The sequence below is a fragment of the Emydura macquarii genome, unplaced genomic scaffold, assembly GCF_026122565.2.
Source record: "Emydura macquarii macquarii isolate MOO-44397 ecotype Brisbane River unplaced genomic scaffold, CSIRO-AGI_Emac_v2 contig_1253, whole genome shotgun sequence".
Lineage (NCBI taxonomy): Eukaryota > Metazoa > Chordata > Testudines > Chelidae > Emydura > Emydura macquarii.
This window is the reverse complement of record NW_027131390.1, coordinates 12049647-12338004: the sequence shown is the minus strand read 5'-3', so window position 1 is coordinate 12338004 and position 288358 is coordinate 12049647. Positions and strand designations below refer to the sequence as shown.

At 42.1% G+C, this 288358-nt stretch overlaps 7 protein-coding genes and 4 long non-coding RNA genes across 18 annotated transcripts in view; 5 read left to right on the top strand and 6 right to left on the bottom strand.

Moving 5' to 3' along the window:
* The window catches only part of LOC137153906 (uncharacterized), a 14874-nt gene extending 6418 nt beyond the window's left edge, over positions 1 to 8456 (bottom strand). The window contains exons 1-2 of the long non-coding RNA XR_010919940.1: positions 8345 to 8456; positions 2934 to 3033 (exon numbers count right to left, since the gene is read on the bottom strand). This is a non-coding gene — a long non-coding RNA (uncharacterized lncRNA). The remainder of the gene's footprint in view (positions 1 to 2933; positions 3034 to 8344) is intronic.
* Positions 8457 to 18649: 10193 nt separating this feature from the next.
* Positions 18650 to 30695, bottom strand: LOC137153907 (uncharacterized). The gene is made up of 2 exons (XR_010919941.1): positions 30591 to 30695; positions 18650 to 19207 (listed from the first exon to the last, which is right to left on the bottom strand). It is a non-coding gene; the product is annotated as an uncharacterized lncRNA (long non-coding RNA).
* Positions 30696 to 122146: 91451 nt separating this feature from the next.
* Positions 122147 to 125994, top strand: C1GALT1C1 (C1GALT1 specific chaperone 1). Its single transcript, XM_067549709.1, has 2 exons — positions 122147 to 122284; positions 124190 to 125994. The coding sequence occupies exon 2, from the start codon at positions 124196 to 124198 to the stop codon at positions 125150 to 125152; it is 957 nt and encodes a 318-aa protein (XP_067405810.1). The 5' UTR covers positions 122147 to 122284; positions 124190 to 124195; the 3' UTR covers positions 125153 to 125994.
* Positions 125995 to 129762: 3768 nt separating this feature from the next.
* On the bottom strand, positions 129763 to 139509 carry MCTS1 (MCTS1 re-initiation and release factor). The gene is made up of 6 exons (XM_067548184.1): positions 139339 to 139509; positions 137435 to 137587; positions 136636 to 136733; positions 135591 to 135724; positions 133657 to 133724; positions 129763 to 129991 (listed from the first exon to the last, which is right to left on the bottom strand). The coding sequence occupies exons 1-6, from the start codon at positions 139347 to 139349 to the stop codon at positions 129910 to 129912; spliced, it is 546 nt and encodes a 181-aa protein (XP_067404285.1). The 5' UTR covers positions 139350 to 139509; the 3' UTR covers positions 129763 to 129909.
* A 5415-nt stretch (positions 139510 to 144924) lies between these two features.
* On the bottom strand, positions 144925 to 150336 carry LOC137153117 (uncharacterized). Of its 2 annotated transcripts, XR_010919700.1 has the most exons (4): positions 150113 to 150336; positions 147440 to 147631; positions 146331 to 146548; positions 144925 to 146229 (listed from the first exon to the last, which is right to left on the bottom strand). It is a non-coding gene; the product is annotated as an uncharacterized lncRNA (long non-coding RNA). The 2 variants fall into 2 exon arrangements; XR_010919699.1 differs by lacking the exon at positions 147440 to 147631.
* Positions 149794 to 182136, top strand: CUL4B (cullin 4B). 2 transcript variants are annotated; one of them, XM_067548183.1, is made up of 21 exons: positions 149794 to 149954; positions 151078 to 151593; positions 155130 to 155245; positions 160718 to 160821; positions 161955 to 162024; positions 162556 to 162629; positions 164758 to 164920; positions 165020 to 165109; positions 165434 to 165516; positions 166811 to 166878; positions 168096 to 168214; positions 169905 to 170097; positions 171361 to 171465; positions 171782 to 171892; positions 172630 to 172715; positions 174696 to 174803; positions 175132 to 175245; positions 175832 to 175937; positions 176011 to 176183; positions 176855 to 177007; positions 178408 to 182136. In XM_067548183.1, the coding sequence occupies exons 2-21, from the start codon at positions 151377 to 151379 to the stop codon at positions 178501 to 178503; spliced, it is 2349 nt and encodes a 782-aa protein (XP_067404284.1). In that variant the 5' UTR covers positions 149794 to 149954; positions 151078 to 151376; the 3' UTR covers positions 178504 to 182136. The 2 variants fall into 2 exon arrangements, with proteins under 2 accessions (XP_067404284.1, XP_067404283.1); XM_067548182.1 differs by lacking the exon at positions 149794 to 149954 and adding an exon at positions 150056 to 150189.
* A 7828-nt stretch (positions 182137 to 189964) lies between these two features.
* On the top strand, positions 189965 to 212242 carry LAMP2 (lysosomal associated membrane protein 2). Of its 3 annotated transcripts, none has more exons than XM_067548179.1 (9): positions 189965 to 190085; positions 194892 to 195010; positions 196843 to 197053; positions 197735 to 197896; positions 198651 to 198871; positions 199927 to 200046; positions 200484 to 200562; positions 201537 to 201704; positions 210435 to 212242. In XM_067548179.1, the coding sequence occupies exons 1-9, from the start codon at positions 190007 to 190009 to the stop codon at positions 210575 to 210577; spliced, it is 1302 nt and encodes a 433-aa protein (XP_067404280.1). In that variant the 5' UTR covers positions 189965 to 190006; the 3' UTR covers positions 210578 to 212242. The 3 variants fall into 3 exon arrangements, with proteins under 3 accessions (XP_067404280.1, XP_067404281.1, XP_067404282.1); XM_067548180.1 differs by lacking the exon at positions 210435 to 212242 and adding an exon at positions 207525 to 209701; XM_067548181.1 differs by lacking the exon at positions 210435 to 212242 and adding an exon at positions 203053 to 205387.
* Positions 212243 to 214742: 2500 nt separating this feature from the next.
* On the bottom strand, positions 214743 to 240277 carry ATP1B4 (ATPase Na+/K+ transporting family member beta 4). Of its 2 annotated transcripts, XM_067548178.1 has the most exons (9): positions 239996 to 240003; positions 239758 to 239822; positions 234037 to 234199; positions 227257 to 227385; positions 225714 to 225818; positions 224276 to 224472; positions 223178 to 223234; positions 222347 to 222442; positions 214743 to 217610 (listed from the first exon to the last, which is right to left on the bottom strand). In XM_067548178.1, exons 2-9 carry the CDS (start codon positions 239818 to 239820, stop codon positions 217449 to 217451), a joined length of 972 nt encoding a protein of 323 aa, XP_067404279.1. In that variant the 5' UTR covers positions 239821 to 239822; positions 239996 to 240003; the 3' UTR covers positions 214743 to 217448. The 2 variants fall into 2 exon arrangements, with proteins under 2 accessions (XP_067404279.1, XP_067404278.1); XM_067548177.1 differs by having other exon boundaries at positions 239758 to 240277.
* Positions 237555 to 239361, top strand: LOC137153113 (uncharacterized). Its single transcript, XR_010919698.1, has 2 exons — positions 237555 to 237766; positions 238591 to 239361. It is a non-coding gene; the product is annotated as an uncharacterized lncRNA (long non-coding RNA).
* An 8757-nt stretch (positions 240278 to 249034) lies between the features above and the next one.
* Positions 249035 to 279413, top strand: TMEM255A (transmembrane protein 255A). 3 transcript variants are annotated; one of them, XM_067548176.1, is made up of 9 exons: positions 249035 to 249422; positions 261232 to 261294; positions 261712 to 261767; positions 265152 to 265241; positions 268463 to 268525; positions 269979 to 270067; positions 272816 to 272978; positions 273978 to 274121; positions 278830 to 279413. In XM_067548176.1, the coding sequence occupies exons 1-9, from the start codon at positions 249119 to 249121 to the stop codon at positions 278986 to 278988; spliced, it is 1131 nt and encodes a 376-aa protein (XP_067404277.1). In that variant the 5' UTR covers positions 249035 to 249118; the 3' UTR covers positions 278989 to 279413. The 3 variants fall into 3 exon arrangements, with proteins under 3 accessions (XP_067404277.1, XP_067404275.1, XP_067404274.1); XM_067548174.1 differs by lacking the exon at positions 261712 to 261767 and adding an exon at positions 253997 to 254139 and having other exon boundaries at positions 272819 to 272978; XM_067548173.1 differs by lacking the exon at positions 261712 to 261767 and adding an exon at positions 253997 to 254139.
* A 3598-nt stretch (positions 279414 to 283011) lies between these two features.
* Positions 283012 to 288119, bottom strand: ZBTB33 (zinc finger and BTB domain containing 33). Its single transcript, XM_067548172.1, has one exon. It carries the CDS (start codon positions 288117 to 288119, stop codon positions 286071 to 286073), a length of 2049 nt encoding a protein of 682 aa, XP_067404273.1. The 3' UTR covers positions 283012 to 286070.
* Positions 288120 to 288358: the final 239 nt, after the last annotated feature.

Here is a 288358-nt window from a genome sequence, read left to right as displayed (position 1 = left end):
AGAGCCTGCAGATTATGCATCTCAATATGAGGGAGTCTTCTAGAGATCCAAGTATCACACTGTCTGGATGGCTCACAATTGTGAGTGCCAACCTCAGATCAGACTGTCAGAAAATAGAATGGACACTCTACCAGTACTACCCTGGAGCCTCGGACAGTCCCCTTAGGCTCTCCAGCCCATCTTGCCACCGAGACAAACTGGATTTTGTGATTAAAAGGTTATATAAGCCAAAAATCACAGTAGGTTACTCTCAATCCCAAAGAATCAGTCACTGATCCCTTTACAGTTCAGAGATACAGGATCATTCCTTGAAATCCATTTTATAGCTTCTCCAGAAAATAATCTGAACAGTGTCTTTGCCCATGTGGGTTTTGATAAGGAGGAAATGCAGACTGAGGCTACGTTTACACTGACGGCGGCAAAATCGCTGCCGCCAGATCGATCTTTCAGGATCAATTGAGTGGTCAGTGAGACCTGCTCAATCGATCAGGAAGTCGACTAAGTAAGTCCACCCCCTCAAGTAGTGTAGCGCTGAGTCCGGGAACGCTGTTCCCGTCGGCTCAGCAGTGTGAACAGCGTGCAGAAGGGAAGCTAAGCAGTCAACGTCAGTTACGCAAACTACTCTGCGTAGTTTGCATAACTCCCATTGACTGCCGCCAAATCACGCGGTCAGTGTGAACCGGCCCTAAGTCTGTGCTTTCCCACTGTTGAACCAAATGTCTCTTGCTTTGAAGTTAGTACTCTTCTTCATTTGCATTTCCCCAAGGCTTCATCTGCATTTAATGGGTTATTTAGTTACAAAGATAGATATATATATAAAATGTAAATGCCTGCCATCACACTGTAATAGAAATAGATAAATGAAAACAATACAAGTAACATTCCATTCGTTTTCAGGAACTTTTAACACTGGCTTACAATCTTACATTAACACATTTTGATCTAGGGTTATTTAATTACAGGATATAATAATGTAGAAGTAATGTAGTAGCACACTACAGAATATAGACAGACGAAAACAATATGATCAACATCTCCTTTGATCTCTATTAGCATATGAGTGAATTAGTTTGAACGCATACTAACATTTAACACTTCTTTGATATTCACATACAAGTGAATTGTCCTGAGAAGCTGCCATCTGGCCTGTCAGCATCACACTAGGGAAAAGGGGTCCTAAGGAATATTGATCTCCATAACTCATTTGGGGAATTTCTTGCCCAGTTAACCAAAGTATTTACCAAGACATGGAATTTTATCCCCTGTAGATGCAAAGGTTTAAGATGGGACAGATATCAATGAAAATAAATGGCTCCATTTGTATCCTAATGACAAAACTACCATGGGAAACTGAATGGCTTTGAAGATACTAATGGAGCCCTTTGCCTGTACAATAGGACCCAATTTTTCAGAAGTGGCTTATGATTTTGAGTGCCCAACTTGAGATACCAGGAAAATGACTGGTACAGCTTACTTCTGCCCAGTTACTGGGGCAACACAGCAATGCACTATAGTTGTCATTCATGCTGGATTGCAAGCTGCCAGTCCAGCCCAAGATGATTTAGTCTCACCATTAGGCCAAGTGTAGCAAGATACATGGTAGTATTTGTGCATTGTAGAAATAGCATGAATGTATTTTTCCTTAGTCAGTAAAAACCCTGGCCTTTCTTACTGTTCCTTAGGGAAAAGTCCTATGGGATTCAAAAAGAATAAAATGACTAGGGACCTAAAGAAATTATTCTGAAATCCTTTAGCCATCCATAGAATGTATCTGATAATTCTATCCCAGTTCTAGATTTCTATAGGTTGGTTTAATTATTTTTTTTAAATATGTAAAAATGCTATCAATCTCTAATAATTTCTATAAGGTTTTTCAACAAGGCATGTAACTGTTTGAGCTGATTAGCCTGAATTTAATTTTCATTATTTAGTCTGAGGCGAGGGGAGTAGAGAATTGATCTATCCATTATAAGGCTTGCAGTCATTATAATAATCATTACCAATTGTGCAGCAGTTTTATTTAACAATGTCCATCACAATTCCTTGTCATTTTTTACAGATACCATCTAAATGCAGATCTTAAACACGGAGAATAACTGATAGATCAGGCATCAAGAACGCCTCCAAGTAACTTTTGCCATGTAGCAATGAGGAGCTCTATGAAAGTCAACGTTTAAAATGAGCATTTGTTGTTTCACATCTTACTGAGCAATATTGCACTAATAGCTGTCCTATCTCTTATGAATGCTGAGAAGTAAGTCATATTGTCATAGCCCTGTAAGGCATACTTGACAATGATTTTATTTTTACAACATATACCTTCAGGCAGTCTCCTTGAACTGATCCAGGAGTGTATTTACATTGGTTAGAAAGCAGATGGATACTGCATTTTGATTGACTTTGTGTACTGTATATTTATATTTCCATGGAGTCGCAATTTGCCCTCAGCCAAATGGTTGAATGCCCACAAGACTTAACTACCAAATATAGACTGATCTAGATAAATGTTAGTGCTCTAATCATTTATATTTCTCCACGGCATCAGCCTAGCAGCAGTAGATTAGCAATTTCAAGGTATATAGAAAAAGAATGTTTTCATGTTTATCAATTTGCATATTTAAACAGTAATGTTCTTCCACACAGTTACAAATGAGATGCTCAATTTACCTCTGCTGTTTTTGGAAGTCAACATTTACGATTCACTGCATTCAAATAAAAATGTAAGGAATGGATTTACAGATTTTAACAGTGGCAGTTTTATAAGTGCTGAAGTGCAAAAGATTGCTCCTGGCAATGTAGGAGCAGGAGAACATCTTTCCACCCTAACCAATCCCCACCGCTTCCAACAATATGTTATATTCTATATGTGAGAATATATGTATGTAACTCCCATTATGCCTACTCCCCAGATGTCAGGAAGAGAATGTGTGTACCTTGCTATATCTTGATAATGGTAATTCTTGTACAGTAATTATCTTCTCACCTTCAGTTTCTTGGTCATTGAAGATTACTCTTTTCTCTCAGTTATGGGACCTATTACAACCAAGATGACAACATTCATTAAATGTTATGAGAAGATGCTAATCTCAAGGACAAAGGAAAGGAAAGGGGTTGATTTTTTTATCCTTTTCATTCAGAAAGTAAAAGAGCAATGATGTTTTATGCAATCCTGCCATGGTATAAGATCATATTGAAGTTTTAAATCCCATAATTCCCTAAAGTATTATATTTCTTAAAGACTTTTCAAACTTATCTTTCAATGCAGGCAATCTCTTCACTGAAAAAAAAAATGTATCTGCCTCACAGCAGAAGAAATGCTATCCCCTGCTATCCCTTGCAGATGTTTAACACACCTGAGGAGATGTTTCTTATTTCTTCGCTTCGGCATTTGCATTTAGAATACTTTGGTATTTCACTGGAGAGAAAATTTTATTTAAAAAAAAGTATTACTTGTATTAGTTATACTTTTGTGTACATAAAATTTGAGTTAGTAAAATAATTACACAGAAGCGCTTGTGAAGCCATGAGATAAAAATAACAAACCCCAAGTTGAGTGCTACAGCACTGAAGATCTGTAATTCTCTGTTTTCTGAGGTTTGCTAAATATTTTCTGAAACTTTGTAAGTGATGTTATTGCTATATGAGTCTGATAGCTGCGTTAAACTGATAACATGCATCTATATATCTTAGGGAAAAAGTAATAAATCCTGCTGTGAAACGCTATTTCCGTAGTCTCTTCTACGGAAGATAACTTTTTACACAAACTCATTTTTCATTTCCACAGCATTGTCTTCCCTTCTCCAAACAGGATATAAGATGATTTCACAGGCATCTTTAGAAATAGGCACCTACTTTAGCTCACCGTTTACACAAAGACAATCCACCTCCAGAGATGACTAAAAATAGAAAGGCATATTTCTCAAACACATGCACACACACACAATAAAGATGAGCACACAGCTAACCTTCAGGTCCTTTTAGAGCAGGGGTTCTCAAACTGGGGGGGCATGACTTCTCAGGGGGTCACAAGGTTATTATGGGGGAATGCGAGCTGTCAGCTTCCATGCATGTGGGTAAAGATGGCATGCCATGGGGGGGTCATCACAGCCTGAAATATTTCAAAGGGAGTCCCAGCAAAAAAAAAAAAGTTTGAGAACCCTGTTTTAGAGGCAGAGACATAACTAACTTCCATCAGATAACAGGGCAATTTAGTTGAGACATCGCAGTCCATACAATAAGATTTACTTTGTCACTTCTCCTAGGATTAAGTAGCCAATTAGAAAAACGCACTTTCTGCCATTTATTTAGCTGTAAATTTCAAAGGACTGAGTAATGGTATTTTACTATCTTATCCTAAAATATTTGTCTTGGGAATACATTTCTAATGTACTCACCAAGTCTCGATCTCCTTTTGTTTGTTTTTCCACCTAACTGGAATGACACAATTCTATCAACTTTCTTTGTGGCAGAGAAAATTGGGCTGAATGTTTAAAGTATTTACTTAGTTTCACAAATACCAGCATTAATTGTACTTCCATTGCTTCCTTCTAATTTACTTTCCCTTTAGTCTTGGGTTGTGGCTGCCCGCAGCACCCCCTGGTTGCCAAGCCTGGCACTGCAAGCACTCCCTTCCTCAGTTTCCCTCCACAAGTTGGATCATCTCACCTCTGTGCACACTGGTCTGTGCTGGACATATTGCTTAGCCCTCCACAGCCAAGAGATTTTAAAAACAGAAACAAACAACATATCCTCTTCCAGATTAGCAAAAGTCTAACTAAAGAATTCCAACAAACAAAAATATTCCTTTGTTCTTCAGGGCCTAATTTTAGCCCATCTTCTAGGTCCTCTGAAAGGCCTAGCGCCAAGGTCTGCAGGAGGCTGAGTATCCCAGGGGTACCCCCTTAATCCAGCCCCCTCAGCGTAGAAGCAGCTAATTAATTCTGTTGTGGCACAAGTGTGACTGGTGCCATCATCTCTTAAAGGGTGACACTTTTTAACATGTTTCTGAAAACTCAGAACTAGGGTTACAGTTCCTATAGCTAGGGGTTGTCGGGATAGTGCTAGGGTTCCTATGGGTAGGGGACTAGTGGCTAGGGTTAAGGTCCCTATGGGTAGGGGACTTGGAGCTAGGGTCAGGGTTCCCGCCCTAGGGCTAGGTTTTCTATAGGATGGTGTCTTGGGGTTAGCGTTCCTATGGGTAGGGGTCCCCGCCCTAGGACTAGAGTTCCTATGGGTAGGAGACTTGGGGTTAGGGTTCCTATGGGTAGGTGTCCCCACCCTAGGGTTCGGGGTTCTATGGGTAGGGAACTTGGGGCTGACTTTTGGTTTTGCCAGTGGGTGCCCCTGCCCGGCTTCTGCTGCGGCCTATGTTCAAGTCCAGCTCCCCGCCCACATGGCATCCCCACCAGGCTTTTCCTTCACCTGCCAGCTCCTGCCGGGGGCCAGGGCTTAGCTGCCTCCCTCCTGGCTTCTGCCAGTGCCAGGGGGTTGGGTCCAGCTCCCCGCAGCTTCCCCAGGGGTTGACTGATGGGGCTTCCCTCTCCACCCACCCACCCTCCCAGCTTCTGCTGGAGGGCCTCCGGAGGCGGGGCCTAGTTCCCGCCACCCATCTCTGGACACGTGCTGCTGGGCGTGCCAGTTCGTGCCCAGTTTTCCAGTGGCCTCACATTGTCCACAACTACGCATTCACCCTCCTAGCCATAGCCTTTTAGTCAGGTTCCCTGTGCCGGGACTTACCTGCTGCCTGGAGTCCAGCCTGGAGCCTGGGTGGGAGCCTGGGAGGGTGCTGGGAGGGGAGCTGCAGGCTGCAGCCACACACACTGTCTGCTCATGAGGCACACTGATGCAGGTATGAGGGGAGGCGGTTGGAGAGAGGCGTGGGGTGGCCCAGTGTGTGTCCCCAGGTGAGCAGCAGCAGGGGCTGGCTGGCTCTGTGTGCTGATGACCTAGGATGACCACACCGAACCCTGTCCCTGAGCCTTTTTTTTTTTTCTGTTACACAGTGCTGCGCGGGGAAGGGCAGGACTTGGGAGTTGGCCCCCTTCAGTGTCCCTGGCTGGAGCAGCAGCAGCCGCCCCAGGGGACTGTGCTGTGATTCAGCCCCTGCTGGAGTAGGGAGATGCTGGTAAAACACATTAAACCAACTAACAGCTAATGGGCGCAATCATCAGCTGATGGGCGGGCAGGCGGAGTGTGCCGAACAGCATCTGTAGATGCCTGTGTGAAAGAGCTGCTGGCTGCCTGCCAACAGCTATCAGCCCGGCCCGAGCAGATGGTCACCCGGCGGCTGCTGAGCACCCACTATTTTTCTCCCATGGGTGCCTGAGCCCCTCAGTTGGTGCCTATGATGGTAATCCACATGAAGTGTCATTATAATCCTATTGGATCAGACTAGCTCAGAATTTATAGCCATTAGCAGCATAACTGTAGCGTTACTGAGACCCAGATCCTCCAAGGCGTTTATGTGCCTAATTCCCAATGAAACCAATAGGAGTTAGACACCTGAACACCTCTGAGGATCTCACCACAGGTGGAAGGGGAAAGGAGCGGATCCTCCTCAGCCAGCGATCCATAGGAATGTCAGGTCTCAACCCTTCCAGTCCACAGAGCCCTTTGGGTACTGTGAGCTTGCTAGTATCCTCCCAGCTGTATGTCTGGGTCACGTGCCTTGTGCTCTCCAACCACAGCTTCTCCTCCTCCTCAATGCCACAGGGAGGTAGTTAATGCTGGCCACCAGCAGGTATTTTGCATGGCATTTTAGGACTCAATCCTGCAAGGTGCTCAGCACTTGGGCTCTGATCCAGCAGATCTCTTACACATGCGCTTAAATTTAAGCAGGCAAGCAGTATCACGGGAGAAGTCTATGGAACTGTCCACATTTCTGGCCAGGACACATTCCAGCTCACTGGCAGCCAGTCAGGAAATTGGGGAGGATGCAATTGGTAGTCTAGAAGTGACTGAGAGAAGAACCAACCTCCCACAGTGCCTCAGTCACACAAGGCTTATACAGAGGGGCTTGTATGGGCTCATACTTCTCACCCAGTCCCTTCCTACTGCAAGTTCCTCTCCTTTGTTCCCCTTGGCACGATGCAGCAGACGGGAGCACCTGTCCCTCGTTGGCTGGCTTCCAAGGTGCTGGAATGTGCCCTGGCCAAAATCAGCCATTTTTATCATTCTGAGTTTGGTTTTTAGAACAAAAAGAAGAACAGTGAAGCAACACTGGGCAGATGAATGGCCCATTTAGTTTGGCATCCCATTTCAAACAAATGCCAATGGTTCAGAGGAAAGTGTACAGCTGCCACCAGCCAGTTAATTATACAATGCTATGCCATAAGGAATTACTGATTGACCCCAGTTGGGGATCAGGGGTTGTCCTGAAACATGATTGAGGAATCGGGCATCCCTTGCCTCTATATTAACTAGTACTAATGTACCATACTATAATACTTTTTTTAGAACTTACCTTCCTGTAGCAGTGAGTTGAACAGTACATTGAGTTAAAAACCTAATTTGCCTTTATCTATTTTAATCTTTTTTAGCCTCTCAATTTTATATAGTGCTTCCTTGTTCTAGTGTTATGGGATAAGCTAATTTTCAAAAATTCACTGCTTCAGAGGGAGGTTTAGGAGGCCCAGAGATTGATTTCCAGCCTTCACAACAGTCAGAGACTATAAAGCTTGACAACTGTTCAACTTTGCACTTTTGCAGGAAAGCCCTCTATATATGGCACTTAATATTTCAAAATGGTGTCTTATTTACCAGTTAAAAGCTGTCAAGTAAAATTAAGCTGGTGTACAGAAACAAACCTGAATTCCAGGGTTCCAGCAGCAGAAAGCAAAGTATTTTTCCCTCCTCAAAAGGAAAGAAATCACCTTTTATCAACAAATCCATTAATTAATAGAAGGTTGAGTACCAGCAACTACTGATGGGGGACAAAGCCCTTACAGATCCCATTCTCATGTGGCAAAGTTGTCATCTCTTCATTTGAACATGGTCTTTTCACTCAGCATAGCAGAAGTGATGGCTTTGAGTTCATACTCATTTGCTTTCTACCAAAGATATAACAGCAATTGCAAGCTGAGCAAAATGACTAAGAGAGAAAATGCTCAGAGCCAAGTAAAGATCAGTAAAGCTCTTTCTACTCTGCATGAGAATGAAGAGACGCACAGACAGCACTAGATACCCCTTTTTTCTGCTACATAAGGCGATTCCTTCGCTTCTCACTTATATGAGATCTCTGAATCTCAAAGGTTGATCCACAGCCAGTCACGAAGTGGGTGACCTATGAGACATCTTACGTCTGTATCTGAGCCAGACATGACCAGTACAAAAAAAAGTTCTTTACCCGAAGATATGCCTTGAGCCTCACCATCTCCAAAATCAGCTGAAAGTCCCTCTCAGAGACAAGGTGCTCCACACGACTTAGCAGGTGAGAGAGACTCTCCTCTTTCCATTCTGAAAAAAAAAAACAAGAAAAAGAGAAGTATTTGCATACTGGGAGTGAAGAGTAATATCCAGTCATTCCAATGCCCAGCGAGGGGAGCCCAGTTTAGTGTTTCTCAAATTGTAGCTCTGAACACATCACTTAACTACTCTGTGCCTTATTTTATTGCTCTCTACTAAAGTACAATAATTAATAATTACCTACTACCTCTTGACGCTTACAGTGTCTGCAAGGCACTTTCAGATCTACAGATGGAAGGCGCTATTTAAGGCAAAGTATTACTGTTACCATTCCTCCACCTGAAGCAACTCTCCACCAAGTGGCATTTCTACAAACACCAAATTATATTTGAAAAAGCATTAGAGCAAGTGAGAATAAGAGAAGATGGTAGGAACGCAGAGAGAAACCAAAAATAATCCTCAAGTGTTTTCCAAAGAGCAACAAAAGCGTGAGAATAGCTTGGTGAGCACCTCTTTCTAAATTGCACACTGACATAGGTAAGGATCATTTTAGCCACATTTTAGTTGGGATTCTGATTTAGAGCAGGGTTGGATTACCATGACTACAGGCAACCAGAATTAGAGCTAAATAATTTCCACATCTTTTCCACTATTACCTCATTCAAGTTCATTTTTCTGTTAAAGCGTGGTGCATCCAGCTCTTGTACTGTGCCAGTGTAAGTGCGTTATCCTCTTCTCACCAACCCAACCCCCATTTAGTTTAAAACGTGCTCACCCAAAGGAATATAGGATTTACCATACCTAATCAGACTACCAGCTCCATCAAGTCCTGGCGTATTTTGCAACTGGCAATAGCCAGTAACTGAGGCTTCTGAGGCAAGTGAAAATCCCCACCAGACTCCTAGGCAATAGTGCAATGCTGTAGCTGGTAGTAAGGGGGGATTCCTTCCTGGTGCCTACAGAGCTCATTTTATAAATTAGTGGATGAGATCTAACTACTCTTATCTTAGATTGCATAACTGCTACAATTCCTGCTTGCTACTGCTCATTGTTTATGAAGTTATCCATCTCCTTTATTAAATCCAGTCACATTACTCCACTCCGTTTCTCCTTAAACGTCTCATCCAAGAAAGGGGCAGTGGAGATTGTTCTGCCATGTCACAGAGCTAAACTGTCATTTCTCCAGCCAAATGGGTTTCAAGCCAAATGGTTTTGTTCATCTGTTACACACCAATTCCACTGAGAACCAGCCTGACTGAGTGTATTTCCTCTTCTGAAAAGTATTGTACCAACCTCCCTAAAATATCTATTAAATCATCAGAGCTACGTAATTCTGATCTGCTGCATGTGGAAGCAAAACTATAAATAATCCAGCATGAGTGACTGTTTCAGATTTAAGGCTGGGAAAAAACGAATTACACGAGCAGCATTGTTCTGTTCAGTGGGCTGAGTCTGCTGCTGTTTCCCTTACTAAGCAAATCTAGCTCTCACCCAACTGCTCCATAAAAATGCAGCCTGGTAGTGCATGCTCCTTACCAACTCTATGACCTGGCATGAACCACAACTGGGGCTGCTGCCAGTTTGAGGACAGGTGGAAGCTTAGAAAATGCTTAGATATAAAGGAGATAGGCACCCAAGAAATGTGTCCTAGGTCTGCAGGTATAAGTAGGTATAAATGAGTAAGAATAAAAAGGGGACATTTTTATTGAATTTAAAACAAAACAACTTCTCAACTGTCAGACCTCTCAGACTGTGAAATAATCACTTTATGGAAATGGTGAAAATTCTGTTGATTGGGACTTCTAAAACTAGACAAAATCATGAGCTGGATTCTTCATCACTTGCACTCTTTAAAGTCAAGACAAGATGTCTTCAGCTCAAACTGAACTTATGGGTGTGATGCGGAGACTGGGTGAAGCTGTTCGGTCTGCCTAAATGCAGCTGGTCAGACTAAATGATCATAATGGTCCCTTCTGGCATGAACATCTATGGAAATAAACTTCAGCGAACAATTGCATATTGCCAGAGAGATGAATTAGATGCTCTAACAGGTCTTTACCCTCTTGAACGTCTAAGATAGCAATGTGGGCCAGACTAGACATTTTGAACAAATGATCTAAACCACTTTTTAAAAAGAAATCATTAAGATTGAGAAACTACAGTGACCCAAGACCAATGAAAGATTAAAATAAAACTTCTTTCATGGTACAGCAGTTTCCTTCAGAAATAGTAAGTTGTTCCAAATATATTAAAAATGATTTTCCCGGTGATGCTCACTAGTACAAAATTGTATTTACTCTGCACTTATTTTTCTATTACCAATATCATAAGAAGCAGGCTTCAAAACTGCTTCTCTGAATCACCGAATCCAATTTAGAGGAGAAAACCTCTGGTTCAGAATATGATGTTTTGGCACAAGCATGAGCCTTCAGCTGCAGCTAAAACATAATGGAAAGCCTATGATTGGCATTCTAATTGTTCCACAGTTGGCTTGATTGCTGGATGATTACGGTCCTAGGTAACATGCTATAAACAAATGGGATGAGAAAAGATCGGGACTTGTGGGAAGGGCAACAAAACAATGTGAATGTTGTCAAAGTCTACTGGTGTGCAGTTTGCTTGTGTGTCTAGAGCCTGACACCACCAAGTGTGATACCTAAATAAACCAAAAAAAGAAAGCTTAAAAGAAATGTGCACAAAGTTAAATCTCCATTGTTTTTTAAAATTACGCTCACACTAAGATCTAATTTCATGCTAACACATGTTCTAGTCAGTATCTCTTCAATACTAAAAGTGGCATTGGCAGCTGAGAAAATTGTCAGAGGTTGAATGGACCACAAAGACAGAAGTCCAGTATCAGCACTTAAAGATGATCTCTGCAAGGAAGGATTAAGATGAACTGACAGGGAAGACATGGGGGGTAAGGGGAAGCCTGTCCTTCCTTTCCTCATGCCACACCTGCTCGGAGGATAGCCCTGCAGTTTGAAATCCAGTTTATCAAACGGGCACTTTGCACAAGCTTCAATTCACTTAAAGATTCCTGCCATGAACCCCCACCACCCATTCTACCTGCCGCTCCAATATCTATTTGCCAGAACATACTGAACCCACCCACTGTCCCTGCAGAATCAAGGTTAGTCCTTTGTTTACATCAATTGCCATTTCCACCATTGCAAAGGAATGCAAGACAGGATCCCAGATTAGTAAAGACCCTTCCTGTATCTCCTCTGGAGTACTGAGACAGGTTTAAAAAGGCCACCATTTATATAAGGCAAGTTCTGATCAGCTGTTCCAACAGTAACTTTAGGAAGGGGTGCACTCCATACCCACTCCATCTGTTGAATTCTCACTATGGTGTCAGACATAAATCTGATTTCGGGTGTCATTAAAATATTTTTAATTTCACAAAATGTAATATGCTCCTTTACAAATTACCAGAGGGAAAGGAAACAAAGGGATGAAATAGAAGGACAGTTGCTGTTCCAGTATATTTTCCTTGGGAACACAAGGATTAGAGTAAACCATACAAAGAGAAATTTCTGATCAGGCTATATCTGGGCATGAAATAAAGAGAATCTCCTTGATTACACCGGATATGTGTAAGATTATCAAATCCCACTCACCATTCTCGGCACCTATATCTGATCCTAATAGAGAGGATAGCATTAAGTACCCACTTCTTGGGCAACAGAGAATCCATAAACCAAGCCATATTAGATTATGCATGCATATCAAAAAATTCAGAATAGGACTCTCAATATCAATTGCTATATTGTCATTAATGAGATAACATGCTGCACCTTAACAGCACAGAACACGTCACTAATACAGACAGCAATTTGTTTTTCCAAAGATAGCGAGCAGAAAGAAAAGAAGACCCCCCTGTAATCACAAAGAAGCTGAATAAACTACGGGAATATTATATCTGTGTCAGCACTGGTAACAAAAAATAATTTGCTGCTGAAATGTCATCAGCATTTTCCTCAAGTGTCATCACAAGATTATGCATTATTAACCCTGAAACAAAAAATAAAAATAAATCAATCAGAATTACACCAGTAGCTAGTATTACAACATATATCAACACCAGTCCTTCTCTCAACTGTGCAAATGCCAACACTAGGTGGAAATGGGGGCGTTGGTTAAATTAATACCTCCAGCTCTAATTTGTTTTCTTCTTGTCATTAAGGCTAAATTAATGTGTCTTTGATACATTCCCTAATAAATCAAAGCCTAAGGTGGAATCACTTTTCTGATAATAATTACAAGCTGAAAAATAAACTGGGAAGACAAAAATTCTGTTGTATTCACCTCATTGACACATGTAAATCAAATGAACAAAAAAGTTGAAAGCTCATACCATGATTTTACCTTTGTACCTGTAATAACACAGAGAGAACATCTATAGGCTAAAAATGCCTTTATTTGTGTAAGAGTGTTGATACTGAAACTGTGGTATCTCTTTGGCTGAGGCAAGTGAGCAGAAATGCAATATATACCAGCCAAGTACAATGACACAAGAGCAACACTTGAAGGTATAACAACAACTTAGTCAAATATCAACCATGTATCACAAAAAGATAAGAAATCCCATACAAAGTCTTGAAAAAGAAAAAAAGGTTAAGCACTCACATCTTTCACCCAACGCCTGGAGACAGCTAGTCTATAAAGGGACAAACCGAGCAGAAGAAAAATTCAAAGATCTTTCAAGTTTTATAGAAAGTCTGATATAGTGCATTGATTATAACTCTGAAATTATTGAAAAAGAAGAAAGTGAAGTGTTCTGTGAATTAATAGAAGTAACTAAGATATTGCTGAAATGTCAAATTCTTTTATACAAGAGATGATATATTGTGGAAATACACTCATATGCTGTGCTGTACTTAAAAACACAAACTATCAATCATACACATACTGTAGCTTCTCTTATTTTATATAAAATATTCCTGTTGGCATGACAACTTTTTTTCTTCTTCATTAACAAGCAATACTGGAACCATTGAAATGAGATTTGAATGCTGACAAAGAATATGTGTATGTATGATATTAAATTGTGAGCTTTTTCCAGATCCATTTATGTACAGCTTTGTCCACCTTCCATCACGCAGCCTGAGAAATCTCAGCTGTGTATTGTCTAACTAAATCATGGCTTTAGTTACTCTCAGTATATATTATAAACCATGACTGAAATTCTTGATTTGCCAGGGGACTGGTAATACCAAAATAACCCAAGCCATCGGACATTCCATCCATATATTAGCTGAAAAAGTCTGGGAAGGACTGTAACACATTTGACCAGGACAGTCATGTTTGGCTAGAACATTCTACATCCATCAATATCTTATCCTGGAGTGCAAAATGTCCTATCGGTCCATAGGAGGCTTGCTTTCTCTCTTAAGCTAGTAGCTGCATGGGTTTTTTGTTTTGTACTGTGGATTTCCACTGCCTGTTATGTATAAATTCCATAGGCACTCTGCGTGCAGAGAAACACAGGAATCACCATTATTGGGTGAAATTCTGTCTCCATTGAAGTCAGGATGACGGCAATTGGAACTTGGGAAACTACCCACTACTTTTTACTTCTCATGGAGTCACTACCCACATTATGTTAGGCCTGGTCTACAATAGCAAATTAGGTCAGCATAAGTATAGAGGGTGCGAAAAATTCGCTCAGGGGTGTGAAAACCCCCCAGCTCTGGATGGCATAGTTAAGCCAACCTAAGTCCCCATGCAGACAGCACTAGGTCGATGGAAGAATGCTTCAGTTGACCAAGCTACCGCCTTTCAGAGAGGCGAGTTACCTGCACCAATGGGACAAACCCTCCTCTGGGTGTAGGTATTGTCTACACTGAAGTGCTACATAACCTCACATTCTTCTTGCCACATATGTGCTACTGGCCATCAACCAGGGTTTCGGTCATACTAAGCAGCCATGGATCATTGCCAGACTGTAAACTGAACAGATTACATACAATAAGATTGCATGTTTACTTTTTAAAAAGGTGAAAGGGAGAAGCAGAAAAGGTAAATCCACTTCCTCCTTGAACATCATCTTGCTTAGGTTAACGTTTGTGCTTTAAGTCTATGGCTGGCAGGGAAATTGCAATCTCTGCTTCCAGAGCCTTTATTTTCCTGCACATAGCAAAAAGCAAAATTCAGTGTAGCACCAAGACAGGAAATGAGGTGTGCATGTGTGACCTGATGCAGATCAGCAACCAGGGAGTTTGGGTCTATTAATTCTTAGTTTCCCACCATGTTAAAATACTAATTCTGCTTTAAAATTGGTTACTTCTGCAATAGTAACACTAGCAGCAAACAGTTAAAAATGATGGCTTATCAGGTCTGGGTTGTTTGTTTTTTTTCCTCTGTCAGGTTATTTTTGCTTACAAGTATCACCCAAATGAAAACTACAGAATAAAGGAAAACCTGCTACATAGGCAAGAACTGGACACTACATTAAGATAACAACAAGCCATTTTATTTGTAAAAGTATACCCTCAACTCTGCCAAAGTGCTCAGGGCACTGTATACCTAGTAGTACAGTAATACACTTTTGAGGGGGGTATACAAACTCCACAATGGGCAACAAGGGGTTAAGGGATTATTTTGTGCCCAGCCAGCCCTGCACCACCACACCTGCAACAAATGCTCCACCTGGTGGAGCATTTAAAAGAGAGAGATGCAGCTCATTTAAGTTGCAGAGTTGGAAGAGAGCAGACTGCAACCCACAGCTGCCCAAAAGGGCCCTCCCCGAGGGAAGGGAGGACCCACCCCAGGGATAATCAGAGCAAGGGAAGTATCTCCTCCTCTATCCTGCCAGTGGACCCTAGACACTGATAATCCCCTCCCCACAACCCTCCTGCTGGTAAAAGATTGCAACTTTGACCACTAGGCCATGTTTCCCTACCAAATCCCAAGGGAAGACCATTACAATGCTCACAATCTAAAATGAATGCACAGCGAAGCTGAAAAGGAGAAGGATCTAACAAAGGGGAAAAGGGGAATTAAAGAGCAAGAAAGAAAGGAGAGAATAAAGTTGACCAAGGGCAGGAAAACTAACAAACCGCATTGGAAGAGGGAAGTTTTAAAGTGCCATTACAAAGTGATGAACTTGTGATATGGCTCAGTGATTCTTTTGTGGGATTTCAAGAATAAATCCCTGAGAATCCATCATTTCCAGGAAAACATGGTCCAGTGACAAAGATGATATCTACATGCATGTGGGACAGTAATTCACAAGGATTCCAACAGAAACACCAGCACCCACTTGCAAAATTCAGCGCAAAAACCCATCTACCAGTACAATAATAGGTAACCATTGCTCTTCTCACAGGAATACAGGTAACAGACTCCCCACAACTGGCTAAACTCATGCACTGCATGGAAGATGACTACATCACAGCTCCTTCGTTCAGCATGCAGATTTGCCAAATAACCAACCAAATCCAGAACTAGCTTGGACAAGACTGGGCTGGCAACATCATCCAATCACAACTCACAGTAATATATAAGATTAGTGCAACAATGCCACAACAAAATCCATAGTAGACACATTAAATAGCCTGATTACAGATACAGACCCTCAGCAAAGCCTCCAAGAACCCATTGTAATTACTGTCCACTTTGTATAGACTGGACTGGATTTACAAAGGGGAAAACAAAGTTCAACTACAGCTGAAGTGTCCCTGCAAAATACAAAGCACAATGCACATAGTAGTTTAAATTCAGCCCCATGTCCTTCATGCTGCCTGATGCAATGCCTTACACAAAGTGAGCATCACGATGCAATGAATGGCCCCCCAGGCAGAATCAGACAAGAGAGGGATAAAACACTGCTTCAAACAGACACACACACACACACCCGCCAGCTAAAGCTGCTGGGATTGCCAGGAATATAGCCTGCAATGACAAACTTGCTGCTCCCAATGTACTAACAAGGGTTAGGAGCTCAGCAGGAGATCTGTTGAAGATTTGAACAAGCGCCTCTCCCTCCAAGAGAACATAAACCAAAGCAATGCAGGACTGGAGAGAGAGAAAGTAATCCCCTGGGAAGAGCAAAGAGATGCTGCTGCCTGCTCTTTCAGAGAAAGGGACTTTTTCCCTCAGACTCAGCAATACAGACGTAGGAAGATACAAATTACATCTCTCCATGTCAGCAGGGCACCTTGTAGGCACTCTGGGGGAGTGGGCTGCAGCCCAGCAGAATTAAGGATGCATTTCCTTGTTGGGTGAAGGTGGCTCTAACCTTTGCAGAGTGCCTTCTGAACTCTGCTAACAGGAGCTGATGGGGGTAGGCTCTGAATCAGTGCACTCCACTGAATGCCTCCTTTCCAGCCAGTACTCCAATGCTAATGACAAGCTGTGCTAGCCCCTAAAGGCCCTGTAACAGACAGGGGTGCCATTTCAGATTTTGGTAGGGGTGGGCAACTTTTAACCATTATTCCAGGGGTTACTTAGGCAACTGAAAACTCTAGGGTTTTTTGCAAGTAATAAGTTAGAAATTTAGCTGATAGGAGCAGTGTACCTAATTCCTATATAAAGAAAAAATAAACACCAATTAAAGCCATATTTTAAATTTATTTGTAAATTTAGATCAAGAGATAATACAGCAAAATATTCCCAATCCCAAATCTGACTAGGCAGATAATAATGACAACACGGATTTAGGCCACTACAAATTAAAGAATATTAAAAATTTAATGCAGTTGGTAACTACTTATGTGCTTTACTTTCTACATTTCTCTAAGTGTAGACAATGAAAAAAATCAGTTCTACTACTTTTAATTCATTTAGCTTTCAGTGTCGTAGTAAGTGCTCCAGTGTTTGGATTGCAAGCACTGCACAGGAATCTTGGTCTAAGAACTATTTTCAGTCGATACGTAGCCTTTTTAAAAGATTTTTTAATCTTTTTTGTGGTCTATGGTTTTATAACTTTGTTTTTTTTTTTTTTAAAATAAGTCATAGGTGCTGGAACTAAGGGTGCTGGAGGTGCAGCACTCCCTGGCTTAAAGTGGTTTCTGTTATATACAGGGCCAACACAGTAGCTGCATGACCTCTAGATTATTCTTGGGTATGATATTTTGGAGAGCTTTCTAATCCATCATGAAAGAAATTTTCAGATTGTGTTGTAACTTGATTTTTCACCACTAACATAAATGAGCTGATGCTAAACTACAAGATTAAGATGAACATTTAAAAGTTTGTCAAGGGGGAAAGTAGTATTAGATAGAAAGTATGCACATTAATTAATACATGAAGGAGGAGAATAAATGAATGATGGCTCAAAAGTAGTTGAGATACCAAACTTTTAAAAAAAACTTTAAAAAAAATCACTCTCTAGTGTGTAATTAAGTGATGGATCTTAGCAGCATGGATCTATAATGAATAAATTTTGACAGCCAAATCTTGCAAACTGTTCAGACTGGCTTGGGTTTATGTGCACTGAAGGTTTTATACAAATAGTTATGATAAATAAAAAGGATTAAGTTGGAAGGAGGTTTCTAGTGTGTAGCTGCAAGGATTTGAGAGAGTAAACATCACTTCAATGAAGTTCACTGAGGTACTCAAGTTTATCAGACTCTGCACCCCTCAGAAATATTAAAGAGTAATTACAAAAGGAGCCAAGGTTCCTTACCAGTTGGAAAAGGACACGCAGCTACAAAATGGCTCCTTGAGGGCAGCAGTAGCTTGTATCTGCACACACAAAGGACCAGCAACTCCTCAGAAGGCATTCTGAGAAAAAGATCCTAGAAAAGTGCAACCCTGGGGAGATTTGGTAAGATGGAGGCATTCACAGCACGTGTGTGTAACAGCCTATGTGTACCTACCTGCTAACCTGACCCAACCAAAGCCCACTGTAGGCAAAGGAAAGATTCTCACAAGTGGGATTAAATGGCAGAATAAATGGCCACACTGGGGTACTGCTATTCACCAAGAAATTGAGCATTGGAAAAAATGGGAAAGTTTAAGTGTAATTTAAGCAATATTTGTGGTGTGACCACATTTACTTACTTCTTCACAGCCAGGAAAGATTCCAGGGGGTCATTGTTCAGTGCTGCTCTTGCGGCCCAAAACTTCTAAAGCTGGGCCCTCTATGAGGAGAATTATCCCCTGAATGTGCCTGGGGCTGCTGCTCAGGAGGGGAGGGGGCTGCTGCTATTGTGCTGTGCCTATTGGTGTCACAAGGAGCTTGCTCCTACCTTTTTAACATGTCACTGTGATGCTGGGGGCAGATCATGGTGAAACCTGCAACCTCTTCAGACTAAGCCCAGAGCCTGCTGAGACCTTGCCTTGCTTCCACCAGCTGATCCTGTTTGCTTTTTTCAAGACTGAAAAGTGCTGGGAGGCTCCCAGACTTGCTATTGGCTCTGCCACAGGCTGCACTCCTACTGGCTGAGCACAGAGGAGGCTTAGTGAGGGGAAGGGAGAAGAGGAAGGCACGAACAAAGTCATTGCATTGCTCTGAGTCCGGGCTGGTGAGGGGAGAGGAAGAGGAGTCAAGCGAGCTACATTGCTCCCAGCTGTTATGAAAACTCAGAATAGGGCAAATGCCATACCCAAATGACACCCCTGGTAACAGAGTGTATTCTCTGATTAAAGCCCAGGCTCTAGTTTCAGGGCCAAAGAAAGGAGTTCCATGAGCAGGGTGGGCCAGAACTCCCTTTTCCATTCACTAGCAAGGGACAAGGATGGCTCCTAGCTGTTTACAGATGGCCTCTCCCGGATGTCTTGGAGAGCTGTGTTGCTGGGATATGTAGTCCCTCCAGGCAGCTCTGCATATAGACCTGCGGTCAAGAAAGGCCTGCTGAGAAATAAGGGTAGGGGATATAAACAGAATCCTTGCACTACACCAGGGAGAGTCAGGGAAGGCAGTAGCTTATGCTACAGTAAACCTCTAATGTTTTTCTTTGATTGGTGTAATATTTTCTGTTACAAGTTTTAAGGCAGACACTGGGTGCTTGGTTAAGTGCTCAAAGTCAGGAAAGACAAAGTCTCCAATGACACACACAACTTTTAATTTGGCCCCCTTACAAGTCTAACTTCCAAGAAGCCTTTATAATGACTAACACGTTTTGGGTGTTATGTCATAGAAATCATCATTATTATGGTATATTTTTATAGAAAGGCTTTTTACAGGAGTTATTTCTAGTTAAGACTTTATATTTAATAATTCAGTCTGCAACCGTATACTACACTTGTTCTTTTCAACCAGCTGCAACACCTCTCTTAGATGTGTGGCAAGGTTCAAGGGCATTACCTGGCCCTCAGGAAAAAAGGGGTTCATCTGAGCTCAGTTTCCCTCCACCCTTGCTCAGGTACTCAAAAGGAGAACTATAAATTGGATGCTTATGGAGGCCAGGCCAGTCACCCAGGAATACAGGACTAGTTGAACTCCAAGCTGGGGAGATGTTTACTTCCTTTTCTGCATCTGCTAAACTTATTTTGTTATGAACATTATATCTTGAGGAAGAGACCTTTCTTTCTGCTGAGTCATGCAAGCAGTTTCGGGGCACAATACAGAAAATGAGGCAGCCAAACTCCAAAGCTAATTTAGCTGAGAACACAAGATATCTACTTTACTTGCATAGATGTCAACACATTTTTGCTAATAATCTTTGTTGTTTTATTTAATCTGTAGTATCTCATGCAAAGTGTTGATATAAATGACTTAGAGGGGCTCTGCTTGGCATATAGAGCAGATATAAGATACTGTAGAAAAGACAGTATTCTATTATTTGAAAAACAGTATTGGATCCTGTAATTAACATCTGTATCATTCTGCATATGCACCAATGGGCAGAGTTATAGTTGAATGGTTAACCTTAGCTCTGAGATTTCCCAACGGTGAGAGGTTTTGTTTTCTTCTATGCTTAACCATACAGCCTTCATGTTCTTTTAATGTAGGTCTTTGATAGAATTCTCATAGGGAGGGGGAATGTGGGGACAGGTTGTGAGGGGGTTAAGAAAATATTTTGAAATCATTTTCATACTGTACAATTATTTGGCTAGACATTCTATTCCATTCAGGTTTATGCTTCATGCCCTTCACTGTGGTATCTGACATCACCAGACTCTTGGATCTCATGGACTTTCACAAGTTCAGCAGGACTAAGCACCTCTCCTTCTAACATAGGAGCTGTACTGCTTTTACTTTTAAGATAGGTGGAGTTAAGCAGGAAAAACTTTACATGCTCTTTGCATGGCATTGTGTGTCCACCAGGCTCCCACCACTTCATCTGGAAAACGTTACGTGCTTAACAAACACTTTCACCTGCAGCTGGGCAACAGGACTGGAAATAAGGCAAGAGCTCATCTCTCAAACTTTCGAGAAAGGAATTCACACTTGGGCAGAGACCAACCCTAGAAAATTGTAGCCCAGTAGGTGGAAATTTCATAATGTTCTGACTGACTGAAAACAGGAAAATGGAAATGGAAACTAATATGCAACCTTAACCGTAGTTGTAGCCTCCGTGACCTCTGTGACAACATGCAACTCTGAAACCTTATCAACCATATGAAGAACTTCACTGCAGGAACAATAAGCCATATGTAATACATGCAGTACCATCAAATTAATAAAAAGGAAAAACAATGTTGAAAAATTACTCATAACCGAGAAATAATAGACGCTTCAGTGGAGAGAACGCAGGTTAAATAATGCAGGTTAAATAATGGGTGAAAAAATAACGTTATAAGAAATGTTGGGGAATAAGACACACTATTAAGAGAGTGTCATCATCAGTAAAGATGTTCAAGACTACACCAGTAAGGTTTGTTCTAGATGTTTGATGACAGCATTATGGTGGCATCATTAATGGGTCCTTTATTGTACTGCTTTGAGTGAATCTTACAAATGTCTCTTTTAAGGATTGGCTATATTCATCACACATATATCTGGTAAAATGTATATGAAGGCCTTCTCATGACTTCCAAGTGCTCAGGTTTCTAGCATGCTGTCATTCATCTCTTGCTATTCCAAATTTTCTTCTCCATTGCAGTTGATTGTCACCAGGCTTTTGCAATACTAGCCAGCTGCATGGCACATTCCTCTAGCTTCTTTTTTCTATATCCTTCCAGAATGAGCTATCTGGCTTATCGACAACCTTCCGTTATGATCAGTTTCATCAGTATTCTCTCAACCTTGCTGTTTAATGAGGTTTGACAAATTTCACACATCTTGCCGCACTTACAACTTAAACAGGCAATTTTTCCTTAGCCAAGGGAGGCAGGAAGTAGCAATTCCAGAGTTGGCTTTGAGATGCTCATATTGATGGGTAGCCTGTCAGGTTAAAAAAACTGCAGTTCAGGCTGAGCTGCAAGATGGGGGGGGAAGTTTTTGGGGTTTTTTTGCCTTCCATTTTTATTGTCCTCTTTGACATTTCCAAGTTCACCAGGCAATACAGAGACAAAAAGAATAATTCTTCTCCTCGCACACAGCTGAAAGCTGTGAAGAGACCAACAAATTGGCAGTAATGAACTGCAAGGAAGAAATGGGGCTTTGCTCATCTGCAGCCAAGCTCTGCCCCCGAGAGGCAACTTTTATAAAAACAATGCTATTGTTATCACTGTTCAAGCCATATTCTTAAATATCTAGGCTGCAGCATATTAATCTATTTATGAATGGTAAGTAGGAATCTCAAAAGAAATCTAAGCAAACCACCACAATAGTGAAGTGAAGAGCAAAATAAAAGGCTGAAGATTTTCTCAATATATTTGCATTTCTAAGACTGTTTCTGTCACCTGCCTATGCTGCAGCCCGAAAGCAGTAGCTAGAAAAGCAAGGGCCTTAAAAGGCCTTATGTAATCTATATGGTTCCTATTCATCTTCAGAAAATGCTAATTTTACACAGCAAAGAGTATAAAGTCAGTTAAACAAAACAGGAATTTTATAGAGTTCTGGAGAACTGATGTCATCTGGGAACAGTATACTCCATCTATGCATTATGTTTGAAAAAACACAGTCAGACACAAACTGCATTTCCTTGTGATTTATGTTTTATGAGTTCATAAATCTAGCATTGTGGATATGCTGGGATTGAAATCCGAATCTTTAAGCACCATAATTCATGGGCACAAAGGATTAATTTTAACCAGAAAATGTTTAGAATATCAGCATAACAATGAGCAGCACAGGCAAATATATGGCATACACAAAAGAGCACCAACTAAAATATTTTATTAGTGTTGCTCTATTGAACAAGTTCAAAGACATTTTTATAAACACAAAAACAGTGTGTATCAATGATATATATACATACAGTGAAGAGAGACATGCATTGTGTAACGTGCCCTCTAGTTTGATGGATCATTAAACAGATTTCATTTCTTTCAGTGCAGGTGGTTTGTTTTTTTAAAAAAAACACCTATAAAATGATTAATGAACAAGAATCAGGATCTTATTCCGACTCTTTTTTCACTGGTGAAATATTATTGGTGGATAGCATGTATGAACTTCCTGACTGGAAGGTTGTGCATATTGCCACTGATTTTATCAACACGGAAGATGTGCAAATGCATAACAGCAGAGGGTTAAATCAATGTTCATTTACTACCAGTATACAAGGGGCACATGGTAACAAGGCCCAACTTTCAGTTGATATGAAGAAGGTCCAAATGCAAATTGGGCATAGTTTAAAATGACCTTCTTCTAAACTGTATCCATAGTCTGCATCTGCATCTTTCTGTTCTAGCATGCAGCATTTCAGCAGGTCAGCACTTCCATAGCTCCTTCTTGGATCTCTAAACATTCTGAAAATGTCAGTGAATTAGGTCCCAATTCAGCAAGGTACTTAAGCAGATGCCTAACTGTAAACAGATGGAATGGCCTCACTGGAGTGAGCGAGATTATTCAAGTGCTTACAGTTAAACACATACTTAAGAGCCTTGCTGATCTGGGGCCTAAATCCGAACAGGGATTATTATCCCTATTTATTATTATTATGTTATTATTATTCCTATTTTACTGATGGGGAAATTGCCAAGGTACCATGGGATGTCTGTGGTAGAGCAAGGAAAAGATTCCAAGCCATCCACACTTGTGCCTTAACCACAAGCCCTTCCTTACTCTCCAAAACTGCAGCCACAGCACAGTGTTATTGCCTTATCATTTTACAATGGGGGAAGGGTGCCATACTATTTACAACACAGGTGCCAGAACCCTTCCGTTCGGCCATCTTTAGTCAACCGTCTCTCAAAGCACTTCACCATTTGTTGGCAGTAGAGCAATAGCCTGTATCATTGCATGTCTATAGGATGCTATGTACCAATAGTTTAATCTTTTGGGAGTCTGATCCAAAGCCTACTGAAATCAATGGACAGACTCTTGATTTGGATCAGGCCCTTCTTGCATTTTCCATTCAAGGATTTCAAAGAGCTTCACAAATATTTATTAAGCCACAGGACACCCTTGCAAACAGGTATTATACCCATTTTGTATATGAGTAAAGTGAGGCACAGAGATAACGTGACTTTCCCAAGGTCATAGGTCTCAATACAGTCCAGAGTAGAATTGAGGAGTCCTGACTCCCAGCCCCCTGCTCTAACTTCCATCACCACAACCATCAAAACTAAAAATCTGAGTCAGTTAAAATGCACCAGAATTGTTTCACTTTGCTGATTTTACAGGGGAGACAAAGGGGCCAGATCCTCAGCTGGTGGAACCTGGCATGGCTCCATTGATTCCACTGACCCTATGAACTTCAATATAGTTGCGCCAATTTACACCAGTTGAGGATCTGGACCTGTGAATAGAGAAAAATATATTTAAGAGGAGCCCTAGATATTTCCAACTCTGGTTTTTCCCCCCATTTTCTTGCCCAATTTTGAGGATATAAATCATATCTTCCTAGAGTAATTCACATCTTTTCCACAATTATCAAAATTTCTTGGACAATCATAAAATAAAATAATAATAATACCTAGCTGTTACACAGCCCTTTTTATCTGCAGATCTCAAAACACCTTTCAAATGAGGTCAGTATCAGCCCCATTCTACAGATGGGGAAATTGAGGCAGGGGGAGGTGAACTTCACTGAGGTGGGGATTTTAACCCACATTTCCTGAGTCCAACCCAGTGCCCTAGATCATGCTGTAGAACACCAGTTTGTGTTCAAGTTTCATAAATGACACGCACATCTGAGATATGGTAGAGTACTATAAAGATGTTACCCTGCAATTAATTGAAATGTGTTTCAGTAGCCACTATTGTGTGTTCCAGCCTGGCTTCCATTCATTTAAAACAAAACAAAAAATTACATACAAAGTTTAAGCTCTAGTTTGGGACTGAGAACTAAACAGATGATGTAAGCTATTGAGCAAATGATTAAATAAATCTTAAGACACTGCTGTACCGTTAATGAAAAAAAGCACAACATTCCGTCAGTGATTCAAGATGTAAGGAAAACTGTATCAACATGAAACTATGCCCCGATATGTGCATCTCAATGAAGTTAGAAATCAAATTTTTTTTTTTTTTGTGAAGACTCATACCCCATTTTAAGGTTAATCTAGTTTGCAGCAGCAATGTGTTACAGCAATTTGGTACAGTGGCATCAATACTACTCCTAGTTAAAATAGATTACATGCTGGGATTTAATTATCAAACCCTGATGAGCCATAGTGATATTTTAGCATTTATCTAAACAAAAAATCTAGGAAGCCTCTAGCTCCACAAAGAAAATTCAAAGGAAGAATGAATTCAAGCAGCGGGCTGGGGGGAGAAGAGAGAGAGGTGCATTAATCAGCAGATTCAACCTCCCAACGTCAGGAAAAAATTTATTACTCGTCTCAGGCATCCTTCAATCTGACTTGGAAAGCAAGCAAATTTAAAGTTGCATTCAGTTCCTTATTAAGGCTTGTTGGCTGGGGGCCAAAACTGTCTCCATTATTTGCATTTCCCACATACATATAGACAAATGTCTTAACCACATCAAGGTCATTCAATATCAAGGCCATTAAATTAAGTTTTCCCCTCTAAAATGAGGCCTCATTATCAAAACTAATTAAAGGATGACAAAACTGACTGAGCCGTTCCCTTCCTTTGCACAGGCTTTTTCATGACTAGGCCATTCCTTAGAAATGAAGTTGATTAAAATTATGAAAAGCTATTTTAATCCCTGTGGCTGTGTTAAAGGTCTCTTGACGATCAGCATTAGAATAGTATAAAATGGCAAAGACGCATGGTTTTTCTATTTGCACTTTAGCCACATGCTTCTCACTGATCCTCTGGATTTACCTAATTCCCTTATTTCATTGACTATCCACCACAGTTTGTGAATCACAGTATGTGGAATAAAGGCGGGATGCAAGGTTTTATTTCATCTAGTATTTCCATGTGAGCAGTTGGCACCGGAGGCACAATAGGCTTGATCCCCAGTTGGTAAACTGACCAACTTTCACTATAGCCAGTTTACACCATCTGAGGATCTTATTTCTGACATCCACATTTTCAGCATGAATTCCTGCCATCAAATGTGATGTCCTAAAACCTGTTGATCTGCACCCAACAGGTGCTTTCAGAAGGGGAATAAGCTCATTCTGTCATGCTGGTTAGATTGGGGGAGAGGAGGAGGGGGCATTTAACATCAATATGTCAAAATCATAATAATTCATGTGAGATATGCCATGTCCGGTACTGTTAGAAAGGTTATAATATGCTAAGTCAGATGATAATACTTATGTTCATGTGTAATATGTGAAATGGAAGTTATAGATATCTGTATTTCAAATTGTGCTACCTGGGCAACACCCCAGATAGGATGGTGGCAGGACAATAGCCTGCTTAATGGCCCATTAAGACACTCACGGATGCAAGGGACCCAGGAAGAAACTAAAGGCATACCTGAAGAGTTACCAGAATTGGCCCATGTGACTCTGGACTCCATTTTAGTTCTTGTAATATTCCACAAGACTGCATGGCCAGGGCCAGAGGGTATATAAGGCCAAGCCACAGAATCCATTTTGTCTTTGTTCCTGTTCAGCTACAGACACATACCTACCTCTGGGTCAATTCATTTGCAACTGAACTGAAGAACTAAGACCCATCCAGGTACTGGATGTATACCAGAGGAACTGTACAAGCCTGCAAACTCCTCAATTCTTCTAGAAACCTGATGTATATAGACTTTTAATCATTTGTATGTATCTGATTGCTCTAATCCTTTAACATTTCTCTTATGGTTTATTTCTTTCTTTTTACAATAAACCTTTAGTTTTAGTTACTAAAGGATTGTCTGGCAGCGTGGTATTTTAGGTAAGATCCAAACTTATATTGAACTGGTACTGTGGCTGACCCTTTGGGTCATAGGGAACCTTTTTAGTAAAGATCATAGAGTTTAAATAACTGGTCTCTTTACTGGACCCAGTACTGATTTGGGAGCCAGAAGCTGAAATGCAGGAAAGGGGGCTGTGTGTATTTGTATACTGGCTTCTGTGGGGATTCAGAAGCGCAGTTTGTGGCTGGTTGGAGAGCCTGACTTCAGTGTCACCCATCAGTGTTGGGAGAATCTGCTCTTTTTTTACAGCATGCCCTGACCTTGGCATTATCAGGTGGCTGCCCTGGGCATGGGACGGGTCACACATTTCTTCATACTTTATACAACTGTTAGTATCCATGCAGCAATGTACACACGCATAATGCTTTGCAAACACGCCTGAGGCCTGAAATTCCATTCCAGTCCTCCAATACACCAGCTTGTGCTAGCTGAGTTCAGTGAAGATACACTGGGTTTGCACCAATGTAATAGAGTGTAGAATCAGGCATGTAAGGTGCAGAGAACTTTGTGGGACTTGGGTTGGGGGAGGGAATTTATACCTCCAGTCTACAGGCAAGTATACAGCCCCTCTACAGACCATAGGGCACTGCCATTTTTGTCTCCCCATACTTTCATAAAGTTTAAGGCCAAAAGGACCATTAGACCATCTAATCTGACGTCCACTGTACCACAGGCCCTTAAATTTCACCCATTTACCCCTATATTGAGCCCAATGATTTGCATTTGATTAAAGTATAACTCGTGTTTGGCTCAAGTATATCTTCTGGAAAGGCATCCAGTCAAGAGATGGAGAATCCACCACTTCCACTGGTAATTTGTTCTAGTGGTTAATCACCCCTGCCGATAAAAATTTGTACCTTATTTCCAGAATGAATTTGCCAGGCTTCAGCTTCCAGCCATTGGTTATTGTTCTGCCTTTCCCCACTATAGTAAAGAGCCCTTTAGTATTTGGTATTTTGTCCCTGTGAAGGTACTTATACACCATAATCTTTCTCTATCTTTTTTTTTGATAAGCTAAATAGATCCAGCTCTGTCCTCTTGCTGTAAGGCATTTTCCCCATATGAATGGTTGTGACTATTTTCTGCACCCTCTCCAATTTTCAACATAATTTTTTAAAATGTGACCACCAGAACTGTACACAATATTCCAGAATCTGTCTCAATAATGCCATATGTAGAGGTAAGAGTTACCTCCTACTCTTACTCATTACTCCTGTTTATACATCCAAGGGTCGCATTAGCCACGGTATCAGTCTGGGAGCTCAGAGTTCAGTTGCTTTCCAAGATACAGTCCCTTGTTCTGTAGGTATGGCCTCCATTCCTTTTTCCTAGATCCGTAACTTTTGCAGATGGTTGCATTAAAAACACACTTTGTTTGAATGGGCCCACGTTACCAGGCAATGCAGCCAACACTATACAGCTTTCCTGCCCTCATCATTATTTACCACTCTGCCAATCTTTGGGTCATCTGCAAATTTAATCTGCAGTGGTTTTATAATTACTTTTAAATCACCAATGAAAATATTTAATAGCATTGGGCCTAGTGCTGACCCCTGTGGAACACCACCAAAAACTCATTCGACAAGGATTCCCCTTTGACAACTACTTTTTGAGATCTATCAATTAACCTGTCCTTAATCCATTTAATGTGTGCTTTATTGATATTGGATAGTGCACAATATCTGCAGTACTAAGACTTGGTCTGCACTGAAAAGTTATCTCAGCATAGCTACATCAGTCAAGGTTGTGAAGAAAACCACACCTCTGGCCGATGTAGCTATGCCAACTTAACCGCCAGTGTAGATGCAGTTATGTCAAATGGAAGAGGGCTTCCATCAACATGGCTAACCTCATTTGGGAAGGTACTGTTCCTACACCAACAGAAAAGCTCCTTCTGTCAGCATAGGCTGCGTCTACACTTGGGGGCTAAGCCAGCAGGGATATGGCAGCATCACTATGCTGGGACAGTGTCTCTAGCGTGGCTGTACCCTAATTCAAACACCTTACAAAAGCCATAACCACATTGGTCCGGGGTGTGGTTTTTTCACACCCCTCACCAACATAGCTATGAAAATATCACTTTCAAGCATAAACCAAGCCTAAGTATATTACAGTCTTGGAAGTTACCTTACAGAGAATTAAGTCACAGAGAGGCTAAGTGACACGCCCAAGGAAATGCAGAAAGTCTATGGCAGAGCAAAGACTTGAACCAGGGTCTCCCCAGTCCCAGGCTCGTGCCCTAACCATGGGAAAAACCAACTGAGAAGTGAAGCTAGCTGGGGTTAGGCACTTCAAGTCTGAGCCAGGAGGTGCCGGTAATATTGAAGAAGTAGCATGCTCAGACCCTTTGGAAGGAAGAATGCCTCACTCTGTAGCAGCCTCCTGTGGCCAATTCGGACACAGTCTGAAAAGTCTCTGAAGGGAGCTTCAACCTTTTCTCCTCATCTGCAAGGAGGTGAGGTCTTGAGAACAGAGAGGCTAAGGGCTTGTCTTCACAAACAATTGGACTGCAGCAATCCGGAGTGTGAATCTGCCCCACCCTAGTTTGCCACAGTCTAACTGTCCATGTGCACCCTGCTGATGTGCATTGTATACTCTAGAGTGCTGTAAATGCAAGTTACAGAGATGATCAAAAAGCACTAAAAGTACAACGCTTGTGCCTGTTCACACAGCACTCGTATCACCGAAGCACTGTTGGTGTTCTAGCATTGACAGTGAGAGTAGTGCACTGAGGGCAGCTATCACACTGTGCAGCTCGCCACCTTGTGCCGCTAGGACTTGTCTGAAGGCAGAGAGGATGGGTGTGGGCTCAACATCCTATGATGCAGTGATTTCTGTCCCATTCCATGGGCTTCCAAGTGCATTTCGCGGCATTTTTCAATAGCCCCCGTTTCCTGTTCAGCTGCCATCTCAATCTCAAGGAATGGATCTTAACTTTTAACAGATCTCCCCTCTCCTGCATCCTGCATGCCAGGACTGGGACCTCCTCATCCATGACTTCTTCATCAGGGTTGAATCCAGTGTCCGCTGTCTCCAGGCCTGCAGAGGGATCCACGGGTCTCTTGGCAGTGGAGGTAGGGTCACCGCCGAGGATGGCTTCCAGCTCCTTATAGAAACAGCAGGTCTTTGGCTCGACACCAGAGTGATGGTTTGACTCCCTAGCCTTGTGTTACCCCTGCCATAGCTCCTTGATTCTCTCTTGACACTGCAGCGTGTCCCATTCATGGCCCTTCTCCTTCATGCCACAAGAAATCTGTCTGTAGGTATCAAAGTTTCTTCAGCTAGAACAGAACTGGAACTGCACAGCCTCCTCTCCCCAAATGCTGCTCAGATACAGAAGGTCCGGTGTGCTCCAAGCTGGAAAGCGTTTGGTGTGTGGAGCTGCTATGGTCAGCTAGGAAGATGCAATGAGAGCTCTCCCCGCCGATCAACCAGGAAGTGGAATTTCAAAAATTCCTGGGACTTTAAGGGGGAGGAGCAGATGGCGGTGGGGCAGCAGAGTTCAAACTGATGGCCAAAGAGGTTAGGATGGGCATTGTGGGACACTTCCGGAGGCCATTTAATGAGGCATAACCAAGCACGGTGTCTACACTGATGCTTTGTCACTAAAAGTTTGGTGCAAAAAGCTCTGTGCTTCTCATCAAGGTAGTTATATTTTGTCGCAAAACCATGGCAATTGGGTCGGTGGGGAGGGGGATTGTAGTTTTTACACCACTGTTTTGGTGCAAAAAGCTGACTTTGTTTGACAGAAGTCTGTAGTGTAGACCAGCCCTAAGTGTTAGTCCTGTTTCAGAGAGGACTAGCTCAAGGCACTCCAACTCAAAGCACATTAATGAACTGTTAATGCACATCAGCAGGGACGAACACAGAGACTGTGGTATTTAGACCATGAGATAGAGTCATAACCCAGCTTACCTTCATCTAATTGTTTGTGTAGACAAGCCCTATGTGAGAAAAGTGATGGCAGGCTCCTTGAAGCTCTGAGTGTGGTGAGAAAACCTCTCCAGCCTCCAACGCACCTCACAAACCCAGGCCACTACAAAACAAAAATATTTGTAAAATTAGTCACCCACAGCAACTTAGACAGAAAATATGTCCCAGCATGGGCTCCTTTGACCGTGGCATACTATTATAATTTTCTTTCATAGATCTCTGTCTACCAACTTTGCATAGGCCTCTTTCTCTGCTTGCCTCTAGCATTTCTTCCCTTGATGGGCCAGTTTCTCTTTGCCTACATAGGCCTCACTCCCTCTCATTCTGATGAAATAGCCCATAGAATTTTCTTTTTCTTTATCTTTTTCACAATGTGTGTGTCAGCAAGCGTGTCAATGCATTTGCCAGTTCTACATGTTCTATATCAAAAGTCACTGCAAATCCATGTCATCAATCATTTCTCCATTATTGCAAAAACATTATAATCTGTTTGTGTGGTTCAGCAATTTCAAGATTTAGAAGGACACCGTCAAGACTTTTTTTTATGGCTTTTAATTTTATTTCAGTTTGTTTTATACTCATCATGTTTGAATACTCTCATGGTAGCTTGAAAAGCAAATGTCTTTCCCTATTGACTTTGTTCTTTCCCTTTGGCCAACATTGATTTTTCCCTGAGTTTTGAATGAATCTGAAATGAATGTGACTGCTCTGTTCAATGCCAACAATTTCTAGCTGTCTACGTTAGCCCTCTCCTTGTGCCAAACAATCTTGTCATTTGTGATTCAGCATCGTAAGCAATAACTTAGCACTCTTCATAGACCTACTAACTCTGAGTCAGCCTGGAAGCCAAAAAGAGCATGTTGATGAGGCCCACAAAAAAAGCTAGCTAGCGTTAGCTTTTGCTTTAAAAAATTGTTTTTTCAGCTATAAAGAAGAGGATTTTTTTTAAATAATGTTGATATTTGGAATCAAGAGGATTTGCTCTCATTAAACAATTAAAAATTAGAGTTCAAAGAAGCTGATGTTGTTTCTAAGGACTTGTCTACAAGGGACACTCAGAAAAGCTAAGGCAAATTAGCTAAAGGTGTGAAGTCAGTATTCACAAGTTAAAGCACATTAACCCTCTATGTGGGTGCTCTCGTTTAGGAGTAAAGTGGCCTTAGTTCACTGTAACAAGGAGTATTAGGGGCTAGTCTACACTACAAAGGCTTTCTTGATACAGCTGTAACCAATGTAACTATACCAGCAGAGTCCCCTGGTGTGGAGATGCAGCTTATATTAACCAAAGGAATTATTTTGCAGATATATTTATACCACCTCCCTGAATGCGGACAAAACTTTGTAGTGTACACCTGGCCTAAGTTAGGCCATGTCTAAACTACAGTGGCACAGCTACGATGCTGCAGCTGTGCCAGCGTTGCACCATAGTGCAGATGCTTCCTACGTCAATGGAAAAGGTTTTTCTGTTGATGTAGTTAATCCGCCTCTCAGGGGCAGTAGCTAGGCTGACTGAAGAATTCTTCCCTTGACCTAGCACGCCTACACCAAGGTTTAGGTGGGCCAAACTACAGCACTGATTACAGCACTTGGGCAATGTATGTAGGGAGATCTAATTTTTAAGTATAGACCACACCTTAGCTGTCTACAATGCAACGTAAACACAGGGTTAGTAGAACTCGAATGACCACGTTTAACTGGTTAACCAAGCTTTAACTGTATACACTCATGTGTAATTCCAGGTTAGGAATTGTTGAACCCTGGGTCTCGTTCCAGCATCTACAGTGCATTATGCCAGCCCAAGTCCAACCACCTACATCCCAGACTTCTTAAAGCCCTCCCAAAATGTGGCTGCTGTAGCCCTTTGATCATGGTACAGTGTGGGAAAATTTGACTGTCCAAAGGACAAACAAATAGTCAGCCCATGGGATTGTGGGATACTTTTGGCAGAGTCCCAGAGCAAGAGTCCAGTGGGGTTGCATCTACACTGCAAAGCAACAGAGCATAAATCCTGGGTCCTGGCTTGACTCAGGCTCGGACCCTCCATCCCCATGAGGTCCTGGAACCCTCAGTCTGAGCCTTAGGTTATCATGATTTGTGTGTACATAGAAGGGGGCTCAGGCTTGAGCCTGAGTACAAAACTTGGACTTACACTGCAGTGTAGACATACCCACAGGGAACTAAGGCCATTTTACTCCTGCGTGAGAGTATTAACACGGGGTTTAATAAGCTTTAACTTATGTGTGTGGACACTGCATCTTAAATGATTCACATTAACTTTCCCGAGTGTCCCCATGTAGCAATGCCCTAGGAAGTGTCTTCTGGCTGAACACAAAGGGCTCTTGTAATAGGATCTAGGGTTCTTCCTTTGGTCCTCCCTGCTCTGAGGTGCGCTAATTCATGCAGTCTCTTTGTGCCAAGTGCAGTTCCTTAACTTCACCCTGGATACGATAGAAAGGATCAAGGATAGAGAAGTCCTACAGGAGGAGCAGCCAATTCTGGGGAGAAGACTGGTCTGTCAAGAATCCACATTTGTTAGCTTCTTTGTTAAAAAGCTGAACCTCCAAAATGAGGAGAGTTTTACCTTCTCCAGCATGTGCAGACCATGGCACCAACCTTGCAATGAGCTCCATGCTGACAGACCCCGGCCTCCATCTGGAGCCCCTCTGATTGGGGCCTTTTTTTGGAGCAAGGGGTGAGAGCAGTTCATCTCCTGTGTAGTCATTTACATTTAACCTGATCTGGCAAGGTTCAAGAGATTGGAGACTCAGGCCAACAATATTTATTTGGTAATTTCAGGGGAGAAAATGCTTCTCCTGGTAGAAGCAAAATGTTTCTAGACTGTAAGTGTGTTCAGCAGACAGCTCAGAATCCTTTCAGGAGATATTAGACAGCGCACTCTGAGATGTTTATACAGCACTTAAGAAGTTTTGAGGAGGGAGATTCAGTCTAATGCTTTTTAGAAGACAAATAGAAAAAAGCTTACGGTTGCTGGAAGGAATAAAAATAGCGTCAGCATTGCTGGTCTCTAGGTTTTCAGCTGCTAACATTCCCTGCATACACTGCACTTTACATCTCACCAGGATTTTATAACTTCCCACCCCGTGACAGGTGGGACTTTGGATCTTTTTGACATTTGTATTTGTGATGGTTATTTTAGTGATGCTCAGCTCATCTTTCACCTACGCTGATGTAATTGTCACTGAACACATCAGCTAGGCTAATAAGCGCCTCATGTGAGCTGATACTGACCGCTGACTCACTGACGTTTATCTTTATAAAGCCATGGAAGACAGCAGAGGTGCTAGGAAAATGAGGAACACGACACAAATATATTACAGATCCTCAAACAAAAAAAAAGAAGGAAATTAAACCAATCCTTGATGCCATTCCCGCAAACACTCACATGTGTTTATTACTTTATGCATGCAAGTAGCTCCAGTGACTTCAGTTGGAGTAATGCAGCACCAGTCCTCCCCGCTAATCGTTCGCACACAGTTGTCTCTCTCTCTCTCTCTCTCTCTAAGGCTGTTGGTAAGAGGACATGTCCCCTCGGCATCACTCCAAACAAGTGCTGATTTTAGAACATACGGTCTACTAGTACTAGTGTGCTGTCTTCATTCTGCACCTTTCCTCCCAAACAGACCCCAAACACTTCTAAAATCTTGGAAGTTATAGATATCCAGGCAGCAGTGAACTCATCAATGAGAGGCAGCCACCTCCAGGGGAGAGAGTGACAGCTATCTAACAATGCACAGCAACACTACATAATAGGAAATGAAGAATGTTGTGGCAATGAGTACCAGTATGCTTGGATACAGGTCATACGATGGGGTGGTGGGAAGGTGAGGGGTAGAAGAGATTCCCGTAGGTTGACTCTTTTTTGTGCTCAATGACAGGAAGTAGGCAGAAATAGTGATTTCTTTTCATCTTTATCTTTTAGAGGCACTGAGGCTAATTAGCATTGTTTAGCATTGGTAAAATTTCCTGCATTAAAAATACATGTAGGAGAAAGGTTTATTCTTATTATAACTGAAAGCTACAAGTTAATAATCAATCTTCATTTAACAGAAGCTAATAGTGCCATGATACTTAATGTGAGCGTGTCTTTTCCCACATTGTTTTTTCTCTCTGAATAATGAACTATTTTTCTATGCCAAAATAACAAGACATTGGAGGAGGTCAGTAGACAGCATTGGGGAGTTATCATCATATTTAAAAGGTGACCCTCACATTTAAAAGCGGAAAAGTGACAATGAAGTTTAGGAAGTGCCTGGAAAGAAAATAAACCACACTAAGTACTTATACAAACTCCTTTACCGTGGTATCCGGGCACTGCACACCATTAATCCTCCCCTCCCCACAGTGAGATGAGAGAGTAGTATTACACCCCTTTTACAGATGAGAAGTGAAGCAGAGAGAGGGAAAGATTATGTAACTTGCTTCTACAGTGGCTGGACAGAGCTCACAGCTGAACTGTAATTTGATGGAGGGTGGCCTGGTAGGGCTCTGAAGAGTGGAGGAGAACAAAGACTCCATCACCACAAGATGCTGTAGGCCCAAAAACACCAGCCTGGGAGCCACTTCAGGAAGCCAGGGAGCAAATGGCAGGAGAGGAGATAAGGAGAAAGAACAGACAGCAGAAAAGGACTAGCAGAGGCAGTAGACGGAGGTTGTGAGCAGTTGGGAGTCTCTTCCAGGCCCAACTTTTGGGCACCTACACTTTGCATAAGGACCGTATTCGATTTGTATGTGGGCATGGCTATCCCCAGCAGCTACACGACTCAGGGATGCTCATTTCTTGGCTCATACACACAGTGCGTTAAATAGATTGGCCAGAAATTCTTACTATGGTGTGCCTTTTCCTGTGACTAGGCAGAACCCTGGCCTGACAACAGGCTTGGGCATGAGAAATTAAAACACTGAAGATCCTTGCTAGGCATTCAGCTCATCTTCAGACAAGGGGGGGAAAAAAGAAAAAGATTTCTGGACAGCAAAACAGGGTTTGCTTTTTCATACAAGTAAACCATTTAACCTGGAGTTTAGAATTGGGTAATAATAATCTTCTTCAGCAGCTTTTGTAGCCTGTGACGAGAGTTTATCCTTATTGAACTGAAAAGCAATCCTTTAGCTATAGCCACTCGAACAAAGTAACATTCTGATAAAAACAACAGATAACTCTATTTGCTGCAAGGATATTAGGCAGTGGGGTCAACAGTATTCCAAAGCAATTTCACAGAAGCTGAACAGTGAGGCGAGGGAAGGAAGTTATTTCCATCAGGAGTTGGAATAACTTCTTTCTGGAGTTGTAGATCTCTGGGCTGAGGTGATCTGATCTCCCGTCTCCTGGCACATTTTGAAAAGCCTGCCAACTCCTCCCATCTTGTATTTATCCTGAGACAACTCTGAAAACTGCCGATATCGATGCCTTGGAGATTCACTTGTTTCTGTTCAAGTGTTAGCTGGTGTCGCAAAGGTGACATTTGTTTCCATGAATGGGGCTGAATTTTGAACAGTCAAATTTGGCACTGGCTGGGATGAAGGAAGTGTTTTACTGAAATGGTGTAAACCCAGAAGAGACGGGTTTCTTCTGAAGCTTGGATCCAGTTCAAAAGCTCTGCCCAGCAATACTACCTCTCCAACTGCCAGAAAGCCCAATTTTCAGGCTCCTGCAGCCATGGGCAGTGCTAAAGCACGCAGTATATTAACATATATTTTAAAGTTAACATATTGCTTGTGAGAGGTTAATAACCAGTTCACACCTCCACCCCCACCAGGGTAAGTTAAAAACAGACTTCAAAACTGCCACCATCCAAGGGACCATTCCAGCAGTGTGGAACAGGCGGAGCACACCCACTAACTGTGGATTGTGAAGTTAGTGTGGCACTCTCTATGCCACCCAAAGATTCCCCTATGCAGGAAGAATTCCCAGCTCGCCAGATCCTCTGGGTTATGGAACTGTAAAAGGGCCATAAAGGAATACAGAAACTGGCTGAACAGGATTACATGTTGCTTTCAAACTATGACCTCTGATTTCCAGCGAGATATTTATATCAGGCTGTTCACCCCAGCATCTGATTTGTGTTATGCAGAACACTATTGAGTCTATAAGTCTGTTAATTACAAATCATAGATAAAAATAGTGCCAAAACCTTAGCTGCTATTTAATGTGAAGCTATTAACAGGACAAAAAAGATCCTGGCACAAAGGAGCATCATGAATAACCTATCATTATACACAGAGTAACAGAAAGGATACCCTCCTCCTCTGTGAATTTCAGCTGTTATATTACTTTTATCCCTACATATTTCTAAGACAGAAATTAAGATGCAATATATAGAGACATACACACATACCACTTAACTGATTCTCAAAATAGAGCAGAAGCTTTAAGAAACTCATGACCCCTTCTTATGAAATTGTATTCACAATTTAAAAATAAATATTTTTTACTGTCTGCCACAGGCATGGGCGCTGGGATCAGAATCACAAGAGAACGGGGCTTGTTGGAAAGTGCAGCACAGCATTATAGCTCCCAAACATTTTGATGGAAGTTTCATCCTTCACCTGAGAACTCCCAGGTAAGACACAGGACTGGTACTGCCAATTAGACAAAGTAAGTGGCAGCCAAGTGTGCTGACGTATGGAACATACAGAAAGAAACTCTCCAAGCCCTACATGCCCCAATCACCAAGAACACTTAAGTGTCTCTAACTTCTGTTTAGTTCTCCTAGAATTCTATTCGCAGGTCGTGTCTTCTCTCCCCATGCATACCCATAAAGACAGAAATGTGGGGAGAAAGGGGAGGAGGAATGTATCTGGAGTATGTAAGGTACTTACATAGCCCTCATTACCACATTATGTGAGGGCCTCATGATCTTTCATGCATTTGTCCTCACAACAGCCCCGTGAAGTGAGGACTATTATCCCCATTTTACAGATGGGGAACTGAGGCACCAAGAAACTAAATGACTTGCTCAAGGTCACACAGGAAATCTATGGTGGAGCAAAAACTTGAACTGAGGTGTCTCAGGTCCCAGATTAGTGCCCCAACCTCTAGACCATCCTTCTTCTTTCATGGATAGACGCCTCTTTCATGTTCACAGGCATTTAAATACATTAAATCAAAGGGAGGGAAGTGATGTTATAAAAGAAAACTAGCCTATCAAAATGTTTCTGCTGTCACTGCTTTGGCCCAGGATCTTTCTTCCCTTTCTGGCTTCAGGAAAGACCAAGGAGGTTGCAGTTACGTTGTATGCCTTTCAGACAAAGAGGAAGCCTAATTGCAGCCTTCAGGAGGCTGGATTTCTACTGAATGACATAATGAAGTATAACCTATAACAAGATAATTGCTAGACCTTTTGATTGTTGTTGTAGATCCTTAATTATGAAGAATAAAGCATCAAACCTCTTTAAAGTTAATGTACAACGGTAAATCAGTGATCCAGCCATATCAGAAGTCTCTCTCTATTGTTGGCAATGCCTGGGATTCAGCAAAACAAAATACTGCTCAGGACAAAAATATACAACTCTTAGCTTTGAATAAATGGATTCTTATAAAACTCTTACTACATCATTGCACAATAACCAGATCTATAGCACAGTAAACCTCATTCTCTTTTACTAGGAATCACTAGACAAATAGCTTTATTTTGCTATGTATTTTTGGAATCTGTTATGAGATGAAATTATGGTGCTTAGTCAAAGTTGCTTTGATATCCATATGCTCTGCCCATGGTCAGCTAAATGGAATATGAAAGACTAGAAAATAGAAATATGACCCTTCAGTTCTTTACTGAATTAGCTTCTTCCATATCTTGAAATATTTCCTCCTTCTGAAGCCACTTATATAACATATAATACCCCAAACTCTAAGCATCAAGCCTTAAATTACACACCTCACTGCTCTTTGCACACTACATTGCTACCCAAGCGTCTGACAGCTGATGGAGAACCAAACTAAATACTTCATACAGACACCTGACCTCCCACAGAACCAGTTGTTTTCTGATCACTGAAGGAAACTACAACCCCTTCCTCCCACATTGCACGCTCTGAGATGTCAGTATTCAGTGGCTGTGTCACTCAGGATCACATGCCCAGTCAAGTGCAGGACGAGGCAAATTCTGGGGAGCCAAAAGGAGAACAGTATCGCTGCCGCTATCAAATGTTTTTTCTTCCAGGAGCTTGTAATGAAGCAGTCCTCTTGCCATCCCACTGAGCCACTTGTAATTTCAGGAATGCTTTTACCCACAGCACTTGTGCGAACAGCCTGAGACCACCTGCCTTAGCAGAAGGCAGTTTTGATCCCAGTAAAGAAAGAATTCGTATGCTCCTGGACAGGGTGGAATGACTCATTGCTATGCAGCATCTTGTTCAATATCATGCAACTGCAGAGGTGCTGATGGTTCTTCCTCACTGTACATCAGCCTTCACTTTCAGTCCTACTCCTCTCTAATCTTTGCAGACACATGCCCATACAAAGGAGTACTTGATGGAGCATGACCTCAGCCAGAAGGCACTCACAGACTGGCATAGTCTGGAGCAGACTTGACTCAGAGAGGGAAAGGAAACAGGGAACTTTAGTCCCAGCTGTGAGTCAAACAGAATGGCCCTCACCATTACGGACAGACTTGTAAGATGAATCCCACTTAGAGAATGGCAGGAAGGAAATATTAACAGGTTCTCACTGCAAACCCCAAATTAGCTCCTTACTTGGACTTTGAGTGCCTGAGATACCAACTATAGGAATGTGTGTGACCACACATTTTGAAGCACAAAAGATATCTGCATCCATTTTCCCTAAACGAATGGTTCGAACTATGGAGGGGTCCCAAACCCAAAATCCCAAATCACGACAACCCTGGACTTTGGAGGGTGGTTCATAAATAAACCCACAGGCAGGCCCCCATTTCACAGCTGATCCCCAACTGTATAATGGCCTGAACTACACCTCCCAAACTAGAACCGCATCTCCAAACCCCTGACTCTGCAGAATTTCTGATATGGCTCCTTACCTTTAGAAGGTAAGGCCCATCTCTTGCTGTGATGTCGATGTCTGCAGATTCAAAAGGGGACTAAGACCACAGAGCACTTTATACTATCAACTCTCAAAGCTATTCAAGGTATGTCTACACTGCAGTCAGAGGTGTGACTGCAGCACATGTAGACATACCTGAGCTAGCTTTGATCTAGTGAGCTCAAACAAAAATAGAAGTGAAGCTGCAGCACCATGGGTGGCAGTTCAAGTACGTAGCCCGGGTCCCAACTGGGGATGTACAGCCCGTGCTGCTGCTCATGCTGCCCCAGCTTCCCTGCTATGCTTCTTGTACAGTGTCCTTTTCAAAAGAGAAGGAATGGCTTCTGAATAGACAGCCTCAGCTTACACTTCATGAAAATGAATTCTTTTAAATGCATCAGGAAGGAGCCAGATATTAAACACAGAACAAGCCACCACCAATACCTTACACACTTTGAGCTGTAACCACGCGTTACAATCTCTGCAATGTGTTAGGTGGATTCTGTAGCAAATGTGAGGAAAGGTGAGCTGCACAACACCGGTCTCATACGGTGAAAAAAGCAGTCACTGTCAACACGGCAGCCACAAGGGTTTAGGATTTGTTACCTTGCATTCATGCCCCACCCAAAAAATCCCAGCAGCCTTGGCAAAAACAAGAATCTAATCAGGTCATGTGCTGACCTGACACGAGGGATGACTGAGCTGGGACTTTGCAACATCATGGCTGAGGCTAAGAACATACCAGTGTGCTGCAAGTGTAAGTGCGCTAGGAGGGTGGGAATTTCAAATGTACATCAGTGCTGGCCTAACTCTTTTCCCAGTGGAGCCAATTGCAACTGAACACCTGCAGCTGGCCCATGTCAGGTGACTTGAGCTTACAGGGCTTGGGTTGTGGGGCTGTAAAAGTGCAGTGTAGACATTCAGGGGGGAGGGTCCCAGAGCCCAGGCTCCAGCCTGAGCATCTATACCACAATTTTACAGCCCTGCAGCCTGAGCCCCACAAGCCGAAGGCGGCTGACAGGCCAGCCACAGGTGTTTAACTGTAGTGCAGACATACCTTTCCAGCTTTGGAAAGTCTCACCTGTAATGTAGAATATTGGTTATGCTAATAAACTGTGTCTGAGGAGAATACGCCTAAAATCAGAGAGACATTCGTATAAAATACAAACGTGGGTTCACCACTCTCCTTTTCATAGCACTTGGTACGCAGCACCATTATTGGCGGTAAGACAGCCATCATACTCTCTTACTGCTAACCTTGCTGGATTTGAACTGGCAATTTAGAGACTAAAAGCTTTTAGCTGGTTACCAGCCCCCTGAGTCACCCAAGCCCCTGAAGCTTGCTTTTAAATCTTTGTTTCTTAGTTCCCATCATGTTTCTGAGTTACCCTTGACCTATTAGCCCACTTTCCAAAACAGTCATTTACTCCCCCAGCTTTTAAGATTATCCTCTAGATCCTAATGCTGATCCTCAGACACCAGCTTCCTAATTAAAGTGTGCCTGAACAGCCCATTTTCCCCACTGTAATAACACAGTGGTTAACCAAAGAGTAATTCAATATGTCAGGTTTCTCAAAATATCTGAGAGGATTTGATGCTGCCCAGGATGGGGATATTTGCTTTGCCAGTGAGTCAAAATTATGTAAAATGAAAGGAAACCCTCACCATGTTCAGATATTTTGTTAGTTTCCATTAAGATCCAGTGCACCCTGATTTATTTTACCTTTCAGAGCCTGTTATGAGTTCTATACTTTCAATGCTCCAGTCACAGTAATTAAAAAGGATCTGCCATGTGTGAGTATAATCCTAAATTAAACTAAGTCAACATAATTAGGCAAGTATCAGGAATGGCATTAAAGCTACAAATCTACCCAAACTGTTATTGTCTGCCCCCTCCCTTTCAATTAAATGAGTACTATAGTTCTTCTAGGCTGGGGGAGAGGGGGAAATTCCCTTCTCCATTCTCAAATTTCCATAGTCTGAACACACTGTGAAGAGCAAAGAAGTGCAGTGTCAAACCCACGCAGAGACCTCTAGGAAATCTCTTCTAAAGGAGACTCCACACAGTGCCTCCACACAGTCAAGTTGCACAGTTTCACAGCCCATAACCGCTTCCGCAAGAAATTCTCAATCGTACATCATCATCATCATCATTTCACCCTGGCTGAGCTCTCTCCTCATCCTTATCTGTGACTGCTGAACCAGCCTCACCTTTTCTGCATCTCTCGAGATCAGATGCAAGCCAGCAGGGACTGTCAGCTCCTACATCAAAGGGACACAACTCTCCAGAGACAGCAAAGAAGCGCTTTTAGTGATATAAACAAACTATTTTTCCACTGCAAACTATGTAGCACTACAAGGAAACCAACGCTAATGATTAACAAACGGAATCAGGAATAACTGTGCGCACAGAGGAACAAAACATCTACTAAGAGTTTTTGCTCCCACAATTCAGGACTGCAAAGCAATTTTCAGCTGCTGGCTGTGCTGTAGTGACACATATAGGGTAGGCCACAAACCTTCTGTTTTGACATATTTCTCCTTATTTTAAAAAAAAGCAAATGAAAGGGCAAATGAGGCAGGTTCCCTGGGGGCTCAAAAAATCAAGCACCAAATTTGCAGCCAAGAGAACCAGTTAATGGGCTTGTTTCCCCGCACATGGGCAAGGAGTAATTGTGTCAGCACTGGCACTCAGCCTGAGCCAAAGGGCTCTGCCAGGGAGCAACAGCTTTAAATTCCATCCAGGGTTCCTAGTAGCTGTAATCAGGCACTTAGCGGCCCTTCGTCTGTTTCTCTTCCCTTAGATGGGTTTAGCTCCTCGACTAAAGCACCGCTCCATACCTTCCAGGGTAATGAAGGTCCCAAATGAACAGAAGCCCCTAGTGGGCAATCCTCATCTCAGTCTCTCAGGCTGAGTCTATACTGACGGCGGCAAATTCGCCACCGCCAGATCGATCTTTCTGGATCAGTGTAGACCGGCTCAATCGATCCAGAAGTCGACGCTGGTAAACCATCCCCTCAAGTAGCGTAGCATCGATGGGAACAGCAGCGCAGTGTACACAGTGCACAGAAGGGAAGCAGAGCAGTTGACGTGAGTTACGCAAGCTACTCTGCGTAGTTTGCGTAACTCCTGTCGACTGCCGCCGAATCTCCAGGTAAGAGTAGACCAGCCCCTCTAGGCATTTCCTTCTCCTTTGAGGAGCAGTGCATCCTCAGCCAGTGTCACTCCCTGGGGTCACAAGCCATCCCTTGAGGACCTGTGAGTCTTCTCCCCTCTCCAGGAAATGGGAGCAACCCTGTCCAGTGGTTCCGCAGGGCCCAAGGGGACCTCCCACCTCCCTCTTTCTGACAGCTTCAGCCCTGGGGCCTTGCAAACTGAAGCTAGCAATCACTTAGTAGGACCCCAAACTACTCCCCCACCACCTCTTTTCCCCAGGACGCCTTCCTATGCTCTGCCCCTCATTGGAGTACTCTAGAAACCAGCCTCCGCACCCTCAGCCATCTGCCTGCATGCTCTGTACCCTGGGGTTCCTCAGCTCCCTCTTATGCCTCGTCTCAGCCTCTTTTTCCAGAGCTGGAGTCCAGCTTGCAGGCAGGCAGTGGAGGGGAACAAAGCGTAGGCTGGGCCGCCTGGAGAACATCACAGCAGACAGGAAGCCTGGCAGGTGACCCACTGAAGCAGACCAGCCACACCCACCTGTTCACCCCGACACTTGTAGGAAGAAGGAAGCTCTGTGCCAGGCCACCTGGACAACATCCCAGAAATCCAGCTATTTGGAGAGCACAGAGCCATAACTAGGCATTTTAGTGCTTGGGGCTAGCAAGCATATTTGCGCCCCCTAGTGGTGATGTGTGGGGGAGGAATTTCTGCCTTCCATTTAGCACAGAGTTTTTCAAACTGTGGGCCACTCAGATTCCTGGCTCTCCAGGCTGCGGGAGCCAGGGTGCTGGCTGGCTGCCCCACAGTCCTCCCTGCCCTGCTCGCCAAGCCGGGCTGCCTCTGCACAGCCATGTGCTCCCCAGACAGGGTGGGAGACACAGCTCCAAGCTGCACTCATTCTGTGCACCAGAGGCGATATATGGGGTGGTCATGTCCCCCCCAATCAAGAGTTATACATCACCCCACAGTTTGAAAACCTCCATGCTAAATGGAAGGCAGAAATCGGGGGGAGGGAGGGCAGGGCGCACATACCGCCTCCACGCCATCCCATTTTTCCATCCCCACGACTTTGACCCCTGGACGGCTTTCCCACTTACCCCGCCTGATTACAGCCCTGGGAGAGCACAGTCAAAAAGCCCATCTTCAAAAGTCATCACTGTTAAATATAATCATTGATGGATCTTACATCAATGGCTGTTTCCAACTATAAGCCATGGCTGCGGCTGGAAGACAGATGGGAATCAGAAGTGTTTCATGGCGATAGACTGAATTAACACTGCAACGGAGCTTAAGGGATGCTTCCTCTGGAATTTGGTCCAATTGTGCTGCAGAGATCGCAGGGTGAAAAGTAACTAGTGTCACAGCATTCTCACTGCAGACCAACCTGCTGCTAGTGAGCTTGTGCTGGCTGCAGGCCTCCAGTGGTCATAATCCAGGCACCAAATCTGCCCCCACAGTATCTTTTAAAGCAACCTTTCCCTCCTTTGTTGTTTGCACCTTGCTCCTGTAAAAATCCATGTCTCTAATAACTTTTCCCCCACCTGGACCCAGCTGCCATCATACTTGGATCTCGTACAAAAGTTCTTCTCTTTTACAAAGTAGCCCTGCCTTGTGAGTGTTGTCCAAATATATAAACCAAAGAAAGGCTTCCTGTTCGTGTTTATGCACTTCAGGTACTAATGGATGGGTAAGAGCATACTAGTGAATCAATGAAGTACAAAAAAATGTATCTTTGATCAACATGTCAGTATCAACGGTCAGAAAGCAATAGTGAAAATTAGCTTTGTAATCTAATGATCATGGCCTTATTACTCCTGCATGACCTAAATGCATTCTTCCACTTCCCCTGCTCTGTCCCCTGCATATAAAAAATAAAGTTTACTGAAGCCTATTATGCTGCAAAACTTTCCACAAGAACCATTATGAAAGCAACACTCTTTTTTTTTACCTGTGTTAATCTTTTACAAAGCTGTTATTTGATACAGAGGTCAGACAACAAGAAGGGTTTAATAAGACAATAGTGCACATTTGGGGCTATTGTGTGCAAGGATTGGAGATAGGATCACTTGTTATGCTTAATCACATCTATCATTTCTTACTTTTTTTATCCAGAACAACCCAAGTCAAGTGCACGAATATAAATAGTCAAGTCTAATTTTACTGTACAAACAGTTTCTACCCAATAAAACCAAATCTCATAATTTAGAAAGTGACACTTGAGCAATGGAGACTATGCGATTCTGTGGAGACTTTTATTATACAAGGAGTCTCCTTAAAGGATTCTACGCTTTTATGGTGCATGGATCCATAACTAGCTGTGAGGAGATGAAATTAAGAAAGGGAAAAATTAGGATGAATATCAGGAAACGTTTCTTCACAATGAGAAACATTAGACCCTGGAACAGCTTCTGGAGGGAAATAATGCAAGAACCTTCACTTGGGACTTTTAAAAATAGATAGGACCAAAAAAAAAATCCCTAGAAGGGTCAATAGAACAATTCTGCACTGGCAGGTGCATGTGCTGCATGATCCAGTAAGGCTGGATTCGCTAAGGCTGGATTCTCCAATCTGCTAAATTCACTTTGACACTCAAGTTATGCAAAGTCGATTTAAAGTGGCCAGAAATGGCCAGGGGAGCATTACCCTTGTGCAGGGCATCTTTCTGTTGACGACAAAGCTGTGTAAGGAACAAGCCAGCCCATGCCATGGCATTGGGGGGGCGGAAAGGAGAGGGCATGTCAAGGGCTTGCTAGGGAGGGCCATTTCAGAGCAGAGCTATGCTGTGCCCAATACAACACTAGTACACCCTCCAAGTGATTTTACATCAGTGTTGAAGTTAGAGTTGCTCTTGAATCTAGCCCTGAGATTCTACAATTCCACCAGTTTAGTTTTTAGAACTGTAATCTCTTAGCGAAAGTAAACTTAATTGGACATTGGGTCCAGCATGTGCCTGATTGGGTGACTTTTTAGGAGATGATATTTTGGAAATATAATGTCTGGGTGTATTTAGGAATTAGTGATTACTGATGTTTAAATTACAAATAAATGCAGCTTCATTTTGGTCTTACTACATAGGGAGCGTTAGTTCCTTAGAGTAGGGGAGAGAGAGATTTCTTTCTGAGGAAATCGCATGCAATTCCTTAAGGGGAAAGTTTAATGTTGTTAATATTTTTCCTTAGCTCTATTCTTTTTCCTCCCACAAGCCTTAAATTGTTTTGCTGGATATTTTTAGTTCACAATTTGCAGTTTGATTCATTGTTACATTAATTTTTCATTCCTTTGTGTGTTCATCTTCATCAGCTGCAGTGTTAATAACTGTACCAAAAAATAAGCAGATGCTCTGTATGGTACACCTGTGTCCAATTAAAATCTGTCAGAAGTTATGAATTTGCAAGTGGTAATAGGTTACAAAATATGGGGAGAAAACACAGTGGCATGCAATGTTAATTTTTCTTGTCCTGAAATACAGCATTGCACAAAAGCAAATAGTCCTAGGAAAAAATCTGTCATGTACATTGAAAGGAAAGATTTGCTATCACAAAGAACAATTCATGTTGAAGTACACATTTCTGCCAGGAATATTCAACCATTCTTTAGTAATTTTTTTAAAGTAATGCAGCTATTCCAGCTTTCATCCCTAATTATGAAAAATATGTTAGTCCTAATTTTGGATTGTAATAAAAGCACTGCCTGGGGCTGCTCAAATTTTTCTATTTCTTTGGAGGACGTGTCCTTGATCCAATTCAAGGCAGCCAATGCAACTGCTTGTGAAAATCTGCACAGGTAAATACCTAGAGAACATGCCTGCCAATGTCCTTGCTGTGTACTGCAAAGTGATATTCTAATGAGAAATCTATTTTTGCAACCTTCCATGGTCAAGTAGCATAATGCATTTTTATTGTCTATTCTGCCTTACACAATTTGCCATTAATATCTAAGGGAAGAGTTCAACAAATATGTAAGAATGGTTTTAGATATTCAAGTGTTTAATTATTTTATGCAGCTTATTACATGTTATTGGGACATTAGAAGTTCACTGCCAGCATTATTACAGCCCATTCGTAGGAAAGCTGTTTTAATATCTATTTGCACTAAAAATTATTTCTAAAGCAAAGATAGGTCCAAGACAAATCCCCAACTTGGAATAGGGCTGAGCTTTGGAGAAGGTTACATCTGGGCTAAACTTCACAGCTGGCATTTATCTATATGGCCCCAAGCCTAAACTCCAGTTTCAAATACTGGAGAAGTTTGGGTGCAGAACTGAACTTTGTGAACTTGGCCCTATCTCTGCCATAAGTTAAATACATCTTTTTTTTTTTTAAACACATATTGAGTTCAAAGAAACTAATGTAGGTCCCATAATTATATTAACTTGCATTTGTACCTTTCATTCCAAGGAACCCAAAAGCTGTTCAGAAGCCTAAGGACTGACACTACAGTTGCTCTGGATACCTCTGCAAAGAAAAAAGAAAAAAACCCTGCGGCAGCAAGTTGCAGAGCCTGGTTCAACTGACTTGCACTATAGGGCTGAAAGTAGCAGTGTAGATGTTCCGGGTTGGACTGGGATCGGGTCTCTGAAACCCTACAAAGGGGAGGGCCTCAGAGTCCAGGCTGACCCTGAACATCTACAACGTTGTTTTTAGCCCTGCAGCGCTTGCCCTGTGAGCAATTGACCAGCTCTGAGACTCGCTGCCGAGGGTCTTGTTTTGCTGTGTAGCTGTTCCCCCTGTGCACAGAACTCCCATTGCCTTGGAGGGTAGTTCAAAGTCGCTATAGTACCTTTAAATTGAAACACTGATTTACATATAAAGATCACTTCCTCCACCACTGAAATGCAGCCATGTCTGGGATGAAGCACGGCAGGTGATGAACAGTACAGATGAGGATCAGAAATAAAGAATATTGCATCCAGTTGGAACTACAGGAGTTTCGGTAAGCAAAATGCAATTACCCAAATTGGGATTTGAGTAAGACATCAGGGTTAAAGCTCCTACTCTTGTGAAAAATGTCACAGATCTTTAAATGAACCACAAGCGATTAGGACTTCTTTCTAAAGATCATCATCAGCGTGGCGAATTCCAAAGGGACATGGCTTCTTTGTACATCAAGTAGCACTCGAATCCATCACTGGCTAGGTGCTCAAATAGTCAGGTTATATACTCAATTTATCTTTCTAAGGAAAGCACCTCCCAAATCAATGCCCTCTTGCACCATAGGTGCAGTATGTGCCATGGGGTACATCTCGCAATGATATGCCACAGCCTGGGACAACAGTAGATAAGGGACAACATCCACAACAGCCGGAGTATGGATACAGAGCTTCATTTTCATAAGATCTTTTTCCCCATTCATTTTGCTTTGACTTAGCTGTGCATTTTGCTGTGGCCTGCTGGAGGCTCTCTGGTAAGCATGCTGTGGGGCTGATTCTCTATTGCCTTGCACCCTTCGTAGGCATTTACACCTATGCAAAGTGGATGTAAACTGATACAATTCTGAGCTGGTTGCACGTACCTCCATATTGGCACAAGGTATCCTCAGCTCCATTGTCTCCATGCATTCTTCAGCAGACCTCTTGGCCAAATTCAGCACCAATACTACAGACAGCCTGCACGGGTCCCCTTCTCCCCCCGCCATTCAGAAGAGCAGTAGGGTGACCAGATGTCCCAATTTATAGGGACAATCCTGATATTGGGGCCTTTCTTATATAGGCGCCTATTACCCCCTGCCTCATCCCAATTTTTCACACTTGCTATCTGATCACCCTAAAGAGCAAGTCAGGGAGTAACATTTTTAGTTTCAGCCCAGGAAAGCAAGGAGGGAGAGGAAGAAAGAGGTTTATTGTGTCTCCCAGGATGTGTTCTAGCTACACTGTACTATGAATCAGAGGAAAAGAAGGATGCCACCCAAAGACTAGGCCACACCACTTCCTGTAGCAGCGCGGTGTTCTTGGGAAGGCTCTAATCCAAGTACAAGCCCCGGCTGACCTTACCTAGTTCTTGGTGTCTGACAGGATCACAGCCCAAGGTGTTACAAGTGCGAGCTCTTAGCAGATTTTATTTGAAGACTTTTCAGCCTCTCTCTACTGGCTTGTTTGATTTTTTTCTTGTTGACACGGGCTCATGCTCTCTAAGCCAGGTAATTCCAGATACCCTTTCAATAGATAGCAGCTTGAGGTACGTGCAGAAGAGTTTTGCATCACAGAACTGCAATATATACTAAAAATCAATGTCTGCATACTTCTGTGAGCCAGGTCTCGAGGAGTGTAATTTGGCTGTAACACCTTATGCATTTACACATACTCATTGGCTACCACTGAAAGCTTCATCATATAATCTGTATCCAACCAAGATTGCTGTGGAACCTGAGACTTCACAGAAAACATTATTAAAACCTCTTTGATCCATTTACTGAAAAATCTTCTCTCTCTGACCTATGACACAGACTGGAACAGATGGTAATCATGGGAAATTATTGCCACAGGAGTTGAAAATGTGGAACATAAGGTCCGATGCCTGTGGCAGGCTGAGAGAAAGAGTGGCTCCTGGCAGTCACTCAGTTCTCCAGTTTGGTTTTTCTTGTGAGTGAATTTAGTCTCTCAGACCACAGTAGGAAGAGCACAGCCATCAGAAGGGCCCTGCCAGACAAACAACAACGGCCTCCCCTTCAGGTGGAGAGAGGAGGAACAAATAAGATACTTCACTCAGCCAAGTGGAGAGGAGCAGAAAACAGAAGGGCAGGGTCATGGGCAAGGTTAAACACTCAATAGGAGCCCATGAAAGTGGCCAAGAACCAGCATGGCGGCAGCATCAGGAAAGGTTATTCCCATTGCCCTGTGCCTCAGATGTCACCCAGAGGGACCTGTCTATAGGTGAGAAGATTGTTCACTCTCCATGCCTGTTCAGCCCTTTGCCTCAAGGTGCCAATTAGTGCTCGTTGTAACAGCAATTTCTGTCACCTATATATCTGCCGACTGAGAACCAACACCCTCAGTAGTGACTCTTCGCCATTGCCAGCCTGCAGCAGCTCTCACTGACAACTTGAGTCACTGTCTATTTCATTTTATACCCTTCGAAGTACAGAACAGAGGGGATCTGTCTCCTTTTCTCTGGACTGGATATTGGTAGCTGATGTCAATTTTGACAGATTTTTCGAGGGCCTGTGAACCTCCAGATCATGGTCCAATTCAGCTTGATGTATCCATGTGCACAATTTCCCTGACTTCAACAGAGTTTTTGAATAGATATCCAAGGTTTGTGCACTCTTCAGTTAGGTCAACCACCACCATTGACTGACTGCATTTTATTCTGCCCTTTATCTTTTCTTTAATTCTCAATTTCTGTCCAACTTCTCTAACAGATGGAAAGTAAGGAAAAGCCTTTGGTTTAAATCTCTCTTATTTTAAGATCCCAAATCATTTATCTTATCTTTGGCTTGGGAGATACTGTAAATAAATAGCAACTAGTCATGTTGCTTCTGCAATTCGACAATTACTATTTAATAATCAATCTGCCATCCTCAAACATTATCTTATGTTCAAATAAGGAGAACTTCATATCAAAGGCTGAGAGGAAAGAAGGTTCAAGAGGAACCAGTCTAGTTATAGACTACCCTCCAAACAATTTGCTGTTCAGATTTATGGAGAGCAGCTCGTTTCCACAAGAAAAGGCTACAGCTACTTTCCCCAGTAAGCCCAATTTTGACACCCATGCCAGACCAACTTCTTCAAAATTAAGATAATCTGCTTGAAACTCTACAAGCAGGGTCATGCCATAGTAGATTTGTGTTAAATATGAGGCAAACTGGACAAGGCATTCATAAAATAGGAGCATTCCAGAAAAAGCACAGAGAACAGAAAACAATAGAAGGAAGTAGTTCTGTCATATCAGAAAAAGGTTGGGCCTGGAAACCCCAAACTGCTTTTATTCTGATTGGTAATTAAGATTGGTGCACCAGAGTTTGGTGGCAAAATTACTACACATATCATTGCTGTTTATGTGAAAATTAAAATCACCAATGCTGCCTGGTAAAGAACTTTAGTGTGAACGTGTTGCATGGAAGTATGAAATATCTAGAAAGTGCAGCATCTCACCTCAGTAAAGATGCTCTAGTCAGAGCTAGTCAGAATTCAGTTAGTCAGTGTTTTCCTGCAGAAAATGGACTTTTTATCCAAAACCCGCCCTAAAAATTTAATATTTTTGACCAAAAATAAATTTATAAAAAGGCAAAGTTTTCCATGGATAAGAGACTTCTCTCACACACAGACACACCCCCCATGCAAAACCATTGCCAGAAAGAAAGATAGTTTCAACAGAAAAATTTTGACTAGCCTTAACATTCTTCTCTCTTGCTGACATAAACTGCTATAGTCTCCTCATGCTGTGTGTTCATAAAACTTTGTAATCTCTCTCACTGTTTGGCAGCCTCCGAATGCTGGATGATTTTAAATACCTTATCAGTTACAATATACAGGTGGAAGGAAAGGGTTGACTAAGAACAGCGATTCAACCATAAAACTTTAAATTTTGTTTCTCCTGTGAAGGAGAAAGAACAAATTGCAATACAGTTCACATGAATGAAACTTCATAATTGCAAAATGGAATCTCGCTCTGTGCAGGAGAAAAAAAGAGCTTTCTCTATTAATATTTATAAACCTGATATTTCAGAATCTCATTAGAACCTGTCGGATATCTCACAGGTTTTGTAGAAAATAAAAATAATGGCATATTTTCCATTGCTTCTGACAAATGCCAACTTTCTCTTAAACAACCACCATCCCACATCCGTTACCCTGTGTACACCGAATGCTGCAGCTAATGTTCTGCTTTAGGGATTATCTGTCACTGTGCGTAGCAGCGCATGACAGTAAAATTTATGCTTGGAAAAAGTCAAAGCCTGCCTAACCTAACATCTGGCTATTTTCCAAGCTAATAGAAATATTTTAGTTAGTTAGCTTTCTTCTTCTTTACTCAGGCAGATGTTTTTCCTTCTACCTCCAACCACATTTTTTTCCAGCTCTATTCTTTCTCATTTACGGTACTTGACAAAAGAAAGAGGATCTTTCCAAACATCCCAGGCCCTGCATTGGACAAGGAAGATGGCTGGCATTTCCTCCTGTTTTAGGCTGAGATTCCCAAAGCTGCCTACAGGACCTGCATGTACGATTCTCATCCAAACCAATGAGAAGTAACTATCCAAACCCCTTGGTGACTTTGATAATCTCAGCCTTCAAGTCTGTATTTTGAAAAATGGAAGGCAGAGATGCAAAAATGTGCACATTCCAGTAACAGTGTAGCATTGCTACAATTGCAAATAGTTCCGGATCTAAACACTTTTCAGCATGGAATTGTCCAATCTGCACATGGAAATAAGACTGCACTAATGGCATGCACTTTCTTGCACTTGCAATCGCCTTCTGTCTTATAAAATGTTACTTATATGGCACTTTAAAATTCAATTTTCAGGATGTAGAGCAGTTAACAAAAGGAGCTGCAGCAAAGGCAAGATTAAAGCCGCTAACATTCTAAGAATACCTTAAGGAAGATGTAACAATAGAAACAATGTCCAGTGGGACTTCAAATTGTCTTATATCCGTACTCTACCACATGCAAACTGGAATGAAGGGGCATTGTGTATGTTCCTCAGTGAGATATGGCCCATTGTGTCCAAGTATGTAAATCAACACAACTGAAAATGGAAGAGCTCACATCATATTAAAATAGCCATATAATGAGATCTTTCCTATTGTTCATTTGACAGATCCAAGTATATATTCAGAGACACAGCCTTACATACACAAAGTTCACACCAGAATCTGATGCAGCACGACTGTGCACTAGAAATTCCCACTGAAGTCTCTGGGAGTTCTGGTGTACGAGGAATGCGGGGATAAGCTCCAAATGAGCCCTTGAAATAACTGTCTTGTGTCTGAAACCTGAATGGTGTGTCTGTCAGTGTGGTGCAAGCATCCTGGTGTCCCTGTCAAAAGCAAATGAGAAATAATGGCCCAGATGCCTATGAGAAAGCCAGGTATTATTGAACCATCAAGTTCCCTCATGACAAGCTGCTCCTCAATGGAAACCAGCCACATTCTCACATGTGGAAACATTATGCTTCCCTAGGTTAAGAGCACTACAGTTACATAGAACTTCCAACCCCAAACAGTCAAAATCAAAGTTGGCCCCCAAAAAATCATGAGATAAAAAAAACAACAACGAATTTGTGGTTCTTTTTATTCACTTTCTGGTTTCTGAGATTTTAGGCTGCACTCAAGTCACATTTTCAAGATTCTCTGCAACCACAAGTGCTAGAAATTTTCTTTTATTTAATGGAAGCTGAGATTCTCACCTAAACCAGTGCCTCCAGGAGTAGAGGATTTAAGTAAAGTACCAAGTAGCATGAAACTCATGGTAATGTTGCAGGAGTTGGCAACACTGCTATTCCCAGCATAAAATGACTTACTTTAGAGAAACAGTTTCCAAGATGTATTGGTTCATGTAAAAAGCTGTTGTGAAGCAAAGTGAATATATGGAACATAAAGCTTGTGTACCACCAGTTGTACATGCAGACAGATGGAAACCCCTGCATTAGAGTAAGGAAAACAGCAATAAGAAAGAACAAAAATATCGTATCCATGAGACAGCCCAGTGTGGGCATATAATACAAACAGACCGGTAACACTGCAAACAAATTGGCTGTTGAACTCTGTTCACAGCAGAGGACTCAGAAATGTAAAAGGTCTGGTATATAGAAAACACCCAATCACCACCAACACCACATCATCTTTTCATAGCCACACATGCCACAGAAAGGTCACAAGTTGGTAAGGCTCTCTAAATAAAAAAAAAAAAGAGTTGGTTGAAGATGGGTGAAATATGGTGGGGTATAACTGAGCATGGTATCACCGAACTCATTCACACACAGGTCAGAGAAAAATGTTCATAAGATCCATAGACACACATAACGTTAATTTTATAGAGACAAGCCCAAAGCAGAACCTCAAATCTGAACTTCATTGCTGAGGACCCAGCAGTAGCTTTATGGCACACTTATTTTCTCTTTAGTTGTTTTGTTTTTGGGGGGTGGGACGGAGGGGAATAGGGTTGTATCTGGCTGTACCTGTCAAGACAGCACTAGTAGAAGAGGGACATTATTTAGTTTACAGTCCTGAAGTCACACACACACATCCCCCCATGATAAAAACATGTGTGATTGGTGATTGAACGGGATATATTAGACACAATCCTGATGACATCCTGGTGAGAATAAAATGGCAGTTTGACTCTAGGTAGATTATTCTGTGCATAAAAATTATGATAATACCCAGCTGATGTTAGTCAACTTGCATTATTTGCCAGGGCTATCACTATAATAAATTATAATTCTTATAACTGTTGTGAGGATTAATTAGTTAATGTTTGTATAGCACTTCAAACATGAAAAGCGCAATGTAAGTGCAAGTATATCATCACTGTGCCATATTTAGTGATTTGGAATCTCCATGGAGAGGTTTGTTTTGCATGTACAGTAACTGTACCACCCGTGGTCCTCATAGTATGTTTTACATCTTAACTCTTAGTGCTTTATGCACACTGTCATTTTAGATGTATATGCTGATTGAGTGTGGTTAATAAACGATATTTAGATGTTTAATGTTTCACCTATTGCTCATTTTATATGAGAATCCATCTCCTTACACGTCACCTACACATCCACATTTACACTGCTGGATGTACTGAAAACCTATACAGAAATTCTCCAAATCACAATTTCACTGCTAAGCCTGAAATACAGCAAGAGAACTGAGGTCTGCAATTCACTGCTAGTGCAGCTCCACAAGGGGATCAACAGTATAATCTACCGTGTAGCTGAAGATCAGACTTTAAAAAAAACCCACACACACCACAAAGGGAATGTCTACACTGCAATTAGACACCCGCGGCTGGCCCGTGCCAACGGACTTGGATTTGGGGCGCTCAGGTTGCAAGACTATTTAACGGCAGAGTAGATGTTCAGGTTGGGGCTGCAGCCTGAGCCCGAATGTCTACCCTGCAATTCAACAGCCCCCTAGCCTGAGCCCTACAAGCCCAAGTCAGCTGGCACAGACCAGCCACAGGTGTCTAATTGCAGTGTAGACACAGAAAACTCTGGGTAATTCTGCAAACCTCTTGAAGTCCTCATCCAAACCTCCTTAATCAAGAGTCCTCCACATCAGGTTTCTTCATCTTATACACAAAGCATGACGCTTTTGCATGATCAGAGTCATAATTTATGCACAGACAGAGTTACTTATTACACTCGTGAAAATTAGACATCAATTGTACAGGCACAATCGCATGCAGACCTGGGTTTACAGGGTTTTGAAAATCAGGCTCTCAATATTACTGCCATAGCACAGATTAACTATCACAATAATTGCTGCAGGGGAGTTTGGGGGCTTCATTCAATCAGGAATAATGTTGAAACAGGGTGAAGAGGAATTAAAACAAGTTCTTTCTCCCCTTTCGGCTCTGTGTGTGAAACCACCAAGGAAGTGCATAAGCACATGGCTCCAAAGTCACGCCTATAGCTGCTGAGTACAGTACAGCAAAAGACAAGAGATTCCATTATACATACTCTTCATTAGGGTGACCATATAGCAAGTGTGAAAAATCACCATGGGGTCTGGGGTAATAGGTGCCTATACAAGACAAAGCCCCGAATATCGGAACTGTCCCTATAAAATCAAGATATTTGGTCACCCTATTGGTCATGACCTATTTGGTCATGCACATGGCCTGCCTAATATTTCTCCCAAACAGATTCTCAGATAATCAAACAGGTCAAAAGTTGCCAGAACACAACACTAAAAACACACAAAATGGCCAAGGAATAATACTGTATTTTCTAGAGTTTAGCATCTGGGCTCATGAATTGCCAACTGGGAATCTTGGAACATACCTGTGGGTTCACTTCACTCAGTGAGGAGTTGCAGGAGGACTTCACCGGAGTGCTGGAAGCAAGCAGGAAAGCTTTCAACCCTCCATTATCCTAGATAGTAACATGTATGTCAACCTGCTTAGATTTCACTGGACACTGGCATTTTTTGCCCGAAATGCGCTATGTTATCTTGATTGAAAAGAGAAACGGTATATTTTAAGAGCTACATGTGCTGGGGATGATCCTTCCAATGTAAGTGTTAGACCATGATCCTTCAGATACATAAATATGTACTTTCTTTAAACATGTGAGTAATTCTGTTGAGTTTAGTGCTGGCACCATATTGGTGGGGCATAATGGGACAAAGAGAAGAGGTCCATTCTTCAACACTTTAGGATTTCTAAACCTGGATAGTTGTGTCTTTTCATCCCAAAAGAGAGACTTACCAGCTATGTACATATAACTGAAATGCAGCTACTTCTAGGGTTGCTGGTGGCAGCCAATCAGCACATTGTGGCAGGGGAGAAGAAATTGTAGCCAAAGAACATCTGGCTAAAAGCCTCCCGACTACAAAATGTAGAGGACCTGAAGGACCCTGGGGGTGTAAGGACTCATCCAAAAGACCAGCTAGGTTTGCAGAATATTGTCACAGGTTTCATTGCACCAATATCATGCTGCATTATTTCCATTTGGAATGAGCAAGTTAAATTTAAAACTGAACCTTGAAAAAAAAAAAAAATCACAGGAAAGCTAAAGCAATTTAAGAATTAAAAAAATTAAAATGGATAATTTAACTGAAAACAAACTGCTGTTTAGCAGGATCCTTCCTAAATGGGGTTTAATTAAGATTGCTTAAGTCAATCCTACGATAAAATGGAGAAATATTTCCCCCTTTTGTTAGTGTCACAGAAATTGAGCTGCAACAATGATGTTTCAGTGACATTCCAACTCCTCTCTGCCCTTTTCAAGCTGCTGCAGGTGGTGATTAATGTCAGTGGAAGAGTTCCATCAGTTTCCTTAACAAGTGAAGTTCCAGGAGTCTTGGCTAACATTAGAGTAGCCATTTCAGCCAATGCATCAGACAGATGAAATCTAAAACTTAAGAAAGCAAAGTTCAAAGATACTCAGGGGTCAAAGCATGGAGTGGTAACTTAACCATCTGGAAATATTCCAAGGACCATATTATATTTAAACATTTACTTCCATTAAAGAGTTAATTGTTATTAATACTGTGTCACAAATCTGTGCATGGTAGGACACCCTCTTTAGGATACACAGGGAGTGCACACACATGAGTCCAATCACTCCACCCCACCCCAGTGAGTGCTGCAGGGCCTCTTTCAGCAGACCGGCACTCACACAGGGCCTCTTGACGGTCTCATCCCCTCTTCATGGCCCTGGTGATGCCACTGAACAGCCCATAGTCAGCAAAAGGGGTTGAACATAAGCAAGGTAAAGAAAAGCCTGTAAGCAGCTCCCTCCAGGATTTGGGCCTCTCTTACTTCAGAGGGGCCCTGGGAGTATCTCTGCCCACTTCAGAGTCCACTGGGGTTCCAATACAAGTCTCAGATTTTTCCCCTTCAACTCAGGGGTTCTGCATCTTCCTTCTGCAAGGGCAGGGGCTCTGTCAGCTGTCAGTCCCCTCAGTAGGGCTGGAGAAGCTCAGCAGCCTGTTCCCTTACCGGCGTGGCCCCATCTGAGTGATGTTTTGAACTCCTCCTCCAGTCCTGGCATGATTTCCAAGTGTGACAGGTCAGGACCACTCTAGTCCAGAGCAGCTTAATCCCTTCCATGCTAGTGCAGCGTCTATGTACCTCCCCATAATTAAAAGCCACCAACATTTACAATCAAATTCTTTCAGTGCACTTCAAATATTAATTCTCACAACAACCCCATTCAGTAAATAATTTTAATCCCAATGTTATACACTGGAAAATTGAGACACAGAGCACTTCAACTAGGAAAACCAGCAGCATTTTAAAAATGTTATACATTGGAAAATTGAGCATTTCAACTAGGAAAACCAGCACCATTTTAAAAATGTTGTTAGCTAAGACACTAACACATTCTTAAACATCACTCAGCACTTTGTGGAGACAAAGATGTTGTTCAAAAATGTGTTAGCTAGAGCTGTGCAAAAAACTGATTTTTGGTTCGCTGGCAGTTCCAAAAGAAGGAAGGAAAAATAATTTATTTTAGTTCAACCCAAAACCAATTTTTCAAAATTTTCAGCAAGCCAAAAAGACTTTAAAAAAAAAAAAAAAAAAAGTATCTGACCCAAAATTAAAACATTTGATGTTGAGCTTTTTTTCCCCCTCTTTAAACTGTGGAGGAAAGTTGTACAATGCATGCCTCCAAGACACCTGGCTTCCCCCAGAACTAGCAGCCTCCTGCACTGATCGGCACTAAAAACCCACCAAAGAGTCGTTTAGATTTTAAAGCCGTTGACTTGTTGGGCACCAGCATCTTGATCTTGTTGAAAATTGCTTGAAAAGAGACATTCCAGCTGAGGGTTTGCGTGAGCTGAGGGTTTGCCAATGCCGGTCTGTCACCTTGGGATGATTGTATGCAAGAAGATGCAGGTGCTCTCACCCAGTTCAAGAGCCTCACATCCTCAGACACTCTCTGTTCATGGTGCATCTTCTAGGGAATCAATGCTGCTTCCCAAAGAAATGCAGCAAAGTTTGGGCATGTATGCAAATCCCCCTCTGCACCACTCCAAAACTTGTTAACCGTCTCTTGCAAAAGGATCTTTTGCGTAAACTGTAACTCTGGTAATCTCTCTGTTCCTCCCCCCCCCCCCCCCTTCCACCTCTCCTCGGTGGCAAAATGGTCTGCCTTCAAGAGGGCTCTGATTGCAGATAAATATAAAGTGAATTGCATTCAGATCTCACAGTATGATAGTCTTTATGACATATGAACTGTAACAAGAAAGGAAGGGTTGGATGAACTGTCTGCTCCAGTTAGTCACTTGGAATAGCTAGCACATTACAAAATCTACCCTCATCTCCATGGAGACAGTCAGGCCTAGTATCTTACTAACCACTGTTAAACAGCAAAATGGCACAGAGGGAAAGAAAGTGGCTGTAAATGAAGAAAGAGATAACTATAAAAAAAAGAAAGTTTCTACAGATGTTTTAGGTTGGTTACCTTGTTTGACATTTAAGAGCCCAATCTCTAGTTGGCCACTAGTAGAGACCCCTTGTTTGCACTTGCAATGAATTGTGGGTACATTTGTTGTCACTTATACACCTAGGAAGCCAATATGTAGGTACAAGGAGAAACAGAGCCATCTGGGAGTTCTTCGGGAGCAAGGTACTAGTCAGTGGGAGTGAGAATGGCATATGTGTATCCTTTTGTTTATCTTGGATCACAATTACTTGGCTGATCCGTATACTGGTGTACGGGGAGGAGAAAATATAAGGAACCTCCTTCTCCATATATATAGCCAATGAAAACGCCAGCCACAACTGGAGTCCTGTGTTTCTGTGCACCAAAGAAAGATGGAGAAGGGTGGGCAAGAGAGCACAGAGGAACAGGTCAGGCACATCATAGGCTGCAGACTGCAGCATCCTTCCTCAGGGTCATTCCCACCCAGTTCACATGACCCCCCAATTAGGAAAGTGGCTGAATGCTATCATCTGGCTCTTCAATGCCAAGCTCATGAGGGCAGCACTTTTCTCCTGTTTGCTCTGACCCGTGCTTAAACAACAACAATACATGAAACCTGCCCTGTCACCACCGGAAGGTGGAATATGACAGGTGAAAGATCATTGATGCCTTTTCACAGCCAAGTCTATCAGACATCATGGGCCTAGTTTCTTAAAAATGTTAGTCTTTATTACAGCTAAAATTATTAGGTCTAACTTGCAACAGAAAATGGATTCTCTGGCTGGAGATCAACATGATCAAACCCATTTCTCATATAGGGGAAAAAAGCCAAGTTCAGCTATATAAAGATGTAAAACCATCATGTTAGAAACAGGGTAGCAAGATAGGGCACCCTCAGGGCTCTTCTAAGTGGCATCTGGTTGCAAAGACCTTCAAGGAACCATTCCAGCAGCTGGAGGTCACCAGAGCACAGCAGCATTCCAGTCATGCCCACTTTCCCTGATCTTGTCGCTGACATGGCTGCAGTGAGAGGGGAGGCCCCAGCAGAGGTGGTATATATTCAGTTATGCTGCCCTTACAGCACTCCAGGATAACCTTATGCTGGAGGAACCAGCAGGCAGACAGCTCAACCAGCTTTACAGCTGCTTTGCTCCAGCAAGCCAATGTAAAGCATCTGCAGTGGGTTCCAGGCTGTGACCCAATGAGTGCTCGGTGCAGCCCAAATTCAGAATCTGGCCCCTGAGCACACACACAAAAAAAATGTAAGCAGCTCTCTTTGGTTAATGACAAGCTGTGCAGAAAATGAAAGCACCGAAAGCCTTTGTCTTCTAATCTATGAAAATGTATGCAAATGCATTTAATGTGAAGACTTATTTAAAGCAGAAATAAAATTTGCTAATCCTACTGAAGACTAGCTGATGTTTAGTGCGAAAAAGAATAACCCATCATCAGTTTTCTCAGAGCATAACTGATATCATTGGGAGGGGGATGTCAGAATTATTTTATATAGTATGTGTTGGGATGCAAACTGCTAAATCTTTATAAACTATTAAAGCAACAAACTGTCAACATCAAAATATACAAAGAAAATATCCTTAAATCAACATGGAGTACCTATTTTTACTATTCATTTGCAACAAGCTTAATTCAAAAGTCTAAATCACTGGATTCTGACTCTAGTACATTCTCAAGCAGCTTTTTTCTTACTTTACCTATCTGTAAATTTCAATTATTATTGATAGAAATATATTGTGATGGTTTGTGCATGTATGGTAAAAATCGATGTTTATCTACATTTACTGATAAAAAAATATAATCCCTCCAAGTCTACTTTTACTCACTATACCTATTAGGTAACAACAGGCACCTTTGTGCTACCTCAATAACTAACAACACATCTTTGAGTTAACTTTAGTGTTAATGTGCTGGTTCCCATAAGATATCAGTTAGTAAAATCTGCAGTTGTTTTCATCTCTCACTTATTGTCCTAATCCTTTAGAATGCTGGTGAGATTCCTTGGGAATACTTCAAAAACGCCATACAAATGTTTCCAAGATCTTGGTGTAATCCTTCATTACTACAGTGTGATTAACAAAACCACTTTGATTTTGCCTATGCTCACAATGGAAGTTTCTCAGATATCTTTAATGCACTTTTTAACACCAGTAACCTTTTTGCACAAGGTGGAAAAAATCTACTATCCAGGCTTAGCTCAGACAAATAGCTATGCAAAGTCAAGTCAACGCTGCTCTGCATGATACGACTCTCTTTAGCTGAAAGTTGGTCTTGCAACAGAAGTTAGTTTGGGGCTATTTATGGGACCTGTCCCCGCCAAATGGCAAGTCAAAGGAGGAGGATGATTCCATTATATTTCCCTTCTTTCATCAACTTTATTTGCAATAACCCCAACCCTATTCAAACAGAGCACAAACACCATGAATGCAGAGTTTTTATTGTTAGACATGTTAATGCTACTTAATAATGGCTGCATTAGGATCTGTAACACGGTGGCAGAGCTCTTCGTTATCCAACCCTTTTAGTAGGTATTCAGAACTCTTTAAAGAGCTTTGGAAGTTATATTCTCTCATTGCAGCAGATGTGGCTCATTACATCTATGGTGGATATGAGAGAGGTGCCCTTTCCACTGAGGAGGAGGAAGTAGGGAAAAGAAAGACTTGAAGGGAAACCTTAAAGAAAATCAAGTATAGGGAAGAAACTTAGGGTTTAAGTTGTCATTATCTCTTCTATGAAATCACTACCAGTTTTTAACAGGAGGAATTTAATAAGCAAGCAGCTACAATTACAAACAAATTGGCTTCCTCCACACAGCTTGAGGTCCGCTATGCCTCCATTGTTGATCAGAAACTACACCGTCTGGAACTCTACACAGCACAGAGCCATCGAGTGGCTAAATAATGTAACTGCAAGAACAGACTTGTGCATGAGATGTTGGGTTATTGTTTTTGAACTACCAGTAATGCCAAACACCAAGAGAGGAGTGAGTTTTGACATTAACTCAGAATCTGTGCAGTCAGGGGAGGGATTCACGCATTAACAGGGGCCAATCCTGCAATATTTACTCATGTAAGCAGCCCCATGGGTTTCACAGAGACTACTTGTATAAGCAAGGACTCCTTACCTCAACAAGATCAGGATCTTGAGCAGGATCAGGCTCTTAGCGAGGCCATAGCTACTTCACGGTGGGAGAGTAAAATCAAGATATAATCCACAGACGCCAGCAGGGCAGAGGTAACTGGAAGGGACTGGTTTAAGTGGGCAGCTGTCTGAAACCGCAGTTGTCATATGCTCAGTGTGAAATCTCTTCTCTGTGTCAGCACTTAAGCACTTGCACCATATGTCTTGGAATATTTCAATATGTGTCTTACCACATACTGTACCTGAACAGTGAAAGAAAACAGGAGTTCACAGATGCTTCTGGATGCCAATGAGACAAGTTAGAGAGACAAGGTGGATGAGGGAATATCTTTTATTGGACCAACTTCTGTTGATGAGAGGGACAAGCTTTCAAGCTTAAAACAGAGCTCTCCCTCAAGTCTGGGAAACGTACGTAGAGTGAGGCAGGCTGAATTTCAATAGATGACTGGAAAACTCAAGATTTTCAATAGCACTTTGCTACTGTCAGTCCTGGTCTCTCTTTTATACAATGAGGTGCAATCTGAACCACAAGGGTGAAGCCATTTCGACTGTATATTGCATGCATACCATATTGGATGCTCTTCAGACGAGAGCACTTGGCAAACACTGCCTCTCAACCCCCCTGTGAGGTATGCAAGAATCACGTCCCTCATCACTGGCATGGAGCACAGCTGTGTTCAACACAGAAAGCTACAAAGGTGCAAGCTGGTTCTGAAAAGCAGGCAGTCCCTCCAAAAGGATATGTCTACAAACTAATACTGCCCTGTACACATATACCTATTCATCTCCATAACGGAATGGGCCAAATTTAGACTGGGTGTAAACGGATGCATTTTCACAGGAGTATTTATGGAGTTGTACCTCCTTACACCAGCTCTGTGCTTCAGTTAAACTGAGAGAGCCAATGGAGATTTCCTTCACTTAATCCTTACCAAGTTTTCTTATCACGCCCAGTGGGCAGTACATTGATAAGCAAATGACACCAATTCAGTGGGGTAGGAATTTACTACCTTTTACATTTGTTAGGCTCTCCTAAACTTGCAAACGTCCTACCTCTGCTCTGCTGGGGATTCTTGGGGGTTTGGTTTGAATGTGCCATAAGAAGCACCAACTAGATATTGACAAAGAGTAGCATAATTAGGATGATCTAAGAGCTGTAATTATATTATAGTAGCACCTCGAGGTTCACCTAGATTGGGGGGTCCCCACTGTGCTAGGCTATGTACAGACAGAAAGAGACAATCCTTGCATAAAGAGTTTACAATCTTAACAGTCAAGCTAGACAAAGGGTGAGAGGAGAAACAGAGGCACAGAGAGGGGAAGCAAGTTGGCCAAGGTCACACAGCAGGTCAGTGTCAGAGCTGGGACTGTAACCGCATCTCCTAACCCCCAGTCCAGAGCTCTACCTGGTAGACCATGCTTCCTCAATCCCTTTCCATTGAAAGAGCACTGAATACCCTACTCCCTTCCTTTATGACCCCCCCAATACCTAGTCCTGTTTCCTCTAGATGTTCAAAATCCTTAATTCTAACACTGGAAAACCTGCCTCAGACATCTTGGAGAGGTTTCATTAATTAAAATTAATTAACAATTAAAATGTGTTCTGAATGAGGGTAGCCAAAGAGCAAACCCTGTATCCGGTGCAGCCCACAGTTCAACAGTGGAACACATGGCCAGCCTCATTTCCAACACGGAGCTGCAGCTCAGATAAACAAGCCCCAGCACCTATCTGGATCTGAGCCAGCAGCTGAACGGACCAGCTCTGATCTAAATGACAGATAGAACCTGTAGTCTGCATGGGCCGTGCTGCCATGTTAAAAATGAGGGCAAACGCCAGCTGCTCTAGGTGCCTGGCTCCACTGGGCAAATCCGAGCATCCTTGGTTTAAACAGAGTAAGGCTAGGCTAACTGTAAATGGAAGAGCTGACAAACTACGTAGCATGTCGATATGAAAAACTGCCTCATTTCAGCAACATTCAGAAGTAATTTAATTCTCACATTCTGACAATTTTACTTTAGGATTCTAAATGCTAGGGAATATCCATCCTCTGCCCCTCCAAAGTCTAGGGTTGTAAAATCCTTTTAACAAGACATAAAGGAATGCTCTGCCCAGTGCAAACCCACACCATTTATAAAACTGTTAAGATACCCATAAATCAGTACCTACCATTTAGACACTCGATGAGTCAAGAATTCTGTTCTACGCCCACTGCCAGAGCCAGAAACTATTATTTAGTCTAAGGGTAGTGTGAAGTCTCGCATAAGTATTATATAATCAGTTTCTGAGCACTGTAGTTAAGGAGAGAGAATGTTCTGTCATGCTAGGAAAGTGGTATGAACAAAATATCTGACTAAGCCTGGGTGGGAGGGTGGGTGTCCTGGACAAAAGAATTAAGCAAACCTGCATCAGTATTAACCACATATAAGTGCAATATAAAACATTACATAGGTCCTACTTGTTCATTAGGCCAATGTTTTCAAATTTAAATCCATATTTAGGCCTCTAACTAGGTGAGTTTATAAATCCTACTCTAATTATGGGCTCTAGTGCCCATAAGGTTACTGAATCTCGAATTTTCCTCAGAAGCACAGTATGTGACTGCCTCCCACCTGAGCACCAGATCAGATGGTCAGAGCCATCCTGGCTAACGTTAGAGGACACAGTGTCTCTCTGCAGCCCTAGCCTGGCGAGATTCCTCCTTGGCTAGGTGACAACCAGGAAGACTGCTTGAGTGGAGAGGCCTAACCAGGCCAAGAGGCCTGAGCCCAAGCCATTGCAGTCACCACACTATGTGACATCACTAGGAAATGCCCAGCATTTTTAATATTTTAGCAATATAGTTATTTCAACAATGATTTTGAAAAGCAAAAAAGCTTCCAAAGCTTACAACGCAATCTGATTACAGCAAAAATAGCAATGTAGCATAGGAACTGTCTTGTGGGCAACACAAGATGAAGTGGTTCCAGGCTTGGAAGTGAGCTAGGTAAAAACTCCAAAGGGAAACCTTTTCTTCTTCTCTCATTTGATGTAAAAGATTCCTCCTATGAGCTGGTCTGGTCAAAGCACTCAGTCAACATTCAGTTTAAAAGGAATCCCTCCTGTGAAGGAACCGTGCTGTAGTCAAAGCTCAATGCTTTGTATATAGACAGCAGCCTCAGAGGGCAAAACTTCTGTAGTGAAATCGTTGACCATTAGTGACATGAAGAGACCATTCCCTGCATAATATTATTGAAGATCTATGGCTGTTCCATGTTGTCCTGTAGGAACATGACTCTTCCCTTCAAGGCCTGATCCTGCTACTCACCAAGGATTGCTGCCTGAATTTACATTGCAGGATTGAGCTATGCAGATTGCTACATGATGGTTAGAATTTCAATCGGAGTATTCAGTTGGTGACAAGTCTAATTTAACTGTTAGCATGTTTAATTACAAAACGTAAGCTGATCAGAACTGAGGCTGTTACAGAAGACAATTAGCATTTTGCTAATACATTCATTTGGCTGAGAAAATTGGGAGGGAATGGCAGCAAGCTAATAATTAAAACTAAGTTAATGATTTATAAAGGTGAATGTTTCCCACAACAGGTTGTCATATTTCAGATCAATTCATAATATTGGCTTTATGTATGATGCTGGTAACGTCAATTGAACTGTTGTTGTTGCAGAATAAAGAAGATTGTCTGATTTGAGCTTGCCATCTACTAATAAATTGATTTGGGCATAAGCTTTCATGGACAGAAACCCAATTCGTCGGATGGCACCAGTAGATTGTTGCAACTTTGAATTATATGGAAGCACTTCACAGATTATGATGATAAAGATAGACTTGGTGATTGCTGTAGCAGAATAGTGGGCCTTTTCCATCCCCTTGAAGTCTTGGAACTATCTATATCCTACATACAATCACGGCAGATAGCCATGTCAGAGCTGGGTTGTCCCAATCCAGCTACAATCTAAGCCCTGATCCTGCAATTGGGTATGCATGAATAGACCCTTACACTCATGCAAAGCTCTGTTGGCTTCAGTAGGACCATGAGCAGGTGCCCATCTGTAGTAGAGACTAGAGCTCAACTGTATTTCATAACCCATCTGACCAAGGATCTAATGGGTTTTCTACAAAGAGATCTGTCCCTATGTTGGAGGAGGAAGGAGTGTGCATGTACCACATATGCAAAAGGAGACTGAATTAATGTTCCACAGGCAACCTGAATTCTGGCATTTCCTAATTTCTGAGTGCTTGACTTTGCACCATTAATCATGAACTTTTAACATATAAACTATGGGTAATTTCCTAGATTTTTAAAAAACAAATTCCATTCTGTGGCATCATCGACTCCCATGTGAGTGATCAGCAGGGTTGGAGCCTTTAGATCTACCATACAGAGCTAATGAAGCAACTAGTACTGTTGTATTAGGTAGTCTCCTCTACATCGACCAGCACTAGAGGGGGATGAGAAACTTTGCCAGTGGGTTCCACAGATATTTGCTGCCAAAGGAGAGACTAGACTCAGGAATCTTGGGTGCCATTCCAGGCTGTGGAAGGCCATGTTCTCTAGAGAGCACGGATTCCCAGCTCCCTACTCAGGCAGCCCCAGTCTCCCTCCCACCGTCAAATCCCAGTCCCAGTTTCTCTTCCTCCCTCCCCTCTGCCCCCAAGAATGTCCAGTTCCCGCCTTCCCACTCCCCTGTTACTTATCCCAATCTACTCCCCCCCACCTTGCCTCCTGTCCAGCTTTTGTCCCCTCTGCATTTAATCAACCCTCCAGACTGCCTGTGCCCAGCAGGGGATCCATTGATAGCACAGGAGAGTCAAGCTTCCTGGTTTCAGTTCAAGCACCTCCCTAGCCTGGCATGGCATGCAGCAGCCCAGAGCAGCAATTGCAGGGAAAGCCTTGCTCAGCCCAAGGGGAATTTAGCTACTAAAATTTAAGAAGTCACTACTCAGCATGTGCAAACTGCAATCTTTCCAAGGCTCACAACTTGGCCAAATCTGGGTGGATTTGAAGAAGATGACAAGAGGCACGTCCCTGATACACCCGTCCACATTTCAAGTCTTTGCTCCAAAGTATGGGGGCACTAGAACTTTTCAAATAAAAGGTTTGCCAGAATTTAATGGGACAAAATATTTTTCCCTAGCCTTGTTTTCAGAAATGGCTGGACAATTTTGGCAGACATTTTCCAAAAACAATTCATCCCAAGAAAGAAACTTGGCATGAATAACTGTTCAGGCTGAAAACTAAGGTTGGCAAAATCATATGCAACTGATAATAGAGTCTTATCGGGGGAAGTACGGAGCACCTTAATAGATGGCATTACCAGCCCTGCCGATAATGATTCAAGGGATCATCCCACATATTCCATTTATCTCAAAGAATCTCTTCCCAGCATCTTTTTTTCAAACTTGCACTCATCTTTTGCCATTGCAACTGGAATAGATTTTACTCACCTGTTTAAAAAAAAAAATAACCGACTAATCCTCTTAAAAATGAGTACAAACATTTTGTGAACTTCAATTTTAACAATATATGCAGTCAAAGCATGTTGAGTGCTATAAATACTTTAAATGCTATTTGCATTTTACTGTATTAATTGAAAGGTTTAACTAGATAGAGATCCAATTGTCTAGGTCAGAGTCTGTTATAACAGAAGATACCTATTTAAAAATCCATAACGTGAGCACAAATTAACCATGTTCCAGATTGTAAATGCATGCAGCATGTCTAATCTGAAAACAAAATGCAATTCAATTCACTTTTGTCTGAGGCTGTCACATAACAGGAATTTCAACTGTATATTTAGGTTGATCCAAAATTTGGTAAGAAACCTGTTTAACCAAACTTAACCTCAAATACCTTTTTTTGAAGCTGATCAAAAAGAAAACTGGAGCCTAATTCCTTATTTCCCCCAAATCAGACACAATCAGTGGTTATTTAAAGAGACATATTATACAAATATATATGCTGTGTAAAAGTTACTATGCTTGATAGTTATATTTTTGTGCCTGATCCAAAACGCATTGAAGTCACTGAAGCCTATTAAGAACATAGATTACTATTTATGCTTTAAACTGAACAAATCCTGGCTGAAAGCAAGTAGTCTTGGGCATGAATTCCAAAATATTAAGACATATAAATGTCAGACTACTTTGTATTGCACAGAGTAGAAGCTATTTGGAAATAGATATCCTTTTCAGATTGAAAACAATAGCTGGAGCTTCAAATCCAATGTGTATATTTACCAGTATTTAAGTGTATATAACCAACCTATTGTAGCAGGATGAAAACTCAGAGAAAAAAAGATTGTTTTAATAAAAATGAGGATTTTAAAATCAAACATTCTGTTATTTTTTTTGTCAAGATGCTGAATCCTTATTTCAGAAACACGTCATCTTCTCCCATTGCAATGAAAAGCAAGAATCAAATAGTGACTTAAATTAATGCAGGAGACCAATCAGTAAAACTGTGCTAGTTAAACACTGACATCTACAGTCACGTCTTGGGAAAAAGACTTTCCCTGGAACGCAGCCCAATGCACCCAGCCTTCCTTTTAAACGGCGAAAACTTTACTTATACTCAGAAGTAGATGTACCGAATTCACATTTTTTAAACATCATGGAAGTTTCGGTGTGACATTTGGATTATGCCATTATCTTATTTGCTAGAACTATCATTCAGAATCAGCTGTGGGAGAATATCCATAATTCAAGGTAATAGTACTGCTGCCCCAGTTACATTTAGATTTATCTGAAGTACATGTGTCTCATTAGGAAGTAAGTCCCACCCAGTTCCAAATGAGGTAAGTGCATGGGCTGATCTTTAAATACCAACTAAACTTCCATTCCTACAGCTGAAGTTTGCTCCCTGATAGAGCTATTCAAAGAAAATACCACGTAGATCATGTTGCTTCCAATGGATAGCAAGGTTTTTTTTTATTATTATTATACTGTTAATGAGACCAGTAATTGCATTGAGAAAAAAAGTTCAAATTTAATAACTCAGACGGTAATACAATCACATCTTGCCAACAAGCTATACTGAATGACAGCTACAATTTAATGCAATTGTATTGTAGCATTTAAAAATAATAATTAGATTTACAGCCACGAGTGCACATCTCAAAGTTAGATGTGTGATCAATGCTGTGTGGCCTTGGGTTTTGCTTGGATTCCTTTTTACAGCCAAAACCTCCTCTCTCTTTGTTTTTGCTTCCAAAGAAGCATCTCATTTTACTGCTTCGAGCCAACTCATTCTCAGTCTCTCATACAGAGTGTCTCCTAGTAGTTTATTTACCCCTGGGTAGGCAGCCTAGGCACTGCATATGCTGTTTTGAATTAAATCCATTGTGTTCTTTACCAACAGCTCCAGAATTGATTGAATTTTCCTGTGTGTGTCAGTTTTGCCTGCCCTTTCAAATGCCACCCATCTCTCTTGGCTTCCAGGGCAGCACCCACACTCAAATCTACCCCCTCTGTCTATGTCTGGAGACCTTTATCATTTTATTGCTCTCCAACTATGTCTCGTCTCCACAACCAGGTCTCCCTGCCATTTCACCACCCTTCATTTTGCCATTTCAATGCAATACTATAGTGCATGGATCATCCTAGAAATTCACCCTGGCTAATTTACAATTCTTGAAAGGCCACCAGAGCTCAACCATGACTTATAGATCAGCAATGACCTACTCACTTTTGTGTGTGCACGCACACACGCACTCTTCATCCACCCTCGATAAGTTCTCTCTCTGGGTCACCCTCCTTCCCACAGCCAGTCTTAAAGGGACAGTATGATCAAAAGAAATTAAAATCTCAAGAGACTTGTTTCCCTGAAGAGGAGATCAGGAACTCACATTGTTGCAGTCTCTTTAATGTTCCCCAGAGGGTATTCCAGGTGCAGCAGGAAAAAACCCAATGAAGTTCTGGTCATGGTATAGAGAGATTGTCAGTGATGGTTATAGTTTTGGAAGGGAATTAAAATGGACACAGGTGTAAGTGGATGCATTTGATATCATAGACAGCAAAACCATCATTGTGCTCTGCAGAACCTTGAAGCAGTGTGAAAAATTCTAAGACACAAGCATCAAGCCCAGCTAACGGAGAAAAAATGGAGAAACAGAGGATGAAGACAGCTACATGCACAGAAGGCCTTATGCTACGATGTGCTTAGAGCTTTCAATTTCCATTGAAGTCAACAGGACCCTCACTTCATTAAAAGAAGCTCATAGTACTAGAAATGCAGCTCTCAAAACCTAGTTTTAGCACTTTTTCTAGCTTGCTAGTAGTTTGGAGGAGAGGTTATTACCTTAATTCTCAATCAGTTGGAAGACTGGATTTCCTGGCTAATGCAGTCAGAAAATACTCTTGCCTGCCTCTCTTCTCACCAAATCCTATGCTGCTCTGTAATAGTGCTTGATTGCAGTTTTGGGATCATTGATTAGATGTAGAACAACTAGAAATCCTCCACCAATTTGCACTTTTCTTACTAGATAAAGTAACATCAAAGTCAGATACAATCTGGTTAGCATCAAGGTTTTTTTTTATTATTATTTCAGCCATTTCAGGTTGATGTGGTTTTTTTCTCCTAAGTACCTTAATCTTGCAACCTGTGGCAGTACTACAGTTTGTCTAGATATTCCTATTTTTATTATCTTGGGTTCTGTAAAGTGTACTGGCTATAAAGCTCAGTTTGCAAGCAAATGTATGTGGTTGGGACCCACTATTGATGCTGTTAACCTCTACCACTTTGCCAGATTCCAGCTGAGATAACTGTATTCTGTCTTCCCATATATCCTTTATGGTTTCAGTGAGATTCCATTCCACTGTAGTCTGATTAGGTTATTATACTCTGCCCATCACTAAAATATACTAGGCCCATCACTACAGTATTTGAGCTGGAAGACATTATACTGCAGGGGTTGTAGTCCCCCTGCTATACGATATCTTCCAGCTCATAACTGTAGTCCGTGGATTACCATAGGATGAAATATTTTAATAACCATGCTGTAGGACACTTTGCTTGATGGACCCATTTACACTCCCAATCTATATTGGGCAATGGTCCGCAGAAGGCAAAGGTCTGAACACTGCTGAAAAATAGCATTTTTGGCTTTCTGTCCTAAACGGATGTGTAAAGTTACGTTGTTAAACTGCTACAGTTTACCCAGAAGCAACTGCTTTTTATGGTTGAAAGATGTGATCCTGGGATCCAATTCATGGTTGCCCAGCAGTTTATGTACTCAGTGCAAAGCTAGTATAAAATGCAACTGAATCAGAATGGGCATGTTATGTCCTTTATGCCCAAACATGGGGTAGACCTTGCTGCTCCAGGTCAGGGAGCTTTTGCCAAGTTTCATGAGTAGTTCAGAAAAAGGGCTCAGATCAGGACCAAGCAATGCTATGGTCTGAGCTCAATTGGAGCTCTGAATATATAGTTGGACTCATTCATTCTAGTCAATTTCAAGAACTTCCCTGTGAGCCACACAGAATAGTTCAATTTCATAGGAAGAAGAGAGAAGAAACTAAAGCTTAGTGACAGCCCTTGGTCATATATTGTTGTGGTTCTTTAACATGATTTTCCACCCCCACTCCCTCAGTCAAAATAATCATGTGTTGATCATTTCAAATGCAAAGAAATAAGACTGGTTTCAGAACACTGTACAGAGGCAAAATCTGTTCTGTAGGCAGAGAGAATGAAATCTCCTCCAACCAGCCTCTCAGGGGGTAGGGCTGGAGGGAGAGACTCTGCTTGGTGTTCTGACTGATCAGGGGAATCATTTTGCTTTAGCCTTAAAAAACAGTCAGCGGATGCAGTCCATGGGGTCCACCACACTCCCCCTTAGTCTCCCTCTCCTCTACCCCACCCCCCCCAATCAGAAAGCCAAGTACATATTTAGATTCCCTCAGGGATATGACTGAAGATCTGAATAACCCTCTCTGTAAAATCCCAGCCACTGGAAACTATTAACTTTAACATTTAAGATTATAGTCTAGTTTCAAGCACATCAGATGGCTGACTTTTCCCTAGGAGTTAAGCAGTGCTTTTTACAAAAAGTAACCAAACATTTCATGTTGTGTATTCAGTCAAATATTTTAAAATGCTATTGTTCTTCAGAGTATTATTCTGGGTTCAGGTCTCTTTTTACAATACAAACATTAAATCAAAGCAGATCTTAGAATAAGTCACCACGTGTGTTATTTTTCCCCTTTTTGTTCAGATGCCAGGCATTGATCTGTATTAACCACAAAGTGTATCTGGTCACAATGAAAGCTGTTTTTCTGAGCTCATCTCTCATAGTCCAGAAATAAGGTCAGTAGGAAGTGAATGCAAATGACATGCTCACAAAAGAGGGGAGAAGAAGAATCTGTTGATTCCAAGTCCCTGGATTTTTATATAATCATTTTCAAAGAGAGAAACGTGGCGGTGTGCGCTAGTGGTTGGACACATGCACTTGTTCAGGGATTGTATCCTTATTGAATCCATTCCAATTGATTGCAGACTTTATGGTTTTTAGCTGCACAATTTCATAATGCTGCATTACTGTACTGCAAATGTACATCAAATGAAATTAATTTTAAGGGATGAGATTACAAAGCTTTAATCAAAATACTCTACTTTCACTTGTAGGAAACCAAGAACTATTATTACATTCCTTCCTGGTTCATTAGTATGACTTCATGTGTTGCATTGAACAGTGATTATTCCCATTAAGGAATAAAAACTAAAAGGGAAAGGAACTTATTTTCCGTAGAGTGGGTCAATATTATTTTTTCAGAAAGTAATTGATGGAAAAAAATTGTTAAAAAATAAACATTTTTGCAGAAAATATTGAAAATTGAAAATTTTTACAGGAAATTTCAACAAAAATTAAAGTTTTTCAAAATTTCTCACAAATAAATTATAATTTTTTATCCAGTTCTAATTTTCAGCATGTCCTTCTAGGCTAAGAATAGAAAGGAGTTTTATGTTATATGGCTAGCCAAAACATCTAGTGTTAGGAAATAATTCTCAGTTCTCTAATCTACCTGGATTTCAGTAAGGCATTTGATACAGTAACACATGGGAAATTAGTTAAATTGAAGAAGATGAGGATTAATATGAGAACTGAAAAGTAGATAAGGATTGTTTAAAGGGGAGACTACAGTGGGACACACTGAAAGTTGAACTGTCAGGCTGGAGGGAGGTTACCAGTGCAGTTCCTCAGAGATCGGTCTTGGAACCAGTCTTACTTAACATTTTTATTACTAACATGGGCATAAAAAGTGGGCGTGCTAATAAAATTTGCAGATGACACAAAGTTGGGCGATGTTGCCAATACAGAGGAGGACTGGAATATCATACAAGATTGGGATGAACTTGTAAACTGGAGTAGTAGAAATGGAATTAAATTTAATAGTGCAAAGTCATGCATTTAGTGACTAACAAGAATTTTTGCTATAAACTGCGGATTTATCAGTTGGAAGTGACAAAGGAAGAGAAAGACCTGGGTGTATTGGTTGATCACAGGATGACTATGAGCCGTCAATCTGATGCAGCTGTGAACAAGGCTACAGTCCTAGGATGCATCAGGCAAGGTATTTCCAGTAGAGACAGGAAGTATTAGTACCATTACACAAGGCACAGGTGAGACTTCATCTGTAATACTGTGTGCAGTTCTGGTCTCCCATGTTTAAGAAAGATTAATTCAAACTGGAACAGGTGCAGAGAAGGGCTACCAGAATGATCCAAGGAATGGAAAACCTACCTTATAAGAGGAGACTCAAAGAGCTTGGCTTGTTTAGCCTAACCAAAAGAAGACCATGGGGAGATATGATTGCTCTCTATAAATACATCAGAGGGATAAACACCAGGGAAGGAGAGGAATTATTTAAATTAAGCACCAGTGTGGACACTAGAACAAATGGCTAGAATCTGGCCATCAACAAGTTTAGGCTCAAAATTAGGTGAAGTTTTGGAACAGCCTTCCAAGGGGACCAGTGGGGGCAAAAAACCTAACTGGCTTCAAGACTGAACTTGATAAGTTTATGGAGGGAATGGTATGATGGGACTGCCTACAATGGCATGTGGCCCACCAGCAACTGCCAGTAGTAAAAATCCCCAGTGTCCGGAGATGGGACACTTGGATGGGGAGGCCTCTGAGTTACTACAGAGAATTCTTTCCCAGCTGTCTGACTAGTGGCTCTTGTTCACATGCCCAGGGAGTAACTGACTGCCATATTTGGAGTTGGGAAGGTCTTTTCCCCTGGGTTAGATTGGTAGAGACCCTGGGGGGGTTTTGCCTTACTCTCTAGCATGGGCCACGTGTCACTTGCATATTTAAACTAAAGTAAATGGTGAATTGTCTGTAACTTGAAGTCTTTAAACTCTGATGTGAGGACTTCAGTAACTCAGCCAGAGGCTAGGGGTCTATTACAGGAGTGGGTGGGTAAAGTTCTGTGGCCTGCAATGTGCAGGAGGTCAGACTAAATGATCACGATAGTCCCTTCTAATCTTAAAGTCTAAGAGTCGCCCACTCATCTCCCTGCAAAGCAGCATGGTTCCCTGTTGGCCTTTACTAGTGTTTCATCCAATTTGGTTTCAAAATGTTCCAAGAAATGGGGTTTCTACCACTTCCCGTCGAGAGGTCTCTTCCGTGGCTGATGGAATTCTTAGTTATATTCAGGCTACATTTTCCCCTCATAATGTCACAACCTCCTTTCACTATTAATCCTTCTTCCCTCCTTGGTTTTTTACAGCCTCCAGATGTTGGCTGACACATCCCCACCACCTCTCCTGGACCAGTAATACTTCCAGAAGTAGTTTAAGCTGGAGGGGAAGAGAAATCACCCGTTTTCCGCACATTACGAAAACAAGATGTGAAAATTTGGGAAATTAGTCTATGTATGAATTAGTCTATGAACCTATGAATTCTGGCTGATTTTATGAAATTGCTGCATCATTGAAAGCCTAGTATATACTGACTCAGCCATTTACTAATAAGGCTGTGTCACCTCTCCCACTTCAGGAACAAAGGAAAGGCCTGAATAGATTGCCATTCAAATATGAGCACCTGCAACCTAGGGAAAACCAGTTATCCCCAAGCTGTATGCAAGTGGTGGGGATGGAGCATTGGAAAATCCCTTTTGTTCTGCTGAGAACAAAGACAAAGGTGTTAGGTCTTGTCTACGCTACAGATATGTTGCTCGTATAGCTACAGTGGTGCAGCATCCTAGTGTGAAGGCTTGGTCTAAACCTAAAAACTTGGGTCAACCTAGCTACATCACTCAAGGCTCTGAAAATATTCATGCCCTGTGCGATATAGTTAGGTCAACCTAACCCACACTGTAGATGCAGTGAGGTCAATGGAAGAATTCTTCCATCATCCTAGCGACAGCCTCTTGAGCAGGTGGATTTACTACAGCAACAGAAAAATCCCTTCCATCACTGTAGTATTTACACTAAAGCAGCATAACTGCAGCTGTGCTGCTGTAGCACCGGCATACCCGCAGATGCAGCTTATGATGACAGAAGGAGTTTTTCCTGTCAGCATAGTAACAGGACCGTCCCTAACATCATTAGCTATGCTGACAGGAAAACTACGTCAACTCAACTATGTCAGCTCAGAGGTATGGTTTTTTCACACCCTGACCAGCATAGCTACGCCAACAAAACTTTGTAGTGGGGACTGGGCTTTAGAACTGGCTTTTTATACCAGCATCCATGGTTTAGGTTCAGGGGACTCAAAGGGACATGCTCTCCAAGTGAGAGGTACCATTTGTTTACTACATCTGAACAGGTCAAGGGGAGCTTGCTGCAGGAGTCAGAGGAGGCTCTATGACCAAGAGGAGAAAGCTGAGGTAGGATAGGAAACTGCACAATATATCTTGTGATTTGTCCATGAATAAATGAGGGATTGATTTAGAAATACCTGTACAAAGTCTCTGTTACTTGCTTCAACTGTCATATGTCTGTCAACTATAAACCACAGTATCCTGGAGGGTGTAGCATGTGCTTAAGATACTGGGGAAAACTTGCTGGCGCTCAACACTGGACTCGGGACCTGGTACAGCTGAGCCAGAGAAGAGGTACCAGAGAGTCTGTACGCAGGGCACACGCCTGAGAAGCCAGAGACAGTGGCTGGAGCCTGGCCAGACCCAGGGGAGCATATAAGCACATGGATCCAGCAGATAGATCCCAAGACAGCTGCCTGGCAAACACCCAGGCGGGGGAGTTCAGCCAGGCCAGTGACGGAAGTGGCAAAAACCACAACAACAGCAACATAAAGACACTGCTATAGTTTCCCAGTGGAGACATAATCCATTTATTAAAATTTGATAGGATATTTCAGCTCCCACTGTTATCTTAATAACATTTATTAAGTATGGAGCTCTACAGACATAAGAAAAAAATCCAATCTGGCCTGCGCACAGTAGGGTACCTTCTTTTATTTGTAAACAATTTATATTTTATCCTGTTGTACTGAAACTCCAGCAGAAGAGATGAGACAAATGAGATTAGTGGAATTCTAAAGAGGAATGTTTCCTTTAAATCCAGCAAGGAGTAGCTGGTCAATGGACAAGCCCAATAGAATGTCAAATTCTAATTAAGCATGCCTAATGGGCAAAACTGTGATAATTTAATCAAATAATAAATTGGCTGAATGCATGATCTCCATCTTCAGCACTGTGATCCATGGAGATTACCTACTGTCACACACACACCCATTTGGGAGAGAAAATTAAATCTCTAAAATCTTGCTGGCAGCATGTTTATATCCAGGGCCTAGAAAATAATTGGTCTTTCTGTAATAATAGCACCACAGAGAAAGCCTATTAAAGCCATTCTTGTAACATATTCATATTGAGAAGTTATTAATGAGCAATCTCAGTTGTTTAGCCTAAATGCAAGTCATTTACGTAAACTGATGCCATGATAACTGCATACTCCATCTGCTACCTTTACACATATTTAAGAGACAATGGGATGCCCATTTGTCAACAGTCCTCCCTTCTTTGTTTTATAATATATAGTCAAAAGGCAGATTCTGAGGTCCTAGTCTACATTCCTTGAACTCCCATTGACATGGGTGAGAAATCAATCATGGAATACATGATCCAGTCACCTTCCTCCAACAAATACCAGCTTCCTTCAACAAAGAAAGTGTTCTTCCCAGTTCCCTATTGCCTTGGGTTCTGCCTTTCCAATCTACTCTGAACTTATTGGATTCTCTGCTGCATTTGATCTTTTCCAGGCCCTCCTCTCATTTCCTGATCAAGTGGATCAAAATTCAACAGTTTCTTTAGCACTTCTTTCTTACAGGATTTCCATGAAGTGCCTAATAGTTTATTCAGCATACAACTCATGTATCCCCCAGGCTCAATCATAAAAAGTTTGTTATAGATAATTAGGTTTTAGGTGATCAATAGCATATAGCAACATGATGCAGTTTAAAGTGATTACATTCTAGAGTTTGTTCAGAACACAAGGCTTCACAACCTATTCTTACAAAAATATTTAATGACCAAGACGTTTGTGTTAAGTCCCATCAGAAGGATGGCACCTCCATCAGCACAGTGCTACATAACACCATGCTGGGACCAATGGTTCACAATTAGTGAACCCATGACTGCGAGGAAACAGATACCTACAGAAATCCCTCATAACTCCTACCAAACCATCACCAGGGTTCTTTGAGGCCTCCCATCCATGTACTGACCCATTCTATCATCTTAGCTTTCCAGATATAATCAGACCGCAGTACAGGATAGTGTGGCAACAGTCCTTAATAAAAAGAGTATCTAATATTCTCTGCCAGCCTAGCAACCATGCCTTAGGAGTAAAAATCCACTAAAAACATACAACTTAAATGCCTTCAGACACTAAAATCATCATGATTATATTCCCCAGTTCATATCAATTCATTCTAGGATAGATCTGTTGTCCATACTTCCCCACCTAACCACCTTCACATCTTCAACATTAAAATGGACCGCCTCATAATACATTAACTAAGTTACAATGGTCTGGAAAAAGACTGAGATAAAAAGCCACTGATGAATATGAAATCCCATTACAGAGCACATCTAACAACAAAATATTTATATCACAAATGACTCAGTCATTCCAGCGTCTCCTGATATGAATCTTGTCAAACGAGTGAGCTGTGAAATTCCATACCCTATCAAAATCCCACGGAGGTTCAACCCCTTAGCACAGAAAAGCAATACCTTAATAAAGTACAAGTGACAAGGTTCCCTGGCTACCATATTGCCAAGTTAAAGTCCCACTTCTGCAGCCAAAGCAAGGCATTATATTCCTTCCAGTTTTTCATTAAATAAGTTACAACATAAGTAAATATTTTTATAAGCAAAGCAGTTCCCATTCTCTTTATTGCTTGCACATGTCCATTATGTTTGCAACACAAGACACAAGGATGATTGTTGTCCATGACCTATCTTTCAAAAGTACAGGCCTCAAAGAATTAGGGTTTGGGGTTATTTCACCTCAAAGGAAATAATGTAATTATTCTGAATTAACCTCTATAACGTCATGCTGGTGAATTTGATTCCCCTCCCATTTTTTATTGCCTCCTAAAATAGATCAAGAAGGGTTTGGAGCTTAGGTCTCAAGTTACTCTCTGCAAACTGAATTTACTGACACAATGTTAAGCCAGCTGCCCATGCCTGGCACCTATTCCCTGCTGAAGCTAGTATGCTATCATGCAAGCTGTGCTGACACACATGAGCACTGAGCAACTAGTATATGAGTAGTCTTGCATGAGAGCAGGAATTGAAGGCAAAATCTCAAGGGGCCATTATTTCCCTGTATACCCAGTGCTTACTGACCACTTCCAGCATCCAACTGGGATAACTAGGAGACTGAAATATGGCTTCAAAGGACACTTACGGTGAATGTTTATGATTCATGGATCAGAGTTAGTGTTCCGTGGAAGGTGAAGCTAGTAAAGTCTTCTCATAAAACATGTAATGAAATCTCCACCCTCTTTTGCAAAATGGTCAAAAGAATTAATCCTGAAGGACAGCCAGATTTTTGCTAAAGAGGTACAGCAAGTAAAGGGAGGAAGCCTCTCCTCTGGAGTTCATGATGTGCGGAGTAATTCTGCACCTGGTTTGAGCCCAAGCTCACTTATTATATATGGACCTAGAAGAAAAGAACAAAACACAGACAGTTAGGATGGGACACTGGGGAAAGAGAGCAGGGTATCATGAGAGAGGGAAATGGGGTGGAAACTTGGGATATTGGAAGAAAAACAGAAGGGTAAGATACCACCTGAACACACAAGAGCAGAGGGCACCTCTGACATCCAAACCAAAAAGATGCAAGAGGCTTCTTCAGGTAAGCCCCAGGAGACTGAAAATGGAAAAGTGTACCACCTTCCCCCTTGGAAACACTGGAGAGGGGCAATAGGCCAAAGACTACATGGGCCTGTTGGGAGGAGGTGGGGAGAAGCACAGGACCTAGTAAGGGGCCTTGCTGACAACTGTTTAGTCCAGATATACATCCAAATGCTGAGCTTCACCCGCACCCCTCCATGCATTTTTGCAGCCCCGGGGCTAGTTTTCTGCACCAGTTTTGAAAGGACTTAAAAATTCATGGCTTTAAAAATAAGGAGAAATGTACCAAAATGCAAATAAAATGCCAAGGTACAGGAGGCCATGACTCTTTTCTCTCCACCCCCCTCAACCTCAAACTCCTGCTATATCTGGAAAAGAGTCCCTTTCAAAATGTCAGCAATTATGAAGACCCTGCAACCCAGCCACCATTTGCCTCAACTCTACTTGACCAGACACTACACCCCCTTCTCCTGGCTTATTTACATTATCTTGAAAGCAGAGCCTAGAGCGAGCCACTGCACTTCCAAATGTATCACCACACCATTGGGTAGGACACTAGCAGATGAGCAGCTGATATGAAGAATATAAAAAGAGAAATAACAAAATACATTTTGAAGAGATAGGAGAAGACTATCATATAAATGTAGAATCCATGTGATCCAGCTTTAGGAGCCAACACACATTGTACATCTGTAATCTTGCTCAAGCACACCAGTCAGGTATGTTACATTCTTCAGTGATTTAATTGGTCTGCACAGCAAACCCACAAGAGAAACTACAAGCAGTTCTAATTACCCTGACTACATAGCTCTACAAGAGACTTTCAATGAAATAACATGCAGCAATTTCCCTTTATAATGGACACTGAAGAATATTGTGTACAATCCATTTTTAAAGCTCTCCTTATGAAAGCTTTATCATCAGAAGCAAAGAATAATAGACAGGAGAGAGGGAAAGTGATCTAATCAGTACCTTCAAATAGAAAAGCTGAGCATGTTTAGTCTCAAGAAAAAAAGACTGAAGGTGGACCTGATAATCTTCAAATATGTAAAGGGCTGTTATAAAGAGGAGGGTGATCTGTTGTTCTCCATGTGCACTGAAGGTAGGACAAGTAATGGGCTTAATCTGCAGCAAGAGAGATTTAGGTTAGATACTAGGAAAAACTGTCTAACTAACTAAGGGTAGTTATAGGCTTCCACAAGAGATAGAGATTTCACAATCACTAGAGTTTTTAAGAACAGGCTGGACAAACACCTGCCAGGGATGTCTAGGTTTACCTGGTCCTGTCTCAAAACAGGGGGCTGTTTTTGTTTTTGAGAGAAAGGGACAGAGATATCCATTTCTTCCAGTCTAGGTACCTTTACCAAGCAAAGTCTGCAATGAGCACATTGCCCTCTGTTGGAGTTGAATTTCCTTCAGGGGCAGCAGTTTAAATGTCAGCTTAATCCAGGGGTTACAGTCAAACTCTTGACTTCACTTGCATTTTATCCTGTCCCTCAATACTTAATAAAGAGAACAACAAAGCTGACATAACCAACTTGAAGCTGATTGTTGCATAAAAGGCTTTTCCAGTAACTTGCCACACCACCACTCTCACACAGCTATGCCTGCTCCTCACCCCGGGTGTGCAGTGGGGCACAAGCACCGGTGAAGCTCCCTCAATCTGCCCTCAGAAGAGGTAGAGCATACACTTGCCTTCCTAGAGCCCCTGCTCCATGGGGAAATTTGGGAGCAGCTGTACCTTCCTCCTCATGTTCTATACTGCCACCTAGTGTAGGATTGTGGCTAAACAACACAATTTAGCCATATAACACGCACCCACCCACACATTAAACAAATCTTAAAACTTTCCTTGTGGCAACATTTGCCTTTACCAAAGCATTCAGCTATTTTCTGGATTTCCCACACTTGAAAAAAATGGGGAAACACTGGGATGAATATTCTTTTCATGCTCCCCACTGAATCTATACCACTCCATGTTTATAACTTGTCTTGTTTTCAGCATTGTTTGGGTTCTTGTTTCTTTTAGATACTTAGGCTCTTTTCCTTGAGTTCTCTTTAGGTTGTTTTTTGAATGCTCAGTCTGCTCTATTTATCACTCTTCCTAGAGTCATAAACATGAGATTCTTTCACCTGAGTGGGCAGGCATGCACATACACACAGAACACATTTGATATAACAATTGATATAAATCCTACTTGTTGAGGGGAATCCGACTCATTTCATTTCATTATTTGAAAGTATCATGCTTCTGAGCACATGCAATTTTGCAAATGACTGCCCAGTTTTCCAAGGGACAGCAGGAAGCTATTTCAGTTCATGTTATGTTGTTTTAGCCAATCAATGGGTGGGGGCCACAAATCAAACGCAAGAGTGAATTCTCTATTAATTCTGGTACAGGTGTGACACCGACACCCACCGCCCCCCAAAGCTCCTGCTGGGTGTGCATTTAATCAGTGCACTCTACTGGTGGGACTCCAACTGCTCAAGTGTGAGATATAGGCCCTGTGATACTAAATCTATGTGCTGTGAACAGACAAAATTATGCATCACACAGTATGCTGGGAATAGAATCCTGGTCTTTCAGTTCTAAAAAACACAGGTCTCTGCCACCTGGGCGGAGAGAGAATTCCTTTAGCTGGCAGGAAGTTGCATATCCTATCTGTGGACCCGCCACTAGCAGACACTATCACTCACAGCCCCAAAGATAGGGAGCTATAGAGCTAACAGAAATTCTCCCTGAGCTCTAGTGGCAGGGGCCTCTGATTTTGGAGGAGGGCGATGCGAGTTCCAGCCCCACTGTCAGCATGAAGTGGCATGGTGCACCGCTGTGACATCACCAGTTCCAGGGGGCTCCCAGGTGCAACAACCATAAGAGGAAGCTGGATCAGCATGGTCATGCTGACTGGAAGCTAAAGGAGAGCAGCAGGAGGCCTCAAGGCAGTGCACAGTGGCCCTGTGACTTCAATTGGTCCCAGAGAACCATGAAGGCCTTGGAGATCCATGAAGGTTGGGGGTGAAATCCACTGGTCCCTTCCATGGGAGGGGTAAATCCTCCCTCCCCTATAATAAGTTGTGGGACCCTCAAAGTTTCCTTTTGATATTAAGGAAACCTATATTTGAAGCAAGAGGCACGTACTGGGTTTTGGAATATCATTCAAACAAGGGGTTTCTAGGAACAAGTGGCTGACATACTGGTTGGCACTGTCACAAAACTAGCATGGCAGCAACAGGATCCCTGCAGCATGTAATTTTGCTGGCAGTGAGTGGGAGCACTTAAGAATTTATATTCATGGGGATTGACTGTAAGATCATTTAGGACACATTCAGCCCTGGCACAAACTAGTGAACGCTCCTTGCCTTGGTCCCTCAAGTCTACTTGAGTTTCAGGCAACACAGCTTGTCAGCAATTAGTCTCTGGGGTCGTTTTCAATAGGGACTAGTTATCAGCTCTATGTAATATCAGCTGGCTCCTCTTTTAGTCCTAGCAAAGTGCAACCACTCCACAAAAATTCAGAATGTGCTTTGCAGTCACCTTTGTCTAAACAAGAGTATTTTGGATGCATCTTTACAACATAGGAACAGGGGCCTTCAACCATAACCTTGGAGAGCAGAAAGTTGCAACTGTTTGCATGTATATACCCCCCCTGTAGAGTCTGACCCAACTCCTATTGGGCTCGATTGTGACCTTTAAACCCCTTGGAGAGTACTTACGCTTACTTGACTTCAATGGGTGTTGGATAAAGCCATTAGTCTGGAATGACAGCTCACGAGGGTATTGTACAGAGCAGATTGTCCTGACCCCAGTAGAAGATGCAGCATGTATCTGAAAGCCCCAGTTCCTAGCTTCATGAGAATTTCAGCTTTCCTTCTTAATGGAAATTTCTAGTCCACATGGTTGTGGAGAAAAAGCTGGAAAATCCAACCCAATGGAACCTAAAGGCTCAGACGCCAGGAGGCAAAGAAAAAAGAACCCAAAATGTATTTTGTACAAATCTCCTGATTTTTAAGCAAAATTCATGATTTTGTAGGCATGTCTCATGATTTTTTAATGTTGGGGGGTTGTCAGTACTGATGACGGAGGAGCTTGAACAGCAGCTGAAGTTGCTGAAAGAAACTAAGGAAGTCAGCTATGATAAAAACAGGGAAATATAATTAGTGCACAAAAACTTCAAGGTTATCTCCTATGCAACGAGTGTGATCAATACATTTGTAACTGTGTGCTAAAATGCAGGTCACTGGATCTTTGCAGCTGGATATAGGCCAATTACTGCTAGGGTCAGGAAACAATTTCCCTTCTGTAACAAATAATACTGTATGAGTGCATGACTGGCTAGTTGCTGTCTAGAGCTGGGTATAGAATGGACAAAATTATCTCTTTCAACATAATCAGCTATAGGTCACATCCAAAAGCAATATACTAGGCTATGGATGGTGCGGTGCAGTGCAGTATAGTAAATTGTGCACATCTATATATGCTATACATGCTTTTCCTATTTTCATTCACAGTGCCTATATGTGGGGATGGGTGAACAAATGTGGTTCTAATCTTTCCAAAAGGGAATCAGAGTAATCCTGACAACTGCTATCAAGTGAGTTCAACTTCAATCCTTGGCTGAACAGAAACAAAATTCCATAAACAACAAGCATAGAGTATAATGGAACCGTGACCAACAATAAACAACAAATCATGCCAGGCAAAATTGATTGCTTTGTTAGATCATATTAGAAAAGTCATTGCTGAGGAGAATGCAGGAGAAATAATAGAGTTTTACTACAGTAAAACATTTACTACAATGCCTCACAAAAATCACTGAAACATTTAATTCAAATTGGTTTGGACAGGAGCGTTGTCACATGGCTTGAAAATTAACTGAAGGCCCTAAATAAAGGGTAATGCTGGACTGCAGTATTTTGAATGAGGGAGGAGATTATACGTGAGGCTACAGAGATCAGTATTATGCCCAATTTTATGTTACATTTTAATCTGGCAGCTGGAAGAGGAAATAAGTAGCACGATACTTAAATTTGTAGATGTAAATTGGGAACTATAAACAGCCATAAATATACCAAACAAAGAGGGGCCAGACAAATGGAAATATGGGCAGGAAATAAAGGGATTTTCACTTGCAAGGCCACACATCTTGAAAAAATAATCTGAGCCTCAAACAATCAGGGGGAAGGCAATACCTGGGGAACAGTAACACCAAAAGATATGCTGACCACTCTTACCACGGTAATAACAGAGCCATCATAAAGGCTGTCTGTTTTTCAAGAAGTGCCATTTTTCGTGGAGCAAAGATCACAGGAATATTCCACTTCACAAACACATTTATAAAGCCTCATTTGGTAGAAGCAGACATTTAAGGCACTAGAAATGTCTCAGTAAAGAAGTGAAAGAAGGAAATGTCCATGCACTTACTGAAGTTTTACTTTTTTAATTAGGAGAATGATTTTCTCTCGGTAGCTGAGGCAATGTAGTGCAAATAGGACACTGACAAACAGGAGTGCTGGCAAGAAACTGAAATGGCGTGTTTCACATGATCGAGATCTGGGTTCCAAGACCTGAGAATTGAGTTTTGTGCTTTTTGAATGCCCTCCAGCCTGAGTACTCAAAGTCCTCCCTTTCTACTTGTAAACAAGTTCTCCATTATACTTTCCATAGTCGAGGTACTGTGCCTATCACAGAGCCAGTAACATCCCTAGGGCTAATGTGTCCTGCTCTGTCTCCAGCACGGATGCACAAGTGGGGATTCTTCTCCAGTATCAGTATGTTTTCTAGATCTGTCAAATCTTTACGAAACGGGGAATGAATCTTCATTTCCAGCATAGCGTGTAAACACTGTACCGGTATTTTCTTCCTTTTCACAAACATATTCAGTTTTGTATTGTTAATCCCCCAGTTGTGTTAAACCAAAATGCAAGTCACAGGCCTCACCTACACTGAAAGGTTATATCGGCACAGCTACTTTGGTCAGATGTTTGAAAAAAAACCACACCCTTGACCAAATTAGCTATGTGGAAAACAAAACCCAGTATAGATGCAGCTATGCCCATGGAAGAGGGCTTTCATGGACATAACTATTTGGGGAGACAGTGTTCCTACACTGAAGAAAAACACTTTCTGTCAGAGTGACTAAATGTCCCAATTTTATAGCGAAAGTCCCGATATTCAGGGTTTTGTCTTATATAAGCGCCTATTACCCTCCACCCCATCCCAATTTTTCACACTTGCTATCTGGTCACACCACTGTCAGTGTAGCTGTATCTATAGTACAAAGCCATGCCAGAATAGCTATGCCAGTAATAGTATTGCTGCGTAGACGTACCAATAGAGATTAAAGTCCTGGCTTTCAATTCCCTTCTCTAATCATAAAAAGCACTCCCTCATCATAACAAAGTTAAAAACTGTGTGTCCAATAGCTTGGACAATGTGCACGGTGCTGTACAAATACAAAAGAAAGCATAGATCCCATCCCAAATTGTTTACACAAAAGAAAGACTAAAAACAGACAAAATGGGGAGAACAGAACCACAACGTTCTAGTAGAGTGGCCAAGTAGCCACATTCTGATAACACAACAATGTTTTTTTATTACTTCATTACAAATATATAGACCATCCCAAAAAACTCCACCATAGTCAGTCCAATAGCTTCTTGTCAGGCTTATGGTAGTAAGAGGAAGGGATCTCAATGTGGAAAGGGTAGCAGTAGGGCTGGTTGAACATTTTCTGTTCAGTTATCAGAAAGCACTGATTTGACTAAGTCAAAATGTATCACAGGAATGTTTTTGCAGGAAGTTACCTAAACTTTTCATTTGGACTTTTGATACAGTTGTAGCAGGGTGGCACTCACCTCTCATGAGTACCCCCTATCTCAGTGTGTGTGCCTGCACTCTCTCTTTCTGTCTTGCGGTGAGTCTCTGGAGCGAATCAGCCCTCCAGCCAAGTCACACAGACTATGTGAAACAAACAAATAGATAAACCCCTTCCAGGGAACAAGTCCAACAGGGGGCCTCTCTCAGTGCCCCCAATACAGTCTCTATCTGTAGAACCATCCCTGGGCTCAGGTCCTCAATCAGCCCAACAAGGCCTCTCACAGTACTCTGGTTCAGTCTTCCAGCCCTTTCTGGCTCTCTCTCTCAACCGGTCCCTCAACCATCAAACAGTCCCAGCCTGCTTTGGAGCCAGGCCCCAATGGCTCCCTCCCCAGAGACTCTTTCCCCTCTGGCCTGAGCTCTCCCTGGTCCTTCGGGGGGGTGTAGCACAGTTCAATATCCAAGCCATTTTCCCAGTGGCTAATGGAGGGGGAGGAAGAACCCAGGCCTACCACTACTCCGGGTCCCAGCCCACGACCCTACAGATAGCAGCCGTACACCACATAACTTTAACTAAACTGGGTCACTGCTACATTCCCTGGGCTGCTTCCCCACAGCCCCAGCCCATCCTTCACCCTCACCTCAGGCCCTTGTCTTGGGTGAGTCCCAGCCGCCAGCCAGGAGCTCCTGCTTACTCACCGGTCCCTGCCAGCACCTGCTCTGTCCAAGGTCCCAGCCGGCCAGGACCACCAGCTTCCCCCCCTTTGGCTCCCTGTACTGCAGCGCCTTGCACCTGTGCCACCTGGGCGGCTCCCTGCAGCCCTCTCCGATTGGCTGTGTCCCACGCTGCATCTCTAGGCCACTTGGAGGACTCACTTCCACTGCTCCTTTCTGGGACAAGGTGTGTGGTAGACCACAAGGCCTCCAGCAGGGGGCCTCAAAGGGCCTGGGACACGCCCTCACAACACTATCATATAAAGTCTAAATGTCTGTGTAAGGAATTCTATACTTTGGGGTATTCTGTTTCACAGAAAAATTCCTAGATTTCAACTTTTCATTCCCCTTCAGGACAAAACCAATTTCTGAAATTTTGTTTTTCAAACAGCTCTTGGAGATTAGCTCAACAGGTAGGATGTGCCAGAGGAAGCAATGGTGAGGAGATGCAAGAAACAGACAGTGAAGATGACCGGGCAGAAGGGAGCAATGAGTGGGGCAATGTGAAAGGAGATGAGGAGTAGATAATGTTAATGTTTGTGCTAATTTGTTGCCTGCCTCATGCCAGTCCATTACCCCAGCTCTCTGATACCACAGACACAAGTGTCACTGCAATAAAGCTTAGCCTAAGGCATAATGAAAGAGAGAGGCTCTTACCCTCCGACTGGATCTGCAGCCTTTTCTGTTCTAATTGATGTGCCAGCCAGCCACTGTCCAGTCTAATTTCAATGCTGCCTGACAGTTTAAGGAAAAAGCAGGCCTTCTACCCAATAATATGTAAAGCCATAACCTGCCCTTGGTGTCCATTGGAACACCCATGGACATCACTGAGGATTTTGTGTGCTAATATGTGGCCTTTATATTTTACTCCCTATTCCCTTTCTGCTTAAAAAAACAAACATAAAAACCCTACACATCTGGGGGAAATTGGGGACAGATCTGGACAGAAAAAAAGAAATCCAGCTGTTCTACCAGCAGCATAAGAGTATTTATTAGTGACCAACTACAGTCCCATTCCTGCAGCCACACATGTACTTGAAGCATGTGAGTAGTCCCATTGAAACCAAGAGGATTAGTCAGGTGCACAAAATTAAACACATGCTTAATTGTCTGCAGGATTGGGGGCTATGTTTTTGTAAACTCCTTCATACAATATTACCAGCATAAGAAATACAAATCTGAACATGGGATAAACACCCTTCCCCCAGAATTACATCCTATGTTCAGACGTCTTCTTTGCCAAAATGTCTTATCTGCTGACCGAAACTAAATTAAATTTCTCCTCTGCTGAGAGCCTACTGCGTACATGTAAATTTCAATGAAAGCACTTTCTTAACAAGCACAAAAATATTCCTGACCGACATCTGCTCTATTTTATTGTGCAATCATGATTACTATGACAAGATTCTGAGTTTAGCAGCCTCTTCCAAAGCAGCATACAAACTTTAGAGGGTTTTCATAGAATTAGGTACAAACCCTAAGTCAGATTTATTTATTTATTTATTAAAGTATAATAAAACTTGCAAGAAATCTTTTGAAGGTCAGTGTGAGTAATTACCTCTCCAAGTAAACACACATTCTTTTCCCCTTTTATAGTCCTGAATCTCTTACAGATTGCCTATAAAAAGCCTGGACAGACAGACTAATTCTCAACCTGTCATTCTTTGAATAGTTTTCTAGTTTTCTCAGCTGTGATAAATAGTGCTTGTTGATGCACAGAATCTGCAGGAGCACAAAAACAAAAAACAAAACAAACAAACAAAAACCCTACAAACCTCTTCCTATGTCAAGGTTATCAGAAAAGAAAAAAATGAAAAAGCCTTCATTTTAGCCACAATGCAATGACTGTCAAATCTGCATAAATAAATTCAATTATTGATGTGTATCATTTAAGAACCTTCTTGTTTAACCATAAATGATTTCCTCTTTTAATTATTTTATGCTTTGGGGGAAGAATATATATATATATCTATATAGATACACACACACACAGAGCTTTATTTGTATAGCACAGTTTTGCAGCCATTCGGTATTCTACAGAGATCTAAAAGTTGCTGACCCTGCCAGCATAGCAATTATTGGTTCACTGAGAACCTGCTGTCTTGAAGCGTTGCTATAAGGAAGCCTTCAGCTTATTAACATGATACCCGCTTTTGAAATACACAGATCTCTGTGCATCTAAAACAGACAGCAGTGTTAAATATAGAAAACAGCTTGAGAAGTGCCATTATAAAGACCTGTTAACATTCATGTATTTAGCTGACATTTACTTTGTTCATTACTTTTCTCTTATTAAATAATCGTGGTAATGATAGTTCTACAAAAGCAGTAAGCACTCAAAATATTCAGAAAGAATTGTTTTGTTGTATGTAGTAGCTTGCTTCTCCTTAAGGATCCCTTTATGAGACACGTGTTCAATAAATCTCCCTGTCTGATAGGATATTCATGCTTTTGTGACTATCTCACAATATTATGGCCTAAGATCTTATCAGAGGACTATGGCTCTATTAATTGTAGCCTTTCATCCTTTTAACTGTAATTTAACACAAAACTGCAATGCTCCAATTTGTAGAAGATGAAAGAATAAATTCTAAATGGGGTGATTTAACTTAAATTCTAAATGGGCTGAAATAAACTTGCTATACACCACTAGCCCAGTTTGTTTCTTAATGACTATCCATTTAGGGCTTAGCACAAATGAGGGAGAAAGTCCAGCCCCCACACCCCAGGGCGGTAGCAACAGCTTTGTCCCATATCCAATGACCTTGGCAATTTTACACCATCACTTTTAAATCAAAGCTGATGGATTAATCAAGGCTGATTTGAACCTGATGCACTCTGTCAGTGTCTTTGGTGTGATCTTCACACTGCAGTAATTTTCCATTTTAACTGATTCTGTCAGGGGTAAGGCTGTTAAGACAGCAAAGTGCTCTCTACCTCCCTTCTGCCACAGAAAAGCAATTTTCACTAATACTAGCAAGGAATTACATTACAATGGTGAAAAGAAAGACATGACCTAATTTTTGTCAGATGCTGCTGGCCAGCAGTGTGTGTGTGCGTGCACATGTCATGAGCTGGGGCTTCAGAGGCTGTGCTCAAATTATAAAGGTCAACAAAACAGGGAGGCATGAGCAGTGGAAGGCAGGCAGTTCCTAAAGCTCCCTGACTCTCTCTTCCTAACCCCATTTTAGTTTTAGGGTTCCTTGCCTTTCAATGGAAAATTAACCACCACCCTCCCCCAGCTCTAATGGAGCAGCCGTTGTAATCTCCTGCGGCACAACAGTCACCATACATGTTGCAGAAGGTAGATATTCTAGAGGGTTATAAACCTCACAGCCTATCTTACCCCAAAGATACAGCGTTAGGCTGCTCCCTGCCTCACCCCACCCATCCATGCACATTTGCCATATAGGATCATTCACATTAATCATAATTACGAGACTGTCCTGGGCATGTTTTCACGCAAAAAACCTACTGGATTACCAGTGAAGTGGAACAGCAGTACAACTTTGTGCTGCCAGCTGGCAAGCCTCAGTTCCAGGAAGGATGGAGCTGGCAGGATGGCCCGTGGTCCTGTGGAGGCTCTGTTCATTATGCACATTATCAGCTCCATCTCGAGAGGAGAGAGAGAGACAGCGGACAGCACCATTTGTACACTCAGCTCAGCTTGAGTGATCCAGGGAGCCTAGTGCCATTAACTCTGACAAGAGCTGCTCAGTTTTCCCTCTAGCATGGGCAGCAAGGAAGGAAGAGAGATTCTTCCAAATTCCAAGAGAAATCAGGAAGGATGTGATTTTTAACATAGGAAGACGAGCCATAAATCATTGGCATCATGCTCAGCTCTGGGGACAATAGCATCTTATGCAGGTTTGCCAGCCTGTTCTACCTCTGCTTCCCCGATCACCTGACAAACTGCCCAGTCCTGTGCATACTTATGTTTCTTTCCCAGTGGGTTGCTGGTTGTTTTAACCGCATGTTGATTTCTCCCTTTGGGATTAGCACTGGGGAAAGCGTTTCTCCAGACTACAACCCATTTACCCTTTAATAGATCACTATCAGTCGTCTCAGAAAATCTCTCTGAAGGGAGATCATTACATCCCTGCTGTTAACGCCACCTATGAATTGGTGCCAGGACACTGCCTGATCCCCAGCAAACTTGGTGTTAACACCCATTCATCTTTCCCCTGAACTTACACAGTCAGAGAATTAGATCCATGGAGGGGCACGTGACTCTGCAATGCTGACTGACTGCTAAATTAGACAGCCTATTGACCTGCCTGTGCAAGCCATCTAATTTAAGCCACTCTGCACGGTTGCATAGTCAGCCCTGATGCTGGCTGAAATACACCACTGGTATAGGCAGATGGAAAGCCATTGAAATCAGTGGAGTAGCCTCATTTACATCAGTGGTAGATTTAGTCAGTTTCTCTACCCTTAGTGCTCACACGTTCTGCAGAACTCTGCACAGATGCCCATTACCATGCATCTACTCTGCCCTAAGGGATCTGCAAAACCCTACAGGTTTTGTTAACAAGATTTCAAGAATATGTTTGCATATAGGGGTCTATGAAGAAGTGGATAATGGTCTCTTATGTCCATGTTACTGAAACCCTTGCTAAACAGAGTGGTAAAGGCTTCTCTGCTAAGTTTGAGGACATCTACAGAGCTCTGACACAACAATCAACAAGAGTTTTTTGAAGTCATTGTGGCCTATTGTTAACTGTTTGTAGAATGCAGAACTTGGGGAAATATAACTGTTTGAACCCCATTAGCTTTAGAAGTTACACAGCCCAAGTCCCATGCCTCACAGTGAAACTATACCAATTACTAGAGAACTTTAGTAAATGCTAATTTAGGAACTGCAATATTCATATCAATAACAGAATGCATTGCAATAGTCCATTCAAAGCTGTTACTAAGCTCTGTTAAATTGAAATGCAGTAAGTCCAGGAGGTGGAGTCAGACATGCCTATCAGAGGAACTCTCAGAAAGAAAAAGGTCTACCACCATCTGAATTTGAACAGTGGCATTACAGTGCCGAACTACAATGGAGGGCCCCTCCGTTAGAGAGACAATCGGGATCAGATCAGAAAAATACTAATGGGGGTCTCCCATTCTCCACCCCCACATGCTGTGGAAACGAGATTCCACTCATCGTAGATTGTGTAGATCTTAATATGACCGTCCTTCTTCTTTCCTGTGTTCTTTGATCAGAAATTAACTAGTTAATTGTTGAATGTAAGTTCTCAATGTTGATATCTAAGTTATCATAATTAGATTCCCCATGAGATGAATGGGGGCAGTTCACACCCTTCTCAGATTTATTTTTTCAGGCTGGCTGTAGACTGGGTACATTCAGTTCACATTTTGAATGTTATCCTCACAACCAGACATTTTATTTTAAGCGAGATCTTGGAGCACAGGATGATGACCCCCAGACATACCAGCTCACCAAGCTACTACTGTCTGGCCCAATTTGACCCCTGAGTTTTGAAAGCATGCAACTGAGCTAAAACTGTTGGGTCCCAGCTCTCTAAATCTGAACAGATCGCTTAGCCATGCTGTGCCTCCATCTTCCCCAAGGGATAATATGACACTTTCCTGAAGGGGGCGCTGTGAAGCTAATTTCATTAGCATTTACAAAGCGCTTCCTGTCCAGCAGGGGAAAGTGGTATGGAAATGCAAAGTGTCACCCTTGCAGGGCCTCTCTCGTGAAAAAGCTTCTTCCAGCCAAGCACAAGCCCACCTCGAAGCTGCAAAATCTTCTTAGAACATTCTTAATCATGAAGCAAACATGTTCTTCTTGTTTGTCAAATACAGGCTTTTAATTACAGGCGAATGAGGAAGATACAGTGGTGACGCACATTGCTACTGCCATTATCCGGAGATAACAGCCCCATTAATACATCCCAATGGAAACAACAGCTTGCGCTCATGTGGATAGATGGGAAATCATGAATTAGATGGGCTCATTTTACATTTGATATGGGCAAGAGGAATAAAATCAAGATTGACTGTGAAGTAAAGGGCAATTACTCAGAAAAAAGGGCAGTCTGTACTTTAACTTTACAGTTTGGAGCAGTACTGTCCTCATTTAGTCTGGACCGTGGGTCTCCATAATAGACACGCTCTAACTGTAGCCGCTGGACCATTGGCAGTCTGTAGCCTGGCTGTTCACGTGAAACTGACTCCTCCTCCTTCCTTCCATTGCTAAATCTCAATACACCAAAGTAAAAATACCTATGCTCCCCAAATCACTTTTTGGTTAAGCAGTTGGTGTTGGTGCCAAGGGATGTTATGGTGAAAGAGAAAAAAGATAATCTGCAGCATTGGGAATAGGGGTGTCCACAAAGCACTTTCTATTAAGATCCAGGTCCCCAGTATAGAAATGTTTCAGAACTCCTGGCTCTGAGATTTGTCTCCAGTGTGAAATGAATCCAGAATACGAAATCTCCAGTGCAGACTGGCAAGCCGGAAGTTGCCTAGCCCTTTACCATAAAGCTTAGATACATGAATGACTTGATTTTATGTTATATGCAGTGTTAGTGTAGCTTTGTTTGGCCCAGGATATTAGAGAGACAGGGGGGTGAGACGAAAGAGACATGCTTTTGATCTTACACAGAGAGCTCTTCTTCAGGCCTGGGAAATTTAGAGACCTGAAGAAGAGCTCTGAGTAAGCTCAAAGCATGTCTCTCTCACCAGCAGAAGTTGGTCCAATAAAAGATATTACCTCAACCATCTTGTCTCTTTGATTTTACTCTGACAGAGCATGCATTGGCTTCCCTTGTTATCGTAGGGCAGGTTTTTCTTTTCCCATCACCACAAATCAGAGAAAAAAAATGTGGCTGCTTTTGATGGGGCTTGCTCTCCTCCCCCAACCGCGGCCCCAGGGCCAGAAGAGCTCATTCTCCTCCCCACACCAGAGCCCCAGAGGAGTTTTGTGCCCCTGTCAATTATTCTTGCCAATTATTCGTGCCTTCTGCACGCCTCTACCACAAATCAGCATATAACCCATCTCTCATTATTTTCATTTACATGGGCTTGGACGGCATATAGACTCATTCCCATCTTCTCCCCTTTATTCCTGTACTTCACTACCATGCTAAACAGCCTGCAACACACTGAGTTGGGTATAAACCATTTCCGTCTCCTGGATGGCGTGTCAAAGCTGCTTGAATGTCTGCCTTCAGGACAGCGTCTAGCAGCTGAAGCCTAGGATAAGTCTACACTGCAGAGACAGGGTCTGACTGCAGCAGGTCTAGACGTATCTGAGCTAGCTGTAATCAGGCACGCTCCAACAACAACAGCAGTAAAGCCACTGGCTGTGCAAGCCTGCCCAGGACTGTAGGTACTCAGGTGGCTAGCCCATGCTGTCATGGCTTCACTACTCTTGGTACCCGAGCTAGCTAGATTAATGCTAATGGGGGTATATCTACATGTGCTGCACTCATGCCTCCACTTGCAGTGTAGACACACCCCACGAGGCTGTAAGTCCTAATACTACTGCAACAGCTTAAGAGGTAATAGCTTGTTGTGGGGAGCCCATAAGCCTGTTTTTTATCCCTGAAGTCCCATGAGCTGTTCTGAGGGCCAGCAGGCTCTCTCTATATAGGTAAAAATAGCTGGCCTGGGTAGTGCTCTACTCACTAACCTCCCACAAGCCCTGTGAGGAAGGGGAGCGTTATCGTTGCTTTACAGGTGGGGCAACCAAGGCTCAGGGAGGTGAAGTGATTTGCCCAAGCTCACACAGCAAGTCAGTGACCTGCCCAGGACTAGCGCACCGAGGTTCCCAACTCCCATGCTCCACTCACTAGATCAAGCTACCTTGCAAAGGAGCTGCAGGTTTGCTAAATCCTGGTTTTTACTTGGCAAGTGTGCTCAGACTCTCTCACCACTTTGGCTATGGGAAGGTTAAAATTTGGACTTGGTTAAATGAATGTCAAGTGCTCAGAGGGCTCTCACAAGGTATGGATCCAATATGCCATATTACCCAGGTCTCATAAAGGCTATTTCTCCAGCTTAGAAATGATATTGCCTCTGCTCTATGATAAACTGCTTAGACACAGCTATCAACACCTTTCAATATCATCGTTCAGAGTTCCAGCATGCTGTAAGACTCTAATTAGTCTGTTTGGTCTTTTATCATTTGTTGATCTGCTATCCTCATCATTGTTTAGCTACATCACCAGAGAACTAAAAATGTAGCTTGGGCCCCATTACTGATGTAGAGTTCTGGCAAAATTGCCTTTGTTACATTAACAAGCTTTCCCCATAAGGCAAATGCAGCTCAAACTGCTGCACTGCCTACATTTCTCATTTATTTGGATTCTGTTTTGATTTTCTCTCTCTTGCTAAATAGATTGTTCTTTTTTCACATCAATCTTTGGGATTGCCCCCATATTAGCTGCACTAGAGACCAACTCCACACTAGTCTAATTTGGATTACAAATAAAAGTTTTGACAAATCCACCTCAGGTTCTTTCAGGGAAATATCTTGTCACTTTTGGCTGGGCTAGGACTCTTATTAAACTAGTTACTGCACCATTTGTTCTCACAGTCAAGGGCATATGCCAGGAATGGCTGGATATTCCACCTTCCAAGGCCCTCTTGAAGATGATTCTTTGGACTTACATTTCATATTGGTGAAACCTCCAGCTTAATAAAGTGATCAATCCACTTTTCTTTTGTTTGTTAAATAGTTGTAATCCAGGATAACTAGTGATGATACACAGAGAACGCATGGAGAATTTACTGAAAATTCCATCAACCTTTTACCCATCAGCCTCACAACTGATACAGCAAATGGTTATTTAGCTCTTACATGCTGATACCTTGTTCTAGGGTGGGACTGATGTTTCATACTTGAGCAAGGTAATTTTTATTGACTGTGGTTTCTATTTGTGTGTGCACTTGACTTGTGCATATGGTTAAAAAGGAAGAAGGACTATGTGGCTAAGGCACAAATTGGGTGGGTCATGGCACTAGAGTTCTGGTGTCGGTAAGCCATTTACGGCCTCATTTTTAGAAGCAAAGAGCATCTACAGCTCAACTGACTTCAGCTGGAATTGTGGGATGCCAACACCTCTGAAAATCAGCATCTTAACTTCACTGGGCCTCAATTTCACCCATCTGTAAATGGGGGATAGTAACAGCTACTCAACGCGGATCTGCAAGTTTAAATTGCTATGTATTTGTGAAGCATTTTGAAAAACTCAAATGGAAGGTGCTATGTAAGCACTATGATCCAGGACAGGTCTTAGATATTGTGAAAATGAGCGCCACAGCACCTAGAAAATCACAAGAACACAGTGATCTATAAAGCTGGGTTAGGTGCCTAGGTTCTGTATACAATGAATAGGGAGAGATAGGTACCTAAGAACGTGATCCACATAAGCCAGCATGCTAGGTGAGGAGCTGCCTAAGATAGCCAGTGAGAGATGCTAAGGAGAGGGGTGTGTACTAAGCCTTGCCCTTCTCTCAGAGACAGGCACCTAAGTCCGGGCTGCAGGGAAATGTCTATCTGAGCTTAGCGATCCACCCGCAGGAACCTGCCACCTGGAGTCAGGCAGCTTAGGAGCCTGAAATGTTTCTTGCTGATCTAAGTTAAGTGCTCCATGCAAAATGGAGGAGGAGAAGTGTGGGGGAACCCACCTTATAACTTTCTGGCACAGTGGCTAGAGTACTTGTCTGGGATGTGGGAGACCCAGGTTTAATCCCCCGTTCTGCCAGGGTGGGGGTGGATAAAGGATTTGAAGAGGAGCCTCCCACCTCTCAGGAGTAGGCAGTAATCGTTGGCCTATGGGAGAGTCTGATATGGTGCTTACTCAGTCTCTCTGGTTGAAACTGTTCTGCTATGGCTAAATAATGAAAGCATGCCTGGGGAAATGGACCCTGGGCCTCCCAAGAAGGTACCCTAACTACTGCACTAGAGTCATTTATCACTCACTCGGGCCCCCTGAGTGTTCCACTGTGGGTAAACTTTTCAAGAGCCCTTTCTCCCCCTCTGGCAGGTGGAGAATTGAACTGGGCTCTCCCATATCCCAAGCTGCTACACTCACTGCTAGGCTAAGAGCTGGAGGCCGCCACTACTGCTACTGCTACTGCTGCTGCCCTCTACCCCCACTTGGATTTTGAATGGGCTCCCATCCCTTATGTATGCTCAGAGGCCACATACTGGATTGGACTCCACCTGCAATTTAGGTGGCTGGCACTGCCTGTCTTTCCCTGCTTTGTGCGTTGCTTCGCGAGTTAAGGGGGAACTAGACAATTGGATGCCTAGAGAGGAAGGCAGCAACGTGCATGCTGCGAGACAGAAACACAGGCACCTAGGGCTCTTTTACCATGAAAACGTAGGCACCCAATGCGTTTAGAGGGTGAGTTTAACAGACTTTTCCATTACGTCACTGTGGCAATTATTTTTGTATATCCTTATTTCAAGCTCTTTCCATTTAGTTGTCGACGTACACAGTTTGCTAACAGAGCCTAGGTAATGGCCATGATAAGGAACTTAAAGGCAGCAGGTAGCAAGAGTTTGGTGGATCGCCATGAAGCCAGAACTGGGACTTGGACCCCTAAACCCAAGACTTAGGCACCTCAGTACCTTCGTGGACCCTACCTTCAGGGCCTGTCTCTACAAACACTTCGTTCATGGCAAGTGGAGGGTGGAGGGCAACTCTAGCCCATGCTAGCCTGCCGTGCACTAACTGCCCATGTGGAACCTGCTGCAGCACGCTTGTAGTTCCCTAGTGCACTTTAACCTACTCATGTTTCAAAAGTGGGGTAGATCAAATGACTCTACAGAACCTTCTAGGGAGCCAGGTCCACCCAGACAGTTAGTACAGGGTAAACTTAGACCATGTTTTGCTGCAAATTAAGTGCTTATGTAGATATGCCCTAAGTGCTATTAGATAGTGCAGAATCTCTGCTTGGTTCCTGCAAGCCATTCAACCAGCAATGCAAGACTCAGATCTGTCTAGCAGCTGGTTAGTTCTACTACTGCAGAATTGAAGAAAAAATTATTTCAAAAGAAAACCACATGCTCGTATTTAAACACTTTCCCTAACGCCACAGCTTCCATCCTCCCCTTCTCTGTTGAGTAAGAGCAAATACTGCCTCATGACCACTGTTGTTTTAGATTAAGAGCTTGTCTACACAGGGAAGCTATGGTGAAATAAATTACGGTGTGAGATTGAAGTGCAATAGCTATTCTGCACTAGCTCCTCACGTGGACACTTTTTCTGCATCAAGTGTGCCTTTGCGCAGTTTAGCTTAGCCCACTTCAGCCAAACCACACAATGGCCCCTCTGCCTCTCTTACTGCAGTGGTGCCCAAACTTCTCCTGTTGCACCCGCCCCTTACCAGGAACAGAATCTGTCTCCGCCCCCCTCCATTACTGCACAGCCAAGGTTTCCTCAGCTGCAGAGCTTGGGCTGAAGGTGGAGCTGGGTGGGGGGAACTGAGGCTAGAGGTGGAGCTGGCCTGGGGGCAGAGAGGGAATGAAGACAGAGCTGGGTCGGGGGCAGAGCAGGGGGCAGAAAGGTGCTGTAGGTGGAGCTGGCCTGGGGGCAGAGAGGGAATGAAGACAGAGCTGGGTCAGGGGCAGAGCAGGGGGCAGAAAGGTGCTGTAGGTGGATCTGGGCTGGGGGCAGAGTGGGGCTGAAAGAGTGGCACTCCCTCCCCACCCCTACAGGCACACCCCCAGACATTCCTCTGCACCCCCTAAGAGGGTGCACCCCACACTTTGGGGACCACTGTCCTATTGGAATAACCTGACCCAATAAGAGGGAGAGGGGCCTGAGACTCTTTAACATAAAGGGGTCTCTCCTCTCCTTTCATTCTATGATTAAAACCGGAGTTAGCCAGGGAGCTGAAGAGACTCAGGACGTCTAACAGCTGCATCTGCAATCTAGCATCAGAATGCATCCACTGCCTGACTTTACTCTGCAAAAACCATCTTCCTCAGATTAGCCTGGAAAAGGAGGACTTGCCAAACCAAACACACGAGTCCAAATAAAATAAAGCCTCCTTGGCTCCCTACGGTCCCAGCTTTCACACCTCAGTGCAGTGGTGAGCCTCGATTTATGGTTCTCCCTGAGCAAAGTCCTTCAGCTTGATTGCAGGGAAGTGTGGGACATGCTTCCTCCTACACTCTCTGGAAGTCCCAACCTGAGACTCCCAAACAAAGAGTAGCTGTACAGACTAGGCCTCAGACCCTACCATTCCACCAGTCCCAGGCCAAACAGCTTTTCCTCCGCTTTCCACAGGCTTAAATCTTCAGCCCTCAGCAGTGTCCACCACCAGCTCTTTTGTAGCCCTGCTATCACTTGACCTTCTCAGTCACCTGGCGCCTCGGGGGATTAGAATTCCCAGCTCCTGTCCTAGAAAGGCCAGAACTTGGGACACAGGCCTGCCCTTTAAGAGACAACCCATCCTTTGACAAAGTTATTTAGGGAACACTAATAATCCCACCATGCAGGAGCATTGTTCTCTATTTGGTTGAATAGGTCGTTTGCTTCTTTTGCTAGCACAGTATAGTTTGGAGTTGCATTATTAGCTAACCTGGGATACTCCTGTGACCCTCATTATTATAGTATCTGAGAACCTCCCACTCTGTAATATATTTATCGTCACCACCCCTCCCCCGCTGTGAGAAAGCCCTTCTTTATCATCCCTATTTTATACACGGAGCACAGAGAGACACAGTGAGTTACTTGCGGTCCCATAGTCAGTCTGTGGCAGAGGAGAGACATAAACCATAGTCTGCCAAGCTCCATATTAGCATCCTAACCGCTAGACCATCCTTCCACATTGTACCTTGTTTTTCTTTTATTATTTATGGTTTTGATTCTTTTTTTTTTAAAGAAACATTTTATCCTAAACCCAAGGCCTCTCTATCATGCATCAGCACTTGAGAACATAACATGCACACACAATGGTGCAGACATGTATCTTGCTAGCAACAGACCAGCAAGCTGTAGACAATGTGGAAGATGTATTGGCTTAAAGCTAGCTTGTTTGAGCTCCATGCCACCCATGTGGTTAAAAAAGAAATCTTTTGCCAGTATTACAAGCCATCAGTTTTGCCTTTTTTTCTAAAACTTTCCTGAGTCAGGGAGATGCACATAAATAAGCAGAAGGAAAACTGCTAAACAGGTATAGAGGTAAGTGCAGTTGAAATATTTTTTTTTAAATATATAATTTGATTTCCTCAGTTTGTTCTAGTCTGTCTCATTTGTCACGATTTCCACTCTGGTACCATTTCAATGCTTAACTGAGCTATAAAGCTTCCAATAGTTCTGATTCAGCTTTAATGCAGCACTTGGAAACCTCTATGCTTGAGGCTGCAGTGCCAAGTGGAAAGAGAATAGACCCTTTAAGTCAATGCTCACTATAGCAAACAGCCATCTATATTAATAGACATGTTTTAGTTTCTTAGAATTCATCTTTCCCTAGGATTTTGTTTTATGGCAAAGTCAGGACAGATTATTTCCTTCCAAATTCACTGAGGTTTGCTATTTGAATACTAAGGGGGGGGAGTCCCAAACCTTTACTCCTGTGAGTAAGTTTACCAGAAAAAACCAAACCCATTGACTTCACTGTACTACCCATACGTAAGGGCTTACAGGATCAGGGCCAGAGAAATAAAGGGCCTTGTCCAGCATACTCAAGTCAGGAGACCTGGGTTCTAGTCCCAGTGCTGTGCCTAACTTTATGCAAATATGTCTACACTTCCAACTCCACAAGACATACTGATTGAGTTAATGCACTAAGAATAGAGTGCAGCCATGTCAACAGAAACAGCCGGTGGGACTAGCCACTTTGAGTACATATCTAGCATCTTTGACAGGTATGTATTACTCAGGGTGGCAAGCCCCTCTCACCACAGCTACCCTCTCTTTTTAATGTGCTAACCAATCAGAGCAAGCGCGGGTAAGCATACTCATGCTGAAACGTACACTTCCCGTTCGAAGTTCAGACATGCCCTACGTGACGTTGGTCAAGTCACCTCCATTTCCCCGTCGGCAAAAGGATAATGATTCTTACCTACCTTCGTAAAGCAGGTTGAAATCTGTGGAGTAGTAAACATCATATTAGTAAAGAATATCAATCTGAGATCAATGTATTTTAACCAATGTAAAGTCTTGAATGACTGCAGCCAATGCAGTTTGAGACTTTTGACACTAAAAAAAAATAAAAATAAAAATCCTACCACCATGTCAACAGTTAAGCGACCATAAGAAACAGTGTGAGTGGTTCTGGGTGCACTATTAGCTCAGATACATGAGTTGAATCCATATGGTGTATTAATGATTCACCAGCAAGGAAACAATTTCAGGAGCTATTCATTTAAATAATAGTTTCTACTCCATCTAAATATCAGACGCAATAAAGGCTCCTCCGCAGCTAGTAAAATAGATGAGGAAATAGTATGGTATTAAATCAGAGAATGGGAGCCAGATGTTGGGGCATCAAGGAATACAAGGGTTTTTTTTATGATTATCTTTCTATTCTGGTCATGTGCAAATAAAGCCTCCGAGGAACAGAGTGCTAGTTCAGTGCCAACCTCCTCTCATCAGTTACGCACAAAGGCGGGGGGCTTTGCAAGGGAAAGAGATAGTATGGAGGGGAGTCCACCTGCTCTGTCACTGCAGAGCAGTGCATCTCACAGGGTACACCCCGGTCCTCTCTCCACCATGCCACTGTACCTGCCACTGTCAGAGTGAGGAACTTAAATAGTAAAGCTATTAGCCTGCAAGGTGCTGAGTGTCTCCTAAAAGGATGTGAGCATCCCCAAATTGGAGTCAGCAGGGGTTGATGGAAATCAGCACCTTCCAAGAATAGGCCCTAAGGACATAATCCTGTACCATTGACATTAGTGGGAATTTTGCCATTATCTTCCATGGGCAGAGGATCAGACCAAAAATGGATGCCGGCGTTCCTCCCAGAGACAAAGGGCAGCAAGTCTACAGCACTTCCAGCCTGGCCAGCAGGGATCCCAAGGTGCCTGGAGTGGTGCCTCACTGCCATACCATTTAGAGCACTCATCTGCCTACATTAACGCTCTGTATAGATGAGATTTTTGTCCTAGCTCCCATAATCCAACATTTAAATACTGCAATTGGATTTCAAAAAAAGTGCTAGGCTATTATGACTGAATGTAGCTACCATAAAACTGGGGCAATCAAATCTTTCACTCCAGGAGGATGTAAGCTGATTGCTGAGGAGTCATGAAGGAATCATTTCCCTCTACTATAGCAAAATCAGCTGGGTGCACATTTTCCCACCACTTCCTGCTGAAGCATCAGCTTTGACCGCTGCTGGAGGCTGAATACAGGACTTAATGGATACAGGGGTCCACTTATGTCTTGCAAATCCTATGACAATGCTGCCTTTGCTTGAGAGCTTTATATACTGTGGTTTCAGTCAAATGTAGCAGTAGCAAAACACGGAACATTTAAAAAGAATCAGAACAGTTTCTAAAGCAGATTGTCCACCTGTCAGTGCCTTTTGAATGCACCATTGCTACTGCTTTAGTATATGTGCGCCTCCACAATAAAGGGACATTGAGGGTACATCTACATTAGAGCAGAAGGTGTAATTTCCAGCTCAGGTAGATGTACCCACACCAGCTCTGAGTGAAAACAGAAGAGCAGCTGCAACAGTGTGTGCAGCAAGATGGGCTAGCCGCTTGTGGCTTCAGATGGGCTCATACTCAGGCAGCTAGCACATCCTGCCGCTTACGCTGCCCAGCTACACTTATCGTTTTAGCATGCACAGAGGTGCTTAAGGGCTCCTCACGAAAACCAACTCCCACTGATGTCAGTGGGAACTGAGGGCATTCAGCACATTGCAGAAGTTGGCTTACAGGGTGCCATGTTCCTCCCTGTGGTTAGTGTGGTTGTACAGGAGGTTCCAGAGGAAAAGCTTTCATTCTCATTGCTGCTGCATTTTTAATCTGCTGGAGCAATAAGCAGGGACCCATCCATTAGTCCCACATGAGCATGTTACACTGACAAAGCCATAAAATAAGAAAGAACAAAAGTAAAGTCTGCAGGAGACAGCTTAGCGTATGTCTGCCTTGTAGCATGCAGGGTCCAACTGATCGCCATATTTGGGATCAGGACAGAATTTTCCCCCGGGTCAGATAGACAGAGACCCTGGGGGGGTTTGCCTTCCTCTGCAGCATAGAGCGTGGGTCACTTGCAGGTTTAAACTAGGGTGAATGGCAGATTCTCTGTAACTTGAAGTCTTTAAATCATTATTTAAATCATGTCACATCGGGGCACTCTGCCGGGGAGGTTCCACAACCCCTCAGCCTCATTGATCAGTGGCAGGTCTGGCAGCTCCTCGGGGTCATCAGCGGATGGCAGCTCCCCCAGGTCACAAGGGTCAAGTGTCTCCTCTGGTTCGCAGGGGCTAGGGATCTCTGGCAGCTCCTCCAGGTCACAGGGCCCAGGTACTTCCTCAGGTACACTGGGCTCAGGCAGATCCTCGGGGCTCCAGTCGGTGGGCAGTTCTGGCTGCTTCTTTCAGGGTAGTTGTCAGGCTCCAGTCCTAGCACCCAGGCAGAGACATCCTTCTCCCTCAGCCGCTCTCTCCCAATTGAGCTGGAAAGCCCACCCTTTATGCTTCCTCTTCCTGTCCCGCCCCTCTGCTTCCAGTCAGGTGGGGGGTGGACTTCTGGGTTCTGCCCCCAGAAGGGGTTTGGCCCTCCCTCTCCATCAATCTCCAAGGGAGGCCACACCTCCCAGCGGCTATAGGCACATTAAAGGAACTTCTGGTTGCGGGACTTACACCTGGTCTATACTGGCCGTGGATTTCAGTTGACTGTACAGTAACTTGCGTATCTCCTGTCGACTTCCTCATGTCTACTTACTGCGGTGTCTCTACTGCGCTGTGTCGATGGGAAATGCTGTCCCGTCAACGCAGCACTATGCTTTTTGCCAGGGTGGATTAACAGAGTCGATTTTCAGATTTGATTGAGCGAGTCTTCACTGCCACTCAATCGAATTCACAAAATCGATCCTGCACTGCCAGCGGTAGACATACCCTTAAGAACCGGAGGGAAATGGAAACTGCCCAACATATTCTGAGGCGGGTGTTTTGCTCATGGTTTTATGCTTGTGAATCCTGCTTGCAGCGTTTTCCCAAGTTAATGCCGGGTTACTTTTCCCCTTTTCATTAAAAGTTTATTTTCTACACTCAGTCTCTGTGCATGTGAAAGGGGAAGTATTGCCTCTAGAGGCACCCAAGGGGTGATGTGTAGTTGTCCCAGGTTACTAGGTGGGAGTTCGAGCCAGTTTTATGTTATATTGTTGAAAAGGAACCCCTAGATATTGAACCTGACCCTTGTTGCTGCCAACTCCGACTGGCAGAAGGGTTACATGTGGTTACTAATTTGATGAATGTGTAATAATACCTTCCAGTTAACTAAGTCGCCCGACACCCATTTGAGGCAGAGAAATATTATTTACTCTCATTTTACAGATGGGAAAGCAGAGGAACAGAGAGGTTCAGCCAGTTGACCAAGTTCCTGCAGTTGGCCAGTGACAGGACAGGGCAGGGAACAGAACCTAGGAATCCTGGCACAAAGGCCTGTGCTCCAATACGCAAACAACACAGCCTCCAAGTCCCAGAGAAACCTCAGAAATGTCATTCTGTCATCTGCTTAATGTGTGTGTTGAACAATCGTATACTGCAGCCCTGCTTTCACAGACTGCCTTAATGGCTTCTAATTGGAAAACCATAACAGGCCCCAAATTCTTTACAGTCCAGAGGATTTAAGAGAGGAGGCATCCAGGACACAGTAGATTATACAGCACTGGATACTGCTGCCAACATGAGAGCCAGCCTGTGAGGCAGACTTCCAGGAAGCCAAGTCACCCAGCGAGTAACCTGGCTGACTGGCCTGAAGGCAGTTCCCAGCTGCCAGTGGGGGAACTAGCCAACAGCAAAGCCAGATGCTGCTGCTGACGAGTCACATTCCAGAGAAAAGGTAGCTTTAATGCTTACGCCAAGCACATGCCATCTGCTCAACAGCTGCCATGTGAACTTCTAAAGAGTATTAAAACCAGGAGAATGGAGGATGGGGAATTGGTGAAAATTAAGATTTATCTGCTCTGTCTGTTTTGCAATTGTATTGCCAAAGTTCTAGCTATGCCTTCAGGTCTAGCCAGCTTGGCATCATACAGCATTACCCCTCGCACTTCGGGTAATGGCAAACAGACTAAGACTTTCCTAAGTGAAGGTCATCCACATTACAATCCTCATTTCCAGAGTGGCCTCAGTAAGATGGGCTTTCCTCAAAAACCGTGGCCATCTCTGGAACTGTTCACCAGCATGTGAAAAGGATGCCAAGTGCACTTGTTAGCTGTAAGCAGCCTCCTTCAGAGACAATGGAATATTTCCTGTTCTAGCAGAGAGGTCAGTGACATACTGTGCTAGAGCTAATCATGTACATTTACAACCTTCTGTGCGGGGGTGGGAGGGTGGCTGTGTTTTCTGAATGGATGGCAAGTAGATGAGGGTGACTTCAGAAATGTTTGGGTTCTGCTGACCATGGGGTTGAGCAGAAAGTTGCATTCTGTGAATTCAATCTTCTGTAACACACACTGCAGGGTGTTTCAAGTTTCCTCTCTACTATATCCAAGAGGAACAGGTTTATGAATGCTGATCTTTCATCCTGGCCTTCATCTCATGTCTCAACTCCTGTAACATCCTCCTCTCTGGCCTGGACAAATCCCATCTTGCCTCACTTCTAGCCTTCAAAATTCTTCTGTAAAGATCTTTTTCCTGGCTTGTAACTTCAACCATGTCAGTCCCACTCTTTGTGTCCCTCCACTGACTCCTCCATCTTCACCACATCACTATCCTAGCCCTATCTATCATTTAGGTGGTACCAAGACATCGACCCTTTGCCTTGGTTACATAAACAACACCCGTCTCAATCACCCATTTTTAAATTTTTTCAAAAAGCACCTCCATGCTTTTTCCCATGCTGCCTCTTATGCAATAGAGGAGTTCCTCGTAAATATCCACAAGACCACACCATTGTCCTCCTTCAAATTCCTCCTTAAAACTCTTCTCGCCGGGATGCCACCAAGACATCACTGCTTTACTGTGCTGACAGGTATTCTCTCATTTTTTCCGTGAGTTCCCCCCATCTGTTGGTAGTAGCCACCTGTTGTCTATAGTCTTCCATTGTAAGCTCTTTGGAGCACTATTCATCTTTTTTATTCTATGTTTATATAGTGCCTGGCATGATGGGGCCCTGGCCTGGAAGTGCACCATAATGAAAATAAAAACCACCATTCTATTTGTTTGTTTTTTAGCCTCACCTGTTTTCCCAGTCCTCTTAAAGTGTGAGTCCAGGTGCTGGGGTTTAAAAAAAAAAAAAAAAAAAAAAAAAGAGAGAAAACCCAGTATATTAAAAAAATCTAATTCCCATTTTTGGGATATTATCAATAATGTGGACCAACACCAAAATGAGATCTTCTCAGTCAGAGAGAAACCCAATGGGCTAGACTGATTCCTGGTCTAACTCCATTCACTTCAGTGAAATTCGGCCGCACTATCAGGTTTGAAATTCTGTACTTAGTGAACCATGTCTTTATTAAGAGGCCTTTGAGATAGTCAACTGTCTGACACGCAGTAGTCCAACTCTAAGAGACAGTATGATTACTATTAATGTTAGAAGTCCCTGCGCCAAATATCTTCCAAACCAAAGGTATACACTACAGTAAAATACAGTATCAATTGTAGACTAACTTCACAAAAGAGAACAAAACCATAGTAATCCCACGGAAATGGTGCAGGAAAAAGAGTGAAAAATGCTGCCCACCATTATAATTGGGCCTATAAATTTACCCAAATTGTGAGCTCAGCTGTGGGAAAGTGAATAAGAAGTGAAAAATGTTTCAATCACATAACACATGTTGATGGGAAAAGACGTAAAAGAGAGACAGATTGAATTAATCCAAACAAAAAAGGGCTGCTGATAGAACTCAAGGACTGTGTTAAAATCAAGCCTGGTAAACAAGGCAAGTGGGGCACCAGAAATCAGTGAAGCAAAACTTGTCTGTCAGAAAGTAGACCTAATTGGTGGACAAAAATAATGAGGAAGCACTATTCCACCCATCACTCCTGTTTGGAATCCTTAAAAGAAAAGGCTGATTAGGAAGCACGAGTGTAGTAACTGCTGACTGAAAGAAGGGGAAGGAGCAAGTTTCACTATCAGGACCACCTCCCTCAGCGTCTCCTCGGACTCTGGGATCTACTGTAACACAGTTGGGACTTTGTCCCCGGAGCCTGAATGATGTCCTGACCAGACCAAGCTAAGGGAAAGTCCCCGTCATCTCCACTTGATCCCAGACACCACCTGGGCTGTGAGACTTTCTTTCCCCCCATTGTGTCTTTTTCCTTCCCCACCTTAGTTCTTCTGTTTCCTAGCTCTCTCTTTTTTCCTTCTGTTTAATAAGAGCCTGGCTTAGCCGGCCAAGACTGTATATTTTGCAACACTGCTGTGAGCCTGTGACCAGAAAGACAGCTAAAAGCAATGCCCTAAACAGCCCAACACTGGTACGAGTTTGCCAGGTCTCAGAGGGGCTGATCAGACCATGTACTGGGCCTGTGTTTCTCCAGCAGGGAGGCTACAAGTGAGAGTCAGGAACCAGAGATAGAAGCTGTGTTTTCTATCTTTGCTGTTCTGTTCTTTCCCCTCTTGTGTTTGTCTTGTTTTGTCTTTTAGGAACTAGGATCACACTTTAAACAACACCAACAGCTCCAGCCCATCTCAGCTAGTTTCATCTCTTTTCCCCAAAAAGCAGCTATTACTATCTAAAAGACTGTCAAATAAGGAGTCTTTTCTTCTAAAAATTCTCTCCAGCTAAAGGAAATGGGAATGTGGGACATGGCTAAAATAAAAGCCTTGCTACTTTTCATTTCAAATGCTTTAACGGTTTTCTTCTTTTCTGTATTTTAATAAAAGGTTAAAAAGATGTTCAACAGTCTGTTTGCCATGATACTAAGCAGGGTGGGGTCTCTCTGTAACAAACCCCAAACCTTGTTTAAAGCTGTTTAATGTTGGACAGTTACAGGGTCATGTTAACACTCTTGACTCTTTGGGCCTGTTTATTCCACCTAAATTAATACACCACCACTCCAACCCTGCCGAGTCACCATCAGCAGCTCCAGAAAATTTCTGCCAGATGGGAAGGGACCCATTTCCCTGCTAACAAACTGGAAATTCATAAGCGTGCTCCTGTTACCACTAACACATACAGAAGACCAGCTCATGCACTCATGGAGAAAATAGCCTGCTAGTAAGTCCTTTAACCTAAGAAATGATGGTAACCTAAGAAACACTGAGCACCTACAACTCCCACTGAAATCAATGGGAGTTATGAGTGCACAGGGCTTCTTGTGATTCCTTATCTTTAAGCCTAATTCTGCATGGTGCTGCACACTTCCTGTAAGCCACTAAAAACACTCAATCCTCAGTGAGTTTATTTAATGCTGATGGTCCCATTGCACTTTCCAGGAGGGGTTAAGCATGTGGCAGGATGGAGTCCTTTTTTTACATGAGCTGTAGAATTACTGATGACAATCTCTTCACTAGTCCTGTTTTGTTAAAACAAAATCCCCTCAGTACTACCTGTACTGAGTCAGACGATTCCTCTATTAAGGCTACTATCGTATTTATGCCAGCTTCATAATATGAATTCAAAGTAACTCCAGGTCAAACCTTTCATCAAAGGGACCTCTTTAAGCTTCTTCTCACCCTCACTAAAGGGATACAGAAAACCGTGAAGGAAGTTGGGGAGTTAACAACATGCCATTTAAAAGAGCTCTATTAAGGTTTGAGTATTTTTATCTTTAAAAAAATACATTTGCAGATTATAAATCTAAGCAGACAATTATAAAAGCATTTTGAGAGTCTTTTCACTTGATCTATAAGGGGAAAAAATGGTACAGGTGGCTTATAGGAAAGAAAATACACTGTCTAAGCCTTTTTCCTGAATAGGATCTTAACTAGCCACGTTGCAGCTGCAATGAAGTGTTTTACATTCCTGTGATTTATTACAGTAAGGGCCACGTCATCTGCCAAAGCATACTTGTAAGTTACAAAATGGTTTCCTAAGGAAACATTAGAAAAGGCAGATTTCAGGGGCTGTTTGCATTTTTACCCTGATTAGTGTCTGTGAAGATCTTTTGAAAACTTGTACCAAGCACAAATACAAAATCATTGCCAAATAGTTTTCATCAGGAAGGAAGCTCAGTTGACTCAGAGAATAGGGATGAGTCCTGAAAGAGAATGCTTACAGAAGTGAGCATTCAGAATGGTATTGAAAGAAACAGAAACGCAAGCAATTCTTGGCAGTCTTCAAGCACGCTGTGCTATGGAGCACACTGTTTTGTGTTGAACATGAAGAGGTGTTCACAGAGGGGTGGGTTATTTTAATAGTCTTTTAATTTGACCTTGGACACCAAGGTTCAAGTCAAATTTAAGTAACAAATTCAAGGCTTGTTAGGGTGGGAACTCACCCGTGGAGCTACTCCAGGCAGCCCAGTGCAGAACCACAGGTGCATCCCTGCCTCAGTTTCCCCTGACAGACATTCAGTTAGTTCAAATGAGGCTTTGATGTAGTGAACAGTACCCCTTCAGGGGTCTAATTTATTTAAACCAAAGGCCAAAAACATTGTATACAAGCAAGCCTTCATCTCTGCCTCCTAGCTGGGGGCCTGAGTTCGTTTTAGTCTGTCTGCCCATGCCTCTGTCCATCTGTGCCCTCCAGTGCACTGTGCACTCCTTACCAGTAAGGCCCTCTGTACCTGGACCCCCCTCTGTACTCTGGCATCCTGCCATTGCCTGGAAAGTGCTCCCTCTCTGGATTCAGGGTCTCCACGGACTTCAAACCACTGCAGCTCCTGAGCGACATGTTTTCCTCTGCACTCTGGACTGCCTGACACTGTCTGGTAAAGTCCTTTCACTGGGACCAGATCTCCCCAGAGGCTTGGCACTCATAGCTTTCCCCTTTTGGAACCTCTTCCCTCTAGCAGCACCTTTCCTGGAGAGTTCTTAATCAGCTTCCCCGGAGGAGTCCTCCTCTGTGTTCTAGGTCCTCCTGCCAGAGCCTTCATAACACCTTTGTTAGGCCCAGGTGTTCCTTAGCAAATTAAAAGCTGCTCTGCCACCTAAAAAATTAACTGCTCACAGGTGGATCTGAGCTGGCCCCTTAGAAGAGACTCTCACAAGTAAACTGTGACAGGGCTTGACCCTGCACTCCATAAACTCTGTTTGCAAAATTTACTTTAATGGGTGCACCATTGGGACCAAAATTTGTCTGGTGATCACAATGGAGTTCTTGGTGAACTATAGATCAGAAAAGCCACCGGACAATAAAATATAAGCAGTTCTGCATAACCAGACTGACAGGCTGTCTCGGGTCAGGAGAGACTCTACAGCAGAGTCATGATTATGGATGGTAGGTTAAATCCTGGCCTACTAAAGACAATAGCAACATTCTTATTCACTTCAATGCGGCCAAAAAGCTGCAGGTTGGGGGAGTGATTGTCTACACTATGAGCAGCTCTGTCAACAGCTATCAGCTCCTCACTGTTGAAAGGACAAAAATATCACACTGATTATTCTGCTTCCCAAGACACTCACGTGCCATTTAAGAAAGTTCCATTGCTGCAAAGAGACCTAAAGGACCAAGCATGGACAAGAGATCAAGTCAAAGCCAACATGCAAATACGTGAGGAAGGGTAAAACACATGAAACACCTAGACCTAATTACTAGACTAGTAACAGACTAGTTTTGAGGGGGTGTTCTGATGGGGATGTTCTGTTGGGAACACCAGGCCACCAGGAAATAGATTTCCCAGTTTTTTTCCCATTGGCTACCAAACAGACACCCAAGTCTTTTGGTCAAAACCAACTTGACATTATGCCACAGGAAGCAAGGACAATACTATTAGCAAATATATAGCTGAAATATTCTTGTGTAAATAGTAGGTAGCCTGATCTTCAGAGATGCTGAGAACTCACATCACCCACTGGAATGGATTTGCCAATAGCAAATTACTGCTGTTCCAAGTAACTTGTCATCAGTTTTCTTTAGTCGATCTCCTTTAATTTTCCAGGGTTGCATACAGTATATTCTCCTTGCCCTAACTCCTCCCACATTTTTAGATTCTAGTCTGAGCTATTTTGCGGAGCTTTTGTGAGGGACTTGTTTTATGTTCTAAGGTGCAATGGCAGCTGATGCTAACGGATTTTAGTTTGGGTGTAGAGGTTGGAGGCAGCTTTTGTAATAAGTTGCCACATCTTTCAGCAAACAAGCTCCAGAAGCAAGTGGCCCTTGATATTTTGGCCCTTTTATTTTAATATCAGTCTACAAAATTATGAATCACCAACTGTTCAGTTTCCCAGCTGTTTTCTTCCCACTGTTTCATTATCACAGCTGAACATCTCATCTCAATCGTTGGACAATTCTTTGGCTCAAAAGGATTCCACTCTGATGAGGTTCACTAGACTTGCTTCACTGTTACAATCAACCGAACTGTGGCCATCAGAGTGTTTCCGAGTATTGTAGTTAATCCACCTCCCTCCATGCATTTCTACACTCATATTCCATTTACTATCTTCCAAAGTCTTTAGCACATACAAAGAAGCCAGATGATGAACAAGAAGCTAATGAAAATGTTTCTGGCAATTTGTTTGATAAAAGCTCTTTGCACAGACAGAAGGAGCATTATTATTTTATTATTTATTTTAAAACTACTTAGAGGTGCAAACTGAAGCCAATTCCAAACTAAGCATCTTCTGACTCTGTTCTCATCAGCAGTCACCATATCCAACCGCGAGATGACAGGAGCTCTATTTCTGAGAACCACTGTTAAATGCAAATTTTGCTCTAAAATTAGGAGGAGAAGGGATCAATTACCAAGTCCAGAGACTGTTGTGTAATTTGTTGGGTTTGATTTGTTGCCTAGCTGAAACTATGTCTTGAACAGAAACTCATTTATGTTTTTGGTATTCTGTAATTCTAAGCTTTTTCATTAAGTAGCACATGCATAATGGCATTACACCTCTTGAGCAGCAAAAACAGCACATACATTTTATCACTTAAAATTCAGTCTTCTGGGCTGTGACTTGATACTGTACATCACTGACAATTCACATTACAAAACAGATTTATCTAGCCAGAATGTACTACTATGCTCTCCTTTTATATTAGCATCACAAGAACTTTCACTTAAAACTGCCCTCCTACTGTTCTGAAATAACTGACAGTAACATACCTAATTTTAATATGTTCCACCAAGAGTGCCTCAAGATAATTAAATAATTAACCTGACACCAGAGCTAAAAGTGAGCTTGGACAACCAGCTATTGCATGTCACTTATCTGAATTTAAATGTTTAGGTCTGACTTGGAAATAGGACACAGTCTTTTATGCATCATCCATCACAAATGGTAGATTTACTCTAAGAGCTGTGTGCTCCTCTCCAATGCACATCCTGCAAAGGATCAAACCAATGGAAGTTCTACAGCAAATAGAGCAGGGAGGGGAAGTGATGACACAGTACATACCTCCCCACCAGCATCCCTCTGCATCCACATCATGGAACCTCCTTCCCAGTGAATGGGGCAGCATGACCTGGTGGGAGGAAGGAGTTAGGAAATAGCATTGGCATGTTGCTTTCAGAAAACTGCATAACTGACAGTAAAAACAAAAACCCACAGCTCATCTGTACTGCTGCCCTGAGCTGCAGTAACCATCACTTTGTACTCTCCAGCACAGGAGTGTTCTTGGAGGGGAAAGAACTAATGACAGCTTGACAACTCTGTCAGCCATGCTGAGGGGTGGCCAGGAGCAGCACAGAACAGAGGGGAGAACTTTGTAGGGTCCAAGATCCATGGGGACCTTTTCTATGGATCTCCAGCCTGTGTGTGAAATTTTGGCCAGGCCCCCTGGCTTGTTTTTACCCAGGAATTCCAAGGAGTTTCCAGGGGTAGCAGAATGGCATCTCCTGAAATGCCACACAGCTTGGCAGGTAAGCATTCTACTTCCATATATTTTACATAGGTAAGAGGTCCATAAGATCCAGTGGAAGAGAGGACTGTTATGGGGGGCCTCGCATGTTGAGCAGGGCAGTCCTCATTGGCCTGGTGCAGGGTTGGTACATCCCATCACACGATTGTTGGAATTCCTTGTTGCATCAAACAAATGCGACAAGGGAAATCAGAGCCCCTGGGGGAGGCCAAGTAACTAAGCAGTCCATTGCCCCGGAGCAGGGCAGAGGAAGCACTCAGGCCCAGTCTACACTAGGGAGCTTACAGCGGCACAGCTGCACTGATGCAGCCGCATCGTTGTAAGATCACTTGTGTAGCCACTCTGCTGACAGGAGAGCTCTCCAGTCAACATAAGAAACCACTTTAACGAGTGGCGGTAGGTAGCTATGTTGGCAGGAGAAGCTCTCCCATGGACATAATTCTGTGCACACTGCTCCTTATGCTGGTGAAACTTCACACCCCTAAGCGACATAAGTTTTGCTGTCATAAGTGGTAGTGTAGATATGGCCTCAGTCTCTAGCCTCCCAAGCCTCCTGGCTGGGGCAAACAGGATCAGTTTGGGGTTCTGACCCTTTGGGCAAAGCAGAGCAAGCAAACAGCCTGCAGCCAGAATTGAGCAAACACACAGTCTCTAACTATGGCCCGCCGGTAGCATGCTTAGTGGCAATGCGGGGGATGGGGGAGGGAACGGGAGGAGAACCCAGGTCCACCCTACTCCACTGGGTTCCAACCCAGGGCCCTAGGAAGCCAGAAAATTCCCTGTTAAGGGTTCAAGCATCGGCTTCTAATACATTCCCTGGGTCACTTCCTACCATAAGGCCCATCTCGGGTAGCTCCTTGGCTGGCAATGGGTCAGCGTCCCAGTCAGTCTCTGCGATCAGCTCCTTGCCCACAGCATAGTCTGGGTCTACAGTCCCGACAGCCTAGAGAGTCGCAGGTTCCTCTGCAGGTGCCTGCAACACACATCCTTCCTTTTCCTCTTCCTCTACCAGCCCCGACTGAGCTGGGCTCCTCCTTTTATCTGTCTCCTCGACCTGGCGCACACGGAGTAGAGGAGAAGGGCGTAGTCACCTGGGCCCACAGTGATTGGCCAAGTCCCACTGGCCCAGTGTGGGGTTGGTACACCCCATCACAAGGACTCAGGAGCGTTTTGGCTCAGTAGTTGACAAAAATGTTCTTGTTAAAGCAAAGACTGCAGCACTAGATGAATGGCTTAAATGACAGGGGTCTGTGCAAGCCAGGAGTGTCTAGTACAGCCCATTGTGTTCGTTAAATGAACAGAAACAGGGCAGTGCACAGGGACTGGTCAAATTCTGCCCTCAGTTGTCCCGATACAGCTGCATTGGTCAGCATCTGTTTAGAAGAGGCTGGGGATTAAAATTTGACACATTGCCCTGATCTCTATAAGAAGTGACAGTGAACTCTATGGATCTCAGGCCTTGCACAGTTTCCTTCTTTGCCTGCATGTTGCTCCTAGCGCTGGCTGCACAGCTGCCATTATTCCACCCATTATTCAGATGCCTGTTCCAATAAGGATCAGAGAACGCAAAGCTACTACTGTTCCTTCTCTTCTTGATCACAGTCACACGGTCAGCACTTCCCTTCCTAGGGACAGGCAAGACAAGCCATCTTGTCCATGAGTCCTTGGGTAATAGGGGATGGCGAAGAGTGATGCTGTTCATTTCCTTCCTACTCCGACACCGAGCATGTCATGTTCATGATGCATGTGGTCTCTGCTAGCTCTAAGAGTAGGAGTCCCAAGGCAGGCCCCACATTTGGGCTGCCTGCACAGCAATGCATTTGCTGCTGATACAGTACATCCTGTTAACAATCCAGTTCTGTAGCAAAAACACATAGCTAACAGACATTTTTGTCTTGTCTCAGTGCAGCATTACTGACACTCCTATTCCAGCTTCAGTCTAGAAAAATAAATATCGTCTTTGAGAATCTGACATTTACAAATTTTAGCTTTCTTCTAAGGAACCAGATATGGTCAGTAGAGGGAGGATGTCTGCCTTCTTCCTTAACCACTGGGTACTCAGAATGCATCATACAGAAGCTACTGGAATTCAGGCTTGCCAGGCTTTCAGTCTTTCCTTCACTATTTACCCAGTCCCTCTCCTTTCAGGGTAGTGTGCCCTGCCATAAACCTTTTGTCCCAGGTAAACCCCATAACAATATAATAACAACAGCACTTAGAGCTTTCTGTCTTCAAACATTAACTAACAAATCTCCACAACCCCTTGGGAGGAAAGTCCAGGCTCAGAAACATTATCATCCCCATTTTACAAATAAGGAAACTGGTACAGAAACTTTTAAGGGACTGTCTCAAGACAATAGAAGCACACGCTGTCAGATCCAGGATTAGAATTCAGGCGTTTCAGGCGTCACAGACCTCTGGGCAACACCTCTCTGTGGAAGCATTTTTCAAATACTGGGCCTTACAAGTCACGTAGCTCTGAGACCAGACTGCCAAATACAAACTCGTTGAGAACATGCCAAAATATCATCCTGATCCTTGTTTCATATTTTTATTTAAAAAAGACAATTAAGTCTTTTTTTTCCCCTTTTAAACAAGGAGAATTCTATTTCCATCTCTGTTATTTGTAAGGTCTCTCAGAAGCTTGAAAATAAGATTTCTTTACCTAAGGCTTTTTTCTGTCCTTTCGTATTTGATCAACAGTGATTCTTTCCCTTGTGTTTCTCACAAAGATAAAATTAACTTGGCTATTTCCCCTTTATTTCATTTGTTTTTGTGCACAACAGTCATCAGCTATGATGTCAGCCCGCTCTTGGATATAGCAGAACTTTAGCATTCACTTGATCAAGTTAGCATCATGTAGACAAAGAGGATGATGATTTTCTCATTCAGCTACCCGCACATTAAAAACAGAAGGAATGATAAAATAATGCAGTGGATTTCTATAAAGTTACACAATATCGTTTGCTTCTTTACATGCGTTCCTGTGCCATCTAGATACCTGTTGCTGAAGAGGCCTATACTGTAACTCCTGACACTTTGTGGTCACTCATCCATTACCATGCCATAGTACTCTATAATTAGATTGTGCCTCATTCCTTCTAGTATCAAGCAAAAACATCAGTACCATGAAGCTCAAAAAGTCATTTCAGGCTTATATTATGTTTTACATGCTGCTTAACTTCGTCCTCCCTGATCTGCTGCCTGATAAAAGCAACACTGAAAATATATTAAAGTGACATTTGAAATCTGTAGTTACATTAGTCATTCCATCAGGACCACCGAGAATCTCACCAAACTCCAGCAGGAAAACAATTTGCTGAAGCACCAGCTGAAGCAGTGAGTTGCAGCTCATTTAAACCGTTCCTAATACATGATTAAGCAACTGCTGAAGCAATTGAAACCTGGACTTAATTATGCAAACAGAAGATACATCACACAAACTGTGTACTGACCTCCAGTCACTGGAATGTGATAACCACCCTGAGGGACAGAGATAGGAAGAGCCCAAAGGCAACTGCATGAGAAAAGATAGCATCAGTGGTGTATCTTTAATTTAAGAACTGCCAGAATGCAGATACTGGACCATATTTTGCTCTCAGTTACACCTCTGTAAACTGAATTTACTCTACTGATGTCGATGGAGGTATTCTGGATTTGCACCAAACTGACGGAAAGCAAAAGTTGGCCACTCTCTCTTTATTTTTCAATGAACCACGAATGATGGTGCTCTGGGACCTTGTGCTGATAGCAGCGTGTTGTGGTAACCAAGGTGCTTATTGTTCTTCTTCTTGTCATGGCCAATATTATTACAATGTTTGTTACCTAAGATATAGTCAATAAACAGTGAAAAGAAACATGGAAATGCATTACAGAGCACACAGCACACTTAGCATTAGGGCTAGATTCTCCCTTTTTGAATCAGAGATACCCTGGGGGTGGGAGGGTGTGGAGGAGTTGTGCTGCAGCCGGTAACCTCAGAAGGAATTGAGGCTGACTCAGCCAGAATTCCAACCAGAATTCTTCCCAGGATTCCCTGAGAAAATATACTGCCATGGTGTGCTGGGCTGTCCTCTCCCCTTTGTGGACCATTTAGGGCAAGTCCCTAAATGTAAATGCCCCCCCCCGGCACCCTCAGGTCACCAAAATTAAAGTGAACATGAAGAGTGACCCATAGAACCAAGACTCTGAGCTCAGTTCAGCTGAATTGCTCACTTATTTCATGTAAACACATTGGGTCAGATCCTCACCTGGGGTAAATCAGCATAGGTCTTTCAAAGTCAATAGAGTTACCCCCTTATAACCCAGCTGAATTCTGGCCCATTTGCTCTAATCATGAATTATTACAAACTGATCAAGAGATCAAAACCACATGACAAAGCCACCCTTTCTCTACTTGAGCAGACTAAACATCTTCCCCACTGAGCAAATACCTGATAAGCTGGGGAATGAAGAGTTGGAGCCAAGGAAAAAGCCAAGACAAAAACACCATCAGTCCTGTAAAACACATAGAAAAAAATTAACTGGGTAGCACAGAAGACCTTATCTGAAGTGTGAAAGGTCTATTATATCAAGGTGGAGTCAAGAGCCTCCCTTTGTAAGGGGCAGCTAACAATGTGATTTCATGATAGGAGAGATCCATCTCCCGGGGGAGGAGACATTCTCCATTCTCAAATGAGAAAGTAAACAGGGCCTTTCTAGCAAAGTCTGTCTCTTTGATAGCTATGACTGAAAGTTTACCCCAGCAACTAGACCACAGTGTAAGAAAGGATTTCTCAGTTCTTGTAACAGAAACTCATTCATCTCTTTGTGACAATCCCTGGAGGTGGAGCATCCCAGGGAAGCAAAGGATGAGAGGGAATGGGGCCCCTCACCTAGTGATGCAAAGCCTCAACGCAAATCTGAAAATTGTAGGGCTGGACATCAGCCAAAGTGAAAACTATCAATAAAGGGACCAAGTTCCCTGCAAGAGTGTCCCAAATGATGTGAAATAATAATACCTGACATAGACACAGCACTTCACACTGACATAACACCTTTCATCCAGAAGAATCTCAAAATGCTTTAAAGGTTACCAGCCAAATCCTGGGCTGGTATAAATTAACATACCTGCATTGAAGTCAGTGGAGGAACACTGACTTACACCAACTGAGGATCTGGTCCTTATATCATAGAGGGACCACATCTCTTACAACTGCAGGACAGCCCCTCACGTAGCAGCCATTTAACAAAAATATGCCGCTACCACATTATATCAGTGAAATGCTGAAGATATATGCCAGATTCCCCTCTCATTTACACCAGAGCAACTCCATTCACTTCAGTGAAATAACTGTGGATTTAGAGCAGTGAAACTGAGAACAGAGTTTAGCCTAACTTGTCTGTTAGTACTGAGAATTGTTGAATATTTATGGAATTATATCTCAAATTAGATTCTACATGGCACTAATTGTTTTGTTCAGTTGCTCATCAAAGCTTATTTACCTTGAAGTCCAATAAAATGTTCCTTTCGGGGAGGAAGGGGTACAAATATTAGAAAGAAATTCTGGGTGGCAAGTGATACGGCTTTTGGGAACATTATTCTTCTTTGTTTTGCTAAAGTTTCCAATTCCCAATCAGAGGAGGAATCACAGGAGAAAAGAAACGGCCGAAAGGTTAAAAAACAATTAATCAGACTGCACAGCACTAAGTTTTCCAGCTTGGTAATGTGGTATATTAGAAATAAACATTTAAGGCCACATTTTTAGGTGCACCAGAAATCGGCATAATGTGGCTGGGGAGGGAAGGGTTAAGGAGACTTTATCCCATTTTTGTGCTCCCCTGAAGCTGCTAGGGGCCAGTTTGGGCCACAGCCTAACTCAGAGTAGCATCAAGGCTGCTCTAAATTCTGCCAGCTGGTATCTGGGCATATGAATACTTTACCAGGAAGTGCGTGTCTAGCCTGGTTGGAGATATAATCCTGGCTGACAAGCAGCCTGCCTTAATTGAAGCAATGACCTCTACAGTTCTCTGTCTGAGAAACCAAATGAAAGGGTTTCTGATGAATTGGGCTGACCTCCTTGAATGCCTAGGATAGGCTCCAATAATCAGGGATGCAGGAGAAATAGCATCCATCTTGCAATATGTGATTTATTGTGAAAAGTGTGTCCCAACAAACTAGGCTTGGTCTCAAAAGGTACCTGGAGCAGGCAATACAGTAGAAAAGTTTGCAAAATGCTTCTACAGGCAGTTGGTGGACACAAGCAAAACAGGAGTGACTCAGGGCTGCTCACTGATGCATGTTCAACTCAAACCAAGGCCAATTTTGAATGCTTAGGAGGCCTATGTGAAGTGGTTCTGGAAAATCCATTTATAATCCATTTACCAATCTGCTTGCAGTTCTACTTTCACTGCATGAGAAAGAATAATATGTATCATTAAAGGAAAGTTCCTCTGTATACAAAGTATTTTAATTAATAATGGGATTTTGTTTGCTGTTTAAAGATTGACTTGTTTTTTTTTTTTTTTTCTGTCGTGTCATGCTGTGATGCAGCAAGCCAATTGATGAATTATACTGTGGCAGATCAAATCTCCTCCTAACACAGTACATTGTGAGGATTCAACTAAATGATATATCACTCACACAGGACAGGTTTGGTGCTATTTATTCATATGGGACTTTATCCTGGAAATGGTCTAAAGCTGGTTCTGTCTCCTTTACCTTTCATTTGCTATCCTGTATTCCTTTCATTAACTATCTTGTTTTAAAGTAAGGATGCAATGCTGGGAAATTAAACCTCTTTTCTAAATGTAAACACACTCAAAAAGAGAGGTGGAGAAGGGGAATAAAATAACAAAATGGATAGTAAGCATCCTGGACATTTACCATTACATACTAAAATTATTTCACAGCAGTTGCGTAGCCATTCCTTCCTCACAGGCCCTGACTCTCATATGATATAATGTCTGGACCAATCTACATTTACTTCACCACTGATTTGTAAATTCAGCAGAGAAAAAGAGAAAAGTCGTTCTTCACCACAAGATGGCAGAGTTTCTCTTCTTATTTTTCCTCTTAGTTTCCCCACCATTTATTATCATAACTTCCTCAGGACCCCATGAATTCCTTTGTGACTACAAACTTCAAAGAAAAGAAGAGGTTGTTTTTGCTACAAGTGAATAAGCAACATTTGGTCACATTTTACAGACAAGGTGTACATTTTCTCTCTACAAATATACAGACACTGAGGCAACCTAATCCTTTCTATAATCATGTTTACTTGCCCCAGGTGTGAAAAACTTCATCCATGATCTCATGTGGTGTGGTTGTACAGTTGCCTACTTCCAGGAACTGTTATGGTGAGTTTATTTTGCTGTGAATGTTTAGTCTAGCCAGTGCATCATGTTACTATTCCTAAAATAAACATAAGATGAACCGTGTTCTGTTATCGGTCCATTATCAGTTAACTGTTGAACAGATGGATCTTTCTTTTATAAAGTATCATCACTGCTCTCTGCAGGCACAGGTCCTGCCTCTCATTTCCATTACCCTGCTGTGTGTGTGTGTCTGTGTGTAATGCCCATGGCACATGGGGGAGGAATGGATGATGGGGGAGGGGCTGTCACTGATCCTATACAATTACCAAAGGCAGATAGAGTCTAATATTTATATGTCCAAAAAGAGAAAAAACAGAAACAGTTAAAATCTTTTTCTTATCCTTTCAGTTTAAATGTTGCCTTGTTATTTTTCATTATTCCTCAAAGTTAAGAGGCCCTTCTCTATTTTACATTCTCCTGCATGTTACATGGAGCTGCAGAAAGACCCCTACTCTAATTATCTCATTTTACAAAAAGGCCATTGTCTTCCCCCAGACTCTGCTTTCTGGAAGAGAAAAAACGGGTATCACTTCAAGCTATCCTAATGACGGCATGTTTTGTCTAGTGCGTATGTGTACAGCTGCCTTCTGTGGACAGCACCAGAATTACTCAATCAGGGTATAATTAGCCCTACTGTGTTATCAGCCAGATGAGATTCTCTCTTACCTTAAATGGTAGGGGCTTGGACTTTGAGACCCCACTTCAGAAAAGCACTTATGCTTATGTTTAACTTTAACCTGAAACACATTTGTGTGTGTGTGATATACATGCGGTGTATTTAGGTGTTATGGGGGGAGGGGCAGCTCTCATATATGGAATGCAAATAATATATTTGTGGGAAGTCTATAATTGATGTTGCTTTGCATTGTGTTGTGCTCTATATACTGTAGGGGGAGTGCTGTGTAATAGGCATGAGTAGGTATGTGGGGAGTGGTGGTGCTGTGTTTGTGAAAGAGATGGTGACTAAGCATATGGGGGTTGTACTGTGTGTGAGAGATGGTGAAATGGTAAGTGGGGGTGAAGGGATGAGGATAGGTCTGTGTGGGATGGATGGCAAGTGAGTGAAACTGGGTGACGTGTCCGTGGTGGAGGGCAAATGGCCACGTAGGGGGGCAGTGCTGTATGCAATGCTGGGTGGGCACTGTGATGCAGTGAGATCGGATGAGACAGTGAGTTTGGGCTAGTCTATCTACACAAGAAGCTCTTCATCAGTGCAGCTGCACCACAGTTGCGTGTCTGGTGAAGATGCTCTGTGCCTTGGCATAATAAATCCACCTCTGCGAGCAAGCGGTAGCTATGTCAGTGGGAACTCTGTCCCGCCAACGTAGCGCTGTCCACACCAGCACTTAGGTGGGTGTAACTTACATTGCTCAGGGTATGGCTTCTTCCCACCTGCGACCTGTTACACTGGAGTAAGTAGTAGTGTAGACCTGGCCTTAGTGCTGGGCTGAGGGGGGGAGGATTCATGGATTGAATAGGGCTGGTGGGTGGAGCTGCGGGGAGGGGATTGTGTTGTGTGGGGCCGGGATGGATGGCAAGTGAGGGGGTTGGTCTGGGGGGATAGCTGGCAGGTGGATGGGTGTGGAGGGGGAGGATAGATGGCGAGTGGGTGGGTAAGCAGGGAAGGAGCTGTGCTGTGAAGCAAGGGATGGTGGGTCGATGTGGAGGGGGGGGGGGTGTGGACGGGCCCTCCCCTGCTGGGGAAGGGAGGGAATATGGGATGGATGGGGCGGGGCCATCCTAGAGAGGGAGGGTGGGTGGACGGGCAGAGAGATGTGTATCCCCCTCTCCCTCACTCGGCGGGGGCAGGCCCGGCTGCCTCTCCCCGCCCCCTCGCCCCGCCGTTCTGGCTCCACGCAGCTCCAGCCTCCCTCTCTCTCCTCACACTAATCCCCCCGCCCCCTCCGAACCAGCGAGTGGCCGGCGGCTAGAAGGGCCGCATCCGGCCGGAATCGGAAGAGGGAGCAGGTCCGGCTTCATCTCCGGCTGGGAGGCGGGAGCTCGTCTTCGGTGGGCTAGTGCGTCCCGTCCGCGCGGTGGCACCGGTGAGTGGGAGTGGGGGGAGGGAGAAACCGCCCCGCGCACGCGCCGAGAAAGTCCGTTGCGGGAGAAAATAAGCCCCCTCCCACGGGCTCCTCTGGTGCCCCCCCGCGAGAGGGGAATACCCCTCCCCTTCCCACCGGCTCCTTCGGTGCCAGCCCCCCCGAGAGGGGAACCCCCGTCCCCGCCCTGCCCAGCCCACGGGCTCCTCTGATGCCGCCCCTGGGAGAGAGCAATAACCCCCCTTCCAACAGGCTCCTCTGGTGGGGCCCCCCCTCCTTTCCCCGAACAAGGCTGATCCCCCCCCCTTCCCATTCAGGGCAGCAGGGCAGGGTGACCTGATGGCCTGATTTTATAGGGACCGTCCCCATTCTTTTAGGGGTGCCTGTTCCTCTCTCCCCCGTGCTGATTTTTCACCCTGGCTCGCTAGCTACCCTACGGCAGGTTCGGAGAGGAGCAACCACCCCTCATTCTCCTAAGGACCTGCCCCTGCACACTTCCCTTCTCTTCCGCTCTCTCTTCCTTCCACGTTATCGTTTGCTCAGCAGCGGCCGCACCTGTCTGGGCTCTAGCAGTTACTGTCCCTAGAAGATGGTGTCATGGCCCCACTTGCTGTACGCTGGTGGGCAGCCACTGGGACAGGCCAAGTAAAGCCTGAGGATCCCTTCGGTTCCTGTGCCCTTTCCTAGGGCAGAACTGTTAATAAATGGAAGACTCAAAATAATGCACAACACTTAATAAAGGTGGCCTTTCCTGGGAAGGGGAACGATTGTGCTTCCACGGTAGGTGGCACTTTCCTGCCTACTGTGCTGCCCTTGCCTAAAAGGAAAGAAACCTTATATAATACTTGCCTTTCTGTAGGTTATATGCTTCCTCCTCTTGACACCTGCACCTACAGCTCCCAGTTTTAAAGGCCCCGAGACTCTAACCAATTAACTGAAATGCATGTGTGCAGCCACTGCCCTGTTACAAGTACCTCTGCTTGCCTTTTGTAAAATGGCACTAAACTCTCAAACCCTTCCCCATAGCTCAATTAATAAATTTGATTAGTCAAATCCTTGTGACTGTTGCCCAGGATGCACAGCTAAGACCATTCTGCAGTTTAGTTGTTAAGGAGACAGCCCACAGACATAGCTTGCCTCTTACTATACATGTGGCAAGACTCAAGCTTAGTGTGATCCCCAGTAATAAGTTCCCCACCCAGGGACCCAGTCAGTCTGTGTGGAGTGAGAAAAGCATGATTGTGAATCATACTTGATAATAGCAAAGTTTTCTCCTTGGGAGTAGCTTTACTTGATTAATGTTTTGGATTGAATAACTAGTGAAAACCACCTTCTGTTGACAGATGTTTCAGCTGACAGCTGCCTTTCTCTATAAGGGATGATTAATTACCTACAATGCTGCTTCTCTGAAGATACCTGGATTTCTATACTAGGGTTCTCAGGGCCCTGGCATGAGACAGGCTGCAGCTTCCTTAGCTCTCCAAGATTTTGAGCTCATGGGGCATAAACAGCTAGGTCTGACTTGCCAGTGTCCACTTCCTTTGTTATGATAAAGGCAAGCTGTACCATCAAATGCCGAGACAAGAGATTCAGCACAGATTTCAGAGGATAAAAACCCTGAGGGAATATTTTTAGAGTTAATTTGGAAACCTCTTTATCCTGTAACTTTACCATAAGAATATTTAGGATTGGTAAAAGAGCATTTTAATTACTCCTTATTGCTCCTCTCGTGCCATTGTAAAGTGGCTTAAAACTTAAACTTCAGTAGAAAGTTAGAGGAACTATAATTGCAATTTAAAATTAAAGAACTTATTTTTAAATTATGAACAGAAAATGTTTATAATGAGAGAAAATTGAATCTTTATAAATAATTTCCATAACCTCTCAAAAGGTGTATTTTCTTTCTAGGAAAAAATGATTTCCGAAAGCAATTCTTTTGTGAAAGGAATGATGTTAGGAGGACTCTTCTGTGTGTTGATTACACTCCTAGGACATATTAAGATGGGCCATGGGACTAAAGCACATCACCATGAGCATCATCATATTCAAGCACCTAACAAGGAAGATGTCTTAAATCTGTCAGAAGCTGAGCGCATGGAGCTCAGCCATAATATCCGTGTTTACTGTATCATCCTTGTAAAACCTAAAGATCTTGGACATTGGGCTGCAGTGAAAGAAACCTGGAGCAAACATTGTGACAAGGCAGAATTCTACAGTTCTGAAAATGTTAAGGTGTTTGATTCTATTGCTCTCAACACAAATGACATGTGGATGATGATGAGAAAAGCATATAAATTAGCATATGAACGCTATAAAGATGAGTACAGTTGGTTCTTTCTAGCACATCCAACTACATTTGCTGTTATAGAAAATCTCAAATACTTCTTGCTGAAAAAAGATGCATCACAGCCTTTTTATATAGGTCATACTGTAAAGTCAGGAGAGCTTGAGTATGTAGATGGTGATGGAGGGATTGTCTTAAGTATAGAATCCCTAAGAAGACTCTCCAAAGTTTTTGAAGACCCTGATAAGTGTCCAGAACAGGGAGGCTTGATTTGGACACTCTCTGAGGATAAACAACTCGCAGTCTGCCTGAAATATACTGGAGTGTTAGCTGAAAATGCAGAAGATTCTGAAGGAAAAGATGTCTTTAACACCAAGTCAGTTGGCTCTCTTATTAAAGAAGCAATGGCTAATCATCCTCAACAAGTAGTGGAGGGATGCTGTTCTGACATGGCTGTCACTTTCAATGGACTGGCTCCTACCCACATGCATGTAATGATGTATGGTGTTTATAGGCTCAGAGCATATGGGCACAATTTCAAAGATGCACTGGTTTTCTTACCTCCTGCAGGTTCAGACAATGACTGATATCAGTTCAAAGAAGGCATACATATTGTGTAGAACATGCAGTCAGCTGTTAATGCATAATGTGACTTGCATGTATAGAAGCTGGTGCAATTTTTGTATTTGATGGTATTGGTGTATTTTTTGCACATCAAGGTGTGGTTATTTTAGTTTTAAAAGTGGGGAAAGGGGAAATTTTTTCCTAAAAACTTTTATACAAAAATGTTTCTGGCTCTTGACTGTGTCGGAATGAAAAATGTTGAAGGCAATGTTAAAATGTTTGTGCGATTAAGGAAATGAATTTATAGGGGATGTTTGTACAGCTAAATATTTATAAGTGAAAACTCAAATTAATCTATTGTAATTTAAATATATTTTTGCAAGATTTTTTGATTCTTTGAACTCTTCCATGCACTTCTTGAAAATCTTTATATCTTTCTAAGATGTACAAATAAAACTGAAATACAGATTTAGTATTAAAGTACAACTTCAAGCTGATTTCTTTACAGTAGTGCAAAGCAATTTTTTTCCATTTTTTTTGTGGTCTAGAATAGAAAGTTCAGTGGACTGTGAATTTTTGCTTTCAGGAAAATATAGCAGTGTTAATATGAAAAAACATAATCAGCATCATAATCAGCTGAAAGCTGCTGTGCCCACTGATTGATTAAACAGCATTAACTTCTATGACAAACATGCATTTCCTGTTTGTTTACTTAGTATACTGGCTAGCATTCTGCATAATTCAGGGAGGAGAACATGTCCATGCCCTTCACTCCCTTCTGCAAAAGCACCAGTGAAGCTGAAATTAAGAGGCAGCATACAGATGGGTGCAGGAGACAGAGATCAAAGCCAGAGGGTGTGACCAAGCATGCTTGGTTATTGCTGTTGGGCCTATTAAAAGGACCATTCTAAACATTAATGGGGGTTGGGAATCACCCTGTAAAACCAATTTGTTCTGGTAACTCAAGAGATGCTCTATTAAGCAGAATTTTCTAGAAATTAGCAATTTTAAAAAATTAAGATGGCAGTGTACCTTTAATATATTCTTACCCAAAGCACTGAAGGTGACAATGTTGAAATGCTGCATCTGAAACAAAAATATTAAGTTTGCTATAAATCCTACTCAAACTTTTCCTTCATGCCATGCCCTGCAGTAGAAATTACATGTATACTAATGTATACTAAAAATTTCACTTTTATAATTAAAAACTAGTATTAGTTAGCTGATTGCAACTGGCACAGAAAGGTAGATACTGACACTTAGCTTCATTGAATGTGTAATACAAACAAGTAGGAAAGTTTAATCTGGAATGGCTTGTTATTAAAAATTATGAAAGGGTTTTTCCCCATTCTTTATTTGTAGAGTTAGATGAGTATCCCTTCTAACTAACTAATTTTTTCAAAAGTTTGCTACTGTGACATTAACACCTGCTCAGCTGTAGTAGAGTACAGGAAACCAGGCAGAGATAGTTTTACCAAATGTGGATTTACATTATCAAAGCAGTCTCTCATAAAAGAACCAAACAAAACTTCTGGAAATTAAACACTGAAATATGTAGATTTTAAAAAAACTCCTGCAGCTGATGGCCAATATAATTTCTCATTAAGTGAGTGTCCTTTCTTTTAATCATACTTCGCTCTTGTATTTCGCTTTTCATCCAGAGATCTGCTTTGTAAGTTATGCATGAGCTGCTTCATGTAATTGTCCACAAAGCAGTGATTCTGAAAATAATTGGCTGTGTTAATACTCTTAAGTACAGATAGTAGTTGTAAGATATTAAAATGTATTTTAAACAACCCATTCATGTAAAAGTCACCACCGTGACTGTATTTTGTAAACTACATATTCAGAAAATCTTTCCAAGATTCATTTGAACTGCTCATATGGTTAGAAAAGAGACTAAAAATAGCATCTCCTTACTCAGCAGATCTCCTGCTGTGTAATTCCCAGTTCATGTAGTGACAAGTCTTAGCTAGTTTTCACTCCTGTTAGGAATGTGATGCCACCTGATATGGGAGAGTGAGCTAGAATTTATTTAACTCCTGACACAAAATTAACTAAACTCTAATTAGACAATCTTTTCTGGCTGATGTGAGAACCAGAGAGAGAGCACTGCTTGAATTTACCATCTTGGGAAAATGCTACTGTTTGGAAATGGAGCAGAGCTGAGCTAGAAGATAGTGAAGCAATAAATGTGGAACACACTACTGTTAGCAAATAATGGCATTTTAAATCATTAGTCTTTACAAGTCACCAGACTATAGTCCCCGAAACAGTAGAGCAGTAAATAGCCCTATGAAGTAGATTGGTTCTCTGTAGAATTTACTTGCCCCACAAGTTTCAAAAGATGAGGAAGGAGGGACTGCAGTTGTCATGGAATGTGCAGGAATGCCATAGAAGTTGTTGGTATTACAGTGTTTTCAATCATTTATAGATCCTCTGTCTACATACACATTTCCAATATTTTCTTTGTGGTAGGAGTGGTGATATTTTACTGCACACCTTCCCCAGAAGGGAATAGGACCAATGTAGTAAGTTACTGCAGCAGCCATTTTAGAGTTTCCAGCCTAGTTTTTTTGGCAAGGAGAGGTTCAGTAAGTATTTCCTTCGTTTTTTCATTATTGATGCGGATAGGCTAAACTACAGCATTGTCTGAGGCCTGGCCTACACCCAAAGTTGCATGAGTTCAACTAAAGATGTAATTTTCAACTGATTTAATTAAACTTGCTATGTGACTGGACATTCTTAAATCAATTTAAACTTACCCCATCCTGGTTAGCTTTGCCAAGCTGTAGTTACAGCAGCAAGTTAGAATGATAAGGCCCTGGAGGGGTCTGTCCTGATGTTATATTCCTTTCCAAGAAATGGCACGGCAGGCAACTGCAGAGCTAGTTTGCTTTACTTGAAAGCAGTTTTTAAACTATGCAAATCATGCCCAGAATTCATTACAGGTAAGTTACTCCTTTCCCTCATTCTGTAAACTGTAACCACTTCAGTGGCATCAGCTTCCCTTAGACCTAAGGGAAGTTTCGTTGACAGTTTTTGTTTTTCTTTTAAGTTATGGTCCACTCCAACCGAGGAGGCAAAGTAGAGTCAGTTTGCTCTATGCCCCCTCATAGAACAGGCCTCAGTTACTGCATTGTTTCAGATATTTTGTAAAATAATTAAGGGAATATATTCTGAATTTACTTGATTAGTACAGGGGAAATAGATTAACTAAGGCATGTAATATAATCCCACATACTGTTAATGGTGAGTTCAGACAAGTTTTATTATCAAGCTTAAAGGCTGATATGTAACTGTTTTAGAATAAAGTGTAAGCACTGGTAGTTGTATAGCTTTCTTTGTTCAACGATAGTGTAGTAGCTACCATACAGCTTAATTTAGTTTTCATTAATTGCTTAATACAGTAAGTAATTGGAGCAATAGAATTGTTGGTCATTTTCAAAGGTGAAACCTTTTAACTGTGTAGTAGTTGAAGAAGAGAAGTCTTCAAGCTAGCACCACCTATTGCTAGGTAAAATATAGGCAATATCCCATATTGTAATAAAACTTTAGGATAAGGAAAGAGTATTTGAGTCAATAATTCTTGAATTAGAGGATTCCTGCATGTTGAACAAAAACAGAATGAGACAAGCTAGCTGATACAAAACTAAGAACTGCAAATACTACAATCTAAATAAAAAGATTTACAATATTAATAAATCTTTCCAAAGATGAGTAGAGTTATTTATCACTCTAGTCATTTCATGAGCGGTAGAGACCTCAGATGGTTCCCTAAAATACAACCTCCTTTCTGCATGCACAATCACTTAAACACAGAGGATGACTCTGCATGCAAACCCCATTTATTAGTAATAGCCGCATATGTGCGGGTGGTAGTATGCACAAATGGAGGCCTAGTTGATATTCCTTTTAAAATTTGGCCCAGAAAAACTAACTTCTGGTTACATGATTTTCATCGTGTTTTGATGTCATGTCTATACTGAACAGTGACTATTTTACAGTTATCAGAGCAGGAAAATAGAGAGCAAGGAGTAAGCACAAACAGGTGCCTGTCTCATACCACAAAAGCCATTTAAAAGCTTGCCCACCATTACTATAGATTACCAATGCAGGGAAAAATGGATCATCTCAAATATCCCGAGGTAATTGATGATTTGAAAAGCATATCCTATATATTATGGTGATGTCTCACTACCCAGTGTTTCTTTTATAGTCCATAAAACCTATAAACTAAATTGCACCTTTTAAAAAAAGCAACTCACCTGAGTAAATATTTAAGCTGTTACAGTTGGACACTAAGTATAGGGAACATAGAAATATCCCGTTTGTGTTTAAAATCAGGAACTGTAACATTCTCTAGACTTCCTGTTATCAAAAGCAAATGCATACTGTCACATTCTAGAAATTTTATATACAACAGCTTTAAATATTTCAAAAATCCAATTTATATTACTGTGCTAGGAGCAAGCACATAATTTTACACCTGTTAGCTTTCTCTCTTCTTAGCAGGAAATGTTCTCAGTGTTCACATATGATCTTTTCATCAGATACAATCTTCAAGTATTCTGACAACATGGATTTAGGACAAAAGCTTAAGACTGTAATAAAGTCCAGGAACTATTGCAGCTAACAGGACTGCTATTCACTTGATTTATTTAGCGTAGCCACAGAACAAAATAATTTGTACATTCAGTCACATTAAAAACAGAAGGAATTACAGAGCAGTCCATTTACTCTAAGTGCATTCCTTTGGAGTCACACAGTTTCTTTTTCTTCACTTATATGTCTTCATATGCCAAAGGCCATCATTTAAATAATGGATATTTTCAATGCCAATCCCTTTGTTGACTTTCTCACTGTGGAAGGAAAAATTAAATGTAAAAGATAGGTATATTGGTTCATTACCATATATTTAGAATTCAACCCAACTAACGTGTTGGGCTTGTCTACATTACAGTTTGTAGTCATGTTAGTTAGCTCATGTTAAAATACATTGAAAACTGCAGAAGATCCTCTTGATGTAAGCTGACCTTGTCTTTATACCTTAGTTTTTAACTTAAAGCAGAGCCTTTACAAAATAAAGTTCAATGTACATAATACAAAAAATAATCCTTGAAGTAGGAAGCAAACATTACTGCTTAGCTGCACCTCACACCACAAACAGGAAAATTAACAAACTTTCCAATAAGTGAGGATTCAATTATATTTGTAAAAGTCAAGTCCTGATGTGAAACTAGAAAAACAAAGACTGCCTACCAGAAAAAGATTGTCTAGGGCAAAGAAAAACAAATAAAAACTGTTAGACTGAAATGAAATATAATTATAACTTTACTTTTGTCATCAGGTGATCTTCCACTCATTCAACCAAGTGCATCATCTATATGCCTGCTGATTCTCCTCTCTCATTCAAACTTCCATGGCATCATTTTTTCTCTTGCTGGGAAAGTAGGCTGCGCAGTCTCCTCCAAAGCTAACGTTCTTACAGTCTCATTAAATAAGCAGCAAGAGGTACTAATGACCTCTGATCAGTCCTCTCCCTCTGGATATCAGTTCCCTACCGATGTAACACTTCATTTTTGCTGGTCTAGAGTTAGAAGTCATGGATTTATTTCTTAATTTAGGGCCTCTCTCTGCTCAATATGACTAGGTACTGATCCGGGCCCTTCCAGCTCTGAGTGCTAGGGACATCACACAGAACTGAACCTCTTGCTATGTCTACACCACCACTTATCTCAGTATAACTTATGTCATTCAGGGATGGGGTGGGGGGAAGAGACTGACATTGACGGTTTCATCAACAAACATCGGGGTGGAAAGCGCTATGTCAGCAGGAGAGCTTCTCCACCAACATAGCTACCACCACTCATTGGGGGTGGATTAATTATATTGACAGGAGAGCTCTCCCCCATCGCATAGAGCAGATACACAGGAGATCTTACAGCAGCATGTGCTGCTGTAAGCTCTCTAATGAAGATATAGCCTCAGTCTTCTTCATGACAGTGCAATGTACAACCACCAAGCCACTCCTAGATTTCTTTTAGGCGTATTTTAACTCTAAACCACATTTTTGCTTCCTTTCCACTTATTTATGGTAATTAACAGCATAGGCTGTTTCTATACATAGGTAATGATTTGAATTGAAGGATTCCAATTACCTGTTAAGGTGACAAAAGTCATTCAAACAGCAGGAATCTCCCAGTTGTCATCCTACCAATTTGTAATTGCACCCTTTTGATAGAACCCTCAGTTATTCAACCAGCTTTTCTATTACTTGAGAAAACTGCTTCACTTTCTGCAAAATTCCTATTAGGAAAATTATGACTGATCCCCTGGCACACATCATGGTATGGTGGCAGAGACTGAACACATTGCTGGAATCCAGAATTTGAGAGTTCTAATTCTAGCTCCACCACCAACTCTGGTTGCAGGCATGTCACTTAGTTTCCCCATCTGTAAAATAAGGAAATCTCCCCTCCCTTCATGAGACAGTTGAAAATTGCTAACAGTGAGTAACTGAAGTGATATTCTTCTTCTAATAGCCTTTTGTTTCTAAGTTATGCTTTTGTGTGTGTATCACCTTAATACAGACACCATATGGAATTTAGTTCCAGCCCCAAGCAGGACAAAAACAGCAAACATTCTAGGCTTGAGAACTGGGAAGAAGAGTTACATACCTCTGGAGATCTTGATTTTTTTTTTTTAAACAGCAATTACCCCTTTAATCTAATGACTGGCCCAACTGTAAGCAGCAATTTGACTTGTTACTTTATCAATCTTCTGTCATTGTTTTCTGCAGCCACAATCAAAGTGATGGGTGACCTTACAAAGTGCATTAAAAAGCAGACGTTTATGAAACAATACATTGTACTAACCTAGACACTATATGGGTCATCTCTATTCTCATTTTCCTTTGCCATTTGTTTTCTCCTCTCTATCCCTTTTCTTTCTCCCCTTCTGTTTATTTTGCTTGCCTCTCTTTTAGAGTCAAGATATTCAGTGGTTAGACTGCAGGACTGGAGTATGTTCAAGCCCACATCTGCAATGACCTTGGGCAAGTGATTGCAGACCTTACACAAGACTACAAGTATCCACATTTCCCTGTGTCCCCATCTGTAAAATGTGGATAGTGCTACAATATCTACCTACTTCTCAGGGAGGATTTCTGCTTATTTAACGTTTCACATGTTCATGGTGCCTCATAAAGAGCCTCAAGGTATAGAAATTTCAAAAGCATCTCACTGATTTTAGGAACCTAAGTTAAGTATCATTTTCTAAAGTCACTTAGGCCAGGTCTACCTCAAACGTAGATTGACTTAGCTACGTCACTCAGGGGTGTGAAAAATTCAAACCCCTGAAAGACAGTTATGCCCACTTAATGCACGGTATAGACACTGCTAGGTCAATGGAAGAATTCTTAGCTGCAGTGCTACAACTGTGCCACTGTAGCGCTTGTAGTGTAAACACTGCCTTAGACACTTAGAAGCCTGAGGGCTGGTCTACACTGAAAACTTACATTGCCATAGCTACTTCTCTCAGGAGTATGAAAAATCCACACACACACACATCCAACGTCAGCCCCCAGCACAGATAGCACTAGGTCAACTGAAGAATTCTTCCATCAACCTGGCTACTGCCTCTCAGCAAGGTAGATTACTTATAGCGATGGGAGAACCCTTCCACTGCTGTAGTGAGTGTTTACACGGAAGTGCTACATTAGTGCAGCTGCAGCACTGTAGCATTTTAAGCGTAGACACATCTTAAATCAGTTAGGTATTTTTGAAAAAAAATCTTACATTAATAGTAGTTAGGAGATAAAAGGATTTTCTCCTAAATAAACATCCATTTGTCTTACACATTTTCTTCTCTGCCTCCTCCTTCTCTATCTAGTTGTTTTTCACTTTGCTTCTCTCTCGACTGGGCCTTTAAGTTCCAGGAGAAACTTAGCCAAGCTACCTTACCTCAGCAACAAGAAATGCTATGCATGGGAGATGAACAAGGGGTAGGACAAGCAAACAACATGAAGAAAAGGGCAAGTGACAAAGATAAAGAGTGAGAGTAGGACTTCTAATCAACCATAAACTGTTCACCACATCACTGTGATAGACTCAAGCCTCCTAGACCACAAACTATGACTCTCTCGGTCCATTGAGTCCCATCAGGTAGCAAGTATTTTATATACAGATGCTTCTTTGTTTGAGGTCTTTATGAAAATAAACCAGCCAACAAAAATTAACAAGCTGACACTGTCCATATTTCAGAACAAGATGCATCTTTCCTTCTCCTTATGCAAAAAAATAAAATAATGGTTTGCAGTTCTGCAGGAGGGAAAGGAGACCAAAATTGATTTGTCTATGCTTTTTAGAATGATTCAGCAGAAGAGAGGCCTGAATGAGTTCCGTACTTGGAAGGAAGAGTGGTACAGCCACACTGAGAAACCATGGCTTAGGTCACCGTTTTCTTAATTTAACGAAGAATCATCACAAGGGGTAGGGCATATATCAATTCTTAAAAAGAGACTCACATGTCCTCAGCTGACATCTTCATGACTCCAACACACAGTGCATGTTGTTTTCCTTCAGCCATTATTGCCTACAACATATAGCTAAGGAATATGCGAGGTTTAAAAAAATGCCCATCTCAGAAAAATAAAGCAGCAAAACATTAGGAAACACCTTTTCAGATATGTCAGTTACTAGTCTGTTACTGTCAGTTAACCATTGCCCTTTTAGGACTACACTTAAGAACCTAGTTCTTAAATATAATTGGAAACACTAAGACATTGTCCAAGAATAAAATGTTTAACTGAATAACACTGGTCAGACTATTAATAAACTAGTGCTCTAAATTTGTTAAGCAGAAAAAAATATAGTGCATTAAACTGCTGAGTCAATGTGCAAAACCACTCACAACCATAGTTTTTATTGCCTTTAAACAAGAGTGAAATAAAAAACACAAAGTTAGCACTGTATTGCTATTAGTTTAACTGCTTCCTCTGTGCCCAATAAGAAAAGGTGATGGCCTTATCCTTCTTAAAGGAAGGATGGACTGATTAAAGTTGTATATCTGGGATATTGTTTTAAACTACCAAGAAGCCAAAATCCTGAGGAACGTAACCAATGATGGAGCTGAAACCATAGTAAGACAACAATGAGGCTGTGACGCAATCTCCTAGCCAAAGGGTCCCCTGTTCTTTGCAAACAATTCTCACCTCAGACCTGACAAACTCATTACACCAAACACGTTTTACAGGATATTTATCTACAAAAAGCTCATAACTTGAGAAGATTCATAATCGTTGTGAGATGTACATACAGGTATTATTTAAGGAATAATGTATCTATACTGAAAGTATGCTTTATGGACTTGGGAGTAAAAAAAGTAAAGATTAGTCACCAGGATGTCTTGGTAATGGCTCATTTGGGCAAGGGGGAGTTGTCACCCTGCTCTGTTTGGCCAGTGATGCAATTCAAGGCTTTTAATTGTTTAGCCTTGTGCAATACTAAGACTTTGAATAGGAAACCATCAGAGATAAAGGAGCGGTGGTTTAAAATAAAACTAGTAAATAGGGGAACACTGCACTTTTGGGTGCACAGGATCTGAAAATTCTGTGAATAGCCAGTGTCGGGCTGGATATCACAGGGGAATGTTTCAAAATGGATTCGTGGACTGGGGTACACCTATTGTTAGCCTGCAGGCAAAATAAAGGCTGGCATAAGCCTAGAGGAGAGTGCTTTAGTGGCTGAAGGGCTGACAGTGTCAGGGACTGCTACCACTGACTCCCCTCTCACTGGAGGAAGGGGGTAACAAAGTGACTCACGGTCCTGGGTACCGGAAGAACCACCAGAGACATCAGATATGTTCTCTTTCATTACTAAGCCTAACAATGACACATGCTAACTAACAGCTGTAGCAAAGTAGAGACACTTGAGATTAACCACATTGGAACTGGCATAAAGTAAAATCCTGGCTCCCTGAACTCAATAGCAAAAGTCCCTTTGACATCAGTAGGGCCAAGATTTCATCATTATACATTTGAGCAAAGCTCTCAGCTGATTCTTTTTATTTGCTTTTGTGTAGTGAATTACATCTCTCTTCCCCAGTCTCCTTGTATGCTAGTTTGGATGATTTAATGATAGGGCCTAGTTGTGCATTAAAATAATTCTATTTAGATTAATGAAACAGCATCCAGACCCTCAATGAGCACTTAAATAAGAACTACAGACAAAACTGTAATCATTAGTGACTACTTCTGTTTTGGTGCATAATAAGAACTACGGAACAATCTTCACTCCACAGAAGGGTCGGAATGCCTCTGTCCTCCATCAGGCTATTAGAGGCCAGGCCCTTGAAAAACCAGGATAATTCAGGACAGATTATGATTAAGTTATAAAATACCCTGATAGACAATTCACTCTTCTTGTGGCAATCGTGAATATAACTGACCAAGAAGGATACAACAACTGAATCAACGGCAGCAGGGTAAAGTTTTGCTCCAGGAGAGGTTAGGCCAGGACACATTATATTCGCTCCACTGAGTACAAATTTAATGGCTCCTTTATCAACCTGTTGCTGTGGTAGAATAAATGGATCTAGGAGGGGGGGAAATAAAGAATTATAATTTACCACACTGTAGAAGGGCAGACAACAGACATCAGTAATCCATATCACTGGGTGGATTCAAGTTAAAAAGGACAAAACAAGTTACAGGTATCATGAATTTAATTTATTGTGGTAGTAGATTTTTTGGGAGATTTATCATTACCCAGTCAGTTATCTGGAGGCTATGCTGTTTGGCAACACCATCCCCAGAGGATTTGAGCACTGTCTCCACAGTTTTCATCCACTACTGATTCAAAGAAGATGAAGACAACTGAACCTAGATCTCCCACATATTAGGCAACAATTTCAGTAAGGATTCTCATAATTACATCATTGTTGTTTTGAAGTATCCAAATCTGTGCTCCCCAAAACAAGTAAAAATGCAGTCCTTTATCTGAAAGGTTACAGTCTAAATTTGATGGGGCAGTAGCAGCGAGGATCACAAACACAAAGAGAAATGGATCAGGACAAATAAAATGTCATGGAGAGAGAAGCTCTGCAAAATTACATTTAGAATACTGAGATCAGTTCCAGACATGCCAGATAATATTTCCAAAAGCACCTAACTCACTTAATAGTCTAAGTCCCATTGATTTTCAGTGGGATTTAGGAGCTTTTGAAAATGTTATCCTTTGGTAGCAGAGTTGTGTAAACAAACAGGAAGAATTCAGAGAAGAGCAACAAAACAAAATCGAAAAGGATGGATCTGAGCAAATACAATGTTTTGGAGCAGGAGGGGGGAGGGGGGTAGAGGAGCTACATATACAGTACAAGGACATTTACATGATAACCACTTACAATTTATTTGGAGAGAAAAAAAATAATCTAAAGAAACATTGGGTAGAACCAGCAGATATAACTAAGGGTAATGGGATAAAACTTATCATTCCCAGCGACTTACATTTGTGAAGTAACCTTAACGTTGGGTAAAATGTCCCTTCTCTTTGCCTGAAGAACAGTAACTCTCCATTTACTGTGAGGATTTCTATATGTTCATGACTGAAAGAAAAAAAAAAAAGTTATTCTAATGGCCAATTAATCCTTTTGGGTAGTGCATTTATTGAGTGTTTCACTTCTTATAGCTCAGTCCTCTTGCATCTAACCATTTGAGATGCAGAGATGGATCATTCAAGCAGTAAAATTTTAGTCACTAATTTCCTTACTAACCTCATATAACTTAGTTCCTCAACATTTTCCCCTTAGCAACAATACAAATAAAAAGAGGTACAGCCCTTCAGTCCTATGTGTTTGCTTTCTCTATTTTTTAAATTTAATATTTGACAGTGAAGTTCAGCACAAGTACTCTATTCACAGAACACCAAAAACAACCTAGACTTGGTCAAGTCATAGTTGGAAGGCCAAATATGGTGAAAAATACTCTCCACGTTTCCCTCGCCTCATAATACACTCTTCCCAACCTCAGTTATCCAAGCATAAGCAAATAAGAGTTGAAGAAGATATCTACTTTATTTATTTATTTTGTGTGTGTTGATAAAGATATATTCTCAGGGATAACTATTCCCAGTAATGTCAGCCAAGCACCAGGTGATGGTTCAGTTATTCAGAAGAGTTCTTACATCGCTTTACAAAAGCATAGTGAACACAGTTTCTTTTGGACTGGTCATAATTTATAAGTTCCTACATGAACTCTCATTTATGATACCCAAGAGAAAAACTATTTTGCAAGAAGAGTAACTTACCATCTTACTATTTTGACAGGGTCTTTCTTTGGCATAATTTGATTTAACCATGGTTCAATTCCAGGAAACTGATCTATCAGTTGGTTCTTAATGCCTTTAATAACTGATGTCTTCAGCTGGATGCAGTTGGATACATTCTCCTTTTCATCGAACCTGCCAAGTAACAAAACAGACTTCACTGTCTGCAATTTCCCAGTATGATCATTATTTTACGTTTAAAAAGCACATGTTATTTAGCTATCAAACCTCTGGCAGTATTGCACTGTACATCTTTCACAAAAGGTTACAATTTAATGCCCACGTGTATTAATTTATTTATTTTTTGGTCACAAAAACATTCTCTAATTTTAATCTGGACAATATGCAACTCACTGGTTAAAGGAAATACATAATCTGATAATAGTAATACAACACAATTTACAACATATCAATGTCAATTAAATGGCATTTAGATGTAGAATACTTGCTTTCACAACAAGTAAAGCCCAATTTCTCCTAGTTTGGGTCAGTCCCACTGAAGTCAACAATACTCCACACAACCAGAGGAGTCTCCCCCAAAGGCTGGAGCCTGCTCCATTATAGTCAATGGGAGTCTTGTCATTAACATCTACTTTTAGGGCTTGATTCTGCTCCCATAGAACAATTTGCATGATTGGGGCCTAAATTTGTACCATTTCAATCATACAAGTCACTGTATGTTTATGAGTTTATCTTAGCTTTGACAGTGTATGTGAAAAAAGCATGCTCTTTCTCTGCTTTGGTAGATGTATGTTACCAAGCTGATAGTTATGTCTGTAAATAAAATAATATGTTTTAGTAATAATTCTAACACCTATTTACACAGTCTTTTCAATCTATATTTAGATCCAGGTTACATGTGATGGCATTATTTTAAAAAGTGACTTATGTACATTATTCCAGAAGTTAGTTGCTTTAACAATGCCACTGATCTACTTTATTACCAAACTATTTAGATGTGAAGTTACAAACTGAATCTGCCACATGAACATATTCTCTGAAATCCACCAGCTAGAAGACAGCAGGACAAAAGCCTAGGAAAGAGCACTTACTCTTAGGCACAGACTTAACGGTCTAAATAAAAGATAAGGAAGAAAAGTGCTAAGGACAGCATTGTATTAGTGTTTGAGACACTTCTTCTTTGCGTCAGTTATTGGACATTTACGCTGTAGGGATAACGAGAACCTGTTAAAATGCTTGACAGGATAATTGTTTAGTCATGTTCATTTTGTAATTAAACACCACTACAGAAGATCAGAAATACACAAACTACAGCACTATAAAGAGAGCACCAAGCATTAAGTCTACAGCATTATATGAAATTGTCAAATACCAGTGTCCATTTTATCCCCTACACACACCCAACACACAAACCCCAGCCAGGCCCATGTGCTGAGCCATGGTAACACGGGGCTCGATCTCACAGTGATGCGCTTCGTGTCACCCTTCGCTGGTGCACCGCTCTAACACACCCGCGAAGTCGGGACGTGCGTGGGGGGCGCAGTGGCTGGGAGAGCGGGGGGGAGGGGTAAGGCCATTGTGCTGGGGACTAGGAGAGGGTCGCCCCATCCCCAAGGGTTGAGGGCGTGGGCACGGGAACCCAAGCCTGGCCGCAATGAACGTCAACCCGGGAGCGAAGGCCGCCCAGCCCCACATAGCTCTGTTCAGCCGGGGGAAGATGCTAGTGACCGGCATCAGGAGGCGTCGCCACCTACATTGGCGGGGTCCGCAGGGCCCCAGCCGCCAGCACGGGACCCCCGGCTCCGTCAAGGGGGGCAGGCCCCGGCTCCACGAGGGGCGCCCATTACCTCACCCAAGGGAAGCAGCCTCCGCCTGGGGAGCGGCCTCACTTGCCTCTGCCCCCTCCCCCCGAGCCCCCCACTCACTTTTTGAACATCTTGGGGTCACTGGGTGCCGGCCGGAGGAGGCGGGCGGGTCCCTGGGGGGCCGGGCGGACGGAGGGACTAGAGACGGAACTGGCATCCACAGGCTCCTTGATCCCTCACACGAGGCCCCGCAGTCCGCCCCTTCTTCCGTTCCTCAGCCCCTCCCCCACCCCGCCGGAAGCGGGGCCGCTTTACGGCATGTCGAACCCCAGCATAACAACGGGACGCGAGCGCCAGGCGGGGGCACTACAACTCCCGGCAACCAATGCGCGGCACCACCTTTCAGCGCATGCGTATAAGCAGGGGAAGCGGAGGAGGTTGGTGGTGGTGAGGCGCTGCCGGTGGCTTTAGGGAGGCGGGGAAAGAGTGTCTTGCTCCTCCTCCCTCCCTCCGCACGCAAATCTCAGCTGATTCCCGCACACCGCCCACCGGGCGTTCCGCTCTCCACCCCCTGCCTTTGCAGAGCCGCCCAGCAGCTGGGCCCATCCCTCCCAGAGCCTCATCCTGGCCTAGAGTGACCACATGCCCAGAGCTTATAGGGACAGTCCCAAACATTCAAGGGTTTTGCTTACCTAAGCTCCTATTGCCTCCCACTGTCTACCCTGATTTTTCACATTTGCTATATGGTCACCCTACCCTGGCTCCTCATTGCTCCACTCCCCTCCTTACGCTGCTGGGACCTGTGCTGTGTGCACCCCATGACTGTTCACAGCACTCTGCCTTGCCACCTGTTATACACCCACACCCCACTCAGATCCCCTGGCTCCAGTTCCCCACCCGACTGGCCTCATTTCCTGGCTCTTTTTAGTCCATCCACAGACATGTAGCTCTGTGGCACGTCAGCACCCTTGCATGCCCTGTTGGCTCCAGTGCAGACTTTGCAAAATCATACCCTGTGGTTCTGCCAAGTGCTTTGTGCTCACCTTTAACTTGGCTGGCTGCAAAATCTTTAAAGTCCTGCTGGCACTTTTATCCGTCAAGGGTGTGAAAAAAAACACCCACCAACCTAGCTACTGTCACTCATTGAGGGCGATTTAATTATGCCAACAAGAGACCTCTCTCCCGCCGGCAAAGAGCAGCTACATGTGAGACCTTATAGCAGCTATGCCGCAGTAACGTCTTTAGACCTGGTCTACACTAGAGACTTTTGTCTACCAAAGTCAGCTTTTTGTGCCATCACAGTGGTGGTGTACACACAATCACATCTCCCCCCTCCCCCCCCCAGCTGACCCAACTCCCCTGATTTTGTAACAAAATAAAACCATCTCAACCAGAGGCGTAGAGCTTTTTGCACCAAACTTTTAGCAACACTGCTTGGTTATGTCACACTGCTTGGTTATGTCACAGTAAATGGCCTCCAGGAAGTGTCCCACAATGCCCATCCTGACTGCTCTGGCCATCAGTTTGAACTCCGCTGTCCTGCAGCCGTCCACCTCTCCCCTTTTAAAGTCCCAGGAATTTTTGCAATTCCACTTCCTGCTTGGTTGGAATAGAGAGGTCACATCTCATCTTTCTAGGTGATCATGGCAGCTTCACACACCAAACACTGTCCTGTTTGGAGCACACCGGAGCATCTGGAGCTCATCGGAATTTGGGGAGAGGAGGCTATGCAGCCCCAGCTCTGCTCCAGCTGAAAGAACTTTGATAGGTATGTTCAAATTTCGTGTTTAATGGTGGAGAAGGGCCAGGAATGGGACACACCACAGTGCCATCCAAAAATCAAAGAGCTGCGGCAGGGGTACCTAATGGTTAGGGAGTCAAACTGTCACTCTCGTGCACCTCATATGGATACACAGTGCAAGCTGACTAGCAATCATAGCATGGCATCGTGCTGTTTACAAAGACACCTTATTGGTGCTCATTGTCAAAATGGTTCCTCAAGGCCTACTTGATTTGAATGATCCCCCCATTGTGCCCCTCTAATAGCCCTTACATCTGGTTGTTCATATTCAGCCACAAGGCAATCTGATCTGCCTCTACACTCCACCTTTTTACCCTTAGCTTCACAAATATTATGGAGCACACAGCAGGTGGCTATAACCATAGGAATGTTTTCCTCATTTAGGTCTAACCTGCCATAAAGGCATCACCAGTGAGCTTTTAATCTGCCAAACAAATTCAATGGTCATTTGGCACCTGTTCAACCTGTTATTGAAGTGCTCCTTGCTACTATCCAGATTGCCTGTGTAAGGCTTCATGAGCCATGGCAGTAAGGGGTAGGCTGGGTCTCCCAGGATCACTGTGGGCATTTTAACATCCCTCATTGGAATCTTTTGGTCTGGAAAGAAAGTCCCTGTTTGCAGCTTTCTGTACAGTCCAGTGTTCCTGAAGATGCATGCATCATGCACCTTCTCTGACCAACCCACGCTGATGTCAGTGAAAGGCCCATGGTGATCCACAAGCACCTGCAGTATCATAGAGAATACCCCTTTCTATCGATGTGCTCCCCTACCCAGGTGTAGCCCATAGGGATAGGTTGCCTCTGTCAACCCTCAAAGTGATAACTGGGGAATCTTAGGTAATCTATAGATCGGGCTACAATAGGAGTGATCCAGGTCTAAGTACCTTCATAACCTTTCAGAATTAAGCCAAAAGTACTAATTTTCCCTGAAGACAAATAAAAGTATAGTTTCTCAAATAAGCAGTTCTTGAGACATTCCAAAATAACAAATCTGAATTATTTTTAAAAAGATAGGAAACCCCTTCTCACTTCCACTTCTCTAAAACAGTCTGATTCACTTCAAATTGGGAAAATTAAACACACACACAATAACAAGAGACCACAGGTGAGAGATATCATGCAGACTGGTTTTGAGAAATGTGTCATTGGAGAAGGCCTACTTTGGTCTTATAGAAAGTAAGTTACAACCATTACTTTGGAGCTGCAACAAGGGCTCCATAATCATAGGCACAAGAGACTTGGAAGGGTGGCCTTGTAAGTTGATACCAGATAGGCATACAGGAAATCTCAGTTCACTTCCTGGTTCTCACACTGACTTAATAGGTGATTGTAGCCAACTTACTGAGGCCCAAATCCTCAAAATGCATTCAGGTTCCTAACTTTATTAATGTGGACTTTCATCTCTTTTGGGTGAAATCCTAGCCCATTGAAGTCAATGGGAGTTTTGCCATTGACTTCAAGTCCACTGATGGTTTCACCCTCTCTCCCTTAATTCCCCATCTGTAAAGCAGCGCTAATACTTCCATATCTCATGGCTGTTGTGAAGGTAAATTCATTACTTTTTGTGAGATGCTCAGATACATGATGGGAGGCATAGAAGTATTGTTTTATCGTCACAGAAAAAAAACAAAAGAGAAATGAGATTCCAGAGAATTGTGAGCAACTGTAAGACAAGAATTGTTAAATATAGCCTGCATTGAGGTATGCTGCTTTAAATTATCAGGGTAGAAGGTGGAATCCTATGTAATGTAAATGCAGCACACTCTCTACATACTGCTATAAATGAAGAACAAATGTCATCTGTTTTGGTAGGAAAGATCTGAACAGGCTTCTCACAAACAATTAAAATCTGTAAGTGGATATGAAAGGCAGAAGAATGAACAATATCACCTGGGAAAAGAGCTATGGGGTACGTGTAAGAATTAATACCAATATAAATTAAAAAAAGTTAGAAGCAATAACGGACATATGGTAACTAAGTGATGTGATCAGACTTCAGAAGATGGACATTTATCTCTAATCAGTTAGTGAGTACCAGCTACTTTAATCATAAATCTAAATTAAAACCAAAAGGGTCCATAAGATTGAGAACTTTTGTACATATGATGGAATCAGATAGTCAAGTCACCAAAAGATGAGTTATAATTACCACATCAGCTTGCATGAAATGAAACATCCTACTTAAAATGTGGATATTCCATGAGAAAATATAGAAAGACAGAACTAGCCCTGTAATCTTAAAATGTTCCATTTACCAAATCTGCAAATGAGAGATTGTATTTGTGTGCGCATATTGGGTAGGGAGAATTCATTCAAGGCTTGGCAAAAGAGTGATCAGAAAGTGAAAATGTGCAAACTAAAATCAATAGCAATAGCAAGATCAAGAGAGAATGTTAAGAAAGTGACTCGTTTTGATTTTATAGGTTTATATATTTTAAAGTATTAAAATTTAAGTGCATTATGACAAAGGTGTGGGACCAGTTATAACAGTTCCAACTACAAGTCTCGTGTTGCAAAACAAAGTCTATATCTTTATGTCAAATACCAAACTATACTATTCTCTTTCCACAAATGCTTATCGATGTGTATGTTGACAATTAATGCTATTTTATGTGAGAATCTAGAGCGTGTGTGTCAGTGAGGTTTTCATTTTTGTAAATTTACCAGGATGGGTTAATTTATCTTCCAAACTGTAAAATCCTTCCTTATATTGTGAATCTCTGATCAGGATTTACAAAAATAACAAAATCCAGTGCATAATTTTAGCAGACCAAATTCAAGGTTGTGAAAGCCACAGTTGACAAAGTACTGGAGTTTTGTCAGAAATACTAAAGCCAGATAGCATGGAGCCTTCTGGTGCAAATTATCTGCATTTATTCACCACATCTCCTTACTTGAAAAGCCTGTCGGTATGTTGTGGTTTTTTTTACATGACAAAACCACTGTAAGTCTAAACAAGAAACCTCATAGCCAAGAGAGGCCAAAGTGAAAAGTTTTATTGTGGTTTCCAGTTGCCAATAAGTGCAGTAGCTGAAGGATTTGCATTTCACACTAAACTGTGCAGTCCATGCAATCACCAGATGGAAAAGACCTATTTGATCTAGTCCTTGTCCCTGCTAATGTGGGATTATTCCTGAGGTACATTTATAGTGTTTTCTTCATCTTAAATAAGATAAGTGATGGGGTTTCCACTTCTTCAATTAAAAGTCTGTTCCAACAGCATCTTACTGCCTGGAAATTTTTCCTGACATTCAGCCTAAATTTTCCCTTTCTTAATTTCATCCCAATACTCTTAGTTATCAGGGGACATCTATGCATCACCCTCAGTAATTCCTCTCTCTCCTTAGTGTTTATAATCTTCAAATATTTGTAGAAAATGAATGGCTACACCCCTCTTCCCCAGTCGTCACTTACCTCCTTATTTGTATTTCACAGTGTTAGGACCTGATTCCATGAGGCTTACCTTTTAATTTCCCCTATACATCAGTCCTCCTAGTTCCCGGTCTCTTTTATTGCTTCTCTCTGAACTCCTTTGGTTTTGTCTACATTTGTGTAGTACTGAAATATTGTTCTCAATATGGCTGCACAGGTCTGATTGGAATTTAGTAAACAGTTCTATTGATGATGCACAAGAAGGAATAGAATCCCACTCATTCCCTACAAGCTGTATGGCTAATAGGAATAAAAGCAACAACGTTATTTTTGTCCCTGAAGTCAGCACGATACAACCCTGACCCCACACGAGAACCCCTTACTCATCAGTGCTTCTATTTTTACATAGTCCTTTTTTGTGTGTAATATTGTGCCTTAAAATAACGTCTAATGATTATTTTTCAAATGAGACTGTGCAGCTCCACAGTTCGTTAAAAAATATGTATACACCACTTGAAAAGATTAAGGCTGTTTAATTTAGAGAGGAGACAGACGGGACAGGATAATGGTATACTAAATAATCAGTGATATAGTGATGATAGGGTGAATAGAAGAGCTTGATCTTTCTCATAATACAAGAACAAAGAAACATTCCATAAACTCTAGAATCAGCACTTAAAACTGATAAAAAATTTACACACAAAATTATCCTTTGGAATTCAATGTCACAAGATACAGTAGAACCTCAGTTACAAACACCTCAGGAATGGAGGTTGTTCATAACTCTGAAATGATTGTAATTCCAAACAAAACATTATGGTTCTTCTTTCAAAAGTTTACAACTGAACATTGACTTAATACAGCTTTGAAGCTTTACTATGCAGAAGAAAAATGCTGCTTTTAACCATCTTAATTTAAATGAAACATGCACAGAAACAGTTTCCTTACCTTGTCAACTCTTTTTTTAAACTTTCCCTTTATTAATAGTTTACATTTAACACAGTACTGTACTGGATTTACTTTTTTTTGTCTATGCTGCTGCCTGATTGTGTACTTCTGGTTCCAAGTGAGGTGTGTGGTTGACCAGTCAGTTCATAACTCGGGTGTTCATAACTCTGAGGTTCTACTGTATCACTGAAGCCAAGAGCTTCAAAAGGACTATATAAGTGTAATGAGAACACACAGAGTTACAATAGTACAGATTTTTAAAAAACAAAGTTTGGAAAGGATACAAATCATCATGCTTCAGGGCATAAACCAATTTCTACATAAGGGGGGGTTAGGAAGAAATTTTCCCTGTGAGCAAATTATTCAATAACTGTCTACTGCAGTATTTCTTACACCTTCCTCTGAAGCATCTGGTATTGGGCCACTATTAGAAACTGGATATTACACTGGAAGGACCACTGGTCTGATCAGGTACATCAATTCTTATGTTCCTCTGATGCTAGGGGTAAAATTCAGCTGTAAGCTACACTGGACAAACTGAGATCTGAAACTCTCATAAAGGAAGTCTTTTATTTTACATTTATTAAGTAATATCTTAAAATTAGCAGATAGTTTAAATACATCTTAAATTGATCACAAACCTATTGGGCTGTAGAAGGTCCACATGGATGTTAGCAAATAACAAGGAAAAATAATCGAGCTACAGATATGATACCTTGATACATGGATTTAAATGTTCCCCAGTTTTACTGTCTTTAGTACCACTATCAAAATGTTATTACCTATTGCACAACAGAGCCTTTATTATGCTTTCAGAAGCATTGCTTGTTTGTTACTTGCAGCCTTAGCACTGCTTTCCTGGGTGTTATTCCACTCCTTCAAAAATAGTCCTTCAAAAAGAAATAAGAGAATTATTAACATTATTCAACACAGAATATGTTGAAACAAAAAAATCTTAAAATTATTCAGAACAAAAGCTATCCTTCCCCACCTTCTGAACCCCAAATAAGGCCCCATCTACTGCAAGGTAGAAAAAGATCCGTCTCTTGAAGACTGAATACTGGAGCTGGTAAGAGAGTCTGTCACAGGAAGAGATCCTGGTGCCACAGGTGAGGAAAGGGTGCCATGAGCCATCTCTGAAGGTGGAGGGGGAGCAGAACAACAGTGGCCTCCCATGAAGATCCCAGCTGCCAGAAGGGGGAATGGGTTCTGGTGATGACAGTTATGTTTTATATTGTTGATTAGGACCAAATTATATTTTGTCTGGTAATGGTTGTGATGATGGATGTACAATCACCATCATGGTGATTAGCACAGTATAAAACCATAGATTAGATAGATAAAATAGATTAAAGTATCCCATCAATCTAGTCTGACTAGACAAATGTTTTGGTTCTTTATACAGCTAGTAGAAAAGGAAAGTGTACATATGGGCTCCAATCCGATTGAAGCCAATGGCAGTTTTACCATAAATGTCAGTGATCAAGCCCATATTGTATGCAAACTGCAAAGTTCTTTTTGCAGGCAAAGTGAACTGGCCAACATTAACACTGTACAGTTAACTAGGACCTAATGCTTACTGAAATTATAGCAGTGATACCCACGGTAAAATGATACCTGCATGAATAGCAACATCTATTCAAACAGTAAAATAAATATATACAAGGGAAATGATAAATACACAAACTACAAAGAGATGAAAGAACTCCAACATTATATAAATACTCAGGTGTATAAGTTATTTAAAAACAATTATCTTGCATTTTCATTTTTAAAAAAATCAGGGACCTGATTTTAGCTTTAGCACAAATAGTTTTGTTATTCTCTCACTGGAGTATGATCAAAAGGGAAAATTTGTCATAATGACAAACTATTCCAAGAGGATTTTCCTGAACTATTTGGAAGATATATTTATTTTCTGTAATACAGCTACATCTTAATAATCATAACCTTCCTAGATATGGTAACCCTTTTCAGAGGACTATAGTTGAGAAACTACTATCATCACACAATATGCATAGTGTTAAATTTTGCCCTCAGTAACACTGGAGTAAACATGGAGTTACTTGAATGCAGCCAACTGAATCAATGGTTTTACACCTGTTTAACTGAAGGCATAATTTGGCCCCAGGATTCATGTAGAGGCTTTTTCCAATGGGAAGCTCGCATCTCCCTTCTTCTGATAAGCCGAACCCATTTGGTCTCACTGGGTCCCAAGGCAAGGACATCATTATGTCTGTTTTCCAATTCCCCCAGGTTCTCTTCCACACATAGGAGTCTCTGGAGGCACATCTGCAAACAAAGACTTCAAGGCTACTTTAGCTCTTGCATAATCTGAAATTGTTTGCATAGAAACTCTTTGAATAAACCTCAAAGCATTTAAACTGAAGTTTTGTAATATAACTGTCTATCATTGTTAATCTCACCAAGATTTACACAGAAACCAGGGCACAACCGTTTCTTAGCTTGCATAGAATCTTTATTAGTAGCAGTATTTCTATAGCATGGTAGGGGTGAAACTGATAATATGCTGAGCACCTCATGCAAGCTGCTTTCCACTCTCAATTCCCAGTGAAATCACCTTTCAGGATCAGGTTCTAAATATACAGCATTTAAAATTCTTGAATAGCTTAAGGAGAAATGAGCAAGAGGACAGTGAAAAGGAAGCTGATAAAAAGTAGCTAGACTAAAAAATTAAGTGATAATAAAAGCAAACAGTTATATTTTATTGTTTTGATTATACTATTAGTAACCATGCAATTACACTTATTCTATTACACATCCACCCAAAATCAAGTTCAAAATATCTTGCATCTGGAGAAAACACTCCTGAGTTATTTTTCCATCCATCAGTGCAATTAGGTTTTAGGTCTCAGGAGTTCTTTTTCTATTATTCAGACAAAAAACATTTTCCAGCAAAACTCAGTAAAATTACTTCCATGTCTCTGTGAAACATACTTTCTGTCAAGACAAGTTAGCATATCTTTTTCTATCATAATATAGCTGACAGCAATCTCCTCTTGAAGACTTCTGCCAAAAAAGGCAGGTGTGAGCTTCTGTGAGTAGTCTTTGAGACTCTGCTGCAGCAGGATCTGGTAGCACCCACAGCTTGTTTTGTTACTTCCACAAATATCTCTCAGTCCTCAGTGACTCACAACACTACACTTGGTGGACTATTTTTAAAAAAATTCTGATGATGAACACACACCAGTATCACAAAAGGCTGTTAAGATAGGGATCTAATTATCTCTGTACTGATGCCAATGGTTCTGATTCTAAACTATAAAAAGCCAAATTTATTTTGATTAAAGTTTGTTAAATTTCAGCCTAATGTAAATTTTCACAAAAATTATAACTTTCTCAAAAATAACCCACCTGATTTTTTGCTGAATTAGCTATGGAAAAAAATACCTCCTTTTCCACTATAAACCAACCACTAACTAAAGTCTGAAATTTGAGAGCAAGATCAAAAATACCATCATTTGAATAAGTCTAGCCCAATTTTCTACTTCAATTCTTGTTTGCATATTACCATTTGCCATTGTGTGAATGAATAGTGTCTAGTGGTTAAAGAACAAAACTAGGATGCCTGAAAGCTGAACTGTTTCTAGCTCTACCACAGCTTTGGGCAACTCACTGCACTTCAGCTGTGTTTCAGTTTGTAAAATAGGTACCTGCTTCCTCAAGCAGTTGTGATGCCCACTTAATATTGGGAGAGCATCCTCAGATGGAAGACACTAGAGAAGTGCAAGTGTCCCAGAAAACTTCTCCGGCTGTACAGTGGTTAGCTTACAGTATGTCAGGCATAGGCAGGAGGCAAAGGTTACAATGCAGCTTACACATTACCTTGACTGAGTCTTTGCATGACTGCGAGTCTTTGCAGTTCACGCTTGAATGTAGCGGGAACCAAGCATGAATGGGTGTCTGCCTGTGCAGCCTTTCACGGTCTAGGCATCCCCCTGCCCGCAGTCATTTCTGTGAAATCCTAAGACGGGCAGGTAGGAAGACAAGACAATCTGCAGCCTGGGGGATAGAGAGCCCCTAAATAAGGTGAGTGGGTGGGTAAGGCTCTGTGGCCTGCACTGTGCAGGAGGTAAGCTAGATGATCCAGATCATGGTCCCTTCTGGCCTTAAAGTCTCTGAGCGCAGGAGAACACGCCCGACAGACAGACTGACAGACAGGTCTGCGCTTAGAGCCAGGGCACGGATATCCGGGGGCGGGCTGCCCCCCGTCTCAGCGAGGGAGGCAGGGCCCTGAGACGACGGGAGTCCCCCAGCGCCCGTGCACACAGCTGAGGCGGCGAAGCAGGCCCGGAGTCACTGGAGAGGAGATTGGCAGCTGCGCCGGCCCTCAGCCAAGGCAGGAGCGGGGAGGCCGCGTCTGAACGAAGTGGGCGGGGGAGCCGTCCCCTCCCCCTGGGCCGGCTCTGCAGGCAGGGCAGCGGCAAAGGGGAGGGAGCAGCAGTCCCACAGAGCAGCACCAGGGGGCAACCCCGCCGCCTGAGCGAGCGGCGTGAGAGAAGCCCGGGCCAGGCCGCCCCATCCCCGAGCCGGACGGCGGGTGCGGTGCGGTACGGTACGGGTCCTACACGGACCCCTCCCCAGGGCAGAAGAGGTACGGGAGCCGACAAGGATCAAAGCAACCCCGTTCAAGGGTGGGGGTGGGCGGGCGCAGCCCCGGCAGAGGACCCTAGAGGGACCAACCCAACCCCTCCCCCCTGCTCCCGCCACGCGGAGTCGGGCCGTAGCCACGCCTCCCGCCGTACGACGTACCCCACGCTCCGGAGCGCGAGGGGATAACGAACCGTCCCGTCACCCGGCGCGAGCAGCCGGCACCATGATCACTTCCGGTAGGTCAGAGGGTAGTGGAAGGTGGCAGATTAAGCCGGATGGCGAGGGGGGAGAGGGCCCCGTAGGGAGGCTATTTCCCCGTCCCATATGTATTTCTGTCGGTGACGAGAGACCCTCCGGTCTCCCCCGCTCTGGGGGCCCTCTCGAGTCTCAGTCGGTCGGCGGAGTTTCCGGGCGGTTGCCTCCCAGAATGCCTGGCGACCGGATGTGCCGCCATCTTTAGGCTCCCTCTTTCCCTTCCCTTGTATTGACAATAACAAGCCCCGATCCGTCCCGTCCCCCCCTCCCGGGAGAGCGAGAAGGAAGCAGAGAGGGGGGAGGAGGGAGAGCGGGGGCGTTCAGGCGAGAGGAGAGGGGAAGGAGAGAGAGGGGGCGGGGGCTGAGGAGAAGAGGAAGGAAGGAGGGAAGGAAACAGGGAAGGGAGGAGGTGGAGAAAGGGGTCTATAGACCAGAGGGAGCGAGAGAGACTCACTCAGCCGTCTCTTTGATTTTCTCTTGAAGAAAGAGGGCAGGAGCAAAAGGAGGCGAAAGTGTGGAATTGACAGACCCCAGTGGGAGCAGAAAAGGTAGAATCGAGGTGTAGCGAGGAGGACTGGGGAGGCTAGTGGGTGGAGAGAAAAAGGAAGAGGGAGACAGTCCTGAGAGGTGTGAGAAACTACTGAGAAGAAACAAAGGAGCTGTGAAGAGAGGAAATAAGTGATTCTACTGAGAGAAGACAGTGAAGAAGGGGGGACTGAAAGACTCCTGGCAAAAGAAGGAGTTGAGAGACTCCTGTGAGAGAAGACAAACCAGAGACTGACTCTAACACACTCTCTCTTTGTCTGTCACGCCAAAAGAATTTGATGCCCCTCAGTCTGTTCACCTCTGTGTGTTCATGTTTCCCACAGGTTTCTCTTCCCCCAATCCTCCAGCAGCAGCTCAGGAGGTCAGACCTGCCACTGATGGTAATAGCAGCAGTAGCTCCTCCTCCTCCTGCAAGAAGAGAAAGTTAAACAACAGCAGCAACAACTCTGAGAGAGAAGAGTTTGATTCCATTTCCTCCTGCTCTTCTTCTCCTTCCAAAAACAACAACTCATCATCTTCCTCCATCATCACCACCTCCTCAGGAGGCGCCTCGTCCAATCATCACCTGCAGAAGAAGCTGCGCTTTGAGGACTCCTTGGATTTTATCGGACTCGATGTGAAGATGGCTGAAGAGTCTTCCTCTTCCTCATCCTCTTCTCCTGCTGCCTCTTCACAGCAGCAGCACCAGCAACAGCTCAAAAATAAAAGCCTTTTAATTTCTTCAGTGGCTGTGGGGCATCATGCAAATGGCTTGACCAAAGCTGCCTCCTCCACTGTCTCCAGTTTCGCCAACAGTAAACCTGGCTCTGCCAAGAAGTTAGTGATCAAGAACTTTAAAGGTAACAACAAGCCATAATTTGTCCTCGCCTGTGATGAGTTGACCCTCAACTTATATATTATTTCAACATTACAAGATATCCAGTTGGCTTCTAAATAGGCTTTATTGGAAATGCTCTTTTGTGTTGAACACCTGAATCTGTATGTGAAAGGGAAAAATAATCTCTTATAGTGTAGACTTGCCAAATCTAATGCACACTTGGAGGCAGTCACCATCATTTGGGATTACTTTTAAGGCAGCTTTCATTGTGTCCCTTGAAAGGAAGAATTTGAGACCTCTTACCCCGACTTTTGTTTTTAAATCACCCTTATTCAGAATTATATCATTTGATATCCCTAATGTAGTAACTCAAGAAACAACAAATAGTTTAGTCCAGGATGTTTAATGAGTTTCTGCAGAAGATAGCTACTTACAAGAAGATAATTGTATAGGCACAGCCCTTCTCATTTTGTCCATCACATTTTATTTAGTTTTAAAATAACTTTTTTATATTTTCAGGTGGTTACTAAGCTTTTATGGTGGAGCTGCTTTTCCCTTCTCCAGTCCTCTGAATGGATTGGCATACTTTTTTTTTTCTTTCCCTCTCTTTATTGCTCCACCTCACTATTCACCCTCTCACCAGAAGGATGTGTGCTGCTCTTGTTGCTTGAGATTTGGAGTGCTGTATGAGCAGAGAAGCAAAACTTGAGCTGATGTGATGCTGCCTGAGAGTTATCTCAGCAAGTAGCTGTATTGTGGGCCACTATAGAAGCAGGCAGGGAATGTGCAGAGCTTTCAAGGAGCTGCCTATAACTTTACCTGAAAACCATGAGCAAAACCCAAGTTTCATGCAATGTTCCTTGTTTCTTCTCTCTCTGCCACCTCATGCTAGTCTGAAAACTTGCTTTCCCTATCCCTTTCTTCCTCCCTCACATTGAACAAATAGTGGTTTATAAACATTTCCATCCCAGGCATACTGAGGTGCTTCACATGCTTTATATAGTATAGTAGTGCTTCACATGCTTTATATAGTATAGTATAGATATATAGTAGGAGAGGTGCTTATTATCTCATTCAGGACAATATATTTGTAGTGTATCTGTATCTAGTGGTAATTTATGGTACTCAAGTTATATTCAAACTTTGCTCTGTGGTATTCATGATGACACTTATGTTCTTCCACCCTGTTGCAGAATGCACTATCCTCATTTAGTTTGACTCAGTTCTAGAGTTTTAGGATGATAGTGAGAACTGAAGTCTGTTCTTCATTTATGGCTTTTCTTACAGGTGATAGGTGAATGTAATATGGACAGTAGCTTTTCACAACTTTTAAATGTTTCTTAATGCAGAGGATTACACATTCTTGTGACCATTTGTTGCATATTATGAATTGTTGTGTTGGCTGACACTTCAACAGTTTACCAGCTCTGTGACTGTTATTTATTCAGTCAGTATTAATGACAGATTGAAAATATTTTTTAAATTATGCCTTTATATGTGTTACTAATAACACCTTATTAGAATGTTTTAAAAACAGTAATTTTTCACTGTTTGCTTTATTCATGAATTTATTTTTGTAATTCACTCAGCTTGGACAGTGGAAGTGGCTTAGTCACATTTCTACTTAGTTTCCCATTCAGGTTTTCGTGCACTAATGTAATGCTGGAATATTACCAACACTGTATGGAAATGTATATTTAAAACAAAATACCTGTCTCTATTATGACTTACCCCTGTTTCTCCCACCTCCCCCCCAAAAAAAATCACAGTAATTTTTCTGTTGTCTTAATTTCGTTTTAAAAACTGGGTTTGCAAAACCTAAACTGTGGGTCAAACTTGACCTGATTGTATCACAAAAGTGTGCATGTTTTTCTCCCTAAACTCCTTTCCTCTTCCTTTCCCATGTCCCAACATTCCTACTGGAACAAAAATGATCACTTGACTTAATATTTTGTTTTTAGAATTCTAAGTCTGCTCTGTCCTGAAACCCCTGATACTTTTTGATGCCGTGAGATGTGGCTACAATCCTGGCTAAAAGAGAGTGAGGACCAACCATTTAGGCATCTCATCCATTTTCATGAATTGTCCATAAGGGTCCCCGATGAACACTACCAAGGACTTTCCATCTCCTAGGTGTTAAGGTTTCCACTTCTGCTGCACCTCCAACCCTTGTCAGGAGCTAGTGTTACTGGCAGGATCCTGTTACTGAGCTGATTAATATTAAATTTTTGCATTAAAAATCCCCAAATATTCCCATAAACTTACTTTAGGCAATCGTTTTGTGGTTAGATTTATGATTTAAAATTAAACTCACAGCAACACTGAGGATTTGATTTAGATTTTTTTTTAACCTGTTTTAAATACAGTAGTATCTCAAAGTTACGAACACCGAGTTACAAACTGACCAGTCAACCACACACCTCATTTGGAACTGGAAGTACACAATCAGGCAGCAGCAGACAAAAAATAAAAAAGCAAATACAGCACAGTACTGTGTTAAATGTAAACTACTAAAAAACAAAGGGAAAGCAGCGTTTTTCTTTTGCATAGTAATGTTTCAAAGCTGTAATAAGTCAAGTAAACTTTTGAAAGAGCAAGCATAACATTGTGTTCAGAGTTATGAACATTTCAGAGTTACGAACAACCTCCATTCCCAAGGTGTTCGTAACTCCTGAGGTTCTACTGTACTTTTTGTTGAAGGTAATGTATAATGGAGAGGAGCTATGGAAAGGAGGCTATACTAAATAATAGCGGATTTGAGTCTTTTCCAAGTTTCACACACTTGAATATAAATAATCAGGGCTTGAAAAAGATACCAAATACCTACTGGCCAGAACTTGCAGACATAGAAAACACCACTGCATTGGTTCACATTGGAAGGTTTTCTTTGCAACCAGAGGTCTATAATCATAATGTTTCCTGTGTAAATATAGCTTAAAACCTGCATAAATTGACGGGATGGCTCTCCTTCACCAGTTTCCCTCTTGGCCATTGCATAAATGTATAGATATTTTTCAGGTCCTGAGGAAGAGTATTACATAATAATAATTTGAAAATTCTTACTAAAGTATATACTGTTGTCTGTCTTGGAACATCTGTCATACAAATCTAAAAAAGGCTGACTTCATTTTATCAACCCCTTTAGTCAATCTATATGTCACTTTCTAATTATTTGATCCTATGCTGCTAGCTTAATAAAAAATCAGTATTAGTGAAAATATAGACTGACACTATTTTTTCACTTGAACTGTTAAGTTATAGGTATTGCAGAGTTTATAGACCAGTGTATTGTGTCTGTGCAACAAGTGCTGTGATGTGTAGGCACAACAGGGTGACTTGAAGACTGAGTCAAGTTGAAACTTGGAATTTCCTTGCTACCTAACAGTGAAAGCAGAATCTGATATCTAAAGAGACTTTCTTCATGTATGTTTTAATAGAAGCTAGAGTACTAATCTCTAAGTGTTTTTGCAAATTTGTTTGTCATTTTCATGTTTATAAAACAGCTACAATTTTCCACTCTCCTTAAACAGGATCTCAACCTTTGTTTATGTCTTCTAGATAAACCTAAATTGCCTGAAAACTACACAGATGAAACCTGGCAAAAACTGAAAGAAGCTGTGGAAGCTATCCAGAACAGTACTTCAATTAAGTACAATTTAGAAGAGCTCTATCAGGTAGGTGCTGGGCCTGGTCTATATTTAAAGCCCTTCAGACTAAATTAAATCTGGACATGCTGTGTTCATTTTTCACTTCTCAAAATTATTTTTGGGATTTAAAAAAAAAAAAGGAAATATGACACTTTGTAGTTGCTTTCCTAGTGAACAAACCATTTACTTAGAATAATTTCTCAAAGTGAACTTAAAAATCCAGAATAAAGGATTTGTAAGATCTTAAATTGAACTGAGAACCTTTTTACCTGCCAATAGCATAATCTAAGGTGTGGTTTCCCTTGCAACAGTTGACACGAATTAAATAAGGCAAGGAGCTGTATTCCCTTTACTACTGCTTTTGAGTTTATGCTGTGTAGCTGCTCAAGGAGAAACATGAAATCCTAAAACGTTTGGTATTTAGGTAAGAAATGGACAACTTGGATTAAAATGTAATCTATTTGTGTCTGTCTGAACACAATCTGTTCATGATTTGGGATCATAAAAAAAAATTATTTTAAATTTATTTAACTTTTAAAGTAGGTGTAAAACGTGTCACTATATTTCCTCATTAAAATCATATTTATTTGTTTGTCATTAGGATTACGTGCATTTAACAGTGAAAACATTTCAACTTTTCTTTTTTCCAATGCATTGGTAATGATGATGATTTTGCCCCTGTGTGGTGTGTGTTTTTTTTGTTTGTTTTTTGTTTTTTTAAAAAATGCTATCAGGTCGAAATTGAGTATTAGACCTTTTTTTTTAATAAGCTCTTCCATCTCTATATATAATTACACTTCCGCTTCTGCATTCTTCATGTACAGTTACTTAACTGAATTTGTTTAGTCAAAATAACTGTGATTTCTATTAGTTTTATTTTCAAGCTTCTATAATTTGATAAGTTTTCATGTTTTTTCTAAAAAAGATTAATTTTGAATGTGGTTTGACTCCAACAAATATTTTATTTAATTTTGTTTTGAGGTTTTATTGGAGTTTGGGGTGGGCTGAGTTGCCTGAATATGGGCTGAATTTTTTATTTTTGTCCATACATTTCCCCACCCAGTGCAAATTAAATGTGCTTCATATTCTTTGTTTTGAACTTTTAAGTCAAAAACAGCTAGGCTGTGTTTGGCACATGTATAGTTCCACAATAAAATGCCTTCATTGCAGCATTTGGAGGAATTGATGGCAAATTAGACACACATGCAATTGTTGATTTCAGGGTATTTAAGGTCAGTACAAATGAGGTTTATCCTGTATTGAATAATGCAGAACTGCAAATTAATGTGTTTAGCACATGATCCATTGTATTTTTTTAATCTACCACTCAAAAGACAGTCAAATCAATTAACTAGTAGAGATGGCATTTAACTACAAAGTCACACCGGAAACCTTGCCACTGCTTTAAAGTAGTAATTTAAAATGAAGTTGTCCTCTAAGAGGTTGCTATCAGACTAGGTTTCACGGTGCAACTTATGCTCAAGGAGAGAGAGTTACAACTACTTTGGGAGTTATGACTTTGAATATCCTGACATGTTGAAAAATCTCAATCATAATGTTGCAATTATTTAAATATATTTAAGTGAATAGAAACATTTCATACTTGAATGCACTCTGTTTAAGTTGAATCTAAAAATAAATGTCTTAATTTAAAAATAGTATTCGCAATTGCTAGTATTTTAAATGCTGAATAAACCAGTGCTGCTTGTGAACAGCTGCTTGGTAAATGGATCTGATTCCAAATATGCTTTGGCCGACACCATTATCCAAGCAGAGAGAGGAATGGCCCAAAAAAAAGCCTGCAGAAGTCCCCTCCCACACTCTTCAAGAGGATTTATTCATATTTTGTTTTTGAACGGAGCTAAGCTTCTTGGTTTTAATTTGACACATCTGTGTGCCAGTAAAATCCCACTGAGTGAACATTTTTTTAAATCTTTAATTTTTTTAGAGCACTAGTCATTAGCTTTGTATTAGTTCATCTACTTCTCAGGTTGAAGTTGGGAAGAGTGCACACAGATAATCAGCTAAAAAATCCGAGAGAACTGAAAGCTTTTTACAGATGCTTATTTGCCAGAATTATTTTCTTCAGTACTAAAATGTAGAGGCTTAGACTTTGGCAATAATTCCCTGTTTAAATACATGATTATAAATAAGAAAGGTCAGCTTTTTAAAACATTTCTTTAAATACCCATTTCTGTGCCCTCGGATAGCTATGTGTGATTTCTCCTCTCCCAAAACAAATGTAAACTTCACAGTACCCCCATTGGGTCTGGGGAGTGTTGGTCCCGTGTCCTGAAGATGGCTAATATATCTGAGAGTACAGACTCCCTAAGCAGGGCCTCTAATCCTGAACAACCCAGTCCTGTGTACCACAAGTAAGAGCATCTGAAAAGATGTCTAGGACTTCATTATAGTATAATTATTTGTAGCGTTAGCAATAGCAAAATGTCTTGTACAGTATCACTTTAAACACTGATCTTCTACAACGTTGCAGCAGCAATTGTACAGTTGTGATCTGTGGAGATACTTCCATTTAGTTTTCAGGTGGCTGGAAATTCCCTCTACCTGCCTGTTTTTAAAAAAGCAAAAAAAAATAACTTGTCTGTTGCTTTTTCTAAAACTTCATACTTAGGCCATCTCTACACAAGAGATCTTACTGCAGCACGGCTGTACCGATGCAGCTGCACCACTGTAAGATCTCTCATATAGCCGCTCTAAGCTCTCTCGGCGACATAGTTAAACCACCCCCAAGGAGCGGCAGTAGCTATGTCAGCAGGAGAAGCTATCCACACCGGCACAAATGTCACTGTAACTTAGGTCACTCGGGAGTATTTTTTTTTCACATTCCGGAGCAACATAAGTTTTACCAATATAAGTGGTAGTGTAGACATAGCCTTACTGTGGAATTTCTTCTCCATAAAAACACATGCATTTTATATTTGATATTTTGTATCAAAACAAAATGTTTGAAAATCCTATTTGATACAAGTGCATTGTGAATTTTCCACTACTTATGACAGTGTAGAACTCCAGATATACATGTTGTCATGCATGCATATGTGCAAAGTTCCATACGTTAAAATAAATTCAGTTGAGTTTTATTCCACTTATTTACACATTGAAATAAATGCACATAGGATTAAATCCATCCATTGTTAATGGGCCTGTAGAAGGTCTTCCAAAGTGTATAAAGCCTTGCATCCATGCAAGGAGTGGGAAACAGAGTGGCTATGTAGGGGTTAAGTATGTAGTCCCTGTTTGCCAAGGGGATGACTCTGTAACACTTCAAAATAGACTGGCAAAGAGGGGAATAGTGGAGACAGATCAGTAGCAGATCAATTGGCCAGAAACCATTGCTTACAGAGTATGGAGAGCCAGTTTAATGTTAAGCCAGCTCATTACCTAGAAGAAGGCTGCAGAGGGGTTGTGCATTTAGCTGGAAAGTGGAATGTTCCATCTTCCCGGCCCCCAGTAGTCCTCTACCTCCATCTCAAAGCCTATTTGGGTACAAGAGGGGTTAAATTTTATATTCGGTGTTTACTTGAAAGTTTGATCAGATTTCTCACATTTTAATGGTATGTAAGTTAGAAACTGACAACACAGGCTATCGAGCATGAGAGAGGCAGAAAACTCCAACCTATATGCCATCAAACTGAACAAAGAACTGTACAGTGGTTTTCTGTTAGATCAGTGGTTTTCAACCTGTGGTCCACAGACCATGTCTAAGATTTCCAAAGGGATTGGCACCTCCATTTGAAACTTCTTAGGGGTCCGCAAATTAAAAAAGGTTGAAAATCACTGTTGGATTAATACAATTTACAAAAAAAAAAAACCCACAGAAATTCAAGACTGAGAATTTAAGCTCTCAGATATCAGGAAATTCAGTTCTGGCTTTCTCAGCAGCTAGTACTCATTCCTCTTGTGCTTATGTAGCATTTTGTATAAAGATATGTGCTGTTGATATGTTTTGCTTTCATGACTAAAACTACATTGACTGTACAAATATTTATTTGAACTCCGTAAAACTGTTCCCCATATGCATTCAGCGTTAACTGCTTATTCTGACAAAAGAAGTTTGTACTACTTTTTACTCCCTGCTCGTCCTTTGGAGCTAATATAGTTATGGGTGAGTAAACAGCATTCATTTCACAGAATTGCTAACTTCTGATTACAGAGTCTTTGCTGCTGGAGTTTGATGCAGAAGCTAAAAAGAAACCCAGCTTCAATCATATCCCAGGCTGCATTAGTAGCACGGCAGTTGGAATGCTTGTTTTTACTTGTGACCTGTGTAAATACAGTCTGAAAATCAATGAGACAATAAATGTGGAACTAAAGATTAGCTCTTCTACAGAGATACCTTTTCCAGAACATATCCACATAGTCTCACACACAAATCTTAATTAACCTAAGAGTTAAAGTTGTTCATGTCCATTCCATGTAAACACAATCCATAAGAAAACACAGATAATGGTCCATCCCTATAATGAGCAATGTCACTTCACATTACTACAGACTTTATCTTAACTGCCTTTCACTTCCCACTTAAGCATCCATGATGCATGCGTCCATTTTTTTATCTTAATCACACCCAAATGCTCAGAGTTAACTATGCACTCAGGTAGTTTCTCAGTAAAATATCTTAAAAGTATAGAATATAGAACTCTACAAAATCATCTGAGGTCATACTTAGGCTTGTGTAAGTTGGAGAGTGATTGCAGGATACCTCAGAATTTAGAGGGAACTTGAGGTGGGGAGTGTGAAAGGGTGAAGACTGGAGAACATATTCTCTTGCACTAGCGCTTCCCTGTCTCTCCCAGTGGAACTGCATATGGCTTGCTAAGTTCAGTAGCTCATAAAATGAAACCTTAAGTGTCTGTGCTTCAGAGTACTAAAACCTGTATATTTCTGGGAAATTGAACTTCCTTTGTTCCTTTAGGGGCAAATCCTGCACTTCTTACTTGAGCACTTAGGGTATGTCTACACAGTAGTTAAGCACCTGCAGCTGGGCTGGGTCAGTTGACTCAGGCTCACAAGGGTTGGGCTGCAGGGCTGTAAAATTGCTGCGTAGACATTCAGGTTCGAGCCCGAGCTGTGGGACCCCCCAGAGGGGGAGGGTCAAGGCTCTAACATGAGCCAGAATGTCTACACAGCAGTCTTTAGCCCTGCAGCCCAAGCCCCACGAGCCTGAGTCAGCTGCCCCAGGCCAGCAGCTGTGCCACGGGTCTTTTATTTCAGTGTAGACATGTGCCAAGAGTCCTATTGAAATCTGTAGACCCGTGGATTGTGAACTGTTCAGAGAGAGCCTTTTGTCTTTTTACTGCTATAAGGTGCTTTGTACATCTACTGTGCTCTGTAAGCAGCAGTATTTATGTAAAGTTCAAAAGTGGGCAAATCTTGCTCAAGGATCAAAAACAAGTTTGCCATGCTATTTTTTATGGAAGCTGTATGGAGAAATAAGTTTTTAATCTTACTGTATCTGTTGCTTTTTTTTTTTTTTAGGCTGTTGAAAATCTCTGCTCCTACAAGATTTCTGCAAACTTGTATAAACAATTGAGACAGATTTGTGAAGACCACATCAAAGCACAAATTCACCAATTCAGAGAATATCCTTTAACTGTAGATGAACTGGAAGTCTTTTCATCTGCCAATATCAGGAGTCATGTTTCTTTTGCATCAGTTGATGGCATTGGGAAGGTAGTGTTATTTTATAATTTGGCATTGTGGGTATTCTTTCCATTTCTGCCAAACTTTGCTAATCACTTAACTTTTCTATAATCATATGAAAAATGGGATGCCAAAAGGATTGATTGATTGATGTTTGTAAGCCATTTGAAATCTTTACAGAAAACAATGAAGTAAATGCAGTCCCTGAACAGTTTAAGTTATAACACACTTCTAAAGCACCTTCTAAGTATTAGCAATGGCATCAACTGTTTAAAGTGAAGAAAGACACCTGAAACTGCTTTATGCGCAGGTAAGCGAAGAGAGAATTAATTTCAACAACTTTAGTTTTGGTCTGTATTAAAAGCCTAGGAATATCTAGTACTCAGTTACTGGTTTGGATTTTCAACAATTTTTAAAGCTTTCCTGCTAAACTGGAATATGAACTATTGCTAGTACTTTACTAAGGCAGACTTTCAATAACCCACTAATTTTACACGTGTAATTTTGTGCCCCAATAAACTGGATGTAAATGTTAAGTTTAGACGTACCTATAAGATTTGGGGTCACATGTCTTATATTAGACACCTCAATTCTGGCATTTGTGCTTGGAGTTGATCTCGTGTGCAAACTTTGTAAGTTTGAGTCCCTCTGAAAATATAGCTTGAAACTGTCGCATTCTGTATGTTTACACTTTAGTAAATCGTGTTTTAATAAAACATCTTACTATTGAAATTTTCTATAGGCTAGCAAAGTACTATCATTAATGTAGATTAGGCTTCTGAGTCCAAACGTTTTTTGTTTTTGAAAATGGGACTCAGACTTCCGTGTGATTTTTAGGTGCTTTTGATTGTACCCCGGATCTTGAACTACTGTTAATAACCTGGACTCTAATATAAACTAAAAATGGGTAAGCATAAAAAAATTAATTGATTCTTTCCCAAAGGTAGCTAGTGAATTTGTGACACACTCTACTAAAAGTGCTGTGGAAAAGCAAACAAGTATTATTCAGCTTTTTAGGTAGCTAATGTCAGCTATGGCATTTTTGTCATAATTTTCTTAACTGCCTTTTCAAGGATTCGCTGGACAGTGTTCTTTTTCTAAAGAAAATAGATAAATGTTGGCAAGATCATTGCAGACAAATGGTAAGTTGTTTTTTTCTTTTAAAAACAAGCCTGTCTATTCCAGAAGGTTTACTTATCTCTCATATTGTTTTACAAATACACTTTGTGCTTCTGAAATGTTATCTGATGTCTTCTGTAAAGGCTTCCTTTGTAGGAGAAAATGACATCTAACTTGTTAGAAATGAAGCTTTGAAAGCACTTTCCTGAGATGGACTTTTGAACATATGACTTTGGTCTTGAATAAACATTTGAAACACACATTGTGTATATGCTAGCGCCTTCCCTCATATTTATAACTCAGAGATTAATCCTAATTTTAGCCTTGGTTCATTTCTAAATAATATTTTGCATTTTTTCCCCACCCTAAATCAAATACTAAATGTCATGTTGATCATCTTACTTAAAACATCCCACTGCATACTAGTAAATGCAGAATACTCCAAAAATTGTTGGCAATTTTGGCACATACACATATATAGGTATATGCCAGATGGTATTTCAGTTTCAACTGATATAAAAATGCTGGTGACTTTTTTTTCCTCCCCATAACAGATCATGATTAGGAGTATCTTTTTGTTCCTGGACCGAACTTACGTTCTTCAAAATTCAATGCTGCCATCTATTTGGTAAGGATGCAAAAAATAAAATGATTTATTTTTTTTAAACTCTCTCATACTATCTTACTATTTGAAATATAAGGATTGCAGATAGCTTATATTTTGCTGTCCTTCTTGAAGAGAGAAATGTTTTTTGAATTTCATTTTCATGAAATGTGATAGTTCTGCAATGACTAATACCAAATTTTAACTGAACTGATACCATCTAACCAGTTTGCATAATACAAGAAAGCCTATTCAGTAATTGAAAAGCCAGGATTTAGAGTCAAATGATCATTGGCTACACATCTGGTTATCAAAGATGGTAAGGATACTTAGTACATATATAACATTCTAAAGATAAAAAGCTTTAAAAATATTGCATAATGAGTGTACATGTACAACTCCTTATTTTATAAAGGGGAAAACTAAGGTTATGTCTACACTATCAGCTAGGGCTGTGATTCCCGGCTCATGTACATGTACTCACGTTAGCTCAATGAGAGTTAGTGCAAGTATAAATAGCAGTGTAGGCAGGCCAAGTCCATACCTACAGGGTTCAGACAGGTTTGTATTCAGCACGGCTAAACCATGTCACTGCTATTAGTATCCTTGCTACCATAGCCACACTGCTATTTATACTCATGATAACTCTCATTGAGCTAGTGCAAGAAGTGTGTGCGAGCTGGAAAGCTCGTAGCGAAGACATGACCAATGAGAGGTTAAGGTCAGAATTTTTTAAAGTGAATTGCGATGCTTGGGTGCCTCAGTTTTGGGGTATCCAACTTGATATACCTTAATAAAGATCTAACTTTTCAGAAAGTGCTGAGCACCCACTCTCAAATCAGATCCATTTAAGGCGTCAGGTTGGACACCCAAAATGAGATCCTCGTCCCCGAATCACCATTCACTGTTTAAAATCTTTGCCTAAAAACATTCAGTGATAGAGCTGAGATTAGAACCCTGGGCTTCAATTCCATGCTTAGTTCTTTTGACAAAACTGCTTTATATTAGAATATAGTCTAGTATTCATATTAAATTGAGGAAACGCTTTTTAAGACGCATCAGTTTTTAATCTTTCTAAATCCAGCTAATTCAATATAAGAATGGTTAATGTCTTAAAACAAGGTGATTATAAAAAATAATACATACAAAACAATGGGGTCTAGGTTAGCTGTTACCAGTCAAGATCTTGGAGTCATGGATAGTTCTCAAAAAACATCCACTCAGTATGCAGCAGCAATCAAAAAAGCTAACAGAATGTTGGGAATCATTGAGAAAGGGATAGATAATAAGACCAGATATTATATTGCCTCTTTATAAATGAATGGTACGCCCACTTCTTGAATGCTGGGTGCAGATCTGGTCACCCCATCTCAAAAAAGATATATTAGAATTGGAAAAGATGCAGAAAAGGGCAACTAAAATGATTAGGAGTATGGAAAAGCTTCCATATGAGAAGTGACTAATAAGACTGGGATTTTTTGGCTTGGAAAAGAGACGACTAAGGGGAGAACATGATAGAGGTCTATAAAATCATGACTAATGTGGAGAAAGTAAATAAGAAAGTGTTCTTTACTCCTCATAACACAGAAACGGGAGTCACTAAGTGAAATTAATAGGCAGCAGGCTTAAAATGAACAAAAGGAAGCGGAACTCCTTGCCAGGGGATATTGTGAAGGCCAAGACTATAACGGGATTAAAAAAAGTTAGATCAGTTAATGGAGGATAGGTCCATCAATGGCTATTATCTAGGATAGGCAGGGATTGCTGTTTGCCAGAGGGTGGGAATGGCTGATGGGATGGATCACTTGATGATTACCTTTTCTATTCATTCCCTCTGAAGCATCTAGCATTGGCCACTGTTGGAAGACAATGGGTTAGATGGACCATTAGTCTGACCCAGTATGGCCGTTCTTATAAATGTCATCTGTATGTGCAGATATGAGAATGTGTACATGAGTTTTACTTTAGATAGTTGCTTGTTACTATATCTGTGTGCATTTACACGTCTCAGAAATGGCTTAGGACAGTCTGAGAAGGTAAATATTTGAGCAGCAGAATCTAGATCATGTGCTGTTTTTATTGATTGTTAAAAATAAAAAATTCAGGGATGGTTCTGATGCAAATTATTTAAGAGGCTTTTTTATCTTTTTAGGGATATGGGGTTAGAGTTATTTAGGACTCATATAATTAGCGATCAGAAAGTTCAGAACAAGACGATTGATGGCATTCTTCTCCTCATTGAGAGGGAAAGAAATGGTGAGGCTATTGATAGGAGTTTGCTTCGAAGTCTTCTAAGTATGCTTTCTGATTTGCAGGTGAGTAAATTTTCTTCAGTTTGCAGAAAACTAAAAAAAAATTACATTTGTATTTAACACACTATGCTTTAAACTGAATTCCTATTCTTCATTCCCTAGATTTATCAAGATTCTTTTGAACATAGATTCTTGGAAGAGACTAATCGTCTGTATGCAGCAGAGGGACAGAGACTTATGCAAGAACGAGAGGTATTTTATGTCGTCATCTTTTTCCTCTTGTTTGCAGCCACTGGTGAAACATCTTAGCACAGACAGAGCAGAATGTGTTCCTGTAGTGCATTTTCCTTGAGCATTGGGTAGCAGGAAATGTTCTTGGCAGCAGTGTGACCCACATATTTACCTTTTTAAACACTGTACATGTGACAAATGTACTCAAGCACCATCACCCTAGGACGTGAGGTTCTGGGTCCCAAAATTGGTCTGTAGCTAGTGCTGTCAGACTTTGGTCCCAGCATCTCTTCAACATTTCTTCATGATTTAAATATGCAAAATAACTTTCTTTCAATTTTTCAGGTTCCAGAGTATCTTCATCATGTCAACAAGCGATTAGAAGAAGAAGCAGACAGAATTATCACATACTTGGATCAGAGCACACAGTAAGTGTGTGCCTTGGCCTGCTAGCTTTAGCCATTCTGTTCTAATCCTGTTAAGGCTTTTGCCACACAGAATAACTACAGTTATTGACTAACTTACATTACTTTAGTATACAAATAGTAAGCTGTCAAATGCCTCTCCTCTTCCCCACAGCTTCTTGGAGCCAATCGTTTATTTTGCACAGCTAACTGGAATGGTAGAGTTTAGAGGCTGATTTGACTTTTGGGCAATTAATTTGATTTTTGGGGCATTTTAGGAAGGAAAGAGCCTGTGTTCCTAATAGCAGTGGTGACTACCTATATGAGCAAATACACTGTTAATGAAAGAAGAGAGAGGCCAGCAATAGTCATTGGTTATTCTCAGTGGAAAAAATCTAAATACATTAAAGATGAAAATACTGTTCAAGGGGGAAAACCCCTTGAATGTCACTCTGGAAATTTAAAATGAAAATTACCTTTTTGAGGTGGACTCAGGTGCAGGAGGTGGCTGGTGGGGATGGTAGAATCCCCTAGACAGACATAATCTAAGGCCACTGTTGCGGGTTAATGGGAGGAAGAGGAGACCTGCAACAGAATAGATGGCCCTCTTTGAGTACATGGGCAACAGGTCTCACACTGAAGTTGGGAGGCAGCAAGCCGCTGACAGGTATAGTGGCCTTTTACTCTAGCAGTTGAGGAAACAGTACCAGGGATGAACTCTCTGAGGGACAGGATTTAGGGATGCTGTGTGTGTGCGGTTTCTCCAGTCCTGCTGTCCCCGTTCCCCAACCCCTCAGCCATAAGAGTAAGAAGCTGCTAGCTCCTTCAGTGGATCTTTTATTTCCTGAGTCCATTATCAGCAAAGTCCCCATTCTGATTTAGGAACTGTTGGTTCAAATACCAGTCATCGTCACTCCTTCCTGGTCACTATGTCTCCTTGTTTAAAATAGCCTCTTGCAGGGCCTGAATGCCCTCTTGCATGAGGTTGGAAGAAGCATGTTCCCTGAGGAGCTGCTTGCCTAACTTTCTGTCCTGATGAGATCCATCTTGTGCATCACCTCTAGTCTCTCAGATACCATAGTGATGAGTTTATTGTAAATCCTTAGTCAGCAACGAGCAAGTAAGGTCACTTCACTGGGGGGGGTAAAGTTAAATATATTTATAGGTCATTTTGTTAAACACACAGCCCCGAGTTATTGATCAGGAGCCTCTCAAAGGCCAAGTATAATTTTAATTCTAACTAGTCTGTTCTTCAAATACAATTTAAAACTGTCAGTGATAGAAAAAGGAAAAGTAATTCTAAACATTTCTTCTATAGGAAGCCACTAATTGCTACTGTAGAAAAGCAACTGCTAGGTGAACATTTAACAGCCATTCTTCAGAAAGGTAATCTTTCTTCTTTATAGAAATGTTTCTAATTACTGCTTCGGGGCTTTCATTCCTGTGCTGAAAAGAAAGTGACCCATTCAGGTGCTGGGGGAGGACACAAGCCACATCATTCTTTAACACTCCTTGCTACTCAGTTCATGAAATAGCACTGAACATTTTGCAGGAGGGCAAGTCCTGTTCTCCTTTTCAGAGGTAAGGAGCCACAGTGGGTCTTCAAATACGTTGCAGAGCAGAAGGAAAACTTGAATAAAATAGAGATGTTGGGTTGAGGGTGTCAGGAAACATTTTGAAGGTCACGAGTGTGGGTAGCCTTTGCGTTAGGGCCAGATGTAGCAAGGGAGATCATTCAGGACTAGCAAGCAAACATGCCACTGTATTCTAAAGAAAACAAAAGCAGTGAAGATACACTGCCTTAGTCCTGTAATTATCTCTCTTCGTGGTCATGAGGCCATGTGTTGCTCCAAGGGAGGCAAACAACGGATACATGAGTGCAGCCTGCACAAATTGTGCAGCTAATATGCTTTAATATTTTCCTTTGACTTGAACATCATTACACGCCTGTTAGCCAAATGGTGTGTGGGTATTGATGTGGGGGGGTGCTGTAGTGCTGGGAAGAGGGAACAGGTGGGGCAGGGCTTCATACGAGAAGGGAGGGTATTTGGGGATTCACTTGGACCCTGCTGTAGTTATTCAGACATCTATACCAAGACATCTATACCATCTTCATGTGAAAGATGAAGATACTGCTTGGCTGCATGAAGAGACTTACATTTCTTATAATGTTTATAAAGCTTAATTATCTGCAAAAATTGAGGTTTAGGGCATCCAAGCTTCCAAGTGAAGCTTCCCAGTGGCTAAAGGAGCATAAATTTTTCTATCCCTGAATTTCAAGGAGCAATGAAGTATGAGTGAGCAAAACTTACGTGATGACAGAGTTAGGTATAGTACAATATACTTGGCCATGTATCCTGGATTAACAAGGGCTTTCAGGTACAGAGCTAATTCAGATTGCCAGTCTGTTTTTTCTGTCTAGCCACTTTGACTACAAAAAGGTAATATCGACAAACTAATCCATTGGAGAAGAAATAGATATGTTAGTGATAACATGATTGGGTTAACATTAGATATTAAGTTGTTCTTTACATTCCAGTAGCATGCATGGATCGCTTCCAATGATCATACTTTTTTAGATATTCAAAATTTCTAACTCACAGGTTTAAACCACCTTCTTGATGAAAACAGAATTCAAGACCTGTCTCTTCTGTATCAGTTGTTCAGTCGGGTGAGAGGTGGAGTGCAAGTTCTCTTACAGCATTGGATTGAATACATAAAGGTACTGATCTATGTATATCAAGAATCTTGGACTGACTTTTTATGATCACTGAGGATTGTCCACAAAATATTTTTTATCTAAACAAGTATTACAGCTTAGAAAGATGCAACATAGTTTTAACAGATGAATTGGAAACTTTTAAACAGTATGCAACTATGAAATTGCACTGGGAAATGATGTATTGTTTTAGAGCTATTGAATATTGTCTTGAAGTATCTATCGTTCCAGAATCTGAATTTTTGTTGTTGGTTTATACAGGAAAAACTTGTATTGATTGAGGCAAAACTTATTCCTGATATCGCCATGTCACTTTAGACTAACATTGGCTGTAATGTATACCCTTATTTCCAGGCCACATTTACCAATAAAGGTTTGTCTACACTTAAAGTGCTGCAGCGCTAAGTGATGACACTACCTATGCCAACAGGAGAGCCTCTTCTGTCGGCAGAGATACCCCACCTCTGAGAAGTGATAACTAAGTCGATGAAAGAAGCCATCCCGATGACGTAGCACTGTCTACACTGGGGGTTAGGCTGATATCATTGTGTCACTCGGTGTGGATTTTGCACGTCGCTGAGCAATGCAGCTATACTGACATAAGGTGGTGGTGTGGACCAAGCCTAAGTGATACTGTCATATTTTATTTTATAGTTACACTTTAGGTTTACACTCCATTTATTCATAAAGTTCTACTTAGAAATTTGGAATTTAAAATGTTAATTCATACAGTTTATGTGTACTAAAAGAAAAACACTTTCCTATATGTCTAACAATGAAGCCTACATGATTGTATTTTGATTACTTTTGTCTGTGGACCAGCATCATAGATATTGCCAGGCTAGGGTGCTTGTCTGAAGGCAATCTAGAGTCGTTTGCTGCCAACAGCATGTGTGGGGTTTTGTTAGTTTGTTTTTGCCTTGTATTGCACAAAGTACTTTTGTTTTTTTCTAACTTTCAGCAAAAAATGTAAGGTTTTTGCTTTTTAAATACAAGCAGGATTTGTATTCCTGAGTGCATGAGTAGAGTGTCATCACAGTCTGTATTGCTCCAGCCAATAGTTAAATTCTCTGCTTTCACTGAGTGGTGAATTTGGGGAGAAAAATCTACTTAAAAAGCAAAGGACAGGCATATCAGATTACAACACTAAAGACCTTTATTATCCTTCAAGTCAATGTGAGTTTTCCTTATAATAAATTAATGTTCAGTGGGCAGAAGATTCTGTAACTTTAATATTGTCACCCAGGCACCGTAATTTTGATAGGAGAGTGCTTTATAATACTGTTTTATTGAAATTCACCTCACTGGGAGTTTTGCCTATGTAAGTCTGCAGGAATGGGTCCTTTACAATATGTAATATTTTGGTCCTCTGTAGTTTGACTCTCATTAAGTGTTTACACCATAAAGGTGGCTTATCATTGTGTTTGCATCTCTTCTGAAATTCAAGTTCTGCTACAACTGATTTTAACAATCTTATTTTTTTATTGCTGTCTATGTTGATATGGCCATTCAAAATATAAAATACTGTGTGTAACAAGTATCTTCTGCCATTTTAATTTTTATCATGTTAGGGAAGCAAATATTTTTCACTGTAAAATCTTAACTTTTTGCATTATCCAACCTTTTGGTTTGAAGATTTCATTCAGATCTGGTATTTGGAATTTTGATTGAAGAGTGGAATTTTGTTTTGCAGGCATTTGGTAGCACTATAGTAATTAACCCAGAAAAAGACAAAACCATGGTCCAAGAGCTGCTAGATTTTAAGGATAAAGTGGACCATATTATTGATGTCTGCTTTCTGAAGAATGAGAAATTTGTCAATGCCATGAAAGAAGCATTTGAAACCTTCATTAACAAGAGACCAAATAAACCAGCTGAACTGATAGGTATCATTTTCAGTCTCTCTCTTTCTACATAGAAGTTGTGGTTGGTTGGTTGTTTTTTCGTTTTGGGGTTTTTTGATCATGCAATTTGAACAGATGGTTAGGGGAATGGTAGAATTTTATATATGAAAGGGGGTTTAACAGAAAGCATAACTAAACTGTAGAATCTCCTACAACAATGTATTTTTCGGTAAATAGCTTAATACGATTCCAAAAAGCATTAGATACTGTTATGAAGAATGACCATTCACCATTTCACTGGCTAGGTTTTTGTAGGGGAGTTGAGATATATCAACCATGCTTCAAGATCCAAGTCAACCATTAACTGAGATTAGGCAAAACCTCCCTGACAGTGGAATCAGTTTGGTCTCCAGGAGTCTCCCCTGTGACTCTCACTGTGACATCTCGTGCACAGAGTGATGTAGGGGTCTGCAGCCAGTGGAACTAAGCTGTTCTGGATCCATCAACCATATGATCTTCCTGCCTCCTTCTCCCCTCTCCTCCCCCATCCTCTCATGGAGCCCCCATGGAGCAGTGTTCTGTGGCATACAGAAATGTAGACCATCTCGCTTTCTTGTGCAATGGAACCATACCTGTTATGCTATCTGTTGGACTGTATACAACTGCCCTTATAATGGAAATTTGCTTCAGAAGGCCCTATTTGTCAATGGTATCTGTTAAAATTATTGAAACAGATTATCCTAACATTTGAAACTGAAATTAACTAAAACTGGCTATTGAAATCAGATAGCATGCACAATTTTTCTTTCCCAAGTTTAAATTTCTTGAACGATTTTAACAACAGATTTTACTCTGGTACCTTCTTTTGCTGCTACTTTAGCTATACCAAGTTTGGTTCTTTAGTAAGGGATCTTAATGTGGATTATGATTTTTTATGTTTGAAAAACCTTGTTTTTCAAGTAACAAATACAGGCCTGTGGAATAATCATGTGTGTGAATTTTCATCATCTTATGTTTAAGGTAGTACTCTCATTCATCTGAAAAGAGGACCTTGAATTATTGTAATTTAATGATATATTTAAGGCTTACATGAAAATGCCATGTCAAAATGGCAGTACTAAATTTGTTCATTGTAATGTCTAATTGTTCTAGCTTTCCAAAAGGAAAGTGTTTGGTTTATTTTTTTGTTTGGTTTATTTTTTAAACTTATCTCGAATGAGCTAAATGTCAAAACTTAAATGGAAGTTCATTCTGATGCTCAGCATAGTCAAGTTTTCAATTCCTTTTACCCATTTTGCTTTTTAGCTAAGTATGTGGATTCAAAACTTCGTGCAGGCAACAAAGAAGCTACTGATGAAGAACTTGAAAAAATGCTGGATAAAATTATGATTATATTTAGGTTCATTTATGGTAAGGGTTACAGTTTTGTTTGTGTCCAGTTTTTATCCATAACACAATGTTTTCTTGCAAGTTGATTCTAGTCTATCTGCTTCTTTTAAAAATAAAAAGAAGTGTAGAGTGTATCTGTGGATTTAGTTTGTCTTCCAACCATCCCTAAATGTTCATATAGTGCCTGACTCAAAGCTAATTGAAGTTAACTGAAAAGCTCCCATTGACTTCACTGGACTTTAGATTGGGCCCATTGAATAACCTTCCATTTATACATTGCAGTTTTCACAAACAAGTTTTATCTGATCATTAACAAATCATGTCCTCTATATAACAGGAAAAGATGTCTTTGAGGCCTTCTATAAGAAAGATTTAGCAAAGCGGCTATTAGTTGGGAAAAGTGCATCAGTAGATGCAGAAAAATCTATGCTTTCCAAACTCAAACATGGTGAGTATCTTGCCCTCTCTCCTGCTTTTCTCTGTTTAGAAATAATAATCTAAATTGATATCTGGTTTTTGTTTTGTCTCTCCTCCCCCACCCCGGTAACAGATTTTTTTTGTCTTCCTTTTTTTGAAGGAAGTTAAAGGGAAAAGGCAGGGGTGTGTAAATCTTTTTCTGCAGTATTATGTTTATCTTTAGCAATTGTATTCTGTTTTAAGAAAACCATTTCATATAAGCAAATGCATTAGTAGCAGACAGAAGGTCAGGAACTTAAAGTTCAGGCTGACCATCTAGCTTGTATCATCCTGGTCTTTGGGGGGTAAATCTGAGGGATTCTGGCACAGAATACTTGTGCTTGGAACATTTAATGTGCTTTTTCCTCTTGGGTTATCTTTTCATCCAGTGTAAGGTCTCGCAGCCCCATGTAACTGCCAGCCAGCTCTCTTACCGATGGACCTTTGTTGTTTCATAACACAATCTGGTGCCTTATTTGTAAGGCTTAATCCAGGTCCAAGCTTCAAGAAGATAAAGATCACCATGCAGGAGATCAGAGTTATAATCAGTGTGCAGGTGCAAGGTCAACAGACTGGCCTTAGGGCAGATTTTAAATAAGGAATAGTATACTTTCTGAATTTGTACTTTTGTGCTAGACTTTAGTGGCTCTCTGCCTATGGTATAACCAATTTAAATGTGTTGCTCCTTAGTTTTTTACTTGCTTTTTATTATGAAAACCTCTCTTATAGAATGTGGAGCTGCTTTCACCAGCAAGCTTGAAGGAATGTTTAAAGACATGGAACTTTCAAAAGACATCATGATACAGTTTAAACAGGTACAGCTGTAAAGCCTTCCATGGCTTGTTCTTTAGTGTTGTTTTTTTACTTTCCATGTGGGTGTGTATGATGCACCTCAGAGGTACTCAGGCTTTTGAGGCACCTCACTACTATCTGCTCTTAGCTTGAAAGAATCTTTGCTGTGCCTGCTGTGGATCAACTCCCTGATACCACCAGTCTCTGGCAGCTCAGATACTATCCTCGAGGCCTGGCTCTCTCTGTAGAGGTAGCAATAGACATACACCAACCTTGGAGTCTTCAGAGCATTCCCTGCAGTGTCCAGCCTCTTGTCCACTGAACACTCTCAGAATACCAGGCCTTGCTGTTCCCAGAGTAGCAGTACACACCAGCTTGTAAGATTCAACTCAGGATCACCCATTTACTTAACACCACAGCACTTTGTTTTCACTATAAATCCATCAGATCATTATCAAAGAACAGAGATTTAAGTGATAGTGAGTAAGAATATTGGAAACAAATGGTTACATATAAAACAAAATCATAACATGCTATCTAGAGACTAAACTTAATTTACATTCCTGTCTAAAAAAGCTTTATTTCAGCCAAAGTTCTCTCTGGCATATTCAGCCAAGTCTGGTTGAGACCTCTTTTTCATTAAGCAAGCTTTCTGTCCATTTACTTCCTCAGTGAAGGATGTCAGGGTGTCTTCTTTGCCCCCCAAGTACAGTAGAGCAAATCCTTGAAGTGCACCTCCAGATAAGGTTATTCCCTATTTTCCTATCCCCACCCTGTTCTGCGGTTTTTCTCTTCCCTTTACTGTCTCTGAATCCTTGTGTCCACAATCCTTCATCCTCTGACAGGTGATAGGAGACCCAATGTGAACTATACAGTATTAATTTACATTAAACAGCCACCTAGATAAACTTTCCTGCCACAAAACCTGTTTTTTCACATTTGCCGGTGGCTAGTTCCTAGACACAGACCTTTAAGAACGTAATTTTCAGTGTCAATACATACGTCCTTACACAATATCATATGTGCATTTTGCAATGATGTTGATGACCAGTGTGACGCTGGCTTTTATTTGAGATCTCACATGACGCTCTGGTGAACTAGAATGTATGTGCCCAACTCAAGAGATTTCTGTAACCCCACTGCACCTCTTTGCCCATTGGCATTAAGAGTTCTTCACACATAACAGTGTGTTATGGTCAAAATCATTGTTTAAAGGTACAGAATATCTCTGAGTTGTAAATATGTCCTTACCATTTGAAGTACTTTCTTTCCTTCAGAAGACACAGAGAATAACTTGCTTTTACAGGGCAGTTTTTTTAACTTTGTATAAAGATCCTTGGAAGGGGACAATTTTTCAAAGACAAAAGGCAGTTAGAAGCTCAACTCCTACAGAAATGTCCATGAGGATTGGATATTCAAATCCTATTTGTGCCTTTTGAAAATCTTTTGCCTTAGTTTACTAATGGATTTAATGAGTAACAAAGCAAAAATCAGCAGAACCAGTACCTAGTGGGCATTAACAGGAAATATATTGAAATAAATATGCTGTCTTGTTTGACTGTCTAGCTTAACAGCATTACAAGCTGATGAGACTGAGTCCCTGGTCTAGTGGATAGAGTAGAGCACAGGGTGTCAGCACCACTCGGTTGTGTTCCTGAATCTGCCACTGACTTGGTGTTTGACATTGGACAAGTTATTTAACCTCTTTGCTTCAGTTTCTCCTGTCTTTTTTTAAATAGTCATTCTTGTACTTCAAAATGGTGGTGTATGGGTTTCTTTTTGCTGTTTGTTTTTCAAGTGCTTTGAGAGCCTCTGGAAGGTGCTGTCATATTTATTCTAATACTCATGTAGTTAACTTGCATTCTGTGCAGAGACTATATCATGAGGTCACTGGCATCCTGTGCAGATATGGCACTGATGATCCCTGTAGAACTTCCTTGTACTGCCTGTCAGAGTAAAGGAACAGCACCCCTTTTTCAATATACTTTTGTTTCTTCTTGCAGTATATGCAAAATCAGAACGTACCTGGTAACATTGAATTAACCGTGAACATCCTGACTATGGGTTATTGGCCAACCTATGTGCCTATGGAAGTCCACTTACCACCAGAGGTAAGGGTAACTAAGCTGGACTTTGCATACAGAAGTAGAAAACTTCTTACTTGAGGCTTGCAATTAGTTAATGTGTTTTAATATTTAACTACCTTTTGAATAAAGGTTTTAGGATTATAACCGTTTTAAAAAATAGATCAACCTTTAGGACATAAATACATGGTTAACGTCTCTTTAAAAAACAAAATCTTAACATTGTTTTTCCTATCTAGGCTCGCTTTTCCCTTAAAACTGTTTCATTTTCATTTAATTTATTTAAATGTTGTTTTTATTTAAATAAAGGCAAATGGAAATGAAGTGGAGTTTTTCTTTCTTCCCTGTTCTCTAGATGGTAAAACTGCAGGAGATCTTCAAGACCTTTTACCTGGGAAAACACAGTGGTAGGAAACTTCAATGGCAGTCAACACTAGGTCACTGTGTACTAAAAGCAGAATTTAAAGAGGCAAGTATTTGAGTCTCCAGGTTATTTTCTGCTGTTGTATTCCTGCAATCTGGCTTTCCTCAATTTTGAGGTACTTTGTGATGTGACCATGGATACCTCTAGGAGAGATTCTTGCAACACAATGCATATTTAGCATTGGTAATAACCTTCTTGAATTTCTCTAAACATGATGACTGTGTGGTACCATCCAGATTGGGTAGATACTGCGATGGCACCAAAGTATTTTGTGTTAATGCATCAGAGATTCTGGTCTTGGATGGTATAATTCTGTTTTGTGTCAGATAAATGACACCAATTTTACTTAATTTATTTGTCTGAAAGTAAAGATAAGTACTGCTCACCATATTTGTGTTGGTGGGGAACAAAGTGTATTTGAACAGCTCGTATCTAAGACTGGTGCTGTATTTCACAGTTAACACAGGGTGGCCTGTAATATGCCTTTTCAGATTCCTGAGCTGAATAAAATGGATTGCTTTCCTTCAAGCCAAGTTTTCCTTTGAATTTGAATTAGTGTATAAGACATGAATGATTTTTTTACTTTTTCCAAGAAAATTTAGTAACATCTAGTAACTTCAACTTTTGACAGGGCAAAAAAGAGCTTCAGGTTTCTTTGTTCCAGACACTGGTGCTACTTATGTTTAACGAAGGAGAGGAGTTCAGTTTAGAGGAGATAAAGCAAGCTACTGGGATAGGTCAGTATGAAATGCAATTAATGATCTCTGAATGCTGTTCACTAAAATACTAAACAGCTTGTTTCTGCTTTAGAGGATGGAGAGTTAAGGAGAACACTTCAGTCATTAGCCTGTGGCAAAGCTAGAGTACTGACTAAAAGCCCCAAAGGCAAAGATGTGGAAGATGGTGATAAATTTACAGGCAATGATGACTTCAGACACAAGCTCTTCAGGATAAAGATCAATCAAATCCAGATGAAAGAAACGGTATGGGTTTGGTTTTGTTTTCCAATTGCTGTCCTCTTTACTGATCCTTAGTTCAATTATTTTTGCATGTTTAAAAAATACAGTAAGCTTTCTTTTATCCAGTGTTGAATTTGCATATTTGGTCACCAACGTGAAGGATGCAGGTGCACTGTGTGGCAAGTTAACCATAGCGTTTAAATATGAGTTGGCAGACTAATCCAGATTCCATTGCAGCTATCCTGTTAATCTAATCTACCCATATTTCTAGGAATCTGAAAGATCTAAGACAAATAGTACCTATTGTTGTGTATGCCAATGACCTTTATATTCTGTAGCTTTACTAAATGAAAACTTTGCAAACTGCTGTGGATTAATCTGGTTAGGTTACATGGGAATAAGAGAATTCAGAGCCTTAATTGGTATTCTGTTCTCAATATTATGGTGCGACATTAATTTATCATTGGGTTCCTGCTGCGATCTCTAGCAAACTGTTTTAATCCTCTATATGAGCATGTTTCTTTCTATAGACAATAGCCTTTCAAAAAGGAATTTGGAAGGAAGTCAAGTGTCAAATATTTGACACCAAGAATGCGGGGTTAATGTGTGGCTATCTACAGTTCAGACAACCAGAAAAAGATTACTTTGACTGTTTTAGTGTGCTTTTTAAGACTTCTTTTAAACTGCTCATCTAGGTAGAGGAACAGGCAAGCACTACAGAGAGAGTATTTCAGGACCGGCAGTACCAGATTGATGCTGCAATTGTGCGAATCATGAAGATGCGCAAGACTCTGAGCCACAATTTGCTTGTGTCAGAGGTGTATAACCAGCTTAAATTTCCAGTAAAGGTAGAGTTTTGATTTTCTTCTGTTTCATAAGATACTGTTTCTTACTATACTTCCTCCTTATCAGTGTTTTAGAGATCTCTTGATTAAATAATACAGCCAATGAAGCACTCTTATTTGGAAGGGAAAGTATTCATTTCTAGGAATTTTGTTTGACCTGCTAGTTATATTCATTTGTTCATTAGGTGAACAAACCTAATAAGATTTTTTTTTTTAAGTCAAGCTACAAGATAAAGCATATTATTCTAGAGCTGGACAAACTAATGGTTGTGAATAACATTAAGAACTTAGCCTCTTTTTTGTTTGTAAATCATTCTCAGACTGATTTTTTGCATGCATTTAGAAGTACTCACCAATTGTTAGGGAACATGTTCTGGCTACACATTCTCTAGGGAAGAACTGTGTGACTGTTACCTAAGACAAGTTGCACAGTTTTGGTGCTGCTTCCCAACTGCTTAGTTCAAACTTCTTATAAAGAAGAAAATGACAAATACCTAATGCAGCTTTTCAGACAAATAATTCTGGCTAAAACTTGTGGAAATTGAGATTTACAAACACTTCTAGCTGATGGCTGTCACAAACCATGAATTACATGGCTGTATGTATAGTGAGAGATCCATCCAAGTTTATATTGTACTTGGGAGCTTAGTTTGCCAATAAACATGTGAATCACTTGTTTCATTCTTCAACCAGCTGTAACTTCTGGTGTTCTCCAGTGCGAGAAATGTAAAATAGAAAGTATTGACACTTCTATCGGTTTATTGAAAACACTGATTTTTAAATTTTCTCTGCCTATAGGTAAACATTTATATTGCATAAAATTGGCATCTAGGCATTCATAAGTATAATAGCTGACGTAAACGCTTTTGCTGTCTTGTTCATGTGGGTCTTTTGCCCATCAGCAACCTAGGTCACTAACTTGTATAATATGCTTTCAAATGTACAAAAGACACTGAAAGGACACTTCTTCTGTGTTACTGGGTGAAAAAGCCCTTCCCACCCCCCAACAGGAAAGAAGCATTTTTGTATATATAATTCTGTTACAAAATATCCCCTGTGACCTGATTTAGAAGATACTGCCCATAATATATAGCTTGTGTATGTCTGAATTCCAGTTTTAATGGGGCGTTCATGTTTGACAGATTTGACAACCACACACAAAATTGACAATCACATACTTTCCCTTTCTATTTCTGTGAGAGACATTTTAGATCTGTCAGGCTCTTGTGCTTAAGATTTTTTGTGGTATTTCAGTAATTGATCAACAGGATAGTTAGCTATTCAAATAGTAACTTGAAAAGTGTATTGATATTGTGATTCAAATAGGAAGAACTGAGTAATCAGAAACGTTTGTAGAGATGGCTGCAAAAAAAGTAGTACTGATGATCTGCATTATTTTACAGCCTGCTGACCTTAAGAAGAGAATAGAATCCTTAATTGACAGGGACTACATGGAAAGAGACAAAGAGAACCCAAACCAGTACAACTATATTGCATAAACATATGTTGGCCTTTGTTTTTCTGCACATTTCGTGTCATACTCAATTGCCGGTGGATAAACTAGCCTGTTGATCCCATTATTTGACTTTTTATACTACCGATGAATGAATGAAAGCGGTGTAATGGAAAAGTATAGTAGAGTGGACTTTTTTCAGTGGTTAACATGCCCATTTAAAGAGTACTATTTACATTTTAAGAAGAATGCTGTTGAACTCTTTGCATGTTATTTAGTATGATGTGCAGAAAACTGTAAGAAAGTACTTGGTCTTCGTGATTCCATTTGTCTCTGAGTCTGAAGAGGAGTCCCTTGGTATATGACACATGTTCTTTTACATCTTTAAACTATGAAGCAGAAGGTTAATTAGCATACAGAAAATAGCCTTTAAAATGCTTAAACTGCATGCAAACTTTTTAATTTACTGTACAGAATACTGGATGTATTTATCAAGTAGCAAAATGACCAGTCATCTGATTCACTCATATTTGGATTTCATCCTTTGGGAAAAATAATTACCAAGTCAAGTTATGCTTATTGATGTAGAAAACATTCTCTGTTACAATTAGGAGGAAATGTAAAGGAAATGGTACCAATATAAAATGATTTGCAAGGTTATAAGATATGCACCAATCCTTAAATAACTGTGCCACAGTAAAACTTTAACAAAGTTAGACTTGTATTTATATGGCTTACCACAAAATGTAAAGTATTTACCTTATTCTTAACATAAAACAGCAGCAGCAGAAACTGTGACAGTTTTTTCTACTAGTCCTGGGCAGGAGAGTTCAACTTTGCAACAGAACTCCACAGAAGAGAATGTATTTTAAAGTGAGGCAAAAATCAACACAGTTCTTGCAAAATATGCTACATGAACAAAAATTACAAATGGATTTTAATACTATTTTTCTTTGCAACAACCTAAATTACTTGAACTTAGCCCTAGGTTTAGACTGGGTAAGAATCATATAGACATGTCCTGCTTTGGATTGCTTTTAGGTGTTAATTCAAGACAATCTAAAGCTTTAAGAACTCAGTTCTAGACTGTAGCAGGCCTTGCCTCCGAGAACCCAGGAGCCTACCTCTCATACAGAAAGATACTTAAATGTTGCTTCAAGGCATCTAGACCCAGTTTTCTTTAGTTGACAAGAGCATTATTTGGATCTTTGTGAAACCTGGGAGGAAAAAATACCTTGAATTCAGAGGTTCCCAGATTATGGGGTTATTTGAAGTTTTTGCAACGGGAAACATTTTTATTGCTATCGCAGAATAAGCCAGGAATATAGAGTGGCAGCAGAAGAGTTAATTTTTCTAGTTTTTCCTAGACATAAGACCGCTCCCTACCCCTCCTCACCTGGTCAATCGTCTGACTCAGTTTCAGCCATGCAGCATGGCAAATGGGAGAATCTGATCCTCTTTCAGACATCTACAGCCCTGAGAAATGCCAAATTACTCTAGGAGGCAAGAAATATTACTTTATTTTAAAATGATGATGATAATGGCCTGTCCCTAACTTGCCTGACAAATAGTACTCACATATTCTTGATGATCTATTTCATCACCTTATGGCCCTGTGAAATACATAAACCCTGGAGAGAGAGAGAGAGTGAGCGTGTGTGGGTGTGTGTCCCTTTCCTGAATGTTATTTTTCTTAAACTATATGGTGTGAGTTGCCTCTGTTTTGTGTTTTTTCTCAAGCTCCTTTACATAAAGTGCTCACTTGACAAAACAAAGCAACTGGGTCCCTTCCCCATTCAAGTAAATAGCACTGCTTATTTAATATCCTTCCGTCAATGTTAATTTCCTATAACATTTGCACATGTGAACTGCAGTAAGAAGCCTGTCAATTTTTGCCTGGTAGCTATCAGTCTGATCCAATGGGAGACATTCAGGGTCACCTTCAAGATGCATGATATTTCCAGTGGGGAGGTTTCTTCTTAGAGGCTGCTTCTCTAGGGAGTGAGGTAAACCTATAAGTATTAACTCGGAAGCAGAGAGCCACCAGGAGAAGACAACAATGAAATTGAAATCATGGGTTTTCTATATTCATTATTTTAAAACTTCTTTCTGTATCGGTTGCATTATGTCTCTCTTCTCCATGTATGTGATGGTTGTATTTTCTCAAATAAAAGATTTATTTAAAAAAAGAAGGTATTGTTTATGGAGGGGAAGCTTCAAAATATTTTAGGGGAAGGATGAACTTTTAGGGGAAGAATGAAAACCAAAATATTTGACTGCCCCTGTGCTGATCTGTTGCAGCAGTTAAATACAACCAAAGGCACATATTTAAAAATGAGACATCTCTAATTAGATATGTTGAATTTCAACTATAACCAACCAGAAGGTTTTGTTTTGGTTTTTTATTTTTTTGATCCCATTTATTTCAACAAGTAAATTCAGAGACTATTGAGTTGAAAACTCGTGTCCTGAATTGTCGTCAGACACTGAAACCGAGTTAAACTTTTCACTGGCAATCCAGCTATTAAAGTAATCCAATGAATGGCCTATGAGAACACTGGCTAGATCAGATCCTGAAGAAGAGAAGGGAAAAAGCATGCTCTTGTATCCCTTTATTTATCCTGCTGGCCTATCCCTAACGTTAATTTCTTCTGCTGGTGGTTTTCACTCCTGGTAAGTGACAAAGCTGCAGCCAAGATTAGCATCCAGCCATAGTTCTTGCTGGGACTACATGCCTGCCTGTTGAGCCATATGTTAATTTTCGTTTTAGTGGGCTTGGACCACGACTCACTTGGCTATAAAACAGCATATCTGTTTGGCCACATATTTTTAATCCTGACTCTTGCATGCAGTTTATAGCAGCCTTGTTCATAAGAAATTGCAGTTTATTCTTAGAAGTATATATTTTAGGTTTTTTAATCTTTATACCCATAAATGGACTATTTTTTTTTGTCTTGGCTGGTTTAAAAAAGTGACCATTTTGTTTAAATGCTGTAATTGCGAAAGTGTTGTAAACATTGTTTTGTTCTATAGTTCACACAAAGGTGCCAAAGTAAATAGAGTTAATAATAAGAGACCTAACAAATTGTTAAGTTGCTTTAGCTGTGGTTTATATTTTGGTCTTTCTGATGTTCATTTCTCAGTCACGATATTTTTCATTTCCCTAAACATATCATTTGCCCTAATGCTTTCTTTTAAACTGTTTTATTTGTGCATCTAAAAAAATGTTCAAATACCACTGTTTTTTAGTGATTTCATATAATAAGAAGAGTATTTTCTTTGAAAAGTTACAGTAAAGTTGTAAGAGTACAGCAGCATTCAAAAAATGTAATATACTTTTTGTATAACAATTCTTCAGAAGTATGTCTGGAGTGGAAAAAAACTAACCCTTTACTTTTAAAAAGCCTCTTCACTCGGCTGTTAGAATATAAAATTGTGCTTGTTTACTGCATCAAAATGTTATAGTTATGCAGATTTGCAAATGGGGCATGTGTCACCATTGCGTCCTCTAATGCAAAAAGCAAAATCTTTTTAATGTTTCATAACGAGTCTGAAATGGGTACAGAGAGTCTTTGTTACGTTGGTAAATAATGTAAATACATGTCCTTTCAAAGAGTGAGTCTGTTATCTAGGTATTTTGTGTCATTTAATAAATATTAAACAGTTTTGTGTTGATAAACTCGTGTGTGTGTGTGCGTGTGAAGTATCTTTTTAATCAGACTTGTGTATATACTGGTATGCTAATGTGTTTTGGCATTCTCTTTAATATTTTTGGGATGTATTTTGATAACAAGGTTTTTGTTTTCTTCCTGCTTTCATCTGATGAAATAGTTACTTTTTGTGGAGGTGTCACAGTTGCTTGGGTTTTCCCAGTGGGTTTCATTCTTCGATTCACCTTGTTCATTTCATTTTTTAAGATCTGACAAAGGTTTAAAATGACCTCTCAGAAAACAGTCTTACCTAGACAAAGAGCCTGTTTAAATTCAGTGAGCTTTGAGCCAAGTCCAGAATGCACAGGAGTCCTGAAAACTGCGTTGAAGTGCTGAATAGAGCTTGCCGCCTGTTTCCCTAGTACAGTGGTTCTCAAAGTGGGGGGCGTGGCCCCTGGGGGAGCGCAAGATGGAGCTGGGCGTGGAGCAGGGGACAGAGCTGGTCTAGCTCCACGCTCTCTAGAGATGGAAACAGCCGCCACCCACCTCCTGCAGCAACAGCAGTCCTGTGCTGCTGCCAGGCAAACTCCCCACACTGCTGCTGCCCCTGCTTCCTGCACTGCTGCTGGTGCTCGCTGCTCCCCACATTGCTGCCGCCACGCTCCCCACTTCCCATGCTGTAGGCCCTTTTTTTCCTGAAAGGGGGATGTTTGGGGGAAGGGGGCACGATTGTTAGGGCCTACAGCACGGGAAGTGCCCCCCTAACAATTGTGACCCCCTTCCCCCAAACCCCCCCTTTCAGGAAAAACAGGGCCTACAGCACGAGAAGCACCCCCTGTTTTTCTGAAAGGACCCCCCCTTTCAGAAGGGGGAAAAGGAGGTGGGATTCAGAGGGTTGGGGCGGGGGGGGGGCATGATTGTTAAAAGTCCATGGAGGGGGCTCCATTTAAAAACCCAGCTACAAAGTTCCCAGGCCAGACTGGGAGTGACTCCTTGAGAAAGCAGAACCAGGTGCAGAATTCAGGCCCTGAATCTTGTCGCTACTGTTGCTGCTCTCAAGTGAGAGCTTGCTCCGAATCACTGTAGACACCCATCTGAAATACAAAGAACACTTCTGAAAAAACACCTAGATACTCACTTCTATACAACTGAGCCACCTTCTGGTGTGTTGTGCCCTCTGACACTTGGTGCCTTTTGGGAAAACTTATTACAAGCATAGAACTTGTCTGTGCAGACTTCACAGATGGTGAGGCTTTCCTCTCACAAATCAGGTCCCATTGATGTCACTTGGACTGCTCTCATGAGTTGGGGCTTGCCAGATCGGTTGCTTTTTACAATGATGGTGCAGGACATGTGTTTGAACACGCAGTGGCTGGCTTGAAGAGGTTGGTGGCCTGAAGCAAAGCAAGTCACTCATGCTCCATGAAATGTGCTCTGCTGAAGGTTAGGCTGTACTCCAGGAACAATGAGCTTGAATGATACTGCTGCGATCCTGTCTAAGAAATGAATGGTCCTGACACAGCCAGAACAGAAAGCAGATCATCCTGTTTAAACACAGACCCCTAATACTTGCTCTACAAGAGAATCTCTTTTCTGTGAGAGCAGTCTAGGGCAAATGCCACAGAGTGCATTCCATCCACAAGAGAGCAGTGCATACGGTCAGCCTGTTTCAATATGAAAACACCTACACTCTTCATTCTCACTAATACATCATATATAGTTTACAGGCCAGACTGCAGAACTGGAACCTTTGTCAACCATGTGCATTGATCACTAATATGAAACACAGGTGAAATTTCAATATTTAGTACCTCATACAATCTGACTTTAGAAAGAAATTTGGTTTTAGGAAAAGGCTGGATTTCTAAGCCAGTGCAAGTCACAGTCTATCACTCCCACCACTCACAAAAAAAAACCAAAAAACATGTCCTCAACTGCTTCAGAAAATCATACTTCAGAGCCTGCTCCCTTTTGCTGGAAGTTTTGCTTTGTCTGATTTTTTTCTTTTCCCCTGCAGCATGATCTGTTATCCCTGTAAGTTATAATAGAAGTTTCCTGTTTCTAATTAAAATGCATCATGTGACTGCCAGAGTCTTGACTCAGCATTTTCATTAAGGTGAGGAATTTAATTGTTTGGTTCACTGTCACCACCTCTTTCAGACAATCTGCATTTCAGAAACACTAGTCATGGCTACTATAAGCCTTACTTTATTGTGGTTGTTACTCACTTTGGACATTAAAAAACTGCTTTAAAGACAGCAGTCCGGAGCCGTCAAGATCCACTCTTTTTCTGTTAAAAGGCTAATGCTTTCACATACTGTAGAATCCTCTTAATGGTAACATCCTGGTGGATACAGTATGATCCTCATTAAGCAGATGTCCGGACTATAGCCAAATCCTTACTGCATTGCATGGCCCACATATCTGAACCATGAATTAGGGCTAGATGGGAAAAGAAATACTCGGAGTGGCTGCAGTAATGTAGTTGTCTCTATCTGATGTACCCCTGTTATGTGCATCCGTGATCTCCCCAATTTCTTCCCCTCCCCACTGGGTACAGATTCCTTGAATGCTATTGTTTTATTATTTATCGTAGTGCCTATGTTCCCAGATCTTTTCTCTGCCACCTCCTAGACCAGAATCACACTGATTCTGCTGAAGACAGGCCAGGGTTTGTTCCTGAAAAAAAGAGGCTGTTTAAACTTTAAACTAAGTCTATTTTTTAAAAAATAATCAAATGATTAAAAACACAAGGATAACTGTGATTACCATTGTGTTTCACATACGTTATCTCTTCTTTATTGGTAGCTTGTATATTCCAACGCCAGAGATCAGCTTGAATGCTTGGATAAATACCACATACAATGGGCCGGGGCAAAGGTTTATCTCCTATTCTGTTACACAATATTTTTCAAATCCCCATGCCTTGTACTAGTCAGAATTCAAGACACAAAATGTCCAGAGAGCTTAAATCACCACTCAGTCCCCTAAAGGGAAGAGCCCTGATGCAACAGAGAGACTTAAGTCCATGCCTAACTTCAAGCATGTGACTTCAATGGGAGTCACTGGGACTACTCATGTTCTGAAAGTTAGTCAATGGCTTGAGTACCTTGCTGAATTGGAGCCCAAGACAGGATCCTTGCCCTATATCTATCTATCTAAAAAGCACCTAGCTTGCTATTTAAACAAATTAATTGAGATTTTGAATGTCAGCTCTGTTACCTTTGCTGAAACTATTGCTATCAAACTCAGTACAGATGGAGCAGAAATGCACTGCCACACAGAAACATCCCATTCGTTAATTTCAAATCACACCATCCTAGGGGGAAATGTCTCATTAAATTTGGATCAGCCAGCCATCAATCAGGGCCTCCCTAAACCATGCCAAATATGAATAAAGTTTCTTCCCATACAGACAGATGCTATTTTTTTCTACTTACTACTACAGCTTCTCTGTTCCATCTGCAATGGTAAATAATAATATGAGAGGAGTCAGCCAGAGACTCCAGCTGGTAGGGGCAGAACAATGTGGGCTGCCAGTTTTGGTTGGATATATTCCTGGAGGTTTCATCACATCACATAATCTTTAATTAAAGATTAATCTTTAATTCTTGGAGGCTCCAGGACAATCCTAGAGGCTTGGCCATGCTAAGAACAAGCCAAAGCAAAGACCGTGGGACATTCAGAGAACTTTGTATAGTTTTGATGGGACATTTTCTGCCCTATAGCGATCACCTGGTTGCTCCAACGCTCTTCCCTCCTCCTCCATCACAGTCTCTTCACTTCAGCTTTGCTCCTCCTCTCCTCTTCTCTTCTCCCCTGCCCTGTCTCCCTTCCCTTCAGCTTGTCCTCTCCTAATTAACCCCCTCCTCCACAAAAATCATGGCCCTAACTTGCCATTTGCTTCCATCACAGTCTTCACTCTGCCAGTGTGTTCTATCTTCCCCCCACCCCCACTGTGTCTGTCTTGTCTATTTAGATTGCAAGTTCTTCAGGGCACGGTCCGTCTACTACTCTGTGTTTGTACAGCATCTAGCACAGAGGGCACCATTCTTACTTGGCCCTTAGACACCACAGTAATAAACACGATTAATACTAAGTATTCATCAGAGGCTGGATCCTGCAAGGCCTTCAATGCCTATTCCCCTCAGCAGGACTGGAGGGTGTTTAGCACCTTTCAGGATGGGGCCCCCTAAATCTGATCACAGCCCACAAATGTTGTTGTCATGCTCAAACAATAAAAACAGCTCTGTGGGTTTGCAAAATTAACCTTATTCTCTTTTGTTAAAGGGAGAATAATTTATTTTGTCCCAGCCTGAAGGCTACTTCCAGAACTAAGGTGAGGGCAAAGATTTTGGGGCCTGCCAGAAAGGTTGTCATGCAGGCTGCACACCTGCCACGCTGGGAGAGAATGTCTTGTAAACCCAGCCCCTGTTAGTAGGATCAAGGTAATCAGAGTTAGGAGAGAGAGAACTAAGGTGCTGACAGGTGTTTGGAAGCTGGTTAAAATATGCAAATGTCTCCTGCACAAGACAGAATCCAACATTTAAGGGGGCTGAAAGGTGATGGGCCTGAAGACTGTAGATGAAATTCATTCCTGGAATCAACTCCATTAGCCTCAGCTTACACTCATTTACACCAGCGTAGGATTTGACTCTGCATTTGGGGGCTGGGATCTACAGTGATTCTCCCACAGGCTGCCTCATCCTCACTGCCACTGCAGCTAACGGAAATTTGCAACAGTGCAGCCATCAGTATCTCTTTTCATTATGTGATAGTAAAATAACACTAAATTAATCAAGGCAGAGACTGTATTTTGTACAACAGTGTGTGGTTTTGTCATCTTTATTAAGAAAAATTAAATCCTGCTCCAGCTCCCACTTACATCAATGTGAGTTTTGCCACTGACCTCAGGATTGGGCCCATCAATTGTGTTAGTAAAATTAGCTTGCCTACAATTCCCAGCATTGAACTGTCTCCTCATCTTCTTCTTGATTAAATCAGCCAACGTGACACACACACACACCACCAAGCAGCTTCAGCCAAATCCGGAACACACAATGCATGTGATAAGCTCACAATGAGATGACATCACTGGCAGTCTTGGGGAGGGGGGGAGCAACCACGTGAAAAAGAAAACAGCCTGAATTAATGTTCTGCTATTAAAGGGGACACTGTCAGGTTATAAATGAGATATATTTTAAGAAATCCCTGTTTCTAATCACACCTTGGCATATTTAGTGACAAGCAAATGTTCTTAGAATGTGTTCTAATCTATTTGGTCCCTTCTACCAGTCTACTAAATTCAGACAATGAAACAGACTTATCGGGGTCACTTTTGTTTCTGCCGACTTTCTGGGCATGTTCATATTCTGGTTCTGATGCACTAGCGAAAGGCTGGAATGTACAGTATGCAAAAGGTACAAGGGAACATTTAAATCCACACACATTTAGGAATGAAGCCACAGGCCCTGAAGTAAAGCTCCAACTGATACAAAATGTAGCATTCCAGAATACAGGTTGCTACAAACATATCAGCCAAGTGCTCTCCTTTCTTTAGCGGCTCCCTGTTAATTAAAGAGCCTAGTTGAAGGTCTCTGTTCTGATGCTCAAACTTCTTCCTGCAACTGCTCCTATCTGCCTCAGAGATCACACTGTGATGGCACGTTTGATGGGTTCTGAGTTATTACAGAGAATTCTTTCTGTGTGTCTGGCTGGTGAGTCTTGCCCACATGCTCCAGGTTTAATTGATCACCATATTTGGGGTTGGGAAGGAATTTTCCCCTAGGGCAGATTGGCAAAGGATCTGGGGGTTTTTCACCTCCCTCTGTAGCATGGAGCACGGCTCACTTGCAGATGGAGTCTCTGTACCTTAAAGTCTTTAAACCATGATTTGCTGACTTTAATAACTCAGTCATAGGTCAGGGGTCTATGACAGGAGTGGTGGGTGAGGTTCTGTGGCCTGCGTTGTGCAGGAGCTCAGACTAGATGACCATATTGGTCCCGTCTGACCTTAGAGTTTATGAGACTCCCTAATCCTGAAAGCTGGACCTGGACTACAAAATTCCCATATTCATTCCTACAAGAGATAAGAATGACCACAAACCTTGCTACTTTTAGAACAAATGGCTTGATCCTGCATCATTGATGTCAAAGGAAGATTTTCCATGGACTTCAATGGGCACAGGATCAGGTATTCAATGCAAAATTAATTCTTCATTTTAGCTTTTTTTCAATAAATTCTACATATGCACTAACAAAAATGTATATAATAATCAAGCTATTTCTCTTACATGCTGAGAAGGAAGAAAGCAAAACTCTCGTTGTTAGTTCTATTTTAATAGAAATAACAGAAATAGAAATGGGTGCTCAGATGCAGTGGTACCTGGAGAAAGAGAGAGAGATTAGATATGCATGCCCACAGAGCTCAGGTTAATCCTGTGAGTAATTATAAATTTATTAAAAGGAAGAGACTATACTGGTTATTATGCTCAATCCTGCAAGCACTCTGTGTGCGAAACTCCCATCAGTAAAACTCATTGATTTCAGTGGAGTTCCACGCTTGAAGGGCTTCTAAGATCAGGCTAATGGTTTGTGCAGCTCTTTGGAGAAATAAAACATTAAAAGTAATTACATACATTACAACTATTTATATCATAGATATTAATTAATTAATTGTCTATATTATACCAGCCACCTCAGGATCATACAGAACTCAGTTCCTCTGATCTTCTGTGTTGTCTATACACTGCCTCTTTGAATCCCTCCATTGGCTCATCACATCAGGTTCACCACATCAAGTTCCTCACCTTCTTGTCTTCACCTGCAAGAACTTTCATGACTCTGCTCCTCCCTCATTGTCTGCTCAAGTTTCTTGGTCCCTGCTCATGGATAGACTTATGAAGATGCTCAATTGCATTTGCAGGTTTTGCCAGAGCAACAGAAGCAAACTGGCATTTGCAGTACAGTTAAACATCTGCAAGATCAGGGGTATAGTCTATAGTGTGACTGCTCATATGCTTAAAAATAAGCATGTGAGTCAGTATTTGAAAACTTAATGCTTCAGATTGTAAAATGTTCGGAGCAGAGCTCTCAATGACCATTTATAAAGCAACTAGCCAAATGGGCCCCCAGTCCACACTGAGGCATCTGGATGCTACTATAAAATAAAATAAACAGCTTAGCTGTGCAACCTTTCAGTTACAGTAACATAAATTGGATACATTTGTAATGAATATAAATATAAATTCCCAATGATGAATAATACACAATCAATTATCATTTCACATTGTAAACTCTCAGGGAAAGGGGCAACTTGATTTTTGCGTCTTGTTCGTTATTGAGCCAATGTTTTGGCAGTTGCCATGGTAACATTTATATTATATTAATTATATTATTTATTTGAAACACTCTGGAAAATGTAAGCCTAAACAATTAAAATTTGGCCATGTTATAAGCAACTGACAACAGGAGCTTAGAGTGAGAAGTGTTTAGCAACCTTAATAGGAGGTGGTGCTCCCAGCCCCACCTACTAATCAGAATACATTATATTACATTACTTCTCTGGTAGGGAATGATATTTGAGGGATTTCAGCCTGCTGCACCCCTGTCCTATGGAGGAGATAAAATGCAGCCTCTTTTCTTACTCTCAGCTGAGAGGAAATAGAAAGCTAAACCCCACTCCTATGTTGCATCCCTGGTTTCCCACCAGCCCGACCACTTAATTTACGAGATGAGCTATGCCTGTGACCCATAAAATTGGCGGCGGGGCGAGGCCGGCTCGGTGATTGGCTGCCCGCAGAGGTCCCTCCCCCTCATATGACCGGCCAGTGCCTTGCTTGCACTTTCATTGCTTATGCCCGCCCGTCCGCCCGCGCCCTAACGCTGGGAAGTGGAAACATGGCGACGCGCTGCACCTGGACGCGGCCCCTCAGCCTGACCCGCTGCTGCCTCCTGCTCCTCGTGCTCGGCGGCCCCGGTGAGTGCCCGGCGGCCCCTCTCTGCGAGGGGCGGGGTTGGCGCCTCACCCTGCGGGCGAGTCCCTCGGGGGGAGGGGAGTCTAGGGGGCTGCTGCGGCGGTACGTGGGGAGCGACGCCGTGTGGGGAGCCCTGGGAGTGGGGGTGGCTCGGGGTGCGGAGTGGGGAGACTGGGGGGGTGCAGGGTGGGGGGTGCCGCGGGGGCGTTGGGGATCGGGGCACTGGGGGGTGCTGTGGGGTGAGGGGGGTTGTGGCTCGGAGGTTCTAGGTTGGGGGGCGCTGTGGGGATGTTGTGGATCAGATTCTAGATGGGGGTGCTGTGGGAGGGAAGGGGTACTTGGTGGGGGGGTGCTGTGGGGCTGTTGTGGGTCAGGGATTCTCTCCAGGGGTGCTTGGTGGGAGGAAGGGGGTGTTATGGATCAGGGTTAGCGGCGGGGGGGGGGGTGCTCTCTGGGGATGTTGTGGCTTGGGGCTGTCTGGTGGATTTTGTGGTGTTGGGGTGCCCTGGGGTTAAGTGCCTGGAGTGGGTGGCTTTTATGGCTTGGGGTGCTCTAGAGGGGCTCCCTGGGGAGTGGAGGGTGTATGTTCTTTGGGGGAATGCCTGATGGATTTGGGGGGTCAGGGGTGCTCTAGGGGGATGCCTAGGTGGCTTATCTCCCTGTGGAGTCAGGAGTTGCATTGCTGAGGCTGTTCACAAATGCACAAAGCCCAGGATTTCAGTCCAGTGCAGGCAGCCCCAGAGTATGGGGCAGTGGGAGAGAGGCTTTTGCTCTAGGAGTGATGGGGGAGAGGTCCGTACACTCACATCTGCTCTGTCCTTGAGAGTGATGCTGGGTACAACTGAAAGGGAGGAAGGTTGAGCACTTGCTCCACTTGTGTGGGAGCAGATCTGTGTTACTATATTTCTGGTCCCATTGGGCTGATGTGTTGTGCCTTGGGATCATGACTGGGCTTCAGACAAGCATTGTACAGAAGGTTCAACATGAAGCTCAAGTCTGGTCTTATCTGAATTTCCTGCCTCTTCTCTTTTAAAACAGACCCTGAGACACCCACAGCATCTGTGAAATGCATCTTTAATCCTCCCTGGTCTGCCAAACTGCTTCTCTTTGTTGAATAATGTGGTTTTCCGGTTTGGCTCTATGCTATAGGTCCTAGTTTTTCCCCCACCACAAAATTCTTGGCTGATATGCAGACTAGTGCTTTTTTGCTACTGCTTTGGATAGAAGTATACCTTGAGGTCGGGAGGGCAGTCATGGGCCTTCCAGTCCCGATGCTGCATCTGCGCTATCCTGTGCAAAATGAAAATGGCCATGAATTTGATCTGTTCTAGTTAGTTGCACTCAAAATGTGTTGCCAAGGCTGTTGCCAGGCACAGTGTGTTGATATTTTTACTGAATTACATTATCAGGTTGATCTCCATGGCTGTAATAAAGATATTGTAGTTGCTGACCTTGTCCTCCCCACAGGGATAGGAGACTAGCATGGAATGGGATATGAGAGAAGCAGCTAGCTTTTGTCTTGTGTTATACCTCATAATTTATGTGGACTAACAAATTATGTATTTTGATGGCTTTCAGGCCTGTTGTATTAATCTTCCTTGCTACTAAAAGTCCTGGGAGTTCCAGAAGAACCCTCTAAAATGGTTTGTAACTATAGATGCCTAAATAAAAGCCGCTGCTTCTAAAACATGGTTTTTACTTGTAGCCAAACCTGTCTCTACCGTTTTAAGGGTCCCGATAAGTCAAGCAGATACCAAAACTGTACAGAGTATGCTGGAGTAATACTCTGCTTGTTAAAGTTAAGTAGCACCTTTCTCCACACCTTACTAGATGCATGTGATTCTTGATGTGGTGCTTTTGGAGCACTGTTCTTTTGCATTGGGTGACTTAATCCAAAATGAGAATGAGTCTTGGTCTCCACTGAACCACTGAGCATGTGAAGCCCCTTTCTCAAAGTAGCTTTCTCTTCTGGATCAGGGGACTATCTATACTCCAGTCTCCTTGCTGGAACAGCTGTTAGTCACAAATCACCTCATCACACTCCTCATCGCTGTAATCCAGCAAAAGTTTGTAGTGAAAGGTTTCTCCACTTGCTACTGCTGCATCCACCACCACATCAAACAAATTTTTCTTTCTCATTCCTCTGGCAAAGCCAAGTGGTGTTTTTCAAGTTTATTTCTGTAGGTGTGGGTGGGTAGGTTAGGGGACATTGGCTTGAGTACTAGGTATCCAACTTGAGCCTTTGAGTAGGGATTCAAATCACTAAATAACCCCTAAAAAGTGATGTTTCTAATAAGTAGAGAATGTCCTCCTTCTGTTCCACTTTTATCCAATCATCTTAGCCACTTATACACTTTCATAAAAAGCTTTCTTCATCTGTAAAAGGAAATGAGATATAGAAGCAAAGAAACTTGCTCAGGGGTAAGAGAGCAAGTCAATAGCACAAAATAAAACTGAGTCCTTGCCACCAATCTCTTGCCAATCCATACTATTTTTCAAGATCATATAGAGGTAGTAATTAGTGCTAGCAGGTGTTATGCTTGGTGGCACATTGTCTATTTACCATGAGAATTTTTCGGAATGTGTTTTTTTTAACATCATGCTCTGGACTTGAATAACAATGCCATGGTGCCCCATACGATCTTGGGCTGATCTCCAAGTGACAACTTTTTTCTTAACGTCTTGCTACAAGACTGTAATGTCAAAATTTCCTGCTTACATAGAGCAGGAAATGCTGTTATCACTTTGATCTAGCAACTAACTTCTTGCTCAGTCTGTGATAGAAAACCACATCAAAATGAAACTTTGTGACCTGGTAAAATGAGTTTCAGCAAACTATTGGTAGAGACTGCAAACTTGAACAGTTCTCATAATGGTGAAATAGAGGCACTTGGACCCTCTGTAATGGGTGCAATCAGCTAAGCTCAAAGCTCTCTGGTAGTATATCATGTTTGAGTAGGGAGGGCAGGAGCATAGTGAAGTCGACATTAAGGAGGGGTTAACGAAAAACATGTCTAGGCGTGGGAGTAGGGTTTTCTTTAAAGAAAAGGGGGGAGTAAGTAGTTAGAGGGATGACTAGTGCATATGAGGTCTAGCAGGGAAGCTTGGATGCTAACTTAAAAGACAAGGTTTTGCAAGTCCTTACAGTTCAGTCACTGCTTACATGTTCTCTAATGAGGGCTGTTTTGCAACTTTGTACATGACAAATTTTCTCTTCTTTTTTTCAAAGATAATGGGAGGTGGTTGTACACCAAAACAATAGTACTTATATAAGTGTAACGCTGATTTCTTGGAGAAAGTATGTGATGTAGAGGCTTTTATTGTTTTTTTCTGAACACTGAAGTGGCACTAACAAATGATCATGCATTACTGCTTAGGCAGGCTGGCTGGCTTATTCAAGTGTTGCAATTAATTAAACACTATTCTCATCACTTTTATCCCTTTTAAGATTCCAGTTTGGTTTATTCAATCACTCACCATACTATAACCTTGGAGCCAAATGCAGATCAGTGTTATTTCCCTAACTTGGTATAATCTATATAGAAAAAACTTTTAGTGGTAACCAGTACAATGTACCATGTTTCAAAGTTCCCTTGATAAAGGTTCTCAAACCTGGTCTTTGGTACTACTCGTATTGTAGAAAGTGTAAATCAGTTCTGGCTTGTCCATATTGATAGGATGTGACTCTCAGGTTTTTCTTGGCAATCTGTTAGGTATAGTCCTCTGCACACAAAAGGAGATATTTTGAAAACAATGGCAAACTAATACCCTGATATCATTAAAGCCGACTTACCCTGCCAGCAACTAGGGAGCTTGCAAGCTGAATAAGTGCCCACTCTTTTTTATAAATTCATCTCAAAATGCCTTTGAAAATAACTCAAAACAAAGTAAAAAAAAAAAAAAAAATCCTCAGCGTTTTGTAGAAAGGAAACTTAAAGGTGGCCTACTCTATTAAAATTGGGTTTGTGCCCTTTTTACCTGGAAGGCCTCACTTTTATATTGGACAAGACATGCATTTCTAACCTCTCTGGAAGACTCTGACCAACTGGTGAGCTAGTGAAAGTATCATATTGCAGACATCAAGCAAGTGAAGTCTGAGTAATTGAAGGAAAGTGTCCCCTCAGTCAGATTTAAACTTTTTTTTAAAGATCTGCAACACTGACAATCTATGAAGAGTTGGAAAGGGAAATGTATTTGGTATCCATGCTCTTCAGTTAAAGTCCAGAAACTCTCAACACAATTAAAAGGGGACACACTCTTTTCCTTTACAGGTCACCTTAAGTCATATTTGATAAAGCCCATAATGACTCCTTACAGCCATTGTCTTACTGAACTTGTTCAGGGACTCTGTCTTGAAGTACTAAACATCTTCAGTGTTAAAATGTTAATTAAATTGAGTTATTGACATCATAACCTCTTAAGCTTTGACAAGCTGCTTAGCTCTTGCACAAAGTCCAGTGAACTCAAACTTTTAAAACTTGTTCGCGCTTTCAAAATGCAAATTCTGCTGAGCTAAGTTTGTCTACATCAGACGACTGATGTGCAAAATGTTCTTTCCTTGTGTAGCAAGATGGGATAAAGCTCCAGAACTTTTCTGTAATTTTAATTTCAAAATCCAGGAGTTCTATCCTGTGTCTAATTCTAGTATTAAAAAATCAAGTAACTTTCTTCATGTCTCTAACAAAATTAATTTAAGCCTGAAAGAACTTGCTCTATTTAAAACACTTTGTGATGTAACATGAATTTGTGAAATGTACAATAAAATGAAGTATAATGACTTCTAAGCAAACAATTACTATATATTATAGGTTTTTTCCAGTCACATGCAGTGGAAGTAGATGTGAAAGATCTCTCCAATACTACATGCATATATGCAAAATGGATGATGAGCTTCTTGATAAAATATGAAACAAACAGTAGTGAATATGTAAGTACTGAATTTAATGTTCATGTCTGCTGTTTGAAGTGCTATCCATTTCACTTGTCGGCTCAGTCTTGAGAAACTTCAAAACAATTATCCTTGTAGCTTTTCCTGGTAAACTTGAACAGTAAGTTAAGCTTACCTCATTTAAATAGCTGTTCTCAACTTTTTAAAGGGACAGTCAGGCTTTATTTAAAATTGCATAATACGTTACTGCTTTGATCGACTAAAATGTAAATAAAATTCAGCTTGGACAAGAGACTAGTTTGACTTCCTTGTTCTGTCTTACCATGATCTTTTGTTTGAGTTAACACTGGTTAATATATTAAAACTTAAGATATTTTTGAAATAATTAATTTCTAGTCATCTTAAACTTTCTGCTGCATCATGTTTAGATCTAACACAGGGGCTTCAACCTACTTGTTTGGGACAATTTGGAAGCTTTTAAGTGTCACTATAGAGCCTAAGCTTCCACTCTTCAAAAACTTCTAGTCCTTATTGTTGCAAACATCATTTTCCAAATGTAAATTGACGGTCTTCCTGAGTCTGAAGACTAAGCAACAGATGTGCTGGATCACAATTTTCAAGCAGAACAAAATTGATGTGATTATTTAAGTCTTCACTGCTACTATTCAGAACATGTAGATGAGTGAAAATAAGATGCAAGTTTCATTCTTCAGGAGCTTGGGGAAAGGCGTGGAGTAGGATGCCCCAAAGAGAGGCAGGAGGAATGGTAAAATAGCAAAGACCTTACAGCCATCAAATCACACTAGCCAGGAGTCAGGAGACTCTGGTTGGGGAACAAAGAATGAATTATTATTTTGCATTTCAGATAGGGGGTAATGCTCTTAATTCGTTACATGGTTGCGGGGGGGTCTATGAAAAATAGCGCTTCTGAGCAGAATCCAGGAATTGCATGCTTTTTCCAACAGGTGTTGAAGGAGGATTGGCTTCTCACCTGGAATTTGCCCCTGAACATTTTGGCAGGGATAGGAGGGGAAGGGGACTGGCTTCATCTTAGTTTAGTTACAGTGACACTCTCTTGAGCACTTCTCAAACCCTGCCTGAGAGAATAGATGAGGGTGAAAAGAGAATGTCAGACTTTTTTTAGAAAAGAAGTGGTGAGTTTGGAGAAGAGAGCATAAAGTGAAGAGAATGGAAGAAGAAAAGAAATAGCCACTGAATGTTATGGGGAGAGGTGCCATGATCTGTTAGAGTGCAGTGAAACGAGGAAGTGTAAAAAGTGTAAAACATAGCCGCTTTCTCTCTCTCTCATGTACTTTTAAAAGGTTTTTCTCCAGCTAGTAGGCGAAGTCTCAGACTAATAGAGTAACATTCCCAAGCCCTTCCTAAAACAAAATGACACTGTTCAGTTAGTCATGGCTCTACTTAAGCCTGTAGAAGGTTCTCACTCAAAACCATAACTGAAGTGTGGTTCTGCTGGCCACGCTACCCATACTGAATTACTTTCACTGAGGAAAACTTATGTTTTGTTAGTTACTTTGAAGTACTTTAGATTTAGATAGCAACTGCTGTCGGGTGTTTTGCAGGCAGGTTAAGACCTTTGGCTAGATTTTTCAATGCCTATTGTCTCAGACTGAATTCAACATGGCACTTTTTTCTAATTCAGGTGGTGGTAAACTCTAGAACTACGTGTATAATGGGAGTAACTTTCTTAACCCTTCCATGAGTTCAGTTCTCTGTTCCTGTTTCTTTGTTTACATTAGGAATTGTTTTATGGAAGATTCCACTTCAGTAGAATTATGAAACTTTCCAGAAAATATTCCTGCATGCATGAGGAGAATGTCTGTCTGAATTAAACTACCTTTCTTTTCTAGAAAAATGCAACCTTGGTTCCATCTTCCAATGTAACACATGATGGAAGCATCTGTGGCAATAAGACCCATGCCCCACTACTAGCAATACAATTTGGAGCAGGTCACTCGTGGAGTATAAATTTTACTAAGACTAATGAAACTTATCAGGGAAATGTCATCTCATTTACCTACAACACCAATGATACAGTTTTTAAAGATGCTAAAACAAAAGGTAATACATGTGATTTTATCTTGTGGTGTGGCAGAATGACTAAAACAAAGAAACTCCAATGATTATTGCAATATCTCATCCCTCTAATTGTTTTTATAGCTATTCATTCCTCTACCCCGTCCCTTTTTCTTACAAGCCTCGCAGATCAATAAGAGTATCCTATCCTATCCATTTTTATGAATGTAGATTCCAGTTGTTTATAGTTGCAGTAATCTACTAAACTCTCCCTAAATATGGATGAGGAAAGCTTTAAGTGCTTGCTGACTTTAACGTGCGTTGATCAGTCTCCAAGAATACTAGTGCTATGATATAAATCTTTACAATGCACGACACTTCACTAAATGTGAGATAGTGCTTTGCTACTAGGTGGGCAAGATGCACCAACTTTTGACCCCTTTCCTGTACCTTAATAAGAATTTTAAAAGGAAACATCTGACTGGGAGGAGCATCTTCTTTTTGGAGACTTGCTTACTTATCTCTGTAAGCTATAGTACTGCTCTACAATACTTAAAATGGATACTTGAAGGGGTGAGTGGAAGAATGTGTATTTGAGGTGTTAAAAGTAACTACATTTATGGAAATCCTGTTCCTTGTATATCTCCTTCACCTGTCTTAATTGTAGACTTTTTTGACTTTTTTTGTCTAAAACACATGAAGATTAAACTGTATCCTTGCTTATAGGGCTAATTAATATTGTTGTAAATGACCCTATGCGTCCAGTCCAACTGAATACTGTCTACAAATGTCGTCATCTTGAGTCTATTGAAGTGGCAAATGTGTCTCAATTCTTCTGGGATGTCACCATGCAGGTTTTTGTTCAAAATGGTACAGTCAGCAAAAATGGTAAGTCACTTAAAATTGTGCATGATGCACATGTATCCAACTCTCATTTTAGGAATGCGGTGCAAAGTACTGAACTAGAGAATCATAAATGTTTAGAGTGTATTGCTGCTTACCTTGCCTAAACTCTGAACTAACGTAAGTTTAAACATCCGTTTGTCTTTGTTCATGATACAAACTGCTGATCTGAAACTAGATCAGTGTAGCAGACTGATTTGGCAGTCTGTATAATACATATTTGTCAAAATGCAGTTCTGAATGAGTATTTGCTGGTTGACTTGGGACTTTTAAATACTCTGATCCCTAATCTTCTTGTACCACTAAAACTAGATCATATCTAAGTCTCAGGTTCCTCACTGACAGCATGCCTCTGTAAATAGAAGTCATGCTGCCTCTTAATCCAGAACTCCAGGATTTTGCTGCCTCTTTTTGGGCCTCAGGTGTCCGGTTCAAAAGTAACTAGCAGGTAATCTTACTGAAGAGCACACACAGCAAATATACTGCACTTCTTCAGAGGGTTGTTTTAAGCTTCTTTCCTTTTAAAGCAGATACCCTAGGTAGAACTTTCTCTGCTGACTGCCTTCACCTGCTGTATCAGATTTGATTTAACAAAAAAACTGGTTGAGCAGGAGACTCTGTAGTAGACTTGAAAGGCAAAATACTCCCTCCACAAGATAATGGCAGCAGACTGTAACAAACTGAACCTCTGACAACTGCTTAATGTTATCAAATGTATCTTCACACTTACTTTTTCCAGACTCTATATGTGATGCTGATAAATCTACTGTTGCACCTACCATTGTGCCCACTGTTGCCAACTTAACTACCGCACCTGTTACTACTGCTTCATCACCTCAGCCAACTACAATTCCTAAACCAGTGGAGAAACCATTCATTGGAAACTATTCTCTGAAAGATGGCAATAAAACCTGTCTTCTGGCTACAATGGGGCTGCAGCTGAATGTCTCCCAAGAGAAGGTGCCATTTTTCAATATCTCAAAAGCAAAGAGGAAGAGTGCTGCTATATTTCCCTGTTTTGCATAAGTATGGATACATGAATAGAGCCTCACCAATATTTGACATACCTTTAGTGTTATGAATGTCACCTCTCTACAATACTTGTATCAAACTAATGGAGGATACAGTCTAGGTCCAGAACTCTACCTACCTTTTTAAAATGGTAACTTGCTGGGGAATACCTTGATGTTGTAACCTGACCATGCATTTCAATAGCTTTTAAGGCAGGGACCTGCAGATGCTCTGCTTTGCTGCAGAGGGAGCCCAGACTAAGGTATCTGATGTACAAAATAAACAAAGGACATGTCTTCAGTGATGTACCTTGGATTACTGGCACTCACAGGCAAATACTGGTGCCCTCCTCAGAGGAGGAGCTGCCCCCCCCCTCCTCACCCCCTGCTGATATTCCTGGTGGCTGCACCAACCCAGCCCCCCTGTCAGGGAGTGGGGATGATGGCCTGGCCAGATGCCCCCGGGCCACTCTGCAACGGGGGAAGGCCTACTTGGCCCCTGCATGGCCTGGATCCCTGTAGCTCCCTCCTTGTGCCCAGTGTGGGGGCAGAGAGGTCAGGAGGCAGAGGGGCTAGGTCAGTGCAGCTGCCAGGGATGTCAGCGGGGGGGGAGTGCCCTGCTCTATGGAGGAGTGCCCTGCTGGTGCTGCCATGCCATGCCCCCCCACCCCCTCCAGCTGGTGCCTGGGGGCATGACCCTCCTCCCTACCTCTGTACACCACTGCATGTGTTTTGCTCCATAAGAGCTGAATGGGAAAGATTGTCAGTGGGCAAGATTTTTTTCCTCTTGTCCAATACTGCTAACCTTGTGTCCCTTAAATACCCTGGCTGGACATGATTCAGTCTACCATAACATGAAGACTCGCACCTTGTTCATGATGTACTCTTGTAGAGAGTCAGACTAAACATTGAGGAAAAATACTTTCTTCTGACAGCAGCAGAATAGAATGCCTTTTTTAATGGCTAGAAGCCTCTTGACTGACAAATATTTGGTTTTAATTTCAGCCTGTTTTGATTAACATCAACCCGAATACAACTCATGTCACTGGTAGCTGTGGCAACACATCTGCCATTCTGCGATTGAATGACAGCAACAGGAGGTTTATTGACTTCACCTTTGCTGTTGTAAGTAGCCTATTACAGTTTAGCAGTAAGCTTGCAATTGAATCTTCATTTCTTGTGTCTAAACACTTTCCCCATAGTGCCTTTATCTCAGAAAAACTGCTTACATACTTCACTGTTTCTAATGGTTATAGAGGTGACTGGTATCTTACTCTACAGGTGAATCAATTGAGTCTCTTATTTGACTGCCCATGATTACATAGTGGCAAAATAAGGATTACGCCCTTGGAGTCTCTGGTTCTAGTAACATGCTCAGTACACTAAATATGCTCCGTCTTTAAACGGACCATACTAGTGTGTAGGCTTTGTCAGAAAATGCTTTTTTCACACTTGTAGTTTAAAACTACATACGGCAGAACTAATCTTCTAAATATATATACTTATGTGTATGCAATAAAACCTTCAATTTTAACACCAACAGAGGTTTTTGTCTTAAACAGAAAAGCACAAGTGCAAACACACCAAGATTCTATCTGAAAGAAGTGAACATCACCCTAATCAAGTTGATAAATGGCTCTGGTAAGAGATTTGGCTTAAAGAAAGCACTTCAGTGTTGATCACACTGTCTATATTTAGCAAATACTTGTCTAACTTATTTTTTTAACCCATACTAATTGTTCATACTTTGGTCAAGTCTACAATGACTAACTATTGTAACAAATTGTCTGTTTGCTTTAGAGATTCCCCAAACTTGCCACTTCCCTTATCCCATTTTGGTCTCGTTACAGCTGTGTAGCATGTATCCTGGCCTCCCTCTGAAATTTCCTGAAGTGCAGTGAGGTTCTTAAATCAGCTGTTAATCTTTCTCAAGATGTCAGTGTGGCTTTGTATCTTTAGTATAAGAACCCCAACACTAAGTGAGGGGTTCATTAATAGGCACAACAGTATTCTTTGCAAAGAGGTGCAACCCAAAGCATATTCTTCTAGACCAGCATTTGTCTTATGCATGTAAGGTAACAAGTCTTCCTTCCATATAGAAGAACAATCTTTTTCTGAGCTCTTCCAGATAACTGAGAATTCTCATTCTGTGTAGCATTTCAGAAACAAAAGTTTAATTTTAAAATTTGTGTGTGTGCGCGCACGCGTGCACACACTTGGATTATGCTGGCAATAATCCCTATCATTAACAAGATGTCTAAGCCAAAAAGCTTAGATGTGTAAGCAGTTTATACTGTTGCAGTGATGAACTGCACGGGTACCAGAGTAGACTAGTGACTTAGATCTTCTGAAAATGTAACCACTTTAATTATCTATCCCTTTCTGTACCGAAACTGACTTCCTGTAGTCAAACAAATCAGTAAATCTCGTATAAACTGCTACATAATCACACTTCAGAGCAAACTGTGGAGAAATGGACTCAGCCTTCAGCTGAATAGGCATATGATCTTGGTAGTATACCTTTTTGAAGCTGGCACTCTCTCAGTAAATAAGCTTTTTAGTCCATAGAAAACTCATCAACAAGTGTCCATAGTAGAGTATTTTCTTTATTTAAGAACCTTTAAATGCTGGAAACAACAACCTCAGCGCCTGGGACACCTTCCTAGGCAGTTCCTACATGTGCCAAAAAGAACAGACTCTTGTGGTGACTGAAGATCTTCAAGTACATACTTTTGATCTAAGGATTCAGCCATTCAGAGTGGAAGACAACAAGTATTCTAAAGGTAAGCATAAACCCAAGTGAAGCCAGTTTCTAATGTGCTCTAACAAGCTTCCTAACATAGGAGTGGATAAAAACCTTGTAGATGCTAGCATAACAAATCCATTGGCTAGGACTTTATTTTTGCTTAGTCTAAAGTGAGCCTCTAAAATTCCCATTCGGGAAATGGCATCAACCTTCTATCCTGGTTGATATGAACACCTTGCTTTTATCAATGTTTTGCCCTGGAGAAGTCTCCTTTTAAAAAAAAAAAAAAAAAAAAAAAAAAAAAAAAAAAAAATTACACCACAAAATGGCAACAGGCCCTTAGGTTTATACAAAAGGGGCTAAAGACATTGACGTAGTAGTAGTGGTGGTGGGGCAGTGGGGAATGCTAAATAGAATCAAAGCTTTTTCTGATCTGCCTGGATGGACTTGAGGGAAACAGATGATTCCAGTGATAGGTTTTTCCAGTTTTTTAAAACTCCTTACTGCAAAGTACAAGCTTGCATTGGTCATGGGCGCAGAAAGAACTAATCTGTCTTCTGTCCCTAATTCCGAAGAGACAGTTCTAGTTCTCATCATAGAAGGCCAAATGGACTTCTGTATAAATGTGTAAATAGTGTTTGAAAATTGGGTATGTGTCACAGTAGTGCTTGCAGCCCACTTTTGGGTTTAGATCACTTTGTAGACTGACAAAATGTGTAAGTTAGGACGGAAGAGGGAGTTAAGTGTGCCTTTTTTAAATTCCAGTTTTACAAGTGTATTTGAAAGACTTCTCATCCTAGTAATGTTGAACTCCTTAACCACTATTAAATGAATTCTGACTGCAATTGGTTCTCCCTGTTGCAGCCACTTCATCATCCACAGGTTAACTTACGACCACTTCAGTTGGCTTTTTTCAATACTAGAATTCCCCCCCTTTTGTACTCATTTAAAACATCTGTGGACACACTTAGCCTGACTTATACTATTGGCTTTTTCTAGCTCTATTTAAATCTCCAGCAGAATTGTCATACTGCAATTATTCATTTAGCTAATAGTTTGTATAATCCAAACTTTTATTAGCTGACATGAAAACTTCTTTAACAAATCTTAAGCTTTTTATCATTTTGGTAAATAAGCTACTGTATCCACCAAGAAGATGCCCCAATATGTTAACTTTTAGTTAAATTTAGTTAAAGTATAACATTTAGTATCTAGGGAAACTACCCATTAATCTAGACCATTCTTTCTTACTAAACTATACAAATACAATAAATATTTGCTTGTAACTTTAAGAGCATTCATGTTAAAGAAAACTTTTGTTTCCCAAGAGAGGTACAATAGCATGCGGTCTCTATTTCTTGTCACAACCTTTTTCTCATCTACAGCCCAGGAGTGTTCGCTGGATGATGACACCATTCTAATCCCAATTATAGTTGGTGCTGCTCTTGCAGGCTTGATTGTCATTATAGTGATTGCTTACATAATTGGCAGAAGAAAAACCTATGCTGGATATCAAACCTTGTAAATCTGAATGTGATCACTGTTCCAATTTCACTTTAAACGAAGCAAGTGCAAGTTCTCAAATGCAAACAAACTACTTCAAGTAAACACTTGCATCATCTAATTAGGCTGGAGACTGGGGGGCTTCGTCTTTGTGTTTTTTTGTCTGATAACATTGGGAATGTAACTCTATTTCCTGAACTAGGAAAAAAATGCCGGGTTTCATAGCTGTACTAGAAGTGGCAAACAAGCCTTATTTGACAAACTATTAAGTTAAAGATATTACTGTGCAAATGCTAAGTGAAGCAGGGAACAGTCTGAAAAGGGAACCGTCTAAATTGGGGCACTAATATGATGCATTGGGCAACCTGTAAAATTGCATTAAACTTGTACTTGCGTTTCGTCTGCATTCCTGAGTTACTGTCACAATTCTAGGGTAACCTGGCTGCCTTTAACTGTATGTTAAACCTGGAATAGTTGCCAGGGACTTCAGAGTGCCTAGTAATTCTTTTCTGGCTCGTGACACTAAAATGCCATGCTAATGGTTTTTCAAGGAAGTTTACATTGAAATGGCAGTAGTAACCCATTTAATTCAAATGAAATGCAATATCTTCCTCTTATTTTGGTAGCTTCAGTAGCCATTCCTGTAGTTTACATGTCTAACTGAAGGGTTAACGTTTTTTTTTAAAAAAAATTTTCAGTTGGCTTATCTTGTAGTTAAGGCCCATTTTCTAAAAACTGCTGGGCACAAGTGACCAAGAACCCAGCGCCTGTTACAGCGTGTCATCCAAAAACTAAGACCGAATTCTATTAAAGTTGTACAGTATTCTTACTGGCACCAATTTTAAAAAGGGAATAAGAGCCTTAAGTATTTCTAGAACTTAAAGGGCACTTAACTTTGTATCATACCTTGCACAAAGTCTGTCTTGTCACTTCCTTTGAGTGATGTCTGTTAAAGATGCTGTCAGTGTAATGATCCAAAATCACTTGCCACAACTTCAGCTGTTAAATCTTCATTTTAAATGGTTCTTTGTTAATCAAAATTTGCATAGTGTCACCTAATGGGATCTCATCAGCTGATTCATGTATTTTGTGCTTAATTGTGTGCTGTGCAGATGTAAATTGTACATTTATGTGTAGGAGTTACTAATGCTGTGAAGAATGCAAAAGTAAAACAGGTGCAGTGGGTCAGTCTGACTTCTCTCCTTGCTATTTGGAGCAGGTACTCCACTTAAAACAAAACAAAACAAACTGTATGCAATTGGACCATTCCTTAAACTGCAGCTATGTAGAGACTAACCATCACTGTATAGCTTTAAGTTTCTCCTAATCAGTGTGATGTAATTCATATTGCCCTGCATAAAAAAGGTAGCCTTTCCTAAAAGGAATGTGAATTTCATGTTCTGCATATGGACTAGTCATATTTTTTTGTTCCATTTGCTTAAACTTGGCTTGGAATTGTCATTGTAACTTGCTTATTAGGGATATACAGAGCTGCTTGTGGCATGTTTTGTATATGCTCTCTCAAAACAAAATTAGTAATGCTAATTTTGGTTCTCAGTAACAGTGAGATTTCATAGTGACTGACGTATAGTTAGGATTCTGGCTAAAATAGCAAGAATGGGTGGATAACTCTTGCAACAAGCATTGTAAGCAGAATTCAGGCCTTAATCTAAACCTTATTTAAAAAAAATAGAAATGGGAGGAACTAGCTTCAACCTTAAATTCTTAATTTGAGAATGTCTCCAGATAACATTGCAACAGTTATTATAGAAAGTCTTTTTGTAGAACTCCAGTAATTGTTGGTGTTTACATGTGCCAGTTATGTACTTTAAAAAAGTAAACCAGTATTTACCACAGCTATTTACTTTGTCCTTCTGTTTAGATCTACCAGCTTTCCATAGGGAACATGAAAGTGACTTGTTACTGGATTTAAAAGCAAACTATTCCTGGATTTTAAACTAAGCTCTCACCTTCTCTTTGAAGGTGTAGAAATATTATTTAAGGAAAACCAGTTAATTTGTCTAAGAAATTGGCTCAGATGAAAATAGTAGATCTGGTGTGCAGATAACTGGCTCATATAAACATCTAAGTTTCATATGTCTGTTTAAACTGTTTAAACCACTAGTTTTCTGTATTGTATTTCTACATAGGGACTTGCTTGTCAGTTTACTCTACATATTACTATAAACAATAAAGATTCTTCTGTTTCTTAAGGAACCTTGGTAACTTTTTTTAATTAAAGCAATGACTTCTTGAACTGTAGTAATCAATTAGGAAAAATAGATTTCCTCTTGACTGAAATTGATTCAGGGATCTTACTTTAGATCAGCTTCTCCAACTTAATTGTTAAAATTGTAGGACCACCTTCCTTAATCTTCTCTCCTGTTGCTTATTTCTGACCCCTTCTTTCTGTAGCACACTAAGAGGGACTCTATTGCTTCTAGGCTGTAATCTCATTTCTAAGACCACTGGTCTAGATATTAAATCACTTCCATTAGAAGTTTGGCTATCCCACTTAGACTTGTAAACTTTAAGCTGGTAGCAAACTGTAAAACTCCTCCCTAACCAAGTAGACTTACAAAAGAAAAGTAATTTCACTAGTCAAACATAAACTGACTAAAGTATGAGCCTTGATAATAACTACAGCAGCAAATAATTGAGTGTCTGTCTTACAATTCTCTTTGGGTGTGGCTTGTTTTTATTAAGCCTAAATTTAGCTGGGGATAACTTCACTGTAAGTGGAGAAGCTGTAGGGACTCTTCTCTCAATTTTTGCTTGCTTGGTAAAAACTCTTCCTGTACGCTAGGATCCATCTAAGTCTGAGTTATAGGACAGGGACAAACTTTCCTGGAAAGCTGCGGGAAGAATGCTATCTGGAGCTGATTCTGCTAGTTGTCTGTGGCCTTCAGTAAGATATAGATGTAACTTACAAAGTTCAATAAAGGTACTGAGCAGTTGCCTGTCACTACTTCTAAACCACCTGGAGCATCATAACAGTGAGGCAACTACCATGTTGCATAAATCTGTCCTTCAGAAATCCAAAGAGCAGGCATAAAATTCATTCTGAATAGGGGAGACTTGTCTCCTAGTTTCTGTAGTTAATCAAAATACCGTACTTGATGTAAATATGCTTTCTCTGTTGCTTTTGACAATTCAGAATTGATCATTTGTGCTTCTTGTCCTAAGTCTCTGCAAGAGCTTTTGAAAAAAACAAGCAGTTGTGTCTAACTCATGAGAAATAGCTGACTATGCAGATGTTGTACTTAACTTCATCTCATTACAGATTCAGTGCATCAGCTAAGATGTCACAGCATACATAATGATGCTGTAGTATGTCCCCTGCTTCAAGAGTAAATCTAATACCAATCTTCACTTGTCCACCACTGATACTGATGTGTGGTCTCCCTGTCAAATCAGGCTAATACATCTGGTATACACTGTTGTATTTGTGGTAGTCTGATCAAGGAGATATTCATAGGGAGGGGATGAGTTAAAATCAAAGAGCCTCTTCTTTGACCCCCAAGGTCTGCAGGAATAAGTCAAATCAGTCAGTAAAATAATCTCACTGCCTCTCCCTTCAGGCTTCATAGAGTCTAAGCCCATGCTGTGATTTAAAGTTAAAAGCAGTTTAGACTGTCTACAGTGCCAGCACATGTATCTTAAAACTCGGTAATTGGAGCTCAGTGAAACTTTACAGGACTCCTTGAAAGGTTAGGCTGAGAGTCTCTTGGAGAAACTAAAGTCTAAACCTTAAATGGAATTTAAGCACCTAATTCACTTAAGCTCTGAAAAATATTTTCCAGGATGAGACCATTGTGGTAAAATTGCATATTACTAGATTTGCATCTTGTAATGAACTTGCTCATCTTGCAGTGCTAAGACTTAGATGACAATATTTGTAGTACTTAGCTGTGCTGTTCCAAAGCATTTTGCTCTTCATAAAAAATTAAATAGCTTTAATAAAGAGAGAAGTGGGTCATTCACATTTGCAACTGCGAGGCAAAGTAACTCTTTTCAACATAAGCGCTTTCTGTCCACTTAACTGTGGAAGGTCTACCCTAATGAGACTTGCACTGGAAATTCTGACCAGCGCTAAAAAGTCCAGGATGGGGAAAATGTCGTCTAATTTAATCATACACAAAATAGGTTCCAGAAACTTCATGTTAGTCTTAAAATGAGGAGGGGCAGCATTGCAATTATCTTCATTGATAAACAGAGTCTGGCTAAAGGAGAGCTCTTAACACCAGATGGGAAGGATGCGTAGTTATGTGAACCGTTATGGAGAGGTTGCAGTGTTTAATATTTCTATTCAACTGGCTTTCTCTTTTCAAACTTGCCCTTTTTTCCAATCTAGCTGAAGACTGCAGCCCAGATGTGGACAACTTCATTGTGCCCATAGTAGTGGGAGCAGCTTTGGGCGGATTAGTTGCTCTAGTGCTTATGGCTTATTTTGTAGGTCACAAGAAACACCGTAATGCTGGATATGAGCAATTCTAAATATGGGGGTGAGGGAATTATTTAAAAGAAAAATCTCACTGTCTTACATCTGAATGGTTTAATCATAGTTCCTTGCAAACACCTGTTTAAGAAACAGGGTTAATTTTTAGATAGCATTGCATCTGAACCTGACAACTCACCTTGAGTGACTTTGTCTGGTAATAGACCAGACAATCAGATTAAAGTCCATTTCCAACTTCCAGAAATGGAGGTGATGCTGCCAAAATTACCACTTGAGTAATTCTCTGATCTATCTGTACACAATGGCTGTATGTGAATAAAGTCCTGTTCCTGATCTCTGTGAATAGCACTTACGCAATACTTAGTTTGCGGTGGATGTCTTCAAGTATTAATGTATATAATCAATTATACATTATCAATAGTAATACAAATAAATTGCAGTGCCTTATAGATCTATATATATGTATAGTTTGCCAAATGTTAAAGCTGTTGTGTGACTGTCCCTTATAAAATTGTTAAAACTGACTTTTGCAATTTGGAGATGCTTTGTGTGTGCTGTCCTCCGGAGGCAACTTCTTGAGTGTGCAAATATAATGGGCATGTTCTGCACTTTGTCTGTCTGGGTCATCTGTCTTGTACAGCTGGCCTCCAGAACAAAAATACTGCTAAAGATACTGCAGTATTTGAGCTACTAATTAATGAAGCTTATGACTGTGTCCCATATCAAAAGCTGACATTCAAGAGAAAAGGGAAGATAAGTTCCAGCCCCACTCTTATGGCCTAAATGTGAACACTGGCCCTGTTTCAACTTGCAAACTTGGTAGACACACCAACAGTTGAAAGGTTAGGTTCCACAACCATTCTTTGATCTGAAGGGACTTCCCTCTGACAGAATTAAGGAGATACTAAAAGTAGCTTAAATTGCTATGCTCTTTGCTGCCCTGTTCAATTTTAAACTTAAAAAAAAAAAAAATGTTCTGGTGCCTAGTGGACATCTTTCATCAGTATTTAACTCGTTTTAGTATTAATGACTTTAATAGTATGCCTGTACACTATTGAGTGTTCAAGTCCTCTTCCCAACCAGCAATGATGCACAGTAGCAATTGACCAAGGTAAAGTTGTAATTATAACTCTAAATAGCTTTCAGATTGAGATCACTCCTTTTAAAATAGCTCATAACATAAATTGTCCTTCTTTCCCTGCATTGCTGAATGGTGCAGCAGCAGTCTCTAAACTGGAATGAACACTGCTTCAGGGACTAGATGTTTCTAATTTGGTGGGATAGAAGGGAGGCAAGCATAAAGTTCTTATCTGTTAGGACAAAACCCGGGTTTATAAGTGGCAACGGGTTACTGGGTTACTATAGCTGAACTAAATTTGGCACAGTAAATTCTCTAAACAAAGACTAATTCAGTTAGACTCAAATTACTTGGCAGTGTCTTAAAAGTAGTAGCTGCTACCTTTTTACAGAGTACTGCATCTGTACAAGACACATTTTCCATTCAGATGTAAAAGCAAGCAAACTCCATTGGCTTTAACAAAACCCTCCTTCAAAACCACCCTCCCTGAATTGGGGTGAACTAGATTAAAATGTTTTTAACTACGTACTGCCTCTTGGTGGTAGCAGCCATCCAGTGAAAGCCATTAGCTTGGGGAATTGGACATCTAATGACTTAGTGCTGCTATAGAGACTTGTTTTCAAAGCAATGTCAGACCACTTCACCCTTGCCCTGGTCTAGTGGGGTAAGTATTTTTCCCTACTTTACAAATGGGGAAAGTGAGACAGCTGTTATGTAACTTGCCTAAGGCTTCCAGGTGGCATCAGAGCTGCATCTGAGTCCCATGTTCTGAAAAAGCCCATATTGACTCTGAATTTAGCATTTGTACCAGAGAGGAATTAAATAATGTATACTCCAAAACTGTATGCAAAACCACTTTGTGGCATTACAGCAAATGGTTTTTATAATGAGTTGACTTCCATAAGAATTACATAATTATTTTCTGAAAATGATACATCTATGACCTCTTTGTACTGAATAGATTAAAAAAAATAAATAAAGCTATGTGCACTAATGGTGTGTCTTTCAGTGTTTTCAGCTACTAATTTGTATTTTTGGTTGTCTTCTATACAGTGCTGCTTTCCATATTACCTATTTATGCTATTCTTCTTTCTCATCTGTTTCTGAAAATGCACGGTGGTGTCTGAGGGAATGAGAAATCTGTTGTGGGGGGGGGGAAATACAATTTGTCATTCTGGTGCTTTAATGCAGATAAATTCTCTTAAAATCCATACAGTGGTGTTCAGTTAGTAGGTCATCTCAAAGTTATTTTGTCCCAGGTTATGGCAGACATCAGTGGGAGAGCCACAGCTATGGAGAGAGCAAAACATTGAAAGTGAATGCTAATGTGAAGACCTGACAGGAGATCTTTGCCTCATGGTGGCCAACTGTGATAGGTTTCTTCATGAACACTTCAAATGCACCTTCTGGCTATACGCAACCCAGTGACTTACCTAACCTGGCTAGAAGAGAAACACAGAGCAACTGAATTATTATAGGGGGCGGTGATGGATGAATAAGTGTTTAGACTAACTAAGCATCCAGAGAGGTGCTATTCCATGTGCAGTTCCTATTGAAGAAATAAATTCTGGGTGTTCTGTATCAATCCGGTCTAAAGAGAGATGGCAGGTAAAAATACCAGTGTATGGGGTTTAAAAAAACTGCAAGTATCTGCTTCCTGCTTGTTTGGTTTCTAATGCTTGGTTTCCTTACTAATTTCCTCTCCTTTACTTTTTTCTCTTCTACAGCTGAAGAATGCTTTGCAGATTCTGACCTGAACTTTCTTATCCCCATCGCAGTGGGTGTGGTGCTTGGCTTCCTTATCATTCTTGTCTTTATCTCTTATATCATTGGAAGAAGGAAAAGTCGTACTGGCTATCAATCTGTATAATTTTTTCCTGCTGCCTCTGTTGCTTTTTTCCCTTTAACAGAAGTTAATAGTTTTCTTTGGCTAGATATATTAAAAAACAAAGGATGATATGTTTGTGCATATAATTGTGAAAACAAATGCAGGGTTACCTGAAGTTACTGTAAGGCTTTGGAGTAAAGTAAAACTGTTCCAGGAAACACTTAAGATGAGGACCCATGTCTGTTCCCTGGGAAATGTCATTTGACTGAAAAGGGCTAAGATAGAAATGCTATCTTATTTGCAGCATTTTTAATCTCAATTATTTTGCATAATATTAGAGCTGGCTTCTGAGTCTTATTTTATATGCAGCTACTCATCGTTCATTTCAGATAATGCTGAAGTTTAAAACAAAAAAAACAAAACAAAACACAGCGAGAGGTATGAATGCTGTGCAGCAATGATTGTGGATAAGAAATGCAAAATCCTTCCTTGCATCCCATTACCACTGCTGCCTTATTTCTGTTCCTCATGTAGCTGCTTGCTCTCTGGGGTTTGCTTAAAGCTGCTTTTCCTGTTGAATCCAAAGATGGTTCTTGATCCTACAACACATCAGCATCATCCAGAAAGTCCTTCTCTTAGTAACTGGTGTACTTAACATCAGTGTGGAAAAAATTATCTTTTTTAAATGTAGATCGAGTGTCTGAGTCCCAGCATAACGGTGTGTGTAAGACTGGAAGACACTAGCCTTACTGAACAGACAAACCTCTGAAGGAGGTATCCTGTGTTGCTTTTGTCCAAAGAGGACAGCATTAAGCATCTTCTGTTTGCTTACCAAAAGGTTCTGCTCTCTGACTTTAAGTGAGCTAATATGTGTAGCATCCTTTTAATCTAGCTGGGTGACTTTATTATTAAAGTGCAGCAATTTCCTAAAAAACAAAAACAAAAAATGTAAGTACTATTTTGGACTTCATTAGAAGTCAAAATCAAGTAAGCACTTTAAAGTTAGTGTAGCAGCAAGAGTGATATAAACATGATCCTCTGAATTTGCAAATGACTCTACAAATCTGCTGATGAAGACAGATGTCTATATTAAACAAAGTTAATTATTGCTGTTTGTCTAGTTTTGCTCAGCATTAACATTCTTGCTAGAGATGAATGCAACTTTTAAAAGTTGCTTTATCAAACGAGCTGGTGTGGGTTGAGTTTCAATGGCTATGAAAACTCAACCACCTCTTGCTCTCCTTCACCCCATGCTCCTTTTGGCTGAAGATTGAAGCATAGGGCTGATGGGTGGCATTTGTGCTGCCATTGTCTGCATGATCCACATTGCGTGGATAAGCAAATTTAATGGGGGAGAGAGTTATTAAAACTCTGAAGAGGAGGAATGATAGCTATTTTTAAATTCTTTCTTTCATAAAGGCAAACACTACAGGTTATAGACAGCACACTGTTATATTTTTAATATAAAGAAGAAAAGGATTTTAGCACGTGGTTAGGGATGGAAAGAGACTTTGATGTATGTGCTCTCTGTGGCCCTGGTACTTCAAGCTTCTGAGCCCTTCAACTCGTATTGAAGTTTATCAGCCGAGCTCAGTACTTGGCAGGATTGGGCCCTGTACACCTTCCGAGTCCAGTCTTTTTAGCTTATCAACAAAACCTTCAGCTACTATAAAATGTGTTCACATGTCAATAAAATTGCCAATAAAATTCTGATTGCAGAATCTTTATTCAGGGAAGCCTGGACTATACGGAGCACAGAGAACACCGCTTGTTCTTCAGGTAACAGGGGCAGTTTCTAGTGCTCTTGCCTTGAAAAGTCTTGTTTGGACCTCTCAGCTACCCCAAATTGATCTGGATGTTGACAGATTCCTCACTAAATGTGAGGGATGGAAGTCATTCTGCAAAATGCTATTTAGAGTATGGCTGAGGCTACCGTTTTCAAATCGAGATGCTAAACCTAGGTACCTATTTGCATACATATTTAGACACCTAAGTTCCCTGATTTTTCAGAGATGCTGAGCACCCATAAATCCAGTTGCCTTTGGGGGAGTTGTGGGTGCTCGTATTTAAATGTCTGAATGTGGATTTAAATGTTTAGACACCCAGGTTTGAAAATTTTGGTCAAAGTTAATATCACATGATGATCTGTCTCCTCCCTGGAAAACTAATGGAATTACACCTGGGATGATTTTGTCCCATTATGATTAAATCCCACTCCCATCCCAAAAGAGCTTTATTGGGGGGGAGAAAAATAGAGGTGGGAGCCCAGTTATGCTCAAAACTCTGTAATGAGAGTCAACAAAGGTGAGGTATGTACCGTCTCAAGCCTGTAAAGTCTGGACGTAAGACAATGGGTGCTGAGAGAATCCATTCATCACGCATGCCTTAAACTGTACTAATGTGGTGGTGGTTTTTTAAATCACTCCTAAGCAGGTGCTAGTGAAATGGAGACACATCAGTGCAAACACACTCTTAAGCATGTGTTGTGTGGCTAACAAGGGTAGCCTGCACTGTACAGGTGGGTGTAGCAAAGGTCGTGCCCTGTTCCCAGGGTGGGTACAGTTACTTGGTGTGATGGAGGAGTTCATAAATAAACCAAAACAGCTCTTTGCCAGGCCCCAGGATACCTAACTGGTAATTCTCCAACCACGCAGACATGTGGATGCCATAATGACTTCATGTTAAATTAAGATAAATGGTTGAAAAAGGAGGGGTTGGGTAAATTGTCACAGGATGGGAGAATGGCAATAAGCAGGCTCCAACTGCGGGTGTGAGAAGGAATCGTAATGAGCACAGAAACATTTCCTCACTTGCACAGAGCGCACACAGCCTGGTGGTAGCCAAGTATGGAACCCAGCCACCAGCCCTTGGGCTTCTGTGCAGGGGATGGAGAAGAGGAAGCACTTAACCCTATGATGCAGTGACCCTTCTGACCAATCCGGGATCAGCACCAATGGGCCCTGGACTTCCATGTAGCCGGTAGGAGTAGTAGTGCTGGCTTGCCCAAAGATTCCCAGCTAGTTTCCAGGAACAGCCCTGATGGGTCCCGGGGAGGAGACCATCCAGCCTCTTCAACTGCAGTGAAGGTTTCAAATCCATGTGAAATCCTCTGAGGATGTTTGGGGTAAGTGATGGGATCCTTTCTACAGGGTGTAATGTCACAAAGGTTATTTTAACAGACAGCCTCAAAAAACAGAGTGGCCACGTGTTTCTCACACTTGCAAACTCTCAGCTGAGAACTTACCCAGCTGCTGCGAGAGCTCTAACACCTTGGGCTCAGTTTCTGGGGCATCACAGGCATAGAGGGAAACACTGGGTATTGGTGCCTGTGCAGTCCTATATTACCTGAGCCCAAATCTCTCTCTTGTTATGTTGAAACAGAAGGGGGAAAGGAGCCAGATCTGTATGTCACTCTGTAATACATCAGTACATGTCATGGGATCGCTGAGGGGGAGAGAACTCCAATGCTAAGTTCCTCTGTCATGTATGCCACAGATTTACCAGAAGAGAGCGCCCCAAGTAATGAAACAGGGTGAGAACTAAGGTGATTAGCCCACTTAAGCCTAACTGTGCACACAGAGACACCTGTTGAAACCTATCTGAAGACAATGGGGTTACACAGATGTAGTGGGGGGCAGAATTTGGCCTACAGACCCTCCATTACTAATGCAGGTGTGCACAAGGGAAAGATTCAGCTGAGCTGTTAGTGCCCAATGTGAATTTGCGGAGTGTTGGGGGGAAAAAAATCCATTTATCGTGTTTCTTGCAAACAGAAATGAGTAGATGAATAGGAGCCCCCACCCCACACACCCACATCATTGTTAAAGTCGTACCGGGCAGAACTACCTTTAAAACTTATCAGTAGCAGGACCCAGCATTCATTATCCTCCCTGCAATAACAAACCAGACGGCACAGCCTAGCACTCTTGATCAATCCTACAGTAACCAAGCAACACTGACAGCCTTCTACTCCCAAGCAACCCTAAATAAACAAGCGGCACAGCCTAGCACTCCTGCAGTGGTAAAGCACTGAGTGTGAGCACCACGAAAGAAACAGATTTCAATTTCAGCTTCCCCTGAGGTTGAACTAAACAGCTGTGGGTGAAATGAATCAGTGTTAGGATTCTGAATGCTGAATTGATGGTGCCTGTTTAACCAGCTGGTCAGTCACCAGAAGAGATAAAAGAATGAAATGACACTGTTAGTTTCAATGTAAATTTATTGTAGTCCACTTCATCTTTATTACAAAAATGATTTCTTAATCAGAGATTTAGATGAACTAGAAAACACAGCAAATTATGCCACAATAAGTATCTGGATCATGCTATATGGGGCAAACACATTCTAATGCTTTTGTTCACATAATCAATAAGCTATAATGGTTGGGAAGTATATTTGATTTTCTAGAGATGTCCTGCTATGTGCTTGTAAACAATAATAATAATAATGCATATATAACACTTGATCTCTAGCTCTCAAAGTGGTTGGGCATTACCAAATACAGATCAACACATTTAAAAAAAAATCAAGGTTATTTTGAAATGATTTCAAATTGTTGGTAGAAACAGCAGCTGCCTCCCTGGATTTTGAAAGCATGTCAGTACTCTGCAATTGTATGGCCCAGGATATCCAAGTACTTTGGAATCATTAGCAAATTAAGCCTCACCACTCTCCTATGAGTCGGTAAGTATTATCCCAATTTTACAGCTGGGGAAACTGAGGCACAGCGTGGCTAAGTGACTGCTCACACAGTGAGTCTAGGGAAAGCTTGGAATAGAATCCAAATCTCCTGACTCATAATCCTGTGCCTTGACAAGCAAAGACCCATCTACCACCTGAAATGCAACAAACCAGTAAATGCTATGAAAAGAATTTAAACTGGATTCTCCACTGCCTTGCACGTTGTGCTGTCATTTACACACGGTGCAAATCAGAACAGTGGTTTTTGACACCTTAGGCTGATTAGGTGAATGAAGCAGCAGCCTGGTCGAACAAGGGGTAGTGTGTTGTACAGATCCTTTTAGGCAGGGATACTTGTCACCTTGCAAATCTGAGCAATGGCCTATGTTGTGATCATTGAGCCTACGAATGTGCCCTAATTGTGAGTTCAACTGTGATAAATGAAAGTTCATAAAACAACTAAATCTATTCCAGTAACCTAAAACAACAAATATTGATGGGGAAAGGTGCAAAAGAGAGACAAAGTCAGAATTAGTTTAAACAAAAAGCCTCCTGATAGAATTCCAAGACCGGGTTAAGATCACGCCTGGTAAACGAGAGGCATGGAACCAGAAGTTAATGACCCAAAATTGGTGTGCTGGAAATTTAGCACTAAAAGGTAGATAAAATAATTAGGTGATGGGCTATTCTGCCCATCCCTCTCTCTTGGGGTCCTTAACAGGGAAGCCTTGTGGGGGAGAATAAGGAACTGACCATAACCCTGCCTGATTGAAAGGTGAGAGAAGGGGAAGGAGCAAGTTTCACCATCATGGCTGCCACCTCCATTGTTTCCTGCGACTCTGCATCTTCTTCGTTGTAATCCTGAGTGATGTCCTGACCATACCAGGCCAGACAGAAGAACCCAGAGACATTGCCACCTTCACTGGCTAAATTCTGAATATCACTGGGGATGTGAGACTTTGTCATCTTCCCCCGTCCCTCCCCCCAGTGTCCTTTTTCTTTCCTTCGTCTCTCTCCTAACCTTCCTTTTTTCCTCCCTTCTAATAACAGCAGCCATAGCTGAACAAGACTGTATATTTTGCAGCGCTGTTGTAAGTCTGTGACCAGAGAAGCCGTTAAGTGTAATGCCCAAAACAGCTTGATGCTGGTACAAGTTTACCAGGTCTTGGAGTGACTGATAAGACGTGTGCCATGCCTGTGTATTTCCAGCAGTGAGGTTGCAAGTGAAAATCAACCCTACAGCCAGAAGCTGCAATTTCTATCTTGTTTTGTCTTTTAGGCAACAGGATCAGACTTTAACAATGATTGCTCCAGCCCATCTCAACTAACTTTTTCTCCTTTTCCCAAAAAAGACAGTTACCATCTTTAATGGCATCCAAGAGACTGTCAGGCAGGGTTTTTTCCTTCTAAAAACTCTCCAGCCAAAGGGAAAAGGAACAAGGGATGTTGTTCAAATAAAAGCCTTATTTAATAATTTATATTTCAAATGCTTTAATTGTCTCCTTTTCTATATTTTAATACAAGGTTAGATAGATTTTGATGGAGTGTTTGCCATGGTAGAAGCACGCGGAGGTCTCTGTATCCCAAACCCTGAACTTTGGTTAAAATTGTTTAATGTTAACAGGGTCATGTTAACACCTTTGACTCTTTGGGTCCATTTATTTAATCTAAATTAATACAGCACCTCGTAAAGATAAATGGCTAAATGTCCTCCCACAACTCTCCGGCTCTCAGGGACATTATCACTGTGATCTTTCAGGCAGTGAGGGGAGAAGGATTTCAAACGTTTTAGGGGAAGGGGAGTTGGGAAATGTACTTAAAAATATGATTAAAAATAAAATATAGGGGTCAAGAATGTTCCTTTTGAAGTGACCCTATGAAAATAGTATTAAAATGTCATGTAAATATTTAAAATCAAAACTGAAATGTTCTACCAGGGCCCTCTACCTGTAGTTTCAAGACTGGATCTTACTACCAATACAACTTATGTTAGGCCTTTACATTTTAAAAATGTAGCTCCCCAGTCTATATCACATGGCAGTTATTTCTACATATATATATATATATATATATATATATATATATATAAATCCAATAAAGACATGTCTCAGTCCAATCTGAAACACTTTGTCATTTTAAGAGGTGCTGTATTCCGATGTTATGGCTTAAAAGGGGGGAAACACCCGATTGCCATAAACAGTTCAACGAAGTGTCTGGTGAACGTTTGCATGGTCTACATTGTGATGCTGAGTGTAAAGGTGATTCGTCCCAGGAAACGATCATTATTCACATCATTCACAATTCCTTCGCCGTTCAGTCTGCACTGAATGGGGACAAAATCATTCTTCTTCACATCTGTGAAGTGCATAGCCACCAGCGGGGAGGTGTAGTTGACCTGAAAAGAGAGACATGGGATAAGCAGAACATGAGAGAGGGTAGGAAAAACATCAAATACTGGGTGCCACACCCAGTGGATTATTGTTCAGAAAAATGGGCCCGATCCTCCAGCGGCGTCAATTGTCTTAGCTCTATGGACTCCACTAGGACCAGTGAAGCTAATCTGATTGGCACCAGCTGAGGATCTGACCCCACATGTTTGAAAATGATGGGGACGCATTTGAGTTCTCTAATATAACATTCCTCTCAGGTGGATTTGCTACCGTTCAAGCCAGAATCAGCGATAATTAAGGAAGGCGAACAAGGTTATAAAATACGTTCTGCCACTTTAAACTGTTGCTCCTTTGTCTGCAATAATAATAAAGAAAAATAGCTATGCTCCTTTTGCTCAGCGTGCCCAGTCTACATGCTCCTGGAAAATCAAGGTCAGGGTCATGTAACACATGTTTCACAAGGGAGCTGTTGTTTGCCCTCATGTACATTACATTTGTTTTTACAATGGGAATTTTGTTGCCCCACGTAAGAATGGCCATACTGGGTCAGACTAATGGTCCCTCTAGGCCAGTATCCTGTCTTTTGATGCTGGCTGATGGCAGATGTTTCAGAGACAGTGAACAGAAAAGGTAATCATCAAGTGATCCATCCCCTATCACCCATTCTCAGCTTCTGGCAAACAGAGGCTAGGGACACTTCAGAGCATGGTTTTGCATCTTTGCCCATCCTGGCTAATAGCCATTGATGGCCCTATCCTCCATGAGTTTATCTAGTTCTTTTTTTAACCCTATTACTGTCTTGGCCTTCACAACATCCTCTGGCAAAGAGTTCCACAGGTTGACTGTGCATTGTGTGAAGAAATACTTCCTTTTTAAAATTTTAAACCTGCTGCCTATGAATTTCATTTGTTGACCCTAATTCTTGTGTTATGAGGAGTAAATAACACTTCCTTATTTTCTTTCTCCATACCAGTCATAATTTTATAGACCTCTATCATATCCCTCAGTCATTCCTTTTCCAAACTGAAAAGTCCCAGTCTTATTAATCTCTCCTCGTATGGAAGCTGTTCCATGCCCTTTTCCAATTCCAATATATCTTTTTTGAGATGAGGCAAGCAGATCTGCATGCAATATTCAAGATGTGGGCATACCATGGATTTATATAGAGGCAACATGATGTTTTTCTGTCTTATTATTTATCCCTTTCTTCTGATTCTCAACATTCTGTTTGCTTTTTTGACTGCCAGTGCACATTGAGCAGATGTTTACAGAGAACTATGCACAATGACTCCAAGATCTTTTTCTTGAGTGGTAACAGCTAATTCAGACCCCATCATTATATATGTATAGTTGGGATTATGTTTTCCAATGTCCATTACTTTGCATTTATCAGCATTGAATTTCATCTGCCATTTTGTTGCCCAGTCACCCAGTTTTATGAGATCCCTTTGTAACTCTTCGCAGTCTGCTTTGGATTTAACTATCTTGCGTAGTTTTGTATTATCTGCAAATTTTGACATCTCACTGTTTACCCTTTTTTTCAGATCATTTATGAATATGTTGAACAGTTCTGGTCCCTGGGAGACAACTATTTACCTCTCTCAATTCTGAAAACTGACCATTTAATCCTATTCTTTGTTTCCTATCTTTTAACCAGTTACTGATCCATGAGAGGACCTTCCCTCTTATCCCATGACAGTTTACTTTGCTTAAGAGCCTTTGGTGAGGGACCTTGTCAAAGGCTTTCTGAAAATCTAAATACATTATATCCACTGGATCACCCTTATCCACATGCTTGTTGACCACTTCAAACAATTCTAGTAGATTGGTGAGGCATGATTTCCCTTTACAAAAAACATGTTGACTCTTCCCCAACAAATCGTGTTCACCTATGTGTCTGATAATTTTGTTCTTTACTGTGGTTTCAACCAATTTGCGTGGTACAGAAGTTAGGCTTACCAACCTGTAATTGCTGGGATCACTTCTAGAGCCTTTTTAAAAAATTGGTATCACATTAGCTATTTTCCAGTCATCCGGTACAGAGGCTGATTTAAATGATAGATTACATATCAGAGTTAAAAGTTCTGCAATTTCACATCCAAGTTCCTTGGAGAATTCTTGGGTGAATACCATCTGGTTGTGGGTGACTTATTACTGTTTAATTTATCAGTTTGTTCCAAAACCTCCACTAATGACACCTCAGATTTATCACCTAATAAGAATGGCTCAGGTTTGGGAGTCTCCCTCACATCCTCAGCCGTGAAGACAGATGCAAAAAATTAATTTAGTTTCTCGAATGGCCTTATCTTCTTTAGCATTTTGATCATCCAATAGCCCCACTGGTTGTTTAGCAACCTTCCTGCTTCTGATGTACTTAAAAAAATGTTTGCTGTTATTTTTTGAGTCTTTGACTAGTTGTTCTTCAAATTCTTTTTTAGCCTTCCTAATTATATTTTTACACTTCACTTGCCAGAGCTTATGCTCCTTTCTATTTTCCTCAATAGGATTTAATTTCTGCTTTTTAAAGGATGCCTTTTTGCCCTAACTGCTTATTTCACTTTGTTGTTTAGCCATGGTGGCACTTTCTTGATCCTCTTGAGGTATACATTTAAATTGAGCCTCTATTATGGTGTCTTTTAAAAGTTTCCATGCAGCTTGCAGGGATTTCACTTTTGACACTGTACCTTTTAATTTCTGGGGCTTAACTAACTTCCTCATTTTTCTGTAGTTCCCCTTTCTGAAATGAAATGCTACCATGGTGGGCTGCTTTGGTGCCCCCCCCCCCCCCCCCGCAGGGATGTTAACTATTATTATGTTATGGTCACTATTACCAAGCAGTTCAGCTCTATTCATCTCTTGGATCAGATCCTGTGCTCCATTTAGAATTAAATCAAGAATTGCCTCTCTTCTTTTGGGTTCCAGGACTAGCTGCTCCAAGAAGCAGTCATTTAAGGTGTCAAGAAACTTTCTCTCTGCATCCCATCCTGAGGTGACATGTACCCAGTCAATATGGGGATAGTTGAAATCCCCCAATATTATTGAGTTTTTTATTTTTATAGCCTCTCTAATCTCCTTGAGCATTTCACAGTCACTATCACCATCCTGGTCAGGTGGTCGGTAGTATATCCCTACTGCTATATTCTTATTATTCAAGCATGGAATTACTATCCGTAGAGATTCTATGGCACAGTTTGGATAATTTAAGATTTTTATTTCATTTGATTCTGTTTTCTTTCACATATAGTGCCACTCCCCCATCGGTATGATCTGTTCTGTCCTTTCGAAATATTTTGTAGCCTGGTATTACTGTGTCCCATTGATTATCCTCATTCCGCCAAGTTTCTGTGATGCCTATAATATCCATATTCTCATTTAATTCGAGGCACTCAAGTTCACCCATCTTAGTATTTAGACTTCTAGCATTTGTAAATAAGCACTTAAAAATTGTCACTTTTTAGCTGTCTGCCATTATATGATGTAATTGAATGGGACTCTTTTTCATTTAACTGGTTCTCTTCAGATCCTTCCCGTATTTTATCACCTTTCATCCTCTCTTCCTTACTAGGATAAAGACAATCTCCATTAATATATCCTCCCCCAAGGGATGTCTCTGAACCACATAGTCCTCCACAGCTGTTGGCTTTCCCCCAGGCCTTAATTTAAAAGTGCTCTACAAACTTTTTAATTTTACGTGCCAGCACTCTGGTTCCATTTTGGTTTAGGTGGAGCCCATCCTTCCTGTATAGGCTCCTCCTTCCCCAAGAGGTTCTCTGGTTCCTAATAAATCTAAACCCCTCCTCCCTATACCATCCTATACCACACAGTGAGACCCTGCAGTTCTGCCTGTCTAACTGGCCATGCGCGTGGAACTGGAACCATCTCTGTCTGAGCTCTTTTGAATGTATTATACTCAGTTAAACCAGGCCGTGCCAAATCCTGCAAATAGAATCAGAGATGTGTAGGACTGGAAGGGACCTCACTAGGTCATGTAGGCCAGTCCCCTGCACTCCAGGCAAGACTAAGTAATAACTACACCATCTATGACAGGTATTTGTCTAACCTGGTCTTAAAAATCTCTACTGACAGAGACTCCTCAACCTCCCTAGGCAATTTGTTCCAGTGCTTAACTCCCCTGACAGTTAGGAAGATCTTCAATCATTTTTGTTGCTCTCCTCTGGATTTTCTCCAATTTGTCCACAGCTTTCCTGAAATGTGGCTCCCAGAACTGGACACAGTACTCCAGTTGTAAATAGTCCCGTTAAAAACAAGGGCCAACCTTTTCAAAGGTGGTCACTGATTTGGGGTAGCTCAATTTGAGTGTGTTGATCACCACTAAAGAAACAGGCCTTATACATTTCAAATTGGGCATCCTAAAGCCAAGCCACCCCAAATCAGTGGCCACTTTGGAAAATGTCAGCCTATGGCACTACTGCTACCAGCAAATAGAACAGGATTGAGCTCCTACAAGACAAATATTATCATACCCATTTTATAGATGGGGAAAACTGAGGCACACATGATGATCACACAGCAAGCCAGTGGCAGAGCCAGAAATACAATGTAGGAGTCCTAGCAGCCAGCCACCACCCCACTGACTACTCATTCCCAGTGCCTCCCTGCTGGGTTCTGCTTTCCAGCCATTTCAGGCATACTTTATAAACATCCACTGCTGTTCCACTCTCTCCCGGAAGCGAGATTAAAGGGAAGCCAACAGAGCATTAGCCACCGAGTTTCTACTTACATGAGTGAGCTTGCCATAGTAAGGATAGTACATGAGATCAAATGTTCCATTTCCTGGATAGAAGTCCACTGATTTAAGAGCAGTTGCATTGCCTTTCTGTGATGAAAAATAGGCACATGTGTAGGATGTGAGCAGCACAGCACAGCTCCCCTCAGATTCACAACACACTGGGGCTTGGGGGGCACCTCTGGAAAGCCCCAGCACAAAAGGACGAGGGTATTCTGTCACCTACTTCTACGGAGTATGTTTACCAATAGAACCAGCAGCTGCTGGAATGAGTCTGAGACCAAATGCACCATGCCGAGACAGACAAAGGTCAGATTTGCCGCCTGTAAACCTGTCTCCAGGCTTCGCTGCCTCATCATTCCTCGCTAAGGGCCTGGTCAAACGCCCTCTGAAGCCACGGGAAGCTTTCAGTGGTGGCGCTGTGCTCTGCGCTGGCCAGGACAGAGAGGAGGCGGTCTCAGCCCACCTCTGGCTACAGCCCTGCTCCTAGGAGGGGCGGAGCTGAGCCCCCTGGAAAGCTGCATTCCCTGGGAGTCGGGAGGGCTCTGCATTCCCCAGGAGGCATTTGGCAGTTCCTGCAGGATCCGGCCTCAAATGGAGAGATGCAGGATAACACTTTGCACCGTCCACCTTCACACGCCTGCAGCCCTCCCTCATTCGGTGGTCCCTACAATGTTCCTAACGCCAGCTGGTAAACGTTTTGGGCCAAAGTCATCCTGTGTGTAACCCCCTTGCAATGCCACTGAAGTCACCAACAGGAGCTGGTGCAGGGAAGAGGATAAGGCCCTTTCTGCAAATAACACTGGACGTACGTAAAAGGATTACCTGAATGGTACAGTTTACGCGCACAGGGGTCCCGTAGCCAGCTCGATAGCCTACGATCTACAAAAAGAAAAGCTGTTCATGTTTGTATGAGATGCAAAGCCTGGCATGTCTTATCCAACAAATATCACCTTCCCACTCCGCAGGTTTCTCTCGCTCCGTCTTAAGCGTCTTTATCCGATCATATTTTCTGCCATCAGCAAACGATGTGGTTCACCCCAAGGAGGGCTGCGTATGCCCACTTGCCCTCCTTATGGGGCTCAGAGCCCCCTGGACTCCGGAAGGCAGAACACCAATTGGATAATGGACTCTCTGCCCCTTCAAGTTGAGGCTGCACAGTGAAATCTGCACGACCGGCTCCCCTCCCCAACAAGACATCACTTAAAAATGTTCCTAAAGTTTTCTGGTACCTTTAAACCTTTAAAATAAGAGCCAACTCTGCTAGGCAACCCGTCTTTGCTGTTTCCTCAAATGACTGCTTGACCCTAACTGGACAGAACAGAATCATCACATACTGATGATTACTACACTGATCACAATCAAAAGGCCAACCCCTAGTTCTCCAAAAGCTTTTCCAAGTAGCTTGTGAATTCTCTCTACATTTGTTTTGCTAGCAACATACCCTTTGATTCTTTGAAAAACAGTGGGAGTCCTGTGGCACCGTAAAGACTAACAAATTTATTTGGGCATAAAGCTTCGGTGAGCAGAAACCCACTTCGTCTGATTCTATGATATCTGAAGATTTCACATCATGCACTGTTTTTTAAAAATGCACAGTTATGAAGAGAGCAGCATGTGGGACATGAACTTAGACAATAACTTAATACCTGGAAGATGGTTGATCCAGATCCCAGCAAAGAATTACCTTCCCGTTGCCTAGTTCTTGACCAAATCAAGGTGCAGGGAGCTTTGCAAATTTTCTTTGATGGGATGTCTCCCCCTGGGAATGGCGCTGCTGTTTTCCAGCTGATATGGGGGTCTGATTTTAGAGCCGATTTTTTTGGGGCTCAGAGAATTAACCTAGTTTCAAACCCAGCATAGGAATTATTAATTTACAGAACTGCACAAGGAGGGAATTAAAATGACTGGATTTTTTGGTACCCGGTTCATCTTCAGCAAGATGCACGGCTGGCCTGTAGCGTAGCCAAACGTAGGATCCTCAATCCCAGAACAGCTGTGCAGTCGTGATCGCTTGAACTGGCAGGCTTTCTTCTCTTCGCTTTCCTCGCCGTCTTGAATAAAGTACTGGCCTGCTGGGCATTCAATATTCTTTTCCTCTTGAATGTTGTCATCATAAGCTAAGGTGACACAAGAGCTAGTTAGTGCCTTTCACAACTTTGTCCAGGCCCACACACTGTGAATTTATCCAAACATCAAGGCTGCGATTCCCAATGGGAGTTGGAAAATTCCTGCCCAAAAGACAAGGTTTAATACTAGGTTTAGCAGAGACTTCATGTCTGGAAACTGCACTGACTTTAGCAATGATTCATTGGTCGTACTGAGGCAAGTATCATGGTCTGGGAAACCAATGCACTGAGTGATGAGCTGCCGTGTCAAGATTATACACTTAGGACCTGATCCTGTAAAGACTGATGCGTGTGCTTAACTTCAGTCCTGTTCACTTCACTCTCTACTCACGGTGCATAAAGCTAAGTATGTGCATACGTCTGCATAGGACTGGGATCTTAGTCCATGGCAGGGTTGGAACCAGAGCCCAGACGTTCACTCCTCTCCCCAGTACAGTCCAGCCCCTCTCAATGGGAGTTTTGTGCAGGGAGCACCTGAAAAATGGAGGAATGGGAGTGGAAATAGGAGCATGTGTTTTTTTTATGGCTTAGTTTGTGCTTCATTTTTTCTTCAGACTCTGTTCATATTTGTTGCAATGGCAACTGAAAGCAAAGGGGTTGGGCTTGCTGCGCTGTCATCTGCTAAGGAGCAGAGTCAAGCCTTTCTTCACTGCAGGCTTGCGATGCTGGCAAGCCTTTCTCCATCCCATTCAACAAAGCCCATCTCGCCCACCCTTCTGGGGGGGCCCACATGGTTTGTTTCCATGCAGTATGTGTTGCCGGTGGCGGGCTCATCTGCGGGGAGACAAGGCCTGTGCTCTCAGCAGGAAGCCATGGCAGAAGCAAAAAGCAACACTGAAAACGTGGACAAGAAAGAGAAAGCTGGGAGTACGAGGAGTGAACGCTCAGGGTCATGTCCCTCAGAGGAAGCTGCCAAAGTGCATTGCAGGACGTTGCAGGAGAGCTGCTTCGAAAGGGATCTGGCTGCCCTCCCCCCCATTTCCTGTGCAGCCCTGCCTAGACTTGGACATGCTCATTGTCATCTCCTAGAGCCTTTATAACACCCGCACTTTTGCAAATGTCACAGAGCAATTGACACCAGTTTAGCTTACATGATGTGTGGGCTGGGCACCACCTCGTTCATGTTGCCCAGTGTCTGGAGGGCTTTTTCCAGTTTAAAAAAGGTCACATAGAAACTCTTAGAACAAAGTTGTACAAAGACTGTGCTTTTTTTAAAGCTCCAGCCAGTTTACCTTGTAGGAAGTGATGCATGCTGTTCACATAAGGTTTCCACGTGCTGGGTTCGGAGACATTGAAGGCAATGGTAAATCCATGTAAGTATGGTCTAATCATTACTCCTGGTAGATAAAAAGGTCCTGTTGTATTAACCAGTCATGGAGATGCTGTTGACTCAGGTGTGTATGTCCAAGGGGCTAATTTGGATGATGCAGATCAATAGTTCTTATTTAACATTTCATTATTTATTTAGCATTTATATTACTGTAGCACCTAAGGGCTACAGCCAGGCTCTGTCCTGTTGTAGTAGGTGCGGCAGGAGTACATGAAAAATTACAGCGCTTTAATCTTTATTTTAATCTTAATTTAATCTTAATCTTAATCTTAATTTAATCTTCGACCTGATTTCATGCAGAGGATTTAAGACCGAAAGGCTGATTTTCTGCTCATATTAGTTTTACACCAATGTAACTCCATTGCCTTCAGATTTACCACAGCAAACGTGAGAGGAGAATCAAGCCTTGTCGGAAATGCCTATTCGTGGTCCCCAAAGATCTTAGCACGGTGAGGGAAGAGGGAGGACAGGTCGTGTTTCAAATGGAAACAGACAAGCAGGAAAAATATATTTTTTACAGTGATTTAAATGGTGTTTACACTTCACCAAAACCAAAAAGATGTAAAAAGGCCAAAAGGTTTTTTTGCTTCGGTTTCAGCTTTAAGACCAGTTTAAAGTTTGGAGTTTAAAGGAGCATCCATTGAACTGAATGATCACTGTACTAATGGCCTGTCATGTGGACATTAGGTTTATTTGTACATATTGAGAATAAATTAGAATGGACATTTCATGTTAGCGTATTTAAGATGATTGCATCTTCTTAAGCAATCATTTGACTTGAAGACCTCTAGTATCATTCATGACACCATTATATCAGTGTCTATATTCTGTATAATAATTGATTATAATAATCATAGTTATTGGTTGCTGACTGTGTGCTTGACATTGTGCAATCATATAGTAAGATAGGGTCCCTGCCGCAAGGAGCATACAATGTAATTTACTAATCATTTTACTGAGCCCCTAGAAATGGATGTGAATCCTCAGCTTCTAACAGGAGAGGCCAGGACTCTGGCCATTGAAACACACTGGGCCAGATTGTCAGCTGAGGTAAATCCATGTAACTCCACCGACTTGCTTTACACCAGCCGAGAATCTGGCCCACTGTGGGAAATTAACATTCCACAAGTTCTCAGGGGGAAACAAGCTGACTGTCTCTTCAGCAGCATCCTTTCACATTAACACATATAACTGTGGCAGGCTGTTCTTGATGCTCCTTACATTTGAAAAGACTCCTCCAGGCATGAAAGAAATGTGCGGTTTTAATCCTGGTTGCAAAATCTCACATTAGATTTCTCCTCCAAGGAAATGGAATTGCAGCTACCTAACTAATGCAGTTCCAGCAGCCGCAAAGATGGACCTTGCCTATGGAGACCGTTCCTACAGACATAGGTCAGCACAGGGCTCGGGGCGCTGTTGGGGAATGGCCGAGCTGCGGTGCTTACCTGGTGGCGAGACTCTGTCCCTATGCGTAGGCGTGTAGGGGCTCAGAGAGAGCAGCATCACGTACATACAGAAGGAGAACATTGCAGCCAGAAACATGTACAAAATGAGGTAAAAGAATAAGATCAAGCCTGCAAGACACAGAGGGCATGTCGCTGTTAGTACAGTCAATAGCACGTCCACCCTCACAATGGACAGTCCCAATCACCCTGCTTCGCATGTGGTTTTCGCTAACTCTGACTGGAGTCTTTCGTTTGAGAAGCGACTGTCCCCAGTTTGGATTTCCCAGCCAGCCACCATCCGCAACTGGTCCACACCAACCATGGGTCTGAATCCTTCCAAGTGCTGGGAAAGTTGGGATTCTAATCCATATCCACACTGTGTGGCCTGGCCCACCACTGTCAGAGATGGGTCTGAACAGGATGGATGTATCCACATCCCTAAGCTGTCTCAAACAGGTGAAACTGAACCCAGATCCCAACCACAGCTGCGTCAGTCCCTCTCTGAACAGCAACACCGAAGTCACATACAAGAAGGGGCAATGGAGAGCGCTAACACGTTTTGAATTCCTTTAGGAAAACTACAGCTAGGAAAATTGCCTTCTCCCCATTCTCTTCTCCTTCCCCCCAACCCTGCCATCAGCTGTTTGACATCAGGAATCGAATCGCCGCGGAACAGTGCAAATAACATTGACTAGAAATGCAGCTGCTCCGAAGTACACTTTCCATTTGGCTTTTTCTCAAGCCCAGTGTCCAGAGAACTGGGTTTTTTGTTGGTTTTTTTGGGATGGTTTTTTTTTTTTTGGAGGGGGGGGCGTTGTAAGGGGGGAAGGGGATTTCCAGGACCAGAGGTTGGGGTTGTCTCAGGAGAATAAATCCTATGAATAAAACCCAGTGGTTTAGAAAGTAAAGTGAAACCATAACACAAACATTTCCCAGGGGAACCATGACTCTGCTCACAGGACAAGCCGTGAGAACACAGATGTGCACTTTCACCTCCGCATTCTCTAGGTGTTTATGTTTGATGGAGTTGTTAGTGATGGGAACTAAATGGAAAGGCAAAGTCAACCGAAGACTGAACAGGAGCTCAGCAGGGGGCCATAGTGCATGGGGGCTACAGGGGAGCTCAACAGAGGGGCTACAGGGGAGCTGAGGCTGGGAGGACCTCTGGACCAGTGGAATCCAGGGCCTTCCTGAAGGAAGACATGCTTAAGCACTGGGTTCTGGAGCACAGAGCAGGCTTCTGCTGTGGGGGAGACCTGAACAGGATTCCTGGCTTTCTTCTCTGGCAGGGTGGGGGATTACCACAGAGACGGAGAGCTAACGCCCCTGCATAGGGCAGAGCCACTCAACAGCCACTGGTCTAAGGTCTAAGGTCCCATGGAAATCCTGGGTGGGTGGGGGAGGGAGGAACAGACATCTGTGTGGTACCTTCCCCCTATTGCATGGCTACAGAGAAGGGGTGATGGGAGCTGTGTCATCAGGCAGGAGGGGCGCAGTGAATAACCAGGTACCTCACGGTTTTCCCCACAAACTCTCAACACAGCCGCACTGAGAGGGAGCCATGGCGCCTTCTGCAGATGCCTCGCCTCCGGGGCCAACGGCCACAGAATGCCACAGGCCAGATTCGGCTCTTGGATACACCGGGGTGAATCCAGTCACTCCAGCAACGTCGGCGTACTCTGGTGAGCCGGACTCTCCTCCCAGTTACCTGGCTGCACACCCAGGCGACTGCACTGACATCAGTGGCGTGCGTGAGAGCCGAAGCCAAGCGATCGTCCCACCTCCGCCAGGCTCTTCCGCGTGCGGGGATGGTTTAGACCTAAGCTCCCGGTTTCTCTTGCGGTCCTAACCCTGCCTGGTGAGTCTGATCATGCAGCCACTGCAATTCCCATGCCGACTGTGCCCACTTGGACCGTAACGCGGCTAGGTTTCACCCTCCATTATTTTTTCAGCGTTGCTTTGGCAAATGCTGTCCAGACAACTAGCCGGGACTCTTGCAACGCCTCCCCGTAAAGCACAAGAGCCAGCAAAGCATCCAATGAGTCAGCTTGCTTATAAAGAAAAAAAATAGACTCTGAAGATTGGCTCATCCCACTTCATCATCATGTACCCACCGGGAAGCCCTTCTGGACCCGGCTTATACCCTTCCTTTCAGCTGGTATTTATGCGCGATATGACGGCTTAGGCCGATGTAGCGTTCATTATGAGGCACCCTCAATTTAAAAGTGTGATTTAAAAGCAGTGCACAGCTGTGGGTAAGTGCTCAAATGCCCTGTTCTAGAAAAACCTATTCGGCTGGCTCTTGTGAACATCACAACGGCCTGTGTGTCCGTGCGCACACATGTGGTACCAAACGTTGTCCAGCACCAGGGGGCTAAGGACCGAATAAATGGATTGGTGTACAAAAGAAATATGTGACTGTAAAGAAAAGTTTGGTCATGTTTGGGTTATAGAACTGTTGTTTTTAAGCGGTCTCTATAATTTATTATATGTTCAATCTCTCAAGTGCATTCACGACGGGAAGGTGAGGCGATACCGCATTATTAATTAAATGCGTTGGCTGGAGGAGCCAGCCCCGCTGGTTTGAAAATGTTCAGAAATTTAGGGTTTGATGCTTCAAGACTCACTGGAGCCTTGAGTTAATTTACAGTGAGCCGCAGTAAGGAGAACTTGCAGCTTCGGCCAATGCCTCCATCCTGGCTGGGCATCTACACAGAACTGACTCAACTCGCCCGTAAAGCCCTGTCCCAGCACGCACGGGACCTGTGTAAAATCAGTTCTAGATGCTCTGAAGACCGTCTCTCCTGTACTTCAGTTATTCCACAGTCCGGGTCTGGAACACAGAAACTATCTTATACCCAAAGCACAAGAACAACAAAAACAAATACCCTGAGAGAACCTGCTTCAATATGGAAATAAAACCCCCCTTCAACTGCACACCTCTAATTGTCACCTGCCACTCCACGCTAGAACCCATATGGGGTATCATTGAACAATTACTCGACGGGAACCACACCCTGAAAGAAATCTTTCCTGCACCCTTCTTCTGGCCTTCAAACAGCCCCCCAACCTCTCCAAGCTCATCATCGGAAGCAAGCTCCCTACAGACCACGACACACCAACTCAAAGCAGCACCTGATCCTGCCAAAACAACAGATGCAAAACCTGCAGACATATCTCCACTGGGATGATGATCAACACCCCCTACAACATCCATGTGTCCTACACATGCCTATCACAGTGTGTGGCGTACCTCGTCCAGTGCACTAACCGCCTTACGAGCAACTGTGCGTGAATCGGGACAGTCACTATGCACTCGAATGATCTCACACAGGAAAATGATAAAGGCCAAAAACACCATATCACTTTTCACAAAGTGATCACTCTATGTCTGGCCTCAGAGGAAACCTGCACAACACCTTCAGAAGATGAGCCTGAGAGCTTAAATTCATAACTTTACTAGATACAAAAACCATGGCCTGAACAGAGATACTGGATGTATGGCTGCTTATAGCAATCTATAACCCACTAACTTCCCCCTACCTAGCTTCTCCAACCCTCCATGACTGGCGAGGTATTGACTGACCCCTTCAGCTAGAATGGGCTCTTGAAATATGTGTTAACTACGTATACTAAACAGTCTGTTCCACCTTGTATTTAGCTGTGACACTTTCCCAGACCTGAAGAAGAGCTCTGTGTAAGGTCGAAAGCGTGTCTCTCTCATCAGCAGAAGTTGGTCCAATAAAAGATATCACCTCACCCACCGTGTCTCTCTAATATCCTGGGACCAACACAGTTACAACAACACTATAATAACTATCAGTGACCAACCACAGACTCCTTTGCGCTCAGCTCACTGGCTGGGTAGCTTTCGAAGCTTCTGTAAATCACTCCCTTTTTCCCTCTTGCTTCATCTGATTTCCCACAACTGGTCTCTTGGCTTACGTGAAGCCAGTCACTGTAGACCTCGCAGGAGACGCCGAAAACTTGGCAGGAGACGCAAACAAGTTGCAAGGCTCGTAGGCTCATTCCCGGTGCCAAATGCTCAGTGCTGCCAAAATGTCTGTCCTTTGCTTTTTTAATGCAATGCCGGTCTTCACGTTGTCTGGGATCGTCTCACTACTTTGGAAATTGACTGAGCACACGATTGGCTGTATTTTGCTGGCGTAAAGCCAGAGTTACTTGCTCTGAATTGAACGGCCTTACCCCAGTGCAGAAGCGCCCATGACATGAGAATCAGGCCCAGCCATTTTCATGCTCATGAAAGCTAGGCAACCAGCACCGCATTTGTCCTTCGCAAGCTGACTGCTGGCAGGACTGAACATAGGAGCAAGGCTGCAGCAGCAATGCTCATTGGACTGGATGAGTAGGGTCTCAGCCTCCTGCCTGCAGTGGCTGGTTTTAACCAGTCACACATGGTTTTCTCTGAGTATAATTTTTTAAAGGCCATGGAAAAAGCTGTCTAAACAAAATCCCAGCTATTGCGCCAGACCCTGCTTCCCACACGGGTGTGAGTAATGTCACTGATTTATTTAGCTACAGCCTGCACTCATCCAAAGGGATGGGCCGAAGGGTGTTGACTGTGCATCTGGCTGGCTTTGCTGCTAGAATCTGGCTCGGGTGTCTACCTCTGATTTACACTGCAGGGGTCTGAGCCTGGGGCAGGACGAGGCCTGGGGAGTGTACAGACTTTAGGACTGAGTCTCTTCTGGCTTCCATCAGTTAGACAATGGGGTGGTGCTATCAAAATTGAAGGAACTGTTCTCTTATGGGAGGCGAATCGGCTCCATCCAATCCAGAGATGCCTGTCTGGGCTCTCAATGGCACTAACACACCTGCCAAAGGACTCCACCAGCTGCATATTGATCGAATCTAATCCAGGGTTACCTTTCCCTGGGACACCTGGGCACCATTGTACACGCTAAGCCACCAAGACCCACAAGGAGCTGCTCCAGTCTCTCGTGGGAATGACGCATCATCTGAAAAGCCCTACACGGCCCCTTGGGGCCTGATATTTCCCCTAAACTGCACGTTCTGTCGCTGTGTGAACAGAACATGCAAATGGCCAGCGAGACACGTCACTGGCCAGGGGCGCACTTACAAACCCAGGTGGTGTCCAACCATGAGCAGTGTGTGCGCCATCTAGGTGTGCAGTCCCGGGGGGAATGGAATGAAACCACATGGAAGTGCTGCAAACATCAGTGAAATGCAGTCGTGTTTAAATGTTTTCCCTTGGAGAATTCAGTGATTATAAAGGTGCTGGGTTGGCCTCCTGGACCAGCAATGCAAGCTTCCCTCCCCCACACTGTCTCATCAGCCCTGATCTCTTGCCAGAATGGAGCTCAGGTCTAAATGCACGGTTGCCTAATACGTTATATGAACAATGGATTAAAAATGCATCCCCATCCACTTGTAGCTGCCACTGGAGACTTATTTCTTCTCTAATTCTTTGTGTTTTGAATGCTACTACAGGAAATAAAACACAAAAGTCAAACTCTGCTCTCCGGGACCCATTTCACTGAGAGCAGAGGTTGGCCTTAAAGCTGCACCAGACTGATTGTTTTGGTCTGAATTTGCCAGACGCAAGGAAGAGCGTGTGGGGCTGAGACTGAAGCTCAGGCTACAGAGCACATGCAAGGCCAAATCCTGCTTCGGTTACATCAGTGCAACTCAGCCACACCTGATTAAGGTCTCATTTATGCTGCCTTTTAGACCAGTGTAACTCCATTCACTTCATTGGCGTTACTCTTGACTTTCACCAGGGTAAGCTCAGACGGAGACCCACTGATGTCCACGGGGATGCACGGGTGTTGCAGGACAGATCTTTGGTTCACTCCAAGTAAAATCACTCCTGCAGTACGTGCACTCTGGCATGAATCCTAGATTTACCTTTGGCCCCACTGTATGTTGACGAGGGCTGCAGATTTGTCATGGCATTTGTTAGCAAAAATCATGGCACAGTCATAGGAAATTTAGTAAAAGTGCTGGCTTAGCGGAAAAATGGTCTGTAAAGTCATGGGTATGAAAATTCAGCTATACCTCTTTAAATATAATGTACATAAATCTTTCCTCTGCTGCCTCCTTTTCCTTGCCGGACCACTTGTAGCGTTACCTGCTGCCCAGCCATCACAAAAATCCCACCTGGTGAGGAGAGGGTTGCAGCCCCTCTCAATCACATTTTGCCTGGCCACCCTGCCCCCACGGTGACAGCAGGGCAGCTGGGCCAAACCTGAGTGGCACTGCAAGGTTTTAACCAGGTTTTAACACCCAGAGCAGAGAAATGAGCCCAGCCTCATGGGGCAGGAGCCGCCACTGTGGGGTGAGTTCAGGGTGAGTCTGCTCTCCAACTCCCCTCCCACTGGGGGTCTCCCCTCCACGCCAGGCCTACAATCCACCTAGAACCTTCCTGCGACCCACCATTTGGGAAACTCTGCTTTATTAATGCCCCAGACACAAAGAAAAGTCACAGATCAGCAGAAAAATCACAGTATCCAGGGTACTTTTACCACCACAGCAAACGTGGAGCCCTAATGTCAGCACAGTATTTCTGGCACAAGAGGAAAAGCCGGGGTACCTTCCCCATGGCTGTATGTTCTAGGCCCACATTCACTTGCTAGCATTCACAATTCGTTATTGAGCCACCTGTTAGATATACGTATATGGTTCTTTAAAATGTCTAGGATCTGGATGACATGTGCTCTGCTGTGTCATAGCAGGGAAATTCACAGACAAGAGCAGAAAGAAAGAAAAGAAAGAAAGGCATTCAGCCATTTAACCTACCCCAGCTCTGAGCTGTTCTTCCCATACATTCTTTCGTCTCTGAATTCCATAGGAAAGTTTTCATTTCTTGAATTACATCTGCCAAAGTTTTCTTCCCCATCTTTTTCTTGCTCTCTTCCTTTTCGTCTTCGGAGTGCTGTGCTCTCTCTTCATCCTTGTTTTCCTGGCATAGTTACAGAACACAACCCCCACAAAATGAGTCTCTCATTGGCCAAAAATAAATGCAAGAATACTTAGTATCTGGAGATGTTTCAAATGTCCATTTCCCCATCATCCCTCCTGTGTTATGGAGAGGCAGTTTTTTTGGTGGTAGTGATTTATAATCATTTAGATCCCAGTATTCAACACTGGGCATTAGCCCTTCATCCTGATATGCCCCTTTGTTCACAGTGACGCTTCATTTCTAACCCATGTGAACATGATTAAAAGAAGCACTCTGCCTACACCTCTCTCATGCATCCCTGAGGGCGAACATATCATTTAGTGTTATGACTCGCATCATGAGATGATGCTGTTAAACAAAGTCTTCCAACTTCTTTTCCTTAGCACGCTAGAGTGAAGAGCCCATTATTAAATATTTGCTCCTCATGTAGATATTTACAGACTGCCATCAAGTCAGCCCATAATCTCTTTCCAGCTAAATTGAGCTCTATGAGTCCATCACTTTGAATAAATCAGAGTAGCTCCATTGACTTTGCTAATTGCATCTGGCCTAGTATCTCTTGACGATGTGTGTGCATCTGATTGTTGCTGCACGTATAATATTGTATGACAAAGGACGTTGGATCCCATAATACACCTAGTATGAAACATTGTCGAATCCCTAATCAGACCCTAGTAGTTCCCAGGCCCGAATTCACAGACTCTCTTTAACCTGCAAGCAATAATCCTGCATCAGAAAGTGTATTTCTTTGGCCGAGAGGTAAAATCAGGAGATTTTACAGCCAAGAAGAAGCCAATATTTGAATGTGTGAGATGAGATAATAACCTTGTATTGAGATGCCACTGAGGGAGGAGGAATGCGAAAGATAAGAAGATTCTCCTTCCCCTCAACTCCCTCCACCCCAAAAAAGTGCTATTAAGAGAGATTCTGTAATGTTTCTGAGACCAGCTGTGAAGACAATGTATTCCTGTGATGAACACAGTAGCCAAAGAGTCCATTAGTACTGCATTGGCAAAGCCATTTCATCTTAACCTGGATTTAAATCCAAATGAAACCTTCACAGTCTGCTCCTGCTCCCTGATTGCCTTGTATCCTGCTGTTCACAGAGCCATCAGCTAGTGAATGCAGAGGACAAATCAGGCAGGGAGAGGACACTGTGTCCCCCTAGCCAGGGGGCACGGTAGAGCTCTCACATGTGTTTGGGATCCTGTATCTCCCTGCTCTCCATAATGGGGTGTATGCGGTTACTCTTTGCAGGTGTGGGGTCAGACCCTCACCAGGTGGCAGTGGGCCTGGCTGTATGGCCTGCAGCAGAGCTTGATCCATTTACACCTGCTGAGAATTTGCCATTGGATGCATGAAAGGGGGCTGTGATTTGGCCAGGGGGGGAGACAAATAGACAGGGAACATAATGTTTGATGACAACAGCCTGCCCTCGTCCTGGGGCCTCACCCCCTGTTCCCGAGGGTGCTCAGCACCCTCAGCTCCCATTGACTGCAGTGGGAGTGGAGAGGTTCAGGATCAAGCCCCCCCTCTCAGAGCCAAAAGGGAGACGCACAATCCAAATGTAATCCAGTGCAGCATTCAGCCAGCATGCAGCATGTATGTAACGCTGGCAGCGGGGGGGGGGTGTAGGTGTACTGCTCCTTTAAGAGGAGCTCTCAGCTGCCCTTGCCATTCTCTGCTGGGAGGAAGCAGTAAGTGATGGGAGGCTGGGGTTCTGGCCTGAGAGCACCCTCTTGTGCTGCTTCTGTATCATCAGCTGCCTGACCAGCTGCGGGAGGGGCTGCCCGAGAGTGACCTGTTGCAGTGCTTGACCTGGCAGCAGTCTGGGCACATTACTGCTGCCTGAATGTAAGGAGACTGTGTCCAAGGAAGCCAGAGGACTGGGAACCTGTTGGCGTTGGTCCTCTCTGAGGTATGGCCCAGGGGCTCACCCATTTGATGCGGGTGGCAATAAAACAGGGTTTGAGTCACCCCCCTTCTCTCTCCCTCATCAGTGCTGGTGTCTGAATGAGGCAGAGATGGAGGGGGCAGCCAGATCGGGGTTCATGTTTCGTGTGAACCTTTTGAAAATCCCCTATGTCTCTAAGCTCAGGAAAAAAAAAAAAAAAGGAAAGTCTGCAGCCTGGGGGCCTGAGCCTGCTCTCGCTTAGCTGGGTGATTTCCCTGGCCTCACTGGGTAGGTGAGGCAGATTCTGGAGCAAGGTGTGTAACTGATTATGGTGGTGGGGCTGGAGGAATGCACTTGGACAAAGGAACCGGCAAAAATTCTTCATTAAAAAGGAAGTCGTGTTCCAAAGGGGAATAAAGGAACAAGGCAGGAAGCAACAAAAGCAGGGCCCACTGAGCCTGGGAGAGCTTTAAAGGTCCTGTGTAAAACCAGTAAGATCAGTAAAATAGCCTGTGACTGGTATGCATGCAAACTACAGGCAGTTAATTTGTTTATCAGTAGTATTGCACTACAGTGACCCCTCTAGAGACCACAAATAAAATCAGGGGCCCATATGCTAGGTGCTGCACAGATACGTAGTGAGAGACAGTCCGTGCCCCAAAGGACTTGCACTCTATATAGAGAAGACAGACAGAGGGACAGAGGAGAAGGAACAGAAATAGAACCCAGGTCTTCTGACTCCTGGACCATTGGCCTGGGAGCCCTCTCTGCAATTCCCTTGGGAGCTCGGGACTAGAGATGGGCTCAGATCCAAGCTGTGAAAGTGAAACTGCACTTCCCCCTTTGGGGGATCACTGCATCACTGGATGCAAACTTTGTGGATTGGACCCATCTCTGCGCAGAACTACAAGGGCAGGATCTGGAGAGCTGATGGGCTAAGGATAGGCTAGTGTGAGGCTCAGACACGGGATTACTCATGTTTCATTTATGGCACAAGGGCAGCAAATCTATCCTGAGGGATAGTACTGACAGACTAGTGACTAGCGCCCTGGGCTGGGATTCAGGACCCCTGGGTTCTGTTCTGAGTTCAGCCCCTCACTCACTGTATGACCTAGAATGAGTCACCTCACTTCTCTGCATGTCAGTTTCCTTTCCAACCAGTTGCCTGTCTTCTCTGTTTAGACTGTAAACTCTTCCTCTGGTGGGGTTGTCTCTTTCTGTATGTGTGTTTAGCACAACTGGGCCCTGATCTTATTTGGGGTCTCTAGGTGCTACTACAACACAAATAATAATAACAGATTTACCCCGATTTTAAGACACTGCATTTGTGTCCAATGTGAAACTTGGAACAGCGATAGGCCTCCCCTGAAAGGATGATCTTTGTACCCACCACTCTAGTCATTAGCAGCTGTGAAAAATCACTTGTAAGACAATCAGAACATGGTCAGTTTTCTCCACCTCTTGCTCACTAACGCTCTTCGTTAACGAATCTTTCTACAAACAAATCCTGCCACAGGATGACCTGATGTTAAGACCATCTGCTCAGCCACAAGACGACCCTCTTCACAGATGGATGGTTTTGTCATGACAGACTCTGACGCTTCCAAGGCTCTATCAGAATGAATCTCGTTTGAATCCAGATTGCCCCTGGATCTCAAGTCCCAGTAAACCATGTATGAACACCCTCTAGCTCCTGGAACCCAGCATGGGAAATCATGGATCCCAGGGAATGAAATTTTGACAGGATCAGGGCCAGGTTCTCTGTCTCGCTCTGCTCAATTGCACGATTTAGTTGAGGCAAAAGGAGTGAAAAGCTTGCCACTGTGGGCTGTCCTGATCCTGGATTTGGATCCAGGATAGTCAGCTCCTAAGCCAGTCACTGGGCAGCTAGCCCCAGTACAGTGGTGTGTCAGGCCAGGAAGGGGGCCTGGCCAAAGCATACTGCCCTCTGGCAGATGGTCCTTTGGGGATGGTTACCAGTTGATGGAGTTCAGAACAGTCCCCAGGCTGTTCTAAATTCCCCCAGAGCCAAGGCTGGCCTAGATCCAGCTAGAAAGTCAAGGTGTCAGGACAGCCACTCGCTTTGCTCGGTGCGGCAGAGAATTGGAACAATAGAGTGTATTAATGATCTAAGCACAAATACCCTAATTCTGGGCTGCGTCCTGGCCCCTTTCACCACTGACAGCATATAAGGGCTGTAAACCAGCCAGATCTTCCCACCAGGAAACACCTTGAGGGTATGGGGTAACATAGGGCATGCCCCTGGGTGGCATATGGTATGAGGGCCTGCCAGGGCTATGTCGGGAGACGGAGGAGGGTGCTCTGGATATTCTGGATGGCCAGTTGGACCCTTACGGGTTGTTTCATCCAGGGCATATGTTAGGGCATCCACTGAGGCTGCTTTCATGTATGCTGGGGCCAAACTTGCCCACGACACCCCCAGAATCTGGAGGTGCAATGGTGGCCTAAAGACATCCTGCTCTCTTCCTGCAAGCAGGGATCAGCTTGGCCGAAGCCCAGCAGGTGGGTTTCCATCTCACCGCAGTGCTGCAGTCCTGTTTTCCCTCGCAAGTGGAACAATGCATTTCATCAGAGCACTGGGTGTGTGCGTACATTGAACTGGGAACACCCACAGCGGAGAAAGACTTGCCCAGGCAGCTTTTCCAGGACAACTGATCCAGTGGCACCACTTTTCCCTGAGAAAGGCTGCGAGTCACTCCTTTGGTCGCCCCTAGGACAATTTGTACTTTGACGTATCGTGTGTGTCCGGGTTACCTCATGTAAGAGACTTTCAGATGAGTCCATCCTGCTGAGACCAGCACTTAACTGCTCTGTGAGCCCACAGAGATTCAGCAAGGAGTGTGCTTTAGGGGGTCCAGGCCAGGTGCCCCCATTTATTTATCCAGCTCCCGGGGCGTTTTGCCTCCCAGCTCCCTGTTCATTGCCCCTGCTGGGGAGCAGTTGTATAAGACAAACTTCTGTGGCGCATTCAACATGGGACGTTTGGGGTCAGATTCTGAGCTCAGTGACACCAGTGTAGGTCTGCGCCTCCGTGGAGCGTGGGCTGTTCCCATAGACATTAAGAAGAGTTTTCCCACTAATTTCAATGGCGCTTAGTCCAGATTGACTCTGGTGCAGCTCAGCTCAGAATCTGCCCTTCCGTGGCTCCTTAAAACCCCGCTTTTGAAGCAGTGTTGGAAGAAGTGATGGATCAAACCAGACCCAGACCCAAGCCAGAGGCAGCGCTCATTGTCCTAAATGAAATCAGTTTGGCTCCCTCAGGCTGAGAATCTCTTGTGCCCCAAACCCTGGAAGCACTTGACTTGTTTCCTTGATCTGTTCTCACTCCTCCCCATCTCAGTCCCTTGGTTCTCCGCTGAAAAAGGCTAACCCCATCCTGGATGCAGCAGGAAAAGCTTGGCTTGTTTGCATTTTCCAGTCCTGTTTGCCCATGTGGTTCACCTCCCCTACTCTTCTTCCAGCACGAGGTCACTATAGATCAACGGTGAGTGCCTGCACTCTGCACTAGGAGACAGGCGTGAGAGCGATCCCTAAGGCAAAGTCACTATATTTATCACTCTCAGATGTGAAATGGGATCCCCTTTCTCCAACCCCCTCTCCCCGGTTTCTATAAGGGGCAGTTTACAGCCCCCAAAAGACTCACCGGTTTCTGATGGTAGCTGTCATGCTGGCATTCTGCATCTCTGGAGATGGCATTCATTTCCATGGCTTTGTGTAAAATGCAGAGAAACGGAACAATTAGTATCATAGAAAGCCACGTCTGGGTTCACCGATACAAGCTGCTGTCAGTAGAGTATGTGCCACCCCAGTACACCAAGAGCTCCTGAGCAAAGCCCTCGTCCCAGCAGCATTCAACATTCCCATCACTTATTCCAACTAACCAACAGAAGAAAGGCGCACAGAAAGCAGGCTCAGCCCTTAAATGAAATGCAAACGAGAAGAGACCTCTGCTTATTCTTCGCGACCAGGAGCAAGTGGAACACGTGGCTTTTTTGACCTGGCAAAGAAGAGTTGGATGTTAGTGAGACGATGAAAAAATAACTTGCTTTCATCAGAAGGCTGAGCTTATGCAACAGGATCCCGGCCAATACTTAAGGTTCTCTTCCACCTAAAGCCGTTTGCACTTACAACACGGTCAACTGCACTGGAACTCCCAATAAGATAGCCACTTAGGAAGCAAGTCAACGTCCTCTCTGTCTCTGGAGACTAGGAATCGCTTGATAATGATGAACAAATCTTGACTTAGTGACTGAACATGTATGTCAATGTGTGCTTGTCAGTCAGGGTGAGCCTTGGCTGAATGCTTGCAAAGTCTCTTTGGGGGTCAGGGGTTCTATATTTATCACTTTGAATCAAGACGGGCTGCAGCTAGGACTCTGCAGTGTCAGTTTCCCAGACATTTATAACTCCAAGAGTCAGTCCTGACCAGCAGGAAAAAATCAGAAGAAACAGCCAAGCATGCCACCAGGCAGCCCTGCTGGGTTTCTAATTATGTCACGTGATCCAACTACGACCCGCGACATGAGCATGTGACTTTCACTGCTTCATGACTTAGGAGCATGACAGGCTCCTCCACCTGAATGAGACTTTACCTTTTGGAAACCTGTTGATTTCAGTCTGTTTGCAGCGGGGGAAGCCATCCCTTCTAGTGGAATCAGCATTGACCAAGAATGGTGCATACTGGGCCAAATTCACTGGCAGTTTAAGCCCTGATGTGTGTTACACACATGGAAAATGGGGTGGGAGTGTGTGTCAGTGGTAAAGGTTTGTGATTTGAACTATTTGGTGCTCAGTGGGTGTGCAAAGTGGCACACCTGGGAACGGATTCTGCTCTTGGGTACACTGATGTAAATGTGGAGCGACTCCACTGACAGGTTGGTTTACTGGTGTAAGAGACCAAAATTCACCCTAAGAGGGCAGCACTGGGAAGATTTTGCCCCAACAGGCTTTCTGTGCCCATTTGCACCTCCCAGTCAGCTGGTGTCGAATGTTTCCTGCAGTGTGGCCCCACTCCGCAGGCTGAAGTAGATGATAGGGGGCCTTGCCTTCACCCCTCCCCATTTGACCACCCGCTTTCCCAGGCAGTGGGATAGTGATTGGCCCCAGGGCAAATGGCCCCAGACACTCCCAAACAGGCCCTGTGAGTTCTTGACCACCTCTATCAATATGGGCACATATCTTCCTGTGCAAGCTACATGTCTCTGGGGGAGAAACTTAGCCCCAGCTCGTTTTGGGTCAGGGGAACTATTTCTTACCCCGGGGTTTTGGGGAAGCCTTTGAGGCAAATCCAGCCCATCACTGCTTATATTATCTATGCCTTCTAGACTCTATGGGCCAGATCCCAGGCTGGCTTCCGCTCCACACAGCCCCTTAAGCCAATGGGATTGCAGGACACCGGGGAGAGGAAAAGCATCCGACTCATTACTAGCACTTTCTGTGGGCATCAGGCAACCACAAGTATTGCCTGAGGCCGAGGCAATGTGCATCCAGGGGTGAAGCAACACGGACTCCATGCGTTACCTGGGAGCAGAGCACGGGGCTGGCAGCAGAACGTTTGGAAGGGGACCTGGCTTTGGGACGCCCCAGCGGTCGGAGCTGTTCGGATCCAGGTTTGATTCAGTCCCTTAGCTAACAAGGGCACCGTTACAGAATTCGCATCCAGCGCGGGGATTTGAACATACTGGATTTCAGAGGTGTGGGCATCTGGGGAACCAGCTCACCTCCATCTCTTCTTATTAATGAGGCACTTTCCCCTCATCTGGATACATTATTTGGCTTTTCATCGCCGCTAAAACCTCCAGCATGCTCCAGCCCAGCCTGGTTCCTCATAGGCTGCGATTGGGGCTTCCCTGTACTTCAGAGGCAGGCTTTCAGCCGTCCAAAGGGCGCAGCGCACACCTATCTGTCTGCTCTTTACGGCCCATCCCGTGATCTAAGAACAAGGGCTGGTACGTATAAGTAGAGCTGAACGGGAAAACGTTGCCCAGCTGATAGCCTGTGACGCTCACTGCCACAGGAAGCCCCTGGGCCAAGTTCTACCCTGGTGTAATCATTGGCTTCAAAAGAGTGGCACTTGCTAACATGCAGCTGAATATGGCCTGCGCTGGCTGGGGCTGAATTTTCACCATGTTTGAGGGCCTGGCTCACAATCTCTCATGCCCATGTTACGCTGGTGGAAGGTCCAGGCCCTCAACTGGTGTCAATGGCTGTGGCTACATTGACTTCAGTGCTGTTACCTTGATTTACTCCAGATGAAGATCTGGCCCTTTGCCATCAGTGGAGTTGCTCCAGTCCTACACTGGTGTACATGGGAGGAGACACAAACCTCATGTCTGAAAACTGTCAATACCGTTACTGGCCTGTGGCGAAGATAAGGATCACTTCTTAGAGTGGAAACTTTTTGGGGCCATGACTGTCTGTTCTATGTTTGTACAGCTCCTTGCACAATGGGGTCCTGATATGACTGGGGCTCCTAGCTGCTACTGTAATATAAATAACAATTTGATCTCATGCTTGGGGCACCAACCAATCCTCCGCAGGCCATTATACTGGCCTGCATAAATGTGTCAGTGTGGTATGTAGAAGCAAAGTACTTTGAGGTCTCAGGTTTTGACCCTTGTCATAGGCCAGGTAACAGAGGATTGGATCAAGGCTCTGATCATCCAGTGTGGCAAATCCTTTTCTTCTGATCTGCTTTTGTAATTGTCTCTGGGGAGATGTTTTGCTAATGAAGTGTGCTCATGCATCAGGTTGCTTTGCTTTATCTTTCTGCATCGAATAACCCTGCTCTGCTGTGGGATGGACAGGAGGAGAAAGCGGAAGAGAAGGTTTTGTCTGATCTCCACGCAAAAACACACACAGCCCCTCTCTGTTGTCCCTGGGTGATTTTCATGCCAATTGCTCACGTTCATTTGCCATCCCAGGTTCCTGTTTCAGCAAAAGCCACCCGCTACTCCCAGCTGAAGTGTTAAATATTTTCAACGCACTTGTTCACTGGTGAGCGAAGAGAGCCCAGCTCAGGGTTAAAGAAGTATCTCCTTGGTGCCGACAGACAACTAGGAGGGAAGACAACATCCTCCTGGGGCTGCAGGGGACGAGTGGCTGTTCTGAGAAAGGAAGGCAGGGCCTTTCTGGTCCAAAGCACTCCGGCAATGGCAGGGCCAGGCCCTCCACTTGAACAAGTGCCTCCCGCTTCCCTTCAATAGTTTCTGGCCTGGGCATCCTTCTCAGGCAAGAGACAAAGTTATAGCTCAACACGGGCAATGGCTGAGTGAGTGGCCTGCAGGCTACCACTCCCGGGAGCTGGTTTCCAGCGGCAGTGAGTACCCATTGAAGTCAGGAGCAGCTGTGGGCGCTCGGCACCTCTGGAAATGGGTCCCGAAAGGCAAGCACTGCTTTCTGGTTCAGTGTGTGTTCTCTGTGAATTCAGTGAACCCTGCGAGGGGCCTGCGAAATCCTCAGGGCTGCTGAAATGCTGAGCTCCCACTGTTGTGCACAAACCAAGCAGGGCTTCTGCTAGCCAGGAGCCTGGAGTCTTCACTCCTGTGGACCTCAGGGAGGGATCTGCTGAAGAGTATATCGCAGGATCCACATTTTTCCAGCAGACCTTTGAACAGTGTATAAACTATGAGGATTATCTCCTCCCCACAACCTCTGCCCTTTATATAATTATGTTACAATGCGTGTATATTACATGTATATAAACCTTTATTTTAAAATCACAACCCACTAAAATTCTATTGCTAAAAAGAAAAAAAGCACCATCCCCAATCCTCCCTCTCTGGCCCCAGGCCCAGCTGCCCCACAGAGAGTGAATTTCCCAGCTGCTACTTCCATTCCTTGCTTGGAAAGTTTCCCTTTGGCTCCCCCTCCTGGCTTCCCAGTCTAATTGTGGGGGGGGGGGAAGAGGGGGGCAGGGTGGGTTATAGAGTTGGAAGAGGGGGTGTCAGTGCCTGGGGATGAGGGGCAGGATGGGGCCTCTCATGTGTTACTTTGCTCTGGGACCCACAAACCCTTGGGCTAGTCCTGCTCTTACATTGGCTGTTTGAGAGTGGGGCCGAGCCATGGATCGGATCCTCCTGAGGTTAAGGGTGGGTGATTGGTCCGGGATTTTGATCCAGTTCATTGGCGAGGAACAGAAGGCTGGAGTGTGTTAGTGTTCATTGGAAGACTTTGATCTAAGCATTTGATAGTGGCATTTTGTAACTTTTCCAGCATAAGCTTTCTCTTTTCACTTAGGGTGTGTCTACACTGCAGACTGAAGTCGATTTACTTTCAATCGACTTTCACCCACTGACTTTTAGAAGCCACAGGAGTGTGATCACACCACGCTCCTTGTGCCGGGCTCTTGCATCCCTACTCACCACGCTGGATGCAACGTGCTCCCTCCCTCCCTTCTTGTCCCAAACTAACTGCAAACGCTTTTTCGCACCATTTTTCTATTCCGTTGCTGGAGAGACATGGAGCCCACTCAGCTCTGCGCTATCATTGTGAGCATCACAGGTACCTCACGGCTTATCCTGCAGTATTTTCAAAGGCAAGAGAGGAGCTGCAGCATGGAAAATAGCGATGTCACTGTGGCCGCCCTGCTACAAGCCATAGAGCGGAACAATTCCCGACAGTTGCAGGCTGTCACGCCTCATCTTCAGTCTGTGGAGCGCCGGTTCTGGTCCCGGGAAACAAGCACAGATGGGTGGGACCGTGTCGTTATGAAGGTGTGGGCTGGAGGACGAGTAGGGGAGAAGGGGAAGAAAGGCAGTGAGAGGATTTGGGGGAAATGAGCAGTCTTTTGGGGTGAGGAAGAGGACCGAATGAGAGGAACACTGGAGGGAGGAAGGCCTTGGAGATGAAAAGCACCAGCCACATCAGCTCCTAGCAAAGCCTAGAGGTGCACAGGAGGGGATCTGGCTATGGACTTCCAGGGAGCCTGGAGAGGCCAAAGTAAGGGTGTGATCTAAAGCCCACTGAAGTCTGTGGGAATCTTTCTCTTGGCCTCAGTGGGTTTTGGATTAGGTCTAAGTGCATGGTGGCTGGGAAGGGACCAACACTGCTGGGAGCCTGATGGGGGTGGGGCTCACGGTACTATGGGAGAAAATCTTTATTCCTCCCCAAACTTTGTGGGCATAATTATTCCACTGGTTCAGACCTGACTGCACCACCTACAGTTGCTACCACTGAAGGTTATTTGATGTGAACTGGGAGGATCTGATGAACTGGTTTTTAATCAGGAAGGACTTTATGTAAGAATTTCCTATTCTTCTCTAGATGATGATGCAACGACAGAAACCCCTCCATCAGTGCAGTGTGGGGGAATGCACAGAAGAAAAACAAAATTGCAAAAAAAGTGATGGTTGGTTGATGTCAGGCAAATAATTGCAGCGTGCAGTGTAATATTCTCCTGAAAATCCCAGCAGAGGGGGAGCCTGTTCAAGTAAAATAGCATCTATCACGTGTGCATCATCTAGCTCTTCGCAATTAGATTTCTTGGCTCTGGGAAAAAGGTTTTTAATGGATCTACAAAGTGTTACTGTAGCACACTGAATTGCAAACCCTATCCTATTACAGCTTCAGTCTACTATACTGCATTTTAAATTGCACTGTGGTTTAAAGTACAGTGCACTGGATTACATTATTGAATAGTATTTATCGTATTAGAGATGTCTTACCTACACATCCCACAATGAATGGTTTCAGTGTTTTGGCTTCAGAATGGGGTGGACAAAGCGAGCAGGGCATTGCTATTCCTGTGAGGTAACCTTGATCCAGCCAGGTGCAGAGTGCCCTCAACTCCCATTAATGTCCAGGTGAATCAAGGATGCTCAGCACCGGGCAGGATTGTGCCCTAACAGCTTTGGCAGGCAGTGAGGTGCAGTTTTTAAACCTTCTACAAAAGGATGCTGTGTTTTAAAACAGGTTTTTTTCCCCTATAGATGAAACACGAAGGCACTCAAATTACTAAATTACATTATGGGCTGGTCTACACTGGAAACTTACGTCGGCATAGCTACGTCCCTCAGGGGTGTGAAAAATCCTCACCCCTGAGAGAGGTAGCTCTGCTCACCTAACCCCTGGCGTAGACAGTGCTAGGTCGACAGAAGAAATCTTCCATCATCGTAGCTAGCTCCTCTCAGGGAGGTGGATTAACTACAGTAACAGTAGAACCCCTCCCATCACTGTAGTGAGTGTCTACACTGAAGTCGACGGCAGTGCCATTGCAGCTATGCTGCTGTAGCTTTTAAATGTAGACATAGCTTATAAACTTCCTTCTGAAAACACAGTATATTCTTGGATTACTCTAGAGATACGCTGGTTTTTAAAACTTTTCTATAAGAAACATGTAAAATTCCTAATACAACATATAAAGGCTGAACCTATTTTAATGTGTTGATTGGCCATTGACTAATATAAAACATGTTCAGCATTCCTCGATGCAATAAAAAGATAGCTCTCAATACACAGCAAAGCCCTGTAATTGTTGATTTAGATCACATGCATGCATGGGAAAGTTATAAAATAAAATAAGGTAGCATCTGGTTCAATCCACGTTTTGTCGCTGGCCATTTTCTTAGTCAAGGCCCTGATCCTGCAAAAATGTATTCATGAACTGTGAGTTCATGCACTGTAAGTAACTCCAGCAAACTAAATGGGACTGCTCCCAGGAGATGCTCAGCTGGTATAGATCATCATAGTTCTATGCACGTCAATGGCACTCTGACAGTTTGCACCAGCTCTGCCCCCACCCGCAGTGTGTAAAGTTAGGCATCTGCCTAAGTCTTTGCAGGCTCAGGAGGCTGGAGCATTCAGAAGTGTTTACAGTAACCACATAACAGGACTTTCCCACACCAGATCCTTGAACCAGCCTCACATACATACAAGTCAATCAGACATGACCCCTTTGCTGAACCATTGAGTTGTTCGCCTTCCTCCTTTGTTCTGCAAATGATGCTGATGTCAATTGCCCAATTATTACATTTTCCAACAAACATCTTCGCCCCTTCTCTCCTGCCGCTCCTTATGCTGAGGAGGATCTCCCCATAAATATCCTCAAAGCCACTCCATTGTCCTCTTTCAAGTCCCTCCTTAAACTCCTTTCCGCCGTGTGATGCCTACTAAAAGTTCGACAATAGGCAGACAGCTGCTTTGCTGGGAGGACTTTTTTCAGCTGACCACTGTCTCCACATGCTCCCTTTCTCTGTTTGTTGTATCCCTGCATTGTCTATGGTCTTCCACTTAGCTTGTAAGCTCCTGGGGAAGGGACTGTCTCTTTGTTATATGTTTGCACAGTGCCTAGCACCATGAGGTCCTGGCCTTTAGATGCTACTACAATATCAATGGCATCTGCCAATTTAGACCCCTTTTCAAACAGAGGTGCAATCCATGTTTTCTTAAAGGTAAATAAACTTTGCATTTTAGCAGATAATGAGTTAGAGCCCCAACTGCCCAATCTACAGAGGCAAGTTCTCAGAGATTTAAGGATATTAATCCTTGTCTCCAGGCGTGAATCTGATCTATCCCAGTGGAGTCAAAGAGAGTGTTTGCATTGACTTTCTGTGGAGTCTGCCCGCTTATAGTTCAATACAGGGCCAGGACCTAAGGGTCCAGTCCTGTGAGCATGCATGAGTGAGAGCATTTACAGGAAGCAGCAGGAAAAAAAATGAAAAGAACATTTGAAAGGTGGGCATACGAGCCATTGGTGTGAAATAAATTGATAGGGGAGCAAATGATAAACCCAGGGGACACTTAGCAGTCCAGATACAATTATTTTATTAGAGAGCTGTGAGAAATGTTCCGGATAACACAAATTTCATGAAACAAGCTTGGTTTTGTGTTTTGCTTTTGAACATGAAGCACGGCCCAGCTCTGCCAGCAGCTTTGCTGAAGCTCCCAAGCCTTTCAAGGCAGACTGGGACCATTTATAGTTTTACATTGACACTGGTGACTCCTTGCCTGGTTTTGACACAAAACCAGCAGAAACTTTGGATTTAGAGAACGATTTGCTTTAAGATTTGCTTGAAAATGAAACTCGGAGTGGAATTTGGTGGGTGTAATCACAAATGGATGGACCTGGCTAGACTTTGCACCAGCTTGCTAAACCAAAGAGCCAAGTTTCACACAGAACCAGTTTAATAGGTTAAATCTGAATGTTTCTCCTCTTCTCTTTAAAGCTGTACTAGTCCAGTTTTAATTCTAGAGGTTCAAGATGGGGTCCAAATGAAAAACTCTGGATCCAAGTGTTACCACCCCCAAGCATGCAAAATCATGAGTCAGCTCCATTCCCTCCCGCCCCCCCAAATCAAGATTTTAACAATAATAAATTTAACGTTCTCTTTATTTGCCTTCTGGATTTTGAGCCTTGAGGGTTCCCATTCTCAAGCTTTTCTCTGTAGCCTTTATAGCTCGAAACTCAATTTATTTATTAACTAAAAGCTCAGAGTCTCACCTAATCACTACCTCTGCATCTGACCAAGTGAGCTGCGTCTCACGAAAGCTTATGCCTACAAAAATTAAATGTGTTCCTCTTTAAAGTGCCACAGAACTCTGGTTGTTTTCACCTAATCCCGTGACTCCGGGAGCTCAGGCTTGTAGAAAGACAGGAACTGTTGCAAGCAGGGGGGCTGGGACGATTTTTGATAGCGGGGTGCTGAGAGCCATTGTCCCGAAGTGTAAACCCTGTATCTGATGGGATCTAAGTGGAGCGGGGGGAGGGGGGTGCACACCCCAGTCCCGGCACCTCTGGCTGTCAGGGTTGGAAACCCTGCCCCACCCTGGCCTTGGGGGAAGCAAGCACTGCAGTGGGGATTGCCCCTTACCTCGGCCGGATGAGTTCAACTCCCGGCCCCGGAACCCAACGCCCCCCAGCCAGGTGTGTGCGCGGCCGAGCCCAGCTTCGCAACCCGGCGCCAGCAAGACCCGACCCGACCCGACCCGACCCGACCCCAGGCCCCCGAACTTTGGGGCGCGTGGAACGAAACCAGCCGGGCTCGGCCCTGGGGCCCGGCGCGTGGATGAGCCCTTCGGAAAGGGGGGCTGGGCTGGGCTGGGCGGGGGGAGAAGCGGTGCGCAGGCGCCGGCCGCCGCCTGGCCCCCAGAGAGCAGCTGCCCCCGGCGGGCATGGCCAGGCGCAGGCGGGCTGCGCGGGGGGGAGGCGGCCGCTGGGCGCAGACGGCCAGGGGCGGGGAGGAGGCGCCGCCGCCGCGCTGCTGCTGCTGCTGCCTTCTCGGCGCTGGCTCGCCCCTGGGGCCGCCGCCGCCATGCGCCAGTCGCTAACGCAGCCGCGCGCCAGCGCCGTGCCCCTGCCTGACTCCGCGGGTAAGTGCGGCTGGGGCCGGGGGGGAGCCCGGCGCTGTGCGGGCCCCGGGCTGGAGGAATGGTAGGCAGCTCCCCCGGGGGGCGGGCAACGCCCCGCCCCGCCCCGCCCCGTTTCCACCTGCAACGCCCGGCTCCTGAACGGGAATCGGAGCGATTCCGAGAGGCGGCGGCGGGCCTGCTCCGGCGGGGTTGGCTCGCGGCGCGGCGCGGCGCGGGGCTGGCCTGTCCCGGGCGACTCCGTGCACGCACCGCTGCAGGGCCCCGCTTCTCCCGCCCCTTGCGCGGACACACACACACACACACACACGGCGGCCACCAGGCTCCGGCTGCGGCTGGCTCCACGGACCCTCTCCTGCAAGCGGGAACGCCGGCCGGCCTCTGCGGCGCTCCTGCACCTGTGCCCGGCCTGCCTCTGCAACGCTTCTCGGTCTGTGGGGGCTGCCCGTCCGCCCAGCTCACCTGCCTGCCCCGGCTACTGCCTACGGCCGGCTTTGCAGAGGGCGCTGGATCGTTCGCTTCTCCAGCCTGGCTCTGAAATCCTTGGTCCGCTCAGTGTGTCTCACCCCAGACCGTGCAGGTCTACAGCAAACACTCTGCGGGGAGGTAGCTCCCTGGTTATCATTTGAGCAGCATGGTTCACGAGACGCTGCAGAATTCATAAGCTGTCTGCAAGAGCCTTCCCCGTTATCCTCTGAATTGGATGGCGAGCAGGAGCCTGATGTCATTTTCCCCAGTATTTGTACCTGTGGGCTGAACACTGTCTGCTTTATGCTTTAATAAACCACTAATTCAGGGGCGGGGGCTGCAGTTTTGGAGAATGATGTAGTCAGTCACTGCATGTTTAATACTGTTTCTGGGGCCATTTCTTTGAAAGGGTGTTTGTGCAGGAGTCACAGCAGGGTTAGGGGTTACAAGGTAACTACAGTGTCTAAAAGTGGCAGGGACTAGAGATGTTGTGAGCCTGAGACAGGTGATAACTTATCTTTAGATGGCGTACCCTTCCTTTTTCCCATCCCCATTTTGTCCAGTGAGCTGGCACTAGTCCTTCTGCCTGTCCTAGGTATCACTTTTAGTCATATGCATTCATGGTGCTGTTAGGCTATTTTGAATGGTTTTTCCCCCCCCCAATCTATTTAATTTATCCTTACGAGAATCATTAAAAATAAATGTATATTTCATGCCTCTTCCTCATTTAGAGGAAAATATGCTTTTATGCGGTGGTCACAAATCCCAGTACATTCAGCTAAATAATTGCACAAAACCACTAGTATGATTCTAAATAAATGAAATTAATGCTAAAAAGGCTTAATGCCCAAAGAATAAGTGTTAAATGTGTGCTCATTGTGTGCCATCTTCTCCACTTCCTTCTGATAAATCTTTTTATTTTTTAGTCTGAGATCTAAAGATATACACATGACAATATAAATAAAGATAAACTACCCTAAACTTTTAAAAGTGATCTGATAAACTGGTATTAGCTTGGGGTTTTTTCCCCAGTGGGGATATGTGGTATGATATTCTAAAGAGTTGTGAATAACAGGCCTTTCCTAAGGTTTAAAATGAATGATCTTTTTGAACGACAGACACATTTTATATATTACGTTAGCAAAACATACAACACAAACACATAGAGCCCTAATCACTGCCCCCTCCTTTCTCCTTCCCAAAACTATTAAGCATACAGTCAAACCCCACTTGTAGCTCTTTTATAGGTAAACCACTTTAAGCGTACGTTCAAACTAACTTGTGTATTAACTGATGATGAAAGTTGGTTAATACACCAAATCTCTGTGAGACAAAATGCAAGACAAGTTATTCTGTATCAAAGAATTGATGACCTTTTTTACTTTTTTTCTACATGCTCTGCCCATCTGGTTAAGTTAAACCTGTAACTCTGAAAATTTAAGGTATCTGGAATGTAAATTTATAAAAACAAGGAACATTAGGGAAAGCTGCATTTTAGTATTTGTCAGGCAGTAAATACAAAGAAAACGTTCTTAAGAGTCAACATATTTTAAATGCTTTAGCAGTACATATTTTGCATTAACAACTTATTTGGCCCATTTAGCAGAATACAAAACAGAAAAATACTTAACTCCCTCTCTCCCTCCCTAGAACAAGTAATATGCCAGAGCATTATGATAAGAGATCTGGCCTGGATTTTAGGAGAAGCTTTGCGAATCTTTGAAGGAAGCAGCTTTAGGGGAAGCTGCTTGAAATCTTTTTTTCTTTTAATTGAAGCAGTTTTGTGTACCTGTTCTTTCTTAGCTGTCATGCTTTAGCATGGGTAAGCACTTGTACTATAGATGCTATCCCCAATTTCATGCTATTATCTCGTGAGGTATTATTTTCCTGAGTTTTTGCCCCTCTTTCAAAGCATTTTTTCACAGGGTATCAGAAATAGTAAATAAATCAATAACATTAACAAAGGAGGATTGAGCATCCATCCTGGAGCAAAACTCATTCACCCTACCACAGTAACAAATTGCATTAGTTCTCAAATGTACCCTGTGCGTGCGTGCATCAGGGGAGGAATGGTGAAACTGCAGGAAAAGTAACTGGACAGTGGTATGCTGAGTTAAGAGCCAAATGTTTGTTGCTGGCTGTCACACCACATGATAACTGATGTTGAAGTCTGCAGCGAAAGTTAATTCAACCAGCCTGGAACCAGAATATTACTGGTGGTATTCCTAGATCCTGCAGCCATTACTCATATGAGTAAACCTTATTTACACATGCAGCCGGGCCCCAATGAAATCAGTGGGAGTCCGAAATATTTGCACAAGTAGAGGTTACAAGATTGTGATACCTGATGTTGACGTGTATGGGACAGCGATATCTTATGCAAGGGGACGTTGATCAGGTTGCTCTGTTGTCACTGTGTGTAGGGGGTGAGAGGGAGAAGGGAACCTCAAAGAGTTTCTTTAAGACACCTTGAAATGCAGTGTACCCATCAGTGACCATTTGAGAGACCTACAGAAAATTGGTTGCTGAATGGAGGTGGCCTTCTTTAGGGCTTGTCTACAGACAAAAGATGTCCCGTTTTAACTGTACTGGTAGAGTTAGAGCAGTGCAATCCCCCTTGTGTGAATGCAGTTTTCCTAGTATAAAGGAATTTTATACTAGTATTTCTGTATGGGAAGGGGAATAAGCTGTATTGTTATAAGGAACCTTTATACCGATAAACTTCATCCATGCTAGGGGTTGGACCAGGATAACTATTTTGCTAATGAATTATACCCCTAACCGACATACTTATACATGGATACAAAACCTGTGTGTAGACCAGGAAGAAAGGCGAATTGGGATGATAGCTGATATGCCTAGGGGATATGGCCTCAGGACAGAAGGCTGTCTCATAAGGCTAATTGCTGTATAGGTTTCACTGTATTTAAATAAGGGGGGAAATCTGGGCCAGCCAACGCTGCCTTCCTCTGTGCTCTGTGTTAGGAGCTTTGAGTGTGGGATCCTCCTCTGTTGGGCTTGTCTTTTCTTCTCCCTAAAGAATTAATAGTTCCTCTGGGCTGGACTTTAAAATACCGGATGGAGGCTATCGGGGAAGCCCTTAGAATGTTTAGAAGTCGGTATTCGGGTGATTCTAAGAACCACAGACTTCAGATAACTCGGATTTAGAATCCAGCTCCCAAGAGTACTTGCAATCCAGAAAGCCAGGCAGGGGAGCCTTTGGAAATATCTTATCCTGCCAGCTGGACTCGATTTGTGCTCAGTTATGTTTACATAATTTATAAAATTTAATCAAGGATTGATCAGCAAAGTGATTTAAATTTTGCAAAATATACATTGAATATACAGGATTAAAATAGTGTTTGAAGATCGTAGCTGGCTTTCCCACTGGCTAATGGAATAATTACTTTATATTTATATTTTTTTCAGGCACCCTATAAATATTTAAACTTACTTTAAAAATATCAAGTCCAAAATCTAAATATTTACAGGCAGTTTTATATACATTTTAATAATCCACAAATTGATTTTACAAACAGCATGTAAAATACATGCAGCTTAGTTGTAGTTTAATATTTATGCCATAGGATGAGGAAGAATGGTTTGTCTAATGCCCATTTACACAGAAGATTGTGGATATCTGTATTCATCATGTGATAAGATCACCTTGTAAAGTGGATGGTGGCTGTTTAATTTAACAAAAACAAATAGACTAAATAAGAATTTATTTAACACATGTACCAATAATAAAATAATATTCCTTGTTAACATCATTGTTACAGACATTAGGGGCTAGATCTAGTGTAAATCTGCATAACTTCGCTGAAGGCAAATGAGCTATGCAGATTTACACCACCTGAGATTTGTCCCTGTATAGCCAAACAGTGATAGATGTAACTTAATTCCAGACCTCTACCAGTGATTTATATGCTGTCTTCAGCTAACCTGAGAAATGGCTGACAGAAATAAAAAAGAGCTGAATATGAAACGGTTAGAGAGAAAATAAAGCTTTGGCAGCTTTATATATGGTGGTGGGAGGGGGGACTTTGGGAAATGATAACTGTCCCCAGATGGAATTAGCGAATTCTATTGTGTGTGTGTGTTTTTAGGGTCATTCAATAGAAGAAAAAGAAATTCCCTCTACGTAACTGTGACTCTCCTCACTGTGTCTGTGTTAATTCTTACGGTGGGCCTAGCCGCTACAACAAGAACCCAAAATGTGACTGTTGGAGGTTATTACCCTGGGGTTATTGTAAGTATAGAACTCGTAGGTAGGTCTAGAAAACGTATTGCCTACAAAACCGTTTGTAATGCTGCAAATGTTATAAAAGGATGACCCTCTCCTAAATACTACTATCTGCTCAGCCTCTGTATTGCCATTTATTATGTGTTGTTATATTGCACACGCCCCACCTCATGTCCATGTGAAAATTGCATCCAGTCAAATTGCGGTCTTCTCCAATCTAGGCTGGGACAATAATGATACTTTGATCTACGTGGTTCCCAGATTCTCCAGATAAATGTGATTTTTGGCTGACATAAGGTTTGTTGTGAAACATTTTTAGTTTGCATAAGTCTGATTCATCCAGTGTGGGGTACGAGAGAGATGCCAAAAACTGTTGGGAAATCAAGGCCTGAAACATTACACACATGCGTTCAGTGGGACTAATTGTGCATAAAGTTACATTCAAAGCTGTTCAGAGAGTCATGGCCCCTGTCGGGGAAAAAACTTGGAACAGTTCAAAAAGGGGAAAGAAATTAGTGCTAGATTTTTTGGTTTTACAAGCTGACAAGGGATTTAACCATGTCAAAACTGTTAGTGTGCCAATTTCTGTTTTAAAATGGAAATGGGAAAATAAGATCCGATCATAGAGGGATGTTTGACCTCTCAAAAGTAATTCATACAGTCTAAAAAATTATTTAGGGATGGGAATATGATTTTGAAGCCTAACACCTTGAAGTTCACTGGTTTGAATCCAGCCCTGGTTGCTAGTGATTGAAAGTTATTACCTTTGTACAGCTGTCTGGCCTATATGAGGGATGTTGTTAATGGCATAGAGTTTGTACCTCCAATGAGCAAGTGTTTCCATCACTGAAAAAAACCCTTCATTGTTACCATTGGCACTAGGTCAGATCCTTGAGGGTACTGATTTAATTAACATGCTCAGCATAGCAGGCAGGGGCAACTTGACTATTCAGATTGTATCCCTGCTACCCAATTCTCCCTGCTTTAGTTTAATTAGCTGGATAGACATGTGCTGTGACCTCCAGTACCTTTCTGCACATAAGAACATTGCAATCTGCTGCTGGGTTATCCAGTACATGCTTAAAATAGGCAGTGTTTCACAACACTCTGGGTTTCTCTTTACTTCTTAAAGGAAACTGCTGGAAGGAATGCACATGCTATGAGAGACTTCCCAAAGAAGCTAGCTTCCATGGCTCCAGAGGAATGGCTTCATTCTGATTGTAGCACCCTGGGAAAGTCTTGTGTGCACATTTGAGTTGCAATAGAATGTGCACACAAATGCAGATCATTCAATGCTGTCATTATGGCAGAAGTGGAAAACCCTAAACCGTTGAGTTAAGCAATTAGTTTTTTCTTAAAACAGGAGAGTTTTTGGCGCTGTCTGGATATTGGATGAATTTCCCCTTATGTAACAGTCTGATAGAACCTATAGAATAATATCCTTTCTAAGAACTTCAGAAGTTTAAAACCAACCTTTAGAATTCTAAAGCAGGGATGTAATTCTCTACTGATTTTTATAGGATGATTTAAAAACTCTATAGAAAGGATATTATTCCCACTTATGTTCTACAGGAGTGTACAGTAATTTCTGTAGAATCCCATTGGTTTCACCCATATTAAATTCTAATAAGATTTTTTGCCATAAGGGACTCATTTGACCACATTCTTCTCTTAGTCCCATTGATTTCCCTGGGAGATCTGTGCAAAGATCAGAGGTAGAATTGTTTCTGTAGGAAATCATTGTTAAACAGAGACATATTAATAATACTTAGCAGCTTTCTTTTAATAATCTCAAAATGTTCTATAGACTATGAGTAAATAATACCCGTTTTATAGATTGGCAACTGAAGCATAAAGAGGTTTAGTGATTTTCCTTCGGTTGTGCAGCAGATCCGTAACGATTCTGAGATGGAACCCAGGTGTCCTGAATGCAGTATCTTTTTTGAAAGAAAACTTGCTCATTTAGATGCCATCTCTCACCTGCTGAGCTAATTTGTGTGGAGTCCAAAATTTTGTTTGAAGTTTGTAATAACAGATTTTACAGTATTCTGCAGTAGTGATAATATTTCTAGTAACTGATTTGCTTAGTACTGATTATCTCCTTCCTTTATTTTGTCTGTTCTGTGCAAACACAATTTACCAAAGTGGCTCATGAAGAACTGTGTACATTGATGGTTGTCTGAATCAAGTAATTACTTTCTTGGGCTTTTTTTTTTCTAGTGGGAATTTCAGATGTGCACCCATTGTTGCGTGCTGTGTTTGTATTTTTAACACGGGAAATAGAAGACACTGGGGCCAGATCCTCAACCGGTGTAAATCGGCATAGCTCCATTGACTTCCATACCTGTTTACACAAGCTGAGGATCCGGCCTTGGAGATATAGGTAGTACGACACACTGTTATACTGTAGTGTGGAGTGCCTAACCTTTGTGACACTGAGGGCTGTGTTGGTTATTTGCTGGAAATGCCTAATTTGTGCATTCATAGGGGACAGTGTGTCCTAGTGGATAGAGCACTGGACTGGGACTCAGCAAACCTGGGTTCTATTCCCAGCTCTGCCACTGACCTGCTTGGTGACCTTGGGCAAGACACTTCCCTGCTCTGTGCCTCAGTTTCCCCAGGTGTAAAATGAGGATAATGCTACTCCTTTGTAAAGCACTTGGAGATCTACTGATGAACTAGGTGAATTCTCGTGGAAAGAAGAAGATCAACTCCAAAATCAATCCTCCCCCACCTTCCACACTCAAGCCAGCAGGTGCTGAAGACAAGCGACCCCTTTGCTCCCTTTACAGCTTTGTGTTTGCAGGGAGGCCAGTCTGCATGACGCTGGGAAAACGTGCAGCTGTTGGCATGAGGATCCACATAGGTGGTGTACAAAAGTCTGTGAATGTTATTCAGCTTGGAGTAAAGGCCTTTGCCACTTCAGCCTGGTTCAGGGTTCCTGGCTGTTCAGGCCAGACTGAAATGTGTGGAATCATTATTTAATATTTATATTACACAGTTGCTTGGGTGTCCCATTAGACTGGGTGCTGTACATGCAGACACAAAGATGAGACAGACCCCTGCCTCGAGATTTTTAGTTCACGAAAAGATGTTCTGTTGACTGAAGGTTTGTGGAGTAGTTTGTCCTTGTAAGTTTTTCCGCAAGAAGAAAGCAGCTGAGTGCCCATCGAGGCAGAGAACATGGTTTTGGACAATTCTAAGAGGAAACTTCCCACTTTATAAAGACTGAAAGATCAGAATTCTTCCCTGGAGGCTTGTGGATTTCACAAGAGATCATATGCTGTAACCAGCATTCATGTGAAACCTTTGTTCTCTCTGTCTTGAGGGGCTCCTTCTGAGAACTGTATCTAGTTTGCTCTGTAAGTAGCTTCCCTATGGAACACTGACCAGTTGTGAATAGATAACTTCTCCCCCTCCAGTGAGGTTTATAGCCAACATTGTTACTGAGTCTGAGTATAGTAGGTAAAGTTTGAATTGATTATTTTAGTTGTGAGAGAATTTCTCCACACCCCCCAAATTGGGCAGAGACACTTATTGCTGGCTTGGCTTTGTCCCATCCTGTTATAGTAAGAGAGCTACTCCCTAAGTCGTCCTGGCGCCTATGCTATGCCCATGGTATACCAATTTCCTTCTGTTTCTTTGAAGGGTGACTCCTCTTAAGAGGTGGTTCAGCTTATTGACTCTAGTTTTCACTGTGTTCTCTTATAGGTTCATTTTAGAGAGATTCAACAGATTAGAATTTCCTCAGTTTATCCAAGTGGCTCCTCATGAAAGCATTTTGTTGTTTGCACGGACATGATAATGGGCCTGCTTCTGTTCCATTAAAGTTAGTGGGGAATTTGGCAATTGATTTCATTGGAAACCGGGCTGTGCCTTTTGTTTGGAGGATAGAAATATATAATAGCATTATTTGTGCTGGTCAAACTAGAATTCGGTTTAAAGGGGTGCTGCCAATCCGGGAACCAGCAGTGGCAGCTTGTGGACTTCAGGCGGCCATGCTTGTATTTCTTTGCCCCCAGACTGATCCTGGCTGCCACTGTCATTATCTGTGTAAAAAGTTGCATGACCAATTCTGACGAAAAAAACTGGCGTGTGTAGTGGTTTCTTGCTACTCTAATAAAATATGAATTATTTGTGCTAAGAGACGTGAAGTCATGACAGGGAAATGAAATAAGAGCACAAACTGAGAGCAAATCTCTTATCTATCATATTTCTTATTACTACTGTAGCACCTTATCTAAACCCCCAACACTATAGTATCTGAGCACCTTACAATCTTTTAAAGTATTTATCCTCACAACACCGCTTTGAGGCAGGGAATTATTTTACAGATGGAGAACTGAGGCACAGAGAGGCTAAGTGACATCCTCAAGGTCACACAAGACGTCTGTGGCGGAGCAGGGAATAGAATCCAGATCTATGTCCCAGGCTAGTGCCTTACGCTCTGGGCTATCCTGCCTCTAATACATTTTAATGAGCAGGCTTTCATATTTATTTTTTCAAAACCGCACCCACTCCCCTCCACTGTTCAGGTGGTTACATTTCAGTTACCCCCGCCCCAAAAGAACACCATCACAATGGGAAATCACAGAAATTATTACTTGACACTTCACTATTTTCCTGCTTATCAGTTATTCATAAAATGCATAAATCAACATCAAGATATCAGGGATTAATTTGGTTATTTAGCAAAACTCGCTAAGTACCTGCCTTTTTACATGACACATTCTGCCTCCTAGGCAACCTGCCTAATTTTGCTGGTATGCCTTGTGCATGACATTGCTCTGGATAGCAGGTTCTTATGATGTTCTAAGTATTTTGTGGATAGGATTTTTGTTGATGTGTTTTTTCCTTTCGTACCTTAAATTCAAGTTAACTTGTGAGCAGAGAATTGTGGTGAAAGATATTTAAGGGAGAATTTAGTGGATGTAGGCAGGATTGCCATCTCCAGGAGTTCAAAAATCATGAGCAAGGCCAAAAAAATTATAAGATTGGCTTAAAAATCATGAGATTTTGTTTTTAAAGTAATACATTTGGGTTCTTTTTATTTGTCTTTGGATTTTAGAGCCATCAGAGTTCATGATTTCAAGCTTTTCTCCACAACTGAAGGCTAGAAACCTTTTTGTTTGGTTTAATGAAAGCTGAAATTCTCATGTAATCACATGAATCCAGGAGCTGGGAGTTTAAAAAGGAAAAACCATCTCCAAATATTATGAGACTTGGTATGTAGGACAGCTGGGTTTGGAAATGTGACTGTTCTTGTGGAGTTCACACATAGAAAAAGGCTTACTAGACGTCTTCATGTTATGTTCACATGTAAGTGTAAAAGGCTTTTCATGGAATCTCTATACTCTTTTGATGTCAGAGCAGATTCCAATGCCAGCCTAAATGCCATTTTTCTTATAGTACTAACAGAGCTTTAGTTGTTTTGTTGTTCTTTCCCTCACTGAATGTAGCCACCAATCTATAACATGAAAAACACATAGTGAGGCTCACCAAGTTGTCTTTCCTTTTGGTGATGAATGAGTCTAGTAAATACTAATAAAGTAATCGTCTCTCCATCCCTGCTACTTAGCTATACTGGGTGGATAGACCCATAGACACTGTTACTGCTGCACCTGCACAAGTTTCATTCATTATTTTCAGTTTGAATTATTATTACATTTTACCTTTTGATTTGTGACTATTCTCTACAGCCAAGTACACATTTCTCTTTAAATGTATGCCATATCGATTTTGTACAGACACATACAAGAGTTTTCTTAAAAATCTGCTCTAGATATCTGCCAAACCATCTACCCTACTGCTTCAATGCTGTCAGGTGAAAAGTAATCCCTATAGCTGTGGTGCTAATAATGCCGTAGATTCCTCCGCTGAAAGAATTTTAAAACTGTAAGTTGATTTTTGTGAGTTTTGCTGTTTGATTCCTTTTTGCTCAGTTTGGACAATGAAAATAGACTAGTCAGTTTCATTTTCTGGTTCTTTTGCCTTACACAATAACACTGCAGTATTTGCTTTGTAAACACAGCAGGGAAGGATTTCAATCCAAACATCTGTTTTAATTCACTTTGTGTCTGCTAAATTTCATGGACATTTCTTTTCCTTTCCGAGAACCTAATTGTTGATCCAAGTTATCTGACTCTGTACCTGGAATTGTTCTAACGTGTTAGCTTACTGGTCATTCAGAGACATTCTTCCCGGTTTTATTTCTTGGGTAGCTGTTACCAGCACCTAGACCAAAAGCCTCAAAACTTCCAACAGTTGATCAGTTGGATTTTCAGACTTAATAAGAGGATCAATAGGATTCAATCAATAGGTTAATAAACAGATTATGTAAACAGGCACAGCAGGATATGTTGTACTGAGACATTTTGGTGACTAGGTGTGCAGTGAAATTATTTTCTAGTAGTTTGCTTTAGGATTATTGTTAATTGTCCTCAAAAAATATGGTGTCACCTCTTTAAATGAGGCATAAATGGAAGACGTTAAATGAGTGCTAATATGAATGTCAGTGCAATAAGTACAGACATTTACTTCTAATAACTAAAGGTCTCATTATTTTTAAGGTTTTGGTGATTATTAAAATCCTTGCTAGGGTCACTTAGGTCCAGATCTTGCAAACATTTATTGTATTGTTCAGTTGATTTCTGTGGGTCTACTCCATGCACGTAAAGTTACTTGCATGCATAAATGTTTGCAGGAGGGAGACCTGAGTGTGCCAACCTGTTTCCAAGAAGACCAGCAATACAAATCCTCATCTTGCATCCATTTGCCCATTTCTAAATATTACCTATAAGGATACAAATGTTTTTTTTTTAAATTTTTATACACTTGGAGTAATTTTTATTGCCATATAAATAGTGTACTCAGCAATTTTAAGTAGGAAGAATTAGAAACATTACACCAATGATGTGATTCCAGCATTTATTTTTTTCAGCTTTATGAGATTTGATTTTGGGTCCGTTATACAAAGAGGAATGGTCAAATGTTTGAAATACATTTTTTTTTGTTGCTCCTGTTAATCCTACTCTGTGTGTCTGCTAACTATGTTGGGTGTCTTCTGTATGTAAACGTTTGCAATATATTGCTTTTCAGCTTGGTTTTGGGTCATTTCTTGGAATAATTGGATCAAACCTGATAGAAAACAAAAGACAAATGGTAAGTTCAGTAGCTGTGTAGCTATTTTTTTTTTAAACATCACCTAAACAATAATAATAGCTCTTCTTTTCTAAGTGCTAGAGTATGTTTGTCTAGGACTAGAATAGCATGTGTGTCAGCCTTAATTTTTGTGTGGAATTGTTCACAATAATGAATGAACTTCCATTTCTTTGGCTCATTTGTAGTTAAGTTTAAAGGCTCAGCTGCTGTATATCACTGTAGTTCGATTAAGGTCAATAGATCTTCCCTGATTTTACCAAATGAAGATCTGGCCCAAAGCCCCAGAATAAAGAGCAACAGCACAATAGCATAACTGATAAACAGAAAATACCATTGACGTCTAGAACCAGCAGTCATTCCTTTGGCAAAACTTCTGCTGTGCTTGATGTATGACACTCCTGTTCATACCTATAACAGGGTGGCTTGTTTGTGAACTGGAGAACCTGGGCCTACGTCATTGCAGAATGAGCCAGGTGAGAGGAAGCAGGTGATTCCAGTATAAAAGGGGCAGGAAACTGCAGTGGAAGGGGGAAGCTTAGGAAACTGCAGCTACTCCTGTAGACACTTCAGGAAGCAATAAGAAGGCTCCTGAGGCACCAAGTGGAAGGTGCCAGCTGAGACAGCCTATGGAGAAGGACAGAGTCCAGGCAGGAGGTACTGTGAAGCGGACAGACCAACCATCTCTCAGGGAGGAAGGGCTGTGTCCATCTGACCCTGGGATGGAGACTGTTGAGGGTTTGTGTTCTGTTTTCAAAGACTTTGTGTTATTTTTGGCTACTGGAAAAGAGAGCCTGAACTAGGGTGGGGGGCTGGATGGCCAGTGTGTACCTAGAGACTAAATAAATAGGACTCCTTGAGGGGATTGTTTGTTACCTGTGGGCTGAAGAGAACAAACGTCAGGGGGCTACAGAGTGACCTCTGCCCACGAGGGGTGACCCAGGAGGCAGCCCACCCTGTTAGTACCCTGGAACATCAGCCTTTCATCAGCTGCAGCACATTGTTGACTCGTATTCAGTCTGTGATCCACTATCACCCCTGATCCTTTTCAGCACTGTCTCCACCTAGCCAGTTGTTCCCCATTTTGTAGTTGTGCATTTGATTTTTTTTTTCTTCCTTCCCTATAGGAAGTGCTTCACAGGTACACTTGTCTTTATTGTATTTCATCTTGTTGATTTCAGACCAGTTCTTTAATTGGCCATGGTCGTTTCAATTTCTAATCCTGCCCTCCAAAGCGCTTGCAAACTCTCCCAGCGTGGTGTCATCCACAGATTTTATAAGCGTACTCTCCAGTCCATTATCCAAATAATTAATGAAAGTATTGAATAGTACTAAGCCCAGGACTTGACCACTGCTTGACCCTGCTAGGTACACCCTCCCAGTTTGACATTGGACCACTGAGAACTACGCCTTGAGTATGGCCTTTCAACCAGTTGTGCATTTCATAAAGCCCCTGTTTTCCTAGTTTGCCTATGAGAAAGTCATGTTGGACTGCATAAAAGTCCTTAGTAAAATCAAGCCATATCATGTCTACAATTTTCCCTCTGTCCACTAGGTCAATAAGCCAGTCAAAGAAGGAAATTAGGTTGGTTTGGCATGATTGGTTCTTGACAAATCCATGTTGGCTATTTCCTATAATCCTATTATCTTCTCGTTGCTTACAAATTGGTTATTTAATAATTTGTTCCAGTACCTTTCCAGTTAGGTTGACTGGTCTATAATTCCCTGGGTCCTCTTTGTTCCCCTTTTTAAAGATAGGTACTGTTTGCTCTTCTCCGATCCTCTGGGACCATATCGCTCCTAAACAAAGAAGAGTTTATTTCCTCTCCTCCTCCTCCTCTTTTCCCTCTTCTTCCTGTTCCATCCCATGCTGCCTCTAGTCCATTACTCTCCTCATCTCCTGCCTTCTCTTACCACTTCCCTTTCAAATCTGCTTGTGTCATCAAGAGCCTGAGCCAGCAGCAGCTCCCAGCCCTGCTAGTGCTCCTCCAATGGAGATTTCAGACCTTGCATTACGCTGCCTCAGTTGCACGTTTGGCCAACCTGCAAGGTTTTTCTAAGGGTTTATCGACACTGTGAAATTGACCGGCATAGCTATAGTAGAGTAATTATTCTGCTATAGCTATGCTGGTACAACTCCCCTGTGCAGACTATCTATTCTGGAATAAAAGTGACTTTATTCTGCAGTAATCACTCCACTATAGCTATCCCAGTCGGTTTCTCCTTAGGGCTTGGCTACACTTGTGGTTATGCCGGCAAAACTTTGTCACTCTGCGGTCTGAAAAAAAATCCCCAAGCAATAGAAGTTTTGCCGGCATAAGCAGGAGTATAGCTGTGTTATGTCGGCAGGAGAGAGCTCTCCCGCTGACATAATAAAACCACCTGAATGAGTGGCGGCTGCTATGTCAGTGGAGAGTCTCCCGCCGACGCAGCATTGTCCACGCTCGTGCTTATGCTGGCAAAACTTATATCACTTGGGGGAATTCCCCCACTCACCTCCCCATCCCTCACACCCCCACCCCAGAGTGACAAAGTTTTACCAGCAAAACCACGAGCGCAGACAAGCCCTTAGTCTTGTGTCCCTGCGAGCAGATGGGCTTTGTGCCCCTCCCTCTTTGTGGACATCCTCCATGTGACTGTATACATGTATTTGTCCCAGCCTCCCATCATCACTTTGACAAGGCAGAACATTTATGTACTCGCATAACCAGCCTGGCCCTAGAGGAGAAGGGCTTTTGATTGTCATGCTTGCTTAGAGCAGCCAGTTGCATTTGCCCTCTTCTTTTTACGTTATGTAAGGTAAGAGGACGTTTTAGCTGGATCCCAAGGAATACCCTCACTGACAAATGCTGTGCTGGGGCTTGATCAAGACAGGGTAGATTCTGGGTTCTTTGTCCTCATTCACTCTGACAGGCTCAAACACATCCAGTCCCCACCGTGGATTTCTCTGCTCGCCGTGATTTTGAAGCTGAGGCTGATTTCTCTCTTGAGCAGAGAAGGCTTAAGAAACTCCCTCTCCGCTGCTGTGCTTCTTGCAGGAGCATTTTCTGTGGGGCCCTTAGCAATTTTCATGCTCTCCCGGAGAGGCACCATTCCTGCAAACTCTCCCTGCGTGGAACTGCCACTGGAGCCCTGCGTGCAGAGAGCTTGCAGGACCAGGCTCTGAGTTAGACCATACACAGATGGGTCCAGGAGACTAGCCTTGGCCGATCGCATAACTTCTGACTCCAGGGTTTTATATATAAAACATCGATTCTTAAATATCTAACCCACTGTAAGGATCCCATCAAAATCATATCATCTCAGCGCGTGATGACCTTGATCTGGAAACCATGACGAGTAAAAAAAAAAAAAAAAACCCGTCATTTGCTGGCAAGCATGTTTAGTAAATAACAAACGCTTTTGAAACAGCCCAAGTATTTTTTTCATTTAACAACTGGAATAGGTGTCACCGTCTGACAGGAAATTTAAAAATAGCAACACATGTTTTACTAGTTCACCTACTCAGTTGCTACAACACTTTGTGTATCACTTGTAAATCTTGATTACCCTGTCGTTACCACGGAAAATCCCCAATGCCCTTCTCCAGCTGAGAATCATGTGTGGTGTTTTGCTGTATAGTTGTCACATGGGCTGTGGTGTGTTCACAAAACCTTTGTTTAGTGACAAATTCTTCCCTTTGATGTGAATCTGATTGATTTCAGTGAGGACTGTGTGTGTGCAGCCTAGGGCAGTGTTTGGACCATTGATCATCTGGATGTTTATTGATTGTGATAGATAGGGTTTCTAAATCTCCTTATGTACGTGTGAAGCAGTAAATGTTTTATAGAAGCATATGATGCTTTGTTTTCCTTCCACAGCTAGTTGCATCCATTGTCTTCATCAGTTTCGGTGTCATTGCTGCATTCTGCTGTGCCATAGTTGATGGTGTCTTTGCTGCCAGACACATAGTAAGTATTTCCAAAGGAATATGAATGCTGCAATACTTACACACTCTGCATTCCATACGGTAGTGGATCAATCCCACGGGAGAATATTTTCTAGACGACAGTTCAGCAAAGCATTTATCCATTCTCTGTGCTGTGTTTCTATAGCCATGGTCTCAGATACAATATTCCCCTTCACTTACTGTCCAAATGTGTTCTTCATTTTCTCTGCGGAGTTCAACAGCCACCCCACTTGAGAAGTGGTTGCATTTCGGTGGTGGGTGAAGTGATACTTTGAGCTGGTAAAGCACATCAGTATGAAAGGCTCTGTATACATATTACTGTTGTGGTGTAGCAGCTGGATGGGTGGCAGTGAGATATAGTAGGAAGAGTTTAATGACCTGGAAATTTGTGTAAGGAGACGTACCATCAAATAGATGCTGGTGCCTTCACTGTCCCCAGTCAGCTGCCTGATAAAAGCCTGGTGGCAATTCAGATTCAATTTGGTGAGTTTAAGCATTATTTGCAATATTTTGTTTAAGCAAAATATTATATTTGTAAATTAGACACATTTTTTCAGATGTTTTCTCTGTGTTCTTGTTCCAATCGCATCAACTTAAAAGGACATGTTTATTGACCTTTTGGAACAACAGCTCCCCCTTTTTAGGGTACCGTCACTAGCTTTTGTCCTACCAGTTTAGTGCCATCTCAGTGATCTGGGTTCAATCACCAATGTATATCTCATGCCGAACAGCAATGACCGGCCAATTAAGGAGTGTGCTCTGCACTCCAAGGACATTCTTCCTTGGGTGGCCCTAGTAAAGACCCTCCATGGTAGAGGGAAAGGGAGAGGCTGGAAGATTTTGTAAAGGATACAGAACCCTCACAGGCAGATAAATGTTTTCCATTCCTGTCACTCAAGAGTTAGCAGCAGCACAAGTAAAGGGAGATGCTCCTAAAGCATCAGGATTCACCATTTCAGGCTAGTTCCTTAGACAGCAGTGTAAAAAGTAAAAGAAGCTCCTTACTGTGCTTTGCATCGTGCTCTATGGTGCCTGTGCCGCAGTCTACACCATGGTGCTTTGAAGATGTCCTGAACTACATCAAAGTGCACAGAGTCTTGGAGGTCCCCGCACACTAAAATCACAGTAGCATTGCACAGCTGGGAGTGGAGGTTCCTGAAACACCTGAGAATGCAAAGCTGCAATGTGGCATGCGGTATCAGTGATTGTTGACCGGGCACAATAGGATACATGAGCTTTGCTCAAAAATCAAGTCCCAAGGTCCCTATTTCAAATGGGATTTAAACAGAGTGACTGACTTGCACGAGGGAGAGCAGATGGTGCATTTCTGTGCTGAGCGGGACCTCAGCATGGAGGACACTGAGACTCTGGAGGAATTTGGGCGCGTTCTGTTCTGAAGTCTCTAAAGTTTCAGCAGGATGACTTCTCTTTCGTGCTCTCTGCTCTCATTCTGCTGACATGTCACGTTTATGAGACAAGGTCATTCCAAAGTTCGTTAAATATTATTAATATTTGTATTCCCGTAGCACCTAGAGGCCCTAGTCGTGAACCAGGACCCCGCTGTGCTAGACGCTGTACAAAAACCAGTTCCTGCCCCAAGGAGCTTAAAATCTAAGTATAAGACGAGACAATAGATGGCTACAGACAGACTGATGGGGGAAGATAAGGAAATAATGCAACAGAATTGGCCTGTGTGGTAGTCAGTGGGCTCAGTGCACCAGCTGAGATCTTAGATGTATGAGTTATATTGGCATAGAGTAGGTTATTAAGGCCATAGGAACTTAGTTGCTGCTGGGCCATCTTTTAGAAAGAGAACCCCTGGAATGCCGCATGCCACAACAAAGCCAGTCCCAACCTCTACAATGTAAACGTCGCCTGGCATTTCTCTGCTTGTCTGTCTGGCTCTGATGAGTAGGTCTTTTCCATCTCTGACTTTCATGTTTCTGTGCCATATAAGGTATTAGCTTAGGTAAAAATATAACGCTTTTTAGTTCCTGGCTTCTGGCCATGTGGGGTGCTCTGGGCCTGATCTCAGCACTGCTGTTTAAGAATCACAATAGTTGATTTTATGCGCTGTACAATGATGTACAATGATTCATTTTTGTCAGCCCCCAATGTTTGTATGTGACGGTGAGAACAGAACAGTTGGAACTAGAAGAGTGCCAGGCTCTGGTTTCTGCGTCTTGATTAAAGAGCCTGTTTTTGGCTTTGCTTCTCCTTCTAGCAGGCCAAGAACATCACCTTTGTACGAGCCTTCTATACCTCTGCACACATCATGTCCTTCCCACTGCCATTCCCCTACTGCAACGCACGATTATCAGCATTGAGTCAGCACCGCTTCCAACAGCTCCCGGAGTAAAGATATGTCTTCCCTGCTCTTTCCTGGGAGTTGTTCCTAGCCACCATCACCCATCCACATACAAAAACCTTTCTCCCTAGTTTAGTGGTGCTTTCAGCCCAGGCTAGCTGGCTTATCCTGGAGTCTAGGCTAAGTTGGAGTGAGGTTTTCACTCAGGCTGGTAACCCACTCGCTTTGCAATGAGGATGCAGGATAAACTACGCACATGCTGATAGTCCTCCATTGCCTTCCCACAGTTCCTCCTGTCAGCCCGGAAGGACAGACGAGTTCTCCCACAATCCACATGAAAAGAATCATAGAGCAGCTCATCTTACTGCAGCATAAAAAACCACAGGACATGCCAAGTCCTAGTGGCACCCACATAGAGGATGATAACCTACTACTGCTGTCGCTTAGCTCAAGAGGCAGAAGTTGTGCGGTGGGATTTAAAGGTTCTCACCCTGCCGATGGTCCATGTGGGTGTCAATACGATGGCATTTCTGTAGAAGTCTTAGTGACACATAGGACTGAGGACAGCCCGAGTGAGGACACAGTAACTCAGGCAGGGCTTTGTGGTGTGGCTGCTCACAGCTGGGCTAGGCTAACTGGGCGCCCAGGCCTGTGTGCTGATCACACGGGTTAACTACAGTGAAGACATACCCTACATGATCAGACTTTAAAGCAGTTCTCTCTGGGAGCTGCCGTGCGCTGAGTGCTTCTGCAAACTTGGTCCCTTCATTCCGGAGCTTGTGTGGGCACGGTGCTCTTCCGAAAATCCAGCCCAACTGGGCCCCTCCTCCCGGCTCTGATAGGTGACAATGTGCTAAATTTGACCCTCTGTCTGGCTTGTAATGATATGCTAAATCCAGTGTTTTCTTCTGCAGGATCTTAGGCCACTGTATGCAGGCCGATGTCAGTATTATTCCAAAAGCACGACTCCACCGGAGGTGAGTGTGGGCTGGGTGGCATCGCTTCCTAGCCAGACTGGCCGTGTCTCGGAGGTGTATGCGCCGCAGACCAGTCAGGGACAGGGCTGCCCTAGGATGGATTCAGTGATGCTCTGCGTGCCCAGAGGAGGGTGGGGAACAGGCCTTCGGGAGGGGAGCGGAATCAAGGTCTTGGAGTGGGAGGCATGTGAGGCACCAGTGATCGCGGGGGAGCACGGCGGGGGAGAAGCCTACATGGGAACACAGTGGGGACTCGAGAGGGCATTTGGGAGTGGGGCACACTGGAAATAGGGTGGGGGACCAGAGAGAGAGAGCCTGGACCTCTGCCTGGTACTGCCAAGCCTGACAGAGGAGAGCAGTAGAGGGAAGGTGCAGGAGATGCGCAGAGAGACTAATACATCCATTTGTGCAGCCTTTCAAGCCCTCAGTCCTCAGGGCAGGGCTTGTAATAAAGCAGGTTAACATCTATGGGCAACTTTCCCAGCATTTCCGTGGTGAACATTGATAGGGGGAAAGTGAAGGACAGTTCTGCCCAGCTGTAAGATTAGCTCGTTCCAAACCGGGACACCTTATGACAGAGAGATGTAAAAAGGAGGAGACATCTGTGATCACACGGAGTGGGTGATACCTGTGTGATAGATCATGTGTATTGGACACCTCTGACTGCTTCATCTGTGTGTTGCTTTGCATCCTCTGGGACTTTCCTTCCAAATATCTGAGCAGTTTTCAGTAGCTGCCATCTAAAAATAAGCAGCCTGCCAGCAAAATGCCTGTTTCTTCCCAGGCTCTCCCCACCATTTGGAATTTCCCCCCAGCACTTGGCGGAGGTGTGGGATGGGCAGGGTCCAGTGCCAAAGTGACAAAGACAAGGTCAAATCTCACTGGCCTCGGAGAGGTCACGTCTCCCAAGTTAGCCTGGCAATAACCGGCAATGGATGTTCACGTGCACACACGTATCCCTTTACTGTACTTACCAATAACCATCCAGCGTTTGCCACCATGTCATGGCCTTGGCCTGGGAATCTTTTTCTCAGTTTGCATTGTCCTATTGACAATTCCATGCCCATTGATCACTAATTCCAGCGGTTGGGGGCAGGGAGGGAATAGCTCCTTCTGTAAGAGCTGGTCTGCGCACACAAGTTGCACAGGTGTAGTTAGTTCCCTAGTGTGGAATGAGTTATACCAGCTTGAGTGTACTTATATTGGTAGAGCTGTTCCCGCCCAGAAAGGGGAATAACCTATGCTAGTATAAGGCACCTTTAGACTTCGTCCGCACTGGAGGTTGTACTGGTAGAACTATATCAATAAAAAAAATCACCCCCTCAACCTACTTAGTTATTCTGGTACAAAATCTTTGCATAGACCAGGCCTCAGAGAAACAGCACCGAAGGCCACTGCTCATCAATTCCCACCCAGGTTCTTTGTATCCCCCTTTCCCTTTGTGTTCACGCAGGGGATCTGTAATCCACAGCACCGTGGGCCCTGCACACCTAAAATAAAAACGAACACCTGCTTCTGCTGTGACCTATACAACTGCGGAAAGTGAGTAAACTAAAAATAGCATTCAGCATCCATATTCAGAGCAAGTATTGGATACATTGGTTTGCTAGTGTGTAAAGGGGTTAGGGAATCCTACAGGATATGGTAGGAATTCTGTCTGGTATTGGTTAATTATAGCTATTGCATTATTACTCCAGGTAGCAGTCCCAGCATATAATGGAAGTTAGATCATGTGATACTGCTAGAAGAAGACAGTCTAGTCTTTCAGTATGTTCAAGAGGTTAATTACCAATCTGCTCCCCTATAGCACCTTCCATCTGATGATCTCAACATGCTAGATAAATGTGAATGGCTTGAGCCTGGCACCTTCCCTATGAGGATGGCAAGTACTATCTCCACTTGGGGAAACTGAGGCACAGATGTTTAAGGGACACGGTCAACTTATAAACTATTCAGTTGGGTATTTTTAAATTAAAAAGTAGTTTCTGGTACTACACCTGACCCCCATTTCCCCTCCCATGTGTTGTGACTTTACCTGTTTTTTAAAGCATGTGTGTTCTCCCTGGTGCTGTGTGAAAGCAGAAAAACACACAAAAACAGCAGAAACTGACTAACTGATTGTAAAGTGGGGGAGAGAGCTGCAGGAAATGGTGAAACTGACTGTGCATTTGACAGCTTTGAATATAAAGTGAACAATGAAAAGACAGAACAGTTTTGTCTCTAATCTCCTCCAGCTATTGTAATCTTAGGTGCACACAAAAATATTCCATAGTAGAGGAATATTTTTCAGATAGAATTGTAATGCGTAAATTGACAGGGTTCCCCTGTAAAGCTGAAATTTTCAGCAGTGATCTCTGATTTTGGGTGCTTCTAGTTTTAGGTCCCCCCAACTTGAGGCAACCTTGGGGGGAGGAGGAGGGCTGGTTTTCAGAAATCTGGGCTCATGCGGGTCCCATGGACCTAAGAGGGAGAGGTGTATGCTTAGCACCTCTAAAAATCAATCTCCCAAGGTATCTCAAATTGGGAGCCTAAAATTAGAGGACAATGCAAATGTTGGCCAAACCGAGTTGCTCCAGATTATATACGGAGTCTGGAGCAGATCTGGGAATAAAACTTAGATCTCCAGTCTCCCAGTCCTAAATTTTTACTACAAGATTTTTTTCACCAATTTCAGAGCTGAGTGAATAATGGATTTTTGGGGGTTTGAGACTGAACTGAAAAAAAAAATCGGTTTAGATAGAACAAAACAAAATTTATTTATTTATTTTTTTAATTTTACATCAAATCAAAAAACCTCAAAAATATTTTGTTTCAAATCAGTCAAGACATTTTGGGTGATTTATTATTATTGTTTCAATTTGGCTATTTTGGGTTATTTTTTTAAATTGGCCAAATTTCAATTTGAAACTGAAATGTTTGAAACTAAACATTTTGACTTTTCAAAAAAAAAAAACAACCCCCCCAACTCCTCCCAAATCCTTGGCCAAAGCTATTTGTCAGATTTGACCTTAATTCACAAATAGTTTCAAAGCACTAAAAAAAATACATTTTTGGATGAAAAAAATGATTCGGTGAAAAAAATTTACTAGTTTCCCAAAGCTACTGCAGGATTGGACTTTGCCCACATGATTTGAATTTGTGTGTGTGCCACAAGAACCAAATGTAGTTTGTGAGCACTGACACTTGCATGTTCCAGATGCATACAGTGTCTTAAACAGGATTCGTTATGATCCACTATATATTCATCTGATTTATTTCCTGGAGTGGAAATCAGAAAGGATTGATTCTGGAAGATTTCAGATTCAGGGCTATTGGCCTCCTGCCAAATCCAAATAATGTGGATTATTTTTATTTGATATTTTACAGGGGGGGAAAAAGACTTCAGTGTGCAAGAAGAGATATGTCTCAGATGAAATCTAAACCCAACGTCCTGAATGCTTAGGGTCATGTTCCTACGACCGTATTCTTTATTCCTGACGTAATTGTTGTGTAATGTTGCTGGGTGCCCTAAGAGAGGGGACAGTACTTCGTCCGGAGGTGGTAGCGGCAGTTGCTGCTGTGCTGTATTTTAGTGCGGGGAGGGAGTGGTTTGTGTGTATAGGTTATCAGTTTGTAATGCACTTGAGAACATTTGGAATGAAAGGGTCTCTGTAAACGTAAGGTGACATAGATATCGAATGTTGGTCTATTACCACACTTCACTTAAGTGACGCCAGGGTGCAATTCCCAACTCTGCTACTGTGTGGACTTGGTCAGGTAACATGTCCTTCGTGTCTATTCATCTGTCAAATGGCTATAGTAATGCTTACCTACCTCTTGGGCAGGGGGATTTAAAGCATGGAAAGTGCTTTGAGATCCTCTGATTAATGGTGCTGTGGAAGGACAAAGTATTTTTAATGATCTATTGTTCTGGCAATAAGCAGCCCTGTGCTAAATAGAGGACATGAGGTAGAAATAATGTAAGAGGCAACTCCTAAGGGCCTGACACTGCTGCTTCACCCACCCCTAACTCTCACTGACTTCAGTGGCATTCCTGGGGTTTACAGATTCATGATATGTTTGTGCCACTGTGTATTTAAGAGGAGCATCCTTCACTACCATGATCATGGGGGGGATGTCAAAATTCAAGTCACAACATGACGGGCCTGTTCCCAGCAGGCTTTCCCTGTGGAAACATCCTACTGATGTTGGGACCCTTGGTCTACTGCAGGAATGCATTCTGTTGTCCACATGGACTTGTTGGATTTTTTTTTTTTTAATATACTGTTGTTTAATTCTTTTCTAATCCAGCAGAGTGGAAATTTCTGGAGGCTACTATGAATATATTGATGTCAGCAGCTGCCAGGATATCATTCACCTTTACCACTTGCTCTGGTCAGCAACAATTTTGAACATAGTTGGATTATTCCTAGGGATCATCACAGCTGCAATCCTTGGAGGCTTTAAAGATATGGTAAGATGATGCAGATTTCTAGAGAAACTATAGAGAACTATAGAGAAACTATTGAAGCTGATTTTTGTGGGGAACCAGATGAGATCATTTGTGCCTTGGAAGAAGATGGAAATACTGTTCTGACAGTGAGAGACTTCAGTAGGCTTGACTAGGGCATGTGCTATGGTGTACACAGGGTCATATAGTCAAAGCTGCTTGGTTACCCTTTGAACAACCACCCCCATTTCTATTAAATAGAGGGAGCGTCGAATATTCACAGAAGCAAAGTCATGTATTCTTGTCTTTTCTGTCCTCTGTGACTCATTTGGAGTAATACCAAGTGAAGGGGATGGAACAAAGAGTTTGCTCCTCCAGACGACCTGTTTCTCTTGCAGAATTAATAACAGGCTCTTTATCAGATGTGCCTGATTTCAGAAGTGTAGATTTATCTACTCTCGCTTCACGATCCATCAAAATCTTTCCAAACAAAAAATGAACAAAATATTGTCAAAATATGAGGGACATGCTCAGTCACTGGTAAAGATTTGCTTCCTGGTGATGCATACCTCCGTATTGTTGTCTCCTAAGCTCAGACCAAACCATACAGACTATAAAGTATGCAAAGAGAGAAGTGCAAAAGGAAGAGTTGTAATGTCTAGTGCATTTTAATGCACTGTTGCAAACAAGATCAGCCTACTAGAATAACCAGTCTGAAAGACAGTTATCTTCTCCCCATTTGTGAAGCCATTCTGAAAACCCACTTCATTTGAGTACAAGTCAGGCTCTGGCCAGTTTGTTCTGGGAATCTTAAAGGAAAAACACAGAGTAGCCAAAGAATGAATTGAATTCAGAACAATCAGACTGAATTACAAGTTGTTAATTCACCAGAATTGGGCTCTGAAATCAGTCACTGCTCCTTTAAATCACTGCTGCAGTCAACGCAGGTGTCCGTTATCTGTGAATGTGAGGCAGGTGCAGGTTAACCTTTGTGAAGGATTGTGTGTGTCTTTGTTTCAACAGACTCCCTCCCTTCCGACACTGAACTGTACAGTTGAAAATGCGCATCCTTCGGTATCCTATTACTCAAGGCCACAGGTGACTTCGTACAACACTTACTACCACAGCACGCCTCATCTGCCACCATACTCAGCGTATGACTTCCAGGTATGGCACAACAGACAGTGGCGTTAAATAGATAAGAATACACCAGCCCGTGGGACCATGAAGGAGGGTGCAATAACTTCCCTAGAAACCTGCCCCTTGCCATTGCACCCTGTCTTTACGTTTCAGGAAGGGTATGTCTTGACTGCAATCACAGGGTGTGACTGCCGCTGAAGTAGGCATTCCCGAGCTAGCTTTCATCGGGCCCCGCAAGTAATTCCCCGGGGTTCCAGGCAGGCTTATTCAGCACATGCTCCAGTTTACACTGCTGCAGCTGCACGTCTCTGGGCCCCGAGTTAGCTAGATTAAAGCTAGTTCCAGTATGTCTGTGTGAACTGCAACCAGACCCAGTAATTTCAGTATAGACGTATCCTCAGACAGTAGAGCTGAGCCTCTGCCTTTAGGGAAATGTAAGAGATTGTGCCTCCTTCAATCCTCCCAGGCCCATAAGACCTCTTGATGCCAACTTGCAGAGGACACAGGAGTACCCAGAGGTACACAGATCCCCTACGTCTGGTACCTATACTTTAGTTGGCCAAAGAATATCATGTAAGGTCTCTAGGGAAAGCCTGTCACACAGGTCAGCATAATCATTGCAAAATGTACCAAAAATGTGTGAAGACTATTGAATATATACTAAAAATTGTGTTCTTTAGGTCTGAGAGTCAAGGCAGGTCACTAAAAGTGGTTCACGTACTCCTGTCAGGCGGGGGGAAGAGACACTTATCTCAATCTGCCTGGTCACATTGAAATTGAGTATTGAATGGTTTGCAGTGGGTGCCCATTTACAGCCTGAGCAACATGCTGATCATTAAATGGTGGGGGCAGATGAACATCTGGGGTGCAAATGAACCTCCCGTGATTCCTTCAGTCTGTGAGGACAAGACACCAGTGTGCTTGACCGTATGAAAAGGGATCTCAGCTAACCTGGTTAAAAACACTGAAAAAAGGACTTAGGCTAGAGCCTAAACTTAACTTACTAGACATTTCCCTAGGAGTTTTTGTGTCCCCCTTCGTTTCTAATATTCTTATTTGCTATCACTTGAATCTCAATTCTTTAGTCTTGTTTTCGCTGTATTATAGCAACGTGCTGTGTGTTCAGAAGTGGTGATCCTGAGTTGACTCTTGCAGGGTGGGGTGTGCTGCTCCTTTGGGAGTAGCGAACCTGAGGGATTGAGAGGTCTGTGAGCAGAGCAGGGATTAAGCACGCCAGAGGGTTCCTCAGAGGATGCGGGGGTTGGGGTGTGCCTATTGCTAACCTCTACAGAGAGAGCGAGGCCTTGGGGGCCTGGAAGGCAGTGCCATTGCTGCCCGAGACGGGTGGTTTCAGGGAGCTGAACCACAGCAGGCAAAGCCCAGACTTCCTCAGTCTAAGGGCAGGTGGTGGTGAGGTGCCTTCCAAAGCTGGGTACCCCTGGGAAGTGTCACACGCGCTACATGCTGTTAAGGGCCAAGCCGCCAAGTCACTCAGAATAGGTCGTATTGATCTTCGTATCCGATACTGCCTCCTCCTTTTTACACATGTTGATGAGAGGAAAATGGTCCTCTACTTCCCTTCCGTAGGGCCGGAGTATCTATCCTCCGGGAGGTTTAATTGCTAACTAGACTGTTTAACAATAGCCCTCCATGTTCTGTAGCTATCAGGTAACAGTGACAGGAAGAATTTAAACCCTTCACTATTCCTAGGCTCAGGATTTTTAGGGCTTGTCATACAGTTTCTCTACATCAGTGCAACTTTCTGGACTGCGGACACAGTTATACCAGTATAAAAGGGCTACCTCAGGAAAGCTTATTCCTATAAATTTACCTGTCTAAGGAGCGATACTGATGAATGTGCTATTCCTAAACTGATACCGTTAAATGGATACAAAACCTGCATGCAGACTAAAGCCAACCTTTTCAAATTCACCTGAGTCCCATTTTCAGAAGTGACGTGGGCACTGAGGCGCCTCGGTCCCATTGTCTTTCAGTGAGACTGGAGCACCTAAGTCACTAAGGGCCTTTGAAAATGCTCCCTCAGATTGTTCAAGGTTATCATCATCTCTTTCTAGGCCCTGCACAACTCTGCCCTGCCCTACGCATCCATCTCTGTCTCTAAGTCATCTTCTCCCCTGGGTGGCAGCCTCTGCATGCCCCATGATAGTGTCTGCACCTTCCACACTTCTTCTGTGTGGAATGCAAGGCCATGCCCCTCTTCTCATTAAATCCCTCCTGAAGGACGGCATGGCGTCCACTACAAGGAGTTAGCCAATAAACTCTTCTGCATAGTCTTTCTGTCCCTTTGTTCCAGAAAACAAAGAAGCCCACTTTTCTAATAGAGCCTGGACTGGAACCCAGGTCTCCTGACTCCATCTCCTTCCCTAAGCATTTGCAAGTACTCTCCAACTTTGTGCACCTGCCGTCAGAGCTCCGCCGTGGCTGAGCTGATTCTTGGTTAGTTTTTAGGCACACAAACCTGTAGGGGTTGGGCTGAGATTGGTTCCTCCCAAGTGTGAGCCTAGACAGGCTTGTTGTGCTTGATGACGTACCAGTCACTTGAAACGAGCCATTTCCAGGGGTAGTGGCAGCAGACGCTGGCCTCTCTTGTCCCACTGTAATATGCCTAGCACGAATGTACGAAGCAGGAATCTGTCAGCCATCTCATGAAAATAGCACCCCTGGCTCTGTTATTCATTCACGTTGTGTGTTGGGAAAGGTGGGGGACAGGAAATGATCAGCTTGGGAAGTCTCATTCTACAGTGTTTTGACTTCTGCAGGTAGCAAGCCAAGTTGGCGCTGAGAAGAAAATGCCAGTGAATCTTTTGATTCATCCCAGCAGGGCCCTGTTCTACCTTTTAGTAAGGGAGGAATCAGAAGTGCAGCCCTTCATAAAGTGGCCCGTCTCATTAATAAAATCAGACTGCTGGCTGGAACCAAAATAAGCCAGGCCTCCTCTACAGCTGCAACAAAGCCGGCTCTCCTCAAAGGGCTCATGGCTGTTGCTAGGCAGCAACCCAAGGGTGCTTTGTGATGTTTAAAACCCAAGTTGTGTTCTCTAGCCCATATCGCAGCAGCACCTGCCGCAGCTAAATCACTCCAGATTTCAAACCTCCAATTTTCAGGGGATTCAGACTGCTGCAACTTGGCTTTGCCTCACCTCCTGATTAGCGCCAAGCCCCTCCCTGCCATTTTGCCATTTAAAAGCATTATCAAAACCAGAAGCCTTTGGGTTCTGAGACTTTTCCGTGGACTCCTACAATCTGCTCCACAGGGATCCAAGCCTGCCTTTAACTCGTGACACAATATTTGCACAATAAGCTGTAACAGATCTGTAGCAGGGAAATAAGACATGCTGTGTGTGTGTATATATATGACCTCCGGAATATCATTCTTTCTAAATTAAAGAAATGTACACACAAACAATCTGCCCAAAAATGGCTAAATCCCAGCTTCGCACCCTGTTGCTGCTTACACCATAGTCCTCCTAAGCTGTAAATGCTCTTCTCTGACAATCAAGACACATGCTCTCATAGAATCTTCCTTTGCAGAACAATGCAAAGGATCACCCTAAGGCATCCTTGGCTCTCAGGCGATTACAAGGTACCAAGTACTCACCATTATTCTAGGTGCTTCTGAGACTGCCCCAAAACATTCACAGTATATAAGACAAAACAAAGAGGCTAGAGGTCCAAGTGGTAATTTGCTATATTTTAGTATGCAATACAATTGTATGATGCTCTGTTTGTTAAATGCTAAAATGTCTAGATTATTTCCAAGCCCTCATTGTCAATCGGCCCTGACCAGTTGCGTACAGGTATCACAGTAGAAGTGGGTGTTTGGGGTGGATTTGACTGCAAAGAAGGTAGCGCCTAGATCAGCTCAGGAAATGGTTGCCATGGATGAAAGCATGGGGATTCTTGTAGGAGGAATGAATGAAGCGTTGAGGCTTGCTTTGTTGTGTCTCCTCACCTCTTCTTTTGGTTGACCTGTTTTTCGACAGATGGCTACATGTTAACAGGTTTCTAACAGGCATTTTAGGGTTGAATGCTTTAAGCACATTTTCTGCTATTTAGATTAAGACAATTTTAGAACTTAATTTTGGCCATATGCCAATTTTGTTTTAGTAAAATGAGAATAAGCCATGCTGCCTTCGTCAATTTAAAGGGACACTATCGAGTAGCCTATGACAAGTACATTCATTTTGTGTGACAGATTTGGTTTTACAAAACTGAAGTGTCCCATTTCTTCCCCTCCTCTCCCCTCCCATCTCCCTTCCTTAATTAATGTAAAAGCCAAACAAATATACAAAAAGATTCTCAGGCAGTGTGTGCAACCTAAACATCACAGCAGTGGGTCTAATGCATGAAAACCACAGAATGAAATTGACTAGTCTGTGTTAATTGTGCAAGCTCAGTGAAATGCAGTAAATAAACAGCAGAAAGTATTAAAGGGAAATCAAATTTAACACTTTTAAGTTTTAACAATCTTAGGCTCAAATGGTTACTTATCTGTTTATCTGACTTCAGTGGGGCTATTAATTTGCATAAAATTAAGCATATGTGTAATAAATATAGGCAAGATCAAGGTGTGAAATATTGTTTGGTTAAAAAAACAAGTTAATTTTTTTAACTGGCCACTGTCCCTTTAAGTGTAGGAAATTAAGAAATGCTATTTACCTTGAATTCTTTTCAAGCTTGATATTGACAAAAGTATCTTTGTCTCTGCTCCACAGCATTCCAGTATGTTTCCAGCCTCCACTCCTTCTGGACTTTCAGATGATCCCCCGTCAATGTCACCATCTCCAAGCTACATGTGGTCCTCCAATGCTCCTCCTCACTATTCCCCACCATATTTTCCTCCTTTTGAAAAGCCACCACCTTATACACCATAAAGAAAAAATATGCTGTTGGAATAATTGCCAACATTTTGTATTTATATTTTATTGGGGTGGGAGGGGGAGAACATTACAGAAGACAATATAAAATATTGGATTGTTCTGTTCATACTTGCAAGACTTATTTTAGAGATTTAACAACTGGGTCTAGAGCAAGGATTATTTCATTGATGCTTACTAATGTCAGTGAATAGCAGGTGACAAATTCAGGCCTCTGTTTTACAACATGATTCACAGTAGTCCATGATTTTTAAAGAGGTGCTACCTGGTCAGATTATTGATCCCAGTCTGCCAATGCTTCATCTTGAGCTGAGCAGTCACCTGGATAAATATGGAGTAGTGTTAGCCAGAACGAATAGTTGCCTCAGCCTACTCTTTTGCTCTTAAAGGTGAGGGTGCTTGCAGATCAGCTCTGATGTTAATTTTGTTTGGCCTTTCACTTCCTACAGTCGGGATATCGCTGGGCTATGGAATGTAGTTCACATCTTTCACTGGTTACAGTCTACATCCTTATCAAAGGAAAATCCAAAGAAGAACATGGGTTTAAATCATAATACCAACTGATGGAAAAATAATTCTATAGGATATGATGCCTGTAGTAGTCCTACAACTGGAATAGTGCTTGCTGAGAGGGAGAACTGTATGAGCCAGGTTGGCTTGTTTCAAGCTGCTTCATAAGGTAGGAGGTGTAATATTGAACAGAATGTTGCTAGCTCTGGTATCTATAAAAATATAAAATTCACACCGTTTGGGTGATTGTGCATCTACACTTCAATTGTTGATACCTCCTACATAGAAAGATACAGTTTTCCCCGTTCTGCTAAGTGAAGGCATCAGGCACTGTCCACAGGTCACTGAAATACACTTCAGAAAAATCATGTATTTTTCCCTTTTTTGGTTGGGAATTTTTTGAGTAGTTTGAACTTTTTAATTGTTTTGAGTCAGCACCCTTAAACAAGAACTTTTTTAGTGGCTGTATTACAGGCTGCATGTAATGACTTTCCACTGTTTGTTCTCAAAGTCTCTCTCGTGGATAAAATTCAATGCCTTGTAAACGATAGCCTCGGATGAAGTTGATAGGAATTTGCTGTTAGTGTTGTGACTTTCTTTTAATCTTCAAATGATAATTGTGCTGATGTAGAGTTCATGCAGATTTTGCATGCATCTTGCATAACAAAAAAGATCAGCCTTATTAAGTGACACAGTGCTCCTTTTAAAGTGTGGTTTTAACCCAAGAAGTGATTTCATTTGGCAACTTCCAGTTCAGAACCACTCACTGAGCATTCCCCATCTCATCTCTATTTACTTTGGGGATAAAAATAAGGTATCTGCTTTTTTACCTGTTATACCTAAAAGGCTGGATTCTATTTCAGTTCCTGCACCTAAAGAAGTGTGAGCTGTAAGATGCACCCATTTACAGCTGTCACCTCCATGCAGACACAATGTAATGGAAAGCAAAATTTGTCTTATAGAGTCTAATGTTGATACGTGAGCCACACCGAATACAGTTGGACTTCAGAGTGCAGTACCTTTCTACTTATAACCTAAGCAAATGTGAGATGGTGTCAGAAAGGAAGATAAATGTGGGACCCATCGTATCACTTTGAGTACAATCACACTTTAAAATGCTGCTTTAATCCTCTACATTTGCAAAGCATTTAGGCAGATTTTTAAACTCATCATTTCCCTGTCAGATACAAGTCCGTCTAATTTCAAACTAAAGAGATTAAATTGTTCATCCAGAAGCAAATGTAGAATTTCTCTCTGACAACAAAACATTTCTTAGAAAATGGTTGGAGGAGAAGAAATACATGCAAGATACTCTCTGGATTTAAAGCAGTAATATATGCAGAACATGTTCCAATAGACTTTCTTCCCCACCCTCCCCCCATTATACAGGGTTTAAAATACAGCTTCCATAAGTTTGGACACCAGAAATAAATTAGCACACTAATACCCCTTCTGTTCTAAATTAACCTCACAGCTGTTCAACTCAGTCACCTCTTAAAAAGAGACTTTGCATGCAATTAAAAAAAAGTGACAGCGCCCTTGGTACAACTCGCTGTGAGAAACATATTGCGTAAATGTTTTTTAAAAAAATAGTATTTTACTGCTAGAGCTTTGAAATAAAATTACAGTCCTTAACCACACCTGGAAAACATATAGAATACCATTTGTGCCTGTCTCTATTACATAGGGCTACAAGGCATAAGGGATATTACAGGTCAGAACTAAGGCACATTGTGCACAATCATGAGGGGAGCAAAATAACGCAGGGGCAGAAAAAGGATCTTTGGGAAGCAAGTATATGTTAGTATTTTTGGCCTGACACAAGCAGAAAACCTAAAACTGCCACAGCTCTTTTTTCCAAACCTTTGAGCTTTAAGTGAATTGTTTTATGCTGGTATATTTGAGCAAAAACTGCATTGCTGTTTAAAGTTAATTATAAAAGGACAACTCACTATTAACATTAAAAGCATCATTGGGATTTTCTGTATAACTCTACCTGTTTTCCTTCTGCTTCAGCAACAGTATAAGCATTGAACATAAATACAATGTTATGCACGGCCTCCATAATTTCTTATGGGAATGTAAAGATTACATGACTCGTATGTACCCTTTTATTACTTCACAAAAGTAAAATAAAACAATTTTTAAAATGTTTAAAATGTAAACTGCAACTTTGTAACAGCTTTGCCCAGTATTAGTTTTGCAAGCATTATACTGAAATTCTTCAGATGTAATTAGGTATAGCAGCACACATAAAAAGCCAAGACAACATTTGCTATTTTAGAGTCCAGAACTGCCAACCTTACTGGGCATGGTACTTACGACCCTGAGGAGTCCCACTGAAGTCACTGAGCCCTTTGTTGAAAGAACAAATGTATATCCTACACATTATAGCTGTCGTAACAGTTCTGCAATCCTCATTCACGATTCCATTGATTTCAGAGGGACTACTCCTATAAGTGCTACCCAGTATGAGCAAGGTCCTGCGTATCCCAGTCACTTGTACTTCAATTCTGCAGCAAGATCTCTGTAGTCTGTGCTACATGCACAGAAATTCTGCTGCAGAACATCAAAATGGAAGGCTTTATTTAATACAGAAGTGAATACAATCAGTACAGTATCCCATTCACTTTTTTATATTAAGTTCATTAATTATGCTGAGCTTGATCCTGCACTCCTGAGATCAGTGGGGGTTTTGCCATTGGCCCCAGCAGGAGCAAATCTATGCACTATGCAAATGAGATGTTTAACTAATGTTCCTGATATTGTCTCCCCAAACTGGGTTTGACAGGTTTCTGATTAGCTATGTTTTTCTTGTCAAATTCTTTCTTCACATCAGTTTTAATATGCTGAGTAGCAGTTACTCATGTACATAGTTCCACTGAGTTTATTGGGTCTATTCCTGTTAAGTACTACTACTTAAGGGTTATAGAATTAGACCCCATTTCAGTAATCATTTGTCAAAGTATCAATTATTTCAACATTATGGTTAAGAACTGCAGATTTAAACATTCCAAGCCATAACCAATTAGAGATTAATTTAATTGTAAATATGAAGTCACTGCACCATGAGTTCACGGAAATACATCAGCTGAATAAGACAGCCATGAGTATGGTTCTAGACCAGTGCCAGCCAGCTAGAAGACAAGTAGAACAAATACCTGCTCAAAAATACTTTGATTGTGCAGTGGTATTCAACACATTTTTACGTTTACACTGTGTACCTTTGTGCAACTAATTCACTTCATTAAAAGAAACCTCCACATTGCATACATTTTTGAAAATTCACTTCTATCTTTAAAAGTCCTACAGAAGACAATTATAAACATTAGCACATCTAAACTGTAGTGTTTCTCAACCTTTTTGATACCAGAAACTGGCTTGCTGCCTTCCTAAACTGTGTCAGGGAGATCTCAGGGACTGGCACCAGACAATGGACTGGTCATTGAGAAACACTTAGTATCCCACAAAAAGTTGATTACCCTTGAAAAGAACCATTCTGCACGTCTCTAGAATTAAAACTTTTTATTTTTGCCATAGAAAGCTCTAAGAACTAATATCAAGTATTGGTTAATGAAAAGTAGAACACAACTTTAAAAACTATGTTAAGGAAAAGACTGTACAAGTATATACATTACAGTATTGGTAAAAATGAACTATGTTTCACACAGAACAGTTGATAGGTAACAGTTGTAGACCCCAATGTTCAATGTATACAGTTGTCAGCTTTTGCATCTTTGTATAAGCTGCATGCCTTAACAGTACAAAATAAATAAGCAACCTGTCAATTTTATCTCCATATTTGTTTTATTAATATATATTGGAATGCTGTGGTATGAATTCCCATAGGAGCCACACAGTGAGGACTCTTAGCCATCATATTTTGTAGCAGATCACAGTTAACTTTTATATTTGTAAATAATTGTTAGGTTCTCTGCAGGAGCTCTGCTGAATGTTGTAATTCTATTTATATAAATGCATTTTCAGATTCAATTGATGTAAATCCAATTTTTTTTTCCAAGAGCCAATTTCTTAATATTTACAAAATGTTTTGGATTAAGTCAAACTGGAAGGTAATGATAAAGATTTAAAAAACAAAAATAAAAGCCACCCTAAGTACAACAGCCAGAAATCTAAATATAAAAACCTATGGCCCCATAAAGAGTTTAAAAAGAAGGGGTCTAACATGTTTCCAATCCAATAAATACTGGAAGTGAAGTTTTAAAAAAGTTTATTTTACATGACCTCTGGACTTTGGAAGCTCACTTCCAAGAAAAACTGAAGACTGAGACACACATGTAAGCATGAGTCTTCTGGCAAAACTATAGTTTTTGAATCATTAATTTTCCAGTTTTTTTCTAAAAAGACATCTTGGTAGGCACAGTTTAATTTAAGATTTAAAACTTATCAGCAGTAAATATTGATAGTCATTATTACTGGATGTATATTTTGCAAGGTAAGATTAATTCCAGATATGTCACAATAGGTTAATTTACAAAATACTCTCATGTTTCTCATGACAAAAGGCCATGAAGTTTTTATCTAGCACATAGCTAGGTAAATCAGTGCAATCTTTACCATTAGAGCCAATCAATATTTATTTCTTTGAAAGGATTGAGTTTAACTGCTGATATGCCATCAATTAAACTCAAACGGTCAACCTATAACATGTCCCTGATGTCCAAAGAGCAATTATTAACATCTATACAAAATTAACCTATTTTGTGATTTTGAGAATGCACATAGTTTTGAGTTAAATCCTAATTCCTAATTTTAAAAGGGTAAATTTACATTATAAAAACATTTATGGATATTGTATGCTTAGCCTAGAAAACAGAAGGGCTGCATACTAAACCTAATAGCTAAACAAATTCTCTTTTCTTCCTCCCATTATTACAAATACTGATTTCTGGTACCCATTAATTATAGCTTTAATTATATTTGAACCATTTACCTTGAAATATAACTTATCTTTCTGTTAGGAATAATGGAGATATGGAAATCTAAGATTGAGGGTCATAAGGTGAAGAAATGTTGGTCTGAACATGAAATAAATGTTTTTCTTAAAACATGAATACGAGAAGAAAAATTCCTAAACTGTGATTTAGACGAGATTTAATGAAAAGGTTACTGATAACTAACACTATGCACAACAATCCTTTTCAGTCATCTATAAACCTGTTTAATTTTCATATTACCATTTACAAAAATTCAACAAGTTACTAAATCATATGCTAGACTGTGACTGTGCTGATAGTTTTACTTTCAGTACTAGCATTTCTTGTTCAAGTTGAACTTTTACGAAACTATTTTCTAAGTGCCTAAATATGTACCAATTGCATGGGAAAGGAGGGACATTATTAAAACTGAAAGTGAATATTGATATGCGTATGCCATGGAACCTATATATACAATTTGAAAAAAAACTGATTGTTGATTTAGTCCCCATGACATCAGCCTTTCCCATTGGAAAAAGTTTTCAGAACTTTATTAAAAATCTAGCTAAACAGGCCTGTGAAATCTGTAGTAGTCTCAGCTACAGAACTGAGGCATCATTTACATTACTTCTCATTTTCAGGAAGCATATTTGCAGTCTTCTGCTAGGAAAATTATTATAAAAATGTTTAAAATGTGTGATCAAAGTCTTTCACCATAATGAACAAGACAGGAGAGCAGCAACACATTCTAAATAATCAGCATATTCTCTAGTAGTAAGGTCTGACATTATTCCTCAGGATTTTAAAAACATGCTGCAAAACTTGATCCTTTTCTTCAATATTATTATTTTTCCCAATATCGTAATTTGATATTTTTCTCCATTCAAAAAAGAATAAAATATAATGGTCCAGCCACTGAATACTCTGCTTACAATATTGCCAAATATAAATAAAGCATGTTCAATTTAGCCCAAACTGAATTTTTCTTATCAGTATGAATATTTTCACAAACATAATTGGTTCATTTCGACCAGAAAAACAAAACTAAGATGCTGGTTCAAAAATACACTGCTCCAAGCTAATGGATCAGTTATTTTGGACCCTTGCAGTAATACACTACTCAGAGTAAATGTATGAGTAGTGGAATTTTTTTTAAATGATGCCGTATCCAAGAGACTGTGCTAAACATCTTATTGTGGTCTTGATGTTAACATCTAAAGAGAATTCAGCATTAAAGTGCGAACATGAAAGAAAAAGTTTACGTAAGAAATGTTTCAAGGTACAGGAAATACCCCAATTATTGTAGAAGAAAAACATTTCAAATTAAGTAAGGAAACTGTATCTTCCCAAGCTGTACATTTCCATTTTTTTAAAATCAAAATCAATGAACTAGAAAAAACACTGACAGCTCCTTGGAAATATCTTATTCTGTATTCAAGTAAACTTTCAGATGAATTGCTACTACAAATGACTTGCAGCTACCAATAATCCATCTAAATGCTACCCTTTGATGACTTGGTAGAACAAGTTAACTTGTTTTCACTTTAACAATTTGTTTTACAATATTTTTAGCAGTTCATTTGAAACAGTCGCACCTTTTCTATACTGAAGTTTTTCAGCACATAAAACATTTCAGTAAGACTCTGGTATTACAAACTCAAATTCAGTACTACCCTCTGCTGGATTTTGTTTAAAAATTGATTCACTTCCCTGCTGAATGAAAATATCATCCCAGGTCATTTGCTTAGTTGGAGGATTAGAAGTAGTTCCTTCAGCACCATCTTTTCCTGCACCAACACGATAAACAATTCCATCCTCATTTATTACAGGTATGCTGCTTGAACGATCAGTAATATATGCATATTGTCTGATCTGTAAAGACCTGCAAGGATGCAAACGATAAAGCTTGGTATCTCCAGAAGGGTCTTGACTATGAACTGATCTTATATGGGAAGCCATAACCTGATAATTGATGAAAGATTTCCCACATGTCAAGCACTGGTACCTTCGCTCACCAGTATGGTGAATTTCATGCTTGGTACGGTATTCTGCAAGAGGGAAAACTTTCTCACAGTATCGACATGGATACTTCTTCTCCCAGGAATGAACGTTGAAGTGTCTCCGCAGACTTGTCAGACATACATAGGATCTCTTGCATACAATACAAATGTAGTACACCCTTCCATCCACTATGAGCTCATAGTGATCATCGTGCTTTAGCTTCATGCGCTTTCTGTTTGCAGGATCATCACCAGATGTTCTAGGCATCTCATCGAGCTTGACTTCTCCTTCATCAGGATCATCTTTTACAGGAATTACTATGTCATATGTATCCTCACCAATATTTGCATAAACCTTGCAACCTGTTGACAAGCCTTCTATTTCAGTAGCTGTATCTAAAGTTATGATCTTCTGACCTTCCATCACATGTTTTGATGGCACACCTGCAGAAGAATCCTTTGTGCTTCCAGTAAGAACATCTGAGATTTTTATTTTAAACTCTCCAGGTTTGGAAGATGGTTCTTGTGCAAAGGTAACAACCTGTTTTTTCTGTACCCCTGATCCTTCAAATGCTGTTACTTTGGGGGTAGAAGACTGCTGAACCAAAGAGCTGCTACTGACTGAACCTGGACTAGATGAGCTAATGATATCATCGTCTTCCACGTCCTCCTCTTCCTCCTCCTCCTCATCAACTGCATTTGTTTCCATTTCAACTAACGAATCATTATTAGATGGCTGTTGGTTCTCCCCAAGCAAATTAACTGTAGGAGACATGTGTTGTTGATGTGAGGAACTGACACTTAGTGATGAATTAAGTTGAGACTGATTTAGCAAAATGATGTTGGGAGTCAAATGCTTTGGCGTTGAGGGGCCAAGTGATTCAGCACTAGTCTGTGTTGGGTTTGGACTTGGTTGGTTGGCAAAGGAAGTGAGGTTTTGAGTTGCTGCAATATTAGTTAGAGGGAGAGATCCACCAGTGCTACAGGACGTTTGGTCAGAAACCCCAGGAGGATTTGGGCAAGGCTGGCTCTGTGCCACTGCATTTGTCTCTAGTGAACGCTCTTTTGCAGGCACAATTTCAGAACAAAAGATGACGTCATCGTCATCATCATCTGAATCACTCACTGTAATTTTTGTAGTTTCATATTCTTCACCATGTAAGGAAAATGATTCTGTTATAACAGGCATCCCACCAATTATATACTGACTCACATGTTTTGTTGGGGACATTTGCGTTTCAAGACTCTCTTGATCTGAGCCAGAAGGTAAAGTTTCTGAAGTACCATCCTGGATGCCACCAGATAGGCTTTTTACTTGTGACAAAGGTACAGCCAGATCGGCTATAAATTTAACTCCCAATAATTGCCCTGATTTAATCAACTCATCAAGTAAGTCTGATCTAACTCGGATTATTTTTGAGCTATAAATATAGTTGAGTATTTCTGCAAAAATTTCTGCTCTTATAAAGCTCAGTTCAACTACTTGCCCAGCAACTGAGAAAAGCTGGTGAAAATACGTGCTAGAAGCAGAAAGAACATTTCTGTGGGCTCGAAATTTCCGGTCCTCCACGATGACAGTAACATCACAAAAAAGTCCATGGCCACGTTGTTCATTCAAAGACTGTAGTAGCATACCAGAGTACTGGGTGTCTGTTGCAGAAATCAGTTTTTTTCCCTCCATTCCTACAGAAAGAAAAGTAAAATGAACCATGTTAGTTTACAGAATTTATAAAGTGTTCAGCTGCAGTACAGAATCCTCACATTCTCAGTTTCAGGGTTTTCTGGGTCCCCCCTCCCCAATCTAAGTCTTATTTTGGAGACCTTGTCTACACTTAACTTGAAAAAACCACACCCCTGACCAACAGAACTATGCTGAAAAAACTCCACTGTAGACACAGCTCATGTCATCTGGTGAGGCAG

What these genes read in the sequence shown, in the direction of transcription:
- CUL4B (XM_067548182.1), top strand. An exon ending in AACAGCCATTCTTCAGAAAG is followed by an intron (nt 166,879 to 168,095) that starts GTAATCTTTCTT and finishes TCTAACTCACAG; the next exon opens with GTTTAAACCACCTTCTTGAT. An exon ending in GCTTTCCAAACTCAAACATG is followed by an intron (nt 171,893 to 172,629) that starts GTGAGTATCTTG and finishes CCTCTCTTATAG; the next exon opens with AATGTGGAGCTGCTTTCACC.
- ATP1B4 (XM_067548177.1), bottom strand. Translation starts at nt 239,862, where the DNA reads ATGATACTAATTGTTCCGTTTCTCTGCATTTTACACAAAGCCATGGAA. An exon ending in GGACAGAGTCTCGCCACCAG is followed by an intron (nt 225,819 to 227,256) that starts GTAAGCACCGCA and finishes TTTATCTACCAG; the next exon opens with GAGTAATGATTAGACCATAC. An exon ending in GCGTAAACTGTACCATTCAG is followed by an intron (nt 222,443 to 223,177) that starts GTAATCCTTTTA and finishes TTTTCATCACAG; the next exon opens with AAAGGCAATGCAACTGCTCT.
- ZBTB33 (XM_067548172.1), bottom strand. Translation starts at nt 288,119, where the DNA reads ATGGAGGGAAAAAAACTGATTTCTGCAACAGACACCCAGTACTCTGGT.
- C1GALT1C1 (XM_067549709.1), top strand. Translation starts at nt 124,196, where the DNA reads ATGATTTCCGAAAGCAATTCTTTTGTGAAAGGAATGATGTTAGGAGGA.
- TMEM255A (XM_067548173.1), top strand. Translation starts at nt 249,119, where the DNA reads ATGAGCCCTTCGGAAAGGGGGGCTGGGCTGGGCTGGGCGGGGGGAGAA. An exon ending in GCCCCTGCCTGACTCCGCGG is followed by an intron (nt 249,423 to 253,996) that starts GTAAGTGCGGCT and finishes GTGTGTTTTTAG; the next exon opens with GGTCATTCAATAGAAGAAAA. An exon ending in TAGAAAACAAAAGACAAATG is followed by an intron (nt 261,295 to 265,151) that starts GTAAGTTCAGTA and finishes TTCCTTCCACAG; the next exon opens with CTAGTTGCATCCATTGTCTT.
- MCTS1 (XM_067548184.1), bottom strand. An exon ending in CCTGTCAAAATAGTAAGATG is followed by an intron (nt 136,734 to 137,434) that starts GTAAGTTACTCT and finishes TTTTTCTTTCAG; the next exon opens with TCATGAACATATAGAAATCC. An exon ending in CTGCCGTTGATTCAGTTGTT is followed by an intron (nt 133,725 to 135,590) that starts GTATCCTTCTTG and finishes TATATGTTGTAG; the next exon opens with GCAATAATGGCTGAAGGAAA.
- LAMP2 (XM_067548179.1), top strand. Translation starts at nt 190,007, where the DNA reads ATGGCGACGCGCTGCACCTGGACGCGGCCCCTCAGCCTGACCCGCTGC. An exon ending in AAACAAACAGTAGTGAATAT is followed by an intron (nt 195,011 to 196,842) that starts GTAAGTACTGAA and finishes TTTCTTTTCTAG; the next exon opens with AAAAATGCAACCTTGGTTCC. An exon ending in CAAGTTGATAAATGGCTCTG is followed by an intron (nt 200,563 to 201,536) that starts GTAAGAGATTTG and finishes TCTTTATTTAAG; the next exon opens with AACCTTTAAATGCTGGAAAC.